The sequence below is a fragment of the Phacochoerus africanus genome, chromosome 10, assembly GCF_016906955.1.
Source record: "Phacochoerus africanus isolate WHEZ1 chromosome 10, ROS_Pafr_v1, whole genome shotgun sequence".
Lineage (NCBI taxonomy): Eukaryota > Metazoa > Chordata > Mammalia > Artiodactyla > Suidae > Phacochoerus > Phacochoerus africanus.
In genome coordinates, this window is record NC_062553.1 from 5,749,717 (window position 1) to 6,033,772 (window position 284,056).

The 284,056-nt window shown below is 49.3% G+C and overlaps 5 protein-coding genes and 1 non-coding gene across 14 annotated transcripts; 4 read left to right on the forward strand and 2 right to left on the reverse strand.

Annotated features, from left to right (window-relative positions):
* Positions 1 to 56,034: 56,034 nt before the first annotated feature.
* On the forward strand, positions 56,035 to 169,628 carry STX18 (syntaxin 18). Of its 7 annotated transcripts, XR_007130589.1 has the most exons (13): positions 109,890 to 109,938; positions 124,272 to 124,339; positions 136,128 to 136,243; positions 138,800 to 138,877; positions 139,077 to 139,143; positions 149,259 to 149,365; positions 154,248 to 154,336; positions 160,542 to 160,600; positions 161,941 to 162,010; positions 164,044 to 164,124; positions 164,560 to 165,057; positions 166,825 to 166,957; positions 167,669 to 169,628. XR_007130589.1 is itself a non-coding variant. In XM_047751688.1 (11 exons), the coding sequence occupies exons 1-11, from the start codon at positions 56,125 to 56,127 to the stop codon at positions 164,653 to 164,655; spliced, it is 999 nt and encodes a 332-aa protein (XP_047607644.1). In that variant the 5' UTR covers positions 56,035 to 56,124; the 3' UTR covers positions 164,656 to 165,440. The 7 variants fall into 7 exon arrangements, 5 of the variants coding, with proteins under 5 accessions (XP_047607644.1, XP_047607645.1, XP_047607647.1 ...); XR_007130588.1 differs by having other exon boundaries at positions 166,825 to 169,628; XM_047751688.1 differs by lacking the exons at positions 109,890 to 109,938; positions 166,825 to 166,957; positions 167,669 to 169,628 and adding an exon at positions 56,035 to 56,292 and having other exon boundaries at positions 164,560 to 165,440.
* LOC125110465 (U6 spliceosomal RNA) lies at positions 137,541 to 137,647 on the forward strand. The gene has a single exon (XR_007130639.1). It is a non-coding gene; the product is annotated as a U6 spliceosomal RNA (small nuclear RNA).
* On the reverse strand, positions 165,345 to 188,697 carry NSG1 (neuronal vesicle trafficking associated 1). The gene is made up of 5 exons (XM_047751692.1): positions 188,546 to 188,697; positions 188,021 to 188,175; positions 184,214 to 184,330; positions 170,751 to 170,861; positions 165,345 to 167,053 (listed from the first exon to the last, which is right to left on the reverse strand). The coding sequence occupies exons 2-5, from the start codon at positions 188,147 to 188,149 to the stop codon at positions 166,853 to 166,855; spliced, it is 558 nt and encodes a 185-aa protein (XP_047607648.1). The 5' UTR covers positions 188,150 to 188,175; positions 188,546 to 188,697; the 3' UTR covers positions 165,345 to 166,852.
* Positions 188,698 to 215,623: 26,926 nt separating this feature from the next.
* Positions 215,624 to 246,046, reverse strand: ZBTB49 (zinc finger and BTB domain containing 49). Of its 3 annotated transcripts, XM_047798890.1 has the most exons (8): positions 245,937 to 246,046; positions 238,635 to 238,804; positions 234,968 to 236,082; positions 231,876 to 231,922; positions 225,242 to 225,315; positions 223,352 to 223,434; positions 223,100 to 223,261; positions 215,624 to 216,621 (listed from the first exon to the last, which is right to left on the reverse strand). In XM_047798890.1, the coding sequence occupies exons 2-8, from the start codon at positions 238,784 to 238,786 to the stop codon at positions 215,957 to 215,959; spliced, it is 2,298 nt and encodes a 765-aa protein (XP_047654846.1). In that variant the 5' UTR covers positions 238,787 to 238,804; positions 245,937 to 246,046; the 3' UTR covers positions 215,624 to 215,956. The 3 variants fall into 3 exon arrangements, with proteins under 3 accessions (XP_047654846.1, XP_047654844.1, XP_047654845.1); XM_047798888.1 differs by lacking the exon at positions 231,876 to 231,922 and having other exon boundaries at positions 234,891 to 236,082; XM_047798889.1 differs by lacking the exon at positions 231,876 to 231,922 and having other exon boundaries at positions 234,891 to 236,082; positions 245,976 to 246,028.
* A 59-nt stretch (positions 246,047 to 246,105) lies between these two features.
* LYAR (Ly1 antibody reactive) lies at positions 246,106 to 272,525 on the forward strand. The gene is made up of 9 exons (XM_047798922.1): positions 246,106 to 246,249; positions 259,164 to 259,342; positions 260,529 to 260,643; positions 263,889 to 263,996; positions 264,119 to 264,202; positions 267,710 to 268,133; positions 268,456 to 268,542; positions 271,643 to 271,728; positions 272,204 to 272,525. Exons 2-9 carry the CDS (start codon positions 259,221 to 259,223, stop codon positions 272,336 to 272,338), a joined length of 1,161 nt encoding a protein of 386 aa, XP_047654878.1. The 5' UTR covers positions 246,106 to 246,249; positions 259,164 to 259,220; the 3' UTR covers positions 272,339 to 272,525.
* On the forward strand, positions 252,180 to 253,787 carry LOC125137834 (uncharacterized). Its single transcript, XM_047798924.1, is given in 2 exon segments — positions 252,180 to 253,682; positions 253,685 to 253,787. Coding segments are annotated over 2 exon segments (867 nt in total). The 5' UTR covers positions 252,180 to 252,856; the 3' UTR covers positions 253,726 to 253,787.
* Positions 272,526 to 284,056: the final 11,531 nt, after the last annotated feature.

The window sequence follows — 284,056 nt, forward strand, 5'->3', positions numbered from 1 at the left end:
CAGTGCCAGAGGATGTTGCAAGCCTCTAGGAGATACTGCATTTTGCACATAGTCCAACAACCAACATGGCGTTCAAGGGCAAGAATGAAGCATTGACATGTCTGGATACATGACCTCAAGGAGGCACTGCTCATTCTTCATGATCAACAGAGCACCCAGAGCTTCCCAGATGCCTTGGTGACAGGCAAAAAAGACCCATAGAAGCTCAAGTTGGAAGGAGGGAGCCACAGAATGCACAGGCTTTGACAGCAGAAGCACACGGCCAAGACCATTTGCGATGAGTGCCCAGAATGATGCCTGGGGGCCACTTGTACCCGGCGGACCTTCATTAGATCTCAGAAGGGGCTCAGGGACCAGATCAGCCCAAACTGGACATGCCACCACAGAGCCAAGAAGTCCCAAGGACAGCCCAACCACCTGCCTCCATAGGGTCATGGAACACCTCACCCCTAGTCCTTGTGGATGCCAAGAAAGGAGGAGCCACAAAGTCTGAGCGCATTCCTGACAGAGACTCTGTTACCCTGAAGGAGCCTTGTGATTGTGGAAGAGGCTGCGATCCCAGGGCTATCGAATTGCAGGTCCCTCTCCCTTGTCTGCTTCTACCCAGGAGAGGTTAGGTCATTTATACAAAACACAGAAACCGCGTTTCCTTTACCTGTTTTGAGGGATCGTGTGTAATCTGTGGTCCCACTCTGCTTAGTATTGATCTCCCATATCATCTCTGTCCCTCTGCCATAAAGTCCCTTCTCTGAAAAGACAGCTCCTATGAAACCTCATTTTAAAAAGTGTTCCGTAGATGCACCGAATATTCTCCCAAGGTCAGGGACCTCACTGGTGTTTTAAGCAGGGGGAATGGCTGAAGAGGTATGAGGTTTAGGAAAAGCTGAAGGCAGCGAAGAGAAGGGATGAGATTTGAAGCCCAGGACCTAGGATGTGAAATGGTCCAGAAAAAGATGGTGAGGCTTCTGGACACAGGCAGGGGCCACATAGAAAACTGTTCAGGAGGGCAAGATTCAAGAGAGTCAAACAGGACGTCTTGCTGAATTCACTTACTTCACATTGTTTTGGGGCAGGACCCTTATCCTCTCTGACCCTCGGTCTCTTCTTCGGTCAAAGGGGGATGGTAATAGCGATCCAGCAGAGAGGTCGGGAGCACTCAGGGAGATCACAGTGAAAAGACACAGCGAGACGCTTCTCCTGCTCCGGTTGCTCTTTCCCCATGCCCCCTCCACTATGGCAGGATTTGTTTCAAAGAGCAGTGAAGATGCCTAAAAGAGGTACACCTGTCTCTACTGCTGTTAGGAAAACAAGCAAAAAGCCTCTCTATCTTCCTGTTGGAGAGGGAATTATCTTTACAGCGGCAAGCTGGGATCTGCAAAGCGCAAGGGAATTTCATTACAAGCCTATAAAGAGGCACACAGAAAGAAAACCCTCTGCACAGGGGGCGTTTGCCAACCACATCCAGATGTGTCTTGAGAACAACGTGCCTCTGAGGGATTCGGTGAGACCCAATATCCGGAACTAGAGGGTTCTCTGCTTCCGTTGACCGTGAGAAGCCCGGCAGCCTCCTAACTTCTCAGGCCCTCAGTTGCCCCACCTGGAAGGGGAATGAACCCCCTTGATGTTACAGGGGTTGCTGTGAGACCTGTGAGGCAGCCCAGGGGAAGGGGAGAGATTCTGGTGCAAAGTCACCTTGGGATGACCTTGGGGGATAATCACCCCAAAACCTCAGTTTCCTCATCTGTTAAATGAGCACAGCACCCCCTTCCTGTCTCTCCAGGTTCATTCATTCTTCCGCGTGGGGAGAATGGAGCGAGTCTCTGCCAGGTATCAGGCTCAGACTAGGCGCTAGGGATGCCACCCCAACACAGCAGATGTGGCACTGGTCAAGGTCAACCCTGAGGACAGCACGGACTCCTTGGGACAGAGGCAGTCAGGCATAGGGCCTCTGGAACACATCTGCCTGGGATGGAATTCTCATTCTCCAGCTAACTAGGGGAGCCACTTTTAGGAAGTCACTTATCTTTTCTATACCTCAGTTTCCTTATCTGTACAGTGGGGCTGATGCCAGTTCACCCAATTGTAAGAACTCATTGAGGTCACCCTCTCGGAGGGGTTGCCTGTGTGTCTTGTCTCTGGGTCTTACTTTTAGTGAAAGGGTCTCGCCAACCTGGAACAGGTTCCCCTCTGCTCTCATTGCTCAGTCTCTCCCCGGCACACACAGCCACCCAAAACCCAGGGACACCAGCCCCTCCCAGTCTCCAACCTTGCCGACACCTTGATCATGGACGTCCAGCCTCCAGAACTATGTGGAAGTAAATGCCTCTTTTTTTAAGCCACCCCGTCCGTGGCGCCTTGTTAAGGCAGCACAGACAGACTCACGCCGATACACTCATAGGACGTTTAATTAATTTTTATGTCATTGCACAAGTCACATTACTGGTCACACTGCAGGGGTTTCTTTTATTTTCTTTTCCTTTTATTTCTCTTATTTTCTTTTTCTTTTTAGGGCCACATCTGCAGCATATGGAAGTTCCCAGGCTAGCGATTGAATCAGAGCTGCAGTTTCTGGCTTATGCTGCAGCCACAGCAACGCCGGATCTGAGCTGCATCTTCCATCTACACCACAGCTCAGAGAAACGCTGGATCCTTAACTCACTGATCGAGGCCAGGGCATTCTCACAGACACTATGTCGGGTCCTTAACCCACTGAGCCACAATGGGAACTCCCACATTGGAGTTTTGTTTGTTTATTCTTTTTTTTTTTTTTCATCTTTTGTCTTTTTAAGGCCTCACCTGTAGCATATGGAGGTTCCCAGGCTAGGGGTCTAATTGGAGCTACAGACACCTGCCTACGCCAGAGCCACAGCAATGCGGGATCCGAGCCGCGTCTGCAACCTACACCACAGCTCACAGCAATGCTGGATCCTTAACCCACTGAGCGATGCCGGGGATCAAACCTGCAACCTCATGGTTCCTAGTCGGAGTCATTTCCGCTGTGCCACGATGGGAACTCCTGTTTGTTTCTTCTTTACTTAACAATATATCAAGGGTGGTACTCCCGAAAACTACAGAGAAATCTCATTTTTAAAAGGTTGACATTCCAAGAAGATGTATATCATAGTTTATGCAACCTTTCCAGTCCTGATGGACCTGCCAATTGCTTCCAGCTTTGCCACCACAAACATGCAACAACAAACATCTTGTTCCGGGAGTTCTCGTCGTGGCTCAGCAGAAATGAATCTGACCAGTATCCATGAGGACGCAAGTTTGATCCCTGGCCTCGTTCCGTGTGTTAAGGATCCGGCGTTGCTGTGAGCTGTGGTGTAGGTTGCAGACACAATTCTGATCCCAAGTTTCTGTGGCTGTGGTGTAGGCCAGCAGCTACAGCTCTGATTCAGCCCCTAGCCTGGGAACCTCCATATTGCATGGGTGCGGCCCTAAAAAAAGACAAAAAAAAATAAAAATAAAATACATAAACCTCCTGTTCCCATGGCCTTACCTTCTACAGCTTTGGCTCCTGCAGGGTAGGTTCCCAGTGCAGGACGGGCAGGATCAAAGGAAATGTGTGTTTCTAAATGTTAATTGATTCTTACAAATAACATTCCCAAGAGGCCTCAGCAGTTCACAAAGACACCCATGCATTAGCTCCCTATCCCACCAACAAAATACAATATCAGAAAAGGCTTTCCTGGAGTTCCCGTTGTGGCACAGTGGTTAACAAATCCGAGTAGAAACCATGAGGTTGCATGTTCGATCCCTGGCCTCGCTCAGTGGGTCAAGAGCTGTGGTGTTACCATGAGCTGTGGTGTAGGTCACAGATGTGGCTTGGATCCCTTGTTGCTGTGGCTGTGGTGTAGACCAGCGGCTCCAGCTCTGATTCGACCCCTAGCCTGGGAACCTCCATATGCTGCAGGAAGTGGCCCTAGAAAAGGCAAAAAGATCAAAAAAAGAAAAAAGAGAAGGCTTTGCTGCCCCTGGGGAGTTCACGAGTGAGTTCACAGGTGCCTCCGGGTCTGTAGAGTGCCCGCCTTCTTTGAGGCCGGTTGGTCAGGTTTCCCTGAAGCACAGAAGCCAGCTGATGAGCGGGCCTGGGTCTTGGCTGAGCAGCTGGGGGCAGCCTGCTCAACCTGGCTGAGCCTGGACCCCCATTCAGAAGAGCACTCAACCTGGCCCGACTCACCTCGCAAGCGCGTGGCTGGAGAGACCAGACACGGAAGGCCAGGTGCCACGTGGGAAACGGTGATCCCATCAGCCAAGCTGATGCTCCGAGCCCCGTCTCTCTCTCTCTCTCCTCCCTCGCCCCGCGCTGGGTGCACCCCACCCTCCCCCAGCCCAGGCCCTTCCTGAGCCCCGCTTGTCCTCTGCTCCTCTACCCTCAGCTGGGGGCATCCTTCCGAGACCTGGTCTGTCTCCCCAGACGTGGGCCCTCCTTGACAAATGATGCTGCTTTCCTCCTGGTCGCAAGTTTGGCGATTCTACCTCATCTGTTCAGCAAAATGATAATAATAACAACGGCTAATATTTGCCGAATACTTACCAGGCACCAGGCACGGAGCCAGGCGCTTGAACTTCCTCTTCACGGTAAGTACCGTTACCCTCTTTTACAGGTGAGGAAACGCAGGCTCAGAGGCCCTGGGACCTCTATACCCTGCTGCCTTGTAATCTGTGAGTTCCACCAGACCCAGGACCCACCCAGTCCAGGCATCCGTGTGTGCTGGGCAAGACCGTGGATGTGCTGAGGTCCCCAGGGGGCAGCCCAGTGTTCCAGGCAACCAGGGGCCCCACCCTGTCTGTCCCAGGGGTTCCTCTTTGGCCCCAAGTTCCAAATAGAATCAGTCACCTGCAGGTTCAGCCTATGGGATGTCTTCAGCAAAACCCCTGTGGGCTGACTCATCATCCATTGACTCTGCACGGCCCAGGTGCTGGGCGCTGGGAGACAGAAATGGCGGGAAACCAGTGTCTGCCCACCCCACCTCCACCCCCACCCCCAGGGACCACAGTGTGGGCAGAGCTTCGGGAGCCAGAAGAGCACAGTCAGGCGGAGAGGGACAGGATGTTCCAGCAAAGCGGTATCAGGACTGTTGTTCCTGGAAGAAGGCACAGCAAGAGCCAGGGCTTGGCGGTCACCAGGAAAAAGCCACTTCCAAGTGGCCGCCCAGCCCTGGCTGAGCTGCGAAAGCCCAAAGTTCTGAGAAGGCCGCTTGGATTCCTTGCTCCTGGACACTTACCATTCCCAGAGCCCCAGATTAGAATTACAGTCACGGCTGCGTCTGACATCTGCTCCAACCCAATTCGTTATCATTAGGAAATGAATCCCTAATGAATTTCTGCCGCCATTAAGTCTGATTTAAAGTAGGGTAATCACCCTTGGAAACACACGCTTTATCCCTTTAATTAATAATCCCTGCTTATCAGCAAACCTAATGATCATGGGACAAAAAAAGGAAGAAAGCCTCCCAACTTCAGCACCGGCTTCCCCATCGCACCTTTGGGGACAGGGGAGAAGGGTCGGGCCCCTGGAGAGGGTCCGGGAACCACCTTATCTGCCTTCAAGGGTGTCCAAAAACCCTGGTCTTCTGGCTGGAACTTCTCAGTCAGCCAGGCAGTTGTGCTTAGATCCCCAAGCCCGAAGGTCATGGCCAGCTCCTGGCATGCTGGGCTCCCCACTTCTCTGCAGGCTCACCAAGGTGGAGGCAGCTCCGTGCTGCAGTCAGGGGTTCTGTCTGGATTTGAGCACATCTGAACAAACTTCTCCCTACTTGAACCCCGGCAGGAGTGCACTTGTGTCCCTGTTCTCTGCACCCCAAAGCCTCTCCAGCCCCGTACCTTCCTCCCCCACAACCAGCACCCCTGCCCATCCTTTTCCTCTTCTCCCAGACACCCCGGATGCCCTCTTTCTGAAATGACCTTCCTTCTGTCACTTCGCACACATCCACAGCCCTTCTCCCAACCCTCAGCTACCACCCCAAGCAGTTCGTACCACAAGGATGTATCTGAGTATCTGGGAGGCAGGTGGACAAGTCAGCAAGTAACACGAACCTAATGTAAGGAGCATGTGTGGCACAGAGGGAACCAAGGGGGACAGCCAGGGACAGCTTTTGAGATGAGGGGATGCCTGAGCTAGGCACTGAAGAGTGGACTCTATATTAATGTTCCGCCCACTGTCATGAATCACCCAGGAGGTGCCGAGCACTTCACTACGGTGTCACAGGGAAACGTCACATCGATGCTGAGAGGTAAGTATTATTACCCCCATTTGACAGGTGAGAAGATTAAGTTCCAGAGACATCAACTGTGCCTGGGGTTGTGCAGAGCCTTGAGTGGCAGAGCTGGTTCATGTCCCTGAGTGTCTGTCCCAAGGTATACACTTCCAACGGTACCAGTTTTCACAGGATTTTAACAGCACTCTTCGTGCCAAAGCAGGACGCAATGTAGCCCTGCCTACCATGGCTCAGACACACTCACGCACACACACACAGGTCATCACAGGATCAGCTGACTCACTGGGGTCCACCACTGACCTAGAAGCAACCAGCAGGTATATGTCTCCACCCCTCTGAGGGCAAGTGATTTAATACCTTGGCACACCTGGTCTTAGTCAGCCTGGGCTGCCATGGCAGATACTACAGGGTGGGGGCTGAAATAATAGAACTTTACTTCTCCTGGTTCTGGAGGTTACAAATCTGTGATCAGGTTACCAGCCTGGTCAGGCTCTTGGTAAGGGTCCTCTTCCTGGCTTGCAGACAGCCTCCCATTCGCTGTGTCCTCACGTGACACAGAGAGAAAGGGAACAAGCTCTCTGGTGTTCTACTTAGAAGGGCACTAATCCCATTGGGGGGCCTCACCCTCATGACCTCGCAAAGGCCACGTCTCCAAGTATGATCATGTTGGCGGGGTAGGATTAGGGCTTCCACACATGAATTTGGGGGGGGGGGGGCACACAGTTCCTTTGCAGCACACTGATATGCACTGATGGTGTGCTTGCTAAGGGGGAAACCCCATTTGTGGCAGAATGATGGAGCTGAATGACAGAGCCACTTGCTGCATTCCAATCTTGGTTCACCCCACACAGAGCAAGCATCATGATGCTGAGAAAACTCCCTGGGCCTCAAATTGTCCCATCTGAAAGGGGGAATACCAATAGTACCCACCTTCTAGAGTCCTGGTAAAGGTTAAAGGAGCTGAAATGTGGAAGATATTTGCCACAGTGCTTGGTGCATAAGAAGCATTCAGTGTTCATTGAGGGAGTTCCCTGGTGGCTCAGTGGGTTAAGGATCTGGTGTGGCTCAGGTCACTGCTGTGGCGTGGGTTCGATCCCTGCCCTGGGAATTTCTGCAGGCTGTGGACACGGCCAAAACAACAAAAAAAAGCAAGTGTTTCTTGATACTATGATGCCAGCAGGAACATCCTACTCTTAGTAAAAAAAAAAAAGGTAAGATTCAGACCTTTGGGGCTGAAAGTTGGAATGGGTACAAATTTCGTCTACTGAAAGATAACAGGCCGGATGGAATTTTGAGATAGTATCCTGTATTTTTTCCCCCTCTATATGCCTTTTTTTCTTCCCAGTCCTAACATGAGCAGCCAGGTGACATGTCCTGTAACATTCCAGTTACAGAAAAGAAACATAAAAGGCAGATATGTGTCAGTCTTCTGAAAACACTGATCCAGGCCTGCCCTTCTCCACCTGCAGGAGAACCTCCAGGTTCCTCAGGGTGGGATCCATCCTCAAGCTGCCCCTGGCCCGTGTCTCTGGATTCATCTCAATGCTCTCTTCCCAGTGACGTGGCTCTGTTACTGACCAGGGTTCTTGGCCTTGCTTAATTGGTAGAAACTGCTAAGAGGCCAGACAAGAAATTCAGGCGAGGCTTTACTGGGGCTCCTGCTGCAGCAGAGGGGGCAGCGAGAACAAACAGCAGGTTCCCTTGCTCACTCTCCCAGGCGGGTAAGCTGGTTCCTTATATGGGGTGAGAGCAGGAGATGGGCTTAGGTGGTCTGCCCACCCCTTTGGTGGTGTTGTGTTGGGGGGAGGGGGGCATGCACAGTACTCTGCTTCTGTTCCCAGATCTTTAGAAGTGGCAGTGGGAATGAACCCAACTAGCATCTATGAGGATGGGAGTTTCACCCCTGCCTGACCCTGCTCTGTGGGTTAAGGATCTGGTGTGGCTGTGGCTGTGGTGTAGGCTGGCAGCTGCAGCTCCAATTCAACCCCTAGCCTGGGTACTTCCATATGCTGTAGGTGAGGCCCTAAAAAGACAAAAAAAGAAAGAAAAAAAGGAAAAGAAGTGACAGTTGGGGTCTTTTTGGTCTTTTTGTATCTTGTTGTCCATAATTTGCAGCACCATAGCATGCATGCAGTTACTTTTATTTTTTTAATAATTTTTACTTTTTCTATTATAGTTGGCTTATTTTTAAATGATTTTTATTTTTTCCATTATAGTCATGCAGTTATTTTTCATCCCTTAGAGTTTTCTGTATTTTGTTGCTCGAGGAGATGTCTGTCCCAGTGCAAGCCGTGCAGCAGAGGGTCCCGGGTCCCAGATCCCAGCCTGGCTCAGCTCCAGCAACACTTGAGTGTGTACAGACCATGCTGTTTCTAAGCTCAGGGAGTGTGCCTGATCGTCCCCTCCCTCCTCCATCAGCCCCAGCTTCAAGTCCCCTCAAGGACACACCTCCGAGAAACCCGCTCAGGCCCTTCCAAACCACGCCCCCCTTCCTGGGGGTTTCCACGGCCCCAGGGCTGACTCTGCAGCACTGAGCTTTCCCCACTGCATGGCAACTCTTCGAAGAGACTGCCCAGGACAGTGGGTAAGAACATGAACTCTGGGTCCCCATGAACTTGGACGTGAACCCAGACTTTCCACTTGCCAACTACACGATGGTGGGCAAATGACTTGACCCTCCGTGAACCTCGGGTGTGTCCTCCGTCAACCAGATGCTGACACGTGGCTCCTTCCCGGGGCCCTCTTAGGGTAAAAGGGTGCGCAAGGCCCTCAGAACAGTACCCAGCATGCACTGGGTCCAAGCCACGCCCCTCGCTCGTGTCTGTACCCCCACCGCCCCCCCCGGTGACTGCGACTCCGTAGGTGCTCCATAAATATTTGTTGAGCTGAATTACCCCACAAAATGGAAACAGAGCTTGGCTCACAAAAAGGGCGATCACTCATATTACACATGAGGCGATTTTTCCAGCGTGCATCATGCCAAATATTGTACATTCTTTATTGTAGCGAGGGCAGTGAGATTCATTAAAGGGTAGCGCCGTTTCATTAGAAACCCTTATTTTCGGAATTTTATAACCCGGCCACAAAAATTCACTCCGGGCAAAACGCTAACTTTCGTCTGGAAGTAAATGGGTTTATTTTATAAATTTTTATGCATTTTCCACACATAAACAAATGGCTAGATAAACCATTCTTTAATGGAAGGATTGCAGGAGGAAAACTTGATATTTTGGCAGAGGAGACATCAAGACTCAAAAAGAGGGGTGGGGAGTGGGGCCTTGCTTGTCTGGGATGTGGGCTTCCCTGGGCATTTATGTATGATCTTTCCTCAGAGCCGTCTCAAAGGTCCCTGGCATAGTAGTGACCACCATTGTGAGAGCTTCCTGGGGCCAGCTGCCGTTCTAGGTGGCAGGTCCCTATTAACAAATGCCATGTCCTCCTACAGGATCCCTATAGTGGCTTGAATAGTGACCCCCCCCCCAGATTAATGTCTACCCAGAACCTCAGAATGTGACCTTAGTTGGAAATAGGGTCCAACATCGACCTTAGTTTGTAGCTGAAATCAAGGTGAGATGAGGCCACGCTAAATAAAGGCGGCCCCTCAATCCAGTGACCTGTGTCTTCTAAGAGAAAGAAGAGGGAGATCTGGACACAGACACACAGAGGCGAAGAGGCCCTGTGACGACAGAGGCAGAAGGCAGAGTGCAGAATGACACAGCTGCAGCCAAGACACGCCCAGGACAGCCTACAGCCACCGGAAGCTGGAGGAAGCGGGAAGGATCCCTCCCTGGAGGCTTCAGAGGGAGCCTGGCCCTGCTGACGTCTTGTTTTGGATGTCTATCCTCCAGAATCATGAGTGAGTACATTTCTGCCATTTTTAGCTGCCCAGTTTGTGGTCCCTTGTCACAGCAGCTCCAGGAAACTAAAGCAGAGCTAGACCAGGTAATGTACCTGTTCATTCAGCCAGTGGTGTGGGCTGAGATGGAAACACAGGCAGGGGCTCAGGGCTCAGAGGCATCCCCACTCCCTACTCACTGATGAGCAGACATCACATAAACAAACATTTTTGAGCCTGTTCAGCAGTAAATAGCACCTTGCAGAAGACTCCCTCTCTTCATCCCTCCCCAGGTTCCCACAGTAAGAAAGGGAGGAACAATTGCCCCCCAAATTTTCTTCTCAGGATTTTAAATCATAATTCAGGGCTCAACCTAATCGCTTAAAAACTACCTCTCATTCATTTCTACACTGTTGTAAGATCTGATTAGGGCCACAGCATGGATCCTTGTGCACATTCAACGCCTAGGAAAACAAAGTCTCAAGGAAAAGCAATGTAATAGCGTCTGGGTCAGGGCGGGAACCCCACCCTCATCCGAAGCCAGGAAAGCCTCTGTCCTTCCCACCTGCCCACTCTAAGCTATGTGCCACACGACAGGGGACCATCCAGGGCAAGGGGCACCAGCAAAAATGCTAAGCTATGTGCCACACGACAGGGGACCATCCAGGGCAAGGGGCACCAGCAAAAATGCAGCCATTGAAAAGGTCCATACTGATTCATAGTATTACTGAATCACTTTGCTGTACACCGGAAACTAGTGCAACATTGTAAATCATAGTCAATGAAGAAAATAATAAAATGTCCATGTCGGCTCCTAATGACAGGAATGAAAAGACGCACACAGTGTTATAAAGTGAAGAAGCAGCTTACAAGATGATACGCAGAGTCTATGTCATGCTTATAAAATGCAAATGCAGGAGTTCCCGTGGTTGTTCCATGGTGATGAACCCAGTTCGTATCCATGAGGATGGGGGTTCGATCCCTGGCCTTGCTCAGTGGGTGAAGGATCCAGCGTTGCCGTAACCCGTGGTGTAGGTTACAGACTTGGCTCAGATCTGGTGTCTCTGTGGTGTAGGCTGGCAAGTACAGCTCCGATTTGACCCCTACCCTGGGAACCTCCATATGCTGCAGGTGTGGCCCTTAAAAAAAAAAAAGAGACAAACAAAATAAAATGTAAATGAAAACGTGTAAACAAAGAAAAAAGCATGTCTGTCTATACACACCTAAGTGAGAATGGAGACGAGTGACATAATGTTAATAATGGTTCTGTATGAAGATATTAAGGTTCATACTTTTATTGTGGTCTGCATTGTTTGCAATGAATAGCCGTTTATTTTATAATTAAAAAACAAAACTCTATGCTCAGGGCGGGCCAGGAAGGCTGCCAATTCCAGGGAAGTGTGTGTGACCCCTCCTCCAGGACAGGCACCAGCAACCCCCTGGGTCACAGGGTCTCACCTGGCAGTGCCCCAATGGAAGAAAGGCTTCTGTTGAGTCAGCGGCTCAGATGGCTTGGATTTCACTCCCCTCTCTGCTCCTCCTGCAGCCACCCCCACAAGCAGACCTTTCCCATCTAAAATGCAAATGAGTTCCTCAAAGATAATCTGAACCTCCTGTCCCAACAGGGCAGTGACAAATAAGAGAGCCTTCCAAGGCCCTACGGGGCCTGAGCACTTCCAGTTAAGGGGACAGGCCCACCAAAGGGGACTCGAGTGTTCCAGAAAGAGAAGCAGTGCCAGGCAATGGCCCTTGAGAGGCAGGAAGGCCCAGTGGGAGCTTATTCAAGACAGAGACTATGTCGGTTTCCTGTGGGTGCCATAACAAATCACCACCAACCAGACAGATTAAAACAACAGACATTTATTCTCTCACAGTCTGCCTTGCCGTTACCAGCTCTAAAATGGGTAGGGTCAAGAAGAAGAGCCATCCCTGCGCGATGAAATAATCCACCTAAGTGCTTGGCATTCACTCATACATTGTGCATCCAACAAGCATTTCTTATGCACCTGCTATGAGGCAGGCAGTGTGCTGAAGTCTGTGTGAACTAGAAATGTATTCCTCGAAGGGTGGGCTGTAGACCAGCTACATCAGCAGCCTGTGGGTGCTTGTTAAAAATGCAGCACCCACACCTCCTGAATCAGAACCTGCATTTTGCCAGGGTCCACAGGTAATTCGTCTGTTCAGTTATGTTCGAGAAGCCCTTCATGAGAGCAGTGGGGCTCAACGCAGGCTGCACATTCAAACCCCTTGTGAAACTTTTAAAACTAGAGATGCCAGTGCTCTTCCCTCACACTCTGCTCTGAGATCCTGATCAGTTGATCTGAACTTCCTCTCACGGCGCAAGGATCCAACTGTGTGTCAGGGGCGGGAATCTGCCCTGGAGACTAGATCTGCACAGCTCTGGCTCCGGGAGCTTTCTGTAAGTGGGTGACCTGGCTTTGAACCCGGGAAAGCAGGTGTCAGGAAACTGGTGAAATACTATGAGCAGAGTGATGGGGTCTGCATGGAAAAGAAACACCAGACTCCAGAAATGTCTAGGAGATGACCTTGGAGGTGAAGCAGAGAGAGGGGGCAGTGATGACACCGATGGTTATCAGGTGACTGAGGAGAAGCTGGTGAGGCCATTCTGGGGAGGAGGCAGTGGTCATGAAGATAAAGAACATGGAATAGGGACAAGCTGCTTTGGAGGGGCCTTTGGAACAGCTAAGGGGTGATGTGTTACAAGTAATGGGATAGGCGGGTCTGCTGCTCGGCAAAGAGGTGAGGGGCAGAGACATGAACTTGGCTTGTGAGAACATGACCTTTCACACTGTGCAATCACAGCCTTTTTTTTTTTTTTCCTTCTTTTTCTTTTTTAGGATGTTGGGATCCCATATTAGGCTATGTTCTACAGTTGGACCTGTAAGGGTGTACGCTTACCCTTATGTGGGCTACAACTCCTCTTGCTTCCTGGAGACGCAGTACGTTTCCCAACCAAAACCGTGGACCTGGGCAGGGATGTCTGAAGAAGAGAGATAAGCAGACATCCTTTCTCTCTGGTCGGGAGTCTAGGAGAATAAAGGGTGACTTGGAGAGCCATCTGCTCAAACTTCGTCACATTAGGCATGAAGCTACCTATGACCCTATGACCCAGGGACCCTCACCTGGGTAGAGATTCCAGAGAAATAACCACTCAGGATTAAAGGGAAAAGGATTGCCCTGAATCCTCATTCATGGTGGATGGGTTGGGGGTGATCTGGATGCCCATCCATCACCGGGAGGATGGATGGATGAACTGGGGCAGGAACCACCTCAGAGGACAGGGGTGCTATGAACCAAATGACGTGCACAACAGAGTTCCCATTGTCACTCAGCAGTATCCATGAGGATGTGGATACTGGCCTTGCTCAGCAGGGTAGGGATCCGGCGTTGCCATGAGCTGTGGTGTAGGTTGCAGATGTGGCTCAGATCCCGCCTTGCTATGGCCATGGTGTAGGCCAGCAGATGCAGCTCCGATGCAGTCCCTGGCCTGGGAACTTCCATATGTCTTGGGTGCTCCCCTAAAAAGAAAAAAAAAAAATGACATGCAGAGCAAATTCTTCAGTCGAGCGACATTCATGGAGATTAAAAATCTGTGAGCAGATAACACTGTTTTCCAAGTGCACGTCAAAATACAAGGATACCCATTGCTATAGACTAAATGGTTATGGGCCCCCCAAATTCATATATTGAAACCCTAATTCCCAAGGTGATGGTACTTGGAGGTGGGGCCTTTGGGAAGTAATTAGGTTTAGATGGGCTCATGAGGGTGGGCTCCCTCATGTGATGGGATTAGTGTCCTTACAGGAAGGGGAAGAGAGACCGGGGCTCTCTCATCCTCACACTCCACCAGGTGTGGACGCAGTGAGAAGTCAGCTGTTTTCAAGCCAGGAAGAGAGCCATCACCAAGACCTCCAACTTGGTCTTGGACTTCCTAACCTCCAGAACTGTGATAAAGAAATTTCTCCTCGTTTTTTTTTTTTTCTTTTTGTTTGTTTGTTTGTTGCTTTTTAGGGCCATACCCACAGCATATGGAAGTTCCCAGGCTAGGGGCTGAATCAGAGCTGCAGCTGCTGGCCTCCACCACAGCCATGGCAACATGGGGTCCTTTAGCCTACCGAGCAAGGCCAGGGATCAAACCTGTGTCCTCATGGATACTAGTTGGGTTCATTACCACTGAGCGTCAGTGGAAACTCCTAGATGTCTCTTGTTTAAGCCCCCATTACTTGGAATTTTTTGAAAGCAGCCCAACCAGACTCAGAAACCCATGAATATTTTAAAGTGATGGCCTGTGGTTATACAGGGAAGGGGTATAGAGGAGAGTGCAGGTGTGAAATGGATAAAAAGAGAAGAAATAAATAAAGCAAGAAAGGAGCCTCCCACAGAACAATGATGAGAGTATACCATGAACCAGGGAGTAGGATTAATTAAATTCTCTGCTTCCAATGTCTAAAGTAAAACTGGAAAAGGGTGGCCTGCATGCTCTGGCCAGGCTGATGTTTGACCTATGGCAATGGGTGGGTGAAGCCAAAACAGGAGCGTCCCTAAAACCTCTTCATCGGGCCCTTCATGGCATAGGACAGTCCTCGGGAACAAGGTGGCTCTTGTGGTGACCAGCCTCCAAGGTGGTCCCCAGCAATCCGTGCCTCTCAGCATTCCTATCCCTGGGTATCTTCCCCCATACCAAGTCAGGGTTGGCCCTTGGTGACACTAGAATATTGAGGAAGTAGAAATGCATGACTTCTGAGGTTAAATAGAAGGCACTGCAGCTCCTGCAATGACCACTCGCTCTAGGGAAAGCTATCTGCCATGCCATGAGGACATTTACACCGTCCTGTGGAGAGGCCCACTGGCAGAGGAGCTGAGGCCTCCCAACCCATAGCCAGAAAGAACTTGCCGGCCTTTAGAAGTGGATCCTTCAGCCCCAGCCACACCTGCTGATGAGGCAACCCCTGCTGATATATGAGGGAGGACCACAGAGAACTCTCAAGTGACACTATCCAGGATACGTCTTCTTGTGTTCCCCACCCATGGAAGCCACGCATGTAATCAATGGTGGTGTCACACCACTGCATCTTGAGTTGATTTCTTCCCCAGCAATAGATGACTCACGCAGCTCTGTTGGACCTTGTCAGCCCAGCCATTTACCTTCTTTGGTCTTGTTATGCTTACTCCCCTTGAGCTTTTCCTTTGTCTGTAGCCGCTTATTAAGAAAGCTCCTTGGGGAGTTCCCATCATGGCTCAGTGGAAACAAATCCGACTAGGAACCACGAGGTTGTGGGTTCGATCCCCAGCCTCACTCAGTGGGTTAAGGATCCAGCGTTGCAGTGAGCTGTGGGTTGCAGACATGGCTCGGACCCTGTGTTGCTGTGGCTGTGGCGTAGGCCAGTGGCTACAGCTCCAATTCGACCCCTAGCCTGGGAACCTCCATATGCCGTGGATGTGGCCCTAAAAAGACAAAAAGACAAAAAAAAAAAAAAAAGAAAGAAAAAAGAAAAAAACTTGGAGTTTCTGCTGTGGCGCAGCACCTTAAGGATCTGGCGTTGTCTTGTTGTCTCTGCAGCAGCTGGGGTTCCTGCTGAAGCAGGATTTGATTCCTGGCCTGCACAGTGGGTTAAGGATCTGGCGTTGTTACAGCTGTGGCATAGATTGGATTCTATCCCTGGCCTAGGAACTTCCATATGCAATGGGTGTGGCAAAAAAAGAAAAAAGAAAGCAAGAAGGAAGGAAGGAGGGAAGGAGGGAGGGAGGGAGGGAAAGAGAGAGAAAGAAAGAGAAAGAAAGGAAGGAAGGGAGGAAGGAAGGAAGGAAGGAAGGAAGGAAGGAAGGAAGGAAGGAAGGAAGGAAGGAAGGAAGGAGGGAAGGAAAGATGAGTTCCTGTCGTGGTGCAGTGGTTAATGAATCCAACTAGGAACCATGGGGTTGTGGGTTCGATCCCTGGCCTCGCTCAATGGGTTAAGGATCTGGCGTTGCCATGAGCTGTGGTGTAGGTTGCAGACCCGGCTCGGATCCCGCGTTGCTGTGGCTGTGGTATAGGCCAGCAGCTGTAGCTCTGATTTGACCCCTAGCCTGGGAATCTCCATATGCCACGAGTGAGGCCCTAAAAGGACAAAAGACAAAAAAAAGAAAAGAAAAGAAAGAAGGACGGACAGAAGGAAGGAAGGAAGCAAGGAAGCTTGCTTCTCATGTCACCTGTGCTTTAGGAAAACCAAGGGAAGGGATTTATCCCCTCTTAGGTCAGAGATTCGCAGGAAAGCAGGCCTTGCCTGGCATGCAGCAGAGTGGGCGCCAGGAAGCAAGAATCCCAAAGAAAAGAAAACTCAGACAGAGATCACGTGGCTAGTTGCCCCTTCCCCTCAGAAAGTTCTCCTCCCAGGGCAAATCTGGGAGACTCTGGGTTTTATTTTATTAAAGGAGGTAGCATTGCCTTCCCGGTATCTCTAGACTTCAAGTAACTATTTAAAACATGGACTGGATACCATAAAAAAAGAATGCCATGATGCCATTTCCAACAACATGGCTGCACCTAGAGCTGATCATGCTAAGGGGAAGGAAGTCAACAGAGAAAGGCAAATATCATGTGTTATCACTTATATGTGGAATCTAATAAAAATGATACAAAAAGACTTATTTAAAGAACAGAAACAAATTCACAGATTTCAAGACCAGTCTTATGGTTAACACAGGGGGTAACCGTTGAGGGGAGGGAAGAACTGGGAGGGTGGAAACAACATATACTGTATAAAATAGCTGATTTTTTTTTAACTTTTTAAAGGGCCGAACCTGCAGCATATGGAAGTTCCCAGGCCCCCAGGCTAGGGGCGGAATCAGAGCTGTGGCCACTGGCCTACGCCACAGCCACAGCAATGCAGGATCCAAGCCACGTCTGTGACCTACACCACAGCTCAGGGCCACCCTGGATTCCTGACCCACTGAGCCAGGCCAGGGATTGAACCCACATCCTCATGGATATTAGTCGGGTTTGTTTCGGCTGTGCCACAACAGGAACTCCTAAAGCAGATGATTAATGAGAAAATCTACTCAATAGTTTGTAATAACCCAAATGGGGGAAAAAAGAATGGATCATTTGTTTATCTGTGTGACTGATTCACTTTGCTGTGCACCTGAAATGAACAGAACATTGTGAATCAACTCTACTCCAATCAATTAAATTGAAAAAAATACAACAAAAACAGAAAAACCTATAGGACTGGATGAGCAAACTCTGGAGAGAGATGGTTTTCAGTGAGTAGACGCAGAGAGCTGAGCCCTGGGGAGCAGCAACAGTTAAGGAATTACCTTTGGAAGAGGGGGCAGGGAAGGGACTGGGAAAGGGTGAGATGTGGATCAGAGCCAGGATGCAAGAGGGTCTTGGAAGCAAAGTGAAAAGATCTTTTTTTTTTTTTTGCACCCGAGGCATATGGAGGTTCCCAGGCTAGGAGCTGAATCAGAGCTACAGCTGCCCGCCCACACCATGGCCACAGCAACACAAGATCCCAAGCCATGTGGGTGACCTACACCACAACTCATGGCAACGCCAGATTCTTAACCCATTGAGCAGGGCCAGGGATCGAACCTGTGTCCTCATGGTTACTAGTCGGATTCGTTTCTGCTGTGCCACAACAGGAACTCCGAAAAGATCTTTAAAAGGGGACGTTTCATAACAAACAGCCAAACAAGAGGAATGGAACTTATTTGCTTAAAAAAGAAAGAGAGAAGCCTTGAGATGATGACAGCTCTGCAGGAGTCCAGAAGGAAGGTTAGACCCTTCAGGGATCCAATAAATGTGACCTTAGCTGGCCGTGCTTCTCAGAGCTCCGCGCCTGGACCCAAACTACCTGCACAGTCCCCATGACCCATCATCACAAGCACCTCTTACCTTTACAGGTACAACAGTTCAGTTTCTCTTTCTTCAGACAAGGCACATCTCTAGAAAGTGCTGAATGCACGGTTTTAGCAGAAACATGGTCCCCTCTCTTCCCGGTTGCTGTTCCCTTTTGCTTCCGGGCCCTGTGTCTCTGTGTGACCACTGGGATCTCACTGAGCATCCCCCAGAGCGGGATGGCACGGCGACTCGACTCGACTCAGCGTGCTGGACCATCCCCAGGGGACAGGCGCCATCCTCAGAGAGCGGAGGACAGTGAGCAGGTGTCCTGTTACATCACTGAGGAGACAACGTCTTTCAGGCTCCGTCTGGCTCACTTGTCACACTACACTCATCTTAATAAGCATCTGCTTTGAGTCAAGGAAGTTTTGTGATAATTCAACCGTGACCACTGTAAAAGTCCAAACGATTTCACTTTGGCCCCTCAGCCCCGAGTAGCCTATTGATATAGTCGTCTTTGTTTCGTGATCATCAGCAAGTTAACAAGAGCTGATTAATCCCATCAACCGACCTACACAGATCAGGCGCAGCCCAGGGCCATGGCGTCATTAGCTTTGGGACGCGCGCGTAGAGGGTGGTAGACGGCCGGTGAGCTGGTCCCACAGGTCATTCGACCCAGGCTCCCTGTTTCTGAGAATTAAAAGCAGATTCTCCCTCCAAGATCCAGTAGCATTGTCCCAACAAGGGCATCACTGGGACCACAGGGGACAGGGGCCCACTGAGTCTTTGCCCCCCACGGGACCACTGACGGCCCGGCCACTGGACACTCGGCACCTCATGTGTCTCAATGGCCAGTATGATCTCTGCCAGGCTCTCTTTCTCCATAATTTATTATTATCATCATCAACAACAACATCATCATGTGCCACACACTGTCTCCAAAGCAGAAGCCCTTACCGACTGCACACCTATGTCCCTGCCACCTGGCGGCCCCCCGCCCAGCCTCTGCATCTCTTCTCACCCTAGTGAGGCTGAGTCAGACGGGCTGGGACTGGGGCCCAGCAAGCTGTGTCCTTGCAGTGGTTCCGTTGTCTTTTGTTGCCAGAAGTGGGCACCTAAGCCAAGTTACCCCGCAAGCCCTGATTTACCTTAGGGTGACTCTCGGCGGCGGCGTACATTCTCTGGGGTTGGACAAGTGTGTGATGACTCACATCCACCGCCCCAGATCCTCCGTGCTCTGCTTCTCATCCCTCCACCTGGGTTGTCTTAAGCCACCCGTTTGTCGTGTTTGTCACAGCAGCCACTTTCCCCCTCCTCCGGACTTCAGTCTGGAACAGGCACCCTGATTCCTGTGCTTCTGGAGCTTGCATCAGCCTTTCTGTGGATTCGAGAGCTTTGATGAGCCATGAGCATCCTGAAGGTTGCCTTTCTGCTTAAGTGGTGCTTGACTCTTATCATCAAAGCACAGATTTGAAGACTGGTAGGAGTAGTGCCTGGAGCTTACAATGACTTCAGCGCTTAAAATGTTAAGAAACAGGAGTTCCTGTCATGGCTCAGTGGGTTAAGAACCCGTGAGGATACAGGTTCGATCCCTGGCCTTGCTCAATAGGTTAAGGATCCAGTGTTGCCATGGGCTGTGGTTGTAGGTCACAGACGTGGCTCAGATCTGGCGTTGCTGTGGCTGTGGTGTAGGCCAGCAGCTGCAGCTCCAATTGGACCCCTAACCCGGGAACGTCCATATGCTGCAGGTGCAGCTGTAAAAAGAAAAAAATATATATTAAGAAACAATTATTTCTCTTTCTAGCGTAGAGTTTTTTGTTTGTTTTTATGACCACACCCTCAACATATGAAATTCCCTGGGATTGAATCCAAGCTGCAGTTGCAGCAACACTGGATCCTCTAACCCACTTCGCCCAGCCTGGGATCAAACCCTCACCTCCACAGCCACCCAAACCACTGCAGTTGGATTCTTATCCCACTGCGCCACAGCAGGAACTCCTGGGAGAGAGTTTAAAACAACATTGCCACCAAGCTAACAACTTTGCTCGGAAGAAGGCAGATGGCTAACTGGTGGTTAAAATTACCAAGAAAACTTCCAGAAACATCTGGGTCTGGTTGAGAACACACCAAGCGCCATCGGAGCTCTAGTTACTCCTCTCAGCAATCTTCTAGAGTGGATACTCTCACGGTCCCCTTTAGAGACAGGAAGCAGAAGTACAGAGAGGTTGGCGGACTTGCCTGAGGTCACGCAGCCCTCCCTACTCCAGGAGGGCAAAGACTGCCATGCAGTCTGAAGCGTTACATTGTTTGCCAGCTTTATGGCTCACAGCTAAGTGCCCTCTGTACCTGCTTCCTCCCCTGTTAAATTCAGGTCACCATACTCATGCGACAGTTGGGTGTAGAGATGAAATACTGTGATGCAAGGAGGGGCCCTCCAAACAAATCATAATCCTTCCATGTAAACAAACCAGGGCAGGTGAGAAAGCCACAGCCCAGAGAGGACAAGGGCCAGACCCAATGCCAGCCAGCCCATGGGTGGCAGGGTCAGAAACTGCCTTCTTGGCCAGACCCAAAAAGTTCAGGAAGCATCCTCGGCAGCTTTAACCATCAGTAAGAAATCCACTCATTTCCACGGAAAATTGCTAGCTCTGGGGCAGTATTGTTTTCATCTCTGAACTGAAGACGAAAATAGTTTTTTCTTAACATTTTTAAGGAAGATCTCACTTTCCTTTCTTATTTTAAATTGTAACTTGGATGTGAAGACATTAGCTAATTTGGCCTGCTTGTCAATTGGGATTTGGGGCTGGAAAACTGTCGGGTTAGACATATAGACACAATCCAATTCTTTCAAGATTTCTGTATGTGTGTGTACGTGTGTGCACACACACACACACACACCAGCGTCACAAAATAAAGTTGGGCCTGGGGGGTAGGAAAATTGGGACACCACGCACCTCAGGCCTCCCCAGTGTGACCTGTCCCGAGGCCCCAGCTCGCCACCTCCCCAGCCCTTTCAAAGCCCCTGCACACACATGGCTCAGATTTCTCTTCCTTGGCCTGGTGCAGAGATTTAAACACAAATATCCTGTGAGAGGAACTGAGTCGGTGCCGACTCCCCAACTCACAGATTTGCTCCCTTTTCTCTGATTTCAGCAAGGATGGCAGGGGTGGAAGAGGCCCACCCTGGGTAGGCACTGACTCTGAAGGCAGGACACCTGGGTCCTAGCCCATCCTCTGCTCTTAACTCACTTTGTGATCGTGGGTCCAGCAGCTACCCTCTCTGGGCTACTTTTGACATTAGGGAAGGCGAAAACTACCTCTGGTTACTGAGAAGAGATCCCAGGTAGAAGCTCCAGATCTACTTGGTTCCATAAGACACTCTCTCAACAGGTGCCAGCTGCGATGTGAGGCGCAGAAGCCATGGATACGGGAAGACACATCCTTCTGATGAGAAGTTCATCCCTGGGGACCAGAGAGGTACCAGGGCAGGTCCCATCTTCCGACCTCAGTTCTATCACCAGCCATCATTTGAATGGCCCTGATGTTACAGACGGAAGTACGCCTTACCCCCGCAACCCAAATTCATGCAAAACAATTCAGAATTTCTCTGCTTCTGGCTATACAAGCGTACTCAGACTAAACTTCTCACTGAGAACAACTATAAAAAGCTGGATTATTTGGAAGAGATGTTTGAAGGCATCAAAGCATATCCCACTCAGGCCAGACTAGAAGAATGAAGAGCCAAGGGGAACACGCTAAAGTGAGTGCTATATCTTTTGCTGAGTTTAGGTTTGGGGGTATTTTTCACAATGTGGGTCACAGAGCGTGAATCAAAAGCAGCAATCTAGACTATAAGGCAGCATCTTACTGAGGTTAGAAGGATACAGACTTCCCGTTGTGGCTCAGCGGGTTAAGAACCCAGCTAGTATCCATGAGGACTCAGGTTCGATCCCTGGCCTCACTCAGTGGGTTAAGGATCCAGTGTTGCCATGAACTGTGGTGTAGGTCACAGACGTGGCTCAGATCCCATGTTGCTGTGGCTGTGGTATAGGGTGGCAGCTGCAGCTCCAACTTGACCCCTAGCCTGGGAATTTCCATATGCTGCAAGTGCGGCCCCAAAAAGAAAAAAGAGGAAGGATAGAGAAAAAAAATGACAGACTGGGGGAACAAGCACCCATGATGGAGGGGACAAGTTGTGAGAGAGTAAGGAACTGTGGACAATCGAGCTCTACCATCTGCACTCAATTTCTCTCCAAGAAAGATTCTGAGTCCTAAACTATGCAGTCATCAGGAGAGGGACACAGAGAACCCAACTAAAAAAGCAACTGCTAGGAGGCTAAGCACAGAATTTGGGGTGGGGTGGGGGAAACAAAAATTGGAGCTCAGGGCAAATCAAGAATGAGTGTGCCTGGAGTTCCCTGGTGGCCAAGTGACTTAGGGATCCAGCATTGCCACTGCTGTGGCTTGGGTCGCTGCTGTGGCACGAGTTCAAACCCTGGCCAGGAACTTCTGTATACCGCAGGTGCAGCCAAAAAACAAAGGGTGAAGGATGAAGGTTCCTAATAAACACCTCAGGCTTTCCGCTGAAACCCTAAAGGGCTGTGCTCTGAGAATACGATCAATGGGAAACAAGCCAGACATGACTAGATGAAAATGATGTGGCCCCCTTTTATCTGTTAATAAGGAGAATATGATATCATCCAGAAACCCTACAATTTTTCCGACACAATTTCCAGCATGCAATAAAAAATTACCAGGGAGTGAGTTCCCTGGTGGCTCAGCAGAGTAAGGACCCAGCATTGTCACTGCTGTGGCTGGGGTCGCTGCTGTGGCATGAGTTTGATCCCTGGCCCAGGAACTTCTGCATGCCACAGGTACAGCCAAAAAAAAAAAAAAATTGCCAGGCAGGATAGAGATAGGGTTGAATACCAAAAATCAAGAGAAAAACAAAGAGTGAAAAAAGATTACAGAGGAACCAGACACTGGAGTTTTTCTCATAAAGCTTAAAATAACTATCCAAGAAAAAAGAAGAAATGATGGAGAAAATCACTAGAAAGTGGCAGCTCTTAAAAAAGAAGGAAGCCTGCAGTTTGCCCTACAATTTTGGACTTCTCGGCCCTCACAGTCATGTGAGTTAATGTCTTTAAAAATCCCTCTCTGGAGCTCCCACTGTGGCGCAGTGGTTAACGGATCCGACCAGGAACCATGAGGTTGCAGGTTCGATCCCTGGCCTTGCTCAGTGGGTTAAGGATCCGGCATTGCCGTGAGCTGTGGTGTAGGTTGCAGACGCGGCTCGGGTCCCGCGTTGCTGTGGCTCTGGCGTAGGCCAGTGGCTACAGCTCCGATTCAACCCCTAGCCTGGGAACCTCCATATGCCACAGGAGCAGCCCTAGAAAAGGCAAAAAGGACAAAAAGACAAAAAAAAAAAAAAAACCCATGGCATATTTAGGTTCCTAGGCTAGAGATCAAATCGGAGCTGTAGCTGCCAGCCTACACCACCGCCACAGCAACGCTGTGTCTGAGCCATGACTGCAAACTACACCACAGCTCACAGCAATGCTGGATCCTTAACCCACTGAGCAAGGCCAGGGATCAAACCCACGTCCTCATGGATACTAGTCAGGTTCATTACTGCTGAGCCACAGTAGGAACTCCTGAATTTTCTACATCTATTAAAGAAATGAAATCTATAAATAGAGCCTTTCACAAGAAACCTCCAGTCCCAAATTACTTCAAGGGATAATCCTACCAAACAAGTAAGGTAAAAATAATATCAGTCTAAGCAAATGCTTCCAGAAACTAGAATAAAATATAATAATTGCAATGTATAAGGCCTGCAAAATATTGCACCAAAATCTGAGAACATCGTAAGTAAGAACACAATGCTGGGAGTTCCCATCGTGGCGCAGCGGAAACGAATCCAACTAGGAACCATGAGGTCACGGGTTTGATCCCTGGCCTTGCTCAGTGGGTAGGGCATTGCCATGAGCTGTGGTGTAGGTTGCAGATGGTGCTTGGATCTGGGGTTGCTGCGGCTGTGGTGTAGGCCTGTGGCTGCAGCTCCAATTGGACCCCTGGGCTGGGAACCTCCATACGCCACGGGTGTGGCCCTAAAAGGACAAAAGATAAAAAATAAATAAATAAATAAGAACGCAATGCCACCGGCCTCTCTCATGAACAGAGATGTAAAAATCCTGATCAAGATGACAGAAAATCCAACTCAATGCAATGCTTTCTATAAACAAATAGCACATCATAAATAAGTCGGGTTCATTCTAGGAATTCGAGATTGCTCTACCATTCAAAAACCAACCAATGGAATTCACTATATTGAAGAGATCATGGTGAAAGATTATTTCACTAGATATGAAGTATTTGATAAAATTCAGCACCGATTCATGAGGAGTCAGCAAACTAGAGAGAAAAGGAACTTTCCTCCTTTTTACGAACTGTCTTTAAAAACAAACACATCACTTACCCCAAAGAAATCAAGATGTATTTTCACGCAGGAACTTGGACACAAAAGTGCACAGTGGGTTATTCACAACTGCCCCAAACTGGAAGCCACCCAAAGGGCCTTCAATGGGAAATGGTTAAACTAGGAGTGGCAGCACATGTAGCTTCTGCAGCTGCCATAATAAATTCCACCGCTTGGGTGGCTTAAAACAGACGTGTAGGGAGGTCTCTTAGGCACAGTGAGCTAAGGATCTGTCATTGTCACTGCAGTTGCTTGGGTTGCTGCTGTGGCACGTGTTCAACCCCTGGCTCAGAGACTTCCACCTGACAGAAGTTCCCAGGCTAGGAGTCTCATCAGAGCTACAGCTGCCGGCCTACGCCACAGCCACAGCAACTCGGGATCCAAGCCGATCTGCAACCTACTCCGCAGCTCGCAGCAACGCCACATCCTCGACCCACTGAGCAAGGCCAGGGATCGAACCCGCATCCTCATGGATCCTAGTCAGATTTGTTTCCACTGTGCCACGCGGGAACTCCCTGAACTATTGATTTGTGCAACCACTTGGGTGAAACTTAATTATGCTGAGTGGAAAAAAAAGCCCATTTTAAAGGAATAATTCTGTATTATGAAGGTACCAGTCATAAAATAACATAGTGGTAGGAAATAGATTAGCAGTTTCCAGGGGTCAAAGAGGAGAAAGGAGTAGGTGAAGCTATAAAGAAGGGATATAAGTGAGTCCTGTGGGGACAGTGCAGTTGAAGGGCTTGGTTGCAGTGGTGGTTATGCAGACGACTCATGTAACAAAATTTCCTAAAGCTACACACACACACACACTCGCACACACACTCACACAATTCGTGCATGTATAACTTGTGGAATCAGAATTAATTCTATGGATTGTATTAATGTCAGTTTTTTGATTTGGACATTGTCCTATAGTTGTGTCAGAATGCTAACTAACATTGAAGGAGTTTGGAAGAACAATACACAGAACTTTCTTGTACATTTCTTTGCTGCCTCCTGTGAAGCAACAATTATTTCAAATTATAACGTTTTTTGTAAAACTAACAAACATCACACTTAAGGGTGAAGTACTGAAAGCTTGTCCTCTGAGATCAGAAATGAGACAGAGATGTCTTATCTCAGCTTCTTTCCACATTGTACTGGAAGTTCTAAGTACTGCAATAAAGCAAGAAAAAGAAATAAAAGATATAAGGATGGTAAAATAAGAAGTAAAGTTGTATTATTCTCAACTGATATTATTGTGTATGTAGGAAATCCAAAAGAATCTGAATATAATCAGAAATTTTTAGAGAGTTTAGCACAGTCTGTGGAATCAAGGTCAATACTGCAGTATCAACTATAGTTCTATATACTAGCAAAAATTACAAAGAAGACAATTTTAAAGGACACTATATCAAATGCTTAAAAAAACTAATGAAAGTCATGTAAGATCTTTACACAGAAAATCACACACTATTGAAAGAAATTCAGAAGGCCTAAATCCAGAGGGCTACACCTTATCTATAAATTGAAGTAGCCAATAATGGAAAGATGATATTTCTCTCTGAATAGATCTATGGATCACAGTAAATCCATAAAATCACAACTTGCAATCTCAAATAAAATTCCAGCTGCTTTTTTTTTTCCCCAGCTGCTTTTGTTGTGGAAATTGACAAGTTCTAAAGCTAATACGGAACTGCAATCAGCTGATCACAATGAAGATAGTCTTGAAAACTAAGGACAAAATTGGATGACTTATCAAATACCTTATAATTATGTGACAATAAGAAAATGCAGCAAACAAACAGAACAGAGTCAAGAAATCAACCCATGTATATTGGGACCAATATAATGCAGTTGTTAAAAAAAAGTCTTTTCAATAATGATACTGATCAACTGAAAAGCCATAGGAAAGTAAATAAACTTTGACCCCTACCTCACATCACATGGAAATAGTCCTTCCAGATGGATCATAGACCAAAATGGGAAAAAGCTTTTAGAAGATAAAAAATAAAAGGATTTTTATGAACTTGGGATAGGCAATAAGTTATCAATAACACACAGAAGACACTAATGATAAAGAGAGTGATAAACTCCATCAAAAATTTCTGTTGGAGTTCCCGTCGTGGCGCAGTGGTTAACGAATCCGACTGGGAACCATGAGGTTGCGGGTTCGGTCCCTGCCCTTGCTCAGTGGGTTAACGATCCGGCGTTGCCGTGAGCTGTGGTGTAGGTTGCAGACGCGGCTCGGATCCTGCGTTGCTGTGGCTCTGGCGTAGGCCGGTGGCTACAGCTGCAATTGGACCCCTAGCCTGGGAACCTCCATACGCCGTGGGAGCAGCCCAAGAAATAGCAAAAAGACAAAAAAAAAAATTCTGTTAATCCAAAGACACCATTATAAGAGTATAAGGCAAACCATGGAATGGTAAAACATATTTTTATACATATATTTCCACTAAATATTCATCTTCAAAATATATTTTAAAAGTCATAAATCATTAAGGAAAAAAGAGGTAGCTCCATTCTTTTAAATGGGGAAAAGTCTCGAAAAGGTGTTTAAGAAGACACCCAAATGGCCAATATACATATGAATAATTACTAAATATCATAAACCATAAGAAAATGCAATTAGAATAATGAGTTACCATGATATATCCACAAGAATGGCTAAAATGAAAAAAGTGATAATACCAAGCATTAACGAGAATGTGGAGCAACTGAAATTCTTCCATACAGATAGCGGCAGTACAAATTGGCATCAAAACTTTGGAAAACTGGGGAGTTCCCGTCGTGGCGCAGTGGTTAACGAATCCGACTGGGAACCATGAGGTTGCGGGTTCGGTCCCTGCCCTTGCTCAGTGGGTTAAGGATCCGGCGTTGCCGTGAGCTGTGGTGTAGGTTGCAGACGCGGCTCGGATCCCGCGTTGCTGTGGCTCTGGCGTAGGCCGGTGGCTACAGCTCCGATTTGACCCCTGGCCTGGGAACCTCCATATGCCGTGGGAGCGGCCCAAGAAATAGCAACAACAACAACAACAACAGCAACAAAAATCGGCCTTTCACACAGGGGGGAAAAAAAAAACTTTGGAAAACTGGCAGAATCTAAAAAATTATGCCTTAAGATCCAGCAATTCCACTCTGAGGTATCTACCCAACAGAAATGTGTACATAGATGCACCAAGAGATACTGCCAGGAATACTTACAGCAACATCAATCATAACAGCCCCAAACTAGAAACAAACCACACATCCTTCAAATGGAGAAGCGATAAACAAGTGTGGTACATCCACGTAATAGAATACAACACAGCAAGAAAAAAGAACCAGCTATATTGTTGCACACAGCTGCATGGATAAGTCTCACAGACATGACAGTGAATGAAGGAAGCCAGATGCAAAAGAGAGTGGAGTTCCCATCATGGCTCAGCAGTAACGAACCCACCTACTATCCATAAGGACACAGGTTCGATCCCTGGCCTTGCTCAGTGGGTTAAGGATCTATCATTGCAGCGAACTGCAGCATAGCCTGCAGATGCAGCTCAGATCCTGAGTTGCTGTGGCTGTGGTGTATGCTGGCAGCTGCAGCTCTAATTCAACCCCTAGCCTGGGAACTTCCATATGCCGAGAGTGCAGCCCTAAGGGGGGAAGGAAAAAAGCCAATGTGCTGTGTGTTTCCATATAAAGTCCCAAAGCAAGCAAATGTAATCTATGGTGACAGAAGTCTAAATAGCAGTTCCCTTCCACAGGGGGTGATAATTGGGAGCAGGCATGAGGGAGACATCCAGGCATCAGTCACACTCTGTATCTTGATCCCAGCGGTGTTTCCCAAGGATCACCCATCATTTTGTAAAAAAATTTTAGAGCTATCCACTGAAGGTTTGTGAAAATTTCTGGATATATATTTTATTTCCATAAAAATTTTGCCCCCCCCCCAAAATAGACACTTAATTCCTAGGCAGGTAGGGTACTGGTTAAAGAGACAGATCTGGGGTCAGACAGCCCTGAATTCAAATCTTGGCTCAACCACTTACAATCTGTGTGTCCTTAGACAATTTAGCCTTTCTGCACCTTGGTTTCCTTAGCTGGAAAAGAGGAATACTACTAGTACCTACGCCTAAGGTTGTTTTGAGGACTCATGAATCGATCCATGCCAAGTTTTTAAGATAGTGCCAAATATACAGTAAAATCTCAGTAACTGCTGCTCTTTTGTGGGTTGATGTCATTAGCCTTGCACCCAATCTAGAGAGCCACAAAGTTGGGGTGAAAAGCAAGGACCTTATAGTCTTGGACCTTTGTCCCAGAAAATGAAAACTTGTGTTCATACCAACACCTGTACACAGATGTTCATTGCAGCTTTATTCACAACAGGCAGAAACTGGAAACCAAAACGTCCTTCAATAAGGTGAAGGATTTCATAGCATGCGGAACACCACTGAGCAATGGGGAGGAATGAACCCACGGCTCCATGAAACAACTTGGGCCAATCTCAAGAGAATTATGCTGGCTGAAAAAAGCCAACCCTAAGATCATAGAAATGGGTGCTTCCATTTATAAAACATTCTTGAAATCTCAAAGTTATAGAGCTGGAGAATGGATTTAGGGGTTTCAGAGGTTAGGGATTCAGCATAGGGGAAGAGAAGCAGCTGTGGTTATAATTGGGCAACACAAAGCAACCTTGTGGTGAGGGAGCTGTTCTGTAGCTTGACGGTGGTGGTAAATGCATGAACCTATGAACATGCTAAAATAGCAAAGAAATATATATATGTATACATGTATGTGCTCACACACATAAGTACATATAAAACTTAGGAAATCTGTATGTTTGGTGGATTGCATCAACATCAATATCTGCATTACAATATCATGGATAGTTTTGCAAGACGTTATCATGGGGAAGGCAGGATAGAGGGTGCATGAGCTCTCTCGGTATCACTTCTAACACCTGCAGGTGAATCTACAATGATCTTTCCCTTTTTTTTGGCTTTTTAGGGCTGCACCCAAGGCATACGGAAGTTCCTAGGTTAGGAGGTTCTAATCAGAGCTGCAGTTGCCTGCCTACACCATAGCCGCAGCAACGCCAGATCCAAGCCGCATCTGAGACCTACGCCACAGCTCACAGATCCTTAACTCATGGAGCAGGGCCAGGGATCCAACCCACATCCTCCTGGATACGAGTCAGGTTCGTTCCTGCTGAGCCGCAATGGGAACTCCCTCCAGTGATCTCCGATGCCAGTCAGCTAAGGCTGGATGTCCTGACTCCATCACTGACTAACTGGTGGCTTTGGGCAGATAATGTTTCTAAATCCTCAGTTTCCCCATCCGCCACGTGGAGATGGTCGTAGTTCCCACTCCCTAGGGCTGTGGTGAGGATGGGGTTACTGAGCGTAGTGTCTCGAAATACATAAATCCTCAACAAATGCCACTTGAAGGAAAATGATTACCGTTGTTACCAATAAGAAGAGGGGGCCTTAACAAGACAAAGTGATCTGCCCCAGGTGGCCCTGAAATGAGCCAAGGTTCCCGTCCTGGAGGATGGGTTCTATTTGGTCAGAGGGGGACAGAGGATCAAAAGTGGGAAATCTGGGGGTGGATGCACAACCCTTCTCTGCCTGACATTGTGTAGGAGCGTGTTGGGGGAGGGGAGAATGAGGAAGGGGAAGAGGTGCATCAGGAGACAAAGGAGGAAGGGGTCAGAGAGCAGACGCCAAAAAAAAAATGCTGAGAAAATCAAAGGGCCGCTGGGAAACAAGAATTTAGGGGGCTATTGTGCTCTTGCCCAGATCCTCCGGCTAAGTCTGAATAGATTCCCCAGCCATGTCCTCCTCTCCCACTGGGGTGCATGCAGAGGTCACCTGGGTTCAAGGATGTGACAGCTGCTCTGGACATTGGAACGCACTGCACAAATATTTGTTGTTGTTGACGACGATGACGACAATTTTTGTAACTGCTGGTTGAAAGGACCCCTGGCATCATTCCACATTCCCTACCGCCCTCATGGGCCCGGGCGACTGTTGGTCAGTCTCTACGTGCCTGATGCTAAGGCTCAGCATCTGGCCTATGAGAGCCAGAAGAGACCTCACAAGCCCTATAGGTCCTTGCCACTCAAAGTTGGTCCAAGGACTGGCAGGAGCAATGGCACCGCCTGGGAGTTTGTTAGAAAGGCCCCGCTCCCCAGTGGTTGGAATCGGACTGCCTTTCAACACCCGCCTCAGAAGAGTACTTGAGGGCATCCCACGTGCTAATGTGGCTCTAGGCCAGCCTTCTGGTTTATTGTTGACAATAAAGGGTGCAGAGAGTGAGGCCCTGTTGCAAATCTCAAAGCAGGTTGGCACTGGAGCCAGACTCAGAGCCAGAACCAGGCCCTGGGGCTCCCAGACAGCGGCCGAGAGCAGAAGCCTCCGGTTAAGATGGACGGAGGAGGAGTGGGCTGAGCTTCCACGTAAGGAAAAAGGTTCTCTGTCTCCTCTCCTGAGAGCTGTCCTGGTAGGAAAATGACATCCTTCGTTGACCTCGCTCAGCTGGGGTTTGGGTACAGGTGAGAAAGCTCATCCAAGAGTTCCCGTTGTGGCTCAGCAGGTTAAGAACCTGACGTAGTGTGTCCAGGAGGATGCAGGTTTGGATCCCCGGCCTCGCTCAATGGGTTAAAAATCCAGAGCTGCTGCAAGCTGCCGTGTAGGCCACAGATGCGGCTCAGATCTGTCGTTCCTGTGGTTGTGGCGTGGGCCGGCAACTGCAGCTCCAATTCAATCCCTAACCCGGGAACTTCCATGTGCCACAAGTATGGCCCTAAAAAGAGAGAGAGAGAAAGGAAAGCCCATCCAGTCTGCAAACATATAAAATCCTCCTCTTCCAGGGGAGGTTGTGCAGGACATCACAGGAGCTGGACTGTTTTCAGGAGAGAAGCTTTCCTCTTTCGGTGCCTTGGTGTCCTCACGCCCTTCCCTGACAACCATGCGTTAAGCACCTGAATGCTGGGCCCTCAGCAATGAGTCACATGTGATTACAGCCGGGTGGTCACATGACCCAGGAAGGCCACGCAGTGTCTGCTGAGGATTCGAGGAAAAGGAGGGGCCGGCGGGGAAACTGCATCTGGAAAATATGCAGAGAATCACAAGCTGCCACTGTAGGAAATACTTATTGGACCCGACTTGGCAAAGCCAACCTTAGCATCTTCCCTTCTCGTAATGCTCTTTAGGGTGAAACCAAACGGCTTCTTGCATGACCATCGAAGCTGAAGAATGGTAGCCCTGAAAGAGGCATGGTATTAAAAGTCTCCTGGTCCTTCTTCTTTTCCCAGAGGGGGAAACTAAGACCCAGAGAGGGGCAGAGGCCTCCCTGGGGACACACAGCATTAGCGGTAGTACCAGGTCCCCATCCCTTTTCAGGTACATTTTCTATCTTACATCTTTTTCCCTGCTTCTGTGATGAAGTCACAATTCAATCAATCTTGACAAGTGTCCTTCCTCTATCGGCGGCAGGAGAGTGGTTGAGACTCGGTTACAGTTAGTTCCGGCTCTGGGAAAGCTCACAGTTTAGCAGGGTCTTAGCCAGACTAGATTTTGAGTACTTACAAGCTGCTACACTCCAAGGATGGGCCGGCTTCCCCCTGCCCCGCCCCCACCCCTCATTGTGGGGGCGGGGCCTGAGTGGGCGTGGCCCTGAGTGCGAGGGACCCTCGTAGAAGCTGGGTACCCTAGGGAAGTCCCTGTGGCTCACAAGTTGCAAAGAGGGCTTTCCAACAAAAATGCTGGAGACGCGGAAAAGTCATTTTTGGCTCCACCGTGAGAAACGCAAAGTGCAAAGTCAAAACTAATAAATGTTTAATTAAATGTCTACAGAAGGTAGCACCGTATCCACATCATTAAGTTGCTAAATTAATTATTACTCAAATTTTCATTACGTATGAAAACGATTGCAATTTTCTCACTTTGCAAGAATTTCCCAGTTCTCCCAAGCAGTCCAAAGAAATTGCAGCCACTATAAATGAGGACTTTGTAACTGAGTAAAGCACAATTAAAATTATTTTAAAAACCTTTCAGAATTTTTATAATAAAAAAGCTCTATATAAGGTGGGGGATATGGTTCTTTTTAAGAGTTTGCTAAGATGAGGGCTGAGACTTCCAAAAACAGAGGTACTTAATGGCCTGCAAGTTACCCCACAGCTTGGTTGGTTAATCAGCTCGGAGCTGGTGTCAGACTAGTCTGCCAGAAATCCTTGGGCAAATCACTTAGGAACTTTGAGCTTTTGTTTTTCTCCTTCCGGAAGGAGGAAGGAGTCAGGGGGAGTCAGAGACCCCAACTGTGGGAACTGGTGAGAATCCATGCCAGGCAGTAGAGGAGTGGGCACCAGCTGAGCAGTGGTTCTCTCACTTGCCTGGGACGCAAAATTTAAATGGGCTGCAAAAAAAACTCGGCCTCCAAAAGAAATAATATTTTATTGCAATCTACTTTTAAAACGCACATGCCAAAAAAAGGCAGAAGAGCAAAATCCTAAATATGAAAATGCTGTCTGTTGTGGACTCGGCACTACTTCCAGTTCTGCAAACCGGTGGCTCAGTTTGTGCCTTGGTTTCTTGATCTGCAGATGGGGCTAACCGTCTTCCCAACTCGAGGCGTCTGGGAGAGGCGGAAATGGGCTAAGAAACGCCAAAGGTTTGAGAAGAACGCTTGGCAGGTAGTCGCTGAAGTCTTTACTCTTGCGGTGCGAAGCAAGCATCCCACTTAGCGGGCACTTCATACATCGTAGGGGTAACTCAAGGTCACACTGCCACCAAAATTTCGTTCAGGCAGGGCTGGGCCGTGGCGCGCTGGAGCTCTGGCATCCGGGAGGCGCTTGGGGGGCTCCAGGGCAGCGGACCGGGCGCCGGGTCGCCGGGGAGCCGGCCGGGGGCGTGCGGGGCAGGCGCGGCCGCCCGCTGGTCCCCGCCGCGAGCCCGTCTCCGCCTTTGTCTCGCTCCGCGCTGCCGGCCGCGGGCTCCTCCCCGCTCAGCGAGGCGGCCGAGCGCCCTTTGTCCGCCCGGCGGCCTCTCGGGGCGGCCCTGACACTTGATCCCGCGGCCCAGCAAAGGCCCTGATTAGGCCCCGCCGCGCTTCAAAGTGTGCGCGACCGTCTAGCCCCGAAGGCGATGCTGGCGAGAGCCAGACTGTGCGAGAGGGCGCGGTGGCCGTCCCCCTGCCCCGCCGCACCCGGCACCGAGGGGGCGCGGGCGTCCGGGCTCCTTTGGTGGGAAGTGCGGGGACGCCTTCCCCACAAGAGGGCCAATAATGAAACGCTTTCTGTCCATTGCAGACTCAAGCCGTCCTTATCTTAAAGTTTTTCTTTTTGTGAACAAAACAGCCCTCTCCATCCTCATCGTAAATCACAGCGAGATGGTTGTCTGGGCTTCGCTGGGTTTGCAGGGATGCTCACAGTTTTAGGAGTGTGTGTGTGTGTGTGTGTGTGTTTGTGTGTGTGTGTGTGTGTGTGTGAGAGAGAGAGAGAGAGAGAGAGAGAGAGAGAGAGAGAGTGTGTGTTGGGGGCATGGGGATGTGTTTGTTCTCAAACAGACATGATGGGGGCCTGGAGACAGTGGAGCCCAAGCCAGCACTCACCCTTCACCTGTTCCAGTCTTTTCCCACCACACTGACCTTATCCTGGCTCTTTGGTCCTTCCCATCAGCCCACCTACTGATCTTTCTCCCCAAAGACTCTTCCCTCCATTTTCTACCTAATGAACTCCCACCTCCCCTGAGGCCCTGCTCTGCTCATCACCATTGAGACATCTCTTCCCACCTTCAGAGCCTTCTTGGCTTAACACAGGAGCTCTGGAGCAAGACGCTGGCTGCTTGGAATCCTAGCTAGACCACATACCTGGCCCTTGGGGCAGAGGCAGGAGGGAGGATAAGCGTTGGGTGGGGGGGGTCCTGGGCCAATTTTCCCAGATGCAAATTGGTACAGCCACTCTGGAAGTTCCTCAAAAAATAAAAATAGAACTGCCATATGATCCAGCAGTCCCACTCCTGGACATCTATCCAGAGAAATCCATCAATTGAAAAGAAACACGCACCCCAGTGTTCATTGCAGCATAATTTACAATAACCAAGATATGGAAGCAACCTAAATGTCCATTGACAAAGGAATGGATAAAGAAGATGTGGTACATGTATAAGTTAGAATATTATTCAGCCATAAAAAGAATGAAATAATGCTATTTGCAGCATCATAGATGGATCTAGAGATTATCCTACTGAGTGAAGTAAGTCAAAGAGCAATATCATACGCTATCACTTATCTGTGAAATCCAATCAAAATGATACAAAAGAACTTATTTATAAAACAAGAACAAACTCACAAAAAAGCAATCTTGGCGTTCCTGTCGTGGTGCAGCAGAAATGAAACCAACTGGGAACCATGAGATTGCGGGTTTGATCCCTGGCCTCGCGCAGGGATTCAGGATCTGGTGTTGCTGTGAGCTGTGGTGTAGGTCACAGATGAGGCTCGGATCTGGCATTACTGTGGCTGTGGCATAGGCCGGCAGCTGTAGCTCCAATTGGACCCCTCGTCTGGGAACCTCTACATGCTGCGGGTGCAGCCCTAAAAGGACAAAAGACAAAAAAAAAAAGCAAACTTATGGTTACTATAGGGGAAACTATGGGCCGAGGGAGGAATTGGGGGAATGGGAATAACGTATACGCATTACTGTATGAAAGAGATGATTAACAAGAACCTAGTGAAAAAAGAACAGCTATGATATATGTTTATATTCGATTCACTTTGCTATACTCCTGAAACTAATACAACATTGTAAGTCAACTACACTCCAACCAATTTTTTAAAGAGGAAAATGAAAACACTAATTCAAAAAGACATCTGTGCTCCCATGTTCACTGCAGCACAAATGCAGCCAAGATGTGAAAGAACCTATATTCATTGATGGATGGATTCATGGATAAAGAAAATGTGGTATATACCCACAATGGAATATTATTCATCCATAAAAAAGAATAGACTATGGCATTTGCCATAACATGGGTGGACCTAGGGGACCTTATGCTAAAGTGAAATACATCAGACACAGAGAGACAAATATTCTATGCTCTTATTTATTTATTTATTTTGCTTTAAGGGCCACACCCGAGGCATATGGAAGCTTCTAGGCTAGGGGTCGAATCGGAGCTACAGCTGCTGGCCTATGCCACAGCAAGGTGGGATCTGAGCCTCGTCTGCGACGTATACCACAGCTCATAGCCATATCGAGCAAGGCCAGGGATAGAACCCTTGTCCTGATGGTTACTAGTCAGATTCATTTCTGCTGAGCCACAACGGGAACTTCCACCTTATTTATAGGTGGAATCTAAAATAAATAAATAAACCAAGGTCATAAAAAAATTAGTAAATTACACCTCCCGATTTATTCTGCCCATGAAGTAAGGAATGTGGACTCTTGCTTGTCAATCTTTGGCTATTAGGGGCTGGGTGGGGGGCAGTGCTGGGAGACACATGCACTTACGGGACCTGTTTCATGGCCATCACTGCCAGGGCAGAAGAGGCTCTAGCAGCCCAGGGTAGTGCCTTGAAGAGGGCTGCAGGCGTGGGTCTTTTAAGAGCAGAGCATACCGAAGCTTGGAGCAATGGGCAGGTAGAGCCAGGAAAGGGTATCTGGATTGCCTGGGGGACTGGAGGTGTCGGGGATCTCTGGGCAGAGCACCGACAGCCTCGGCTACAGGAGTTCACAGTGAATGTGCCACATCCTGGCCCAGAAATCCTGCTATTGGTCTTCTCATCTACACGTCTGGCGTGCCCAGTAAACAACCAGCTCCTTGGGGCAACAACAGTGTCTTGTTTCTCGTGGGATCCATGGCACCACACAAGCGCTCCATAGACCTCAGCAGAAAGAGGACTTACTTTCAGATGGTTCAGGAAAAAATTTCTTGTGCTATACCTTCAAGTTTCCTATATATTTAAGACTTTTGGGGCGCGTGTATATATACGTGTGTGTGATACATCAGACCCCATCACTTCACTGCCCACCGCATACAGGGATTGAGCCATCTATGACTTCCGTATCACCTTTGGAATAAATAGACAAAGTCCTGATGCTGATCTGTGCGTCCCACATGACCTGACCCATCACCCACCCCTGTCCTCCTGCCTCACTGTGTTTCAGCCACACTGGCTTCTTAGAGGTTTCTTCCCTGTACCTAGAATTCTCCTGCCTCTTGGCCTTTGCCAGTGAAAGACCCAAATTCTGTTCCATACACTGTTGATGTACTATTATCTACAGTATGTTTAAATCATATCAAGTTTAAATAAGATTAAAAACTAGAACCTGATACAGCTTTCAAGTAACTTATCCTTTATGTCTTTTTTTTTTTTAGTAATTTTAGGTCTTTATATTTTGCTAATGAATTATTTAGTAATTGACCAGCATGACATGATAATCATGCTTATTACCTCTCACCTAGATATTGCACCCATTTTCTAACACATTGCAGCATAAAGAATCCTTTTGCAATCAAGTATGTCCATTAAGCCTCCACACTGGGTTCAACACAATCCATGTCCTCCACTGCCTTCAGAATAAAGCCCACACCAGAATCATGCTAGGCCCTACCATGGTCTGACTTCTTTCACATCTCTGAAATTTGTGCTCAGCTCCATCTCTCCCCAGGACATTTTCACATATTCCTTCTTCCCATCCTTACCCTCTGGCACATGGGGATCCAGAGATGAGCAAGACAAAGCCCAGTCCTCTGGAAGCTCCGTCTAGTCTAGTGGGGAAGATAGACAGTGAAGAGAAGAGGGCAACAGAGGCTAATAAGATGAACCAGGACCACAGGTGTCAGAGGAATCCTCCCAATCCAGCTTTGATGGGGAAGGCTTGAGAGATTAATCCTTTCTCCACAACTATTTGTCCTTCCTCTACTTTCTGTGGGAGGAATAATCTTCCTTGGCAGACTTGACCTTGAGACTTGCAATGGCCAGTGGAATGTGAGGGATCATGACGCACATGGGAGTTTTCAAGGCACTCCCATGGCTTGGTCTCCTGCTCGCCTGATCCATCACGAAGAGAACATCCCACTGTAGGTGATGCTCCCTTGGTCAGGGTCCTAGAGTGAGAGACGCATAAGCAAACCTAAGCCCACATCCTGGTGCTGAACCAGCAGGCCTGGGAGAGAGAAATAGATGATTTTTGATATTTGGGGATTTGAATTAGTCAAGGTTCTCCGGAGAAGCAGAAGTAGTAGGATGTATCAAGATATATATACCAGAGGAAGTTTAGTGTAGGAATTGGCCCATGTGATTATGGAAGCTGAGAAGTCCTGCAGTCTGCTGTCTGCAAGGCAGAGAACCAAGAAAACCCAGGGCTAATTAGGTCCAGAGGCCTGTGAACCTGGGAGTAAGTCCAGGAGTTCAAAGGCCTGAGAACCAGGAGCTCTGCTACCCAAGGGCAGGAAGAGATGGGCAACCCAGCTCAAGAAGAGAGCATGGGAATTTGTTCTTCCTTCACCTTTTTTTCCTATTTAGACCCTCCAAGGATTGCATAAGGCCACTCATTCAACCTACCAAACCAAATGGCACCATCTTGCAGAAACACTCTCACAGCTCCACCCATAAATAACATTTTACCAGCTATCTGGGCATCTCAGTTCAGTCAAGTCGACATGTAACATTAACCATCACAGAGCTGTTTGTTACACAGCATGATCACCAATAGTGACTAATCCAGAAAACCTCCTAGGGAATGAGAATGATAGTATTATCCAGTTGAAAGAGGAGGCAGGGGGCGGGGAGGCTAAGAGTAAACCTAGTTTAGTGCAGGGAGCTGTAGGTATGTTGAATAATAGTAATAATTGGTACAAGGCTCCTAAGTAGTCCACTACAAATGACAAGTACATGGATGGAAAGGTAGGCTTGAACTGGTAGTGATCACTGTAGTAACCACTGTTAGCATCTAAACCCCCTTCTCCTTCCTGGCAAAGCTCGATGTTGGTAAGCCAGGGAACTATTCTGTTCCCTGGCTTTTGCAGCAGGGGAGTAGTCATGTGTCAGTTCTGGCCCTTGAGCCTTAAACATAAACCTTCCCATGGCTTTCTGGGAAAGAGTTTCCTTTCCTGATAAAAGAGATCTGATGGGGTTAGTCCAGGCTTTCCCCTTTCTTCTAACTTTAACAATGATGTGATTGCTGGAATTATAGCAGCTCCTTTGTATCCATGAGGGAATGGCCCATAATTTCAGAGACATTGAGCCCATCATCCTTGAGCTACTGAACCAGTGCCTTTTATGACCTGCCTCTAGACATCTTACTATGTGAAGAAAATAAGCTCCCTCTCTGTTTAAGCTGTCATTAAGAGGGTTTTGTGTTGGGTGTTGTGTTCAATATTAGCTTTCCAAACTAGTAGAAAGCTACAAACAGTTGCTACAACCCTGGAACTGTGCTAAACTTTTTATAGCCCTGATACCGTTTAATCTTTGTACTAATCCTATGAAATGTGGTATTATTACTACATAGGAATTTTTCTCCAAAGCCAGATCTGCTAAGGTCTGCTGTTCCAGTTCCCCAGACTCCTCAGAAGCAGGCTCCAGTCCATTGCACTCACCCCAACACAACAACAACAGTAAGTTGGAGTTTACTCTACCCAGGGGTGGTCTGGGCAAGAGATTGCTTTAAAACACAGAGATCTGAGTCAAAGTCCACCACCCTCACCCAATAACAAGGGAGAAATTAGTGACTTGGGGCTGGAAAAATATCTAAGAATCTTAGGGTTTCTAGGGTCACCACAGCATTTCTGAGCTCAGTGCAATTTACTGGTGGATCATGGGATGAGCAGAATGCATGCTGAGGTTTCTCTGAACATTTCTGGATGCCAGGGGTAGCCAGCCTCCTTCTCTAGAAGCTCCAACAAAGGAGAGGGCTGGGAGGGGCACTGAAAGACCCCTATGCTAGTTAGCAGAATGACGCAATTTACAACAAACATCCCCTTGCCCCTGATATTACTGTCTGCTATTTCACCAATCAGGCTTTCATTTGAGTTAATAAGCAAACACCCCGGGGTAGTTAAGAAGAGGGTGCATACTACCAACCATTCACTCCTTAGTATGAATTACTTTGCTTCCATTTTCTTTGTGATACCTTAGCGAAAAGTTCTCAAAGAACAGAAGTGTCATTGGGGGAGGTTGAACAAATGTTGCAGAATGAATAAATTTGTGTGTGATTGAGCTGCCTCCATAGAGAAAGTGTTAAGAAACCTGTGGGTGGGCTCCACAAACCTGAACCCAGGTTTGTACACACACACACACACACACACTCACACTTTAGCAGGAGACGCAGAGTTTTGAGGTCTTCTTGGGTTACAGAAACACAATTTGAAAGTTCGAGAAGCTAAAACAAGGGCACAAATGTAATAAGACTAAGTTAACAAGGGCAGGTGTCAGATGCTGAACTTTTGTCCAGAACTGCCCCCCACAAGGGGGAGATGGGGAGGCCAGGCTTAACAGCAGCAAGGGTGACAGATGGGGATAGGAGTGGAGAGGGGAGGGGGTGGGACTGGTGGCCGCCAGCCCCTGTGAATCACAAGTAAGACTTGGCTGCCAAAACATTAATAAGCCTCTACCACTCTAATACAAGCACAGTTTTCAGAACAGGAGACCCGAGAGGCATGAGAGTCAGACCACACCTGAAGTCGAAGGCTCAGTTCCAGAAAAAAAACCTGGGCAGATGGTCACTGATGTAAAAGCCACGTGACACGAGAGGGAGCAGGGAGAGAGCAGGACAAAAGAGGACCTCAAAGAAGCAGGAAGCCTGGGAGGAGCCGGGCAGCAGGGATTGCGTCTGATTTACCTCAGTGTTCCCTGTGCCTTGTGGCCAGCCAGAGACATATCTGTGGCTCTGTAAATATTTGCTGAATGGGAGTTTCTGTTGTGGCTCAGCAGGTTAAGAACCTCCCAACATAGTGTCTGTGAAGATATGGGTTCCATTCCTGGCCTTGCTCAGTGGGTTAAGAATCCAGCATTGCTGCAAGCTGCAGGGTAGGTTGAAGAAGCGGCTCAGATCCACTGTTGCCCTGGCTGTGGCATAGACTGGCAACAACAGCTCCAGTTCGACCCCTAGCCTGGAAACTTCCATATGCCACTGGCGTAGCCCTAAAAAGGAAAAAAAAAAATTGCTGAATGAACAAGTTAGAGCATCCCCAAACAGAAAGAGCTTTCCCATAAAGGAGAGCTCCCCATCCAGGGGGTATTTCTGAACAAAATAGGCAGCCCCTTGCTGGAATTTGCCAGGAGAGATCTAAGCATCCAACGAGGGCTTGGGAATAGATGCCAAGACCTACCTCCTGGGAATCTTATTCTAAGTCTAGATATTAAAGACCTGACCATCTCTGCCTCTCAGACTTTACTTTGCTTTCATTAGTCATTTCCAAGGAGAAGGGAGGGAAGAAGGGTAGAGAGGAAGGGAGGAATGAAGAACAGAAGGGCCGGTGCCAGGCTGTTAGCTCCCTGAAGCTGTCCTCCCCTCTCCCGATGCCTGAGGACAAGACCCCTGCTGCATTCCTTCCATTTGCTTTGCATCGCTTCCCCCCTGTTCTTACACAGTACTGGCTGAATGGTACCCGCTAGTAAACATTTGTCGGAAGATCCCATTGTGGCGCAGTGGAAACAAATCCAACTAATGTCCATGAGGATGAGGGTTCGATCCCTGCCCTCGCTTGGTGGATCAGGGATCTGGCATTGCTGTGAGCTGTGGTGTAGGTTGCAGACATGGCTTGGATCCCCTGCTGCTGTGGCTGTGGCGTAGGCTGGCTGCTGTAGCTCCAATTCAACCCAGAGCCAGGGAACTCCATATGCCGCAGCCCTAAAAACAAAAATAGTAATAAAATAAATAAAAAATAAACTTTTGTCAACTGAATGAATGTATGAATGAGTGAATGAATGAATCCTGAACCCTTGAGATGTTGCTGGCATGTGTTTCATACACTCTTCTTGGGTAGGCTTTGTGTATATAATTCCACTGGAGGAAAAAGGCAGTTGGAGTGGGCGGGGTGGGGAGACATTCGGGAGAAGCAAAAGCTCCCCTCTGTGGGTTTCAGAAATGTCTGGAATATTATGCCTAAGGCTGAAACATCAGGTCATATTTACATTCTCTGTTCTATAAACAGCTATAAGTTTCCTAAAAAACAAACAACAAATAACAAAACCTCTTGTTGCCTTTTTTTTTTTTTTTGGAATGAAATCACATGAGCCTGTGTCTCTGAGATTCTGGGTCTTGATACTCTCATTTTCTTTGGTCTCCAAGGGTTAGAAAAATTGTGTGTTGATCTTGTACCTTGTGTAAGCGTTTTTAATGAGCAAAAGGCAAAAAAGTACTCAAAGGAATTTCAGTGAGGGTGGGGCCACCCATTCCCTACCGTAGTTCCTGCAGCTAGAGCAGCTCCCAACCCACAGTAGATGCTCAGGAAATACTCAGAGAAAGGATAAAAAGTTACTGCCTCAATGACAGGTATTGCATGAAGAACACATTAACGAGTACCAGGTCATCTACCAACACCCCGATGGTTAAGTCTGATTGGGGTGTTAAAGACAAACAGGTTGAAGGTACTAGTCAATGCTGGTAACTAAGTGCATTGGGATTCAAAACCAGCTATGCCTAACTCCAAAGCCAGTGCTTTCTCTTGTCACAGGCTATTCAGGGGACAGTGGCCTTTGGTCCCAGCAAAGTTTATCTTGGGCGTTACCTGCCACCTGTCCAACTCATTCTTCCCCTGGCTGTTCTTAGGTTCAGATCTCTGGCAACCTTTTCCAAATGCTTTTGAAAAACAAAGTAGGACATACGTATTAATTGGGTGGATGGATAGAGAGTTTGCTAAATGATGCATGGATGATTGACAGTGAAATTAATGGGTGGGTAGCAAGTTGCATACCTAGGCTGTTTCTCCTGTCTGTACCTATAGAATCGGCCTAACAATTTCAGTTTGGCAACACATCCTAGTAAAACAGATTAGCTCTAACTCTTCCCTGCCAGCCCCACCCTAGCTGCCTGCCCCACCTGGGATGGTAAACCCCCCAAAGTCTTGAAAGTGGAGCACACTTTTACAATTTTTGCCCAGCCCTCATTAAATCAGGAAGATGATACTTCAGCCAGTGGAAAGATATTGAATGCGTGCAAAAACTCCTGAACTGTGGGTTTCCTTTCACTGTCTGCTCCCTTAATAAATTTGGAAACTATTTTATGTAAATTACATTCTTTGACTGAGGCCCTCACTTTTTCCCACTCCATGAGTTGGAGCAGAGCAGGAAGGAGGAAAATCACTGCCTGGTGAAAATGCTCCTTCCCAAGGAGATGGCTATTGTCACTACATCTGTCTTTTAACTCTAAGTCTAATTCCTCTTAGGGATGCTCTATACAAATGTGAGCTCTGGGGATGCTGATGTGAAAGGGAGGCAGCAGTTTGATGGGCAGGAAACAGAATAATGGCAAGGCAGACTGCTTGGCGCATGGAGTAATTCCAAGGGCAAGAAATAGAAACTAAGCCTGGGGTGAGAGTGGGCGAAATGGAGAAAAGGAGTGGATATTGGTCCAGCTGGCCAGGCAGAGCTGGAAGGGCAGCCCCCTGGGGAGGTCTGGCCAGGCCAGGAGCCCAAGGGGAGGGATGGTCCCTAAATCTGTTTGAGTCCATCTTTGACCTCAAAACTGGAGTTCCTACAGCTACTCTGCACTTCTGCCTGTGTGGCCCAGAGGTACTTCTGGCATGACTGCTCTCTCCAAGGAAGGCATTGCAGACTTTGAAGCTGGGCTGCTTGCATTCTACCCCTGCTCTGTGACCTTAGGCAAGTGTCTTAACCATTCTGTACCTCGGCTTTTCATATCTATAGAACAGGAATGATCAGATGACCTGCTTCATAGGGTTGTGTGACATATTGTCCATAAGGCACTTAAAATAGTGCTGGTAAGTGGTACACAAGGATTGGCTCTCACAGACATCATCATTGGCATCCTTGCCCTCCTCCTCCTCCTCGCACTCGTCCTCCTGGCCCTCTTCATTCTCCTCCTCATCACGGGCATCCTCATCCTCCATCTCTGTTGCCCACGATTAGTCACCCAAGCCAGAAATTTCCATTTATCTCCTTGAGGGAAACGGATGCTCCTCTCCATTCCCACCCTCCATTTCTGGAACTTATACTACCCAAGGCTAAGACAAAAGAAGGGACTAAAATTCAGGGGGGGAGGAGGTGGCAGAGCTCACAGTGGAAGCACCAATGAGAGGTCTGACTGGCTTCCAGACAAATGGCAGGGTAGAAGGACCTTGAGCTCACCTCCTCTTAAAAGCACACCAAGCTCACAACTCACTGCTGAACGGCCATTGATTAAAAATAAAAGACTGGAACCTGCCCAAGCAGAAAGATCCACTGTTGTTTACACATCCCCCCTGCTTCAGGGCTGAGGAGACCTCCCTCAAGTCCCTGCATGAGCCTCAGAAACAAAGATGAGTGACAACCCAAGGAAAGGGAGGACCCCAGGGGATTCCAGGGCTTTAACAGACCATGCAGTCAGGGAGAGAAGGACAGAAGAAGGGCTGAGGGGAGGAGGTCTCTCCGTAGACCCAGGGGGTGGCCATCGGGGGCCATAGGAAAGAGAGCTAAGGTCTCGCTCTGGCCACAGGGGCTGATGGTGGGTAAAGCAGCTGCCTCTGCCCCTCCCTGCCCCCTGTCGGCCCTGTGTGGGTAGGAACCTGAAGTCGGGGATGATGTCAACATCTCTCTGGACTCTCTAGGTTGGTTCAGTTATGGAAACCATGACTCTTCCTTCTTCCACAGGGGATAGAAGGCCAGTCTGGGCTCCTTTGTCACCACCAAGTGTCCTGTGGGTCCAGCAGGAGGCATCCAACATGAGAAAGTCCTTTGATTACAATTATGGATTTCATAAATTAAATTGGAGTTCCTGTTGTGGCTCAGTGGTAATGAACCAAACTAGTACCCCTGAGGATTCGGGTTCAATCACTGGCCTTGCTCAGTGGGTTAGGATCCAGTGTTGCCATGAGCTGTGGTGTAGGTTGCAGATGCACCTCAGATCTGGTGTTGCTGTGGCTGTGGCGTATGTTGGCAGCTGTAGCTCCTATTTGACCCCTAGCCTGGGAACTCCCATATGCCGTGAGTGCCGCCCTAAAAAGACAAATAAAATAAAATAAATTGATGGATTATTATAATGAATCAGACGTTTCCAACATAACACTTTGGGGGTATAGGGACTTCTGTGATCACTGCTGAATGATTGGTACACAGATTATTTTTGGAATACCTCTTCTAACTTATAGCCACTCAACTTTCAATTTCTCAAAACAAAAACCTAACCTATCACAGGTTACCTTTAGGGGGAAATGACTCAAAACTCTTCCAGCACTGACCCTCACAGCAAGACTTTGATGTCCAGATTTTAACTTAGAGCTATCATTTGCCTGCCTTTTTAATGAGCTATTATTAAAACCAGGGGCTGGCCTAAAGGCTCCCTAAATGAAACAGTGAGAAACTTGACTTTTCTGGGAGGGTTGGGGAGACCTCCAGCAGTGTGGCCAATTCCTGGTTATTGATAACTTTAGGAATCCTGTGGGGTTGGCCTGCCTTATGCCTACAAAGCAAAGAAAGGTGAAGACAAGTAATAATGGAGACCTAAAAATACATCAACAAGAATAAATGTGTTGTGAGGAAATTCCAAGCTTTATTAAATGCTCTTTTGGTGAAAGAAGCCCTACAGAGAATTTCTTAATAAATTTCAGAGAGGGGAGGTGCTTGGTCTCTGGAGTAGCCTACATAAGCAATCGTGGTATTTGTGGAATGTCAAATGGCAGATTGCTGGAGGTCATCATGCAGCTAGTCTCACAACCGTTTCTTTTCTTTTTTTTTTTTGTCTTTTTGTCTTTTTGTTGTTGTTGTTGTTGCTATTTCTTGGGCCGCTCCCGCGGTATATGGAGATTCCCAGGCTAGGGGTTGAATCGGAGCTGTAGCCACCGGCCTATGCCAGAGCCACAGCAACGCGGGATCCGAGCCGCGTCTGCAACCTACACCACAGCTCACGGCAACGCCGGATCGTTAACCCACTGAGCAAGGGCAGGGACCGAACCCGCAACCTCATGGTTCCTAGTCAGATTCGTTAACCACTGCGCCACGACGGGAACTCCACAACCGTTTCTTATGATAGGTCAAGGTCTAGGACAGTGGCTTGGGGTTTCATGCTCTTGTATTAGTGATATAGACGCCTCAGTTTGGAAAGAGCTTGAGCGTATAGCCATCCTACATGTAACCAATGCCCCCTCGCATACAAATCTGTGGCCGGAAGAGACACTGTCCTGATATTAAACACCGTGGCAACTCATTCCAAAGTCCAACAACACCCACATCTAGGAAATACTTCTTGATGTTTCACCTAAATCCCTCACGCTTCAATGTAAGCTCATTTCCTCTCATTCTGTCCAAAACAGAAATAGGGAACAGCTGTTCTCCATCTACTGCTGTATATACTTGAGGACCTTTATTTTATCCATCCCCAGGTCTTCTCTTCTCCAGAATAAATACTCCATGTCCCAGAAATATTCTCCAGAATAAATACTCCAATCCCAGGAATATTCTCTGAGACTGACCTAAACCACAGTCTCCAATTACTTTCTAATCTAAGTGCTTCCTTTAATCCCAACACTGACCCGAGGTCCTGTCTCAGCCCTCATCCACACTTGCACAGCCCACATTCGCCCAGTGATGCAGAGACCGGAAAGTAAAGCAAGGCCCCTTCCAGTACATGAACAAGATTTTCCACCACCTCCAGTTGCCCCGGCACCACCAGCCACTAAGCTGAACTCATCAGCCTCATTGCCACAAAGGTGGTACTTTTGTCACTAGCTCTGTGCCAGACCCTGCATTATACACTTTATATAGATCAGTCCATGGAGCACAACCAACCCTGCCGGTTATTTTTTACCTTTAGTGCATCGATAAAGAGACTGTCAGACTCAGAGCCCAGGGTCTTGTCACAATGCCAGGCTGAGACCTGGTTCCTGCTTCCACAGAGCCCCATCAAGACTGGGGTGACTGAAACGGCCAGAGAAGACCACAAACTCTATTTCTGAAATTGAGTCCCCTTTCTAATTCATGTTGATGTTTTCCCATCCCTAGAGAAGGGTCTAGTGATACACAAAGCTTTTGTTTTTTATTTTTTGTCTTTTTAGGCCTGCACCCACAGCATATGTAAGTTCCCAGGCTAGGGGTTGAATCGGAGCTGTAGCCACTGGCCTACACCACAACCACAGCAACGAGGGATCTGGGATCTGAGCCGAGTCTTCGACACACACCTCACAGCAATGCCAGATCCTTAACCCACTGAGCAAGGCCAGGGATCGAATCTGCATCCTCATGGATAGTAGTCAGATTCATTTCCACTGAGCCACGACAGGAACTTCACATAAAGTTTTTTTAAATTGCATCTTCCAGAGATGTCGTTTAAACACAACCAAAACAGTTACGGCTCTTATTATGTTGAATTATAATTGTCTGCAGATACACTTGTCTGCCCCACTAGTCTTTGACCTGTTCCAAGATGGAGACTTTGGCTTTGTTTATACATTTTTAGCACCTACCACAGGGCCACTTATTGAGTACACACTGCAAATGTATTTGGAATCTGACTGAATGACTGGATGGATGGATGGATGGATGGAAGGATGGAAGCATGGATGGATGGATGGATGGATGGAAGGATGGATGGATGGAAGGATGGATGGATGGAAGGATGGCTGGATGGAAGGATGGAAGGATGGAAGGATGGATGGATGGATGGATGGATGGAAGGATGGAAGGATGGATGGATGGATGGATGGAAGGATGGAAGGATGGATGGATGGATGGATGGATGGATGGAAGGATGGATGGATGGAAGGATGGATGGATGGAAGGATGGAAGGATGGAAGGATGGAAGGATGGAAGGATGGATGGATGGATGGATGGATGGATGGAAGGATGGAAGCATGGATGGATGGATGGAAGGATGGATGGATGGATGGATGGATGGAAGGATGGATGGATGGAAGGATGGATGGATGGATGGATGGAAGGATGGAAGGATGGATGGATGGAAGGATGGATGGATGGAAGGATGGAAGCATGGATGGATGGATGGATGGAAGGATGGAAGCATGGATGGATGGGTGGATGGATGGATGGATGGATACAACACATGTGAATCCACATTTGCTAATCATCCCGATTCTCAAATCAAAAGCACTTATATGGAACATATAAGTTTAGAAACACATGGGTCTCTTTGTATAAATTCCTCTCCCCCACTCCCACCCCTACCGCTACCCCCACAAAGCTGGTTTGGGGACATTGAACAGTTGAGAGATAAAGAATCAAATCTCATTTTTTTCCCTACTAACTCAATGTGTGATCTTGGACAAGTCACTTGTTTTCTCATCTGAAATATGAGGGGAATGGCCTGGATGATATTTGAGTCCCTTTCCAGTCCTAAATTTCCATAATTCTATGGCAATCTATCTACCTTAATCAGACTTATCTACATAATCACAAAAAACACCACTTCATGCTGGAGAAACACAGTCATAATAAACTAAACAAAACCAAATGCCCTTCAATATCCTGTTGTGAACTATAAAATGTCCCCTAAAATCACATTTTCCCCTTGAAACAGGATGTAAGAAAAATATTTTCCTATTAAAGCCTTTTAAAGTGCAAGGGAAAGCATTTATTCTGTGATTTGCCGTCCAACTCAATAAAAAGTGGAGGATTCAGCCATGTTAATTATAGAAGATACTGTCAGAAAAGCAAAGGCAGTGGAAATTCAGGTTGGAAACCAAGACGCCACACCAACAAAACGATGCATGAGTTTTCTGGAGGGAGTTTCCAAGAGTGCATGGAGCAGTTTATTTCTGCCATTACACCAGGGAAGCCAGTAAATGTGTTTTTATGAAGTGATTTATGAAACTCCTGGGGTGGATGGAGTGAGGGCTGGGAGGAAGTGGCACCAAAGTGCAAACCTGTGCAGACTTGAACTTCAGTCATTGTTGATCACATTGTTGCAAGTTGAGTCCTCTGAAATGGGTTAAGCAAAGAGGGATACTTAAGAGAGGGAGAAGGGGCTAGAAGATTTCAGACTAAGTCTTGGGGGTTTGGGTACCTGAAAGCCTCCTGCTGGATTAAATTCTTTAAAGACAGAGATTCTGTTTTCCTTATTTCTGTAGCTTCTTGGAGTGTTACAAGGAGCAGGGCTAGAAACTTGGAGAAATGGAAAAAAAAAATAGGTGGATTTCTCTGTTCTTCCCGGAAGACAGGCAAGAGGCATCTGCCCAGCTCATAAGCAGCCCTCCTTTCTGTTGGAGCTACCCTCCTGTGATGGGCAAAACAACAGCCCCTCAAGGATGTCCAAGCCTTAATCCCTGGAAAGTGTGGGTATATTATGTTACTTGTCAAGGGGGCACCGAGGTAGCAGGTGAAACTGAGATTGTTAAACAGATGGCCTCTAGATTGAAAGAAGATCCCAGGCTACCAGGTGGGCCCAATATAATTACCAGGGTCCTTAAATGTAGAAGAGGGAGGAGCAGAGTCAGTGTCAGAGTGATAGGCTGTAAGGACTCACCCCACCATGGCTGACTTTGAAGGAGGAGGAAGTGGCTGCAAGCCAAGGGATGTGGGCAGCTTCTAGAAGCAGAAGAAGACAAAGAAATGGACTCTTTCCTGGAACCTTCAGAAAGGCATGCAGCCCTGCCCACACCTAGATTTTAGCCCAGTGAGACCCATGTTGAAATCTTGACCTCTTGAACGGTAAGATGGTAAATTTGCTTTGTTTTAAGCTATTACATTTGTGGGGTTTTGTCATAGCAACCACGGGAAATGAGTATGTCCCCAAAGCCCCAACCAGCAGAATGTGTCCTGACAGCCAGGTTTGAACCCTGTGACTCTGTGTGCTGAGCCATAGCTGATTGAACGGGGATAGATGTCTGTCCCAAGATGGGCCACGTTTTTTGAACATGCCCAGAATTTGGGTTTGGGACTGCTACAACTGCATCTAGAAGCATAACATATAGGAGTTCCCATTGTGGCTCAGCAGTAACGAACCCGACTAGCATCCATGAGGATGTGGGTTCTATTTCTGGCCTCGGTGAGTGGGTTAAGGATCCAGCATTGCCAGGAGTTGTGGTGTAGGTCGCAGATGCAGCTCGGGTCCCACATTACTATGGCTGTGGGTAGGCCATCAACGGTAGCGCTGATTCATCCCCTAGCCTGGGCACTTCCATATGCTGTGGGTGTGGCCCTTAAAAAAAGACAAAAGGGGGAAAAAGCATAACATATAAGCTCAGGAGCTGGGGTGGAGGGCTGTGTTTTGACCATGTGAACTGAGAGGCAGAGAAAGCTGGTTTGCAAAGGTAATTAAACGGAGGAGGCGAGAGGCAAAGAGAGATGGAGAGAGGTCTGGGCAGTCTTAGGGAAGTCTTAACTCAGAGCTATCCCTGCCTCCAAAGTTGGCTCTCAGGTGTGTGCCCACAACACAGCCCTCCTTGCCTGCTGGGCTTAGTATTCCTGAAGACTCATTTGTAGCAAGAAAGAATGGGCGTCTCGGTTGGAAAGGAGGGTTTTTCCCAAGACCATTGCTAATGGCAAGAAAGACCAGAAAATGAAATCCAATTAACACTTGTGTTTTAACACACACACACTCGTATGCCTACACCCCTTGTCTTCTCACATGAAAATCAGCAAAAGGACATGTTTTGAGATAACTTTTTGGGGGGTCCTTTTATGGCCGCACGCACGGCTTATGGAGGTTCCCAGGCTCAGGGTCGAATTGGAGCTGTAGCCACTGGCCTGTACCACAGCCACAGCAAAGACAGATCTGAGCTGAGTCTGCGACCTACACCACAGCCATAGCCACAGCAATACCAGATCCGAGCGAACTACACCACAGCTCACGGCAACACTGGATGCTTAACCCACTGAACGAGACCAGGAATCAAACTGAGTCCTCAGGGATGCTAGTCCGGTTTGTTAACCACTGAGCCATGATGGGAACTCCTGAGATAACTTTCTGAATAAGTAAATCTCCTTATGGTGGTCACCAGAGATCTGACTGGCAGAAGTTCAAACTATAGAAAGTGTGTTGCCATCTTTGCTCTTTGGAACTCTAGCTCTTGAAATGCTGTCACACAGTCCCAGGATGACAAAGAGTCTTTGAGAGCCCAAGATCTGCTTCATCCCCATGCTGAGACTTGCTGAGTAACTCCTTTTCTTCTAGTGGCATCTTGTTCATTGACCCCAGGGCTGATTTGGGCAAGGGTCCCCTTTCTCTGCACATATTTGAACTGTTCAGAGTGCCTTCCCAAAATGCAAAGGACTGCTCTGGGCATGGATGTTCCAGATGTGCCAAGCTGCTGCCAGAACCTCAAAATAAGTTTTCTCCCACATTCTGCATGCACATAGCTCCTTAATAGAGAACTTAGAAATGTGACCGTTGAATATGGCTATCTTCTCGGAGTCTTACAGAGGGAAGCATCCACCCCAAGATGATGGCCCATTGGATACTTTTTCATAGTAAATTAAGTGAAAGGAGATTTTCAGTGTCCTTTTTGGCCAGATACAGGTTGTTCTGGTCTTTAGCCTTCATCGAAGGCCGGAGGACCTTGGTAGCTATGATTCTCTAAGGGTGGAGGATGGTGGAGAGATCAAAGAGGCAAGAGAACAAACGTAGGCAGTTCCCAGGCTTGAGGAAAGTCAAGAAAGCTATAGAGCCAAGACAGCTGAAAATGGTTTACCTGGAGGGATTGTCGAGTAACCAAGGATCAAGAGGACCAAACTGAGGGAGAGAAGTTCAGAAAATGGAGACGGCGTAATGAAGGAAGGATGGGAGGAGAGAGTAGTTGTGATGTGTACTAATTTCCTATGATTGCAGTAACAAATTACCCTACACTTAGTGGCTTAAAACAACAGAAACTCATTTTTCACAGTTCTGGAGGGCAGAAGTCCAAAATCAAGGTGTTGGCCAGGCTGTACTTCCTTGGAAAGCTCTAGGGGAGAACGCTTCCTTGCTTTTAGCAATCCTGTGCTTGCTTGCAATCCTGTGGCTGCCTCATTCCAATCTCTGTCTTCACGTGACCTTTTTTTTTTTTTTCCTGTGTGTCTCTTAAAACAACACTTTTCTTTAGATTTAGGGCCACCTGGATAATCCAGAATGTTCTCATCTCAAGATTCTTAATTAGACTTGCAAAGACCCCTTTTCAAAATAAGGTTTCAAGCAATCAAGTTGTAAACATGTCTTTTGGAGGCCAACATTTAGCTCATTACAAGGTGGGAGAAGATAGGAGGATGAAACAAGGTCAGTAGGTCAGGGAAGGGGCTCAGAACCCAAGCCAAGGTTCAAGTAAGAAGGAAGAATGTGATCGCTCCTCTTTTAAGTACTTTGTCAGTTGGGGAGGGGTGGAGGGGGATGAAGAACAAAGACAATACCTGGAAGGACTGGCCATGACAAACTTCTGTGTTTGCCGCTTGGCTCTCTCCCATTTTCCCTGCATATCCATTTCAAAACTAAGCTCCTTGGAGAAATCCATCCTGGCTTCTTAAAAATTCCATTTTATTGGGCTAAAAACTTTTGACATGGAATCTGCCGTCTCAGCAGATTTTTAAGTGTACAATAGACTACTGTTATCTGCAGGCACAATGTTGTACAGCAGATCTCTAAAACATTTATCTTGTGGGACTGAAACTTTATTTGTATTGATTAACAACTCCTCATTTCCCTCTTTCCCAGCCCCTGACAACCACTATTCATTCTTTTCACTTCTATGAGTTTGACTATTTTAGATAACTTGATATAAGTGGAATCATCCAGTATTTATCCTTCTGTGAATGCCCTCTTTCATTTTGCATAATGTCCTCAAGTTTTGTCTGTGTTGTGGTATATTGCAGGACTTCTTCTTTAAGGCTGAATAATATTCCACTGTATGTGTATATCACATCTATTTTGATCCCTTCATCTGTCATTGGACATTTAAGTTGCTTCCATGTCTGAGCTCTTGTGAATAGTGCTGCCACAAATATGGAAGTATAACTATCTCTTCCAAGATTCTGATTTCAATTCTTTAGGATAAATACCCAGAAGTAGAGTTGTTGGATTACATGGTAGTTTTATTTTTAATTTTTGAGGAACCTCCATATTTTTTCCATAGCGACACCACCACTGTGCGTATCTGCCGTGTACAAGCGTTCCAATTTCTCCATCACCCTGATTTGGTTAGCTAGGTTCCTTCTTAGGAACGGAAGTTTACTCTTTGAGCATCCCAGCCCTAGAGTCATGGTCCTTTTTATAGTCCCTGAGGAAAGAAAAATTTTGGACGAATTTCTTTAGGAAATTCCTTTTCTATGCCCATTCTTCTTGCATTGAGAATTCTACTATGGCGGGGCCAGCCTTCTAAGATTTCTGTCGCTTTAAAAATTCTAACAGGTCTTTCCTGTTGGTTAGATCTAGGTATAATCTAGTAGTTCCTTCCTCTCTGTCTGTTATCTACTAAGAGATAACATTGTAATGATGGTTAGTGATGAGTGCACCCAAAAGTCTGTGTTGGCAGATATCTGGATATGGAGTGTATCAGTCAGCATAGGCTAATTATGCTGAAGTACCAAAACCCACAAATCTCCATGGACAAGGGCACAGGTTTACTTCTCACTGCCAGCAATAGGTCCTTAGTTGGCAGTGCTCCCTGTCATCTTTATTCAGGGACCCAGGTTGATGACCCAATGGAACATTACAGGTTGTCATGGCAGAGGAAGAAGAAACCATTGTGAACCACGTTAGCTTTTAAGGTTGCTGCCCAGAACCAACATGTCACTTTTCATGGCTAAAAGGTATCACCTGGTCAAATTCGTCATCAATAGGTCAAGGAACTATCACCCTTCCCTAGGAGGGGCTATGAATATGAATAAACAATAAAATAACTACCACGGAGGGTCTCCAGTTACTATATTACTGTAGCAAGTCCATGATTTCACAGACCCGGAAAACTGGTGTCCCTGTAGTGCCCTGCAGGAATTCCCACTTCCAGGCCTTGGGCACCCTCCATACAGCAGATACCTGCTTACACCAACCTTCCCCAGGTCATAGGGCTGTAAACACAGCCTCTTTAACCCAACATTGCAAATCAACTACACTTAAAATGAAATTAAAACCAACCTCTCTAAAGGATGGGACAGTGACAAAATCTTGGCGGCTAACAACAATGTAACTCTATTATTTCTCACTCACAGCACAGTCTGTCATGGCTTGGGCATCTGGATGTGAAATGTACTTTTGGCAAAGGCTTCATTTAAGGACGTCTATGAGAGTCCCCAAATGATTCTCAGCTGCTACATCCATCCTGATTGTATGGACGATGATGTTACAGGGAACTATATTCAGGAATTCCAATATGCCCTACAGTTTTTCAAGATAAGAGAGCCTAGCCTAATGCAGGAAACATTATTGCTAATGAAACGTAATTTAGGTACCACTTCAAACTTGGCAGTTTGTAGTACACTCTGTGCTGCTGCTCCTCTTTTCACCAGCATCCCCCCTCAGCTTGACGGGATTTCAGATAGTTATTCGGTCAACGGAAGTCACCTTGCTCTTCGAGGCTAAGAGTAAAATAATAAAAATGCAACATCTCCTATCTCATGGTCTGTTCAGGGAACTTCTCAAGATCTTTGCAAATTTTCTAGGAATTTGGTGTGCTCGTGGTCACGTGTAGCTTTAGAGCCTGATGTTGTGAGCTCATTGGGGTCTCATCTGCATAATCTTCTTTGCTCTTGCAGATACAGACAGAAAACTTAGACCTTTCTCCCCAACTTTTGACCCAAAAAAGCCAACCCCACCAAACACATTACTTGCTGAAGGCTTGGGGGGAGCTCAGGACCCTCCCTCTCCCTCTCCCCTTCCTGGCCCCTTCCCTCCCTGGGTTCTGGGTCCCCCCTCATGCTTAATTCAATCGTGTTCATTTTTATTATGCAGGATGGTTTAATTCTCTTTCTACTCTGCCCCAGGCTTACCTTCGAATAAGCCAAAGACTCATTAATGTCTCAGTAAAACAAAGGGCCATTTATGTAAGACAGAATCATGGGCAAGATTCTGTAATTTCGCCTTCATTTTCTCTCTCTTGCTCTGTTGGCAGAAGAAAGCTGTATGAAAATTTATTTCCCCATACAGGAAGCCTGAAGTGGCAACAGTTTGGGTTTTAATACTATTTTCCCTCTTTCAGTTGCTGATTCACTGTCTTGACATCTATTTCTGATAAACTTATTTAACACAGAAGTCCTCAAACTTTTGGTCTCAGAGCACCTTTACACTTAACAATTATTGAGGGCCCTAAAACAACCTTGGGTTAAATGGGTTTTAATCTACACGTATTTTCCACATTAGAAATTAAAACAAATTTTAAATATTCAGTTGAGAACAAAAATAAATCCATAACATATTACCATAAAGTGTCTTTTTGTGAAAAAAAAAAAAAAAAGAATCTCCAACATAACTTAGTAAGAACGGCATTGTTTTTTATTTTTGCAAAATCTGAAGTTTGGCTTAAGAGAAGACAGCTGTTCTGCATTCAGTGTTTTGCAATATCACAAGTCACCGGCCTCTGGAAAACCCAGCTGTACACAACTCATGAGAAAATGAGAGTGAAGACAGATTACATCTTAGTGATGTAAAATATTTTTTTATTTTGCTGGCCACGCCTTGACAACCACATTTTAATACATATTTTGGTGGTACATCCTCTTAGGAAAAACGATGAAATCAAAGAGATCCTGAATTAAATCTGAACCTTGAACCAAAATGTAGAAAGAACTCATTGGCTAACTTGCAGTGAATTGAAATAACTATGACTTAAGATGATATATTTTAAACCCATACATGAGGACAAACAAACCAGTGAAACTCTCCCATCCTTGTCCCCATCTGATATATTCCTAGTCATTCTTCAAATCTGTCTTCTCCTCCTGTATAGTGTGACGCCTTCTCTGCAGAGCTTTCCCCACCATGGTAAATAACAAGATCGATAACAATTATATTGTAATTAACAACGATAACTAACTTTCTTTGGTCTCTACGAGCCAAGCAACGCCAGAACACTTTACACGTGCTACCTCCTTTAATTTGTTACAGTAACACTGAGGAAGGTGCTGGCTTCTTTTTACAGATCAGGTGGATTGAAGGCTGGCGGGAAAGCGCCTCTACCTCTGTGCAGTGTACACCTGCTCTGCCCTAGCACTTATTGCACCCAGGTGGTCACTGTCCCCGGGCTTCAGTCCCGCACAAGGTGAGTCCTTCAGGTCTGGGTCAGGCTGGGTCGCCTCCTGTTCGCCTCGCAACCCGCGCGGCCGGGCTCAGGCAGTGCGGGAGCAACGAGAAGGGAGCGAGCGGAACTCCCGGCGTCTCCATCCCCTCGTTCCCGGGGCGCACACACCCCAAGCGGGCTCGCGGGGGCTCGGGACTCCAAGCCCGCCGAGGTGTGCCGTGGGGAGAAAGGGGCGCGGGTGTATGCGTCGCGAGGTCCGGGGAGCAGAGAGGATCCGCCGGGCACACCGGTAGGGGCCAGAACCTTTCTGCTCTCGCCGCCGTGGACCCGCGCGATCCGGAACCTTTCTCCTCGAGTCGCCGTTGGCGGGAGGAACCGTGCGTAACCGGAACGGTCCTCCAGTGGCCCAGCTCGTGCCGCCGTCGCCGGCTGCTGACGTGGGCCGGCCTGGTGGAGGTTGTGGGTGCGGGTCGCCATGGCGGTGGACATCACACTGCTGTTCCGGGCCAGCGTCAAGACCGTGAAGACCCGCAACAAAGCGCTGGGAGTGGCGGTAGGCGGCGGGGTTGAGGGCAGCCGCGATGAGCTGTTCCGCCGGAGCCCCCGGCCCAAGGGCGACTTCTCCAGCCGCGCGCGCGAAGTGGTGAGCTGGTTGCTATGGAAACGGCGGGCTGGAGAGGGGGTGGACCCGCGACAGGGACCCCAGACCCCAAACCGGGCTCAGTCCCGTGAGCAGTGTGTGAAGGAAGCGCCTGGAGAAGGTGGTGTGAAGTGGGCAGGAGAGTTGGTCCCGGAGAGCCGGCGGCTGTCCTGGGAACGGTACAGTTTTAGGTCGAGGCAGGGGGACGCTAACTGGGGAACTTGGAACTCTGTCCGCAGAGTTCACAGGCTGCTTTGTGAGGTCATGAGTCCGCCGTCACTGCAGACCTGGACACCGGCAAAGCTTCCCCCACAGTCCTTTGCTTTCCTGTCGCAGCGCTGACCGCAGTGTATTTACCTCTCTTGTTTACCAGGTTCGTGTCCCTCCCCTTCCCCGCCCCGCTTTGAGACCGAAGATCGCGTTCAGCTGACCTCTCCCTTCCCCTAGCCTCCTGCAGTAGGTTAGGGCCCATGTTAGGGACTGGCACATCTTGACACTGGTTTAGGATAGTCTTTCACAGTCTCTGTTACAGCCGTCTAAACTGCCTTCTGTTCCCTGAACACAGCAGGCTTTCGTTTGGGAGAGAAGCGACCTGCTCCTTAAGGGCAGGAACAGTGTTGGCTTCACCTCAGAATCCCCAAAGCCTGAATCACAGCATTGCTTTGTCAATGTTTGTTGAATGAAGGAACGAACAAATGGTTGTCTGTCTTCCCCACTAAACAGGAAACTCTGTAAGGGGAGACATAATGTTTGCCTGTTTTGTGTCCTTGGCACCAAGGATAGATCTAGTTTTTGTGGAGCTTGGAACTTATACAGTTCTGTCCATCCTCTTTAAGATATTAAAAATACCGAATCACCAAAAAAAAAAAAAAAAAGTTCGGAGCTTTGGGAGGTACGAGTGAGGAGCCCAGAAGCTTAAGCTTCGTGATAAATCCACTTCTGTTTGATACACAGTGCAATGCCTGGTACTTTGTAGACACTCAGACATTTTTTTAATGAAAACAGGTATGCTTGAATAGTGAGTGGCAGTTTGCAGGGGACATTTAAGCATGGAAAGGGAAATTGGTCCATCTATAATCATCTATTAAGCACTGCCTTCTGACCAGCATTGTTAGAATGACACAATTTAAAAGGATTGGTGGAGGAAGGCAGACATAGTAACAAAAAAAGTACCCTAAAGCCTTGTAGGTGTTGTGAAGGGCCCAAAGGAGAGTGTGCTCAGTTCTGCCTCAGGGCCAAGAAAGGCTTTCCAGGGGTGCCTGAAACAAATCTTGAAAGAGGAATAGTTGCTTTCAGGGCTGACAGGGTGGAGAAGGGCATCTTGGGCTAAGAGAAGAGACCACGTGAAGTGGAGGCGATAGGTAACTCTAGGCTCAATTTGTAAATACTCGGTGTGTGTCTACCCATTAAATTACAAACCGTTTAGTAATGGTGTTTCCAATTTTGGGGGGAGGAACTTGGAGCTGAACAACTCCAAACAGTGGTAACTATGCCACTTGCAGTGGGAGCTTGACTAGTTAACCCATTTGAACTGTGAGGCTAGTGGGGACTTTGGGAGTGGAAACTGTGTCTTGAATTTAGAAGACTTGGATTCCAGTCTGGGTTCTGCTACTTAGAAGTGGGTGACTGGGGCCAGTCCTGTGACCTGAGCCTCATTCCTCTTTCTATAAAATGGGCTTGATAATCTCCTCCTTAACTGGGAAGCGAATTATTGGGATCTTACGAGACACTGTGTATATCTTAACCACCCTGGTTTTTATTGTTCTCATTTAACTCTTTTCCTAACCCCCCGTAGGCCACTTAGATGTATTTTCATCAGTGGCATGAAGCTATATTCTCTAAACCACTTAGCTTTCTTGTATGTTCATTCTTTGCTTGCAGAGGGGAACAAGTAAGTTCATGAAGGAATCTGAAAACCCTGTGCTAGCACTAATAGCATCAGTAGTGGAGGCAGCAACGCTCCTCTGTCGAGGTGAAGCTGTCAGCAATGGTTGTTTCTCCCTCTCCTCCCCTGGGAAGGTGGAGGCCACTGCTGATTTCCCAGTAGATCTGTATGGTTCAGAATCCTTTGCAACTTTGTGTCCCAGCCGGCCTTTACCGAATGTTGGACCTGGCATTCAAGTTGAAACTTGCTTGACATCCTACCTGACATATCATAGAAATTGCATCTATCTGCCTAAAGCAGAACCATGGACTTTTTTCTTTCAGTACTTAAGAAAATCTTAATTTCACATTGTTCAGACTTCTCACTTTATAGGTGAGAAAACCAGTACCCAGGTAAGTGAAATGTCTTGCCCAGTGTCATAATAAATGAGGTCAAAGGACAGAGCCAGGGGAAGAAGCCAGGCCCTTGGATGCAGGTTAATGCTGTTTATTTCTCACCCTGCCCACGTACATTCCCACCATAATTTTAAATAAAAAATTCTTTAGTTGAGTTTCTCCTTCCTGAGTTAATACTGAATTCATAACTGGATACTGAATAAGATTTAGAGCAGAAAGACCTGAATTTGAATGTCTCTTTCTGCATGAACTTGGGCAAGTTATTTAACTTCAGTTTCTTCCTTTCTAAAATAGAGTGAAGATGAAATGAGAAAAAGTATGCAGGTGCTTGCATGCATGGGGATCCTTTTGGTTCCACGTAACAGTCATCTAATGTAAACTACCCCGAGCAAAACAGGAACATCTTGGCTTGTATAACTGGGAAACACAGGAGGGAGCTTCTTTCTCAAGCTCTCATCCATGAAACCTCAGGAAAGGACTCTAGTTGTTTCTGCTTGAGTCCTGAGCCCTCGTTATGGGATCTGAGGGATAAAGTTCTGCAGTTGGCCAGGTCATATAACGTCCACTGCAGTAGGTGGGTTCCATTCTGGGATTGCTGCCCCACCAGAACCTTGGAAGAGGAAGTGCTGTGTCTAAAACCAGGGAGTAAGGCATGCTGGGCGGGCAAAGCCCATACAAATGTTCCTTCTAGTCCCTGGCACAGAGCCGGACCTGCCTTCACCTTCCCTGCCTGGGTGTCTTCACCTCTGTGGGGAACAAAAACCTGGAGTTGTGGGGGTTTGTAATGACAGGCTTTGCTGTGGGGTATGTCTGCAGGTGCCTCACAGGGTGGGCTTTTCCATTTTCTTACTAATGATAAAGGTTACAAGGGCCCAGGGAAGCCCCGCATGGTGAACCAGGACCCGCTCAGCAGCCAAACGGAGTGTGCAGGGTATGGAGCCAGTAACAGGACCCCAGGAATCCTGTGTTCCAGCCCAGGCTCTGCCCTTGTGTGGGCAGCCCACATACTCATTCTGTACCTGGGTCCACACTGGTAAAACTGAGAGCTTAGACTGTACCTGTAGTCATTTCTTGTAAAACAAAGATATCCTCACTTCATATAACATAAATTAGTGACTCTGCATTGCTGGAAATTCTATTTTCTTTTTTTCTTTTTTGGTCTTTTTAGGGCCGCACCCTCGGCATATGGAAGTTCCCAGGCTAGGGGTTGAACTGGAGCTATAGCTGCAGCAACGCTGGATCCGAGTCACATCTGCGACCTGCACCACAGCTCACGGCAACGCCGGATTCCTAACCCACTGAGCAAGTCCAGGGATCGAATCCGCAGCCTAGCTCCTGAGCCAGGGATCAGATCTGAGCTGCAGCTGTGGCAATACTGGATCCTTAACCCCCTGTGCTGGGCCTGGAATCAAACCTGCATCCCAGCGCTCTCCAGATGCTGCTGATCCTATTGTGCCACAACAAGAACTCCTATTTTTATTTTTTTTAGGAGTTGATTATCTTTAGTTCCTGGCTTAAATTCAGACTTCTGACCGCAGCCCATCCCCAGATGCTCTGGTCCCCCTCCCTCTGCACTCTCTGCTGTGGCTACCCCAGCCTCCTGGCTTGCCTTACACGCTCCAGGCACATCCCCACCTCAGCACCTGGATGTGTGCTGTTCCTTCGACCTGGAATACTTTTCTCTCAGATAACACGTGGTTTGATCTCTAGGCCTCTGCTCTGGTGATGCCTCAGTGAGCCCTTCCTCCACTGTCCTGTCTGAGTAGCACCCTTTTCCTGGGCTCTGCTCTGCTCTTGTCATTCGTTGTTTAGCTGCTAGAATATGTACTTCATGAAAACAAAGACTGGTGTCTGCCACTGAATCCTGAGGTTCTGGAGCAATGCAGGGAATAGGTTCTCAGTGAATGGTTCTTGAATTAATCAGCAAGTGTTGACCTGCTCTGTCACTTTGCTTTTAGGTTTGGAGCCAGTTGATCTCTGTCCAAGGCTCCTTCCAGTTCAAGAAATGTGTCCTAAGATGATTCCTTAAAACAATACAGCATATATATATATATATATATATATATATATATATATACACACACACTAAATCCAGGATCTGGAGTAAACGGTAAATAAGGATTAACTTTAATTAAGATTTAGTTCCTACCTCAAGGAGTTTATAGTCAAGTGGAGAAGCAGACACATAAATAGTACAACAGCTCAGGTGTAAGTGACAGCTGTAACACTCAGCATGGATTCCCCAGGCCCTCCCTTTTTTTTTTTTTTTTTTTTGCCTTTTAGGGCCACACCTGAGGAGGTTCCCCTGCTAGGGGTCGAATTGGCGTTGTAGCTGTCAGCCTACACCACAGCCACAGCAACGTGGGATCCTTAACCCACTGAGCGAGGCTAGGGATCGAACCCACAACCTCATGGTTTCTGGTTGCATTTGTTTCCACTTCACCACAACGGGAACTCTTTCCCCAGGTCCTCGTTGATTTTCTTCTAGATGTAGTGGTGACCTTGTGTGCCAATGTTTAGACCCACAGGTTAAGCTGGGATCACCTGCATAATTATCCAGAGTATCTGGAAATAGACTTTATCTAAGGATTTGTATAATCCTACTTGAAAAGGGTTTCAGTTGAAGGAGCATGGTTCAAAGACATGGTCTCAAGCAACAGGGGCACAGGGTGGTGAGAAGCTGGGGACAGGGCCACACAGGCCAAAACCAGATCAGGAAACAAATCAGGTTTAGGATGCAGGCTTCGGACAGAACTGGAGTCTGTTGAATTGTTATAGATTTTTTGAAATTTATGCAGAAATCTTCCTGCAAATGAAATAGTGGCAGCTTTAGCTAAGGCTGGGCTGAGGGCTGGGGAGAGCACGGTGCAGTAGCCAGCCCGCCCCTCTGCCACCATTCCTTCTCGAGGAGCCCCTCCAGAACCAACTGCAGGGCTCAAAGACACAGTCTCACCGTGCTGCTGGTCTCCGAGACCCCTTTTAGCCTCTGTTTTTATGGCTCATTGTAGCTGAGTAAGCAGAACTTGGTGCTAGAGACTCTGCTGGACACACATAGTGAGCCCTTGGTGTGGACTGCACTGCTAAATTTTCCCCAGGACTCTGAAGACTGTAGCTTTTGAAATTGTATTGATTTGATACTAACTGATTTATTCCACCTCCTATAAGCATTGGACTCCTGATCGGTGTCAGTCAACTGTGAGGACACAAAAAATTATGTCCCGGCCCTTTGAAAAATATAGGTAAAGAATAACTAAAGGTGCTTGAGGGAGAATCAGTGGAAAATCAAACTGGACCTTGAAGGATGAGAACCGTTCTGCCAGACAAAGGAAGGGGCTTCACTCACACTCCCCGCAGAGGGAGCAGAGAATGAGCAGAGGCACCGGTCACGGCAGCACCGTGATGGAGGGGGCAGAGGCAAGACTGGGGCCCTCTTCTGGGGGAGGCCTGGGGTGAGGGTCCGAGGGACAGGATTAGATTAAAACAGGGGTCAGCCAGCTCTGGCCCAGAGGCCAGATCTAGCCCCTGGGGATAAACGAGGTTTAATGGCGTGTGACCGCCTTCACTTGTTTCCAAGTTCAGGCTGTGGGTGCTTGTGTGCTGCAGCGCAGAGCTGTAGCTCCAACAGCCCGCAGAGTCGGAAGTGTTTCCTCTTTGGCCCTTTAGAGAAACTTTTGCCACACCTTGGGTGACAGCGTTGTTAGCAGTGCTGAGGGGTTTGGACTTTACACTCTAAGCCATGCAAGCAGAGGCATGACGAGTTCATGTTTGTGTTTTAAAATAACCAGCAGTATTGCAGGTGGGTTTGGCGTGTAACACGACTGACTTAGAAATGCTAGTTAGGAGGCAGTGATCCAGATGAAAGCTGATGCGCTAGTGACAGGAGTGGATGGATGAAGTGGATGTTTAGAAGGTGGATTAAAAAAGACGTAGCCATTGTGGGGTTAGAAAGAAGAACAGGGAGAATAATTCCCAGCTTTCTGGTTGGAAAGTTAAATGGCGATATCACAGTTGTAAACAGCGGAGAAGAGATCCAGGGAGCCGGGTGGCCCTTGGAGTTTTATTAAGACAAGTGGTTGCTGACCACCCCCCCCACACACACACACCCCACCCCGCCCCGGTGGCAGTGCTTCTTGGTAAAGCCAGAGGGGGCCCTCTGGCTTTGTTACATTTAGATCTTGGAAATAGCTGAGTCTTTAAAGTAGACACCTAGGACATAGCCCGGCCAGCCACATGGAGATTTTAGTTAGACCTGCCTCGCAAATCCAGCAAACACTGGGCTGGGCTTCATGATGGCGAGAGCCACGTAGGTCAGCCACACCAGACTGCAGCTGGGCTAGAGACTCACTCGGCCCCATTTAGACCAGGTTCTTACACAGAGTTCTGCTCTGAGTTGTGCTTTCTTAATTCTTGAAAGAAACTCATCTTGGTGGTAATGAGTGTGTCACATGCCGTAGAAACCCGGTTTTCAGGGATAGTCATGGACTCTCCTTCTTTCCAGACAAATCTGGACTGGGTCAGAGAGTCCCATCGTTCTTCAGCTTCTAGCTGGCAGGGAGCCAACAGGTCAGTGTATCCTCTGCTAGGACAGGGCTGCCAGAACAGGTCCTCCCAGGGTGACATTTTTAATGAATTGTCCTGTCCAGGGTCTGAGTCTGTCTTCCAGGCTTGAGAGCCAGACTTGTCAATATACCAAAGCCAGAACCCTCGATCAGGACAGATATCCACTGAGCTTTCTCCACCGTGTGTAAGAGTCAAAATTCCCATTTACTTTGTGCCATGTAACTAATTCTCAGGAGGAAACTAATTTTGGAAAGTCAGTTATTTTTGAGCTTTTGCTGTAGGTCAGGAACTCTGTTAAGGGTTTTACATACCTGGTCTCATTCAGTTTTCCTCTATTTGGGGGATAGAAATATAACATTAAGTAATTTTATAGTACTGATCGTATTATGAATAATTCTAGAATTTTTATAGACTTGATGTTTGAGGGTTTTTGTGATGTGGAAATCAATATGGGCTCCCTCTGGTGGGTAGAGAATTGGGGACGTCTACAATGGTTAATTATGGCTCGTGTTATGAAAAACTTAGTGTGTTTTAAAACATATTAGGTTTAAAATTGGCTTAAAAAGAGGCCCCTTCACAACCGTCCAAAAGAAAGTGAAAAAGCCAGAGAAGTGAAAGTATGTGTTGAATGGATGCATATAACTCAGATGTGAAAAGCTTGCAGCACAGTTGTAATTTTAAACTCAATAGTTTATTTTCTTCCTGACTTTTGGGTCCTCAGAGTCTATAAATGCTAAATTTGCCTACTCCTCTGCTGTCACAGTTTAACATATGCCCATTTGTCACAGCTTTCTTATGGAGCTCATAAGTTGTATTTAATCAAGAGAAGCGTGTCTTTTCACAGAATGGTACAACATTCCTGTTCACTTTTTGGATAGATGATAGGAGAACCCTGGTAAAACCATCATGTCTTTTTTTTTTTTTTTTTGTCTTTTTGCCTTTTCTAGGGCCGCTCCCAGGGCATATGGAGGTTCCCAGGCTAGGGGTCATATCGGAGCTGTAGCCACCAGCCTACACCACAGCCACAGCAACGCCAGATCCAAGCCAAATCTGCGACCTACACCATAGCTCACAGCAACGCCGGACCTTAACCCACTGAGCAGGGCCAGGGATCGAACCTGCAACCTCATGGTTCCTAGTCAGATTTGTTACCACTGTGCCACGACGGCAACTCCATCATCATGTCTTTTATAGTCCAAGAAGCAGTGACAGACTGCAGCATATCTCGACTTGGAGAAATTGAGAAGGGAATTAAAACGCATAAGTCTTAACTTATAAATACTTTTAGGCTTTGCCAATAATTAACCCTAATTTTGGAGGACTCACCCAAATATTAAACAATTTGTTTTTTCTGTTTAATATTTTCTCAAATATAAAAAATTGGATGTCCTAGTTTGATAAAAAGAAAATTATCCCTAATTTTGAGGCAAGTCTTAAATGTATTAGAATTCATTTCAGTGCTGGAGGCGTGTAGAAAAGGGCTAGGTGATAATTAGGAGCAGGTTAGACAAGAAAACTTTTACATGGGAGCAGAGCCTTGGAGAGCAAGTAAAACTGGGCAGGAGGTGAGCATAAGCCTGCTGTGTTTCAGTGACAGGAAGGAAGCTGGCAGCCAGGCAGCGGCTTCTTCCTGGTCAGCAGTGTGAAACCAACTTGGGAGTGCTTTGTGGCCTAGCAATTACCAAAGACCTCCTGAGCTTTTGTACCGAATAAATGTGCAGAAATCAATGGTCATCCGTAGCTATTTAATGACCACTTACAATCAAATGAAAATGAAACCGTTTATAGTAGCGACAAAAGACGTTTCCAGAAATAAGCTTACTAAGAATGTGAACATCCCATTCGTAGAAAACTTCACAGTTTTGTAGAGAGCTACCAAAGACTTTTGAATAAATAGGAGCACATGTTGTGTATGTGGAAGGGAATAAGTGTTGTAAAGACATCAGTTATTCCTCAATTAGCTTTGTAGCTTCAGTGCCGTTTAGTCACAATTCCAACAGAAAGTAGTCCTGCAGTCCCTCTAGAAAAAAAAGATACGTGAAAATAATTTTTGAAGAATGGAAGAGTATGTGTGTTGAGGTGGGTATACCAAGCCTTCCCAAATATTAAAACATTTTAAAGCTAAAAATTAATACAGGAACATATGAATCAATCAGTGAGGCCCATTTGGGCAGATGTATTTATGTGGGCAACTTATCTTGATAAGGGAGGCATTGTCAGTCAGGAAGAAAAAGGTTTATTCAGTGACTTGGGATAATTGGTAAGCCCTTTGGAAAAACAAGTTGTGTTTTTTTTTTTTTTTAAGATCCTTATCTCTCACTGTACACACATTAAAGAAAATTTGTAGGAGGACTAAAGATTTAATTGTAAAAGCAACACTGAAGAAAATGAAAATGGCTGTGACTATTGACGTGTCTTCTAGAAGTGGGAGTTCTTTCTCAGTTTAAAAATTAGCAACAGGAAGTTCCTTTTGTGGCTCAGCAGGTTGAGAACCTGATGTAATGTCCATAAGGAGGCAGGTTCGATGCCTGGCCTTGCTCAGTGGGTTAAGGATTTGGCGTTGCTGCAGGCTGTGGCATAGGTTGCAGATTTGGCTTGGACCTGCTGTGGCTGTGACGTAGGCTGGCAGCTGCAGCTCCAATTCAACCCCTAGCCTGGGAACCTCCGTATGCTACAGGTGCAGCCATTAAAAAAAAAGAGAAAGAAAAGGAGAAAAAACAAAATAAAAATTAGCAGAAGTAGTCTTTATAATGGTGTTGACCTTGATGATAGCAGCTCTCGTAAGTACTTGACATAGAGATACTATAGCATTATTCCCAAGTACAGAGAAAGTGTTAGGTAAATATGGCATGTTGAGGAGTTTGTCATTACATGAGAAGAATTGCTCATGTTATAATGTTAGGTAAAAAATTACTACCCAAACCAGATACAGTTAGAACTGTGTATACAAAACCAAAAAACTTCAGGCATGGAAATAACGATTAGAAGGGAATATGGCAAAATGTTAACAATGTTTATTTCTGGGTGATGGGACTATGGGTGATTTATTTTTCTGCTTCTGTCCTCCTGAATTTCTTTAATGAGCACATACACTTGTGGAATGAAAAGCAAAACAGAACCAGTAAAACTTCAGGCAGATGAGTTTTTATTTGTTGCAGAAGGAAATGGAGAAGAATTATTATCTTTAGATTGGAAAAATGTCATGAATAAGCAGTATCTAATTATACATTGAATGCACAATGGAGGGGGCCCCTCTTTAAAGGAAATCTGTGGTAAATCTTTTGTAATTTTCTGTAACTCAGCTGGATTTTCATTTCAGACTTTCTTAACCTGTACAAGAAAATCACCCACAAATGTTTCGTTGATGTCTTCGCTTTCTGGCTGTCATTCTAAAAAATAATAAACTCTAATAATAGCTACCACTTGTTGAGCACCTACTCTACCTGGCACTGTGCTACAAGCTTTATAATTCAGGTAGGTTCCTTGACCCACGTAGAAACTGAGGTTCAGAAGGTGAAGCACCCTGCCCCGGACCATGTCCCGAGGATGCGCTTGCGCCCTGACCCCGGGGCTGCCCGCCGCCTCTCCAGGCTCGTTGAGTGCCGGGCGTGCAGGGGGACTGCTGTCCTGGGGCTTCGGAGCCGCGCTCCACTTGGCAGTGCGCTTGTCAGATCTTTGGCGATTTCCTCCTTGCCGTGTTGTCATATCATCTGCTTGTCTGTCGGAGCATATTTTGCTGCTTAAATCACAGGTACTTGAAAGTGCCTGACTGCTTTGGGGGAAATACAGCTGCCTCCAAATTGAACTTTTTTTTTTAGTCAACAGTTACCTGGTGGCTGTATATTTCTTACGGGTAGTATGGAAGTATGCCTTCGGAAAAGGGGAAAGGGTTTGTGGTTTGGATTAGTGAAGTCATTGAGAAGCAAGGCGACTCAATCTGAACGTTAGATACATTTGGTAAAAGTATAATTCCCTTTTCTGTCATTGAGACACTGGTCGTTTATTTGTTCATTCAGCAGTCAGTCCCATGGAGAACTCGGGCTGAGATGAAGTTCCCAGTTGCTCAGGGGAGGCAGGGGCCCAGGCCTTTGAAGCCATTGTGTTGGTCCGCTGTCCTCGGAGGGCTTCCCCCAGGGAACGGCCTTGGAGTTTTCTGCTGAGGCCAGTGCCTCGAGAGAGGCCGAGCTGTGTGCCATCAGCAGGCAGGTAGGGGAATGCAGGCCTCATCCCGAAGGCACAGCTCTGTCGTACTGTGCTCCCTTTTAGGGTTGTTGTGCCGACTGAGGGAGGTACTTTGTGTAAATCTGCCGTCCTTGTATGTGGTGCTTCAGAGAGACTCCTGAAAAGGCAAGCACTTTATTAACCAGCTTTAGCTGTTGCATATCTGTCCATGAATAAGGAAGGCACTTGGAATGCGCTCTCTGGGATGGAAAGATGCGTGAGGCCTCCTCTTGGCCGTTGATACTACGCTAACAATCCAGGAGCTGGCATTCATTCACTCATTCAGTTAATATTTACTGAGTATCTGCTGTAGGCTGTGTACTGTTTTTGACCCTGGGGATAAAGCAAAGGCAAGACAGACAAAAATCTCTGCTTTCAGGGAGCTCATATTTTAATGGGAAACTCACAGGAAACAGATGAAAAAATTCTTATGTCATTAGTGATAAGTAAGCTTGAAGACATACTCCTAAGTAACTATAGAAATCTTCAAAAGAGGAACTTTTTTTTTTCAGAGAACAGAGATCGCTTCTGTGTAAGGCTGATGGAAGAGGGGACATTTGGGTGGGCCTCATAGGTTTTCCACGCAGGGAAACGGAGAGAGAAGTGGGACAAGGGCACATGGCAAGGGCTCCAAGCATGAGGTTTAGCAGGATGGTGAAATCTCAGGTAAGCTGGGTTAACTGGAAGGAGAGTGGGAGGCAGGTGTGAGGTGCTCCCGAGAGCAGCCCTTCACCCCTGCGGACCCGCCCTCTGTCCTCGCCACTCTGCTCCCCCAGGAGGCTCTTATTTATGGTTTCCTTGCTCTCTGGCTTCTGACCGGGTACAGCCAGTGGAAGGCCCCGGCAGGAGACTGTCGGGCTGGTGAAGGCAGGAGTTGGTTAGGGAACCGGCTAGAGGCTTTGCATCCACAGTCTAGTACTCAGATGAGAGTACTAGACTCTCGCCGGCCCTAGAATCTTTTCTTAGTGTATTTCGAGCATCGCATGGGCTAGGATGGGTTTAGCCGGTAGACAGGATTGCAGGGCAGCCCCACACAGGGATGGGCCTGAAAGACAGTGACAGAGGGAGTTGCTCCGTGTGGACAGACCTTTGGATAATTCCTCTTTGCCTTTTGACTTAAGGTGGTTTTTAAAGGCAGGATATTTCTCTGTCTTTCCCTCACATTGTAGTAGGGAAAAGTCAAGAATTTTAGGCTCACACAGATTTTCTCTTAGTGGTATGGCAGTTCATACTTTTCTTCCAGATATGACCTGAAAGGTTAGAGGTGGTAAATGGCCCTTGTGGCATTTTGACTGTAAACCTGAACTGGAATGGAATCTGTAACCCATTATCAGATTCTGAATCAAGCTGCCTTGTCCTCCTCCTGTTTTTGTTTCAGTGAAACTGTGTTTTTATTCTGTCAATGGACAGTTTACATACCTAATATACCTAATATTAAGAGGGAATTATATAATGAATACTTGATGTGAAAGGGACTAGTTGAATACTTCAACTCCAAAGGATTCCATTAAAGTAATAAGGAAATTACATTTAATTTTAAATGGTAGAGAGATTTAAAAATGTTATTGCTATTAAGCATGTATTACACATACTCAACCTTTTTTTTTTTTTTTTTGCAAATGAATTCCCAAAGCACAGTTCATCTTTATACAGGTAAAAGGGAAATAAATATTCTTGCAAAATATAGTTTGATATCGCCTTCTTAATTGTGGAGACAAGCCTACTTTTCCAAAGAATAGAATGTCATGGCTGATGGGAAACTTTTGGAGTTATAGGCTTTTAGCTCTACCTTTAGAAATAAGAAAAAATATATAAATGGATCCCCAGATGAAGGCGTGGTGGGGTACTTTATAGCTCTAATTGACTCCAGACATAGAGGCCATGATTTGTAAGCAAGCAGTGACAAGAGGAAGTTAAATCAAAATTAAATTAAGGGAAGGAAGGGGGGAAAAAAAGAGATATCAAGGAGAGGTGATGAATTTTCAGGAGACTTCTAAATACTTGTCTGTGGGTAAGTGGGAAATCTGTGAATATATCTCAGTTGTGTCAAAGGATGAAATCTGGAAACATTTCAGTCCTGAGAAAGACCTTCTCTCTTGTCTGAAAGTCTTTTTTGTATTCAGTCAGTACGGGCATATTTGCTTCTCTACTTTTCCATGACTCAATGACCGGCAGTAAAAATCAGCCTCTCCCATGATACACAAGAGGCGATGTTTGGGAGGACTGGTTTTTCAGTTTGTATTTCGACGTTTTGTTGTTCAGCTCACGTAAACACAGTCCTAGGAATCAGAGCCTACTGGGTGCTCGGCCAGTGGAAGCACTGACCGCTCTTTCTGCAGTTGGCTCAGTCAGTTTCCCTTTTGCTGCCACCCCCGCCCCCCGCCACCCATGAGTTCTCAGGCCCATGAGGACCAGGGGCTGTCTCTCACTCCCCGTCCCAGCACAGCGCGCAGACTTGAACTTGGATTTGTGAAACTGATTGATGCCTTGTGCTTCCTCTCCTTCTCATCCATCCCACTGCTGCCCTGCGGACTCCCACCCTCACCATCTTGAGCCTGAGCTGATGCAGCAGCGCCGAGCACGCCCCCACTCCAGCCTCGTCTCGGAGCCAAGCCACCGTGCGGAAAATGCTGCTTTCATCATGTTCCTTTGCTCAGAAGTGTTCAATACTGCCCACTCCTCACACAGTGAATTCTGTGATTTGGCGGGTGTTCAGAGGTCTTTATGAAACTAGCGCTACCCACTCTCCCCGTTTACATCCCGCCCCTCCCCGGCCATCCCAGCAGCTTTAACCCAGCTGCTCTCTTCGCAGACTCCTCTGCCTTCTTGGCCTCTTGTTTGGCTCTTGCTATCGCTCCTGCCTGCCTGGCTCGCTCCCCTTCACTTATTATATTCTGCCCGTCTTTAAAGGCATATTCTAGCCTATACTAATCTCTTTCTTTTGAATTCAAAACATTTGCTGCCTGTTACTCCTTAAGCCAGGAACTTCATGTGGCTCAGAACAGCCTTTGCATTATTGTTTGATGATGTGATTATTTTTGAAGATCGAATTGGCTTTATCCAGTGATTTATGAATGAGGCAGTGTCCCATCTAGTGAAGAGATAGCCGCTGGTGTGTTGTTATTTAGTGATGGCATCGTGGCTTAACTTTCCGAGTGCTATCGTGTGGTCTCCCAAAGTATATTCTTTACTGCTGAGCATGGTTGGATGGGAAGGGAAAGGGCCAGACTCTGATAGGATGTTTTGAAATATTTCCCTCAGTGGCTTCTGTAGCCAGTTGGGCAGGACAGTGACCACATCTTACTCATGTCTGCACTCCCAGGGCCTCGCACCACGCCTGGCCCATAGTAGGGATTCAGTACCTGGTGCAGGACCGCATGAATAGAAGGCATTCTCAAATATTTGTTAACGAATTTGACCCCAAACTAAAAGAATCAGCATGGGTGAGATTTTCCATCTTCTAAAAACCGTAAAAAGCCAGTTTTCCATTTAGCTTTTTTTCAGCATTAGCAGTTCTCCCTCAAGCCCGTCTTCCTTCTTCCTCCTGCCTGCCTTCAGCTTCATACTGAAATGTAAATCAATTTCCTCTAATTCTTCTCCCTGTGAAATTGGAGAACAGCTGTTTAGTCACCTCCTTATAAATAACCCTTCAACAAGTTAAATTGCCTCTAGGACTTGCTTTCTCCAGATCAAATTATGCCAAAGCCTTTTCTTTTTCTCATAAAGGCCTTTTCAGAAAGAAGCATTTGTTTTTTTTTTTTTTATTTCTTTTTCTAGCTCTTTATAAAACTTTGTTCTTTTCATAAATGAGCCATCGCATACGCCTGTTAGGGCCTGATTAATGCTGTCTGGAAGGGAAGGCTTCTGGAATCTCCTCCTCTCATTTGTGTTTGGAGCATCCTGTTGGCCTTTCCCATTGCCTATCAGGTTTAACATGTGGCACTCTCACCCTCTCCTTGTTCTGTGGCCTTTTGCTGTGCATTTCTTCAAATCCATAGCTTGATTTTCTTCCCACAAACATTAACTTGCTGATCAGAAGTCTTAGGATTACAAGTGTAATGTTGCAGAGAACTCAGTGCAAATTAGCTTAAATGATTAAGGGAATTTATTGATTTGTATCACTAAAAAAATCTAGTAACAGGACTTAACCTCAAGCATGGTTGGCGCCAGGAGACAGAACAGTGTCCCCAAAAGCCTTTCTTTCCCACTCCCCCTGTTCTGCTTCATGGTTTTAGCATCTCCCTTAAGGCAGCTCAGAGCTCCCGCTTCATGGTGGCTGTAGAGCTGCAACACATGCAGACCTTTCTTGCCTTACTCCCCCACCCAGGGGAAGAGGTAGGCCCTTTCCTTGGTGTGCCCACCGGCATCCTGGAACTCAGGCAGGGGCCCATCCTTAAATGCATCTCCAGAGGTCCCCTCAGGACCCAGCTCTGCAGCTGGGGCCCTGTCACTTCCTCCCAGTACACATGGCTGAGAATAGGGGTAGAATGAGCTCCAAAGGAAATGTGGGGAGCTATTGCCAGGAGCAGGGCTGAGAATGTTGGTGGCCAGCAATAGATGTACATTGGCACTCAAAATTGTGCTGCTTCAGTCTGCCTTAGATTATTGACGTTGCTTTGAACTGAAGTTGCCCCTGAGGATGAGTTCTTCATTCACCCACCCCCTCCCTCACTCTTTATTAAATGCTCAGGGTATGCCAGGCGTGCAACGAGGTGCTGGGTACACAGATGTGAGTGAAGTGATCCCTGCCTAGAAGAAACTCACAGTCTAGTGAAAAGGCAAGTAACCCAAGTGTGTTATTGTAAGTGCTATCATCAAGGTATATGTGGACCCGGGGGTAGAAGTGAAGAACTCCGTGGGAGGGGCCAGAAGGCGGGAGGGCTTCAGAGGAGAGGTGAGTTTTGGGGGGTAAGAGGGATTTTCCCAGAAAGGGGAGGGGAGGGCCTCACCCTGAAGGCCACGGTGAACTGTGACAAGTTGTCAGCAGAGCACTGGTGGGATCAGGTTTGGACCTCAGAGAGGTGATTCTGTGGGCCATGGGTAGATTCGGTGCAGGTGAGAAGGACTGGCAGTGCGGCGGGGGATCGGGTGACTGTTGCAGTGATCGAGTCTGAGCAAGACCCAGGGAAGCCTGAACTGAAACAGGGAATATGGGCACAGAGGACGGATGTAAGGTATATTGAGAGGATTTGGGACTTGTTAGATGTAGGAGAAGAAAATCAATGATGAAAACCAGACAAGTTCAAGGTTTCAGTTGGGAGTGACTAGGTGAGTTCAGTTCAAGATGAGTTCAGCTTTGTGGTTATTTGAGGTGCCCACTGAACCCCCACCCAAGGGACGCGTGTTTATCAGGCAATGGTAGATAGAGAAGTAGACCTCAGAAAGGATTTTGAGCCTTGGGCAAGGAGTAGGGTTACCCCAGGGGAATTTCACATGAGACGAAAAGAAGGCCTCGGACTGGGGATGGCAGCACATGGGAGGCTGGTAGAGGAGGAGGAGTCAGAGAAGGAGGCTGTGGAGAAATGAGACGTATGGGTCCCTCCAAGCAATAGACCTCTTCCTACCTCGGTGGGGGCAGCGTCACCTGGGAGCTTGGTGGCGTGCAGGTTAATTGAGAGCATGGACTCTGGGCTCTATGACCTGCTCCTGTGTGACCTGTGGGCAAATAATTGACGTCACTTCCTGAGCTAGATGACAGGACTCAAGGAGTACCTAATTTTGAATGAGTAAAGCACTTTGAGAGTGCTTGGCACATAGGACATGTTATAAAGTGTTTGATGAAGAAACTTGGAAACCAGTAAACGCGTGTATCCTCCATTCGTGCATCCACCTGTCTCTTTGAGCTGACATACCCACCAGCCAGTTAATCTGAAACCCTAAACTAGTTCATTTGGACGGTAATAATTTATTCTTCTGAAAACTCTGGTGATTCCAGCATAACAGTGCAAATATCTGACTTCTTGAAGGTCTTCCAGATTGTTCATCGGATTGTCTTTCCTCCTGGCTATTAACTTTACCTCTGACTTGGATGTCCTTTTCTTTGTTTGTTCCACATTTCACACATACGTTGTTTCTAATAACCTCACAGCATACAGCATTCTCTTCCCCTCTCTTCCCTTTCTAAAGATTTCTTTCCCAGAGTCATTCCTAAAGTTCTGGAATGCTCTATTAGTTGCTCCCCCCGCATTTTGGTCAGTTTCTGGCATGTTACTTTTAATCAGGCTACTTTTCTCATCCATCTGCAGGAACTGGCAATATTTTCAACTCCTCTCCATTATGGTCGGGAATATGAACTTGCTGTCTTTTCTTCTTCCTTTTGCATTTTCCCAAGTAAAAGCCTCGAACCGCTGATTAGATCGATGTGCCCACAATAACATAAGCAGGCACGAAACTTAAATCTGATTTAAAGGAGTATTGTACAGAGTCTGTTACTCCATTAAGATCTTTTAGAGTCTAGATTAAAATAGAACAGTATTCAGGGTGTGAGTATGTGGTGGAATCTCTAACACTCATTGAACCAGACATCGTGTGTGTTCATTTTTAAATAACCGGGTGGGTCACTTTTTTATTTATTACGAACACAAACACTGATGCTCACAACTGACATGTGAAAGGAAAACAGGCCGATAGTGATGAAAACCATTTAATGATTAGTGAGGAAACAAATATTGTTTAATGAAAATAAAAACCATGTCTAAAGGGCCTAATGCTGACTTTTGGAAATAGAGCCATGTTGCGGTCTGTTGTGTACCCTCTGTCCTGTACAGTAGATATTGTTTAAAATTGCTTGGGAACTGGAGCTTGCAATTGTGAGCCTGGAATGTCCTGCAGATAATTAAGTTGTGGTCAGGCTTTGGAAAAATAAAAAGTTCTCGAACTATGATTTTATAAACATGCTACAATAACATTTCTTTATATTTAACAGTTTCTTATAGAAAGCTGATACTCTCATGAGGCATTGATTAAAGGTAAAACATCAAGAAAGAAAAAATATTAAATTAAAACTTCACTTAGGATGTTGACAGTTGGCTTGTAATATCAAACAGATGTGTATGTTCCTGCGGATAGTCTTCTTTCTGAACGGAATCGCTAAGTTGTGTTTTTTTAAATGACAACTACAAATTTTTGATCAGTTAATAATTTTAAATGCCCTTTCTACAATCTTCTGTATTCTAACTTCATCTGTAGTTTGAGCCATCTCAATGATATAATGATTGGTGAAACCTTTGCTGCCTCTTCTGAAAGGTCTTTCATTTTCTTTCTTTCTTCATCTCTGCCCCCCACCCCCACCCCCACCCCAAGCTTAACTGGGCTCTTCTGATTTCATGATGCATTCTTGGAGATTGATTCCTTGAAATAATTTTGGGATCACTGAGTGGAATTCTACCCTTTTAGATTTATGTCTGTAGTTTACTTCTATATAAGTTTCACATTGGCATTTGAGTGCTTGAGTTGACCCACATTGTGGGATTGTGTTTGTGTGGTCAATTGTAAAGTCTTCATGATACGTCTGTAGAGCCAGCCATGCAGATCGGCTGTACCACCATGCTGTGGGGCCAAAGAAATGTCAGTGAGGGGACCTAAGGGAAACCAGGCCGTGGAGTGAAAAGAGACTCAGTAAATTCTTCTTTTTGCTTCTAAGAAGTTTGCCATATTATGCGAATAGCGTAGAGTCCAGTAAGGGGCGGGACGGAGGGGTGGATTGGGTGGGTGGATGGACTTCAGTAAAGGGAGGGGGGGGAGTCAGGTCAGATTTTGTAGGGTGAGGTGAAGCTATTTTGCATCTTCAAAGATTCTTTACATCTATTCGCAAGACTAGGTAAATTGTTCATTGTGTTTGGGCTGATGCAAATTTTTAATTCCGAAGATCATTTTAATAGTAAGTCTGACATATGGACATCTTAGGTTTTCTGAAAGGTATATTTCACTAAGCAGGAGTCTTTGATTAACCTGGAAGAACAGTTTAGTTGGTTTGGGTAGATTTATTTATCTTGGAACTATGTGTTGTTTGCACAGTCTTCTTTTTGGAATCAATGTTTTTTTCTCTGTAGATTCCATTTGGGAAGCTCTGATTTGGGGCCTAGTATTTGGAAGGCATTGCCAGTAAACACACACAGGCTGTCTGAATAAATATAATGACATTCTTTAACATACAAACTTTAGCCTCAAGAATAATGACTTTATTTTTAATAGTGCATTATTTAAACATGACTGTTTGTTCTTTATATCTAATAGTGTAGTTTTAAATCTCCTGTGTCTTAAAGTTTGATTTAGAAGCAAAATTTTTTCTTCTTCTAAAAAAGTACATTTTTATATGAAAGGATTTGATGAGTATGCATTTCAGGTGTTCAGCTTTTGTTTTCCAGCTTGCTCTTTTAGAATGTTTCTATATTTTGTGTTTGGGAGGAATGAGAGCAAATGTCTGTTGTTCGATGTCTTAGCAGATTTAGTTGAATCGTTGCCATAGTCTCCTAGACATCAGTGATGCTCATTAACAGTACCTTTTGGGAAAGATTTGGAAACACTGAGCTATGTGCAAAAATACTATATACATTTAGCATAATTTGTTACTCTAGAAAGAGCAGTCCATTTTAGCACGAGAATCTGAAAAGCAGTGAGAACGTGTCTGTTAAGGTTTTATCAGTTAGCTAGTTTCAGAGCTTTATATGATTTCATTTCAATTTTCTTCCAGCATTTTGCTGCGAAGGAGTGTTGTAAATATTTTAAATAGTTCTCTTTAACCAGAATTAATAATAACAGGTTTGAGTAGTAAGTGCTGTTTCATTTTATCATTCTTACTGCGCCGTAAGATAACTCTCTGTAAATAATATTCTTTTATAGATAGTTTGGCCTGGCTCACCGATCCTAATTTCAGTATCATGCCTGACTTAGCAATAAGCTGCTGTGATCAGCTACAGTGAATTGTATCTGGCAGGCCTTATTTTCTGTGTCAGTGTGGTATATGACACTTTCTCGCACCCCTGAGTTAGCAAAGCGTGGTCTTAGGATTGTTTTTCAGTTTGGAAGTTTAATAACTTATCTTGGGGAAAGGGAAAGTGGAAGTTTTTCAGAGTAGATGAAGAAAAGAATCATACCATTTGAATTGCTTTCATCTTTTAAGATTTTCATTTGGGCACCCCTTTTTCTCCACATGGTGTTTGGATCTTCTCAGCTGTCTCCCAGACAATGAACGTGGTTCTGTCGGGGAGACAGGGGTCCATTGCTAGTGTTTGCAGCATTCATTCTGTTAACTGTGAAGTTACTGGTGGGGGAATGGAAGACGCTCATTGGTCCCTAGTGGTCTGGAATGGGAAATGCATCTCCTGAAAATTTCCTTAGACCTTTCCATAAAACTTAACATTTGATTAGATACAAAAGTGTTAATAATTTTAGGTAGGTCGATGGGCTTAATTATTGTGTTCTTTGAGCTACAGTTGGGGTTCCTTATTAAACTCTTACTGAAAATGGATAAACTACATATAACAACTTGGGAACTAGATTAGCACCTGTATTTCAAACCACTTAGGAAATGGAGGAAAATTCTGTAAAAGCTTGTGCAAGCGCTAAGTAGACTGAGAAAAATCTGTCAGAAATTTTCTTTGTCATTTCTTTGTTAGCTTTATCATGCTTAATTTTCATGAAAATAATGTGTTTGTTGCTGTGGTCACACCGTGATTTGGCTTTGGCTTATGTATGATATTTTATTGTCCCTGTCCTGGAAAATTATAGCAGTTTTTATGAGGAGTGGTTTGTGGGTTCACACAACCCACTTGGAGTGCCATTTACTATAATTCTCTTCTAAAAGGACCATAAAACATCATGTAAATTGTTTAAAAAGGGAAAGGCCTTTTTCGAGAAAGACTAAGGAGAAATCTTTCCAGGCTTTCTTTTGTTTCTTATAGTTTCATGATTTTAAGCTCAGTGTATTTAAAGCATTAATGTTAAAAAAATAAAGTGCACGTGTATGTGTGTAAAGACGGCTGTGAGCTAGAGCTAGGCTAAAACCGAGTGCTGGTGCAGAATAGTAGGCACCAAATTCATTACAATATTTTAAATTGTGTTTTCTCTGCCTTTGGAAATGAAATTAAGGAAATGAAGGAAGAAAGGTAGAGACGGAAGAAGGAAGGACAGACTTAATTCATAGCATGTATTGTCTTTTTAACAAAAATCCCTCTGTCCTCTTAAGTAGTAGTTGTGTGTCTGGAGTGAGTATTAAGGCACAGTTTTTTGGTATCGAGTCTTGTGAAATGCGTATTTAAATTCACAAATAGATTTACCTAGAAAAACTTCCCTGCTTGGCAGTTTTACCATTTCGGTTGGCTTGTTGCACTCAGTTTATATATACGCCCTTACGAAGAAAGCGTAAAACAGCACAGTAACAAGGCCAAAGTTCTGTCATGGTTTTCTGTACAAATGCCTTATTCCGATAGTATCTTGGTTTTGTATATGAGCTCTATGGAGAGCAAGGGCGGAAATTGTTAATAATTTTCTACAGCGTTTACATGCTACTCTGAGCTTCTAGTCACTTAATATAGAGGTATCTTATGTTTAGGAAATTTTAGTGCAAAAATCATACGAATGTGAAATACAAAATAGAGGCAGCTGTTTGTTTTGCATAGAGCTGTAATATATATAACAGATTTAATTTAAAAAAACCACTTCCTTGGTACATGTGAGACTATTAGAGTTGGAACAACATTTATAGGAACACTTATAAATGAGATGATGATAGCTCTGTTCATGTACATAGTGACAAACATTTGTCTGCAAAATTTTCTATTCAAATAAGTGTATTTTAAAAAACACAAGATTATTTGTGTGGTTTAGAAACTCCTTGGTTTTGTAACAAGAGGAGGTTATAAGTAGGTTATATTAATGCATCTTGAAAAGAGTATCAGTAAAATAGTTAAGATTTTCTTGAACATAGCTGTAAATCTTTGTCTAAGTGTAAATACTTCCCACTTGCATGTGTAATTTTATGAAGAATATCAACTTAGGTTTTATTCTGTGACTGTCAATTCCCTTTTTCCATATGTGTTACAACACACACAAAACCAACTTCCTAAAACACATCAGAACTTTCTGGAATTATTTCTTACCCTACACTGTCTTTTTTTAACTTTTCTGCCATGGGGGTGTTTTTATACTATCCGGATCTCAGAGTAGCCAGCTGAAGTGCATTTGGGGCATAGAAAATGCAGGTAATTTTAAAAAGAAGCAGGAGAATCTAATGTGATGTTGTGAAAGGTGGGAACGAAGCGAAGGCTGTCCTGATGGGCCTGGAGCCCGGCTGCCGCTGGTGTACAGCTGCCCTCGGCCTTGCAGCTCTCCGAGGGGCTCCTCTGGTGGAGCTGGGGGCCTCTTTGACCACGTCTTGAGTACTTTCTGTGGTTGAGGGTTCTAAGCAAAGAAGCCTTTTTGTGGCGCTTCAACCGAAGCTATTGGTTATGCCACAAATTTTCATAATTAAAAATTTTGTGTCTAGCTCTATTGACTAAATTGTTTTAACATGAGATGTTTGGAAAGAATAGGCAGGACACCAAAGAGCCCAAATATCAAATTCTCCAAGTTAAATATTAGTTTCCACTATGAATTTATAATACATTGCTACACAATGACATCATTAGTACAGTAAGTGATATAATATGCTATGTTTAGGGATTTTCTTTTTTTAGATTAGGAAATAGTTTTTCAATTTTTTTGTGTTTGCATAGACAACATACTTCCTTGTCATTTGTAGTTATTAAATAAAAATGCATAGGATTTGAGTCAAGTGTGTGTTACCAGGTTTTATAAATTACTCAGTTGCAAGGAATCTAAACTTATTCTGCTTGTAACTTTCATCGAAAATGTTTCTGTTCTTCCCTTAAGTCAGAAAATATTTTTCATGGGCTTTCGATGATACTAAATCATTTGTTATTAAATAGCTAAATTTATTTTCTTCTGTGAAAATCCTCATCAACATGACCAGTTTCTGTCAGAGAAAAAGCGGAATTTTTCAGCTTTTCCCCCAAAACTGCAACTTCAGAAAATATGTAAGAGATGTAGCAATTAACCTACATGCACATTTATAATACTAGAAAATGGGCAGCTAGTTACACTCAAAGACAGGATCTGATAGGCCCAAATTGCTTAAAACATCACAGTTATTGAAGCTATACCCCAGGGAACTGGAGAAACCATTTAACAGATGAAAGTACATTTTGAAAAGTCTGACCTTACAGGCAATCATAAAATGAATCAAAACAGTGCTTTTTTCCCCCTGAAATGTACAGAGCCCATCTGTGTCTAATCCAGTAATTATAGACTGTGTTCAATTACCTTTTCAAACTTGGAGCAGACTGGAGACTAGGCAGTGAACAAACATAGGGTTTTGTCTAGACCTCAATTGACCACAGTCTAAAACTTGAATTTATATCTAATTTTATTTTTTGTTTGGTTTGATAGTTCTTAAAGGATTCATTTTTGCTACTTGGTGTTTTACCTCCTTAGATTCGAGGTAATTGCCTTTTCTCATCACAAGGGCTTTTGTATCATTGATAGCTTATGCTATATAATCAGATGTTTGTTTTATGAATACTTTTGTCTGCAAATCAATAATTTGCACAGGAGAAAAGACTGCTGGGGGTGGGGGAGGGGATTATACCCGTGAGTAGTATTTTTTAAAAGTAGACTTTAAAATGTTGCTGCTGACTATAACTCTTTTTTATGTGCTAGGAGAACATAATTTGTTTTCTTCTTAAACTCAGAAAACTGTAGTTAAGGTAATTTTCAGTTGCTTTGTGCACTTAATAAGATGTGTTTAAAAATATATGAAAACTGCTAAAACAAATCTTTCTTTTATCAACTATATCTTACAGTTTTCCTCTTTACACATTTTTATTGTATTTGTTCATCAGACTGGTACCCATTATAAGATCCAGTGTATAGTGTTCAAAATTCACTTCAAATTTCTCTTCAAGCCAGTTTATGATTTGATGCATCTTTGTCTGAGAATTAATCATGAGCCACCATGGCCAATTCAAAATATTTAAATTTTATCCAGGAATCTTGGCAATTTAAGTTTTTCTTAAAACAAAACAAGCAAAAGATGACCACAGTTTTTAGAACACTTCTGCAATAGTCAAAGCTCTTTTTGCCGCATTATTTAGTATTCAAGTCACTCACCTTCCAGTCAGCATTGGAAATCAATGTTTTGAGATATTTATTGGACGTAACCATTGCACGTTGAACTGTGAACTGTTCTAGAAACTTTAGGGCCATTCTCAGGGTGCTGTGTGACTTTTTAAAGTTTGTGTTCGTTTAGGTATCACCGTTCTAGGGAAGGTTTTAAAAATTCTGCCGTGGGAGTGGAAGTAGTTTTATTTCTGAGAACTTTATGGGGAAAATGAAACTTACAGAGAATTACCAGTGCCTTATGCTTCATGGTTCGTGAGGCATTGGCTCAAGAATACTAGGACAGAACGGTGTCTTGACCTCCTGCCTGTCCCCATGCTTCCTGGGGTCTTCACAGAGGCTGTGAAAGACTAGTCTTTCTAAGCAGGAACTCGAGAGACCCTTTGGACCCCGTCTCATTCCTTCCCTCATCTAATCCGTTGGATAGGTTTCTCTTTCTGTCTCCCCCCCGTTTGGTAGACCAGCACTCCCTCCAGGTTCCTGCTGTGATTACCTGATGTTTGGGCCACTGAGGCTACCTCCTTGCAAGGCTTACCCCGGCTTGGATTTTTACATTTGTTTATTAACCTGTTTAATGCCCCTCCCACTGGACTGTAAGTGCCTTCAGATCAAAGGCTGGCTATGTGTTATGGTCTCCCGTTGTATCCCAACCAAACACAGCACATTGCCTGTGGCGGGCATTCACCCCTAGTTGGCTGAGTGATGGCTAAAGGCACTGTCGGCCTTACTTTCATCCCGTTCTCCCTGACTTAGTCACCACACTCACACTTTCTCAGATCTTCCAAGCCCCTCTTAACCCAGTGCTAGTCTCTCTCACCTTTTCTTTTTGTGCCATTTCCTTGTGTAGATCTCATCTCCATCACCAGATGACTCCTGCTGTGCTGGTGCCCCGTCCTAATGGCCCTCTCTACCCCTCTACCATTTTCCTTTTAGCCATCCAGTTACTCTGCTTTTTAAAAAGTGTGGTCCACTCCTCAGAAACACCATTGCTCCAAGCTGCACCTTCTTGTATGTACTCGTACTTGTCCTGTATTTGCACTTGAATGAACCTAGCCTTGGAGAGGTGGTTTTTATGGTTGAGACTTTGCTTTATGATCTGTTGATATAGAGCAGTTAGTCTTTTGGGCTGTGTTGTTATGGGGCTCATGTGAGGTCTAAGTGTGTGAATAATAGCTAATGTTTCTTTAAAGCATTCCAGTCTGCCAGCCACTTTCACTCAATTCTCACAGTCCTTCTGGGAAGGTCCCCCTGTTTCAGAGGTAAGCGACATGAGCTTCAGAGAACCCAAGTTGACCTGACTGAGTCACAAACCCCCAGGTGGCAGGAGAAGAATTCAGATCAGGATTTTGTCACTCTAAACTCTGTGTTCTTTCTGTACATCAAGGTTATTTGAAAATATTTTTTCAAGTTTTATTTTTATAGATATTCTGGACACATAGGAAATTGTATCGGTTTGTTCATTGATTGAAATGATGCAGCTCATGGTTACGTCTGCTATGTCACTTAGGAACTCACTGCAGCTGTTGGCTGTTTCCCCACCTTTGCTTTTTAAGGACACCAGCTCCATCCTGTTTGATTTATAGTCAGTAGAAATGCAAAAAACATTTGTTGAATAAATATAGTGAAGTGAGTGAGAGAAAAAAAGAGATGCAATCAAAGATAACTCCTTAACTGACACAGAAAAATGTCTAAAAGGCTGGGCTAAGGTAAAAGCAGTAGAGTGTGGTGGCTAAGACCAGAGAGGCTGGAGTCTGGTCTGTCCAGGCGTCAAGCCTCAGCTTTGGCACTCTCTAGCTGTGCAATCCAGATAAGTTACTTTACCTCCATGCGTGTCAGTTTGCTCACCTATGAAATGAGCGTTATCATCGTCCCTGCCTCGCAGGGTTAATATGTGGGTACCTAGAGTAGTGTCTGGCTCGTGGTAATGCTCCACAAATAGTAGCTTTTATTAAATTAGACTTCATAGGACTGTGGAACTAGAAAGGCAGGCATTCACCAATAAATATAAGTGCACCGATTGTATATGACAGTGAAAATAGTGGAAAACGCTAAGGAGTTGCTGACGTCATTGGGGTGGTTCCAGCTGTGTGAGGTCGGCAGGAGAGTGCCGAGTGGAGGAGGTGAGCACTGAACATTGAGTCTAGGAGAAGAACATTCACTCTGCAAGACGTGCCCAGCGTTCCCGCATATTCTGCCGCGTGGCTGGATGTGGTGTATGTATGTTCCACAGGTCAGGTTCGGGGGAGAAAGGCACTGTGAGGTGCTCCTTTAGCCAGGAGCTAAGGACAGTTCCCGGGATGTGCCCTCCAAGAGAAACCATACAAGCGCGAGTATCCCCCTTGGACCCCAACGGGGAGAGAATTTGGATTAAATAATCAGTTACATATCATGCAACAGAGGAAAAACCAGAAGGTTTGAGCATGTTAATTGGCTATCATGTAGAAAATAGTCTCATTGAGGAGTCAAACCAAGTCAGAAAGGCTCAAGATTAAATAAATGGATGTCTTGAAAAATTGGGACAAAGGAGACCAGGATTCTTAGCATTGAAAGACAAGAGTGAAGGATCTTTAAAGGTGGTAGAAATTACATCTCCATAACATTGAAGCTCTCTCTTTTACCATAACTGAATAGCTGAAAGAAATTTATTTTTCACTCTAAGTTGTTTTTAAATGAGAACCATGATAGAACAAATTTAACTCCTGAGGTCTCCGTTTTCCATTGAAACTGCTCTGTGTCTTGCTGTGCTCGACAAATTAAGTGCTTAACTAATGATAATATTTATGTAATGCTTTCCCCATCTGCAGTGAAAAGGTTGAGAAACATTGGCCTGTGCATCTCAGGTCTTCCTGATTTATACAGAAACCGTGCAGAAAAGGACCACTCCGTAAACAGCTCTTGAGCACGTTCAAGGTGCCACTTGATGAAGAGACATCACAGTGTTCACATCCTGGCCATGGAGATTGTGCAGCCTGAGGGTTGATCATCATGCCTCCTTTAGGCCAAATTCTCTCAGTTCTCCCTCCAGTACTGGCGCTTACATATTTGCATGGTTTTCTCCCGGGTCCTCAGTGTCCTTATCACACCCCTGCCTTCCGGTTGAAATAAAATCATGTCATTTATAAGAGCAGGGATTGAATGTCAGTCCTTCACGAGAGAAGGCTGACGTTTACGGCTGTCTAAGGGCAGCCAACCAGCCCGTGATCACTCCGTTAGCAAGGAGACGTCGTGAACCTCTGGCTTGCGGTGAAGATGTGAGTGCTGGCGTACTTTCCCCAGAGAGGGTTACGAAGCTCGCTGGATATTCTTTTTTGTTGGGCGTCTGTTTAAAACATAGAAATTTGATATTTACTGACACTGGAATTATAAGAGATTTTCACGGTGCCACATTTAAGTCATCTGTTGATGGACTTTGAAAATATTGCTATTGCTGTGTGTTGCTGGTGAGTGTAGCCCCTAAACCCAGCTCCAGCACAGTAAGATTTAAGAACAGAGGAGAGGAGTTCCCGTGCTGACGCAGTGGGTTCATGATCCGGCTTATCTCCGTGGAGGACTCGGTGGCCTGACACAGTGGGTTAAGGATCTGGCATGGCCACAGCTGTGGCGTAGGTCGTGGCTCCAGCTCAGATTTGACCCCTGACCTGGGAACTTCCATATGCCTTGGGGGTGGCCCAAGCTGACTGAGACACTGCAGGTTGAACCCTCACCCCCCCCGCCCCCCCCCCATTTTCCTCCACTGCTTCCACCTTTTTTTCTGTCCTTCCTTTGATTACGATTGGGTCCTGGCTGTATGAAGAGGTGCTTCTTGTCGCATAAGGTTGCCTTCGGGTGTTGGAGCCTGCTTGTGTGGAGATGGCAGATGGGTGGGAAACCCTGAGAGCTCCGGCGAGCTGAAGGTAGAGCTGAGCCGTGGGCTCGAGGCTCTTTCTGGTCTCATGCTCAAGGTACAGGTGCTTCTGCGTTAACATCAGATATAACCTCAGGGATTTGCTAATGGGAGAACCGGGGAAAGATTTCCTGTCCCCTGTCTCCTCTCAGTCTCTGGGAAAATTGAAACATTTTAGACTTAGACTGCTTCCTTCGTAAAATTTTGAATTGATGTCTATTTTATGTGTATATTATCATGTTCCTGGATTTTATTCTTGAACCCAGTTGGAAAGTTTTAAGGCAAACATTTGGTTTTCTGTTAGCCCACAAATTGGGCAATGGTTGTTCAATTACGGTCTTCCGTCGACTTAGGCAGAGTCCCATGTTAAAAGTATATTTTGCTAGTAGCCCACAAAGCATACCAACTGTCAGTCCTTTGTCATGTCTGCCTGTGGGCAGTGTTGTTACAGTAATAGCACCATTCACAGTTTCATCTGCGGATTTCTTCAGTGTATCATGAGAAATCCACTTGAAAGTACATGGGTGACAAAAAACAGCCAAGCGTAGATACTGTGTGCTTTGCCTGCCCTCTTAGCTTAAAATTATCAAGGTCTCCAGTGGACTCGGATGCTTCCCAGAATACCTGACTCACACACGTGCCTCACGTGTAAGAAAGCAAGTCCAGTGCAGTATTATGAAGAGATGCTAATTTCCTGACCATTTGCTGTATGTTACACCGACCATTCAGTATTAAGTGGTTTTGGCAGATGCCTGTTATTTTCTTTGTCCCCAGATTAGCCTTCTGTCAACAGCAGCACCTTCCTCCTTTTGGAACTGGTGTGCCTCTGGCTTCAAACTGGTAGTTTCAGCAGATGCTGCTGTGCTCCCGTGTGGCATCCTTCGCCCTCCAGGCCGTGCACCATGGGTAGGTATCAGACTCAAATCAGGACAACAGCCCTTCTTTATGATTCTTTAAAAATCGGAATTTAAGAAAAGAGTTATTCTTGGTCCAGAGGCCTGGATTTTAACAAGTAAAAGGAGCTGTTGGTGGCCATGTTCCCACTGCTGAGCTGCAGTGAGAGAATTGAAGCTAAGATGCAGAGAAAATGGGGTTAGAAATCAAGGAGACTCTAGAGGGATTTTTTTAATGAGAAAAATTATTTATTTTTAATTGAAGTGTCATTTACTTACTAGTTTCAGGTATGCAACGTCATGCTTTTCTGTCTTTGTAGATGACACGTCATGCAGAATCACTGTGTCATTGGCTGTATTCTGTGTGCCTTGCACTTCCATCCCTGTGGCATGTTTATTTTATCACTAGCACCCTTAATCCCCTCCACCTATTTCACTCCTCCTCCCCTGTGGCAGCCACTGGTTTGTTCTCTGTATCTGTGAGTCTGTTTCTGTTTTATTACATTTGTTCAGTTTGTTTTTTAGATTCCACATATAGGTGAAAACACAGTATTTGTTTTTCCCTGACTTACTTCATCTAGCATGACATACTTTTTAGGCTCATCCTTGTTGTCACAGATGGCAAGATTTCACTTTTTTAATGGCTGAGTAATATTCCAATGTATGCATGTGTGTTCATGTGTGTGTGTATCACATCTTCTTTATCCATTCATCTTTCGATGGGCACTTGGGTTGCTTCCATATTTTAGCTATTGTAAATAATGCTGCAGTGAACATTGGGGTGCATATATCTTTTCAAATTAGTGTTTTCCCCCCCTTGGATAAATACTGAGAGGAGTGAAATTGCTACAACTATGGCAGTTGTAGTTCTATTGTTAATTTTTGAGGCGCCTCCATACTGTTTTCCACAGTGGCTGCACCAGTTTACTTTCCCACCAAGAGTGCGTGAGGATTCTCTTTTCTCCACACCCTTACCAGCCTTTGTTTTTTCTTGTCTTGTTGGACAACAGCCATTCTGACAGGTGTGAGGTGACATCTCATTGGGGCTTTGATTTGTATTTCCCTGAAGATAAGCATCATTACATCCCAAAACAGCAGAATATACATTCTTTCCAAGTGCACATGGAACATTCTCCAGGATAGGTCACGTTAGGCCCCAAAATAAGTCTCAATCAATTTAAGAAGAATGAAACCATATCGAGTGTCCTTCTGAGCACAATGGTATGAGACTTGAAGTCAGTTATAGGAAGAAAATTGGAAAAAACATAAATACATACACAAACACAACAACATGCTACCAGAAAACCCCCAGTGGGCCAACGAAGAAATCAGAGGAAATCAAAAAACAGTTTGAGACGAATGAAAATAGAAACACAGCTTTTCCAGAATCCATTGGATGTAGCAAGAGCAGTTCTAAGAGGGAAGTTGATAGAGCTACAGGACTATTTAAAGGAACAACAACCACCACAAAGTCAAACAACCTAACTTTATACCTAAAGGAACTAGAAAAAGAAGAACAAAGCAAGCCCTAGGTTAGTGAAATGAAGGAAATAGTAAACATCAGAGTGGAAATAAGTGAAATAAAGACCAAAACAAACAACAGAAAAGATTGATGAAACTATGAGCTGACTTTTTGAAAAGATAAACAAAATTGATAAACCTTTAGCCAGACTCACAGAGGAGTTTTAAATACCCACTTCCAGTTGTTTCAGAGGTCTAGCTGGATCTTTGCCCTTCCCATGTTTTGGCATTAAACCAGTGGTTCTCAACTGGTGGTATTTCTGCCTCCAGGGGACACTTGGCGAGGTCCAGAGACATTTTTGGTTGTCATGCTAGGGGGCTGCTACTGGCATCTAGTGGGTAGAGGTTGGGGGTGCTGCTGAACGTCCTGCAATGTACAGGACAGCTCCCAGTCCCCAGATAATTCCCCTACAGAAAGGAATGATCTGGCTGAAAATGTCAATAGGACTTAGGTTGATAAACTCTAATTTTAACCCCTCTTTCAAATATGTTAGATAGCCTTAGTATCTGTTCAGTCCTCCCCCCTCCCCCTTTTGGAATGCTAGTAGCTAGAATTCGTTTCTGTTTATGAGACTCTTATGTGATCTAGGAGTCTGCAAAAACTAATTGTGAATGTTTTTCGGTTATTGGCACATATTTCAGTCCCATATTTAAGACTTTTCAGCACATAGCTGACTTAATGGACAAATTTCCCATCACTCAGGTTTAGAGGGACTGTTTTTTGTTTTTTGATTTTTAGGGCCGCACTCGTGGCATATGGAGGTTCCCAGGCTAGGGACTGAATCAGAGCTGTAGCCACCAGCCTACACCAGAGCCACAGCAACTCGGGATCTGAGCCGCATCTGCGACCTACACCACAACTCAGATCCTTAACGCCAGATCCTTAACCCACGCCCTCATGGATGCTAGTCAGGGTCGTTAACCACTGAGCCACGTTGGGAACTCCCAGGTTTAGAGGGACTGTTGATTCACCTACCACATGGGTTCAGACAGACATTTGTAGCCTCTCTGGGTAGCCAAGCAACATATATTCTAAACTCGAAAACTTTTGAAGCAAAACTTACTCATAAATTGCTACTAGGATAGCATCAGAATTATACTGTCTTCCCTAAGATTTCTTTCGAGATTTATATTCAGTTCATATGTAAGTGATGAAATATCCATTTTTAAGAATAACAGTGTCGAATAAAACACTGTCTTATAATGGTCTTGATCAAGCAAGGCTGGCACGAGGAACTGCTAGCATCTGCACCAACATGGACTGGGCAAGCAAAATTCCTCTTTGAAACCATCAGAAAACAAGGTGCCTCTGATTCATCTTCAGAGTCATAAACATGCATTTCTCAGTGAAAAAACCGATGAAAAGAATGTTAGTGATCACTTCATGAGAATTTGAGGCATTGCACATGGCCGTGCAGTTAATCTCTTAGGTTCAGAATCAGATTTAATATTTCTTAACATTTTACACTAAATCTCTTTTTTTTTTTTTTGTAATTTTCTAATGCTTTTTAAAGACCACGACTGAGAATTCTCTCTCAGTTTCTTTCCCTCTGGCTTCCCCCATTGCTCCAGTTAAAGTAGAGTTGAACTGCGCAGCGTTTTTGTGAGGCTGAGTTCCTTTCTAGCTCTCGCTTTCCCACTCTCTGGCACACAGCTGACACACGGGTGCTCATTAAATGTTTGCTCGAAGAACGCTCCCCCAGCTCTGTTTGACTTCCAGTAACCCCTACATTTTTATTTCCAGCTCAGACTTCTCTTTCGAACTCTCCATTGGACTACCCGCCTGACATCTTCCTGCAATTGATTTCTAGTTTCATGCCAGCATGGTCAGAAAGGGGCTCCGTGTGATTCCATCCTTCTTAAATTTGCTGTTCAGAGGTCCCGTAGACACTCGGTGTCCTTGCTTGTCCTCCACAGGCTGGATCTATCCTGGTCTTAGGGCCTTTGGACGTCTTCCCTCTTCTTGAGATGCGTTCCCTAGACGCCTGTCTGGGTGCCTCTTGCCTGCCCTCCCTCAGATGTGTCCTTTATGTCATCTTCCCCATGAGGCCATCCTGACCTCTCTGTAGGATATTATAATCCATCTCTTCCCCTACCCTCTACTGAGATTTCCCTTCCCTTTCTCTCTTTTTTTTCCTCCCCATAACACTGATCACCATCTCACATATTTTATTAACAGGCTTATTATTTATTATTATGTTATTTTTAAAATATTTATTATGTTTATTCTTTATTGTCTATCTAGAATTGCCTAGATTGTAAGCAGAGCCAGGATCGTTCAAAGTGAGGTCTTTTAACTCCCAAGTCTAACTCACTTTGTGTTACACGTCAGCTCCTTCTTGTTGACTTCAGAATGGCCTTGGTATTTGGGAGTCTACTGCCTCGGGTTTCCTGAGCTCAGTCTTTGCTTAAAAATAATAAATATTATACATATAACCTACATAATTAAAGTGATGTTGCTTTCTGTCTCTGACTGCAGCACCAAAATCTTTTGGATTTTCAGCAAGTTTGGAGGCTATATTTGGGACGATCTAAAGTAAATTATAGGCTACATAGCACATATGGGACACAAGCAGTTTTCTTCTAGAATAGCTTCAGTAGGGATTGGAAAGGCCCAAATGACAGACTCCTAAGGCACCATGAACAGACGAAAAGTGAAAACAAAAGAACAGCAGTCTGGGATATGAACCCCGAGTTCAAAATCCTAGGAGCATGCGCTTTTCATTTGGGCATTTCTGTGTCATATGCTTTAGAGGGAGTGTCAGCCATGACCCATTTATTTAATGATAATTCATAATCCTCCTAAGCAGTCACGGAAAGCCAGCTGGTATTTAAATTAAAACACTCCCTGGAGTTCCCGTTGTGGCTCAGCAGTATCCATGATGATGCAGGATTGATCCCTGCATTCACTCAGTTGGTTGAGGATCCAGTGTTGCCATGAGCTGTGGAGTAGGCTGGCAGTGGCAGCTCCAATTCGACCCCTTGTCTGGGAACTTCCATTTGCCGTGGGTGCAGCCTTAAAAAACAAAGGTATTTGGACCTAAAATACCTTTTACATCTGTGTTAGGATGCCAGAGTCATTTGTTCTGTGGTCAGCTCTGAAGTCCAATGGCTTATAGATGATAAGTACACAGTAAATATAGAGTGTTTACTTTCCAGGCTGGAGCAGAAGATGCTAGGAGAGTCAGGGCATATCTTTCTAGCTGGCTTTTTTTTTTTTTTCCTTAATTTTATTTTGAAATTAACATGCAGTAAAATTGAACTTTCTGCTGTATAGTTCTGTGATTTTTTTTTTTCTTATTAGGGCCACACCCATGGCATATGGAAATTCCCAGGTTAGGGGTCCAGTCGGAGCTGCCAGCGTGTGCCACAGCCCGAGTTCAGAGTTCTCAGTTCTGAGAACACAGGTTCTGAGCCACATCTGCGACCTACACACAGCTCACAGCAACGCCAGATCCTTAACCCACTGAGTGAGGCCAGGGATTGAACCCACATCCTCATGGATACTAGTTGGGTTCATTACCACTGAGCCACAATGGGAACTCCCGCTCTATGAATTTTAATGTGTATGTATATCTGTACCAATATGTATGTATATATACAGATGTATGTATTCTCTTTTGGTGTAAACCATTTTGCAACCAGGATACAGAACGGTTTCATCACCTCCCAAATCTCCCTCATGTTATTCCTTTGTAGCCAGCACCTCCTCCGCCACACACACAACTGGTTCTCCCTTACTATAGTTTTGGGGATTTTTTGAGAATTTTATGTCAGTGGACTCATGTAGTATGTAACCCCTTGAAACTGACTTCTTTTTAGTCAGCATAATGCCTTTGAGATTCATTTAAGATGTGTGTTTAATCAACAGTCCCGTCTTCCTTTATTACTGAGTAGTTTTTGTTATATGAAGGTACCATGGTTATTGATCACTTATTGAAGGCATTTGGGTTGTTTCCAGGTTTGGCATTTATGAATAGAGCTACTTCAAATATTTGTGTACAGGTTTTGCGTTAGCAGAAATTTTCATTTCTCTAGGGCACATAGCCCAGGAGTGGGATCGCTAGGTCATATGGTAACTGTATGTTTAATATTGTATATATTTTTTAAAAAGCTGCTTGTGCACAAATGTTCTTAGCATTATTCGTAACGATGAGAAAGTGAAAATAATCCAAAAGTCCATCAACTTGATGAACGGGTAAATAAAATGTGATACATCTATACAGCAAGTAATTTTGGCAATAAAAAGAAATGAAGTCCTGATACTTACTATAACATGGGTAAGCCTTGAAAACATGCTAATAAAAGAAGCCGGTCACAAAGGGCCGCGTTCGGTATGACTCTCTTTCCAAGAAATGTCCAGAAGAGACCGATTCGTAGAGACAGAAAGTAGGTTGGTTGCCTGGGGCTGGGAGGGCTGGGGAGATATGGGAAGTGACTGCGAACGGGTACGGGATCTTTGTGGTGAGATGAAGATTCCAAAAGTGACCGAGTCGACGGTGGCACAGCTTGTGATGTGCCGGAAACCATTGACTAGCACACTTTGAATGGGCGAGTCCTGCGCTCTGTGAATTCTCTCTCTCCATGAGGAAGCCTGGTACTCAAAATGAACCGCCGACCTGTTTTCCACAGTGGCTGTGCTTTTCATTTTCTCTCCGGCAGTGAGAGGTCTCGGGCTCCACACCCTCTCGGGGTGGTGTCAGAATTTTCATTTGGGCTGTTTTAGCGGCTGTGTCGTGGTGGGTCGTTGCTAATTTGCATTTCCCCTGGTGGCTAATGATGTAGAGCGTTTTCCGGTGCCTGTTCACCTTCCTCAGCGAGGAGTCTGTGCAAATCTTTCACCCATTTTAAAATCGAGTTGTTGGTCTTCTTAGTGTTAGGTCCGAGAGCTCCTGATGTGAGTACAAGCCCTGGGTCAGACATGTGAATTGCAGGGATTTTCTCTTAGCCTCCCAGTTAGCTTGTCTTTTCACGCTCTTGAAGTGAAAACTTGCTGGGCTGCAAGTTCTCAGGGTTTCGTAGTCTTTTTACTCCTGTCCCTCAGTGCTTAATCTAGTCTCTGGCGCAAAGCAGATATTCAGTTAATATTTGATGGATGAATGAATGAGCTCTGTTTTCTTACTGATTAGCAACAGGTTTTTTGGTTTTGTTTTTTTTTTCTTGAGAGATAATGTATTAAAATTAAACCTGGTCAGATTACTTCCCTGATTAAAATGTTTCCTTCCAGTTACTTCTTTAGAAAAAACAAAAACAAAAACAAAACACTTCTCTGATATAGATTGTAAAGCATGGCCCAGTCTGGTCCTTTGAACGTTTCGTCCTCTCATCGTAGCCTTTACACATGCTGTTCACTCTGTCTGGAACACTTTTCCTCCCACTCTTTTTGCCAGGCTAATTTATTTATTTCTTTGTTCAAGTATCACCTTCACTCATTCATCCTAGACCCTGGGAGTACGAGAATGAATGTCCTTATCTTATTGGGGTGCACCTTTCGTGGCAGAAAGCCTCTCTGCCACTCACTCTAGACTAGGCTGAGTGCCTCTCTTTTGTGCTTTTATAGTAATATCCCTGTGTTTTTACTTCATAGAACTTTAATTATTTATAGTTATGTATGTTTGGTATTTTTTTATACTGCCAGACTGTACACCAATGACCTTTAAATATATTTGTTTATTTGTCCCTTAAAAGAATTAAAAAAAAAAAACTAGATAACCTCATGCATATATTTCAAGCCAACATCTAAATTTTTCATTATAAATTTAAATAGTTGCAAAGGATATAATTTCCAGTATGCTGTAAAACTTGACATTGTAAACTTTTAATCACCCTTTTAAATGTGTCCCATGGAAGCTAAATATTGTACCTGATACTCACCATCATTTGTTGAAAAAAAAAATCCCTAAAAATTTTTTTTCTATAGTCATGAATTTTACAGTCTTTTTCTCCGTAAACTCCATTTCATTTCCCCCACATAATATTCTCCTATCCCTGGTTATCATTGAAAATCATTTATTGCTCATTCTCTTATACTTCTATGTAACAAAATAGGTATGCAAATTGAAATTTAATTTTTAAACTGTTTCCAGTGATGACCAAAAGGCTGTGGTTATTCTCTGTGAAACAACTGTGTTGAATTATTCTGTGTTGAGTTTACCTCTGGCATTATTATCAGTGTACATGGATTAAAACAAAAATTACATTATTTCATCTGAAAAGCCTCTAAAGGCAACAGATTTGTCTGTAAACTAGATCGTGTGCAAGTGGATGCATGTTCCTTTTTCCAGATTGTGACATTGTCCAATATCAACTGCATTCTTAGCTTTCACTTCTTGTGACACAAGAGCTAAGAAGCCTTGGGAACCTTGTTTGTGTCAGGCCCGTAGGTGGACAAGAATGGAAGGAGCTGTGGCACTGCCCCTCCACTCTGCTCCTGGGACTTCCTCTGAGTCACATGCCCAAACTGGCATCAGAATGTTTAAAAGCAACTGTCAGATGACAGCTCAGGATCTCCGTTAATTTTGTTGAGTGGAAAAGCTTGGGAACCACCCCCCCAGACTTGTGAAAGGATTTGTTGCCCAGTCATGAGTGTCATTCCCAGGACTCCTAAGTGTCCCTTTGTCAGAGGACAGTGCACCATTGGGACATTCAGGTATCGTGAGAGCGGCCTTCCTTTTATGATGTGGAGAGGGTGCTTGTGAAGGGCTGTGGGCAAGGAGAACCGGCAGGACGTGGTCACGGCAGGTTCGCAGGCCGCTCTGCTTCTGAAGAGAGTACCATGGATGCTGAGGGTCCAGAATCTAGTCCCCAGACCTGTGTCTGCCGGATCCACCGGTTGCCCCGCCCTCCCTCGTGTGTGCTGCTGCTTCAGGGCCCATGAGGGCAAAGAGATGTGTGTTTTTTTCCAACCACATTTTCCTCGATTCAAAGCTTCTGGTATCTAGAACCCAATAAATATTTTTTTCGCTCAGGAAGAAACTTTGTATGTAAAATTTGACTCCAAATCTATTAACCTTTTCAGTTTTCTCTGAAAAGATGTAAAAGGGGAAATGTTTTTATTCCTGAGTAGTGTTGTAGGCTATGAAGTTCATTTTTAATTTTCAAGAATAAAATGTTCTTTTACAAGTAACATTTTTGAGTCGGTAGCTATCTTGCTAACTTAATAATAAAGCTACTTGCCCTAAATCCTTTTTCTGTTTTCCCAATTACACTCTTTTAGGTAACTTTTACTCTTTTTCAGGTAATAAGGTTCTGCTGGACTTCTCCACCAAAATAATGGTTTTTTGGTACTTTTTATCCTAATGTGATTTTCAAAGATTACAAAAATAGTTGTCATTTGTTTTCCTTTTGCCTAGTGGTTTTGAGGTATCTGGCAGATCCTTTTAGGCGCATTACACCTGCAGGGCAATAGAGGTCTGCGTGCCTGCATCAAGGAAGTAGGTGGCGTTCCTGCCTAGAAATAGGAACTGCAGATTGGCAGCTTCATCTTTCTGCTAATGTGCAGATTCTTAATGCTTAGTATCCTGGAGCTTTCTGTTTTTCTGCAGGAAATCTAATACAGATTTTCGATTGCCTCTTAAAATGCTACACTTCTTTCTCCAGGAGACCTTATCTTCGATAAAGCATCTGGTTTTCTGTGAAGTCGTTATTTTGAGTCAGAATTTCCAGCTGTTGCATCTAGTTTGATGGAGCCTTGAATTGAAAATCACAAACTAGGTCATGTATTTAAATACCAGACGTGAATGTTATCTTTCTTCGTATAAAACAGTATGGCAATTATATTTAAGTATTCCCAATTTGCAGCCTTATTGTTCATGATTTGCTCCAAGAGACAACAAGATTGAAGAACAGCTGAACACCTTTAAATGAATAGGTGACGTTTTATTCTTTTGTCAGTGTCCCATGAACCTGCACACATGGTGTCTGCCCTAGGACAGATAAGAATTGTCAGCTGTTGGGGGTCACAGGAGCCTCACAGACCATTTAGTCCGACCCTCCTCATTCTCTAGATGAGGAAGCTGAAGTCTTATTTGGTCCTGGACGTAGAACCTGATCACCAACCTGGATTCAGTGGGATTAAGATGACTGTGTTGTTTACTATTGCAAAAGCAGCCATTCTGAGCAGGCAAGCAAAGGGTTAACGGGTTCCTTGGCAGTTCTGCTCCTGGACTGCGACCCTGGGACCAGCACTGGGGTGCCCTAGGAGGCTGATCAGTCCTTTCCTTCTGGGATTTTTAAAAATGTTTGTAACTCTTTGGCATGTAATTCCTCTTTTAAGACTTGATCTTAAGGAGTTACAAAATCAGTTAAAGATTTAGCACCCCAAAATACTCTGGTACGGTTCAGCAAAAAGATGTTCATTACAGCATAATTTATCCTTTTGGAAAATCAGAAGAAACAACTTAGTTATCCAACAGTGGAGAAATAGTCAAATTAGGGCATATTTAAACAATGAAATGTTCTGTAGCCATCAAAGTAATTTTTTAGAAGGTTTTTTTAATTATGCGGGAAGTGCTCATTATGTGCCAATTAAAATAAGTACGATATAGAATTATATAATATGGTTTTAATTATGTAAAGGAAATATATACATAAATGGATAATACATCAAAGTGGTAAAGAGTTTATTTCTAAGTGATGATATTATGGGTTGATTTTATTTTCTTCTTTATATTTGCTTATTTCACAAAGTCTCCATGATTAGCGAGAAGTTATTTTTAAAAAGAAACTTAAAATACAGTTGAAGAGGCAAATTTTTTCTCATACTAAATGATGGAAAACTCACTTTCAGGTCCTGTTGAGGTTGGAGAGAGAGGATCACTGGCACACAGTGTCTGATGCTTGGGCTTAGTCAAGTCACACTCAGCTGTCCCACTCTCATCCCCATGGGGGTCCTAATGGTGGGGATAGTGGCCCCCCTGGACTTGGGGGGTGGGCCACGGCCCACGAGGGGCTGCTCTTTGAACCAGCAGTCATTTTATTTGGAAAAATAAGTAAATTTGAAAAGCCAATTCCCCCTATTGAATGAATCTTTTTTTACTCTTTCATTTAGCAAACACTTTTGAGTTCCTCCAAGTTAGTTCTTCTGACTTGAAGGTAACTTTCTGGTACTAATGATTCTCTGCCCAGAGAGTGTTGAAATTTTCATAAATCTGCTTGCCCCAGAGTATTCTGGTATACAGGTAACTTGACACAGTTCCTGTTCTCACCTGGTTCAGGTTTAATAATTAAATTGGATTAGCTATTAAATAATGAATGTTTGTGTAGAAGCCAGTATGATACCTGTGAACCTGAAAACACAGCTTTAATCAGAGAGGGGCTCGGTGGGATCCGTATTGCTGTTGCTTTGCAGTACAGCATGGTCTGCAGAACAACACGGTCAAGCAAATTAAATGCTGTGTTTCTCAAAGGTAAGCTTTTCCAGAGCATGGTATGGTTTTCTTTGCTCCAAGAATTCTTTGAGAAATCTATGAATATTTGAGGTCCTCAATTCCACTTTATAATTTAAAATTAATAACTTCTTACTACTGTAATTTCATACGTTTTATACTACCCCGTAGGAAAAAAAAAAAAAGTATTTACTTACTTCAAATTTCTTAGATTGATTTCAGTTGGTCTCATTCCCCGTTACAGTTATGGCTTTCCAGTCCACAAGGTATGGTTTAGAGTCGTATTTCAAATTTGAAATGGCTTGTGCATTAATAAAGCTACTGTTTTTAATTTAAAAGAAAAGATCCTTTAAGGAAAGTTTGTTAGGCACTGGGATACATTTTTTAAATGTTTGTTATATGTAAGTTCATGGTAGCCTCAGATGTTATTCCCCAGCTAAGAAATGGCACCTTTTTTCTTCATTTGCCTTTCGGCCTAGTTGTATATTTTGCCACATATGCTACGGCCAAGGAATTCTAGAGTTGGAATATGCTGCCTCGACGAGCTTGCTTTCTTCTTGCAAAAACAGCCTGAAGCCCTGTGATGTCTTTTCTGAAAGGCCTTTAGGGAAGAGCATCCCTCAGTCCTCCTGGTGCTGAGTGTTTCTCAGTGACCACTCCTCTCTCTCTCTCTTTTTTCCGTTTGATATGAAACCTCAGTCTTTTTCTTTAAACCTAAGCCGCTTTGCTCCATTTGATATGAAGTGCGGGACGTCTTCTCTTAACTGTTCCGCTATTGCCTAATATTTTGGGGTACTAATTTATACCCATATGTATATAAACTGACGGGTCTCATTTTACTCCCTAAATGGCCTCACAGCCTGTGTATCACCTGTTTTGTCCTAACAACCGCGTTATGTTCCAGTGAATGGCTATCACAGAACTGCTTTTCTTGGAAAGATTATGAAGTCTTTGATTTTGGGTTGAGCCAGTGATACAAATAGCCAAACACACAGACTTACTTTTATGTAGCCATTCAGTGGATATTTATGGGATACTGGGACTGTGTGCCAGTCACGGTACTGAGAATTGAAGATACAGAGAAAAACAAAGCGAAACAACTAGATGAGAGTCAGTGTTTCAAAATATAGCAAGTCTAGTAGGGAGACCTTTCTGATATATTGGCAGTAATGTCGTCGTTATTTGGGGTTTATTATTGTTACTGGACTTATCAGTATTATCTTGCAAAGTAGAAAAGTCACTTCGAATCTATTTGCTTTTTGCTCCCCCCCCCCACAGAGAACTGTTCTAAACAGTTAAAAAAAAAAAAAAAACAACCTTCCAAATGTAGGGAAGACATACATAAACGAGTTGTAAAATTCTGTGGTGAAAACAGTATGCACTGAGGTTCTGTGGAGTAAGAATTCTCCTTTTATAGGAAAAAAGTGACTTAAGTTTGACTCTCCCAGTTAATCTGGTTACCAAAGTTATATGCGACTTATTTTAATAAGTAGAAAGCCAGCGCATCTGTTCCTTGACGGGCGTTTGTCGCCGTGGCTCCCTTCGGCCGGTACCTTCAGGTGCGAGCGCCCAGGAGTCCTGCTCTGGCCAGAGCGCGCCGTCCCCTCCTGTGCTCGTGTCTTAGAAGATAATCTGCGTGTCACTCAGCAGGTGCAGAACACATGCTGTTCCAGGCGTGATAGATGTGTCTTGGGAAGTTAGGACAGGGTGATCCCAGGACCAGTGAACACGTGTTTTTTTTTTTGTTTTTTGTTTTTTTGTTTTGCTGACAGCTCTTACAAATTCTAGCATGACAGGCGGTAGAGACACTAGTCAAGAGCAAAGATTCTGGAGCCACAGTAACTGAGTTTTAATCTAGTCATGCTCCGCGTTAGCCCAGTGGCAGTGGGCGCAGTATTTAATATTTCAGCACCTCAGTTTCCTCATGTGTAAAATTGGGGTGATGATACTGTCTGCCTCATAGATTGTTAGGAGAATTAAGCGAGTGAATATTTGTAGGACAGAATAAACTGTGCTTGGTGCAGAGCGTTATATGTATGGGTGCGAGTAGATGCTTTGTTACCTGTGGATGTTTTTGGTATTAATCACAGAATAACAAGGTACCGTGTATAGTTCTAGGGCCTGGTCAGTTGATGCTGAGTAAGTTGAATGGTGACGTAGCTTTTTCTAGCTTTTCTTAGTTTCTCCTGCCCACCAACCCCCAGACGTCTTAAAAATTGGAAGTCTCTTTATGGGCATATTGTGCAATAATCCTGGGAATTCAACCTGACCCCTGAGATCTAAATCAGAGGTCACGCTTTCCTAAAGCCAGGCCTTCTGTACAGATCCCGGGGGCAGGGGTCGGAGGCGTCTTAGCGTCTCAGGGGCCCCCTGTGCTCCGTGGAGCCCGAGGGGATCTGTGATCATCCACTCCCACCGCCCAGCCACAGTCCTCAGAGACCAGCACTGCCCTGCGTTGGTTCGCATGCTGGTTTCAGAGAATGAACGTCCGAGTAAAACGTTAGGAAGCCGGTTCTGGCGTGGCTCTGACGTCCCTCGTCCCTCGGACGCGGGCTACCTTGCCTTGCAGGGTGGACTCTTCTCCCTGCCTCCCACAAAGGGCACCCCACAGCCTTCACCTCCCTCTTTCAGGCAGCTGGTCTTTGCACACCTAAAGAGCTCCAGGCTTAGAATTGCGTCTCCGACAGGACACTGTGGTTTGATGTGGCTGATGGTAGGCTCTTTATTTTTTTTTTAATTCCAACCCCATGGTACTATGATTACGCACCATGGGAAGGGTTATGGATAAAATGCCAGTCTTCCTACGCCCCGTTGTGCAGGGCAGCGTCATTGTGTATCAGGCTCCTAATGGTGCTCCAGAGCTGCTGGTTGGAAACAGCACCAACCTCCCAGGCCTCAGCTCCTCCCTGGCAGAGTGGCTTGTGCCAGCAGGGTGGGTGGCGCGGGCTGTGACTGGTGGAGAGGGAGAACCTGGAAGGCGGGGGCAGCAGTGAGGCGCCGCCACGGTGCGGGCGATGGGGTGAGCAGAAGGGGCAGGATTCGGGAGCCAGTTCCGGCATAGAATCTACAGGACTCCCGGACGGATTGGCTGGAGTAGATCAGTGGGCACGGCGGTCAGCTGTGGGGTCTCTGCTCGAGAGGACAGTGACGTTCTCATGATCCCATGACTGGCTCACGGCACACAGTGGCCAACGTGGGACCTGCGGCCACCGTCCTGAGGTGGGGTTATCAGGACTCAGGAGGCCTCGCAGTTCTGGGAGGCTGTGTTGTTTTGCTGCCCAGGCCTTTGCTGTCCCCTTAACTCGCCACTGGGGTTGCTGTTTAAGGAATCCAAGTTCATCTCGTCCAGTGGTGGTGTTGGACCATCCCTGACTTTCGTTTTCTTCATCTTAAAATTGAAGATCTCATATTACTTCCTTTAACTTTCCTTTGGGGAATGCAAAGGATAAATGGGAAAAAAAGGAATCTTGTTTTTGAAAGTATATATGACAGGAGTTCCCACTGTGGCTCAGCAGGTTGTGAACCCAGCTAGTATCCATGAGGATGTAGGTTTGATCCCTGGCCTTGCTCAGTGGGTTAAGGATCCGGCGTTGCCGTAAACTGTGGTATAGGTCGCAGATGTGGCTCGGGTCCTACATTGCTGTGGCTCTGATTCGATCCCTAGCCTGGGTACTTCCATATGCCACAAGCACGGCCCAAAAAAACAAAAAAAGAAAGAGAAGGATCTATAACAAAGAGATCCTGATGAAGGTACACTGAATGATGCATCGTAGTTCAGCTCGAGGATAAGGAAGTCACACGGTCTGGTGAACTAGGATGTCCTCATTGGGCATCCGGCTGTTTCCGAGGTGAACGGGTTTTAGAGCCCACAAGTTGTGGGGGGCGGGGGGGGGGGGGGCAGCCACGGCGGTCTGTCCTTTCAGTGGAACTCTCCTGTCTATTTTAACTTGTTGCATCTCCTTATACTCAATACTTCTTTTAAAAAGTGTCTTACTTGTAGCAGGTAATTCAACAGATTATTTTACCTGAAAGTGAATGTTATTGTGTATTTTTTTTTCTTGTTTAAAAATTCAGGCCTGGGGTTGGGGGAGCCAGACCTGGACCTGGTCGTGATGGCATAAGGCTGCCATTTCTTAACCAGGCAACTCTAACATGAAAGCAGGCAAGCGAGCTCTTGTCCTCTGCCAGCACTGTCAGTGAGAGAACACTTACCGCTGTGGCTACAGAAATCCCTTACGGGGCATTCAGGGCCTTCCAGCCTTTGCCTAGTGCTGGTCATATGCTGGGCGCTCTTCTGAGCAGAAACTAACCCGTACCCCTCCGGGAGGTATGTACTATTATTTTTCCCTTTTTACCAAAGAAGATAGTGAGGCAAAGCCGGGTTAAGTAGCCTGGGACCAGCCACAGGGCTAGGACTGTCAGAGCCTGTGTGGGTCCAGGCAGAGTCCAGAGTCCGCTCTCCTGTGCTCCCCTCCATGGTTCTCGGCCCTGCTGGTCCGTTAGACTCATCTGGAGAGCTTGCAAGAGGGTCGGGGGCCTGGCCCTACCTGGGACCAGTCCGAGCTTCACTCTTCGCCCTTCCCGGGGTCTCTCTCCCAGTCTTTCTGGCTGACCATGCCCCGTCCTTCCCTGATTTCATGGCACATGTAGGGGTTTAGTGGCCTTTTACAGTTCAGGACACACAGCTTTCTGGTTTGGCTCTGTTAGGCAGGGCCCTGGAGCTAGGGACGTCCTGCCCACCTGTGTGAGCCCACTGTGTGTGTCCTGCCCAGGGCCCCCGCACAGCATTGTGCCCAAACCCAGCCTGTGATTGTGTGTGGTTGTCACTTTGCCTCAGGGGGGATCTCATAAGGTACACGGAGAGCACGGATGGTGACTTGGGCAGATCTAATCTGAGCGGCCCTGGCGTGTCCGAGCCGCAGTTTGCTTACCGTGGACTTGGAGAGGTGGTCAAGTTAGAGGCTGATTGTGCAGATTAAATGAGATGCGTGAAAGTACAGAACAGGCTCCTACCGGCAGGAGGCAATCAGAAATAAATGCCGAGTTCCTTCTGTATAAACTAAGCATGGTTTTGACTGTGAAGAAGCACTTGAAAATACCCTCTTCGGCTTTCAGTCAGAAGCGGGAAGTCGTGGCATTTCTGGAGCTGACATAAACCTTCAGCATCAAGGAGGGAATGCAGCCCCTGCAATGACAAGCAAGGGGACAGGCATAAAGAAGGGACTTGGCCAAGGGCACACTGTGAGCCCAGATGCGGTCTCTGCATGGAGTTCTCCTCTGTGCTGGGTGTACAGAGGGGTGCTTAGTCTCCTGGCGCTGTGACTATGACTACCTTTGCTTCTTAGCGTCTGTGCCACCACCTCGTGTCCTCTTGTGTACCTTCCGGAACTCTTAAAGCAGCTTTGCCGGCCTCCAGTGGCTGACCCCAGTGTAAGGCTTTGCCTGCTGAGAGCGTCCTAAAGGAGCCCCATGGGGTACGAGTACCGTTAAGGAGGTACAAGGAAAGAACTTTTTGCACCAGAGGGAAAAGAGTTAAAAATACTCCAACAGTGAATGGTTGAAAGCCCACAAACCTTTTTTCAGTTCCTGTGTTTTCTGTGAAGATGGGGCTCTTTTATCTTTCCTAAGTTCTTGCCTGTATATGGTCAGAAGCAGAGGAGAAGTGAAGTTATTCCAACTATGCTTCTAATAGAACGTTAATATTTTGTTTTCACCAAGCATCATATTGTAAAAGCTTCAAAATGGCGTCACGCTTTGAGATTATGTTTGAACCATTATAAACGTCATTTTCTGTTGATACTTCAAAATAGATTTTTTAGATTTCTATCCATGTTGATTACTATTATTTGAATTGAAAGTGAAAAACAATCCATTGATATATAATACGTATTGTTTAATCTGGGGCCTGGTTTCTAGGGAAGCGTGCAGCCCATGGTGAAGATGGTGAGATAGCAAGAGGTGTGGTTTTCTAATACCTAAACCCAATTTCTTAATTCCTGTCGTCTCCCGGCAAAAAAATGTGCAAAAACACATTTTTTTTTTTCTTTTCCACATAGTGGAGTAGATTCTGGAAAACCAAGGTGAACACACTCTGGGGTCAGATACGGCGGAACCTACCCCGTCTCATCATTCGCGGGGCCTCATCACTTTGGGTCCCCTTTCGCAGCTTACTGTCTCTGCCAGGATGTCTTGGTTCCCTTAAATGCCTGGGAACACTTTCCTTTGTAGGACCATGAAATTAGCCCTGGACAGTGTGGGGAGGAAATGCCTGAGTTTTTTCCAGAAAGCGGATTTGCCTAGAGAAGATGGTGTGAACGCTGAGCGTTCGTAGCAGCGCACCTACACTCAGGCCGAGGAGCACCTCTTTGAGGCCTCCTCAGAGGCGTCCGTTGTCTAAGCAGAAGCATTCGTAGCTTGGACTCGAAGTTACTGCGCGAACCCTTACGCGTATTTAAGATTCAGTCGGACGTGATCATCACTGTCCTTGTTTCCCGATTCTACACTAAGCTCCTAACCTTTTCTGCTTTTATCTTCTTTTTCAGAAAAATCCAAATGGGTGGTTTTTAAAAATATAATGGAAACAGAATGTGGCTCAACTTTTAAAATTATTCATTCTGCCAGGGAAAAACCTGAAGCTATAAAATTTAAATCTCATGAAAGTTAATCACATTTGGTAGTGCACAGATTTCATCAAAGCCTGAATTTCATAAGCCTTGAGAACGCTGATGGTTTAAAAATGTTCGTGGAGTTTGTCTTTACCGTCCGTCAAACACACACATTCTTTCCGACCACTCGGGAAGAGCGTTCCCGGCTCCCCAGACGTCCCAGCTGGCTTCTAAGCCTTGAAATAAAGCTCTTGGTCCGATGGTGATAAGCAGGGTTCAGAACACGTCTCTGTTTTAGCCCATGTGAAATAGAAAGTGATAATGATCACGGGAATGAAATTTGAGTTATGATGTGTTGATGGATTTCACGTAAAGACGCAGTGAATGGTATTTTCCGTCTCCTTCTTAAAGTGAGTTCAGCTCGGAGCGATTCTCTTAATCGTTACTGTTACATTCTTTGCTCGCTCTTTTCCTGCTCATACTTAGATAATCCACAAATACTGTTCAGATCCTGTGTGTTTCACTTTCTCTTCTTCACTGAAAGCTTTCAGTGGTTGTATTCCCTGAGCAAATCCTTTCCAGCAAAGTATTTAACTTTCTCTGCACACAAATGCACAAGTCAATTAAATGTGTTTGATTAACTTATCACAAAGAGTGCTGCTACCTTGAGTAGAAACACTTCTACTCTCTGGAAAGTTCTTTCTGTTCAAAAGAGGGTCCTTATTTCTAAGAGCAAGAGTTCTGATTTTAATTAAAGAGCATTTTATACAACTTTTTTTCTAAAGCTTAAGATTAATTTCTATGGTTACTAGGGATATAAATCTCTAGATTGCTTTAAAACAAAGATTTTTGTTCAGGAGAGAGTTGACAGCTCCCTTTAAGAGAAGCTATTACTTAAGTTTACTTTCCTAAGTTTAAACACATAAAAATATTTGTAATGATACCCCAAAGGCATCATAAAAATGTAAAATAATTGTACTCTAAAATATCTAAAATTACAGGAAATAGACCTCATTTTAAAAAATGAACTGGGATTCGTGGCTGGGGAACTGGGGTGTGACATACTTCAAAACCAGAATCTCTTGTCTGGAGCCTCTTTTTTTTTTTTTTTTTTTTGTGTGTGTGTGTGTGTGAAAAAATCTTTCTTGTTGTCAGTCACACAGACTTGAAAATATATTTGTTCTATTAGGAAACATTTCTTAATCGTTTCATTACCTTTAACCTGTGTTACGGTATGGATGTCTTTTAGTTCCCTCTCGAGAGACAAGTTTCTGTCTCTAGAATGAGATGGCATCAGTTGGCTCGTGGATTAACTATATCGCAGTTACCCTTCGGGCTCGTTTTAATGATTGTTTTTAAAAGTACATAGCCCAGTTTTCGAAGCAACTTTGAACAAGGGCAGCATGAATAGTTTCCAGTGTTTTACATACCCAAGTGATACTTCCTCTCTCAGCAGATACTGTTAACTTGTAAGCTGTTCCCGGGTTATGGGTTTGTCCTATTTTAATAAATATAGTGCAGGATCTGTAGTAGGGACGCCTAAGGAACCCTCCCCACCTTTCCCAGTAAATGAGTTAAGACTTCTTTCCCAGTTTAGTGTTGTAATATTGGTTCTTTGACTATTTTCATTTGCTAAAATTTTAACCGGGTCTTATATAGTAAAATGTCTTCATTTTATTAGGAAAAGTGAAATTAGATTTATAAAATACTCAGGCTGAAGTTTTGAAAGAAATGGTGTTTCATATGTAGTATTGAATGTTATTAGGACTAGATATGCCTTTAGTTTAAAATGTGCCTGATCCAGGAATGCTTTGCATTAAATGAGTTTATATTTTGAGAGCAAAATAAGGGAAAAGAAAACTACTTTCCCTTCCCTTTTTTTTGAGAGATAAAAAAAAAATGAAGTTGAACACAGATATCGAAAGTGCTGTAAGCTGAATGTTTGAGCAACAGAAGTAAACACTGATTATTGCAAATGTTCATTTGGACCGATTTACTTTTATCTTTCAAGCGAAACATTTCCCGCAGTTTTCGTGGGCTTTTATTTAAGTTGGGAAGACTCGGGAAGTTTGTGTGAAAGTATAAATAAGTTTGGGAAAGTCATGATTAGAGTTTGATAATAAACATGCAAAAGCAAATTGGGAAACTCTATTAAAGTCAGATGTAATATTTAATAATGTTTTCTCTAAAAACTCATTTTCAGAGAGAAGAATGGTGATTTATGTGGTTCTGGAATAAAGACTTTGGCTGCAACAATTGAAAATAAGGGTTAAATATGAATTCTTCAATCCATTGGAAGTTTTACTTTTTTTTTTAAAGAATCTCAATGATTGTTATAGGAGTCCCCAAAATGTCCCTCTCCAATTATGGGCACAAAAACTGCATATGTATTTCTGTTTAAAAAACAAAATATATACTTAGTTGCCAGGAAAATTTAAACAGATTTTTACAAAGGAAGCATTAAATTTTAGTGTAGAGAGACAGTTATAATTTTGCAAAGCTAAAAAAAAAAAAAGCTTTAGTTCCTTTAATTATTTAAAAATATCGCAATAGAGTATAAATAAAAATTTAAAAACCTTGATTTAAAATTTGTTTTAAATCTGTCATTCCATTAACTTCACAGTTTCAAACTGGCATTTTATTTTGAGTTGTTTATATCCCAATTCTTGAGGAAATTTGCCCACTCTTAAATGTAATGATACACTAAGTGTAGAGAGGTATCACTTTACCAGTTATTACATAGAGGCACTCTTGAAATAGTAATCTGCCAACATTTGATCAATGCTGACTAATATTACAGAATTTTTGAAGGGTTTCTTGAACAGTATAAAATTTTACGTTCCTTTCTTTGAGAAAGTACTGCATATGTCCCTTAAAAGGGTGTGTGTTTGGGTGGGAGGCAGTTAGTGTTGCATTTTGATGACAATTTTATTGCTTACAAATTGATGTGTGATTTTAACTGAAACTTGTTGCGAGGATAAGAAAGGAAAAGTTTATACGTGTGGTATTTCAAATGCTTTACCTGATGCTCTGAAAACTATTAAGAGGAACTCAAATTGCATGTACTGGTTTTACTTTTAAAGCTTTCAACTGAGTTCTCAATATAAAATTCACGCATAGGACTTAAATATTTTTGCGTCGGTGTAAAATGGGAATCTTGAATGTACTATGAAAAGACATAATTTGATTCTCAAAGTCAAGATCCATATAGTAGACAGCTCAGGACCTAAGCACTGTTGTGCTAGTTATTATTACACACATTTTTCTCCAGCAAATGTTGTATTAGGAATGAATTATTTTCTGCTGCTTTGAACACTTTAAGAATCCGTTGTTATCAGGCTAGTCCCCATTTTATAAAACTTAACACTTAGCAATTTGCTACTTTTTTTTAATCCTAGACACCAGTAAATTTTATTTTCATTTTTTTCAAGCAAAGAGGTTGTTAGAATGTTTTATAACTTATTCCCTGAAATAATGTTTTTTTGCCCCCCCCCCTTCACTTTAAGTTTCATGCCGTATTTACTCCAAAGACGACCATCAGGAGGGAAAGGAATCTGTCTTTTTTAGAGGACAGGGAACGATGAAACAAGGCCTTGAGTTTTTCTTGGAATTTGGACTTTTGTGTTATTGCTGGAGGCCGGCGTGCTCTGCTTGTCATCCCACTCACTCAGTTGTAAGAAGACTTTGGAGGCAAGGCTGTGTATCTTGTTACCAAGCCCTTTTTCTCAGGGTTTATGATAAAATGTACATCAATTTACTTTGCTGCTTTTTTTTTTTTAACTAATAAAGGAAAAAATGTTTTAATAGAACGGGGCACTTTTGGGGTTTGAATGTTGCCAAACAGTGTTTTCTGTTGAATGGAAATGATTGGCATCTATCAAGCAATAGGAGGCGAAGTGCATGTTTTTTTCCTTGTACTGCCCGCAGTTGATTCCGCTCTTCTTTTTTGCTGATGTGAAGCAGAAACTGGACAGGGTAACAGTTTTGATGATGAGATTAGAGGTAGCCAGGCTGACTGTCTCCTGGCTTTTAGAGAACCTTATAAGCTCAGGGCCACCCCTCCCCTTGTTTAGATATTACTTGCTCTTTTGAGTTTCAGATTACAGGAGCAATTGATCTGCGTGACCTATCTTAAGAACTTTAACTTTGCAGTGGAAACTTAAACCAAATGTATATCCTCAAGAGACAAATCATCTTAAAACCAGGCTGTTGTCATTTTGATATACTGTACTGTTCACTGAGGGATGCTGTGGTGGAGAGCGCCACCTAGTGGATGGGACCTGCACTTGCTGCTCTAGGGACAAGGTCTGCATTCCTGTGACTCTTGCCTTCGGCTTGCAGTTGTAAGTGGTGTTTTATGTTGTTCCCAGCTCCTAGTTTCTCCCCAGGGTTGGGATCCCGGGAGAATGAGATTGGGAGAAGTGAAATGTCAGTTTTATTTGTGGTTTTCCCACTTCTGTAGGTGTGTGTGCTGTTCCTCAGCATCATTATAAACATATTCTCCTCGTCGTTAAATTATAATTAAAACAAAAAAAGTTATTTTTAAAAAAATGTCAGTAGGGCAGCATTCATTGATTGGGGACTCGATGGTGTTGAGTGTATGTGTCTAAGCTCAGGAGTAAGAGACTGTCTTTGGAGAGAACTGTTTTTGCCACAAACTTTATGCTCTGTTGTCTTCACCTCGTCAGAGGAGGTGTAGCTGCTGATTATCACTTGGGTCATAAATTGTCTGCTGCCTGTTACAGATAGGGTGTGCCTTTGGTGTATATGAAAACATTTGCAAAAACAATGGGAGAAAATTCTATATTTTAAAAAAACTTAATACATCTTAACCACCAGCTTTAGGTATAGCTCTTCCTTAATGTTAATTTTAGAATGACAACTTCTTAATAAAATGCATCACTTAACAGACATTTGTTGGGTCAGGAACCTTGCCAGACCTTGGGAGTCTGAAACAAAGGTGACATAGTTCTCTTTGAACCTACAATTTTCTAAAGTCTTTTCATTCTTCACCACAAAAGGGAGTGATTATAGCCCTAAAATGTGGATTGTACTACAATGGGTATAAATGTGTTTATTTGCTTGGTATTTTCTGCCATGGACTAGAAGAATTTAGAAGATACTTAGCAAATACTTTTGGAGGAGCTGATAAATAAAATTGATGGCTTTCTGTTAATGAGTTCGGTGTGTGGAAAGTTGTAGAAGGCTACATGCTAACTCTGGTTTGGTTCTTCAGCGCGTTCTTTTCCTCAAAGAGCCCACGCTTGGAGGTGTAAGTAATTTAATAGCACAGGCTTTGCAGTCTGTTTTGGAGTGTGGACCTTGGCTTTTCAGCTTGCTGGCTGTGTGACCTTAGGCGAGTTACTTAACAGTTCTGTGCTTCGGTTTCTGTTTTCTCCTTTGTTGCGAGAATTAAATGCGATTGTCTCTGCAGTGGCATAGTTGACACCGAACATTGATGATGGCGAAGGTGACGAAGGTGGGGCTTCTCTTCCAACTCCTCTTTTCTCCATTGTACGGCAGGTGTGTGAGTGCTTGGGACACTGAACTCGGTCCTCTGCCCACACCTGCAGGCCCAGCGCCCTCGCCACACTCCCCTCCCTGGTTAGCATTACCGTGCAGACCCCACTGGTGGGCGACCAGCAGCGGCCTCCAGGTGCTGAGCTTGGAAGTTCTTCCTTGCGCACAAGGAGTTTACAGAAAAGTTGTGCCCTCCTGGGTTTGTGTGTATGTGTGTTTGTAGAATCATGTTTTGTGAGCAGAAGTTCTTAACCTGTGCTCCAGTGAGCCAGGAGCCTCCGAAGCTCAGAATGGAGGGCAGGAAGTTTTCTGTATCCGTGAAATATTTATTTTCTTAAGGGCACAGACCAGACACGTAGCTTTGCTTAATGCCTCGAAGGCATCTGTACCCCCTTAAAGGGTCAAGAACTGTATCTCTAAAGTTCACAGTTCTTTCTGGAAGGCCACTCACAGAGGTAAAGATACTGTAGGCCCCACCTAGAAAACGAAACTTACATTTGAATTTTACACTATTTGTTTTGTAAAGACACAGACGTAGTTTGAAGGATAGAGTTGAGATTTTAATATGAGGAGCTCAAATATAAATGGAATGTCTCTTCCTCTTACCTGAAGAGTAATGAACGTGAGGAAAAGTTAGGAGCATGGGCTCGGGAGTAGACCCCTGGTTTCAGCTCCAGCTCTGCCACCTGCTAGTGAGACCTTGAGCCGGTCAGTGAGCCCTCCCACCTGTAAAGGGGTGGTAGTGACGGTACGTACCTCCCTCGTGGGAGATGAAGTCGTCTGGACAGAGCCCCTGGTCCTTCTTGGCTTGTAGCAGGTACTGTGCGAGCCTCGCCAGTATCATTTTCTTGTACATTTTTGTTTACCCAAGGTCATTTATAATATGTGCAAATTAGTTGCCGAATGAAGACACATGGTCTTTTATCGTCTATTTTACCTCTTCATTGATGTGTGCGTGATTATAAATGTTTCTAATTTCCGTATTATGACCAGACTCTCCAAGATTCGATAGCTGAGCTAAGTCAGAAAAGCCTTAATAAATAAACGAGGATTCCAAGTATATGGATCCTTAAAGTCACGCTTGAAACTTTGGAGAGCGTGGAAGGAGTGAAGAGAAACCAGGAGGGTTTAGTCATAAGGAGCTTTCAAGTTGATTGAACACCAAGAATTATCTCGGAATTTCTGGGTCGAAAGGACTTTCCTGTCCAACCTCTGCAGGGTGCAGGTGAGGAGGCGAGGCCAGAGCATTGAGTCGGGGCCCCAGGACTGGCCCCGAGTCCCAGTGTGTCTGGCTGGAAGCTGGGGCCCCGTCCCTGCCCGGAGCTGACTGTCCGCCGCACCTGCTGCTCCAAGCACGGCGTGGTTTCCAGGGGAGCAGCATGGGCGCGGGCCACCTGTGGGGCACGGGTGTGCACCGTGGGCCTGGGAGGGGGTGTGGCGTGTGCAGAGACTGTCCCTGGAGGCGGGTACCCGCATGGAGAAGGCGGCAGCGCGGAGAACGTGATGCGGAGGGCGCTGCACCCTCGCCACCAGCCTCAGAGAAACTGAACTGTGTGCTTGGCCGAAAAGAAACCCGTTGTCCAGTCCGCCCGTGGGAGCCCCAGGTACCGGTGCGGCGGGGCTGGGGGCTTGCTGCGTCCTTCCTGGTGGTTTCCCTAGGGCCTCTTCTGGGAGGGGCCCCTTGCCTCACTGCCCAGGATGCTGGCATCGAAGGGTGGGCGCTGTTGCTTTCATCCTGGCTCTTAACACTCAAACCAGCTGCTTCCCCTGGTATACAACCGGAGAGACGGCAGCCTGCCCCAAAGCTGGGGGACGAGCTGTTGTGAACTTGCTGTAGGAGTGTGCTGGGAGCTAGTGCAGCCTTTGTAAGCACCGTGGGGTCGTGTGTGCTCCACCTTGTACCCGATGTTAAGCTGGTGTGAGCTGTGGCTCTGCTGTGCCCAGGCAAGCTGTTTCCAAGCTGCTCTTAAGAAGGGTTCTTCTGGGTGCCCGCCGTTGCGGGCTTGGGCCTGCGTCCGGGCGCCTCTGCCTCTCCCCCCTTTGTTCTCTGCTCCTGACCTTGGTACCCATGAGGGCCACCTGTTGCCACTGAGGCATTTAAAGTCGTGCTCTGAGGCCAAACCCTCTGGGGCCACCTTGTGCTAAGTCCCGGCCTGGCCGTGGGCTGTTGGGCAGCATCTTAACCTCTGTCTGAGCCTCAGCTTCCTTCTTTCCTAAAGGGGCTGTTAGAGCGCTCATGTCCCAGGGCGGTGTGCGGGTTCCGTCAGTTAAATAGACAGAAGGCGCCTCGAATGGGGCCTGGCCGGCACGAAGCGGTCAGTAAATGGGACCCCTCGTCCTCCACGCCTGCTGGACTTGCGCCAAGGCCGCTTTCTTTTCTTCTTCTGCCTCTCTAGCTCCCCACTCTCCTCAGAGCTGCAGTTTTGTGAACGGCCTTCTAGGTTGTAGGCCTTCATCATGACCCTGGTCCCCACCCCTCCCCTCCATCCCTTGCCCCCAGGCAGCCCACCGCGCAGGCAGGTGTGGCCTCGTGGGAGTGACACACACTGTGATGCTGGGGAGGCGGGCGCAAGCTCCAAGTGCCTGAGCCGCTGCTTGGGACCAGACACCATGTCGGACTCTCGAGAGACCTTTCCACTGATGGCTTGTAGTCACCTCCAGACTCACCATCTCAAGTTTACACATCACAGGTTAAAGCGCCCACAAGGTAAAAGAACTCGCTGAGATGCTGTCACTCGTCAGTGACGGAGCTGGGGTCTGAACCCAGGTCCGAATGACTCGAGTTCATGCTTTGCGTCATCGAGAGTGGAGAGAGAGCAAGATACGTGCACACTTACACACACAGCCTCTGCACGCACACACACCCAAACTACATACACAGCCTCTGCACACAAACTTTAAACACACACAATCTACATACACGCACAGAGTCTCTGCACACACCGCCTCTGCACACATAGTGTCTGTACACACACTCTACACACGGCCTGCAGACCAGACAGGGTTCGGATGGGGTCTGGAAAGCAGCGTGAAGCCGTGTCGGCCCCCGGCTTGGAGCCCCTGTCTGTGCTCCCGCTGCCCCTCCTCTCTTGGCCTTATTACCTCCCTCCTAAACGTGCTGGGTCCTCACCTGTTTGTCAAGGGAACAAATAAAAGGAAGGTTTCCAAACACACGGAAAAGAAAGTGGTGACCATTAGCCAGTGTACATTCCTGAATTCAGCCCGAGCTGTGTGCCCCGGTCTCGCCGTGTGCTTCCAGATCAGGTTGTAAGGAGGAGGAGATCTGATTTCAGGAGACAGTTAGCAGATCTCTCGCTGATATTTCTGTGGAGGAAACAATTTTTAAGTGGACTGAATATTTGGATTGCAAGGGTGTCATGTCTGTGACTCAAGCTGGCTATCCACTGGGAGAGTGTATAACTCCCTGCTTCTTTTCCAGCCCTATTTTCATTCCTTTTTTTTTTTTTTTTTTTAATGGCTGCACCTGCAGCATGTGGAAGTTCCTCGGCCAGGGATTGAATCTGAGCCACTGCTGCAACCTAGGCCACAGCTGCAGCAACACCAGATTCTTTAACTCACTGTGCTGGGCTGAGGATCAAACCCACGCTTCCGTAGCAACCCCAGCTGCTGCAGTCAGATTCTTAACCCACTGTACTACAGCAGGAACTCCCTTTTTTTTTTTTGTCTTTTTGCCTTTTCTTGAGCCGCTCCTGCGGCACATGGAGGTTCCCAGGCTAGGGGTCCAATCGGAGCTGTAGCCACTGGCCTACACCAGAGCCACAGCAATGTGGGATCCTAGCCGTGTCTGCAACCTACACCACAACTCACAGCAACACCAGATCCTTAACCCACTGAGCAAGGCCAGAGATTGAACCCGCATGGTTCCTGGTCGGATTCGTTAACCACTGAGCCACGACAGGAACTCCATCCCATTCCATTTTCTAAGTTGATCATTTTTAGTTACAGATGTCTTTTTTTTTTTTTTTTTTTAGTGCTGTACCCATGGCATATGGAAGTTCCCAAGCTAGTGGTCAAAATGGAGCTACAGCTGCCGGCCTACATCACAGCCACAGCAATGCAAGATCCAAGCTGCGTCTGCAAACTACACCGTAGCTCATGACAACACCAGATCCTTAACCCACTGAGCAGGGCCAGGGATCAAACCCAAATCCTCATAGATGCTAGTCGGATTTGTTTCTGGTGTGCCACAATAGGAACTCCCAGTTACAGATATCTTTAGTGATCATAGTGGCGAATGACAAGAAGCCAGGGGGAAAACATGAATATAGTGAAGACATAGTTTATCTTGGAAAAGATAATTTGAGTTAGTGTTAAGTCAGCTTGACTCAGTGACATCCAAGTGTCCATCCTCTGAGGTGGCATTAACAGAAGCCCAGAGGCTAGAACAAAGAGGCAGCGCTTCTGCTTCCTCTCCACCTCCTGTGGATGCAGAGTACTGAGTCCATTCTCCGAACCGTATTTGATTTTGGGGTGCGCATACATTACGGCATTCAGAGGCTCATAAGTATGAGCAGCAGCCATAGTGTGTTTCATGTTAAGAATTCTGGAAGGGATTGAGAATGTTTAGCTTACAGAGGAGAAGAGACTTGCATGGGTTCAATACAATAGCTGAACTAGAAAATAACTTTGGATTGTCTTTGGTGGACCAGATGACCTGGAAGGGGCTGTGGGCTCCTTCCACGCAGGCGGAGCAGTGTGGTACTTCCTGTGTGGTGGGTGCTCTGTGTGTCACCTAGCAAATGGTAGTCAGATAGGCCGGGAGAGGCCTGAACTTTGGAAATGGAGGGTATGGGCCAGCAGTGCCAATCAGTGGGATTTTGAAAGCCAGAAGAATGGTAAATAAAAATTTTTTAGGGCCACACCCGAGGCATGTGGAGGTTCCCAGGCTAGGGGTCGAATCGGAGCTACAGCTGCCAGCCTTCGCCACGGCAACACGAGATCCAAGCTGCATCTGTGACCTACTCCACAGCTCATGGCAATGCCAGATCCTTAATCCGCTGAGTGAGGCCAGGGATCAAACCTGAAATCTCATGGTTCCTAGTCGGGTTTCCACTGCACCACAACAGGAACTCCAGGAATTAAAATTCTGGCTTTTAAGGTCTGCACCTGTGGCATATGGAGGTTCCCGGGCTAGGGGTCGAATCGGAGCTGTAGCTGCTGGCCTATGCCACAGCCACAGCAACACAGGATCCAAGCCATGTCTGTGACTTACACCACAGCTCGTGGCAAGGTGGGATCCTTAACCCACTGAGCAAGGCCAGGGATCAAACCTGAGTCTCACGGATGCTAATCAGATTCGTTAACCCCTGAGCCACACAACGGGAACACCAGGGAATTAAAATATTTAATGAGTTCCTGTTGTGGCTCAGCAGTAATGAACACAGCTGGTATCCATGAGGATGTGTGTTCGATCCCTGGCCTCATTCAGTGGGTTGAGGATCTGTTGTGGCCGTGAGCTGTGCTGTAGGTTTCAGACGCAGCTCAGATCTGGCATTGCTGTGGTTGTGGTATAGGCGGGCAGCTCCATTTCTCTAGCCTGGTAACGTCTATATCCCGCAGGTGCAGCCCTAAAAAGAAATAAAATGTTTAACGAGATTAAAGTGTGATCTTAAAGCCAATGAGATGTAAAGAGAACGCTGGGCCAGAGGATTGAGGAGGAAAAGACTGAGTGAGAACATGATAGGCTTTTGCTTTTTCTCAGGGTTAAGGGTCCGAGACCCGTTTTAACATGGAATTATATTGAGCTTCATGAGTTATTAAGTGCCCTTTGGTGCCACTCACCTTTTGAAATTAAGTCATGAGTTCGTTCATTCTGTCATTGCCACTAAGAATCTAAGATTTTACTTTTTTAATTTCTCAAAAGGAGATAGGGCCTTAATATTAGAAAACAACACCTTTCAGGGGGGTTGTTGGAAAGTTAGTCGCTAATATCAGAGCTTAGACCACCAGATTCACATTCGTCTCAGCTCGTGTTCAAATTCAACTAAGCTCATATTGATTGTCCTTGTCCCCGCTGCGTAACCACCCCTGTCGTCTGCTACTTAGGGCCTGTGAAGCCAGCGTAGGAAAGCCGCCCTCTCTCCGCTGTCATGCTCACATCTCCCTCCCTCCACCCCCCTCCCTCTCCAAACACACAGGCTGAACTCTGGAACCTGCAGATCATTCAGGATGGCCCTGGTTCTCAGCAGGCTCCAGAACAGATTGTTGAACTGCTGACGACGGTTTCCTTAGATCAGGAACTCCTTTGTCTTGTTTTCTAATGAGGTTGCTAGACTAACGGGGTAGAGCACCTTATATATTCAACTAACGTTTATAGTATATACGTGCGTGTGCGTGTGTGTGTATAATGTGTATAACAAATACACGGAGCTTACGTTTTTATTATATATGTATACATGTGTGTATCACATGTGTATAGTGTGAACACACGCAGCTTACACATATATACATACACGTGTGTATTGTATCGTATCATATGTACACACGCAAATTACATTTACATTACATACATATACGTGCATGTATTAACACCGTGTGTATCACGTGCACACACGCAGCTTCCAATTATATTACGTACATATACGTGCGTGTATTACGTCATGTGTATTGTGTACCCACGCGGCTTACATTTATGACCCTCAGCTGGCAGACCCTTCCAGCAAGCCTTGTGGAAGCCATAGCAGAGAGAAAGTGGGGCGTGACCCCAGAGTGCTGTCTTTAAACCTCTGGGCCAAGCACTTTTGAGTAGAAGTGTGGTCCCTGAGCAAGATGGTCCAGGCAGAGAGAAGAGCAATGCCAAAGGGCAGAGGCAGAAAGAGGAGGCGGGGCCAGGGACCGGCTCTGAGGGTCTGGGCCACAGGGTGGGCACGGGAGTGCAGGAGAAGCTGCTCGGTGGGTGCCCGTTCCTCTGACGGGTGTTCTGCAAGTGGAGTCGACGGGCCTCGCTGAGTGGTTTAATTTTGTGGGTGAAAAAAGAGGGAAGACTCAAAATGCCGTGAGATTTTCTAAGTTGGGGAATCAAGAGAGAAAGGCTCTTTGGGGGGGTAGGGAGGGCCTGAAAGCAAGTCGGGAGAGTTGGGGTCAGAGGTTGGACAACTGACACTTTGGGACATGTGGCTTTTGAGGCACCCAGAGGCAGTGGACTCCGCTCCCAGAACACAGGCGCGAGGCTGGGCCTGGGTGGGCGTTTTCTGTAGGTGGTAACTTGAGCTTCGAAGGGAAGGAGTGGGTTGAGCAAGAAAACATAAAGGCTGAGCTTCATTAAGTTTCAGAGGAGGCAGTGAACGAAGGTGACAGTGACGCACAGTCGCCAGAGGTTTAGGAAGAGAACCTGGAAGCCGAGGGAGGGGGGCGCTTCAGGAGGGGCTTGTGCCAGGGCTGGAAGTATGGCCAGAGCTCCCACGGTGACTGCCCCCCCCCCACCCCAGGGCCCTACACGTGCCGAACCCTGGCTTGTGGGGTGCAGAGGAAGGCTGGGAGGCGTGATCAGAGGAGGCTCAGCCTGTGGCCCTTGCTACTAAACAATTGCTGGAAGGAACGAAAGCGAGAAAGGACAATTTAGTCCTGTGATCCCTTAACACACTTGCTGCTGTGACCCCAGCACCAACGGAATCTCTGTGGCCGTGCCAGGCTCCTTTGTGGGTGACTCATCACTGGGAGCTTCTCTAGCAGGGGTGGTGGGCATGGGGGCAGGACTCAGACAACCCCCACTGTGACTCAGCAGGGTCGTTGTGCTCCAGAGCTGTGACAGTGCCGAGCTTCTCCCTGTAAGCGGTACTGACGCATTTCTCCCTGATGACCCAGGGAGCAGATTGGGGATGTAGTCAGTGGGCCCCCAAAGTAGGCTTGGGAGTATGGTCCTCGTGAACAGTCCATGTCGCTTATCAGTAGTTGGCAAACATTTATGCAACGTGGTGCCTTAGGCTGCCTAAGAAACTGAACAGCAAGCTGTGTCCACTGATTGAATGAAAAAAAAATAATGATTTTGTGTTACAGGGAACTTTTTACAGTATGCCAGAGGGCCGTACTGGAGTCTCTTTCATCTTGAACAATGACGGTTTCTTGCAGAGGCAAATTATGCAGATTGGTATTTAGTGTTTCCTAATCAGTCAGGTCTTTGTTGGAAGTGTGGTGAGTGCTGGAAGAACAGAATTCCTATCCTGGGGGGTTGCAAGTCAACCCCCGCTGTGATCTGTGAAGGACCCGGGGTGGGGTGGGGGGGCAGCTTTGAAGTCCCCTCCTTTGCAAACGCAGCAGCCATCCTTCCAGAAGAATCCCTCCATTTTGTACCAAGATTTTTTGTTTTATGGTTTCTCTTGCTTTGGGTAATTTACAAAACACCCACTGGGGAGCAGCGGGCAGGTCTGTGCTGTGAGTGACACATGTAAGCAAAGCTGGGCTTGCCGCCCACGATGGCAGATGGCAGCCATGCTCCTGAGCTGCCTTTGTGCTGCACCTGCCCAGAGTGCACGTGTCTATTTTAAAACAATGTCATCGCAGCTTCAGCCTAGCACAGCACAATTAATCTTTAACAATCCTTTGATACCAGAGAAAAATGGGAAGCCCTTGGGAAAACATTGGGATACTTTCGAGCGTTCCTGTTATCACTCCTGCTGTGATACCTGTGTTGCCATCTAGCGGATACCGTAAAGTGTGTACGGAGTCATCCTGTTTATCTTACCCTACCAGTGACTCCTGAAGCGGGGCAAAATTCAGTTCTGTTCAGAGCATTAAGTCATTTTCCAGGAACCGTCTCGGGCTCGGCCTGTGTCTGAGCAGCTCATGTCAGACGTGAAGACGTTTCACCGCAAGAGGCGACGGCTCTGGAGAGAGGTGCTTGCGAGGAAGCGGCAGAGAAGACTCTGCGGAGGTGTCCCCCCTGAGCAGAGTCGGGTGGGTAGGGCAGGTCAGAGGTCTGGGGTCGGGGGTTCGGGAGGGCTCTGAACCCGGAGAAGTCAGCAGGGACAGGCTCGGGGGCCCCGCCTCAGGCTGAAGGGATTGGACGTGACCCCCTGGGTCCTGGGGAGTAGTTTATACTTTTAATCAGGAAAGTATGTGGAAAGATTTTCCTTTTTGTTTAAAAATACTTTTGGCTGACTAGAAAGATTATACATAACAAATTGTAGAAAGTTTTAAGGTATGAAAAGATATTGGTAAGAAAGCAAAGTCTCCAAATCTTACCAGCCAGCCAACTGTCCATATTGGGATGAGCCGTCTTTTAGATTCCCTTTTCTTTGTACAGACCCAGCTTGAGACGTGTATTTCATGTGTTAAAATGCAGTAAGTGCGTCCTCAGTAGGTGGGGGGGACCTTGGCCCCCCCATTCTGCGATGTGCTCCTCGGGAGGCGTCCCTGGGGTCGAGTGCCTGGGGCTGAGTCCATGTCAGCAGTGCCCTCCCCTCGGGGCTCTCCCAGGTGCACTGGGATGCTCCTGCTTCGTCTCCTCCTCGCAGCTTCAGGTGGAGAGCAGGGAGTGAGAGCATCTGTTCTTCCCTGTCAAGCGCATCTAGTGTAGAGACCACTGCTACTGTTTTATAATTACTCTGCTTATGTGGTGGATGTGCTGTGTGAAGTTCAATGTCTTGATGATTTTCGAAGTTAGTTTTATTAACTACAGTTGCTCAAAATTCTCATACTAAGTGAAGTAAGTCAGAAAGAGAAAGACAAACACCGTATGATATCACTTATATGTGGAATCTGAAACATGGCACAAATGATATCTACAAAACAGAAATAGACTCACAGACACAGAGAACAGGCTGGTGGATGCAAAGGGGGAGGGAGGAGGGCGGGAGATGGACGGGGAGTTTGGGGGTGATGTGAACTATTGCATTTAGCGTGCATAAGCAGTGAGGTCCTGCGGTGTAACTGCACAGGGAACTGTATTAGCCCTGGGGACAGAATATGAGGGAAGATGTTATGAGAAAAAGAATATAGATAGATGTATAGATATATATGAATGTGTCACTTTGCTGTAAGCAGAAGTTGACACATGGTAAATCAACTATATTTCAATTAAAAATAATTTTTTTTAAAGTGAACTCAATTTTTCTTCAGAGAAAGAAAGGGATGAGTCAGGAAGGGCTGCACTTTCAGAAAGGAGTTGGAATGACTGGTTTGGCTGAGTGTCACCCTCGTAAAGAAGCCAGTTCCTGGCTGGTCCTGGAGCCCGGCTCTTGGCTTTGCACTGACCCGTAGCTGTTGCCATGGCATGTGACCTGAACAAGGCATCTCAGCACTGGGTACTTTCAATCTCAGAACGTTCTCTGTGTGCTGATGAAAGCACCTCTCAGAACAGTCTGCCTCAAATGGGACACAGGGTCGTCTTTGCACGCAGACTTGCAGGGTGAAAACACAGGCTCTAGGTTCAGGAGTCACAGTGTCCCATTGGTTTTGAACCATTTATACAAAATGTGTTCTTTCAGTGTCTTCCCATCTGTAAAATGGGATTATAATGGCACCTATCCCACAGAGTTGTTAGGAGAAGTACATGAGATAATGGATGCATAGCATTTAGACTGATGCCTGCCACACAGCATGCAGTCAATAAAAGTTGGCTATTAATTCATGCTGCTACTATTTTTAAAAATTCATTTTTATTACCCTCCCTTTGTAGTGAAGCTTAGGGAGATTAAGCAACTTGCTTAACATTTCAGTTGGCAAAGGTTAAGAGTTTAGGGAGCTTATAAAAAACACCCCCTTTCTTCTTGGCCCAATTTTGGAACTGCCTGAAAGAAACACAGGAGTCAGAACATGAGAAGGCCAAATGGAGAACCTGGCTTTAGATTTGTAGCCAAATATGGGTGGAGCACAGGCCAGAACAGACTCTGCTGCCCGGCCACCCCCTTCTGCAGACCCCACTCCAGCAAGTCCTCCACCTCAGACCCATGAGTGAGGGCTGGGAGGGAACAGATGCTGCTGGGGCCTCTCTATCCGAAGCCTCAAGAGAGGGGCATCCCGGCCCCTGCAGAGTAAGAGGCAGAGACTGAGCAGAGATTAGAAAATCATCCAACTCGCTGGGCCTCCTACCCATTTCACTCCTGTCTGCCCTGCTCCACCCAAACTCACAGTCTTTAGCCTGGAGAAGCTCCTCCGCTGTATCCCATCCCACACTAAGGCTGGATGTAGGTGAACTCAGATGCGGGGAAGAGACCCAACTGTGGAAGTCACCTCCGTTACCTGTTTAAACTATGCTTCGAGGTGGTTTGATGATTGAAACACAGAGCGAACCGCCAGTCTTTCCACCCGTCGTGTTTCCTTGCTCGCGTCTGTGGGCCTTCCTCCCAGCATCCCTTTGATCCTTGCCGATGCCAAGGTCCCGTGTGGCAAACACAAGGAACAGCAGCCGAGCTGGGAGGAGGGACTTCAGTGCGGAGACAGTCGTTTTTTGATATATACGTCTTCCTACTTTATCATACGAATGACCTTTCAAGTGCGCGCTCTGTGTGGAAACATTTAAAAATCCTTTCTGGCAGATCTTTCTGTATCCACTGTAGTTAAAAACATTAAAAAAAATCAATCTATATAAATATTCTCACATGAAGCCCAGTCTGTATTTCTGTGAAGAAAAGTGTTAAACTTAAGCTAAATAGTAGTAGTTTATTCGGTTTTTGATGATATACTGTAGAGTAAATAACTTGGCCTGTGAGTTGTGTAGACCTGTGCTCCGTTCTAGTTCTGGGACCCGGCGTGGTCTTGGTCTCCATGCATCTCATGGGAATGAGGGAGCTGCCTAATTCATCCCACTGTTACAGGGGAGCTGCTGGCAGCACGTGGCAAGCCGTTCATGTGCTGCCTGGCACACACACGGCTCTGCTCAGTGGTGGCCGTCACCTCGGGGGGACCTCAGGTGTGGAGTGCACTGGTGATGACAGACTCAAGAAGAAAACTGCTTGGGGTTGCTCACCGGATGCTTCCCTCGGTCCCCAGTCACCCCCGTTGCGACTGCTGTATGATCTGTGTGTAAATTTGGGGGTTGAGAACCCAGAATGCCGGGTTCCGGCCAGGCTTCACCCAGGGGTCCCCGAGCAGATTTCTGACCCTCTCTCTGACCAGGTTCCCTCATCTGTAGAACAGGCGTGATGATGTGTTCCACCTCGCGGGGGCTGCTGGGGGGATTCATTGAGCCAGTGAGTGTGGAAGTGTTGGCGTAGCACCTGGCACAGAGTAAACTCTCAGTGGAGGTCTTGTCATTGTTGATCTAAGTGGCCCTGATCCTCTTAAATGGACCTTTAAGCAAAGCCCAGAAGTCCTTAGAAATAAACCAGCTAGAGACTTTGAATGAGATCGAGTTGTTGGTTCGAGTGTGGTTAGTATGAGTTTGGCAGCAGAAAATCTGTCCTTCAGAATCAGCAGGTGTGTTAAGGGAGAGTGCCCAGCGGAAGGGCTCTTTCTCTAAAGTCACGTCTTGTTAAGAAGAACGCCCGGCGTGCACTAGGCAGAGCGCGTGGAAGCCCCGTGTGCACACGTGCCCTCAGCGCTGGCCCCCCCTGCATCTCCTACTCCCCGCCCCGTGGGTGTGAAGCACGTCGCAGCTCTCATATCGTAAGAAATGGGGGTCACACTGGTTATACTTTTCAGTGTAACTTCCTGAATTGTGTTTTTGAGATGCTGGTGGAGGCTTCTCGTTCCTGGCGCTCATCCCCACGTACCGTCCACCCTGCAGGCGGAGGCTAGCCAAAGATCGGGGATGGTGCCCTGCACCGGGGAGGGCTGCTGGATCTAGCCTACGCAGCAGCTTCCTTTGGACCTTTTAAAACTTTTTTTTTTTGTCTTTTTAGGGCTGCACCCCCTGCACATGAAGGTTCCCAGGCTAGGGGTCTAATTGGAGCTATAGCCGCCGGCCTACACCACAGCCACAGCAATGCGGGATCCGAGCCATGTCTGTGACCTACACCACAACTCACGGCAACGCCGGATCCTCAACCCAGTGAATGAGGCCAGGGACCGAACCCACAACCTCGTGGTTCCTAGTCGGATTAGTCTCCACTGCACCATGACGGGAACTCTTAAAACTTTTTTATTGAAAGCTGTATGACTCCTTTAAAAAAACTGTTCTGGATAAGACTTGAAGCACTTATGCTACGGCTGAATCTTTGTCTCCCCAAAATATGTGTGCTGAAGCCCTAATACCCAATGGTATTTGGAGACGAAGCCTTTGGAACCCGGTTGGCTCCTGAGGATAGAGCCCTCATGAGTGGATCGGTGCCCTTAGGGGGGCAACACAGACGACCGCGCGAGGATTCAGCAAGGCCACGGCTGTCCCCCAGTCCGGAGGAGGCCCTCACCAGGCCCCAGATATGCCGGTGCCTTGACTAGGACTTTGCAGCCTCCAGAACTGTGAGCACTAAGTGTTTGCTGGTCAAGCCCCCAGACTGTGGCATTTGCTGTGGCAGCCCAAACGAAGATGTTCTCAGTGCTGCCGCAACAAACTTAGCCGCTTAGAACAACAACGGTTTATTATCTTCTGGTTCTGTAGGTCAGAAGTCCAAGGTGCTGGCTGGGCTCTGGAGACGCCAGGGGAGAGTCATGCCACTTCCAGACGCTGCCCTCATCCCGTGGCTCCCGCCCTCCGTCTTTGGAGCGAGCAGCCCTGGGCTGAGTCCTCCCCTTGCGTCCTCTGACTCTCTCCTGCCTCCCTGCTCCCCGTTTAAGGACTCCGGGGCTACATAGGGCCCACCTACCTGGATCGGATACTCCAGAATGGGTCCACGGTCATCTCTGCCTCTTAAGGTCACCTGTCAGCACGTCGTCCCCTTGGCTGCACAGCATAGTATAGTCACAGGTTCTGGGGATTAGGACCGGACGTCTCTGGGGGTCGGTGTGATCCTTTGGGGCTTATTCTGTAGCACTGTTGATTCAGCATTTAGTAGAAGTTTTTGAGGTCTTCTCTGCACCAGGAACCGTGCCTGACAAGCTCTGGGGAAACAGAGGCCACTTCCGCCCTGGGAGGCACTTCCGCCCTAGGAGCTTGCCCTCTGGCAACCAGTCATCCAGGTCTTTGTGTCTGTGCAGAGCGCAGCAGGGCCAAGGCCACGTGGGACACGGAGAGCTGAGTTGTGAAGCACCTTGAGGGCCACATTTGGAGTTTGAACTTGAGCCCATTGGTTAGGCCCAAAGATGACAGCCCCCGGCAGAGCTGCTTGGCTTTGGCTGCCGTGTGTTTTAAACCCAGACTTCACCCCTGCCCAGCGCACTACACCCTCCAGTCCCTGGCTTTTACTCACTCAGCTGCCTACCTGGCCCCTTGCAGGCCGGGTTTGCTGAAGGGAATGGCAACCATTGGAATCATTAACAGGACAGGAGCTTGACTCTTCTAGTATGTGATGCAATAAACTCCTGTTTGTGCATCTCTCAAAGTTTTTTCCTAACAATCTTTAAAGTCAGAGTTTAAAATGGAGCATAAGCGGAAAATAGGAGACGGAGCGTGGGGAAGGCAGCTGTGACTCAGTGGGAGACATGCCGAATTTGAACATAGAGTCCTGAGCTTGACTCTGAGCCTGACTGCGCACCCACAGTGTCACTGTGGACAAGGCACTTGACCTCTGTGAGGTTCGCTTGCCCAAGCTGGTTAATGAGCACAGGGGTGCTGCGCCCAGGCAGGGCCTTTGGGAGGAACGAGCTCGTGAACGTGGAAGGCACCTCACAGAGCCAGGGAGGCCACACAGACTCTCGGTCCTTCCTTGGAGTCTGGAGAGTAAATGGGTATTACAGTAGTGAATTTTCCCTTTGTGCCTGAAGGTGCTTTTCCGAACCGTATTTGTTATTAGTCTAGACTGTCTGGGAAGTTTAACTGAACCCCTACTGACGTGTCTCCAGACAAATGCTGAATGTTCTTTAGTAGTAAACACTGTTTGTACGGAGACATTTACTTGTTCCGCACATGCTGGCTGACACCTTCTGTGCCTCTGTTGTGCTTTGAGCTACGGGGGGGGGCTGTGGCTGCCAACCCGCTGGGGAGGAGGTGTGCGTGCAGGGCTGTAGCCGGGGGACGTGGCCGTGGGTAGCTGCCACGAGCCGGGTGGGTGGGATGCAGAAGTGCTTTTAAGTTCCGAGCAAAGCTGAGTTGGCCTCGACAGAAGAACTTTGATGTAAAAGATGAAAGTTCAGCAGCGTCTTCAGGACTGGGGCTCCTGTGTTTGGAACAAGCACCAAGGCCATTAGGAGGAAATTGGTGCGAGCTCGGTCAAAGACCTGAGCAGGCCGCTGACCTGGCTGGTCATCCTCTCCTTCCAGAAACACTTTGGTCCCCGTTGACCCCGATCCTAGGTTTCTTCCTACCTCTTTTTTACTGTTTCTTAATCCCACGTTCCATACACAGGACCTGACACATGGGAGGTGCTTTCATACTAGAAACAAGCCGTTGCGAGTTCGGCGCTCTGTGCTTTTGTGTCCCTTTTGTTCATCCGTGTGGAAGGAGAGAGGGTGGCGATTTGTTGTGTCGGGATAGATTGTGGCTCCTGAATCTTTTCTTTAATTCTCCTGCTCTGCACGAGCCCTGTTTATAAACTCGATAGCTCCAGCCTTACAGTCCATCCCCTGGAGCCCTTGGAAGAAGCCATAAATGTCCATAGCATTTTGGATATAAGACACATAAGCAAAGAAATCGGCCTTTATCAAGTACACGCAGTAGTCACCAGACATGCGTTATCTCATTTAATCTCCACGTACCTTAGAGATGATGTCTTCCTTTTGTCACAGATCAGTTACAGGAAGAAGGAACCATCCGTAAGAGACCAAGGCCGGGAGTGTCACCCAACAATTTAGTGATTATGCAAGAGTCCAAAACCAGCATCGTCCTGTTTGTAGCTCAGACTCTTTCTACAACTTGCATTCCATTCGCTACTAATGAAAAATGTGCTGCATGTGAACCAAGCATATTTATCCATATCAACTGTTGGCTCTTTTTTCCTTGTAGATTTCACACATTGGCAAGCTGAGAGATTTTCTTCTGGAACACAGGAAAGATTATATTAACGCTTATAGGTAAGTGTGTATTTTGTACTGATTTTGGTGACTGTTCTTTTTTTTTTTTAATTTAAAAAAATTTACTGAAACCTAGTTGATGTGCAGTGCTGTGTATAGCAGAGCGATTCGGATATACGTATGTACATGCTTTTTCACACTCTTTTCCATGACGGTGTATCCTAGGATACTGAATATAGTTCCCAGGGCTGCACAGCAGGACCTTGGTGTCCGTCCATCCTAGACATACTGGCTTACCTCTGCCAGCCCCAAACTCCCAAGCCTTCCCCCCCCAGCCCCCTCCACTTGGCAACCACAAGCCTGCTCTCTGTACCTGTGGGTCTGTTTCTGTGTCATGGGCGTGTTCATTTGTGTTGTATTTTAGATTCCACGTGTAAGTGGTATGTGGTATTTGTCTTTCTCTTTCTGACTCGCTTCACTTGGGATGAGAGTCTCTAGGTCCCTTGACTGTTCTTTTCCACACCTATACTCCTTTTGAGCTTTTTGTCCTCTCCCTTTGCTCAGTAACTCGGGTTGTGATGGGGAAGGTCGGCTTGGCAGCAGAAGGATGTCTGCAAAGCAGAAAGGAGCTCCCCTAGCCAGGGAGAGCCCGGCCACTCCCTCCAAGTCACCCTAGCCCCACAGCAGTGCCCCTGCTCTGCCACTCCCATGGGTTTGCACCTCTGTATGTCTACACAGGTTACGGCACATGCAGAAGGGGCTGGGGTGCACTTTCTCACCGAGTCAATATTGCTGAGCAAAGGAGATGATGCAGCTCATGTCAAAATGCCATTTGGAGACACACACTCTTGCCTCTAGTGAGGGCTTTCATTAGGTTGATTTTTAAAAAGAAGGAAAGCATTTTGATCGAGGCTTCCAATATAGCTTCTAGAATAGGCTCCAGCTCTCAGAGACACAGAAACGGGGCAGTGCAGGCATCCTGCCTCCTGCTTTTCCCTGGCCCCCACCTGCACCTGTGGCTGTAGAGCGGTGTTTCTGCGTAAGACTCAGCTTCAAGGGCAGCGTGTAATTTACTGGAGCAGTGGGATTGCATGTGTGAGGCGACGTCATTAAAAACATCTTTTCAGAATTTCATCATTTTATAAAACAAGGGGTTTTGCCCTTCAGAAGCTTTCCTATCACAGAGTTTGCAAAAATAAAAGAAATCCTCTTATTTTTTTAAAAACTTTGTAAATATATGCAAAAATGAAAATATTGCATATAAGTTCTTTAACAGAGAAAATAATTATACCCCCATTGGTTTTTAGATAGTCCTACCACTTTGCTTTATACTGTTAAGTATATTTCATTTGCATGCTTTTGGAATACACTAAAAGTATTATTCTGAGCTTAGTACCAAAAAGACCTTTTTTTTTTTGGTTGTCTTTTTAGGGCTCCACCCGCAGCATATGGACGTTCCCAGGTTAGGAGTTGAATTGGAGCCACAGCTGTTGGCCCACACCACAGCCACAGCCACGCCAGATCCAAGCTGCATCTGTGACCTATACCACAGCTCACGGCAATGCCGGATCCTTAACCCACTGAGTGAGGCCAGGGATCGAACCTGAGTCCTCAGGATACTAGTCAGGTTCATTTCCACTGAGCCATGACAGGGAACTCCAAGACCTTATTTTTAAGTTCTCAGTTAAAATAGTTGGTCAACACTAGATGGCAGTGTAAATTCCACTTTGGAAGGTGTGTATGTGCAGCAGATCCTGATCTCACAGTCTGTAAAACTGGGTGCTAGGGCCATTGGGAAAACGCAACAAAACAGATACAAGCCTGTCAGTTTCCAGCTCCTTTCTTCTGTGCTTGACAACTTAGGTTAAATAAGGGGTGTCGAGATCTTTCGTGGAAATCCACTGAAAAGGCCTCCAGCTGGGCAATTGCTTTAAATGTTGGTCTAGTTCAAGCCACCCCACCCTGTTATTAGCCATGCAACCTGAGAAAGTCATTTAATCTAAAACATAGTATCTCCCTCTAAACCAGGGGTCAGCAGACCACAGCCTGCAGACCAAGTCTAGCCTGCTGCCTGCTTTTGTACAGCCTGAGGGCTGAGGCTATAGTTCTTACCATTTTCAAATGGGTAGAGGGAAATAATATTTTACCACATAAGAAAATTATATGAAATTCAAACTTCAGTGTCTATAAATAAAATTTATCGGAACACCACTCCTATTCATTTACAAATGTTCCATGACTGCTTTTATGCTACAGCAGCAGAGGGAGTGGCTGTGATGGGCTCTACGGCCCTCAAAGTCTAATGTATTGATTATCTGGCCCTTTTCAGAAAAAGTTGGAAGAGCCCAGCTCTAAATATGAGGGTCACGTGCTAGCTAGTTAGGACATTCAGGCAAGACAGTACGATTAAAATGCAGCGCAAAAAGAAAAACAGCAATGGATCTATAAAAAAAGTTATGTTATAAGGGGCTATTCTGTAGCTTTGCAGTGGTTTTAATGCAAAAGCTATCCTGTAACTTTTGCTTATAATGGTGAGACTAGGGCCTGTCTCCTCCCACGGCACAGCTCCGCCCCTCACACTTTGCCCGTGTTCCCAGACCCCCATGGCATGGATGCATCGAGTCCTTTGCCCTCACATTGCTCAGGGCGGGTTCAGTCACACCCAGGTTCTAGTCCCGGTGCTGGCAGGTGTTAACCATACACGCGTATACAGCTCTCTTCACGTCTTGTGCTTGGTTTTTAAATGAAGGGTGGACGGTGTTCCTCGGAGGGTTAGATGAGATGTGTGGGTGCCCCTGGTACACGAAGTCCGTTGATGGGTGTGGTGATTGAATCGGAGCCCCACTTGACCTGTGATGCAGTTGGGGCAGGGGTCAGTTGATAAAGAAAGCACCTCTGTTTCCTGCCAGAGGAGGGAGGGAGAGACAGAGGCTCAGAGGATGGAGAGGATGCCAGGGTCAAGTCAGCATGGCAGAGATGGACGTGTCCTCAGCTTTATCACCAGTGAAAGCTAGGGTCGGGGGCAGAAGTTAGGTCTGCGGGCAGGTGGCCTTGCTGAAGGCTCCTGAATGAGAGGCCCTCAGTCGTTAGTGCCACTGGATGTCACAGCCCCAGTACACAGAGAGCGCAGAGGCCCCCTGTAGCATGAGAGAGAAGCCTCCGCTGTTGCTAAGCAGGCAGTCCCAGAGGGAAGGAGGCAGTGGGAGCTGTGGCGGGAGGCGTGCTCCCCAAAGGAGGGCAGAGGCCAGGAAGGCAGTGAGTGTCCCGCTAGAGGAGTTGCTTCAGCAGGGGATGGATCCCCCTCCATGCCCCTGTCGGGCTCCCCTTCCTGCAGGCACGCGCTGTTGAAAGCCTTTCCCGAAGAGAGGCTGGCCGGCCTCCCCTCGAGTTGGGGAGTGGGGGTGCTGGCCTTGCCTTTTCCTGGGAACATTTGGATGGGGTTAATCACGGGCCTGAGAGAAATACTGCCTTCAGACCCATAAGGCTGTGTTAGTTTGACATAATTAGGAAGCTGTAATTTTTTCCATAACGTAGAGCTCAGACTTTATTGACCCATTTAACTTTTTAAAATAATGACATTTTACTAGAGCAGAACAGCATGCAATCTAGGTAGCCTCTGGCTGGATCTCTTGAATGATTTTAATTAAAAATGATTTCTCCACTTCTTTTCCCCATATCCTGGTAACAGAACAATACCACTTGGGGGAAAAACTTTCTTGGTTTCTGTTGTTGTTTCTAATAGAAGAATCACACTGGCGGTTTCCACTTTAAAAGGTTAATACTATAATCTGTCTTAAAGGAACATCACCTTTTAGCTGAGTAATCAGTTTTATCAGATTAACCGTCAGACCTGGTCAGTGTCGCTGAGCGGAGTTTCGTTAGTTAAACTGGAGGAGGAGGATGTTAACCTCTTGTCCTTGGAATCAGCCGTTTATGGGTCTGCTCCGTCCACGGGTGCACACCCACTAGGAGCTGGGCGCCTTCCTTGTTTATTTGTCCCTGACCCCTTAACCTCTGTTTCTAGCGGGGCAGTTTCTATGAAGGACGCCCTGGACCGGACCGCCCTGCTCTGCTCTGCTCAGGGCGGGCCCCTCTTCTCGCTACCCACTGCCCCAGAAAACGTGGGCGCTGGGCTTGGATGGGGAGGCGCCGCCCCAAGGAGGGGGGAGACCGGCCTGAGGTCGGCCCTGCAAAGAACCCCAGGCTTACTCCTCCCTCTTCGCTTGTGGGGGGGTGGGAGGGGCTGTCGTCAGGATGGACGTGTCTCCCACCCCTCTGTGCCTTGACATTTCCAGGGAAGGCTCTGGATGGGGGTGCCAACAGGTCTGGAGGTGGGGGTCGAATCAACTCGGGCGGTCGCTGTGAGTCCAGCCTCTTCGGGTCGCCTCATGCGTTAAGGGAGGTTGTTCCGGAAGTGTTTGGGTACAGATGCATTGATTTATCAGCCTACTAAATCCCAGGTGTGATGGGGTACAGTAGTGAACAAACATCCCTGCCTTTACGGAACCTATGTTTTGGAGAAGATAGAGAAGAAAAAATAAATGAGTAAAAACAATACATACAGGATGTTAGAGCAGGATAAATGCTTTGGTGGGGAGAGAAGGGAAAACAGGTGGAAAATGTCAGGGAGGAAACCATTTAATAAAGGGACTGGGAAGGCCTCACTAAGGGGGGGTCACTGCATGACCACCTCAAAGAAGTAGGCAGTCAGTTTATACAGGCATCCGGGCAGAGAACATTCCAGAAGGAGAAAACGTCCAGCCAGCGGAAAGGTCTTGATGTGAGAGCATGTCCAGCAGGTGCAAGGAGCAGTGAGGGGCTGGGTGGCTGGAGCAGGGGGCAGGGGTAGGTGGAGGACGAGCTCAAGAGAGAGCAGGGGCCGGATCTTGTGGGGCATCTTAAGGCTCGTGCAGGAGTTCCCGTCGTGGCGCAGTGGTTAACGAATCCGACGAGGAACCATGAGGTTGCGGGTTTGGTCCCTGCCCTTGCTCAGTGGGTTAACGATCCGGTGTTGCTGTGAGCTGTGGTGTAGGTTGCAGACGCGGCTCGGATCCCGAGTTGCTGTGGCTCTGGCGTAGGCTGGTGGCTACAGCTCCGATTTGACCCCTAGCCTGGGAACCTCCATATGCCGCGGGAGCGGCCCTAGAAAAGACAAAAAAAAAAAGGCTCGTGCAGTGCCTGGAAGGACCTTGGCTTCTGCTCTCAGGTGGGCAGCACTGGAGGGTCTGCACAGGGTTGATGGGATCTGACTGACTTTGTAACAGATGCGCAAGGCTCGTGAGTTCAGTAAACTGAGCAGGGACGGGGCAGAAGCAGCAGAGCAGCTGGGAGGCTGCAGTTGCCATCCAGGCCAGGGCTGTCGATGGCACGGGCCAGAGGGGTTAGCGGTGGGTGTGGCGACGAGAGGTCAGCTCTGGAAATAATTTGAAGGTAGAGCCGGCTAAATTTGTTGATGGGTTAGAGGTGAGCTGGGAGAGAAAAGAGGCGCCAGGACAACCTGAGGTTTGGGCCCCGAGCAGCTGGAAGGAAGGGGATTGCCGCCAAGGCAGGTGGGAGGCTGTGGCAGGAGCGGGTTTGGGGCATATTCATATAAACATCCTGAATGGAGATGTGGAGCCGGCAGTTAGATATATGTGATTCACGTTCAAAGAGAGGTTCAGGCAGAAGATGGAAAGTTGGAAATTGTCCATGTAAAACCGGTGTATATGCTGACAAAAAAAAAGCCACGAGCCTAGACAGCCTCACCAAGGGGGCAGTGTAGGGAGCAGAGAGGTTCAGGGATGAGCCGTGAACTCTACATCATTAAACGGTCAGACCAGAAGGCCTGAAAACAGACAGCAGCCAGGGAGGTGGGTGGGGACAGGAGAGTGCCTTTGGGGAGGACACGGGACCGCCGATCGGGCCAGGGGAGCCATCAGCTCCCTCCAATCTGTAGAAAGTAATGGGGGGAGGGCTGAGCCCTGCCTGGTGGGGTCATCAGTGACCTTGGGGAGTGAGGACAACAGAGCCTATTTGGATCAGGTCAGGGGAGAATGGCTGGGACAATGGGGACGGGGGCTGTAAGCTTCTCAGAGACGTTCTATTGTGAAGAGGGGAGCAGTTGGGCAGTAGCTGATAGGAGGCGTGGATTTGAGAGGTTTGGTTTGGTTTGGTTTTTTATGGCTGCATCTGTGGCATATGGAAGTTCCCGGGCCAGGGACTGAATCCAAGCCACAGCTGCAACCTAGGCCACAGCTGCGGCGACGCCCAATCCTTTAACCCTCTGTGCCAGGCCGGGGATTGAACCCACAACTCCACAGTGACCCAAGTGGGTTAAGTCGGATTCTTAACCCACTGCGCCACAGTGGGAAGTGCTGGTTTTTGTTTTTTAAGTTGGGAGAAATAGGAGCAGGCTTGTATGAGGCTAGGAACATCCAGTAGACAGGGAGAAGTGGTTTTATTAGGAACTAACAGGTGTAGTGTTCACTGTATGGCAGACACTGTCTAAGCCCCAGGTCCACATAGTCATTCTTCTAGGGCTGATGGTGCATGAAAGCCAAAGAACTGCCACGGCCCACCCGGTGCCCAGGTGGGAGGGGGCCAACTCGGAAGTGGACGCTTCATCCTTGGTCTCTGGGGAGAAGGCACAGTCTCTGGGCCCCTAGGAAGTGGGGTGGGGAGGTGGGGGTGAGAGCTTGGAGGAGTTCTTGGAAACAGGGAGCTCAGCTATCACTGATGCTGCCGGCGGGGCTGGGGGTGTTGGGGGTTTGAGGAGCAAGGAGGCATGGAGCCGCGGTCTAGGACAGTGGGAGAGTATCCGCTTCCCGCCTGATCCTAAGCCCGCAGCCCACTAACTCCTGGTCCTCTGCACAGCGCCCGTCTCCTTCCTCGTGGTCTCTCGCTCCAAATGGCCCTTCTCTTGTTGCCTCACTGCCACCATCCCTCCCGGAGCCAGACTCTTCCCACGGCCCTCAGATGATCGGGATGAAGGGGTCAGATCAGTTAAACAAGTCCCAGACAACCAAGTATTTTTCGTGTCCATCTCGAGCAAGCCGCCTGTTCTTAGAGTTTGTAGACCGCACCGGTGCCCGGTTATCAGGCCGCTGTGAGCATCAGTAGCCTCAGCCCCGCGTCAGCCATGTGGCCGCTGTACCGTATGTCCAGTGACTTCCCTTTCCTCTTCTTAGACTGTAGAACTTCAGACAGCCCTCCTTTATTACTTGAGCTATCCTTTAGTTTCTCTAGATTTTGTCATAAAATGATTAGAAGACGATTTGCCCTGGTTTCTTTTTGAAAACCGAGCGTTGAGCACGGAACATTTAGTCTCGAGAGCATCCCTCTGTCCCTTTAAACTGCATTCTAAGGACAAGTGCTGAGAGTGGCCTCTTTCTTTCTTATTTCTAGTTCTTTCTCCTCTTCCTTCTGTGGCTTTTGTTTCTATTATTGTCCCTTGCTCCCCCAGGCCCCTGAACTCAGGGTCTGATGATGCTTTGCCTCCAATGTCTGTTCTGTTCCTGACGATTTTGACGTCTCAGATCCATCGCCCCTTTTCAGTCGTGCTGTGCGTGCTCTGCTAGTGCTCCTGTCTCAAATCTCAGTTCCACAGAAACACATCAGCCCGCGGAGATGAACCAGGCAGGATTCTCTGTCTGATTTTGAGACCCCGTCGCCTGATCACACCCCCTCTATTCCAGCTAATGTGATGTGGGCCACGTTTATCTTCATCGAGTTCTGCCTTTCCATTGGCTACAGAAGAAAACGCCTTCAACCAGCGCTGAAGGCCCACCAAGAACTCATCGCTTCTGCCTCGCCTGGGCTCCGGCCAAAGCCAACCACGGACTGTTCTCTAGACAGGCTCTCGCTGTCCTGATCACGTCCCTTCTCCCTCAGAGTGTCCGCTCTCGTCTCCCCATAGCCACGTCCCAGCTTTCAAGATTTAGTTCATAAATCACCTTCCCTCCGATTAGCTAATAGGAAATAAGCACCCTCTCTTCTGAGCTCTCTGGCCTTTTACAACACAGGTGGTGCCTCGAGTGGTGGTTAAGAGCATGGAGCCGGGATGCCTTGGTTCAGATCTTAGCTCTGCTAATTACTAGCTGTGTGACCTTGGCAAGTTACCTAACCTCTCTGTACCTCAGTTGTTTCATGTGTCAAATGGGGATTATAATGGTATTCACCTCATAGAATCTTGATAATTAAGTGTGTAAATACATGTGAAGTGCTTAGAACAGTGAGTCAGTGTTGGTGTCAATGCCTGGCAAGTGTCCTGTGACCATCACCTTGTTTGTGGTGTAGGGACTGTCCCTAACCCCAGAGCTGCCACTGCTGGGATCTAGTTTATTGAGAGCAGGGCTGGATTTGCTCATATCCGTAGCCCAGACATTAGCAGTTTGATTTCATAATGGGTATTGGACATTGTACTGTGCGCCAGGTGCTACACGTGCTCATATTTAATATTTATAGCAAAAGCGAGATTGTGGTCTTTAACTTGTGTCCATACCGTTTCACTAACTTTTGAATAGTCTAAAATAATTTGCATTTACGTTATTCTCTCTCCTTCTGTGTCCTCAGGAAGTACTAATTGCATATCAATAGGTAGAATGTCATCAGTATTTTGTAATTTTGAACCTGGCCTCTCTTAACATACTAACCAACCAAATAATTTTTAGGGAGTTCCCATCGTGGCTCAGCAGAAACAAATCTGACTAGCACCCTTGAGGACACAGGTTCGATCCCCGGCCTCACTCAGTGGGTTAAGGCTCTGGCGTTGCCATGAGCTGTGGTGTGGGTCGCAGACGCAGCTCCGATCTGACTGGCGTAGACTGGCAGCTATGGCTCTGATTCGACCCCTAGCCTGGGAACCTCCATATGCTGCAGGTGCAGCTCTAAAAAGACAAATAATAATAATAATTTCTAAAAGCCTATTCCTTTAAATTTCTGAATAAACATGTTCCTCTGGTTTTTTTCCTCCTTTCTCCCTTAAATAAATGAACTCATCCAAATCTATACCTAATATAGTTTCCTTTAATTGAATCCAATATCTAGATAAATTGAGGTCTGTAATAAGATTATCCCTCTGTACATCATAAAGGAAATAAAATTAAAGTTGGAAGAAGTTATATATGCATGTCCTATGAAAATATAGTTTTAGAATTATTTACCAGATGGTTAACCTTTTCAGAATAGTAATTTTGTTATTGTGATACTTAATTTGGGCTACATCACTGGCAGGCACTCATTACTTTTGATGAATATGTTTCAAATGCCAATTATTCAGCTAGTGCTGTTCATAAAATATCACGGAAGGACCAGAGTTTGGACCGTTCTGGAGGTCGCTCCGTCTCCTCGTGTCACGGCCCACGCTTTGCGCGCCGTCTCTGGCCCTGCGCCTTATCCTCCCTCCCTCCTTCCGCACCCACGCCTGCCTCTGGGCTCTGTGTCCTGGGCTCCTCGTTTACGCAGCTCCGCGTCAGCCCCTTTCACCGACGAGACCTCTCTCAGGTCTGTCACGCCTTCTGGTCCCCCTGACGTGGCCTCGCCCAGGCTCTCTTCATCTGTTCCGGGTGCTCAGTGCCTGCCCTCTTAGCTGTGGTCTGATTTCTTCTGCTTCCAGGGCGGCCGCCGAGAGGACCCCCTGCAAAATGCAGCCCTCCCTGTGTAAAAGCCTCCAGTGGCCACGCCAGCCGGCAGTCCCAGCTTCTCTGCTGCAGGGACTCCTTTCCAGTCGACAGTGGCCTATTTGTATTTGCATGAGCATTGTATTTGGGGGAAACCTGTTGATAACTGGAGAAATAGCTATTGCAGGTTCCGTAACAACTTTAAATAAACGTGTACTTATCAGAGCACCACCTGCGTTCCTTTGAAAAATAGTGCACACAGATGCTGGGCCTGTTAGTATGGAGATGCGGACCGGGCGCCTGTGGCACGCTGCCCCTTGAAACAAACCAGGAGGTCCCAGAGGTCACAGCTGGGATGCTCGGTTTGCAGGGACCGTCTGGATTACTTCTGCTTCCCCTTCCCTCTCAGGTGTGTCCTGTGGTTGGTCACACGTTCTCTGGTCATTCTGGCTGCCACCCGCCGTGGGGCTTGGAGCAGGTCTTCTCCCGCTGTCCCCGGTGCGGCACCTCCCCTGCCCGAACCGACCCCTCCCTCCTTGGGTCCCACGGTCGCTTTCCGGACCCCGTGCCCCCTGGTCTGTGCGTGGTACCCTCTGTGGGACCAGAATGAGCCTTGCCTACTTTGAGCTCCCAACCCTGCCGCAGCGCCTGACATGTGGGGATTAGTAAACAAGTGAGCGAATGAGTGTGTCACCAGGATTAACAAGGAGATAAAATACACACGAGGCCCTGAGAATAGTGTCTGGCACGTGCTAAGTGCTCAGCTGCCGTTAGCACACCTACTGAGTGTGGGACGGCATGTTAGGGGATCGGGCGACAGAAATGAAGGAGGCAGAGTCCTGCTGCCACGAAGCTGCCTTCTCCTGGGAGGAGTCGGGCGTTCATGATCCAGAGCATCTGCAAGTGCCGGGCAGTCGGAACCAGTGGGAGGAGAGGCAGGCTCGGGCCCGGGCCTCATGGAGCAGAGTGCAGAGGGCGGCCGAAGCGCGAGACCCGCTGCATCCCCGTGCAGCATGGGCCTTCGTTGAGGGCGCTGGGGAGGTGGCTCTGACCGGGCCCTGTGAGCGGAGCTGCACGGCAGGGACCGTGTGGGCATCTGGGAGTGAGGATCCAGGCTGCGGGAGGCTGTGTGGATGGTGGGGAGCAGGGAGGCCCGTGCGACTGGAGTGCAGTGATGGAGGGTGAGAGGTGAGAAGTGTGCTCACTGCTGGGGGTGGGAATATCAGGACTTTGTTTCTTCTGTTTTGTTTTTTGCTTTTTAGGTCCACACCCATGGCATATGAAAGTTCCCAGGCTAAGGATCGAATCAGAGCTACATATAGCTGCTGGCCTACCCCACAGCAACACAGGATCCGAGCCGTGCCTATGACCTACACCACGGCGCATGGCAATGTCGGATCCTTAACCTACTGAGTGAGGCCAGGGGTCGAACCCACATCCTCATGGATCCTAGTTGGGCTTGTTACTGCTGAGCCCCAACGGGAACTCCAGGACTTTGTGTTTTATTCTCAGTCGGAATGAGATTGGGTGGCTAGTGGGGCTGGCAGGGAAGATGGAATGATTATCTACCGTTGCTTTTACCTCGGTATTTTGTGGTTCTTCATTCCAGCCCGAGCATCCAGAGTGTCTGAGCACTGTTAATGATAATGCTGCCGCACCAGCCCGCATCTTACAAAGATGAGCGAGGTGATAAAACTGCCACACCTGGAGCTTCGGGTGCAGCGTTACTGATAGTGAACACCCTTACGGGTTCAGTGACTTGAGTTTTTAACTTCGTATCGGGGGAGATGACCTGGGTCTAAAAGCTCTTGCATTGTGGGTTTTGAGGACTGCGTGTCAACGTGGGCAGGTGGCAGCCTGGACGGACCAGCATCCTCTGTGCAGCCCGCCCGGGCTTCAGTCGGTGTGCTGGGGGACCCCGTTGTCCTCAAAGTCAGAGCCCACGCCCTTCACAAGGCCTGTGTGCTCGGGCCCTGCCTCCTCTCCACGCCCGCCTCGGTCCCTGCTGGCCTGGCCTGCCCCAGTGTGGTCTGCGGGCGGTGTGTTCTAACCTGGCGGCCTTTGTAGGTGGTGGTCCCACTGTCTAGAGTGTTCGCCCCCCTCCTAGCCCGCCAGTTCCTCCTCCTCCTCAAGTCCCCACGTAACGGTCCCTTCAGCAGACAGGTTGGTTCTTCCCTCACCCCGCCCCCCGCTGGCTCCACGTGCAGTCATTGCCACTGCCTTTCGCTTTTGCCCCCTCTCTCTCGCTGTAGCCACACCATGTCTGAATACGGGCGAATGACGGACACGGAGCGAGACCAGATAGACCAGGATGCTCAGACGTTCATGAGGACCTGCTCAGAGGCCATCCAGCAGCTGCGAGCCCAAGGTCGGTGCCCCGAGACGCAGGCACAGCCCCAAGTCCATGAAGCACCCACGGGATGCATACGGCACAGCCGGGAAGCTCCTCCGTGTCCTTAGAGAGCTGGGTTTCAGAACCGCGGAAGTCTTCTCTCCCTGACTGGTGGTGTAACCTGAGCTGTTAAAAGTAGCGAAGAGGCCGTGATTCGAGTTAAATAGCAAGGACCTCTCCTGACAGAACCAAAAGTTTCCCAAGGGGCCAGGGGCGGAGAGGGTGGATGGGGTGGAAGCATGGGCAGGCCTGCCTGCGCGCGCCCTGGGTGCCCCTGACGGGGTCAGCGGTTGAAGGTGCATGAGGAGGACGCAGGAAGGTGCTCTCAGCTCTCTGCTTTGAGTGTCACAGTCAGCGAGTCAACCGCTTGTGTGCCCAGCCTGGCTCCACCCTCTCTGGCCACATGGCCTTGGCAAGTCACTTAACCACCCCTGAGTCTCAGTCTCTTCATCTCTGAAATGGAGCCAGTGCTGTGGATATCTCAGAGGGTTGTTATGAGAACTGCATTCCCAGAGGACCCTTAGAACCACGGCTAGTATGAGGGTTATTCTCATCCCTTCATTTGCCCTGCTGTGTAATTCTTGTTAAGGCACTGAGATAGTTATGCATCTTCCTTGCTGCCGCTTCTTTGTCTTGTTTTGTTTTTTAGGGCCGCTCTTGTGGCATGTGGAAGTTCCCAGGCTAGGGGTCGAATTGGAGCTACAGCTGCTGGCCATAGCCACAGCAACTCGGAATCCGAGCCACATCTGGCTTCTTTTTTTTTTTTTTTTTGTCTTTTTGCTATTTCTTTGGGCCGCTCCTGCGGCATATGGAGGTTCCCAGGCCAGGGGTCAAATCGGAGCTGTAGCCACCGGCCTACGCCAGAGCCACAGCAACTCGGGATCCGAGCCGCGTCTGCAACCTACACCACAGCTCACGGCAACGCCGGATCGTTAACCCACTGAGGAAGGCCAGGGACTGAACCCGCAACCTCATGGTTCCTAGTAGGATTCGTTAACCACTGCGCCACGACGGGAACTCCTGGCTTCTTTTTTAATGTGCTCAGACAGACACAGATTATGTTAACATAGCATTGAGTTCAGGTGGCCAGATGCTGCTGTGCTTGACACAGATGTCTGTTTGGGAAGCTTCCTGGTGGACCACCTGAAGAGTCTGATGAAAGCTCCTGCCCGAAGAATGTACATACACACACAATTCTGTGTATAATTTCATAGGTCTGCTGAATTCCTCCCCTGCATCTCGGGTTCAGCAGCCCTTTGGTGAAAGTGAGTCAGTGCTCCGTTTGGCAGCACATATGCTAAAATTGGAACGACACAGAGACGACTGGCACGGCCTCTGCCCAAGGGTGACATGCAAGTTACTGAAGTGTTCCATATTTTTTTAATAAAAAGAATGTATATACGTGTATGATGGAGTCCCTTTGCTGCACAGCAGAAATTGGCACAACTTTGTAAATCAACTATAATTCTTTTTTAAAAATCGTGCTCTTTACCCTTAAAGACATTCATTGAGATGACCTAGTAAATACATGAACATTTAATCCAACGAGGAATTAAGTACCAAACCCTGTGACCTTGGGCCACTTATTGACTCTGAACCTTAGCATCTCTATGAGTAAAACAGGCATAATCATAATTGCCTTTTGGATTATTTGGATCACTAGCAATAATTTCTGTAAAGTACCAGCAGCCTGCACACGGTGGGTTTCAGTCTCGTAAATGTGAGCTGTCCTACCAATAACCAGCTCGGGTTCTAGGAAGAGGTGATGGTTCACAGAAGAAAGGCGTCCCTGGAGTTCCCATCGTGGCTCAGTGGCAACGAACCAGACTGGTATCCACTAGCATTCAGGGACTCAGGTTCCATCCCTGGCCCTGCTCAGTGGGTTAAGGTCCGGCGTTGCCGAGAGCTGTGGTGTAGGTCGCAGACATGGCTCAGATCTGGCATTGCTGTGGCTGTGGTGGAGACCGGCAGCTACAGCTCTGATTCGATCCCTAGCCTGGGAACCTCCATATGCCATAGGTTTGGCCCTAAAAAGACAACAACAACCACCCCAAAAAGGCGTCCTCACAGCTCGGGAGTCAAGGTTTTCTGGAGAAGGAGGTTTGACTCGATGTCTAAGGGAATGAGTGGCTGAGAGGAGAGGCCAGAAGGTTCCAAACTGAAAGAGAGCCCAGACAGGCAGGCAGGGCGGCTGTGCTTTGAGTTTGATTCAAACACGTCGCTCGAAGGTCAGCCTGAGCCTCGGAGGCTGTCAGCAGAAACGGGGTCGGCACCTAGGGAGCAGGCCGCCTCAGATACGGTCCCGCCGTGCTGTCATCCACCCCGAATTCCTCGACTGTGGTTTTCCTACAGATTTAATCTTTTACTCCTGCAAAGCCTAATAAATCTTAATGCAATGTCACTTGACGCAAGACTAGTTTTGTAGCTGTATTTTTAAGACTACGTCTCATAAAGAAACGGCTGTGAGGCCGCTGATGAATTGTTCTGCAGGGTAACTGGTACGAAGCCCTGAACACTCTCCTTCCGTTGCAGCCCACAAGGAGGTGCCTTCCCAGCAAGTGAAGGAGCACAGGAGTGCCGTTCTGGACTTCATCGAAGATTACTTAAAAAGTATCTCCATTTCCCTCTCTCTCTCTCTTAAGTATTTCGTTTTACCTTAAAGGTCAGATGTAGCGTTTCGCACTAGAGGGGACCCAGCATTAGCTTTGCTGGCGATAGCTTTAGGTGTTGGGTCTCACTGGGTTTAATGATTCCTTTGCCTGAGCAGCAGTTTCTAATGGTGTCTGGTCTGGTGTTTTCCCCTGGACAGGAGTATGTAAGCTCTACTCCGAACAGAGAGCCATCCGAGTTAAGCGAGTGGTGGACAAGAAAAGACTGTAAGTATCGCCTCTGCGGATGCGCCTCATTCATGACAGTGACCATAATACAGCAACGAAAGTTTCTAGAGCCCGAGGCTTTACAGCCTGCCCCGCTTGGACTTGCTCATGAAAGGCCGGGACCGGTGCTCACGGAGCCCCCCTCCGTGTGTGCTGGGCCCCTGCGAGACACGGCCCAGCTCCCGGTCGCCCACGAGGCAAGACGGTTGTCTCCCTCGACCCTCAGGCGGGACCTCGGGCAGCTCGCCAAGGCCCACAGCCAGGAGGCGGCAGAACTGGGGTCTGAGCCCACGCCTTTGGTCCAGAATTCATGCTCTCGCTCATCCCGTCCAATTAAATAACCTTGTGTGCCTGGCACGGGTTTAACCGTCTCATCGCGGACCCTCTGACCCCCACACCCCTCCTCACCGCCCCTGAGGGACGAGCTGGAGCGCAGGGAGGCCTCGGGTCATGGGCACACGCAGCTCCCTTGCGATGCCCGTGGAGCCCCACGCCTGTTTAGTGTGGGTGCTGTCACAAACCTGCTTTGCAGGCGAGGACACCAGAGCTGCCGCAGGTTAAATGACTGGCACCAGGCCACATGGCCAGGCAGTAGCAGAGCCATCCTCTGCATTTCCTGAGTGCCGGTGTCTAGAGCACAGGACAGGGTCCTCTGAGAAGCCTCCCTTGCGGCAGCTCAGCCAGCCTGCAACTGGGTTCCCGAAGGAAGACGGGTGCTAGGGCCCGGCTCCAGCTCTTGCTCACGGCTCTGAAAGCTTTGGCAAGATTTCGGGGTGTTCTTTCAGAGGGTGACATTACACGCTCCTTTAGGCCAGGTTTGCTTCATTCTTACTGTGGCCGGCTCCCCAACACCACGCTCAGCCTAGGGGGGTGCCTCTGGGGCTCAGCATATCGTCCCGCTCGGCTGAAAGAGGAAAAGAGACTTATCGGTATCCCATTTTATAGAGGCTCAGGGAATTTGGGTCACTTGCCCGCCTCCACGGCTGAACTGAGAGTTGAATGTGGTTAACCAGGACAGGCTTCTCAGACAGTGGGCTTTGTGTTGGCTGTTGAAAGAAAGTAATCCAGGTAAGTGACTAGAGAGGAAGCAGCACCCAGGCTCAGGCAGGAGTGCAGGCAGAGCCTTGGCCCAAGAAAGCGGGAGCTCTCTGCTGTGGGCTTCACCATCAAGAGGCTGGGTGGTCACTGGATCTCACGCTCTCCAGAGGCAGCTGCCTTATCCCGGCTGGACCCTGGCCCTGGAGACTGAACAGGGGCCTCGAGTAAAGTAAGAAGGGCCTTTCTGCTGCCTTCTCAGGGCCTGGTGCTCAGCAGAGGTTTGGACGAATTGGGATCAGTCCGATGGGAATCGTTCTCCTTCAGGCAGTGAGGTTCAGCCTCGTCTCCTGTCAGATAGCTGCCCTGTGCCAAGTACCTTAGCGAAGGGCCTTGAGGGACATAAGGCCCTTCTAGTCCAGGGCAGTCCAGCCTCCCTTCTAGTTCTTCAGCGTCCTTGCCCCGGAAGGCACCCACCTAAGACACACGTATCATTTTATCTCTCCCTTGCTCCAGTGTCTTACCGAGGCCAAGCTTCATAGCGGACACTCTGGACCCATAGCTGTTTGTTTCGTAGTTGGTCTCTGTGGATTTACGGTCCTGAAGAGGCCTTGTTCTCTGAAGTTCTTAGGCCTTAATCCTTGCCAGTTTCTCTGTTCAGAATGTCTTCACATGTATACTTAGATTCTCCGCCCCCTCTCACCCATTCACGTGGCAAACTCCTCTTTATCCTTCCAGCCCCAGTTAAGATGCCACCTGCTCTTTAAGGACTTTCCCAGTTTCTGCAGGAGTGTTCGTGGTTCCTGTCTGTGGCTCCTTGTGCATTGTCATGAGCAGGTGTGGCACTTCTACGCTTAGAAGCTGGCTGATAGTACACCCCTCAGCCCTCTGTGCAGCACGATACCTGCTCCAGCCTGCAGAAGCCGCTCAGGGAGGACTGTGGAATGCAAGTGTGCATGAAGGAGTGAATGACAAGTTATTTGGCTCTAAATTTTTTCACTGTCATGTTAGACTGGTGGGTTCTTTGTTTTGATTGGTAATGGTTATTGTTAAAAATCATTCTTATAAAATAGATTTGAGGGAGTTCCCGTCATGGCTCAGTGGTTAACGAATGCGACTAAGAACCATGAGGTTGCGGGTTGGATCCCTGGCCTTGCTCAGTGGGTTAAGGATCCGGCGTTGCCGTGAGCTGTGGTGTAGGTTGCAGACGTGGCTCGGATCCCGAGTTGCTGTGGCTCTGGCGTAGGCCGGCGGCTACAGCTCCGATTTGACTCCTAGCCTGGGAACCTCCATATGCCGTGGAAGCGGCCCAAGAAATGGCAAAAGACAAAAAAAATAAAATAAAAATAGATTTGAGAAACCCAAGGGCTCACCTTTTATGGCATTGTCGCTACTTGTTTTGTTCTTGGTAAAAGAAAAGCATATGTGTTAACAAAGGGGCAGGCTGATTGTTCCTATTTTAAATGTTTGACAGTCCTAAGAGGAAAGATATTCTCGGCTGGCATTCATCTTCATGGAATGGCGATATCACACCAACCTCTCCTGCCAAAGGGTTCTTATTCCAAACTAGCTGAGAAGGTCTTGCCTGTTAAGGCAGAAGTCGTCTCAACGGATTCTTCTGGATTTTTCCCTCCATGACTGTTTTTGTAGAAGGATGGGACTGTTGCTAAATGTGACTCTTTTCACCCATCCTCTGGGCGCTGTACTATCTGAGTTGACAGTGGCACCTGCTGTTAGTTGCCTTGAGCTGGGCCTGGTGGTCACTTTTGTTGGGGTCTCATCTCTGTCCTTCCTCCTGCTGTGAGACCGAGAGTCTGTTGAAGACAGGGACTGTTGTGTCTTTTATCTCTCTGCTCCCAGGGCCTTGATCGGAACCTGGCTCAAAGTAGGTGCTCAACTAATGGTTCTTGAAGGAAGGAAGGAAAGGAACACAGTCCTGCATTCGTGGCTCCTCAGGTCTACATAATGAGAGCTTATAAACTGGAAGGGTCGTGGGCAGTGGAGACGCACCATTGGCACAGTGACCTGTCGTCTCATCACCGCCCTCATCTCCCTAAAGCACTAATATTTTGCTTATGATTTAAGTTGAAATAGCCAAGAGATGCCCTCCTGGGTATATAGTCTAATTGAAACCATCGGAAACATTTCCCCTTTCCAGAAAGTAATCGCCTTGTGTGTCATTGCCTCTCTTTTTCCTGGGGAGAGCTTTCACATGGCAGTCTGGAAATTAAAACTAACCTCTGATGTCCTTTGCCACTGGCTTCAAGCATTTTCTCTGTGGAGGCACAGCAAACAGTACACAAGTCCAGGAACAGATCCAGACTTAGCAAGTAGGCCTTTGTCTTCCAACTGCTGTTTTCCCTCCTACCCACTGGGGGGCCATCTGGCCCTGGCTCCACCCCGGCTGTCTTCACAGCGCCCTGGGTCGGGCAGTCATTTGAGATCTCGCTTCCACTCCTACAGGGAGCGTCTCGGAGTGGGACGCTCTGATGGTTCTTCCTGCCTCCAGCGAGATTTGAGAAGGAGACAACTTGCTGCGTCCGCGAGACGACGTCCCTTCTAACTGCGTAGGTTGTGGAGCAGCGCTTAGGAGGACTGGACAAGTTCCCTGTACCTTCTGGGTTTCTCACTGTAGCCTGAAGTTCATCATCAGAATATTATCACATCCCAGTGTTGGTCCTGCAGGATAATGTGAGAATTTCCTGAGATGATAGCCTGAGGAAATCCTGAGACCTAAACATAATAGGTGTTACTTCGTAAACCGATTCCGTAGCCAGACAGGTGTGGGAAACCCTCAGTGTATGGAGTTCTCGGAGTCTTCCTCTGACCCTCTGCCTCGACGGCATCTTCCTTCGAGAGAGCCCCGCTCACCACGGAGCCCTTCGCTCTTGACACACCGGGCAGACCCAGTGGAGAAATAGTGCCTGGTCCCATGGCCAGGTGTGTGACCCTGAGGTATTTATTAGTTGCTCCCTTAGCTTGGTTACAGAAAACAAAAATTTTGCTGCATTCCACCTTTCCTCCTTTAAAAAAAGGAAAAGAAAAAAAGTGATTTTTACAACACATGCTCTCACCGTACTAATTTGACACCTAAAGAACGGACTCATCCTATTTCTTCTGATTCAGTCCTCTCATTCTAACTTGATTAGAGCTTGGTGGGGGAAGAAGTTTGTCTTTTTTTGTTTGTTTTTTTAGGACTGCACCCGCGTCCTATGGAGGTTCCCAGGCTAGGAGTCCAATTGGAGCTGTAGCTGCCGGCCTACACCACAGCCACAGCCACAGCCACGGAGGATCCGAGCCGCATCTGCGATCTACACCACAGCTCACGGCAACGCTGGATCCTTAACCCACTGAGCGAGGCCAGGGATTGAGCCCACATCCCCGTGGATACGAGTTGGGTTTGCTACCGCTGAGCCACAATGAAACTACAGGATTTTGTCTTTTGCTCTTTAGATCCACAGCTCCTACCCTGTGTCCTGCACATACCCGTAGGACTCTGTCCCTTTGCCAGTGCCGGGCTTGATAATGACAATAAAGATGAAGAAAACAGGAAGTGAGTGGCGTGACGCTAGGCCCATAGCAGTGACTTTGTCTTTTCTAAAAAATTTCAGTTTTATTGAAGTATAATCCTATAAAATTAAAAATATTGAAATGGGGCCTTGTAGTGACTTGCTATGTGTATGCATTGTGAAAGGATTCCTGCCCATGGAGCTAAACATTCCGCCCCATGTGTGTTTATCTAGTTGGGAACATTTAGGTTCTCTCTCAGTGAACTTCTCTTAGGCCACACGGGGTTACGGGCTATAGGCACGTGTCGTACACGAGGTCCTCGGACTTTGTTTCTCTCGTAACTGAACGCTTGTGCCCTTTTGCCAACCTCTCCGTATCTCTCCTACCTGTGATTTTGCCTCATTGACCCCCGGAATGGGTTCAACAAACTGTTCTCTATGGGCCAGATCTAGTCCTTGGCCTGTTTTGTACAGCCCTTGAGTGAAGATGGTTTCTGTATTTTTTTTTTAATTTTTTTAATTTATTTTTTTCTATTTTTTGCTTTTTAGGGCTGCACCTGCAGCATATGGAGGTTCCCAAGCTAGGGGTCCAATCAGAGCTACAGCTGCTGGCCTACACCACAGCCACCGCAACACAGGATCCAAGCTGCGTCTGCGACCTACACCACAGCTCATGGCAACGCCAGATCCTTAGCACTCTGGACTATTGATCACTTTTCCCTAATATTTGTATAGGGCTTTATTTAAGGTTCGCAGTTCTTCCGTAAGAATTCAAATCCGGAAAATCTGTTTCTCTCCTTTTTTCCTATCTCCTTCCGTTTTTTTTCAACCTTAAATAAAATCCCAAAGTTTTTCAAATAAGGGGCCTGGAAACAGATGTTGGCCAGGTGGAAATTGTTTTGAGTGCAGCTATGAGATGCTCAGCTTTCAGTCATAGAAATCAACTTAAGTAAATTAGTGAGCATAAACTGATCTTTCTGATGACTTTTTAAAAACTGCTTTTTTCAAATTGCCTTCAACCAGTTAATTTATAATTTCCCCGAAGACTTCAGTAGACATTCTGTGTATAATCAGATCTGTTTTTATCACTTCAAAAAAAAAAAAAAAAAAAGGCACTCAACTTTGTCTTAGTCTGCTGCACTGCAGTCTTTTATCATTTTAAATTGAAAACTGGCACATTAGCATCCTCCGGACCCAAAGGATGGCAGACACTGGTGGACCCTGTTTTTAAAAGCCCGTCAAAGCCCTCCTTCCTGCAACCGTGGGGTGGGCAGGGTGAGGTGGGCGTCCGCAGTGGTGGGGCCGGGGGTGGCTCAGGGTGGCAGTGGGAGCCTGAGCAGGGGCGGGAGGTCCCCCCGGGAGGAGGGGCATGGAGACGGGGGCTGGTTATATGCAGGGGAGCAAGCAAACGGGTGTCTAAGGAAAGCGCTGCACCTGGAATTGTTCTCGCCTCCGTTGTTGTGCAGGTGGGCTATATCCGTACCTTTTTTCTCACCGCAGGGAAACCCGTTTCGTCTTTCACCATAAAGTATGATGGTAGCTGTAGATTTTTTTATAGATGTCTTTTCTCAGGTGAAGGACGTGCCTCCTGCACAACTCGTTTCCTCCCCTGGCTTGCTTCACTCCATAGCAGTGAGTAATATGGTCCTCATCCCTCGGTACAGCTCCGTCGTACTCCAGTTGATTAAGCCAGTTCCGTTTTAACAGACCTATGCGTAGTTTCTAGGCTTGCGCTGTGTTAAAACTGAATTCCAGAATTGCTGCAATGAATAGCCTTGCACTTCTCTATTCATGTTATTGCTGTGTCTTTGGGCTAGAGGCCTAGAAGTAATATTACCAGCTTAGAAAGTAAGTATGAATGTCATTTGGCTGGATACTACCCAGCTCCCTCCATAGGCGGTAACACCATCCGTCAGCCGTCCCATCAGCACGCGAGAGTGTCTGCTTCTCCGCAACCCGCCGTGATCAGCCCATTGTGTCTTCAGATGTGGGGGTTTTTGCCAGTCACAGGAGGCAAGACCTGCTGGCTCAGTGTCGCTTTCAGTGTACATTGTCTTTTCAGGAGTAAGATGAAGCATCTTTTCAGGTTTAATAGTCATTTGCTTTGCTTTATCTGTGAACTCTTCTGCCTAGCGTACCATAGGTTTGTTGTCTTCTTCCACATTTTCCTTTAGTTTTGGTGTTTTTGTTTGCTAATACACGTGATTTTTTTAGAACAGTTTTAGGTTCACAGCAGAATTGACCAGAAATACAGGGAGTTCCCATATATTCCCTGATTCACGCAATTCTTTAGCTGCACCCACGGCATGTGGAAGTTCCCGGGTCAGGGATCGAACCCACACCACAGCAGTAACCAGAGCCACAGCAGTGACACTGCCAGATCCTTGACCCCCTGTGCCACAAAAGAACTCCCACTTACGTTATTTTTTAGCATGCAAAAAAAATAAATTTTTTACATAGTGAATATTGTCAGTTTTTCCCTTATTGCTTCTGAATTTTGAATCAGAGTAAAGTTTTTTGCACTTCTAGGTTGTAGAATTCACTCATGTTTTTTCCTTGTGTATGGTTCATTTTTTTGGTCTATACCTCTGATGCAATTTGGAATTTCTCCTGATCTGCTGGGCAAGGAAAGGAAGCACTTTTCCCATGCAACTACCCCAGCCCCACTTATTAAACCTTTACTCTGTACTAGTCACCTATATACATTTGAGTCTTTTTTTAAATTTTCTATTTTGTTTCATTGGTCCATCAATCTTTTCATACCCTAATACCACACTTTCCTCTTTAGGGTTTTCCTGGCTACATTTTATTATAAACACTTTCAAACATATAGCAAAGTTTAATTTTACAGTGAACACTAGGTACCTGCCACATAAATTTTGACATTTGCATTTTATTATACTTGCCTCTTTCACAGTCTGCCCTATACATTTCATTTAACCCTGTTTTTTGTTGTTGTTTTTTTAATGTATTACAAAGTAAATTGTAGGCATCAGTACACTTCTTAAATACTTTGGCATGTGTATCATTAACTAGAGTTCGACGTTTATTTGCAGTTTTTCTGACTATTTGTGCACGTTTCCAGATGAATTTTGGAACAGGCTTGTTTGACGTCCGGGTAAGGGAGGAGGAACCCGGGCTATTTTCATTGGGATCGCATCACATTTATAAATGAATTTAGGGAGAACCACCATCTTCATGATATTTCTTTTTTTCTATCCAAGAGCATAATAGACCTTTTTGTTTGTTAGGGTATATTTTTTTATCTTCCAGGAACATCTTTGAGTTTTTCACAAATGGGTTTTGGGCTTTCCTTGTTAAGTTTACACTGTAGTTTTTGTTGTTAGTTTTTTTTTATCATTTATTTTTGGCTCTTGCAAATGGAGTCTGTTTTTTCATTGCATCTTGTAAATCTAAACCGGCCACCTTTGGATGAACGTCTGAGTTAAGACGTTTTGTTGAGAGGAGCAGGGCCGTGATGACTGTCCTTGAAACTGTCTTTGTGCACACGGGTCATCCTGAGAGCAGCAGACAGCTACTTAAAGAGGGCTTCACCCAGACGTATCCCGTCCCACGTGGTCTTGTTAAACTGTGATTTTGCTACTGCTTTGCTGAGAGGGAGAACTGTGTTCCCTCTCCTTGAACCTGAGTGGACCATTCCAACCTGTCTAGGCAGTGGACTCTGACAGAAATGACAGTTTGTGGTTTCCGAGGTGGTCATAAAAGGCGTTGAAGCCTCTGCCATAGTCTCTGAGCCTGCTTGCTTTGGGGGCAGCCCCACCGTCCTCTAGCTGCACCCTCATGAGATATCCCGAGTAGAGCCAGCCAGCCAAGCTGCTCCTGCCTCCCTGACCCCAGAGACGCTGATGGCTGGTAAATGGTGATGGCTTCAGGCCCTGCGTCTGAGAGTGGCGTGTACTTGGCCGTGCTCACGGGAACACGTAACGTGGTGGACTTGAGGGCTCTGTTCGTGTTGTAGAGGAGCGTTTCCTAAACGGCCTTCCCTGGAACACGAGTCCTTTGAGAAAACGCCATGAACATGGTCTCAGTAGTCCGGTTATTTGCAAAAGACATCCTTTTTGGAATTTCACAGTGCATATTGGCATTATAAGGCTCCGACAAGTTGTAGAGTAAAATCCCCGTGTCGCTTTGACTCCACTTTCTCAGCTCACTTGATCACAGAGGACTTTTCTCCTGGAGCATGGTGGATGGACTCTACTCTTCATGGGGCACTTGTTACAAGCGTGGCTATTTACCGTCACATCAAAAAGAATAAAATACTTAGGAATAAAACTACCTAAAAGAAGCAAAAGACCTGTACTCTGAAAACTGTAAGACACTGAGGAAAGAAATCAAAGAGGACACAAACAGATGGAAAGACATACCATGCTCTTGGATTGGAAGAGTCAGTATTATCAAAATGACTATACTGCCCAAGGCAATCTACAGATTCAGTGTAGTCCCTATCGAATTACTAAGGACATATTTCACAGAACTAAAACAAAATATTTTGAAGTTTGTTTGGAAACACAAAGGACCCAGAATAGCCAAAGCCATCCTGAACAACAAAAATGGATCTGGACGAATCAGGCTCCCTGACCTCAGACTATACTGCAAAGCTACACTCATCAAAACCATATGGTACTGGAACAAAGACAGAAATACAGATCAGTGGAACAGGATAGAAAGCCCAGAATTAAACCCATGCACCTACAGCCAACTACTCTATGACAAAGGAGGCAGGAATGTAGAATGGAGAAAAGACAGCCCCTTCAGTAAGTGGTGCTGGGAAAACTGGATAGCCACATATGAAAAAATGAAATTAGAACACTCCCTAACACCGTACACAAAAATAAACTCAAAATGGATTAAAGACCTAAATATAAGACCAGATACTATAAAAATAAAACTCTTAGAGGAAAACATAAACGACAGCAATATCTTCTCAGATCCACCTCCTAGAGTAATGATAATAAAAATAAACAAATGGGACTTAATTAAAAGTTTCTGCACAGCAAGGGAGGGCCTCTTATGGACGGGAAAGTCAGAGCAGGCCTCTGAGAGGGTGAGACTGGGCCCAGCCCTGAGGGTGCAGAGGCTTAGGGACCTCAGACAAGTCCCTGCTGCCTCGTGGGTATTTAAAGACTCGTGCTTTTACAGTTCAGTTATTACTTACATACGTGTCCCGTAACGAGTGTGTGTGTGTGTTCAGCAACACTTCTGCATTGGGGTAAGATGACCGGCCTCTGGGTTTGTTGAACTTGAGCAGTTGGGCCTTCACAGCCCACGTAGAGCATGGTGTCCATAGGTGGGCAGGTTCCTGTGAGCTTTCCTGCAGGGCCTGCTAAGGGTGCCCGTCCTCTAGGTGCCTTGGCGGGGGTGGGGGTCACAGTCTACCTTGTCAGAAGTGCCCCCAGCACTATGCCCGATGGCCGCCAGGCCGGGAGCAGCCTGCTCTCCAGCAGAGGGTACAGCGCCAGCATGCAGGGGGTCACCTGTGACTCCTCTGTTTTCAGGCAGAATCCTGTTGTGTCAGTAAATTATATGACTGCTAATTTTTTTTATTTTTAGATCTAAGCTGGAACCAGAACCAAATACAAAGGCAAGAGAATCCATGTCTCCTGAGAAAGTCTCACAGAGCCCTTCAAAAGACTCTGAAGAAAAACCTGCCACTGAAGGTACGACCTAGAATCTTGCCTCGGTCTCCTCCTTACGACCTGCAGGACTGCAGGAGAAGGAACACGGCCCCAGGCGTCTTGGGGTGTTTGTATTTGCATAAAGCAGAGGAAGCATGGAAGTGGCAGCCTTTTCTTGGTCACAGTTGGATCCTAATGACAGCCACTGGGGCTGGTGGGGGAGGACCCTCCCCAGTCACCTGGTTGCCCACAGGGTCCCGAGAAAGGGCCTGGGTCAACGGCACACCAGTGGGGTGGGAACTGGGGACCTAGAGCTCAGTGGAATCATCAGCAAACTCTTTCCCCACAATCTTGCCTGTCGGTCTCAGGAGGGGTGGGACTGCCTCCCTGCACCGACTTGGGGCACCCCCAGGTCTGACCTCGCAGGGGCCTGACCATCCTGCCTCAGGCAGAGCCTGCGTTGTCAGCGCCCTTCATCAGCCGACGGAGCTAACAGGACGAGATGGAAGTCTGGTTTCTGTGCCGTCTCTGTGTATGCTGGCTGGCCTGTGACTCCCAGCAGCTCCTGGCACACAGTGGGTGCTGGGCAGTATGGCATAAAGTCCTAAAATATAGGGACATCCTCAATCCAGGTGTCCAGCCAGTGTGGCCACCCCGCGAAGGGACTCGTGCTCCGTTGCTGTGTCCCAGAGGGGTGAGCAGCGTGAGCACTCGCTTGCCGGGGTCCCAGGACGCTGTGGCCTGAGCGTCTTCCCCTCCTCCTCTTCTGGGCTCTCACGGGGCCCCTCATTCCCCGCGCCCTCCAGGCGTGGGCACCCTTGCCATTCTTTGCCACCATCAGCACCATTGCAGCGGCACTCGGGAAGGAATTCCATGAATTTCTAGTTTTTTAGGTGAACCTTCTGAGAGGCTGAGAAACTTGTCCCAGTTAAAACCTCATGAATGGTGGATGTGGGATTTACCTGTGGGTCTGGGCCGCCTCTCCATCCAGTTTATTCCCTATATTTTACAAGCGAGGGGATTCAGGATGCAGTGTTTCCTGTGAGCCTGAAAGATGCAGCGGCCTTCCTGTGGCTGAAAACAGCTTCGGTGCAAATGGCAAGGAGACTGGACTCTAGTGAGCCCTTCCTTGTGCTGGGCATGCAGGGAGGGTGTCGACAGACCAAGTCTCATTCAGTCTTTTGAGGAGTTACTGTCATTTTACGTGTGAGGAAAGAGAGCTTTGAAAGAAATCATGTAACCTATTCAAGGTCAAAGTACAAGAAGGGGCAGCACCGGGATTCCAGGTGTGGGTCACTCCTTGTCAAGCTTGAGCCCGTCCTCTCTGGAGGCTACCTTGACCCCATGGGCCAGAGGCCTCGTGCACCCCCCGCCTCCCCTTCCCCTAATGCGGGAAAAGCCCACCATCACTCACAAAGTGACGGCGCACTCCTTCTCCTAAGACAGTACATAGGGAGATAGTACCTAAATTTACTCGTGCCAGACCAGCAGACCCAACCCTCCTTGCATGCACCCACCCATCCATCCATCCATCCAGGACCTGTTGTTAGAGCTGATGAGAGTGGGGAGAAGCCAGTCCAAAAGCTTGGGACCAGCCGTGGGTAAATCTCGTGTGAAGAGGGTCTGGCGGGGGCACCCGGGCGGTGGCGCGGAGGACTGCCCGGGTTTGGGCAGGCCCCGTCCGCTTGCTCTGTTGAAACAGACGGTGTAGGGAGGGATGGAGACGTGAAATAGGGACGGGGGCTGCTGCAGTCGCCCAGAAACAGGGTGGGGGTGGAGCTCTGTGCCCCCAGCAGGCAGCCTCTCCCTCCACCCACATTTCGCTCAGTCCATCTACCATAGCGGAAGGATTTTTAAAATCTGGGCTATGGGGTATCTTTTTTCTTACCTTTTCAGTTTTTCATTTCGCGTTTGAAACATGCTGTGTCGTTTAAACGCACAGTGCTTTAGGACGGGGTGGTACAGTTCTAGGCAGAGGGTGGTTTCTCGCCTGTCCTGCTCCCGTTTCTTAAAAAAGGCACCCGTCTTGTTACTTTTTGAGTTAGCCCAGTAAAGCTCCTCCGTGGTCGCAGCCAACCTCCCGAGCACATCCGATGTTTCGGGGTCTTCGTCCGTGTTCCTACCCAGCCAGGATGAGACCTCGGTGCCCATTTACAGTTTGTTTGCTGACATTGATTCCGCTAGGATGGGGGTGGTTGTTCCTGGACACCTCCTGCGCGTCTTCTCAAATGCACCATGGTCCTACCCTCAGAGAACTCACAGTTGCCAGGATCAGCTGCCAGCCGCTGAGAACGTGATAGTGCCAGAAAAGAGGGGCATAGGCAGCAAGGTCGGGGCTCTCTCAGAGATCAGGGGGCTATCAGGAGGAGGTGGCCCTGAGAATTGAGTCTGGACCTGCAAAAATGGAAGCTTAGGCTGTTCTGGGTGGAGGGAACACCATGAGGCCATGAAGCATGGAGACGCGTGAGTCCAGTCAGTAAAGAAAACACTTCTGGGTCAGTAAGACTCCCAGAAAGGGAGGGGGAAGGAGGCCTTGCACGCTGCACCAAGGACCTGAGTCTCTTGCCATTGAGATAGGGCAGGGGCCTGGGCAGAGGCCTGGCGTAGGGGTGCCATGCTGCAGGCCAGTCCTTTTGGCTGTAGGTTGGGATGGCTCCAGATGGCCACAGAGGCGAATGTGTGTTTCTTTAAACCTGCCCTTCTAGCTTGGAGCTAATTTATGCTTGGTTCTAATGTCAAGGATGTTCCCTTGTTTCTAATTTTGGTGTTCTTTTTTTTGGTCTTTTTGTCTTTTCTAGGGCTGCTCCCGCAGCATATGGAGGTTCCCAGGCTAGGGGTCGAATCGGAGCTGTAGCCACCGGCCTACACCAGAGCCACAGCAACACAAGATCCGAGCCGCGTCTGCGACCTACACCACAGCTCATGGCAACGCCAGATCCTTAACCTACTGAGCGAGGCCAGGGATCGAACCCGCAACCTCATGGTTCCTAGTCAGATTCGTTTCCGCTGCACCACGGCAGGAACTCCTAATTTTGGTGTTCTTATCCTTAAACATAAAAGTGAAAGCTTGAAACGGATACGGTAACGAGGTCAAGTGGAGGAGACGGAGGACCTGGGGACAGGGCGGGACGCGTGAGAAGTAGGGCATTCCTACCTGAACATCGGCCTCTGAAGATAGAAATGTCTTTTTGTTAAAATATACATGCGTTATATTTATTATACCTAAATTATATATAGAGGTGTCTATTATAAACATGGTGACCGTTCTGGCAAAAACAGCCATCTTTTTTTGATAATTGCCTGCGGTCGTGGATGACCTGAGCTTTGGGGGATGGCATATCCAGGATCACAGCCATACGCTGACGCAGGTCTGCGTAAACGCTTCCTCTAAATTGGTGCCGTCATCATGTTCTTTTCCCTTATCAGCCTCAAAACAAAAGCTCTGGACTTTGGCCCATCCATCTCCTGGGACTGAAAGCAGCTATGGGAAAGTTACTGGGTTTGGGGGGAAAAGAACAGCAGTGGTATTTGTCTTTGAGTACTTGGCAACCCACCGACAAGCCCAGAGGCAGCGCTGAGACGCCAGGCGCTGAGACGCCAGGCACAGAGTCACCCGTGGGAAGAGCGCCCCCCTAGGGCCTCCACGCAGGAGCGAGGCTCTGCTTTCCTCCTCTCCCTGCTCCCGCCCAGCCCCCGTGCGCTGTACAGGCCTCTCCAGCAGGGTCCTGGGTGGCACAGCCCCTTGTGGGAGCTGTGCTGTTGGTCTGCTTCGTCACGGATCTGGCCCATGGTTATGTGATCATGGTCAAAAAATTCCCTAGATTAAAATGTTCCTACACCGCCAGTCAGCAGTTCGTGCCCAGGTTCCTGTCCTGGGCCCCTGTGCATCACAGATACCAAAGGGCAGGGTGCACCAGAGCGTGGCCTGGCACACGTACCATCGTACCGGTGGGAGATCCGAAATAACCAAAGTTACCATTACCTAAAGAATTCCTTACAGTGGGACATTGTGGAGCAGTTTAAAGGAATAGATCTGTGTGGCATGATGTAGGATAATCACTAAGATGCATTGTTAGGTTATAAAAAGCAAATTTGAGAATGCATTACCATTGATAGCTTTGGGAAAAGCAAATGACCACGCACACAAAACTATAAATTATTTCCCGGCTGAGGTGGGGGTGGCGAGAGGAGGGAACTGCCCGTCTGTGTGTGAATAAGCGGACGGAGCCCCGGGGCCTGCATCAGAGCACTCGCGGTAGTGTGGCCTGTCCTCTATTTTATACACACACACACACACACATATATGTATACACACACACACACATATATATATTAAGACTGAAATTCCCTATACGTTTCGCAGTCTTCAAGAAGTAGAAGGAGGGGTGTGTGTATGTGTTGTGAAGTTAAGTCCACTTGAAAACTGGTCCTGAAGAAGGTCCGTTTGGTTTGTGACCAGTGCTGAGATCACGGCATCACTGAAAATGTGCTTCCCCTCTACCCACGCTCCCATACACATGAGTGTACACACACACCCACGCACACATGCATGCGACACACATGTGCATACATACACACACACACGTATAAACGTTGCAAAGGATCTTGCCGCAGTGCCTAAATATGAGCCAGCAGATAAACGTATGTGGACACAGCTGCACAATTCCTTTCTGTCTTGAGTTTTTTGTTTAGTTTTGTTTTCCTGGCCACGCCCGCAGCATGCGAAAGTTCCCAGACCAGGGAATGAACCCGCACTTCACCAGGACCCAAGCCACAGCAGTGACAACGCGGGGTTCTTAACCTGCTGCCCCACCAGGGCACCCCCCTTCCAATCTCATTTTTAAGTCTCCCTGCATCCTAAACCAGCCATTTTTAAATCACATATTTTGCCTTCTGTTGTCAAATTTTTTTTTTTTTTCAACAGAAAAGATTCCGGCAGAAGCACAACCTGAATTGGGAACGTGGGGAGATGGCAAAGGTGAAGACGAACTGTCCCCAGAAGAAGTACAGATGGTAATGCTGCCCTCTGCCTGACCGCGTGTTCGTAACTCGTTCTAGTAAGGGCATGTCACTGAGCAGGAGGTCATTCTAAATGCCCTGGCCCTAATTGTTATACTGAGTTTTAAAAATTATAAATATTTTAGATACATTTTTCCACTTGATTTCCTAATTCTTAGTATGCTTTTCATATGTTTTAAATTTGCAGTAGCATAATTAAAAAAGAAATTGCCTTGGAATAATTTTGCTAATATTAGATGCCTTTTCAGCAGGAGTAAAGTAGTTTTGCATTAAGTGGGTCTTTTAGAATTGCTGCTATGGTACTTAATTGTGTGAATCGCTGGTGTGTGGCAATGTGAAGAAAGCATAAGTAACGCCTGAGGAATGAAGAGAGGGATCCTTTAACTGCTCATCTCCCCTCCTCTTAGTTACCTGTCCCCACGTTGCCAATTGTACGTCATCGTCTCTGGGTGAGTTTCAAAAGGAAAGTGACAGGTATGGCCAGAGCCCCAGCCTGTTGGTTTCCAGGAAGGTCTCTGCACAGCTGTCTCGACATTGGCGTGACACAGCCACATGTACCTGGGGTTGGGAACAGACCAGCAGGCCTGCAACCTGGAGGCCTCAAGGTGCGGACCACGCACGACTCCAGCCAGCAGCCAGCACCGCCCAGTCCAGTTGAGAGAGGCTGAGGGCGTTGGCCAGGGAGTGGCAGTGAGGGCAGAGATGAGACAGATGTTGGGCAGTGGCCTGGACCTGGTGACCCACTGGACAGCGTGTGGGAAAGTATGGGAGGGCTAAGAGCCTGGTGCCTTCTGACTGGGGAGGCAGATGCCAGGGCCAGAGAAGGGGGCAGGCGTGCGGCAGCTGGGCAGGCAGGGCAGGCGGGAGATGATGCCTTCCTCGTGGACAGTTGTGAGTTTGAGGTGCCTGGTGGATTGTGGGACCCCGGGCTCAAAGCTCAGGCTGGAGATGTGAGTGGGGAGACTCGTGTGAAAGAGTGGGGGGGGGGGGCCAGGGGCGCAGGACATCACCCCAGGGACACAGCACCCACCCGCCTGAGGGGCAGGCCAAGGCACAAAGCCAGGGGGGCATAGCAAAGAACACTCAGATCCTGCTCCCTGAGAACCAGACAGTGGCCAAAGTGTCTTTAAAGCCGCCTAGTTTTTCTTGAGTTTATACAAACTAACTTTACTATTGAAAAGGATGCCGTGTTCCTGCAGAGACGGTGCAACATGACCACGTACCTTTGCTAGAGCTGAAAATATGTGCAGCACTGTCCCTTCATTAGGAAAGAATGAATCTGTATTTAGGCAGAACTTAGCTTCTAATTATGGCTTTTTAAAAATACCCTGCACCCCTTCACGTAGGAAGTAGCTGGAAGAATAGCTGTCTGCTGCCTGCCAGAGGAGGGCCTTTCCCCCGCCGACGGTGGGAGCAGCAGTGGTTTGTCAACCTTCTCAGATGTGCACTTAGAAGCTGCCAGGTGCATGGGGGTTGGACCAGAGCAAGGCTGGCAGCAGAGCTGTCCGATCGACTGATGCTCAACCCCAGAGACGAGGCGTGCATGCGGGCTTTGGGACTTGACAGGGTTGGTTGTGAATGCTCTTTATGTCCCTACTACCTGTATCGTCATGGGCAAATGAGCTCATGAACTCCAGCTTGGTAAGAGTCAGCATCCCACCCCGAGACCACCAGGAACGCAGTCACGTACGTGAGTGTGCCTGGGCGGGGCAGGGCTCCTAGCAGCTGCTCAGCCGATGCCCCTCATAAACAGAGGCCGTGCCTGTGCCTGTGCGGTCCCCTGGTCCCGTGTGCATTCTGAGTGTGATTTAGCTGATGCACTTGAAAGATCATGTGCGTGTCATAGGCTCTTTACAGAATGACTGTGGGTGCAGCCTGCTTCCACTGCATTGTTCTGTCCCAGTAACTGCAGCACATGCCAGTACCCGGTGCCAGCAATGCCAGCTGCGTCAGCATCACGTATCAGTGACCTGAGCTGTCAGAACCAGCAGGACCTCCCTGATCTTTGTTGCATTATCACGGGAGGATTGGGCAGAAGGCTCTATTGTTCAGTACTTTCACGACAAGCTCTTTAATGTTCAGCTACCTTCTTTCTTAATTGCGACTAATAGCCAAGAGATAAGTCAGTCATCTTATCGTCTGACTGACCCGAATCTTATTTAAAAGGCTCAACCCTGAAAATGAAGAGAAAGAAATGCCACACAGTTGGTTTAAATTGGAAAGTGTTATGTAGCAAAGTGTGGTCATAATTCATAATCATTGTTTCGGAATTTTTCCTCAGGGTGAAATAATGAATTAAGCCCCCTAATAGCAATTTAAGTCGTTCTGTCACCCCTGGGAGCAGCGTTACTCATAATATGCAGTATTATGTGATTTGCACAAGGCATTTCCACGCATCACTCAGGATACAGGTGTCTTAATGCCTCTGAGTTAATGTGAGCAGGTGTTTTGTGGTCAGGCTGAGGGGAACCAAATTGCTCTCCGATGTTACACAGAGAAAACCCCCTTTCTAAGCTCACATTCATTTTACTTGCTCCAGCGAAACCACTGCATTTATTAGTGTATTTCTTGGGATAATTTTTAAAGACGTGAATGTGACTCGTGTTCTGAAGCTTCATGAAGCGTGTCCCTAGCCCCGTCCTGAGGTGGACCCTGGAAGTACCAGGTGGCCGGCTGGCAAGGCTTGTGGTCTGGGGCCAAGCTCAGCTTACACATGGAGAACACGAGACCTGTTGATAGAATCTGAGCCCCACGTGGGTGAAAGCTGGAGTCCAGACCCTGGCGGGGGCATGGGGGCCCAGCCGAGGTCAAGGTGAGGGGCACAGATAAAGCATGTCTGCAAGAGCCCAGAGCGGGCCTGGGTGGTGGGCTCCTGAGCCAAGGGGGCAGACTGCTTTCCAGGCCGAGCCCCCTGTGGGTTTGAGCCCCTCTGGGTTCACAGCCTTGGTGCAGTGAACTGCTCTTAGGTCTCTGCATTGCAGGTATTTCTCCTGGCGTCATTCGACACTCAAAGGCCTCCGTAGGAGTGGTTTTCTTTTCAAAACTATAGTGAAAGGGATTGGGTTAGAAAAGGATTTCTGTACCCGTGTATTCGCAGTGTGGATCTGTATTCTTTCAACCAGATTATAAACCCTTTTGGAGGCCCTATTTGAAAGTCCAAGTGACTTCTAAGTGGAAGAGAGCAGTTAAATCATGTTGCCTAACACGCATGTAGCACACCCCCCCTGTGTCCAGTACCGCTCTGAGCACTTCATTTATGCTGCTACACCAGTGGAGGGACTGGTGCTGCCCCGCCTGACAAAGGTCCCAGGTCCTGGCCCCTTAGCTCCACGGTTGTTGGCGCCTCGGTCTGCGCCAGGGGAAAGGGCTGTGCTGTGGTGAGACCTGAGCGGGGCACGGAGCGCAGCACGGCCCAGAAAGGCAGGCAGGTGCTGCCGCGCCTGTGGGCCCTGCTTGCCCACCTTCCCCATCATCTAGGGCTTCTCACCCCTGGCCACCTTTTTTTTTTTTTTTTTTTTTTTGCTGTTTAGGGCCGCACTTGCGGCCTATGGACGTTCCCAGGCTAGGGGTCAAATTGGAGCTACAGCTGCCGGCCTACCTCACAGCCACAGCCACCCAGGATCAGATACATGTCTGCGACCTACACCACAGCTCACGGCAGTGCCAGATCCTTGACCCACTGAGCGAGGCCAGGGATCGAACCCGCACCCTCACGGGTACTAGTCGGGTTCGTTACCACCGAACCACACCAGGAACTCCCTCATCCCCCTTTCCAGTGATTCGCAGAGATGGAGGGAGACCGGCAGGAGTGTCTCCCGGGCCTGTGGGGAGCCCTGACTGGGGGGCTGATCACGGTGACCAGGCTGCCTCCGGCGCTGCGCCTGGCGAAGGCCCTGCCGCCGGGGGCTGCCTGTCCGCCCCGGCGAGCGCCGAAATGACCGGGCGTCACCGCAGCCCTCTAGGATTTGAGACCAGTGTGGGGGGAAGCGCCTTCAGAGCGCTCAGGAACTCGCATTGCGTGTCCAGAGGCGAACTCCCAAGGAGACTAAATAACAGTAATTAGCACCTAGCGAGGTGGTGTTGCTAAGCGGCTTACGTGTGTTAGCCCACGTCCTAAGGACTCTGTGGACCCACTACACTCGCCCCCAGTTCGGTGGTGAGGACCAGGGCACGCAGCTTAGAAGATAAAGGGGTCCTCTCTCCCAGCCTCAGGATCAGGCAGGAAAGGATAAGACTCACCTCTTCTGTTCAGAGACTGACCACACAGAAGGCCAGGGCTGGGCCAGGGTCACCCAGGTGTGCCTGTGAGGCCACGGCCTCCCCCTGCCGCTGGCACTTGGTGGCTCCCTGCCTTCCTCAGCGGATGAGAGGCAAGGCGTGCAGGTATGCTACCCAGACATCAGAAACCGTCCTGCAGCCTGGCCACTAACCTTGTCTAACTGAGCCCTGCGCATCGCATTTAATGAAGGCCTTGCACTTGACTGCGAGAAGCAGGCTTTGTTGTTTTTTAAAATGCAGTGTCACTGGAATGCCTGACCCCTGAATGGAGGCTGCTCCACATAAAGCTGGCCGTTGGCAAACCTCTCTCCTCAGCCCTTGTCACTGCCTGATCCTTGAAGCATGTGTTCCTCTCACATCCTCTGGGAACCGGGTGTTTCTCAGGTGGCATCTAGAACCCGTGGGCTTAAAAGGAAATCAGAGCCAGAATCTGATCCCACTCCTGACTGCTAACAGGAGCCCTTCGAAAGTAACAGTTACCAAGAAGCCGAAAAGGAAGCCGCTTGTCCTCAAGTTGGGGAGGAAACAGAGAGCTTTGTTCCCAAGGAACATTCTAGTAATAAACCACTGCAAACCTCTAGTTAATTTTGTTTAGGAAGAGTTTAAAATCATAAAAGAACTGTAGATTTAAAAGGGTAAGGTAGGGCTATCTTTTGTTATTAGAAAAATTCAAAGAAAATACTCCCTGGCCCCCCACAAAAAAAAAAAAAAACCAGTAAAGTACCAGAAAGAACTAGTCACATTAGAGCCCACATGCTGAACTGTATTTTTTCTTAAATACTGGACTCCAGTAACTGTTGACAGTTAACTGAGCTGATACTTCCAAACTCAGACCTGAAGTTTTTATTCTCAAAGACTTCTGATGCATAATTAGAAGGGCCATCGCAGTTCCTTGTCAGCAGCCAGCAATGGAGCCTGCTGGTGGTCGGGGTGGCCTGGGTGGCCCTGCAGGAGCTCCCCAGCACGTCTGCCCTTCTGGAAGCTTCGCCAGCCCACCTGTTCCCTGACCCAGTGGGTCTGGGGTGGAGTGGAAGCCTCTCTGTGTTTTGACGAGCAGCCAGAGCTGCAGTTTCAGGGTGCTGGGCTCAGGGTCCCCCAGGAAAGACAGCCCCGCCCCAGGAGGAGAGACAGGCCCCTGAGCAGGTGTGGCAGTGCGAGTGCAGAGGATGTTTTAAACGCAAAGGGGAGAGAGGACAGGGTTAAACCTGCCCCGCTGTGTCTGATGACCAGGAAGGCCCCTATGCTGGGTTTTGAGGGACCAGTGGGAGGCCCCAGCCAGGGGCAAGTCCTCCAAGGCTGAGAGCTGGCTGTGCAGAGGGAGGCGGAGGATGGCGGAGATGCTCTTGGAGAGGCAGGTGGAGCCGAGGCTGGTGAACACTGCACCTCAGGCCTGGGCCACAGGGCGAAGGGGCAGGGCCAGGGTGCGGTCACCTAGAGCAGGGGATGAAGGGCAGGCCCCAGGAGAGTGTGAATCCGAGGGTGGAGCTTCAACGCGGGGAAGGAAGACTGCAGCCAGGGTGCCAAGCAATCCTGGCAGGTGAGGGAGAGAGGAGAAGGCGCTGCCTAGAGGAAGCCATGCCTCCCTGAGTGCCCGGGCGGGCGTGAGCAGGGCCGGGGTTGGGGGTGTGGCAAAGGGGGCTGCACAGGCAGGTGCCAAGGGAGAGCCCGCCGGCCCACAGTGGCCTCCCGGGTGAGGTGGAGCCGTCCGGCCGCAGCAGCCCCGTGGCTCTGCGGGTTTCACTGTCTCCCAAAGCCTTGCGTGCCCAGGTTTCCCGGCTGCGCCGTGTCGCTCCACGTGGAGAGGGGAGAGGTTTCTGCACAGACACACCTGGCTAGACACCTGCCTGTGGCTGTGTAGCTTTGAGACTAGAGGCCGGTCTGATGTCATCCTTACCGTGTGTGTGTGTGTGTTTCCTTGCAGTTTGAGCAAGAAAACCAGCGCCTGATCGGGGAGATGAACAGCCTGTTTGACGAAGTGAGGTAGGTGTGCGGTTCCTTTGCGAGCCCCCCCCCCCTCCCTGACAGCTCACCCAGAAACTAGGGGCTTTATGAATCGACCCTGGTGCCCAGGCACCCACATGTGGCCCTTGAGCCATTTGACAGGGGAGGTTCAGGGAAACTGCCCGAAGTCACCAACTGCTCTCGACCTGCGGGCCTGTGAGGTAAGCCCTCCGGCGGCCACAAGGCTTGCCGGTGCTGGTGGTTGCAGGTGACACCAAATGTCATTGCCACAGCCATGCATGGGCTCTTCACTTAGCTTGTCTAAGAAGAAATGGGGGCCTTGTGAGGGACAGAGAGAAGCCCCGCAGTGGCTCCTCTGGGATCTGGCTGCTCCCTCCCCAAAGGGTCAGCCCCACAGAAGGCCAGTGGCCACAGCCCAGACAAGTAGGTCGCCAGCCTCCAGTGAACGCACTCGGGGCCTATCGCCTGGCAGTGCCAGGGGGCATTCTCAAGGCAAGGCCGGCCTTCACAGGTGCTAAAACTCCGTGGGGAGCCCACCCCCGCAAAAGATGGCGCGCCCTGGCATTGTACCCACACGGCCCCGGGGACTTAGAGAGCAGGCGTCTCCCTCTGACGGCTGCCCAGCTCTCTGCGGCCTCTGCCCTCCCTGCCCTGTCCCACCTCACGCCTCTTGCCAGTTCTCCTCTCCTTCCGTCACCGCCTCTGGGGGACACAGCTGGGAGCCATCTCCCCACCAAACATCTCTGCTCCCTGCTCTAGACACGCACCACCCCAGCTGCCCCTGAAACAGGCAGCAGCCCGGCCCTGGATGGGACATTTTCAGCCGAATCAGAGGAGGTTTTTCTCAACAGGGAGTTGGTTCGAGGGCTGAATGTCCTCCTTCCCCTGACCTGCTGAGCAGCAGCAAAGCCCAGTGGTCACCCTATTCTGACTGTGGAATCCGCACTGTGTGTCACTGTGGTGGCCGGGACAGGGCTCAGCAGTAGAGGAGACTTTGTTACCGGGCACAGCCTCGGGCACTGACTCTGGGTCAGTGCGTGCGCGGGGAGGGGCGGGCTTCCAGACAGTCCAGTGCCTCCACCAAGCTGAGTGACATTAACGGGGAGCCAGTGTGCAGCGGGAACCTCCCTCTGCCTGTGTCCTTCCCGGAGCCTGACTGTCCCTCCCGCCCTCGTGGATGATGTGGTCCCCTCCCCCCTTCATGGATGACATGCTCCCCTCCCTCTTAGCTGACATGGTGGGAGTCCCCTCTTCATGCCTTAGAAACTGCCACTTAGACACTTTCTTCAGAAATGTGTGACATTGCTGTTAAGATCACCAAGTACTAATAGGTAACGTGTAATCTGTTTTTTATGAAGGCAAATCGAAGGCAAAGTGGTTGAAATTTCCAGACTCCAGGAGATATTCACAGAGAAGGTTTTACAACAGGTAAGAAAAAAAAGAGTTGTTTTCGGTTTCAGCTTCAAGGGGGGAATAGACTAAGAACTTGGGACATTTCTCCTGGGCTGTGGAGTCCCTGAAGCTCTGTGTCCGCAGCCTCACCTTCCCCGGGCAGCCTCCGCAAGCTGGGAAGGGCTGGGGAGCTGCTAGATTGGTCCCGGATGTGCTCAGGACACTGGGGAGCCTCTCTGAGCCCCGGCCTTTTCGTCTATAAAGTGGAGGGACCCTTGCACGGTTGTCATAGGTTCAGAGATGGCCCCTGGGGAACGCCCAGCACAGTGCCGGATGGGGGGTGGCTTTCCAATCGGCGGTGTTCCAGGCTCAGATTCGGCCCTCTCAGCATGGCCTGTGTGCACAGGAGGCGCGACTGATCTCGTGAGAGCGTCTCCCTGTCGTTTCTACCTGCCTGCAGCTCCGAAATTCTGCCTGCCCCTCACTGGCAAGACTTTTAGACACCTGGCAAAGTCTCCCTTTTGTTTTTGGCATCCGCAGACTGGAAGGGTTTGAAAGACAAAATCCCTTTCCTCCACCGAGTTCAGGCGGGCTCCTTGGCTGACGATGCCCCACTCACGAAATCTCCCCGGGCCACCAGCCAGGTCCCTGCGCACTGCGTACACAGGATGGTTCAGGCTCACAGGACCTGCCCCTCGGACTAGCTCGTTGCAGGAACCATTCCAGCGTGTACATGCTAAGCCTCCGCTCAGGAGCCGACACAGGAACGGCTCGGATGCCTTCTCCTCGGAGCCCCCTCCTGTCGGCAGAGGCAGTTCACGCGGCGGGAAGAGCTCAGAGCCCAGATGGAGGCAGACAGGCAGCCCCAGCCGCGTGACCTGCGGCTCCCCTGGGCCCCGTGCCCTCTGCACATCGGGGGCCAAGGTCCCCGCCCACCGCAGGCTCTGTTTGGGTCGGTTTGTTTCTAGGTGTGGCAGTGGCAGCCGGGGCGCTGCACTGCCCTCCTAGCGTAGCGGGGAGCCTCAGCGTGGCAGTGCTTTGTGCAGGAAAACGCCCCAAGGCCTCAGGGCCCTAAAGGCGGTGAAAGCTCACGGTCCTGCACTAGCCCACCCGCAGGGGAGCACTGACCACTGTTCACATCTGATTCTTGGTTAGCGGGCTGGTTCTACACTGAGTTCTAGAGAGTTCCAGACTGTGCTGGAGTGCTCCACCCTGTGACACCCAGGGCCCAGGGCAGGACCTGGAGGGACCTACAGGGCCCTAGCTGAGCCTTCCCCACCCCAGGAGTCTCTGAGTCCTGAGAGCAGTTGCACGTCTGCAGTTGCGCGTCCACGTTGCAGACGGGTCCCTACCCGCCACGCATGTGGTCAGCTGGCTCCCACTTGGAGACACTCCAAGAAAGCGTGACTGCAGAGAGCAGAGCGGCTCTGGCCCTTCGTGCTTAGCCTGTGTCACACTCACTGCTGGGAATCAGGCGGCTAGAGGTGGCTCTCCTCTGCGGCCTGCACCCGTCGGGTTTCCCTAAAGCCCAGGCTCAGGGCGGTCCTGCTCTCAGACCTGGCGGGTCCCCGCCTGTGCGGGGATCAGCCACACGTGCCTGTGCGAGACCAGAATCTCAGACTCAGCTTTCCAGGTGGTTGGAGTTGAAGGTTTTTTGCAGACAGCCTGCATCCCATTTGGACTTAAGTTTTTGCTTTTTTTTTTGAGATAAAATGGTGAAACACAAAGCACCACTCTGAAGCTGGCACGCGCTTAGAAGGCCCTGGCGTGTGGTGGCTGCTCTGTGACCGCAGCGCTTGCTTGTTCCTTACTGCTGGGGAGTGGGCGGGAAGCGGAGGGAGCCCCGCACCGCCCCCATCGCAGCCCCACCACCTGGGTGCTGCGTGCCTTGGGCAGAGCGTCCGTCTCCCTCTGGTGAACGGGAGTCTCCTACCTCTCAGGGTGCGCGGGAGCCTTGGATTCACGCATGTGGAGCCCTGGCCCCCAGGAAGCGACAGCTTCTGTTCTCGTTGAGACACACTCAGGGCAGGGGCGGCGGGTGTGTTTACCTGCCACTCTTTCCTCCGCAGGAAGCCGAGATTGACAGCATCCACCAGCTGGTAGTAGGAGCCACCGAGAACATCAAGGAGGGCAACGAAGACATCAGGGAGGTGGGTGCTCCGTCCCGTCCCCGCCGTCCTGCGGAGGGGCCCGCGGGGGCGCAGGGTCGCCCATAGCAAGGGGGAGGCCAGCTCCCTAAATCCAGGCTGGAGAGGCCTGTTGGACCCGCATCCGCGGTCCTCGGACGTGGGTTGATGCGGGGCCATACCGGGGCCACCCCTGCCATCGCTCGGCTGGGAAGCTCCAGCCGGGGAGCGGACTCGTGCTCTGAGCCTGCCTGTGTGGTTTCAACCCTGGGGTGGAATCGAGCCATTGCTCCTGGGGGAGTGGTGGCGGATCTCCACATGAAGACCAGCCAGCAAGGGAAAGCCAGCCCCCTCGTCCTCCGACAGATTTTACACCCACTCTCTGGTAGGGCCGCGCGGGGGGGCGCAACATGCGCGGTGGCCAGGCCCCGTGTAAGAGTCCCCCCCCCCCCGCCCCAGGCCATCAAGAACAACGCCGGCTTCCGCGTGTGGGTGCTCTTCTTCCTGGTGATGTGCTCCTTCTCCCTGCTCTTCCTCGACTGGTACGACAGCTAGGCCGCCGCTCCTGCCAGACGGGAGCCCCAGCATCGCAGCCACGCAGACTCTCGATAGGGACACCTGGACCTGTGGGCTTGAGCCCATTAGTAGCTGAAAAAGAATCTACGCAATTGAACGCGTCTGCGTGGTGGTCCTGCGGCCGGAAGCGGGGGGCATTCCTACACCTGCGGGGCGCGGGGACGGCAGGCCTCTCCCCCGGCACCGCCGCCTTGGGCTCCACCCTCCCGGAGGCCGCAGGGAGACTGCTGGCCAGCAGCCCTGCTCGGCGGAGGACATTTGTTTGCTGCGGCTTCTTGTCTGCCCGGGCAGCTGATACGCAGCCTCGCTGTGCTGGAACCGACAGCCCACCCTTGCCTTGTTAGCCCAGGAGATGCAGTTAGAGCACCGCCTGTGCCGCTGGTAAGTCCAAGTGCAGAAAGTCCCTGCACCCCACCTGCCTCCGGTCGGGAAAGATTTGGGGGATGGGGCCGGGGGACCCAGCTCCCCCGAGAACTGCCTCCCCCACCACCGTCCTGACCAGAGGGCAGGGCCTGACTTCGTGCCACCGGGGCCCATGGAGCTCTTGGCCGGAGAAGGACCTGGGCCTGAGGCACCGGCGGCCACGCGTGTGCAGAAAACAGCTGGTGTCGGGGACCCCACAGCCGGGGAGCGGGGGCTCTGCACAGACGGTCCCAGGGCGCCACAGCGATCCTTGTGTTCTTTATTAAGAGAGTGAAAGTGTCGGAAGTTACATGGGGATGAGTTTACAGCCGGGGAAATACACATCTACTGGAAAGTGCAAACAGTCGCCCTGGTGCTGGATTTCCGTCGGCTGGAAACTGTGATAGGTGCGCTCTCTACAGAGTCACTGCTCTTCGTACATCCCCACAGCTTCCCAGCATCCTTCACAGCTGAGACTCTAGGGTGCACCCACGGCCCCGAGGCCAAGGTCCTTCTTTCCAGACACCCCTGATGTCACCTGCACAGTATGTTTTGGAAGCAGGAAGGGAGTTGGCCGCGACCACCATGCTCACTCACAACAGATCTTGCACTGTTTCTCATTTATTTTTTGATCTAAAAAAACAGTGAAACTTGACATGTCCCCCAGAAACACCACATTCAAATGACATGGAAGAGAATGTCTGTCAATGTCTTTTCTCTACTTAGTTGCCTCACACACGTCGTTTATCTAACTGGCGATGATGTAAACATCCACTTTAATGTCAGGAGTCAGGCTGAGACACAGCTGTCTTACGAAGAGGGAGGGTGAAAATCTCCTAACTGGACTTGCAGGTGCCCCACCAGCCCCCATCCTGGCCTCTCCTGCCTGTGTTTCAAATCAGTTACATCTGTCCCACAAAAGACAAATTACAGTAGTCCTGGCTTACCAGCAGTTACACAAAAGTATTCATAACAGACACGACTAAAAGGGCCGGTGGGTTTCATTCCTACTCAGCACACCACAGAGCAGACCGACTACTACGGGGAGGCGGGGTCTGCTGCTGGGGGCCCAGGGTCACCTCTCCGCAGTCCCCACGGTACATGCTCCGACCCTGTCCACCTGCACCCAGTGATGCACGGCCTCCTCGGCCCAGTGGGCGCTCTGCACCAAGAGGCAGCGTTTGGCCCGCAGAGCGGGCTTGCTGCAGCACCTGCGCGCTCAGGGAGGGGAGGGCACAGCTGCGACCTGATGGCATCTCTCCTTCCTTCCCTACGCCACCCACTGCAGCACACCTCAGCCATTGGCACAGTTGCCATCGACAGGAGACAGGGAGAAAAGTGAAGTACAGCTTGGTCTTAGCAAAGCGAGGGGTCGCTCTAGATATGGCTATGGAGTAGGGTTTGCAAATGGCAAGGTAGTTTAAAAATCAATTCCAAAAAAATGCATTACCTTGATCTGAAGTCCGAACCCCTTGTATATCCAGTGTAGATTTTTTTTTTTTCCGCATCCAATAAATCCCCGTAAAGTCACTAAATTAAGATTCCTTAACATGAAACGTGGTGTCAGAGCTCTTTAAGCAATGCTGATATGCACCTGACTTTATGCCCATGGGTCTTCTGCAGCAAGTTTTATTTGCAAAGCAGCATTAGCAAACAGAAGCGGTTGCACCATAAATGAGTAACCTCTAAATTATCGGTAATTACATTGAATGAAATGTCCCTCAGAGTCCCTTTGTTACCTTCAAGTGACGCTGTAAGGAACCTGCCCATCTCGCTAAGCGGATTTCTCGGCAGCCTCGGTCTCCTGCTCTGAGAGCTTCTCTTCCGACAGGACGGACATCCATGGCGACACCGAGCGGGTGATGCTCTGCTTGGCCAGGTTGTAGTGGTTGATGACGGTGTAAAACTTCTCCCGGGCGTTGGAGTCTTGCTCCACGTAGTAGCTCTCCAAGCCTTCTGGAATGCACTGGGTGTTCTGAAAGACAAGGGGGCCGTGCAGGAGGGCGGCCTGGGAGTGTCCGGGTAACCCCCAGCCCCACGGTCACTGAGCCCCTCCCTGGGCCTGGGGGAGCCCCCGTGGCGAGCTGACCGCCTGCGGTGACCACACTGCAACAGGACGGCCCGAGGCCCAGGCGATGGGACTTGGAGCAGGCCTTCCTGCTTCACTAAAGGACGACACCAGTCGTCCTTTATTCTAAACTTACTGGAAAACAATGGAACCTCTGGCACGTCTGCCAGAAGCAAGGGGTTGAGTTGGGAAGGGAGAGACGTCAGAAAGGCCCTGTGAGCTGGGCCAGCGCAGGCCGGGGTGGAGCACCTGGAGGCAGGGGACCCGGCCCCGGGCAGGAGGATGCGGAACAGGCAGGGGACGGGGCTCAGGACACAACCTGCAAGGGCCCTAGAGAGTCGTGAGCGGGACTTGGAGCTCCCGGGAGCAGCAGAAGCCGTGAGGATCCCTCGAGGGCCCCTGAGTGCAGGGCCCATCCTGGGCAGCACCCTGGGGTGGGGGGGTCTGTCCCTGGCTCTCATCAGCTTGTGGGGAGTCCAGGCCCCTCCCCCAAAATGAGGCGGGCTTTCATCGTCCATCCAGGAGCCAGGCTAAACCACCTCTGCTGCACACATCGCTGCCAGACCACAAGGACAGGGTGGCGGGGGCGACTCCCCCACTGCCCTGCTCCCACAAGTAAGCAGGCACGTGGCCCAGCCCTCCTGGCAGTCAGGTGAGGCCACGGGGCTAACGTGTGGCCACTGGGGTAGGGGATTGGGGGTGTGACAAACTGGGAAGCCGCCCGCCCTCTACTGCCCCCCGACTCCCCCTCAGCGGCTCTGATGGCAGAGACTGTCGGAGGGACAGCGCCCTGGGGGCAGGGGCGCGCAGCCCCGCTGGCCTCCGGCTGGGCCGACGGAGAGAGACCTTCCATCTCACCGAAGCCCCGTTACCGGTGTCTCTAAGCAACCACATCACTGCAGGAACACCAAGGTCCCTTGCTGCAGCTGGGACAGTCCCTAGCCGTGGCCACCTTCACAGTCCCCAGAAGAGCATTAAACCCTCAGAATCCCAGCCCCACCCACCAGGTCCACTCAGCGCCACCAAGCATGTCTCTGCCACGGCCACCTCACCAGCCAGTGCGCACTGAGATGCGGATCCCGCTGCCCACAGCGCTCCTCTGCCTCCCTGGGCAACGCCACGTGGAGACCGTGACGGGGTCTGAGGGTCACAGGGGGGCTGGGGTGGCTGCTGCCCCGCGGACGTGGGCACCAGCCCGGGGTGCTCGGGGGAACCTCCTCTGGGAGCCTCGCCCTTGCCCCGCCCGCGTTGCCTCAGCTCAGCTCTGCCTCCCCACTGAGGGGCTACCCCATGGGGTTGTCCTGCAGACCCAGGCCCCTCGCCATGTCCCAGGTGACCGAGTGCCTTCCAGGCCCATCCCCCCGTGAGCTGGGGTCTGTTAGCCCCACTTCACAGACGCAGCAAGTGAGTGAGACCACAGCTCTGCTCAGCACTCCGGACACCACCCGGGCACCCACGGAGCTCCTGCGACGGCCAAGCAGCAAAGGCAGACCCGTGAGAAACAGGCAACACCTCCCCCGGTCCGGCAGGTTCCAGTTCGGCCATCTGGGCCCTGGGGAGGCCACACCCTGTCTGCAAGGTTGGCATTGGGGGCGTGGGAGGAGCTGCTTCGGCTGGAACCCCGCAAACCTGGGGAACTCCAAGGCCCTCGTGAGGCCCTCTTTGAGCACCAGGCGGTCACATCATCCTCTGGCCTGAGGCCATCCCAGTGCGAGTCCACCTGATGCTACCTGGCTCCCACTACCTGGTGTCAGGAGCAGAGACACAGGGCTGAACAGGTAACATGCGGAGAGGGAGAGAAGGGACCACGCCTTGGTCTAGAAAAGCTCCCATCTGAGCCAACTTCGAGGCCTGACCGGGTGTGACCAGGGCTCCTGCTCCGTCTGTCGGTGGGCAAGCTTCCTCTCCACCCAGACAGTTCTCAGGTCCTCTCACGCACCCACGCCTCCCCCGACCACCCACCCCCACGAAGGACCGGTCTCCTTCTCGCCAGGCCACTGGCCCCGAAGCATTAAGACCAGAAAACACCTGCCGGCCCCCCCGGGAGCAAAAGCTATTTCCAGAAGAGAAGTGACAATGGAGCGTGGGCTGTTTGCGGCCCAGCACTGCCCGGGACAGTGTCTCGGCAGGCTGGAGGAGCAGGCACTGCAGGAACAGCTCAGCTCTGGAGTCCAGCCCAGGTCACTTGCCCCCTGGGGCTCAGTTCCCTCGTCTATGAAATGAGGCAGATGGGTCACCGCCTGGGTTGCCGTGAGGACTGGAGTCGCGCAGCCCAGCAGATAGGAAAGCTGAAGAGCCAGAAGGGCACCGCGGTGGCACCTGCCCATCAGCGACCCATCCCAGCCACACGGGGAGGTCCGTCTACAAGACACCAGTTGCCCAGATGTTACACCCTTTGGGGCCTGGGGCAGTTCCTGTCAGGTTTCAAACCCTTCTATATCACACAGGTTAAAAAATAAAAACCCCAGAACCTAGGAACCTCCCCAGCCCGCATCTGCCTTTTAAACCCCTCGGCTCAGGGTCACCTGCAAGAGGCTCCCCTGGCCCTGCATCCTGGAAACTCAGGCACCTGTGCCCATCAGCCCTTCCCACGGGGCCCCCTCAGGGTCAGGGGTCACAGGCCAGCCCAGTCTGTCCTCAGCACCAGCCTGGCCCACAGCAGGTCTATGCCAGCACAGCACCCCCTCCTTCGGATCCCAGCCCAGACAAGCCCTGTGCTTCCCCAGAAAGAGGTGGCCGCCAACACTGTCACCTGGATTTCTCCTCTTCCTAACTGGGAGCACCCACATGGTCTGGACACTTGCCTCCCTGCCTGCCCCCTGTCGCCCCCACTAGAACGTGAGCTCCAAGAACAGCCACCGGACACGTCCTGCCCCAGGCTGCATGCCCTGCCCCTGCCGTGCACACAGGAGGCGGCCCTTAATTAAACGCTGAATAATGAATGAGGTGCGGGGCATGACCTTGGGTCCGACGAATGTCTCAGTGCCAATCTCCCGTTGGTAAAACGGGATCTGATGGCATCTCTCCCACAAGGGTTTCCGGGAGCATCAAAGACCTTAGTTAAAAGCCCCTTGTAAACGGTCAGGGGTCCACGTGTGTGACACACACGCACATGTGGAAAGGAAAGAGGAGGGGGACACGCACGCCTTTCTTTCTCTAGCCTTAACCCGAGGGCGGCGGGATACAGACGGGCAGGTCCCTGCAGTGTTCTCCAAGAAGGGCACCCCAACATCGGGGCCAGCAGAAGATGCCCAGGTCCCAAGAGGTGCAGGGGCTCCGAGTTCCCAAGGCGGCTGCACACCAGACCCTCTGCAGAGCCTTTAAACAGGCAGACCTGCCCCGCCCAGCGCTGCTCCGAGTCGGGACCTGGCCTTGGGCCTGCAGAAGGCTGTTTTGGCCCTGCCCCTCCTCCGCCTCCTCCCGGTGGGGCTGTGGCCACAGGTATCTGTGAGCAGCCTGTCCAGATGGGACTCTGGTCCCCAGGAAGTGATCCTCCATGCAGCCGGGTTCCATCAGGGCACAGCTCCTGGGTCACGTGGCTCCCTCTCCTTGACCCCAGGTCCTCCCCAAAGGCATCAGGGGCCCAGGAGGTGTGGGGACCTACCTTGAGGACAAAGCCATCGGGGCAGGCGCGGTCATACTTGTATACCTTGTAGACGACCAGGAAGACGACACAGGTGAGGAAGGCCAGGGCGAAGAGGACCAGCACGGACACCTGTGGGCACAGGTGGGGCCGTCAGGTGGCTGATGGGGCAGGCAAGTGGGCAGACACACACACAGTGTACACAGGCACTGTCTCTGGAAGGAGCCACAGAACCCAGAGGCTTCTGTGGATGGGAGGTCAGCAGAGTCATTTTACTCTGGACAACTCTGTACCGTTTTCGCTTTTAACCACATCTATGCATCACCTTTATTTCCGAGTGGCCATTTTTAGTGCTCTAGGATCTGTGTAGAGAGCTCCGGGTACAGGTGTGACCGGTCCACAGGCATCGGACTGTGGGCTGCCCCTCTGATGCTGCCGGTGTCCAAGGTGACCCATCAGCCACTGGCTCATTAGTTTTTCCACAAGACGTCCCCCAAGCCCTGGACACCGGCCCTGCCCTGGAGCTGGGACCAGCTGAGCAGGCCAGACAGACCGTCCAGGGCCCCCATCACCTCTGCCCTGGTCAGGTTACAGCACGTTCAGTTAGCCTCCGTCCCCTCCCTGGAAGGAGTCCCCATGAGCACAGGGACTTGGCTTTCTGCCCCTCTGGAAGCTGAGTGTCCAGTCCAGCAGGAGGCTGGAACATGGGACGTGTGACAGCACATGAGCAGAGCAGGCCTGGTTATGGGAGGTCCTCCTTCAGCTGCAGGGCCTGGGGCGCAGGGAACAAAATGATACCATATCTGGGCCTTGAAGGTGCTCCTGGCTGCTGGGAGCCCCGGGGTAGGAGTGAGAGCGCGTCCTGGCCTGAAAGGCTGTGCAAAGACCCCAGAGGCCAGTGCGGGGGGAGGGGTGACCAGGAGCAGCACCCGGGCCCTGGCCCAGCCGACTGCTCCCTCCCTTCTCCCCGCGTGGCCACCCTGGTCATCCTTCTCCAGCCCTCCCCGCTCCCCCAGCCCACACTCACTGCAGGGGACACACCCACCCAGGGAACAGCCCCTCGGACCCCTAGGCAGGTAAGAAGTCTCTGTGTCAGCCCCGACGGGGCCCTTCCCACCGAGCCCTGAGTTCCGTCTGCCCATCATCGTCTCCGTCCGCCGCACTCCCCTGCTCTTCGCTGGACCCTCACCCAGGTGGTGGGACCGTCACCCTCTCTGAGGACTGCAGCAGCCCCAGTCTGCCTGCATTCCAGGTCCCTGTCTGATGTGGGGACACAGGGTGGAGCCATGGCTGCCTTGGGGCCCAAAGCACCTCCACGGAAGGTGCCATCCCTGCTCTGGTGGTGGCTGCATGGGCACAGACAAGAACAAGACCACTGGGCCCAGGTGGGCAGCCCGGGGAGATGGCAGAGGCAGCTGAGCGGGGAGCTGGCTGAGGAAGGAGGCCGAATCTGCCGGGAAGAGGCGGGCAGTGGCCCTGGGGACGTGTGGCAGCAGAGGAAACAGCGGAGCACGTGCAGGGCTTTCCAACAGGAATAGTGACCCTCTGGTGCCTGGGAGGGGCGCCCGGACTGCGAAGGTCACCCAGCTCCCAGGATGGTGGGCGGGCCAAGGACTCAACTCAGGGCTGCTGAGGACAGCACCTGGGCGCAGTGAACACTGCGGAAGGAAGCACCTGCTCTGGCTGCAGCTGTCACCCTGGCCATCTCTCAGGTCACATGGCTGTCAGATCCCGAGCTGGGCTCTCCACCCAGGCCCCAGCACCTCACTCACGCCCACTGCCCCATCCTACCTGAGCCCCCTCTCCACATTAACCTGCTCCTGCTCACCCAGATCTGCCTCTGGGGACCGTGGGAGCAGCTGCAGTGGCTCTTTCCACAGTCTGAAACAGCACGGCTGTCCCTAGGGAGAGCCGTATTTAAAATAACTGGCCTCCTTTGTAACCCTTTATATTCTGTTTTGGGCATTTGCAAACTTTATCCCGAGAAGAGGTCCATGGCACACAACAGGTTTAAAGATCCTGTTAGAATATATTCTCCTTAATAAAATATTAGCAAACTGAATTCGACTAAACATTAAACACATACATCATGATCCAGTGGGATTCATTCTGTGGTTGCAAGGCTGGTTCAACATCTGCAAATCAATCAGTGCGACATAGCACATACACGATAAAAATCATACGATCATCTCAATAGATGCACAAAATATTTGACAAAATTTAACATGCACTTATGATAAAAACCTCAAAAAGTGGGTATAGAGGAAATGTGCCCCTTAAAAGCCATATATGTCAAGCCTACAGCTAACAGCATCCTCAGTGGTGAAAAAGTTTCTCCTCTAAGAGCAGGAACAAAAAAAAAGGATGCCCGCTCTTGCCAATTTTAATTAACATAGTATTGCAAATCCTAGCCAGAATAATTAGCAAGAAAAAGAAATAAAAGACATCCAAATTAGAAAGGAAGAAGTAAAACTTAAAATTTGCAGATGACAAATCGTTTATAGAAAATCCTAAAGACTACACCAAATAACAGTTAACTAACTACTCAACGAATCGAAGTTGCACAATACAGATCAACATACACAAATCTTGCATTTCTATACATTAATAAATGAACTATCGCAAGAGTAATTAAGAAAACAACCCCACTTCTGATTGCATCCAAAGGAATATATTGAACCAAGGAGGTGAAAGACCTGTATATTGAAAACTATAGGACACTGAGAAGAGAAACTGAAGGATACAGAAATACATGTAAGGATATTCTGTGCTCATGCACTGGAAGACTATTGTTAAACTGTCCATACTACCCAAAGCGATCTACAGATTCAGTGCAATCCCTAGCAAATGTCAATTCCATTTTCAGAGAAATCAATCCTCACATTTGTATGGAACCACAAAAGACCTCAAATGGCCAAAGCAATTTTAAGAACAAAGAAGCTAGAGGCATCATGCTCTCTGATTTCAAACCATATTACAAAGCCACAGTCACCAAAATAGTATGGTATTGACATAAAAGCAGACACAGACCAATAGAACAGAAAAGAGAGCCCACACCTACATGCTCAATGAATGTATGACAGAGGAGCCCAGAATATAAAATGAGGAAAGGACAATCTATTCAATAACTGGTGCTGGGAAAACTGGAAACCGTAAGCAAAATAAAAAGAAAATTCAAGCGCTATCTAATACCATAGGCAAATTTTAAACCAAGAGAGCTAAAGACTTGAAATTAAGACCTGAACCACAAAACTCCTAGAAGAAAACATAGGTGAGAAGCTTCCTGCATTGGTCTTGGCAATGATTTTTTGTATTTGACACCAAAAGCAAAACCAACACAAGCAAAAATAAACAAGTGGGACAGTGTCAGACGAAAAAGCTCCCGCGCAGCAAAGGAAACCACCAACAAAATAATAAAGCCATGTACTGAATGGGAGGAAATATTTATACATCATATATGTGATTAGGGGTTAACATACAACATGTAAAGAACTCATACGACTCAAGATCAAAAAACAATCCTACCAAAAAATGGGCAGAGGAACTGAATAGGCATTTTTCCAAAGAACACACAGGGATGGCCAAAAGGTCTATGCGCAACATCACTCACCATCGGGGAAAAGTAAATCAAAGCCATAATGAGATATCACTTCACCTCTAGTCGAACAGCTATTTTCAAAAAGAGAAGAAATAGTAAGTGTTGGTGAGCATGTAGAGAAAAGGGAAGCTTCATGCTCTGTTGGTGGGCGCGTCAACTGGTGAGGCCACTATGGAAAACAGTATGGAGACTCCTCAAAAAATTCAAAATAGAACTGCCATATGAACCAGCGCATCTGGGCATTTCCCTAAAGGAAGTGAAAACAAAACCTTGAAAAGATTCCCCCCCCCCTCCCCACCCCCGTTTACTGCAGCATTATTTGCAGTAGCCAAAATACAGAAGCCACTTAAGGGCCCATCAATGGATGAATGGATGCTCAATGGAGTATTATTCAGCCATGAAAAGAAGGAAATCTTGCCATCTGCAACAACATGGTGGACCTTGAGGGCATTATGTCAAGTGAAACAGAGAAAGACAAATATCAGGAGTGCATTGTGGTACAGCATAAACGAACCTGACTAGTATCCATAAGGATGCAGGTTCAATCCCTGGCCTCACTCAGTGGGTTCAGGATCCAGAGTTGCTGTGAGCTGTGGTGTAGGCCAGCAGCTACAGCTCCAATTCAACCCTTAGCCTGGGAACTTCCACATGCCATGGGTGTGGCCCTAAAAAACAAACCAAAAAAAAGATAAAACACCATTTGCACTCACCTATATGTGGAATCCAAAACAACAAAACAAAACTGAGCTCAGGGATAAACAGAACAGATTGGTGGTACCAGAGGCGGGGCTGGGGGGTGAGAAATGGGTGAAGGGGGCCAAAAGGTTCACGCCTCCAACTCAAATGAGGCCTGGGGAATGCGGTGAAGAGCGTGGGGACTGTGGTTGGTGCTGCTGTTACATATCTGAAAGCCTCTAAGCGAGTCGCTCTTAAAAGTTCTCATCACCAAAAAACCCTGTAACTGCGGTGACAGATACACACCAATACTCACTGCGTTGCCCACTTGAAACTAAGACGATGCTATGGATCGGTTACGTCTCAGTTTTTCAAACAGAATCTGACCTCAAGTCTTGGAAAGACGTGCGTCCTTAAACCTGTCTCTGGAACTGTGAAGTTGGGGTCATGGCACCCCACCTATTTAAGTGCAAAAAGACCCTCCCTCTTCCGTAGGGCTGTGGGGAACCACTTCCTTGAGGCTCTCCTCCTGGAGCCTGGCCTGGGGCGTTTTGCCCAGGATTCCTGGGCCCCAGAGCCCCGCCCTCCTCCATGGATGGAATCTCCAGTGGCCACCAGATGTTCCCAGGAGATGGTGGCCACCTCGGAGCGACCTTAGCCACAGGGCCATCCCTGGTCTCTGCTGAATGGTGTTAACTCACCACAGTGCAGCGTGAGAACTGGGAAAGGAAAGTCGGGAGCAGAGGCGGGTCCCACCCGCGCGGGGAGGAGGTTCAGGAGGGGGCATCGGTCTCAGAGGAAGAACAGGGAACTGGCTGGGAAGCTGGGGGCAGGGTGGTGTCGTCAGAGGGAGAGGATGTGCCAAAGCCCCAGGCATCTTGGGCACAGCGTGTTCACAGCCAGTGTGGCTGGAGCATCACACGTCCCACAGGAGAGGGGACACAAGCTGGTTGACACTGGGTCCCGTGGCTACCCCAAGAGATGGGGGCCCAGAGAATTCCTGGGCGCTGTGGGGTTCAGGAGGCGGCTGCTCCTTTATCATGCCCCAAATTAGCATGTCTCACAGTGCTAGGAGGTGTCACCCAGTTGCCTGAAGGACAGATGTTCGCCACCAATTTACACATGTGTGCACGTGGGTGTGCATGTGCATGCGTGTGTGCATTAGAGCAGATTCAACATGTTCCCTAAATTGGCATCACTCTTGTGCACCATCAGTAAAAGCCCTATAACAGGACACATGGGATGGAATTACAGCTACTGTACAGGGCTTCTACACCACTCATCCTCTGGCCAGTGCTGCACTGCACTGTGGCCCTGGTGGCCCTCACCCCTGTGGGCAGTGGGCTTTGAGGGACAGTGTGTGGGGCAACAAGGGTCAAGGCAGAGCCTGGTGCTGGGTTTCCACGTTTGTACTGCTGATGGCTCTGGCAGCCAAGTGAAGCCTATAGATCCTTCTCATAATCATGCTTAAAATGCATGAAACACTTGGTACACAGGAAAGAAGACCAATTACACTGAAATACTATTATCAAAGTATTCAAAAATGTAGATTTGTGATATAATATATACATGCTTCCTTATTAACACATCAAACAATGAGATCTGATAATACTGTGTTTCAAAGGAAGGCTGAGACTAAACACCTCCTAAAGTCTTGGCAGCACTTGCAATGCAAGACAGAAAACACCTGTTACTTGCCTTGGTGACAGTCACAGGTATCGCTAATCCTACGGTAGTTTATTACCTACAGTAAAAATGAGAGAATATGCACACGGCAAACTGTAACACATCACAAAGAAATTAAAGGACCCAAATAAATGGAACAACATTAAGGATTGGAAGCAAATATTTTTAAGTTGGAAATGCTTCCCAGACTGATCTACAGAATCAATGCAACCCTATCAAAATCCCAACAGCCTTTTTTGTGGAAATGGAAATGGCAAGGGCTCATGAATAGCCAGAGCAATCTGGAAAGTGAAGAATAAGTTGAAGGATTCACACTTCACCATTTCAAAACTGACTGTAAAGCTACAGTAATCAAAACAGTGTGGTACTGGCATAAGACTAGCCATAATAATCAATGAGATAGAATGGAGAGTCAAGAAGTAAAACCATGTGTCCATGGTCAACTGATTTTCAATAAGGGTTCCAAGACAATTCAGTGGGGGCAAGAACAGCCTTTTCAACAAGTGGTGTTGGGACACCTGGTTATCTGTACACAAAAGAACCAAGTTGGACCCTGACCTCACACCATATACAAGAATTAACTTAAAATGGAATAAAAATCCAAATATAAAGGCTAAAGCCATAAAACTCTTAGAAGAAAACAAAGAGAGAAGTCTTCATGACCTTGCATCGGGCAATAGTGTCTTAGATGTGACACCAAAAGCACAAGGAACAAGAATCAAAATAAACTGTTGTGAACCAAAATTTTAAAATTTTGCTCACTAAAGAACACCAGTAAGAAAGTGAAAAGGCAGACTACAAAGGGTAGCAAATATATGCAAATGAGGCATGTGATAGGATCTGGTATCCAGAGCATATAAGGAACTCTTACAATTCAACCCCAGAAAGACAAAACAACCCAATTAAAAGTGGAAGAAGACTTCTCTCTCCAAAGAAGATAAACAAATGACCAACAGGCATAGGTGAATACATGCAATACCATGAGCCATCTGGAAAAGCAAATCAAAACCACAATAAGAGGAGTTCCCATTATGGCCAGTGGGTTAAGAACCCAACACAGTGTCCATGAAGCTACAGGTTCAATCCTTGGCCTCACTCAGTGGGTTAAGGATCCTGCATTGCCACAAGTGTGGCACAGGTCACAGATGCAGCTCTGATTAACCCCTGGCCCAGGAACTTCCATATGCTGCAGGTGCGACCATAAAAGAGAAAGAAAAAAAGATATACCACTTCACACCCAATAGACTGGCTATAAAAAAAAAAAAATCAACAAGTAACACATGTTGGTGAGGCTATGGAAAAAGTGAAAACCTTGTACATTGCTGCTGGGAATGTAAAATGGTGCAGCTACTGTGGAAGACAGCAGTTTCTCAGTTATGTTAAACATAAAATCACCACATAAATCAGCAATTCTGCTCGGAGGTACATACCCAAGAAAACTCAAAACAAGCACTCAAACAGAAATTTGTACCTGAGTGTTCATCGTGATGCTATTCACACTTAACCAAAAGGTGGAAATGACCCCAAGTGTCCATCGGTGGATGAATGGATAAATGAAATGTGGTCTACCCTTACAATGGGACAGAACTCAGACATAAAGAGCAGTAGCATACTGATACACACCACAACACGGATGGACCTTAAAAACATTATCTTAAGTGATACATACAGGACCACATCTTGGACCAACGTGATTCCATTTACATGACAAGCGCAGATTAGGGAAATCCATTGAGACAGAAGGCAGATTAGAGGTTGCTTAGGGCGAAGGGGAGGGGGAAATGGGAAGTGACTGCCAGTGGGCACCGGGTCTCCTCTGGGGGTGATGAAAATGTTCTGCAAGTGGTGGTGATGGTCGGACAGCACTGCCCATGTGCTCAACGTCACCGAATGGAACACCTTAAAATGATACATTTTATGCTATGGATGTTTTACTACCAAAAGGGGGGGGGCAGAGCTAGGAGACTGGGGGCAGCACGGGCGGGGGCAGGGGTCCTGACGGATGGTGACCACGAGCCAGAGCAGCCCTGCCCAGAGGCAAGAAGGGCCTGAGAGGTGTTTTCTGGAAAGAACGGCCAGGAACAGAGAGCAAATCAGATATGAGCATGGGATGAACTTTTTCAGGAGTTTATATGGAGGGGACCCTGTGCCCTCGATGATCAGGACAGTCCTGGCTGACGGTTACTGTCCCTGCATTGCAAACACAGTGTCCACTGTCACTCTCAAAAGTGCCCCACTCTTGGAGTTCCCACTGCAGCACAACGGGATCAACGGCCTCTCTGGAGCACTGGGACAGCACTGGGACAGAGGTTTGATCCTCAGCCTGGCACAGTGGGTTAAAGACCTGGCGTTGCGACTGCGGTTTGGATCTGTTCCCTGGCCTGGGAACCCCGTATGCCACAGGACGGCCAAAAAAGAATTTTACGAAAAGTGTCCCAGTCTGGGCCACTCAACCCTGGACCTTGTACCTGTTCTCCAGATGCTCCCCGTGAGCTGGGAATTAGCAGTCACCCTGGTCCACAGACGAGGGCTCGAGGGGCCTTTGCATTTGTTGTGTTCCTATTTGCTCTTTGTGGCCTGGGGCCCCTTCTCCTGCTGGGGGCCTCCCAGGGTCCCTGCCCCATCGCGGTGGGAACTGCAGCAACATCACCCTCCCCCCGCGCCCCCCCCCCCAGTGCGGAAGGAAAGCCTGGTGGGCTCAGTGTCAGGTGGCTGTGGGTTGGAATCCTCCCAGCCCCGTGAGCTGGCTGATCTTGCCTCTGTTCCTCTATGACCTTAATTCCCTACCTCCCTCCAAAATCAGGTCAGCAAGCGCGACCTTCAAGACTGTCACTCTGAGCCCAGGCAGGCACTGGGTCGATGGCGGCTGGGTCGTCCTTACCCTGCTCTCTCTCCCTCCCGCCCTCTTGGGGGAGGGGGGGAGCACAGGGACTTTTCTGCTGAGTAATGCAGTAAAAAAGAAAGAAAGACGGAAAAATAAGATGAATCCTGACATCTCCAAGCATTTACGGCACTAAATATTTTTGGGAAGCCACACAAAGTGAGCACGCAGACACACACCCCGGATGACTCAACCCACTTAATTACCCGATTCTGGATGAAGCCCTCACTCTACAGCTGGGCCAGAAAACCGTGGGCTCTGCACCCGCAGAGCAGGGCTGCCGAACCCCGCATGATGCTCCGCTAAAGGTGGCAGGGGTGTCGAAACGCATCTCTAGGATCCCCGGTGCCACCCCATGAAGACTGTCCCCACCGCCGAGGGCCACGGAAACCGTGCGGCTGGTCATAAATATTTAACAAAGGCATCTTGAAACACACCAGGGGATTACTGGAGAGGGTGGAAAACAGGCAGCTGCACAGAAGGCTCAAGGTCATTAACGATGTGGGAAAAGACACAAACCACCCACAGATGCACTTGTTGACAGGAGGCAAAGGGGACCTCGCCCCAGCACATGGGGACCACTCCAACAAACCTGGTCTCTCCCTCCCAGCTCTGTGCCAGCTGTGCAAGGCCGACCTTGGGATCTCTTAAAGCCTTGAAGGCAATGGGCCACCAGCAAGGGGGTGGGCCAGCTCAGCTGAACCCTGAACTCACAGGGAGAGGACGTGCACAGGTCAGAGGTGCCGCAGCCCCCATCCCAGCAGCCACAAGCATAAACCTTCCTTTCATCTGGCTCATTACGGCCCCTCCATCCTCCACCGGGTCACAGAAGCAGCCCCAGCGGCACCTCGACACACAGCTCTGCACGGGTGAGTGGGACGCACAATTTAAAACACGTCTATGTTTAGTGAATTTAAGGAACATCTCAGCCTGTGTTTATTCTCGGCATAAATACACCTCCAATTAATTAAACGACCGCTTTCCTCGTGGACACTAACCTCTTCGGAGGCCTAGACTTTGGGCCGCCACTGGGTGACTCATCCAGCAATCCCAGTGCAGCGGAGTCGCACAGAACCCTCTCCCCAGCCAGCAGTTACCTAGCAACCAGCCTAGCAACCTCACAGCCAAGAGATTAAGCCCCGGGCCATCATCATCAAGCCACATCCAAAAAGACGGCTCGTCTCGAGGATGCCACCCAAAGGTGTATAAAAATGGGGCACAGAGCAGCGGCCCCTCGCCCTTGAACTACACCAATTACAAAACGGGGGGGCCACGTTATTTGCTTGTTGCTGCAGCAGCTGAAAGGCACAATTTCATTCCTGCCATTCACGCAAGGAGCCTAAAGGAACGAGGGGACGGCTGCACCGGGGAGCCAGAGGGACACTGCCCGGTCACCTGCAGGATGAAGAAGAGGGTCTGTCCCAGCCAAAGCTGTGACTGACCTCCAAAGGGGGGTGTGTGTGTGGGGGGGTGCAGGCCCTTGTCTCCGCTGTCCACACACAGCCCAGTTTTCTGAAAGAGAGCCTCCTGGACCAGCAGACAGACGTCCCCCCCCCAAGAGAAGCACCGCCTCACTATGCTGTGCATTCAGAGATGCCGGAAACAACTGGGCAGGAAAAGGCCAAGAGAACATTCCAGAAGGGCGAGCACCATTAGCATTTCCAAAGGGCGCCAGCCCTCCGGAGCCTGCCCCACCCATAAAGAGTGGCCACCACAGAACCCTCAGGACCATCTGGAGAGCTCATTACAATGCATGTCCCCGGGGTCCGGGGTCTCTCTGTTAAAAATCCATCCTCGGGTGACTCCAATGCCGGTGACCCCCCACGACACCTGGAGGCCACGTCCCCTCACAGGCCCCACAGCAGACACGCAGGGAAGAGGGTAAACCTGTTTCCAGTTTTATCCCCCGACCAAAGGCAGGAGGTGCTGCAGGACGCGGGTCGCTCTGCTGTGCAAGTCGAGCCCACAGGCCTCCTGGTCAAGCTGGCCAGGCCGCCTCGCACTGTGGGGCCCTGGGCCAGTCACCTGCCAACTGCATGAGCACCTGCAAAGGGCTCACACCCACATGCGGCCCAGAGGGGGCTCCCTTGGGAGCCGCCATCAAACTCGCCCACCAGGCGAGGATCGCCGGGGCAGACCTGGGGGTCCTCGGCCTGGGCGGTCAGCCCCTGACCCACGGAGATGTCACCATGCGTGTGTCTGGCACCAGAAGGAAGACCTGGGAGAGCCTCTCCTGCCCGTGAAGAGGCTGGAAGCTCTGCCTGCACTGAAGCCCGTTACCTTCACTGCCGGCTGGCGGCTCAGGGATGCTACGCCCCAGCTGGCTCCCCCAGGGCCCCAACTCAGGCCAAGGGGCCTCTGTTTTGAACTGGACACTCACCCCACTCATGGGGACACTAGGTCACACTCGAAGAGAAGCATGGGCCGGGGAGAGGGGCCCGGACACTGTGACAAAAGAGGAAAGGAAAGCAGAAAAACAATGCTGACACAGGGAGGACTCGGGGTATGGGGCCCCCCACATGTACCAGAGCTGCTGGGAAGGAGGGCGATCAGGCCACGGGGCAGCACCGGGAAGGGTTTCAAATCAACCAAGGAAAAGGCTTCTGAGAAGCAGAATAATCCAGCAGCGCAACGGGCCACCTGGGCTGAGACGTCCCGTGCAAACGTGTCCCCCGGGGGGAAGCCCCGTGGACCCCTGCTGTTCCAGCCAAGAGTAGACTCCCCAGGTTCAAAATCTCTGCCTCGGTTTCCCTCGACTGGAAAATGGAGCTCATGACGGTGCCAGCCCCGGGAGGTTTGTGAGCATAAAATGAGATCATAGCATAATGAGCTTGACCCGGGGTCCGGCTCAGGGGAGCTCTGCCTGACAGCTACGTGCTCTTACTGCCTGGATACAAAGGGCAGTGGGAACACTGGGAGGGGGAGGTCAATCCCAGGAGGCTTCAAGGCGGAGGTGATAACTGAGCGGCCACTGGAAGGTGACGGAAGGGGCCTGGGGGCTGGACAGTGGCCTTGGGGAGGCGTGTGTGACAGGAGGTGTGGAGGAAGGGCACTGCCTTGGGCAGCGTCATGGGGCGTGTACCCCAGCGCCCGTGACCCCCAGGACTCAATGGCCTCATGTGCAAAAGGGGCTGTGATGCCCCCTTCAGGGTGGCTGTGCATCACAGGGAGGCCATGGAAGTTAAGTGTCCAGAGATGCCTGGCTTATGTACAGAACTAGAAGAACGGGCCCGCTGCGGTCCACCAACCCAGCGAGCACCCACCGCGTGCACCCCCTTCTCCGACATCCCCAGGGGTGGGAGCAGAAAAGGCAGGACTTCTGCCACCACAGCCCGCTCCACTGGGACCGGCTCAGATCTTCTGGGCCCTCAGGTCCTGGGCTGGAGCCAGGTAACCACACAAAGGCCCAGCCATGGCTGCCAAGAGCCCTGGTGGCCCATGTGCGTCACCCATGCCTTAAACAAGGGACCTGGGGACCTGTATCAGGTGAGCATGCATGAAAAGCACAAACAAAGGACCCCAGAGGTGGGGACAGAGCCTGGCACGCAACTCACAGATGAAGAGATAGCCATTCAATTGCCACACCGTGCCACGCTCCGGGGGGACCCCAAATGCCAGGGCCAGGAGAAGCAAAGTTCAAATCAGGGACAACAAACCGAGATATGCTCAGATAATGTCACCCCTGGGACGATGGCTATCATGACCTTGAAACTGTGGTCACTCTGCCTTAGCCGGGGGCCAATCTCCAGGTGTAGACAGGGAGGGTGGTGCAAGTGGCAGCATATGAGGCGTACCCCAAGCCAGGTGGCCGGAGTGACAGAGAGATGGTGACCTTGGGTCAGTCTGACCTGTGCCCCCATAGCACAGATAAGCAGCCAAGCCAGAAGCTGCCAGAAGCACATCTCAGCCTATACACCTTCCTCAGGTCAGCAGCAGAAACCACAGACTCAGGCCTCTCTGTGCCCCAACGTCCCCATCTGCAAAACGGGGTACATGGATAGTCCTGGCCTCCTGGGGAGGACTGCTTAGATAAGCCTGCACAAAAGCTCAGGCCGGTCTTCCACCAAGGAAGTGCGAGTGTGTTACAGCCCCACGGCCCCGGGACGTCCTCACCTACAGTTCCATTGCCCCAGGAACGGGACTGTAAGCGGGGACTTTAATGTCTGGGGAGCGATCTTCCACACGTTTCTAACTTTTGTCTAAAAGAAAGTTTAGGGGTAGGTCTTCCCCGTTATTAAAAGTAAGTAATACTGTCCACCCCTAAGAGCGCACTGGACGAGGACTGAAACGGGTGATTGAAGAAGGCCAATGGGAGAAAACCACATCTCTCTGGACCCCACGTTGGTACCCTCCCCACCTTTAAGAGATAGGAACCCCTATGGGACAACAGAGAAAGTGGGGGGGGGCGCTTCTCCCACCTCACAGCAACCCTGGGACCTATCTGCTTTCCTTTAATAAAGACATTGCTTGCAAAAAAAAAAAATTAATACTGATGATTTTGAAAGATAAAGACATATAAAAACCACAGGGTCAGTTTTGCACATCTGGGGTCCGCCTGTGCTGCTGTCCCGTCCCGTTTCCGTAACCCCGCAGGGCGTCTCTGCAGACACAGCCTGGGGGCGAAGCGGCCCCCAGGCTGCTCACCTTGAACCTCTCGGTGACCCCCTCGGTGATGCTGACGGTGAACTCGGCTATCTTGGGAGGACGTGCTTTGCCTTTCTTGCGGTCAGGTTCATATTCGGTCTTCGTTTTCACGACCACCTGGTCCAGGGAACAGAAGCAAACCGTCAGCGGCACCGCCGGATGCGTTCAGACATTGGGCCAGAGCGGATGAGCGTGAGAACCCTCTTGTTCAAGGTCACCATTCGGCCAGGAAGCGTTTCCCAAAAAGAACGAGAACAGCCACCACTTACTAGAACTCTCCTCCGGGCCAAGACTTTAAGAGAAATTACTCATGAATAATCCCGAAGGCAGCCCCAGGAGGGAAGTATGACGAAGGAGGGGCAGAGACGTCAAGTTCATTGGTCCGGGCCATGTGGTTAATAGGAGGCAGGGCTCACAGGAGTCAGCAGCCCTGACTCCTAACCCAGTGCTCCTTCCACCACCCGGGGCTCCGGACCCCTGATTGGGTGCTCCCTTCCCTGTGAGGTGCTTTATCGGCCCGGGGGGCCGGGGAAGGATGCATTGCTTTTTCACTGGTCCTTATCTGCTGCTGTGGGTAAAAGAAGCTCTGAGCACACGATTTCCCTCCAGGGCTAGAAGGAGCAGGCAGCCAAGCTTCAGGCAAATCGATTTTGGGGAGTCTCTCTGTCTCCACCCCCTCTCTCTCCTCTGTCTCTGCAACAACCCTGGAAGGATCTCTCTTCTCTGTTCCCCCTCCATGCTCCACTGTGAAGCGGGAGATGTTTTCCAACCAGGAAGCCTGCTCCGCCTCTGCCCAGGGCAAACCCCTTCCCTGGTCCCCCCCCCCTCCCCCCCGCAAGAGGAACGCTAACCCACCCCCCAAGCCTCTGCCTGCAGATGCTCAGAGCCTCTTCTCAGCATCCCCGCCCCCATCACCCCCCACTGCTGGGGCCACTTCTTCTCCACCCCACTGGATGGGGAGGAGAGGGTCCAGCAGCAGTGCGAGGGGCTCCACGTCTCTAACCCCCAAATGCCTAGTCCCCAGAGCAGACGCCAGGAATCGGGTGCTGGACTGGGGAGAACCAGCCCCCCTCGCCCTTCCTCAACACCCTCTTCACTGAGTGGACCACAGTGTGGCAGCACACCACCCTCCTTGACGCTGGGACCCAGGGCAGAACGGCGACTGGGGGCATGGCGGTCGCTCCCAGGCTGCGCTGGGACACAAGACCCAGCCTTGGGGAGAAAGCGGCCCACAATCATGCAACACTGAAAAAAATGATCCAAGGGCCACAGCCCTTGGAAGCCCGCTCTTGCCTTCCTCCTCCTCCCCCTTGGGACACAGCCCTCCCTCCCCCACGTGTGAGCACCTGCATGGCCACCCGGGGGGGGGCACCCATCTCTGGGTGGGCCAGCACCTGGGCCTCACCCTGCCAGCCTCAAACCACACCTGTACCTGACTAGCTGTGTGACCCTGAGCACGCACTTCACCCCTAGGAAGCTCAGTGTTCTGGCCTGTGAAACGGGAGCAACGCCCAGGCGGTCGGGCTACTGCGAGGAGGAGGAGGGAGCGCACGGGACCCTCAGCCCAGCGGGGACCTGATCAGGATCCTATCAGCCCAGATTCCGCCTGCATCTGCCGTGAACAGGCAAGTTCCTTCAACTCTCGGTGCCCCCATTTCCACATCTGGAAAATGGGATAACAATGGCAGTTACCTCCCCCAAGTCAGCCCCTTAAGGGAACCGAAAGCTGTAAAGCACGTGGTCAACTGCCTGGTGCGTCATAAGCTTTCAACACGTGTCAGCTGAGACTGGCCCTGCTGCTCGGCCAGCTCTGTGACTACCCGCAGTGTCACACCCCCAGGACCTCGGGGCTCAGCACACATTCCACTTACAACCCTAACTGCAGCATCTGCCCTCGGACACGTGTCACCTGTCCCAGGCGACAACACCCCCCTGAACCTTGCTGGGAGCTGCATGCTGCTCCTGTTCGGGTTGAGAGAGGTCATCTGTGAGGGTATCTGGCTCCAAGCAGGGCAGAGCAAGGGACCCTGCCAGAGCTTCTGCATCCTGGAGAATTGTGGCCTTCAGCGGAGTGACCTTGGGCAGGTCCCCAAACCCTCTGAGACTTGGCCTCCTCAGCCCTCAGAATCTGTGACCTCAGAAATCCTCCGGCCCAACCACTGCTCCCGCTCAAATCCCATCTCTGGAGCGTCTCGGAGATGAAAGTCGTTCCCTTTCAGAGCTGTGGGGACCACTCCTGGACGCGGGATTTCACACCTGCCTGAAACCTCCCCCTTGCTGTAAGCCAACCGTGTGCCAGATGGTTCTGGAATGGAACAGACTGAGGACCAAAGAGGAGGCTGAGTGCAGGGGATCACCTGACAGAGGTGCTGCCTGGGGACGCGGTGTTCCTGGCACAGGCCGCCACCCCTCTGGGACTAAGGCAGGAGGGGCAGGTGGGGACAGTGGCATGAGGCTAACTGGGCAAGTCTGACACCTAGACAGGGATGGGAAGGCAGAAGCTGAGGCCTCCGGCAGCCCTGCCTCTGCTGCAAAGCCTCTTTTAGAACATCGAGGCCCCAGCGTGGCCCCACATGGCCCCAGCATCCAGGTGTGACCAGCTGATCCTCTTTTCTTGAAATGTAACACCTGCTCCAGCTTCGCTCGGGGCCCCTGCCCCCTGCCTCTCTATCCAAGTACAGACAGAGTTTGAGGAGCTGAGTAAGGCTCTCAAAGGGCTCCCCAGGGACTAAAGGAATCCTCCAGAAAGGGAAGGTCCCACCCCTGCGATAGTCCCCCCAACCCCAGCCCTGCGGGTAGCCAGCAATCACCAGCATGCTGGAATAAACAAGCCCTGAGTCAGAACCTCCCCACCAGGGACTCACTGGAACAATAAATGCAGATATGCTTCGGGGAACAGGGAACAGAGTGCTCTTCCTCGTGGCCAGGGTGGTTTCAGGTAGCATGGAGGTGTCAGAATGGATGTGTACTGATTAATTCAGGTCTGAGTGTTACCATACAATTGTCTAGACTTGCAAAGGTTTTTAAGCATTAACTCTGGAAAATGTGGCTCTAAATGGACAGAAACTACTTGATGGCACGCTGTGTTCAAGAAAAGAGGGGATTCTTGAAATTCAGCGAAGAAAAAACAAAAAACCCACCAAGAACAAAAAACCCACTTGGAGGAGAGGCTGATGAATGGTCGTCTCCAGTTCCACTAATCCGGAGGAGCAAGGGCGCTTATTCGGAGATTTCACAAAAGGAACAAAGGAAGGAGGCGGTGGAGGAGCGCGCGCCCTGCAGCATCTACCGCCGGCCGGGCAGGGGTGGGCGGAGACGCTAAAGGAGGGGGATTCAGCCCCTAAGAAGGGTCCACGGCGCCAAGGAGAGGGGCCTCCCCTTCCCCCCCCCGCCCCGCCCCCGCCCCGCAAAGAGGCAAATCGGGCAGAAACCACACCACCCGGGAAGGCGCGAGGGGCAGCCGCGCCTGGGCTCACCCCAGAACCAGGGCTCCTGGTACCGCGGGGCCGCGACTGGGTTGGTGGCGGTGAGGCCAGGAGCCTCCCACCGACAAGGGTCCCGCAAAAAATCAAGAAGGGACCTTTCCCCGACCGCGTTCCATTGTCAGGACGAAGCTGTCATCGGAGGGGGAGGGGGTCCCCAGACGAGCCCATCCAGAATCCCGCGCGGGTACGTGGTCCTCTGGGGCCCGTCCCCCGCCCCGCCCGAGCTCGTCCCCAGCGCACGCGGCGCGTTTCTTTTGTTGAGGTCGTCGCCCGAGATTTGGGGATGCGCGCCCGGCGGTGCGGGGGGCCAGGGGCCTCTCACCTTATCCGGGGGCGGGAACTGCAGCTGATTGACATCGAGGGGCGTCATCAGGGGGATGGTGTCGAAGCCATCCTCCAGCAGGGGCTGCTTGGTGCCCTTCTCCGCGAAATTGTTCCCCAACTTCACCATGGTTCCGGGAGACCCGAGGCTGCCGCCTGCGTAGGGAAGGCCGGGCGGGGGTCACCGCGAGCAGGACCCGCCCGCTGTCCCGGGCGTCGGCGAGCTCTGGCCTCTGGGGAGGGGTCGCGAGGACGCGAAGGTCGCGGCCCGCGGAGTGCGGGGGAGAGGGGGCAGGTACCGTGTCTTTATCGACGCTCACCCTCTGGACAAAAGCGCCAAGCGCAGGGGGCGCCGCCCCTGCCGGCGGATCCAGAAGCATCCCCGTCCTGGCGCCTCTGCGCGGGAGACGCGCCCGGGGACCCCCGTCCCTCCCGCCTGGGGGGGATGCGAGGCCCCAGACCCGGGTTCCCGGCGGAGGGGTGCAGCCCGTGCGCCCCGCGGCCCCGCCGGCCGGCCGGCACTCACCCCACGCCCGGCTCCGGCAGGTCTGGGCTCCGACCGCGCTCCGAGCCTCCGCGTCGCCGGCTTCTGCTCGCAGCAATGGCGGAGGCGGCGCCACGCGGGGCCGGGGCGGGGGCGCCGCGCGATTGGGCTCCCTCCTCCCGCTCGCCTCCTCCCTTCCTGCCGCTCCCGGGGGTTAATTGCGCGCGGTGAGTGTGTGCGTGGGGCCGCGGCAGCCTTGACGCAGCGCGCGCGCCGCCCGCACAAAGGCGCGCGGGGCAGGCGCGGGGGAGCGCTCCCGGGGGACCCCGCGCCCCACGGGGACCCGGGTGTGGGGGGCGAAGCGGGGGATGGGATCGCTCCCGCACAGGGGAGGCCCAGAGCGGCGGGAGGGCACCCCAGGCTGGAGGCCGAGGATGGAGGGAGAGAGAGGGGCGGGCTGCGCTGCGCAAGGCTGGGGCGGCGGCCGGGGCGCGAGGCGATTGGAAGCGAGAGAGAAACGGGGGTACCCTAGGGATGGAGCCGTTCCCCCAAAGTAGGTGCAAAGCAGGAAGCCGATCTGGGGGTCCCGAAGGACAGGGATGGGGGTGTGGGGGGAGGGTTCCCGGAGGCGGTGGGCGGTGGCAGAGACCAGAGCGTTCCCTTAGTGCGCGGCTGGCTTGGGGAAAGGGGACAAAAAAGAGGGCGTGTCCCTGGAGAAAGGAGGCGCGGACGCGAATGGAGGGGAGAGATTTTCGGTGGTGCAAGGTGTCGGCGGAGCGCTCGCCAGAGCTGGGGACGGGGTCCGGATTTTGGGGCGGGCGCCCAAGGTAGCTGGAGGGAAGGCATTCAGGGCAAAGGGAGCGCTCCGCGTGCTGCTCGGGGAAGCGTTTCTCTGGTCTGGTTGCTGGAGAAAGCAGGGGTCCCTGCCAGGCAGCAGGTAAGGGGCGGCCTGGAGTAAGAAGGGGTGTCTCACCTGATTACCTGACCGTTTGCCCTCTCTTCCCCCAGCGGGGCCACTGTCGCGGCTGCCCAGATTAGGGCCCCATTGCGCAGCCCTCCAAGCAGCCCTGGCTGCAGTGCTCCCGGGATGAGAAACCGAGGGTGTGCGGGAGCAAGATCAGGAGCTGGAGAAAGGCCGCTGCCAGCCAGAGGGCACCACCCCAGGCCCCTGTGGCCTGCTGGGGCCCTGCTCAGACACAGAGTAGGTATCCCTACTCAGTCTTACTTTAACACCCCGTGTCTGGTTCTGTTTTGCTTGGCCGATGGCCTGAGACCAAGTGTTTTCCATCGGCCACTTGAGAACCAGGGGAGAACCACACCCCTACCCTCCCCCGGCCCACCCCAGGGGAATATACCTGGAGAGCAGGAACAGCCACTGCCTGCCCAGCATTGAGCCACCAGCTCAGTCCAGGAACGTGGCCACCGACACCTTGATTCCAAAATCACCAAGCATGCCCCAGCAGATGAGGTACCTGGGTAGCTCTTGACTGGCCGCAGGTACCCAGCAGGGTCCAAGTGGGCCTCTGACCACAGAGCAGCCTGGCAGGGCTCTTGGCACACCTCCCTGCTGGCCCCTGCCACCGGCCTTGGGGCCTGGCTGCAGTATCCTTCAGGCAAAGGCCGTTTAAACGCAGGACTGGTGCAGTGATAAGGCAGCTGTGTGTGGTTCAGGTTTTTACCGGGAACCAGGGAGGCCTCCTCTTTGACTCTGTTACTCCCTGTAGCAGGTGAGGAGGAGTGGCTAGAATCTTCCCAGGGGCTGGCTTGGGTTGGGCCCGGGTCAAATTAAGCTCGCAGATCACGAGAAACCTTACGGGCTTCAGTGAGGGAATAGCTTTGTCCCTGTCTTAGGTGCCAACATTTTATAGTCCCCGACAGATACACACACACACACACACACACACCGCAGTCAGAATTCCACACAGGGAGCTGCAGGGTGGACCCCCTCCCCCTCGAAGGCTCTGTCAACTACAGACGAGAGGAGAGGGGTCCGACACCGCAGTGGACACAGTCACTGTGCTGCTTGCTCGCTCTGTCATGCTGTCCTGGGTTTTGACTGGTGTGGGTCTTTTGTGTGGGTGTCCAGGCCACAGGGGGCCCCTGTGAAAGGCACACACAGCCCGCCCGTCAGCAGCTGGCAGATGAAGGAAATGAAAGGGCAGGTCTCTGGCCGGAGAAGAGAGCCCACGGAGGGAGGGGCCCTCCAGTGCAGGGGGCGGGGCCAGGAGACTGTGGGCAGAGTATCCACAGGGCTCCCCGCCCTCCAGGGGGAGCAGGACAAGCGCTCACACCCACGCAGGGAGGGAAAGGCCCAGGGGCGGGGGGCCATATGCAGGCAGCACCAGGTTCCTGGGGCTGCAGAAACAAACTACCCCACACCAGGGGGCCTCAAACAACAGATGTGGGAGTTCCCATTGTGGCTCGGGAGGTTAAGAACCTGACATGTTTGTGAGGATGAGGGTTCAATCCCTGGCCTCGCTCAGTGGGTTAAGGATCCAGCGTTGCCATGACCTGCGGTGTAGGTCGCAGAGGTGGCTCAGATCTGGCGATGCTGTGGCTGTGGCCTAGGCTGGCAGCTACAGCTCCAATTCAACCCCCGGCCCATGTGCTGCAGGTGCAGTCATAAAAAGAAACAAATAAAGGACAATAATAGAAATGTGTTGTCTCACAGCTCTGGAGACCAGAGTCCAAGATCAAGATGCCAGGCAGGCCACACTCCCTGCAGAGGCTGTAGGGAGAATCCCTTCCTGCCTCTACCAGCGTCTGGTGGCCCCAAGCATGGCTGGACTTGTGGCTGCAACCCCCCAGTCTCTGCCTCTGCTGTCACGTTGCCCCCTCCTCTCCTCTATGGCTCAGGGCACTTGTCATTGGGTTTCGGGGCCACCGGGACCACTGGGGATAGTGTTCTCTCAAAGTCCTGACCACATCACAGGCCCTGGGAGGCAATGCTCACAGGCTCCCAGGGTGTTCAGGCTTCTTTGGGGGCCACCACTGAGCCCACTGCAAGTGTCACACCTGGAAGGGTGCGGTGATGTGGGGAACTCGGGGTTGCAGGTGGCTCTGGGAGGGGTAGGGTCTTGGCTAGAGGTGAGGTTAGGTTGTGGAGGCCGTGGTCACAGAACTGGGGAAGAGTGAAGAGGTGTTATTGATGGTGGGACATACCGAGGTGAGGTGTTTTTACAGAGTGAAACCTGTGTGAAACATGCAGTGGTCTCCCCTTGAACCTCAGTTCATCCTAGCACCAGCCGTCTACAACTCTCCTAGCGCCTGGCAGGATTTTTTTTTTTTTTTTTTTTTTTTTTTTTTTGCTTTTTAGGGCTACACCCACGGCATATGAAGGTTCCCAGGCTGGGGGTCGAATCAGAGCTGTAGCCGCCGGCCTACACCAGATCCACAGCAACACGGGATCCGAGCTGCTTCTGCAACCTACACCACAGCTCACAGCAACGCCGGATCCTTAACCCACTGAGCAAGGCCAGGGATTGAACCCACAACCTCATGGTTCCTAGTCCGATTCATTAACCACTGAGCCACGATGGGAACTCCCCTATTATTGTGTTTAAAAAGCAACAACACAATGCCTGCTTTGGCTCCTTATGGCTTTGAGCTCTGATTCGGTGCCCTGTGGTCTCTGTTCTTGGCAGCATAGGCTGCTCACGGGTGTAGGATTACTGCTCAGGGGGACTAAGGAAGCTCTTCCCCAGGTTCTGATGAGCCTCTTTGCAGCTCTGGGAAGTCAATGCCCAGTCTCAGGCCACAGAGGGCAGAGGGCAGAGGGCAGTGCTGCAGCTCGTGGCAACACCGGATCCTTAACCCAGTGAGCAGGGCCAGGGATCAAATCTTCATCTTCATGGATACTAGTCAGGTTCATTTGCTTGAGCCGCAACTCCCATCCTTGCATATTACATTCATGGCAGATTCAGACATTTACATGTCAGGTCTGTAAAGCCAAGTTCAAGGGTGTAGTGAGAAAGTTCATGGTCTAATTCACGCTGCAGGCGGGGGAAACTGTAGGATCATTGAGGCGCTCTTCCTAGGTTTAACCCTTTTGCAAATGCTCGTTTCTCGAAAAATCAAACATTTTAAAAGGCATGATAGAGACAAAATCATAAACAGTGATTTTTACGATTTCAGTGTTTCATCACCTTTGTTCTCCCCAGCCGTCAGCACTTAGTAGGGCCTCAGTAAATGGTTAAGAAATGAACGAGTGATATTTTTGTTTTTTTTGTACCGAGTACACGGGATTATGGGGCTCCAAGTCATTTGGTGACTTATGTTTTTTAAAATAATTTGATTTTTTTTTTTTTTGGCTGTACCCTCGGCAGGCAGACATTCCCAGACCAGGGATTGAACCCGAGCCACAAGATTGATAATGCCAAACCCTTTACGCCTAGGCCACCAGGGAACTCTCACCTCTTATATTTTTAAACAGAACTGTGTGTGTCCTTGTTCTGCATTTTAGGAGTCTTGGGGGTGGGGGGAGTTTGGGGGTTTGCTGTCACCTGTATACTCTTAACAAACCACTCCACAGTTCCTGATTTTCCCCAGATGTTCCTAAGATCAACTTGGCTTTGGCTGTGAGGCCCTTGACCTTGGCAGGGGGTGCAGGGTTGGGGGCTTTGAGCAAGCAAGACACGGCTGCGGGGCCCTGGCGAGCAGCCCTCCCCAGACCTCGGTGTCTTCATCTGCAAAGTGACAAGAGTAATGACAAAGGCTTCCTTATTTCAAGTCCAGGATTTGGGAAATAAGATGATTTTTAAAACGTGGGTCCCATTTCTGGATTTGAGATCAGAGCACTGCAACTTTGGGTGATTGAGAGGCATCAAGTCAGCAGAAAGTAGTTTGGTTTTTTTTTCCCATTGGGTGATTGCCTTCAGACACTGGTAGCTCCACGCTCCTACGATGTAGTGCCCAACCCAGGCTGCTTTCAAGTGTTCGAACCTGTCTGCCTCTCAAATCAAGGACATCAGAGTGGAAAAATATTGAGGACAAGCAATGCCACTGTCTAGCAGAAGGAACTTGAAAGGACATCTGGTGACCTCAAGGTTTTCTGTGTCAGAAGGGAGGGAGGGGGGAAGAAGAAGGAGCAGCACCCCTTCCCCCACCCAGGCTGGTCAGATCCCTTTCCGGGAGGGGAGCACATGCAGTTCCAAGGAGCATCCAATAGTTACCCCTTACTCGGGGGTTGGGGAGCAAATTCAGAAGGTACATCCCCACATCTGGGGAGGAAGTGCACGTCAAGTGACCATGAACCTTAGGATCTAGGCTTTTTCAGAGGTTGAGTAATCCTCTCGTTCCATGCCTCGTTTTGCATTTTATAGCCAGAGAAACTGAGGCTGGCAGGGGAATAGGGTGCCTTGTCACCAGCCAGTCACTGGAGAAGTAGAACCTGTCCCTGGGGCTTCTGGCCCTTCTTCCCTCCAGAAAGCCATGGCAGCGAACTCACAGACCAGGTGGACTCCCTCCCCTCACACTTTGCCTCCCAGGCAACCCCACTGTGCTGGGGGCACCGATGGCGCTGGCCTGGCCCCCCACCCCCACCCCCGCCCTTTGTCCTGCAGCCCCGCTCCCACTGTTCCACCCCCCCTCTAGGTCTGCAGAGACCATGGCTTACTTCGGCACCTTCCGGACGATGGGGTCCTGCTTCCCTGGCCCTCTCAGGCTGGCCCTGTCCCTCAAAGGTCCCTAGGGAGCCCTGTCCCCTCTCCTTGCCTTCCTGCTGGCCCAGGAATAGTCATAGCTCCCCCACTGCCCCTTCAGCTGCTGGACCGCCTTTCCCGAGCCCACATCCTGGCCACACCTTTGCAAAAACCCCTCCTCAAATGACCCCTTAGTTTGGCAGGCTACCTGCCACATGTCAGCATCTTGGCCGTTGAAACAGAGAAGGGAGAGCGTTCGCGCTGCTGCCTGGACCTTCCTGGAGCCTCCAGGAAGACACCTGCCCGGACCCTCCTCCTGGGTGGAGAACTAGTCAAGGAGGATGAAACACTTTCTCTGCCATTATCTTTTTTCTTTTTCTTTTGAGCTGCATAAAAATTCAGAAGTGGTCAGGGCAGGTATGGTTATACCCATTTTATAGATAATAATAGGTAGGAGCAGCTGTATTAACAGTAGTGTTAGCAGTATTAACAGCAGCTGTATTAACAGCAGTGAAAGCTGACAAGTGCTCTCTAGGCACTTGTCAATCCCCTTAAACCACCGCCTGAGGTTCTATTGTTCCATCTCTCAGATGAGACCACTGAGGCAGAGATCAGCTGTGGTCGTTAAGGCGATGCGGAAGGTAGGTTGTCAGAAGAACATCGGGACACTTCACAAAAACCTACTTAAGAAGTTCCGATTGTGGCTCAGTGGGTTAAGAACCTGAGTATCCATGAGGATGCGGGTTCGATCCCTGGCCTCACTCAGTGGGTGAAGGATCCGGCATTGCCGTGAGCTGTGGTGTAGGTTGCAGACGCGGCTCGGATCCCGCGTTGCTGTGGCTCTGGCGTAGGCCAGTGGCTACAGCTCCGATTCGACCCCTAGCCTGGGAACCTCCATATGCGGCAGGAGCGGCCCAAGAAATGGCAAAAAGACAAAAAATATATATATATATATATATATATAAAGAAGAAGAAGAATTTAATTCCCCTTCTGCTTCAAAGCCACCACCCCCACAATTTAGTCCACTCTCCCCACGGCAAGAATGTCCCAGGATCCCTGAGAAGCCCACTTATCCAGGACACGCTGAGGTCAAGCGAGGCATCGCACACCCCGTCCCGGGGGAAGAAAGTACCGGGGCCACGTCATTTCATCCAGCCACCCCCCTGCTCGGTGCCTAAGCAACCCAGCATCACCCAGCACCAGCTAAGGACCAGGTTTCCAGCCCGTGGCAATAACTGGTATTGAATTATTTAGCTGGGGAATGATTATAGAAGCGCTCTGCCAAAGTAAAGACCCACAGAAAGGCCAAATCCTAATCACACCGTACGCTGGAATTAATTACTGAATTTTTTAAAGCCCACAGATGGATGAGTGCAAGGCATTCCACGGTCTGTGGAGCCAGGGTCCCTGAGAGAGTGTCTAAAATTCACAGCATTCCCGGGGTGTGCAGGCGAATCCGCAGCCCAGGGCTGAACTGCATTGCAGGCAGCTCGGCTATGACCTAATGGAGCTGCTCTGTCCGGAACACCTCCCTTTCCGAGGCTGGGGCCGGACTGTGGGTATTCCCAGCCCGGTGAAATTAGCACATGGCTGGGCAGCAGGCCCTGAGCCGACCGAGGACTTCTGGCCGTGGCGTAATTTTCTTTTTCACATCCGTAATTTATAACCTTTTCTCTGTCCGGCAGGCGCCTCTGTTTCTCTGGTCCAGCTGGGGGTTGGGGGTGGGTTTTCCCAAAGATTGAAATTTTTCCTCTCTGAGGTCTAATTTGCCTCATTTGGGACCACAGTTATTCTAATATGCAAGGTATGTAACAGGATGTGAAAAAGAATCCCTCCTTGAAGAAAGGGGGTCCGCTTCTGCAGGAGCTGGACTGCGGGTGCAGGGCGGGGAGCCCTCCCACACTGAGGCTCTCAGGCGTGGTTAACGCTTATTTATTGACCTCTCTGTGGCCTCTGTCCCAATCAGGGGGCTGCAGTGACCAGCCTCTCCATCCACCCCATTACCCCTTTCCAATGTGCTCTGAGCAAGATATCCAAATTGCCAAATGTATTAGAATAACATCAATTAAAGGAGAAAGGGGGCTGTCGTGGGTTGAATAGTGTTCCCTAAAAATTCACGTCTAGGAGTTCCTGCTATGGTGCAGCCGGTTAAGGACCCAGCATTGCTGCAGCTGTGGTGTCGATCACGGCTGCAGCTCAGATTTGATCCCTGGCCCAGGAACTTCCATATACCAAGGATGCGGCGGGGGGGGGGAAATCACATCCACCTGGAACCTCAGAATGTGCTCTTACCTGGAAATGGGGTCTTTGCCGGTGTAGCTGGTTGAGGATCTTTAGATGAAATCACTCTGGATTTAGGATGGGCCCCAAATCCAATGACCGGGGTCCTTACAAGATGAGGAGAGGACACAGGGTGACACACAGAAGAGGCCAGGTGACAACGGAGGCCACAGCACAGAGACGCAGCAGAGGGTTGCCACCAGCCCCAGAATCTAGGAGACAGGCCCGCAGCAGAGCCCCAGCAACCCCCACGCCCATCCCCGGAACCTTCAGAGGGAACACACTCAGCCAACAACTTGGTTTTGAACTTCTGGCCTCCAGAACCTGGAGCGAGTGCACGTCTGTGGTCTGCAGTCCCCCGGTTTGTGGCCAGTTGTTACAACAGTCCTAGGAGATTCACCCAGACTCTCTTCAACCCAAATAGTGCTTCTACACTTTACGTCTTAACCTCGTGCCTATTACTGCATCACATGCATTTTTAAAAGAGCCCTTCAGCGCTTTCAAAGCATTTCACAAGCGCAGAGACGGGAGGTGCGAGTACCTGCTCCGGGCGGTGCTCTTTGCCGGGTGGTGGTCACGGGAGCAGGCGTGCTAACCCTCATCCAGGGCCCTACCCACGACGTGCTGCTTCCTCCCTGCACTTTGGGGTTTAGAGTTGGGAACCTGCGCTTCCGAGCTGGAGCAGGACCTGGAGAGCGTTAGCCCAAGGTTCTGATGCTGACAGGGAGGTCCCCGGCTCAACGGCACCAGCCTCACTTGGGACAGAGAGACCTGCGACTTCTCAGGCTCCACCCCCGGCGCTGCTGGGTCAGAAACTCTGGTTTAACAAGCCCTACAGGTGACTCCCACGTGAACTTGAGTTTCAGCATCATTGGTTCCAGGTTTACGAAGTGGAATTCTACATGCTGGGCATGGTTAGATATGCAGATAGGTTTTACTTGTTTGCACTTTAATAAATTGCTTTCATTGGAAATACTGCAGGAGTTCCCGTTGTGGCACAGATGAAACAAATCTGACTAGTACCCATGAGGATGTGGGTTCGATCCCTGACCTCTCTCAGTGGCTCAGGGATCCGGCATTGCTGTGGCTGTGGTGCAGGCCAGCAGCTGCAACTCCGATTCAACCTTTAGCTTGGGAACTTCCATAAGCTGTGGGTAAGACCCTGAAAAGCAAAGAAAAAAAAAATTGCAAAACCAGGAGGTTACACAAAACATCTAGACTTCCTGCTTCATTTTGGAAAATTGAAGGCGCTAACAACAGAGACCTTCCTATGTGGCAAGAATCAGCTGCGTGGGGGTAACGGCTGCCCATCCCCCCAAGCCCCCATCCGCCTTCCGCCTTGGCTACCTCACCCGCTTGGCCCCTGTAAGCACTTGAGTTCGAGACCCTAACCTAGCGCTTCATCTTGCGGGTGGGGAGACTGAGGGACAGACAAGGGAATGAACACATTCTGGCATGTTCGCCAGGTGATACGGGCAGCTCAGGAGGCTTTGCAGGTACTTGAGGCAAACACAGAGATTCGGCAGGGGCACCTGGGAAGACGGCGCCCCTAAGGCAGAAGGCCTGAAATTAGAAACCAGCCGAGGTACTGTGGGCCGCACAGGAGAAGGTGAGGGTGAAATGGGAGCAAGGTGGAGGAGAAGGAGCAGAGGGAGACACAGATGCTCGGGACGGCCACATCAACCCCGACGATTACAAGTGTTGGTGAGGATATGAAGAGACTGGGATGCCCCCGCACTGCTGATGGGAGCGTGACATGGTGCAGCCACCGTGGACAAGCACGGCAGCTCCTCAAAGAATTAAACATGGAATGACCACATCGGGAGTTCCCACTGCGGCTCAGCAGGTTATGACCCCGACTCGTATCCCTGAGGACGTGGGTTCGATCCCTGGCCTCGCTCCTCCAGCGTTGCCGGGAGCTGCGGTGCAGGTTGCAGACGAAGCTGGGATCTGGTGTTGCTGTGGCTGTGGTGTAGGCGGGCAGCTGCAGCTCTCATTCGACCCCTAGCCCGGGAACTTCCGTATGCTGAGGGCATGGTCCTAAAAAATAGAAGAAAAAAAAAAAAAGAATGACCATATGTTCATACGTTCCAACCCTCTAAGACCCCAGCCCCCTCCCCAGGTTAAGACTCCCCACCCCTCTACCCACAGGCACCACAACAAAGCACCCCAGCCTGGGGCTTGAACAACAGATACTAAGTCCTCACGGTCCCAGAGGCTGAAGTCGAGGTGTGGGCACTGAGGCCTCTGTCCTTGGCCTCGTGGGCGTCCACCGTCTCCCCGTGTCCTCACGCGGCCGCCCGTGCGTGTCCGTGTTCTCATCTCCTTGTAAGGACACTGGTCAGACTGCATCAGGGCCACACCAGTGACCTCATGTTACCTTAGTCCCCTCTTCGAAGGGTTTTTCTCCAAATGCATCACATCCTGAGGTGCTGGGGATCAGCCCCCCAACGTGTGAAATAAGGGACCGACTTCCGCTCCCAGCGCTCCCAGGGAGGCAGGTGTCAGAAAACAGCGTGGACTGGAAAGCTAGCCCGGCTGGGGCTCAGGCCTGGATTTGGTCACCTTCCAGCTGGGATAAGTCTTGTCCCCTTTCAGAGCCCCGGTTCCCTCCTCTGAACTTGATGGGCATCACGAGGGTCCAATACGAATGATGCTTTTGGGTTTCTGCAATGAACGGTACCCAGCACGCAGCCCATGCTCCATAAATAACACTAAATTCCTGGCTCCCGGGGGCGGAGGCCAGTCCTAGTGGGGGGCTTTGGAGGTGCCCATCCCTCCCCCTGGCCATGGGAGTGAGGTGGCCCCCTCACTGACTGCACGTGACCTGTGAAAAAACTGAGGCTGACCAAGGTGGGGTCCCTGCTCAAGGTCACATGGCTGGGAGACGGGGGCCGGGAGCTGGGCTGGGTCTGTGTCGCAGGCATGGCTGTGCCCTGAGAGGGGAGAAACGGGGGCTCATCCGTTCACCCCCTCACCACGCCCAGCAAGGCCCTTCATAGAATGTATTCTCCATCAGTGATGCTTCAGTTGCATCCAAGTGCCTTGAAACAGGCATGAAATAGGGCGGGGAGAAGGAGGGCTGTGGCGTGGATTTTGCTCTCTGGGTCATCTTCTGAAGAATGTCTTGACACATCTCACAAGGCCCCTCGAATGTGAAAGGAAAATATTTCCCCAACCAAAGAGGCATCATCCGCGTGAAAGGGGAGCCCAAGCTGCGAGAAGCAGACCTGCCCTTTCCCGCATGAGGAAGGAGAAGAGATTTATAAACGATACCGCTAATTGTGGTTTTTCTACAAGATTAATTTTATTGTCCCATTAACTGCTCCTTCTGAAGCCATTCAGGGGTGGATTATGTCTTAGCTTTCATTTCCGGAGCTTTCGTTAATAATTAGGTCACCTTTTAGCTGGGAGCCCTGGCTGGCCGGGGCCAGGGAGACTTCTGCTGGAAGGGAACCCCTTAGCATGTCACAGTGTTCTCACTGCCAATGTCAGGTCGCCCCGGGCCAGGACGCTGTGCTTCCTCCATCATCTGGTATTAGGAGTGAGGGGACAGGAATTTGGGGCTTTGCTGGATGGCAGACACTGTGCCCGGGGCACTTTTTCTCATGAAACCTCACAGCAGCCTGGCAGGTCAGCACTGTTGGCCATGACACAGGACAGGAGCCGAGGGTCACCTAACGCAGATCCAACTAGGACACTTGCCCCAAAGCCGATGCTGTCCCCACCTTGTCATACAGGCACCCCTCCCTCCAGAGTTTAGAGAGTCAGAGGATTGAGTTTCACTCTCCTGAGACCGAAAAGCTAAACCAGCTAGAAATATTTCTAACAAGGTGCCTTGAACACACTGACACTGGTTCATTGTCTTTTTGTTTTTTGTTTTTTTTGGTTGGTAAAAGATGGGGCAGGTGGTGCAAGGTCTGGAGGTCAGAATACATTACATCACAATTGACTGAGGACCAGCTGAGGGCCAAACACGACCTAATCTTAACCTTGGCCTTCACCATAATCATGACAAGGTAAATCATACTTTCTTCTATTGTCTTTTTTAGGGCCGTACCTGTGGCATATGCAACTTCCCAGGCTAGAGGTCCAATCAGAGCTGCAACTGCCGGGCTACGCCGCAGCCACAGCTACACTGGATCTGAGCAGTATCTGCAACCTATGCCGCAGCTTGTGGCAACACCAGATCCTTAACCCACTGAGCGAGGCCAGGGATCGAACCCGCATCCTCAGGGACCATGATGTCAGGTACGTAACACACCGACCCACAATGGAAACTCCTTCTATTTTCCAGAAGCAGTAACACAGGTTATTACTGAATGACTGACCCATTGATTGGAACCCAAACATGCGCGTTGAACAGGCAGGATGTTTGTGATTTTTCAGTGATAAGTGACCCTGCAATGTTTGAGCAGGTACAAGTCTCTGTGCACGACTGTGATATTAACTGTCAATATAGGAATTCCTGTATTGATGTTTTTGTCTTTTTTTTTTTTTTTTTTTTTGCTATTTCTTTGGGCCGCTCCCACGGCATATGGAGGTTCCCGGGCTAGGGGTTGAATCGGAGCTGTAGCCACCGGCCTATGTCAGAGCCACAGCAATGCGGGATCCGAGCCGCGTCTGCAACCTACACCACAGCTCACGGCAACGCCGGATCCTTAACCCACTGAGCAAGGGCAGGGACCGAACCCGCAACCTCATGGTTCCTAGTCGGACTCGTTAACCACTGCGCCACAACAGGAACTCCTGTATTGATGTTTTTGGTCTACTGTCTAATAGAGAAGCTGGAAGCTAAGTGGTTGGTTTTGCAGATTCCCTTGCAGATAGAGAGGCCAAGACATCCAGTCCTGACCAACGAGTACCACATGCAGCCTTCCAGGAGTGTCCATGGAAAGCTTTCGTTTTCCTGCTGAAGCGGGACATACAGGCTGGCAGTACTCTTCATCCTTCTTCCTGCCTTGAATGTGAAAATGATGTATGGAGCCTCAGCAGCCTTCTTCCATCCATGAGGCACCAACTCTGAGGCTGGAAACCAACCCTCAAAGTGTGGTCATCTCTGAAATGGCTACACTGCACCAGCAACCAGGCACTCCTTGTTGTCCTTAAAAAGCAAAGCCTAGTTTGCTGAAGCCCTGTTGGGGCAGGATTTCTGTTCCTTGAAGGGAGCATATTCCTGACTCACCAGGTTCAGGCAGGTTGGACCCCCCAGGCTCAATTGCCTTCAGACTCTAGAACCAGTTCTCTTCTGAGCCACTGTTAGGTGGGCTTTCCTGTCACAGTCAGACCTGATTCCAGCTGTATTAGTTTCCTGTGGTTGCTGTAACAAGTGACCATAAACTTAGCGGCTTGAAACGATCCAAACCTGCTCTCTTAGGGTTTTGGAAATCAGAAGTCTGAAATCAGCTCCCCTGGGTAAAGTCACGGTGTTGGCAGAGCCAGTTCCTTCTGGAATCTCTAGAGGAGAATTGGCTTCCTTGCCTTTTTCGTCTTCTGGTGGCCTCGTATGTTCCGCAGTTTATGGCCCCTTCCTCCGTCGTCAAAGAGCATCCCTCTAACCTCGGCTTCGGTCATCACGTGGTCCTCCCCCCAGCCCTGACTCCTCCCCCCGTCTCTCACAAAGACCCTGGTGGTTACAGGTGACCACCTGCATCCTCCAGGATGGTTGCTCATCTCAAGACTCTTGATCACATCCGCAAAGTCCCTTTTCTCATAGATGGTGACATTCACAGGTTCCGAGATTGGGATATGGACGTGCTGGGAAGGATATTACTCAGCCCACCACACCATTACAGACTGGATGCTGTGCCCCCGCCCCAAATTCATGTGTTAAAGCTCCTGCCCCCAATGTGACTGTATTTGGAGACAGGGCCTGGGAGGAGGGGATAAGGTTGAAATGAGGTCATAAGAGGCAGGGGCCTCATCCGATAGGACTGGTGCCCTTGTAAGAAGAAAGGACCTCAGGGAGCTCTCTCTGTCCCTCGTGTGAGGACACAGTGGGAAGGCGGCCACCTGCCAGGTAGGAGCTGCCCCAGAAGCCGATCTTGCCAGACCTCGATCTGAGACATCTGACCTCCAGAACTGGGAGAAATGAATTTGAATTGTTTAGGCCACCCAGTTTACAGTATTTTCTTAGGACAGACCAAGCAAACCAATACACTCACCAACGAATCCGTTCTGTCGCTTATGGTCGCGAGGCTGGCAGGAGGGGCAAATGTGGTGAAGCAGGAGGCAGATGGGTCCCAGGCTGAGCCGCTGTCATCTGTTGCCTGTGGACAGGTGACTTCAACCTAAAAGCTGACCCTGCTTGGATGAAAGAGACCATCCGTTTCTCATTCTGGAGGTCAAGGACACCTCAGGAACCCCACACTCGCAGAGAGGTTCCTGGGGTCAGAGAAAGGAGGGGCGCAGGCCACGGCACATCCTGTCCACTTCCCAGAGACCCTGGTGCTCAAGTCCAGCCTGAGGGCAGGGCCCGGAGTCAGGCCCCCCGCCAGACGGAGCAAGACGATTGGCCGGAGAAGGCCGGAAGGACCGCCCCACAGGCGTGGTTTAAAGGCCCTCCAGAGGGCTGCTCTCTGCGTCTCCGTGTCTCAGTCTCTCTTTCCCTTTCCACCCCCTCACCCCCCGCTGCCTGTGCCTGTATTTTTTTTTTCCACCACCCATCCTGTCTTCTCTCTTTAAATAAACACTTATTTGCCTCCCTACCCTCAGTCTCTTTGCCAAGTGGACAAATTTCTGGGGAAGTAGGTACATCAAGCAGTTAGGATCCAGCGTTCTCGAACTCGACAGCCACCCGAGAACAGTGGGTCTTATTCCACAGCCCACACCCCCATGGACAGCCTCCGACTGCAGCCAGGCTGCAGGTGCAGGTAGCATCCTGATGAGCTCGGAGGTCTGGGCACGCCTCTGTGTTTCAGAGATTCAGCTGCAATGTTATTCCGTCAAAGATGGGAAGATGACACTGCAGCGGAAGGAGTTTAATAGCGGGGTCTGAGGAACGGGGGTATCCCTCCATGGCTGAAGAACTACACTGAATGCCCTAAAATCCGTAAATGAGGCCTGCAGTGCGTGGAGTCAGCTGAGATTAAGTCGCGCTGCAGAAACAAGTGACCCGAAAATCCCAGCAGCAACAATAGCGACGCTCCTGTCTGTGTCCACCGGGGGTCGCTGCAATCCTACCGCGCAGGCTTTCTGTCCAGGTTGGAAAGATCCCCGCAGGTCTGAGGAGGAGGGGCCAGCGCGGGGGTGGGAGGGGAAGGGGTGGAGGGACCGAGCCAAAAGGCACAGAGCGTGGGAGACTCTGCCTTCCAGCCATCACAGTGCAGCCTCCTCCGTGCGTGCGAGGGACTGAGACCCCAGGGGCGCAGGGGGTGGGGGGTGGGAGGCGGAGAAAGGGAGGCAGAGGGAGGGAGGAGGGCTGGAAGAACTTGGCTCTCCTGGAAAGGACTCAGCTTACTGGCAGGGAACTTTTTGGGGTTCACCCAACGGCAGGGAGGGATACTGATGCATCTGCCCCTCACCTCATCGGATTGTCTTTTCTGGTTCACAAAGTTCGGAAGGGAGGGCTGCTGGGCGGAAAACAGAGAAGACCTTCACAATATTAAATATTAAAGAAGGCCACCCCCCCTCCACACACACCCTTTGGTCTTGGTACTAAGATGCTGGGGGCGGAGCAGCCATTTCTCTTCTTTGTAAAGAGCGAGCCTGGGGGAGGCCCGTGATAACCTGGGGGAGGCCCCAAGGATGTCACCAAACAGCCACAGCCAAGGGCTCTGTTAGGTCATGAGAAAGGAAAACTGAGCCCCACAGAGCGCTGGGGCCCGGGGAGCCCTGGGGCCGGGGGAGCCCTGGCAGGGTGGGATGGGAGGGGTTGGGCAGGACCTCTGGGGCCCTGGGAGGCTGTGTCCAGTCCATAGAGTCTGGCTACCACAGCCCAGGGGTTGGGGGTGGGGGGTTCTCCAGCCCTGTCGCCTGCCATCTCCCCCAGCATCCTCCACTGCAGGCTGCCCTCCCCCCAGGGGGGCGCTGACCGTCCCAGGTCCCTCACAATGCTGTGCTCTTGACAGCCTGGTCCCTTGGTTCTTCCTGAATAACCACTTGGCTGGGCTCAAGTGTTTCCTTTTGACCACGCCCATGCCCACCCCACACCCCAGGCCCGCAGGGAGTTAGCTGTACCCTCCTCGATGGTACCCCCGTTAGAGTAGGCACCCGTTATGATGAGGGCAACCACATCTTTCACCCCTGGAATTCCATCAGCCCTGCTCCCCTGGCAGCTGTACAAACACCACCACCGATTGAATTAAATTGGATTAAAATGAAGCCTATCGAATAGAAATGAAACTAATTAGAACAGGTTCTAAATGGATGTGCTATGGGTATATGTCGTTAGTACAAGCTGACCCTCCAAAAAATGTCCATGTCCCATCTAACCCCCAGGACCTGGGAATGTGTCCTTATTTGGAAAAGGGACTGCAGATAGGATTGTCTGGTGGGCGCTACATCCAATGACAGCGTCCTTTTACGAGACACACAGGGATTTCCCTTGTGGCCGCAGGTTAAGAATCCGCCACTGTCACTGCAGCACCTTGTATCCCTGCTGTGACGCAGGTTTGATACCTGACCTGGGAACTTTCATATGCTGCAGGATCCGCTGGGAAAAAAAGGGAGAGAGAGAGACACTCAGAGGAGAGACAGGGACAAGGCCATGTGGATGGAGGCAGAGACCAAGTGAAGCAGCCACAGCAAAGGAGCCCTGAGCCTTTCTTTGGAGGCAGCTAGTCCTTGCGAGACACTGTGACTTTGGACTCCTGGCCCTGAAACTGTGAGGCAATAAACTCTGTTGTTTTAAGCCACTCAGTTTGTGGTCATTTGCTACAGCAGCCCCAGGCAAATGAAGACGGGTGTTGTAGTAAGGACGTGAGATATCTGGATTCAGACACCACCAGCTCTGCCCCTTGCTGTCTCGGCCAGACTCCTTAAGCATTTAGTCTTGGTGTCCCCGTGTATTGATCCAATCTCCTAGTCCTGACAGTTATTCCAAGGAGTAAATTCATCCGGAATGGCTTGGTCAGCCATGCCCTGTAATCACTACTCAACAAATGTCCAGGAGTTCCTGTCATGGCGCAGCGGAAACGAACCTGACTAGTACCCATGAGGATGCAGGTTCGATGCCTGGCCTTGCTCAGTGGGTTAAAGATCCAGCATTGCCGTGAGCTGCAGTGTGGGTGGCAGATGCAGCTTGGATCTGGCATGGCTGTGGCTGTGGCATAGGCCCACAGCTGCAGCTCCAATTCAACCCCTAGCCTGGGAACTTCCATATGCTGCAGGTGCAGCCCTAAAAAAAAAAAAAAAAAGTTCAATAGGCCTTTATTATGAGCTGGTTTCAATGCTGGGCTCTGGAGAGTCTGAGGAAGAAGTGACAATCCCTGCCCTTCAGGAATTCACAGCCTGGAGGAGGAAACAGGCTGCCAAATGAACCATTATAGTGTAAGAGCAGGTGAGAGCCGGGATGAGGATGGGGCATGAGAGACTGTGGGGGTGAAGGAGGGAAACTCCAACTCACTGGGGGACAGTCAGAGAAAGGGTCACAGAGGAGGTGGCCACTGATCTGGGTTTTGAAGGATGTGTAGGAGTTCACTAGGAGGAAATTGAAAAGATGTGGATTTGGGCTGAGGGCCAAGTATGAGCAAAGGCACAGAAGAATGGAAGAGCATGGCTTGTGGTTGGCAGGGAGAAGAGTGAGGCTGGGAAGACAGGTGAGCTGACTAGGAAGCACCTGGGCTTGGATTTATCCTGCCAGTGGGGAGCTGTGAAGGGTCTGTGGCAGGGGATAATTTCTGGGCAGCAAGCTCCCACCTCTGTCCCGGAGACAGTCCCCTTGCCAATTTGGGTTATTTCTCTTCCAGGGAGATGCAGACACCCCGAGGACATCCATCGTCACAAGTAACTCAAGTCCTTTCTCACTGCACAGTTTTGTGCCCACTTGCGGTCCCTGCTGGATAGACCGCTGTGTCTCCTCTTTCGCTTAGCACAGCACTCTTCTAAGTCAGGACAAACTCTGTAGCTGTTTTCCTATCAAGCTGCTATCCCATTGTTTACTTAATCAATCCCCTATGGTTAGACAGTCCAGCTATTTCCCATTGATTTTTTACCATGATTTTTTAAAAAATGCTGGAGTAACGTCTTTGTACAGAAATTTTGACCACATCTCTGATTATTTTCTTAGGAGAGACATTTAGAAGTGGAATCACTGAATGGAATGGCATGACTTTTTTGGCCCATCCTCAGAAGCACTATCTCTTTCTGAAAGGGGCCGTGGCTCTGCACAAAAGTGACGGTTTCAACACATCATTTGCCAGTATGGCTCATTACCATCAAAACAGAAAAACTTCACCTAGTCTGAAGGACAAACAAAGGGTATCCTGTGTCTGTTTATATTTGTTCAACCACAAGGGTGACACATTTCGAGGCTGGTTAACTGGTGACAATTTCTTTCCGTGGGTGACATTTCTCCCCTTCTCCCGCACCCCATCCCCTCTTCATACCCTTTTGCTTCTGACCGCTTGTAAGTACAGCCACAGCCTGGGAGGTCCCAACCACAGGCGAGGGGAAAAGGCCTGGAGGGGAGATGCTAGAAAGGACAGCAAACCAAACCAGAGCAAAAGTCCCTGTTCTGCCAGGATGGAACTGCACAGCTGGTGCCACACGTGACAGAGCTCTGGGCACTGCGGGGGCTCCCCCAGCCTCTCCTGTCTTCTTGTTTTGTGCTACAGCCCAAGGCCAAGAGCAGCTGGTGGGCTTGTGCTGGCTGGTGAAGCATGGCCCCCAACTCCCATCTACCTGGATCCCCAGGATGTGACCTTTTTGGCAAGAGGGTCTTTGCGATGTCATTACTTAGGATGAGATGATGCTGAGAGGGGGGCGGGGGAAGGCTCGTCCAAATGACTGGTGTCCTTATGAGAAGAAGAGACAGGACTCGGGCGCAGAGGAGAAGCCACGTGACAATGGTGGCAGGGGTTAGAGCCAAAGCCACAGGAGCCACCTGAAGCTGGAAGAGGCGGGGAAAGACCCTCTCTAGGAGCCATTAGACAGGGCATGGCCCTTTGACACCCTGACCTTAGACCCTCGGCCTGCAGCACTGTAAGAGAATACCATTCTGTTGTTTCAAGCCAGCCAGTGGTGGTAAATTGTTCCAGCAGCCACAGGAAAGGAACAGGGGGCTGATGGCTGGGCAGGGCAGTGGCAGGGTGACAAGCCGGCTGTGGGCCAGGTCCCTGGGCGGCACTGGCTCTGTGCTCAGAGGTTGCACCCGGGTGGATGGCCAGAGATCCTGGAGAGGACAGAGGGAACAGGTGCTCAGTCCCCACCCTGCCACCCGGAGTGACTGACTGACTGGTTGGGGAGCTGCCCCGCAACCTACACCACAGCTCACGGCAATGCTGGATCCTTAACACACTGAGCAAGGCCAGGGATCGAACCCGAAACCTCATGGTTCTTAGTCGGATTCATTAACCACTGTGCCACGACGGGAACTCGTCCCCCCCCCCTTTTTCTTTATTTTTTTCATTTTATTTTTTTCTTTTATATTTTAGAAAGATAAAAGTTTATTTGTATCTCTATAGTCTTCTTGGAGCAAAGCAGGTCTTAATAAGTAACGAAACAGGGGAATTGGCCTTGTCGATGTGCAGGGGCCAGGTGACACTCCCAGCAGTGTCCCAGGGGCCAGCAGTGTGCACACTGTTCTCCTTGGACTCCCCGGGGGCCTCATGGAGCCCCTGAGGGTCCCTGGCCGGTGGGACAGAGAGTGACGAGGGGATGAGGGGCCTCGCCCTCCGTAAATTACAGCTCTGTGGGTTGGGCTCCCATGTGCCACATGATGGCTTAAAGACCCCATGGCCAAGACTCCTGGGGAAGCTGAGGCCACACCAGCACCAACAGGTCAGCCACCAGGAAGCAGGGTCTCTCCCAAAAGCGAATACTCCCTTTTCTCTGTCTTTTTTCCCTCAGAGGAAGGGTCAAGGCTCTACAGCCAAGGGCCCTGATCAAATCACTGTGACTTGAGCCTCTCAGGGGCCACAGGTAAAATGAGCAGTGGCGCTGTTGCTGTAGCCCCTCGGAGTTACAGGCAGACGCATGAACGGAGTCACTCAGCACAGCCCTGGCAGGATTCCCGCCCCCCTCCGTGCCATGCATGGGCTCTGGCCTGGGCTGTGTCTTATGGGCTCAATTGTGGCTACTCCCCAAAGTCATATGTTGAAGTCCTGGCCTCTAGGACCTCAGAATGTGACTGTATTTGCAGGTAGTTGAAGAGGTCATTGAGGTAAAAATGAGGTCGCATGGGTGGGTCCTGATCCAATAGGACTGGTGTCCTTACAAGGAGAGGAGCTTAGGACACCAGCACGCTCAGAGGGACAACCACAGGAGGACACGGGGAGAAGACAGCCATCTCCACGCCCAGGAGAGAGGCCTCAGCGGAGGTAACTGGAGTTCCTGTTGTGGCTCATTGGGTAAAGGACCTGACATTGCTGTGAGCTGTGGTGTAGTCGCAGACGTGGCTCAGATCCCTCGTTGCTGTGGCTGTGGCATAGGTCAGCAGCTGCGGCTCCAATGCAACCCCTAGCCTGGAACCCTCCATATGCCGTGGATGTGGCCCTAGGGAAAAGAAAAATTAAGCAACCCTACCAAGACTTCGATTGCTGGCTTCCAGCCTCCAGAACTGTGAGAAAATTCATTTGTTTTTTTCAGCCATCCAATCTGTGGTACTTTGTTTTGCCAGCCCTGGCAAACTAATACACTGTAGGTTTGGAAATCTACCAAATTCAGGCATAAATTAAACAAGAAAAGAGAAAATTTTGTCTATGTCTGAACCAACTTTTCTTTCAAGAAGTCTGTTAGAGGAGTTCTCGTCATGGCGCAGTGGTTAACGAATCCGACTAGGAACCGTGAGGTTGCGGGTTCGATCCCTGCCCTTGCTCAGTGGGTGAAGGATCCGGCATTGCCGTGAGCTGTGGTGTAGGTTGCAGACTCGGCTTGGATCCCGCGTTGCTGTGGCTCTGGTGTAGGCTGGTGGCTACAGCTCCGATTAGACCCCTAGCCTGGGAACCTCCATATGCCGCGGGAGCGGCCCACGACATGGCAAAAAGACCAAGAAAATAAATAAATAAAAAATAAAAATAAAAAAGGGAAAATCGTGTCTCCTGCCTCTCACACAGATATAAAAATGAACATGTGCTGAAGATTTTATTTACCCCACTAATCAGAGAGGGAACTGGCAGATGTTCTAGCTGGTTCAGCAGAGACTCCAAAGAACAGATACATTTTCCAGGTCAAGATTATTGAAATGATGTGAAATAGAGACAGGGCTGGTTTGCAAATCAGGGAAGAAGCCAGCTGAACCTCTGCTGGACAGAACAGACTTTGCTTGTCCAGAGACAAGAATTACTTTGCATTCCTGTTGGCCCCAGGCTGGATCAGGTTTATGCTTTGGTATTAGCATGTTTGACTACAAAGGGTTCTGTTCGGAAAGTTATTTTGTTTCTGTTTCGCCTGGGAGAACCTTGAACTTCCTCCATGATGATCAAACACATCCCTCTGCCCTGGGTGGGGATGGGCGTGGGGCTCAGAACATCACAGAGGAAGCGGGGAGAGGGCTCACGGTACTGCTCCCACTGCGGCGTGCAGAACGACACCTGCAGCAAGACGAAAGACTGGAGAGCCAGGGTTCTGGGAGCGAGGATTTTCAAAATTCCTTTCTCTCCGCTGTCAGCCCCTCACGGGCCAGGCCCAGCCGGTTTAGAGGGTTCTCCGGAGATGGCCAGGCCAGCTCTGGGGCACAGGCCGTGGGCTACTTCTGTCCTGAAGGCAGAGGGAGGGGAGCTGACAGGTGTGCAGGTTTGCCCCTCCAGGCATCCTGCAGGGGAACTCACTGAGGCCACTGCTCGGGAGCCAGTGAAGTGGTCCCCACTTCCTGATCATCACCTCTGATGTCCCATGTCCCTTCTTTTTTTTTTTTTTTGGTCTTTTTTCTTTTTAGAGCCACACGCACGGCATATGGAAGTTCCCAGGATAGGGGTCCAATCGGAGCTGTAGCCGCCAGCCTACGCCACAGCCACAGCAACACCGGATCCTTAACCCATTGAGGGAGGCCAGGGACCGAACCTGCGTCCTCACGGATGCTAGTCAGGTTTGTTAACTGCTGAGCCATGACGGAAACTCCCTGATGTCCCTTCTTATAAGGACACAGTTCTGTGGGATCAGGCCCCAGCCTCATGGCCTCACCAATTGGGAGGGAGACAGAATTCAGTCCTTCACAACCACTGTCTAGTCCTAGAATCTACAAACCCCAAACTCAAGAGCAATCTCGTCCCATCCCACCCTCCCTCCGCCCTGGCCACTGCTCATCCACTGTCTTTCTCTGTGGATTCACCTATTCTGGGCATTTCATGGAAATGCATGTAGGCATCACATGTGTGCCTCTGTGTCTGGCTTCCTTCACTCAGCATCAGGCTTTCACGGGTCACCCAGGAGTTAGAGCTATTTTTAAAGCCCATTTGTACAGAGGAGACACGAGAACCCGCAAACTGGAGCGTCTACTCTTAGAGCTGCTTGACCCTGGAGTCTGTCTGGGACACTGGGCACTCAGCAAAGTTGGAAAATAAATGAGCAAGTGACTTCCCTTCCAAGGACACATCCCTCCACCTTGGCGAAAGAGAATGTTGCACTGTCAACAGGCTTCAATGTGGGGGTGCGGGTGCGTGGTGGAGGCAGGGACCTGGGGTTCAGGTGAGTGCAGCTTTGGGGTATAGGTCACCCAGCCTCGGTCTCTGCTTATTGAGGGGCTATACCGCCATCTGGTGGCCAGAGGAAAACCCAACATGAAACAGTCGGGGTGGCCTGTGGATTTCCTTGTAACTGTAGGGAAAAGAAGGCTTTTTTGTGGAGCCTGGCCATCCCGGCTGAATGCTGGGCCCTTCACACGCAGCCTGAAACTGCAGGGGGCGTGATGGGATATGCGACGGATTCAGAGTGGTGAGGTCCATGCATCTTTTTGACAAGCAAAGATGTTTATGACAGTTTGCTTTGTGAAAAGGCAAAAGGAAAGGTGGATGGTATGAGCAGACTTAAAACATGTTGCGGTGTGTAGATCTATTTGTATCTGATTGCAGAGGAAAAGGTCTGGGAGGAAACAAACCAGGGTGTAAGCGTAATCTACCTCCTTGGGTGCTGAAGGAGCTTAGCCAGAAAATGCACGAGACGTGGGGGTCAGGATCTCCCACAGGCAGGAGCTGATGTTGGGACTAGAATCTCACTCAATCACACTCATCACCACTGTCATTGTCACACCGCCATCACCTCTGGGTGATGGAAATCTTTCTCCTTTTTCTTGCACTTTCTGATTTTTCTCTTTTGTTCGTATTACTTAGAAAAGATAAGAATTTTTTTAAAATGTGTGATAAGTTCTGTCAGAGACAAGTTGTTTCACGAATATCACAGCAGCAGGTTGTTCCTTAGAAACCCAGCAACCACCCATCTGGCGGACATTCCGGCTGGGTCTCATCCTGGCTTTGGGGCCACCCATGCCCCTGGGACCCAACCTCCTGGCCAGTGGAGCTGGGGGTCCCCTTCCTCCTCTGTAGATGGGGACAATCACAGCATCCACTTTTCAGGGTGTCGTGGAATGGAAACGAGTTGACCCTGGTAAAGTGGCTCCATTATGCCTGGAGCACAACAGACACGGTGCTGCTGTTATCACTGGGCGAGTGGCCTCCCAACTGCGGGCATCTATCCAGTGAGGGATTCGGACGAAAGCTGAGTTTCTTCAACTGCTGCCTTACACCACCTGCCTGGGAAGCATCTGGAAACGTGCTAAAAAGCCATCCCCAGGCCTTGGCCCTGACCTTCAGGATCAAAACATCCAAAGGTCTGCACTGTTAACGAGCCTCCCCCGTGGACCTCACAGAAAGTGGAGCCCTCAGACACAGGAGAGGATTCCTAAGGGCCCTTGAGGCCCAGACATTCTAAGATGCTGGGGTTCTTCAGAAAACCTGCCCAAGCTCTGGGCCTTTGCATTGCAATTCTGTGATGAAAGGCACTTCTTGGCCCAGGCTGGTTCTATAGGAACCTAATCACAGGCATCCTCAGACATGTCCGCAGAGCACGAGATTGGCAAGGCCTCATTCCATAGTCAGGAGACTCAAGTCCAGAGAGGGGAGGGCACTTGTCACCGGGCTGGCGATGGAGGTGGGAACACAGCCCAGGTCTCTAACTCTGGCGTCAGTGAGGTACCTGTGCACACACACGCACGCACGCACGCACACGCTCTTATTCTTGCTGCGGATGCCCACGCTACCTGTCAAGGCCTGGCCCACTGCGAGATCACCTGCTATCCAAGAACATGCATACATTTCCAAGCTTTTTTGCCACTGCTAAGTTTGTCCCTATTTAGGTTAAGGCTTTGGGGCAGAGCGGTGAGGGGAGAAAGGAAAGAGGTAGGAAATATGAATTTAAAAGCTTTGGCTTTAATTTTTTCTTAAACTTTTATTCTACGAGAACAAATTATTGTCCTCATCATGCACATTTACTCAAGGCTAGGTGCCTCGGCTTGGGCAAATCTGATTCTTTAGGACTTGAGCAAAACCCAGGTGTGCAGGAGGCATGCCACAAATGTTTAAGGGATGGAAGTGGGGTGACGCCTCAGGCTTTTAATCCGAGCCACTGGAAGACTGGGGTTGCTGTTTCAGGAGATGGGCGAGAGCAGGGGAGAGGGTGAGGGGCTTGGTTTCACATTTTTTTTCTGAATTAGACATTGGACATTCCGATAAAGATGACGGGCAGGTAGCTGGGATAGGGTGTCAAGTCTAGGGGAGAGGCCCAAGACAGACACAAGTTTGGGAGAGATGAGCCAAGGGATGGCACTTACGGTCATTAGACCGGAGGAGGACTAGTAGGACAGAGGACAGGGGGGCACGCCAACTTTTAAATGTGGGCCAATGGGGAGGGGAACAGGGGCCTGAGACGAGCATCAGGGAGGGAAGGGGAAACCAGAGCGAGTGGGCCTCCAGAGGTCCTGGTTCTTATCTCTCGGGTGGAGAACCATCACTCTGAGCTGTCAGTGCTGCCCAGGGCCACCGGGAGCGGGGACTGAGCGCCGATCGGGGTAAGCAATGGAGAGCTGGGCAGCAAGGGTGGAGCAGTGCGGGCAAAAGGCATCTGACTGAAGAGGCTGCCAGAGAGGAAAGGAAATGAGAGACTCAATCCAAGAGGTCCAATGTTTTGACTAAAAGGTATGGCAAAAACACTCCTTTGACAAATTACTGAGTATCTATTAAATGCCAGGCAGGGTGTGGGCCCTGGAGATGGAGACACAGCAAGAGGCAAAACTCTTGGGTGCTGTCCAGGGCAGCACAGGGTCTAGATCAAGGAGGAAGGAGGCAAGAATCTCCTGTAGCTTGGACAGTGGGAAGTCCTAATGAGAAAATCAAAGCTGGTGGGGAGAGAGGGCTGGGGTGCGGGTGGGGAAGGCAGCAGTCAGGTGTGTGTGGGGGTGCGACCTACAGGCTCAGGGATTCGGCAGGTGTGGGGGAGGTTGAGGGGCCCTTCCTAGTTGCTTCTGGGTCTCACAGGGCTAGGAAGCAAGTTCCTGAGCAGGAAGATGGAGCAGGGAGGTACAGAGGTTGGGGAGCACTGCAGAGACTAAGAGCTGTCTAGGGCAGTGCAGGGTCTAGATGGAGGAGGAAGGAGGCGAGATGGACCCAGGGCTCCCCAGGAGCGAGTTGGGATAGAAACCAGAGAACGGCCTGGTTCAGTGCCCCGCGTGCAGGAGCAGAGACAGGCTGGAGGCTCACCAGGGAAGCCTGACGAAGAGGCCAGAGGGTGGATCACGGCCTGACGGCCCATGGGGTTTGGCCTGGGAAGGAGGTGGACAGGGATGAGAGGGGCAGTGAAAAGATGAGCTGACCACTGGGCTGTAGGTGCGGGTGGAGCTGAAGGGCTGTGGGGGCTGGGACAGCAGAAGGAGGAGCCAGAAAGAGGCGGTGGGAGATGACACCCATGTGCAACTCCCAGGCGTCAAGTTCACAGCCAGGAGACCTTGGGCCTCACCGTTGCCAGCCGCATGTCCTCGTGCAGGTCACCTGGGTCTTCCATCTTCTGGGCAGGGACGGTGTGTGCTCGTTGTCCCAGCCCTGTGGGGCTGCAGCGCCCTTAAGGGTGGGAACACCAGGAGTTGAACCTGAATGTGACTTCGAAGTGGACCTATCCTGCATCCATGGCTCTTCCACGAACACCCTCACCTCCCCGTGTTCCTCTGGTTGGCTGTGTTTCATTTCCGAGCCAGAGCCGACGACGACCGTGTTCGCCTCTGTGCAAGCAGTTCTAGACAAGTGGCTTCTGCTGTCCACACAGGTAACTGCACGTTCACGCGTGTTCTCTCACTCTGACACTCCTGTAACAGCGCTACGGACATGGTTTTGTCCCCCCTGGGCAACCGAGGGGAAGAACATGTTTAGAAGCTCTGTCAGCAACCAGACCCTGGGCAGGCAGCTTCAGCTACACGAGGAGATGGTTTGAGCCTTGGTAGGATGCCAAAAGCTTTTTATCGCACATGCAGAAAAGCAAACCTATAGAAAGAAGGTTCTGGGAGGCTGAGGAGGAAGCCACCAAGAAGTGGCCACCAGGATGCAGGCTCTGTTCTGAGGGCTTCCAAAGCCCACTGTCCGGGATGGAAGAACTGACGCGGTACTTATCCTTGCTGGACGAGCACGCAATATTTTTTTAAATTATTATTTCTCAATCTTTTTAGGGCCACACCCACGGCATATGGAGGTTCCCAGGCTAGGGGTGGAATCGGATCTGTAGCCACTGGCCTACACCACAGCCACAGCCACATAGGATCCAAGCTGCATCTGCAACCCATACTACAGCTCACAGCAACGCTGGATCCTTAACCCATTGAGCGGGACCAGGGATCAAACCTGCGTCCTCATGGATGCTAGCCAGATTCGTTTCCGCTGAGCCACAATGGGAACTCCTATTTTTATATCACTATGGTCTTAAGATTAATAAACATGCGGGAGGAAACACAATATGATACAGAAAAGCAATTTTCATTTATTCAAATTAAATTATAGCATGAGTTTCCTATACAAATAAAATCTTTTTGTAAACAAAAATACAAAATGCTACAAATGCCAATCATGTAAAAATGCAAAAATAATATCTGTATTATTACCCACATATTTTTTCCCTTTACCACGACCACAACGTACAGTAGTTACCGGCGGTCCACACCACCTTCCGAGCCGACTCTCCAGCCTCTGGCTTCTGGGAAGCGCCTTGTTTTGCCCCACATCGGCTTCTGCGATGAGCTGGCGGGCCTCTCTTCCCGTGTGCTGAACTCGCCAGGAGGCATCCTGTCAGGCTCCTCTGGGGCTGGACCTGGCCGGTCCTGGCTGGTCACAGGGCGGCTCCCCGGAAGCCCTGAAGGCCTGAGCCGAGGAGCTGTTCCTGGTGCTGAGATGCTGAGGCCGGAGGTCACTGGTCCAGCTCACTTTCATTCTGCAGCGTCTTCATCGCCAGCCCCCAGAGGGTCATGCTGGAGAAGAACTGCCCTTCCGAGTTCCTGTACGCGGGGGCGGCCGCGCGGCTGCCCAGGGGGTCACCGCAGTGGCTGTCCAGGGCGGCCAGGGACGAGCGGATCAGGGCCACGCCGTCCGCCTGCAGCGGCTCGGCGCCGGCCGAGGCCTCCACGTCCGAGTAGGCGTAGGCCTGATGCGGCGCCTGCGGCACGTGGGGCTTAGCGAGCTTGACGGGATCCAGGCTGAGCTTCTCCTGCTCGCTCCCTCCGGGGGGCTGGGCCATGGCCCGGAACTTACAGTGGCTGTCAAACTCCGGCACGGGGTCTTCCTCCACGGTGGGGACGGGGATTTTAACAGACCCGGGCATCAAGGTCGCAGCCATGTCCTGGGAGAAGGAGTCGGAGCTCTGGGACCGCTCCAGGTCAGAGGTGTCCATGGCCTGCGCCAGCTCCGCCAGGGCGCCCCGGCCCCCGTCCTCCGCTCCGCAGTGCATCTTCTTGTGGCGCCGCAGCACCGCCGAGCGGGTGAAGCACTTGTTACACACGTCACACGTGTACGGCTTCTCCCCAGTGTGCGTGCGGACGTGCCTGCGGAGGTCGCCAGAGCCTCCAAAACACTTTCCTGGAAGGAGAAAAGGGATCTTCTCAGAGGAGAATATTCTGGCAGGCGTCCCCTCTGCCCCCTGCTGGATACTGAAGGACCTTGCTTTAGCGGGAACTCAGTCGTGCGTCACCTGCTCACTCTGGACTCCAGACTCTTTCGTTCTGCTCTGACTGCAGCCCCTCCAACCTGCAGCATGGTGGGGGGGGGTCTCCCTGCACAGGAGCCTGGGCTTGGGGGGCCAGGGTGCTGGGAAACCCCGTTACTCTCGGTCAGATTTTCATAAATTTAACTCAGCCAATTATAATTTAGAAGCATCTTTTTAAAGGTACTCGTGCATTCAGCTTTCAACATATTTTAGGCCTCCTCCTCCAGGCCCTGCTTTCTCTGGGTATATGCCAGAGGTAGGCGATCTAGTCCCACCACTGGCCTGGGTCAGAAGAGAAAAATCAATAAATAACCTTATAGAATGTCACAGTAGGGAGTGCCCGCTGGGCTCAGCAGGCTAAGAATCCAACTAGTATCCATGAGGATTAATAAGGTCAATCCCTGGCGTCGTGGGTTAAGGATCTGGTGTTATTGCAAGCTGTGAAGTAGGTCGCAGACATGGGTGGGATCCAGGGTGGCTGTGGCTGCGGTGTAGGCCTGCAGCTGCAGCTCTGATTTGACCCCGATCCTGGGAACTTCCATATGCCGCAGGTGTGGGCCTACAAAAAGGCAAAAAATAAAAAATTCCCGTCGTGGCTCAGCAGTAACAAACCCAACTAGGATCCATGAGGACACGGGTTCAATCCATGGCCTCACTCGTGCGTTAAGGATCCAGCATTGCCTCAAGCTGTGGTGCAAGTCGCAGATGTAGCTTGGACCTGGCATGGCTGTGGCTGTGCCACAGGCTGGTAGCTACAGCTCTGATTCTATCCCTAGCCTGGGAACTTCTATATGCCACAGGTGCAGCCCTAAAAAAAAAACAAAACAAAAACCCCACACTGTTTATGTGGACACACATTTTAGAACTTTCCTCTCAGGCCTACGTCACTATATTTGAACTCTCAACTCTCCAGGGAGCAATGGTGGGCTATCTGAGCTGCTTCCTACTGTGTGTCACTATACCTGAGGTTCGACTAGCATCTTTCTTTTCGTTGTTTCCTTAAGATAAATCCTCGGTAGTGGAATTATTGGGCAAAAGGTGGTAACTCATTTCAGGGTCCTTACACGTATAAATTTCAGGCATTGCAGAGAGGGGGTGTGGGGGTCTCTCCTGTGCCTGCCTCCTGCGTGGACAACCTGATGGGGACAGCTGGCTCGCCGTGTGGGCAGCAGAGATGGGGAGCCCCTCCGTCTGCCGCGGGCCTGCAGACCTCTGGAGCGCGGAACAGGAGTGTTTCCACAGGTAGGACGAGGGTCATGCTTGCGAGCCATTTTCAATCCAGCCTAAGAGGGATGCCTCGAGGGGCGACGGGACCCCAACAGGGAAGGTCTCCTCGGAGTGAAGTGCCACAAAACCAAGGGCTGGAGGGAGAGGTCCGGCTGGAAGGAAAGGCACTTTTCCAGCAGGGGAAGGGCAGCTGAGTGCTGGGGAAGGAGGGGAGAGCGGAAGGGAAAGCAGCTTGGAATGCTGGGAAGGAGCATGTCCGGGAGGGGGGGACAGGAGGTGGGGGGAGGAGACAGAGGAGAGGGGCCAAGGTTTAAACACAGCAAAGCCCTTGCAAGGGTTCTTCAATATCTGCAAATCCATCAGTGTGACACACCACATTAACAAACTGAAGAACAAAAACCATATGATCCTCTCCATAGACGCGGAAAAAGCCTTTGACAAGATCCAACACCCATTTCTGACAAAAACCCTTCAGAAAGTGGGCATAGAGGGAACCTACCTCAACATGAAAAAGGCCATATGAGACAAACCCACAGCAAACATCATATCCAATGGTGAAAAGCTGAAAGAATTCCCACTGAGATCAGAAACAAGACAAGGATGTCTGCTTTCGCCACTACTCTTCCACACAGTTTTGGAAGTCCTAGCCAAGGCAATCAGAGAAGTGAAAGAGATAAAAGGAATCCAAAGTGGAAAGGAAGAAGTAAAACTATCACTATTTGCAGATGACATGATACTATACCTAGAGAATCCTTAAAGACTCTACCTGAAAACTATTATAGAGCTCATCCATGAATTTGGCAAAGGCATAGGATACAAAATTAATTCATGGAAATCAATAGCATTTCTATACACTAACAATGAAAGAGCAGAAAGAGAAATTAGGGAAGCAATCCCGTTTACCATCACATCAAAAAGAATAAAATACCTAGGAGTAAACCTACCTAAAGAGACAAAAGACCTGTACTCTGAAAACTATAAGACACTGATGAGAAAGAAATCAAAGATGACACAAACAGATGGAAAGACGTACCATGCTCTTGGATCAGAAGAGTCAATATTATCAAAATGACTGTACTACCCAAGGCAATCTACAGATTCAATGCAATCCCTATCAAATTACCAAGGACATTTTTCACAGAACTTGAACAAAATATTTTAAAGTTTGTTTGGAAGCACAAAAGACCCAGAATAGCCAAAGACATCCTGAACAACAAAAATGGAGCTGGAGGAATCATGCTCCTGGACTTCAGACTATACTACAAAGCAACAATCATCAAAACCGTATGGTACTGGCACAAAGACAGAAATAGAGATCAGTGGAACAGGATGGAAAGCCCAGAAATAAACCCACGCACCTACAGTCAACTAATCGATGACAAAGGAGGCAAGAATATACAATGGAGAAAAGACAGCTTGTTCAATAAGTGGTGCTGAGAAAACTGGACAGCCACGTGGAAAAGAATGAAATTAGAACACTCCCTAACACCATACACAAAAAGAAACTCCACATGGATTAAAGATGTAGATATAAGACCAGATACTATCAAACTCTTAGAGGAAAACATAGGCCAAACACTCTCTGACATAAACAACAGCTACATCTTCTCAGATCCACCTCTTAATGACAGTAAAAACAAAAATAAACAAATGGGACCTAAACAAACTTAAAATTTTCTGCACAGCAAAGGAAATCCTAAACAAAACGAAAAAACAACCCACAGAACGGGAGAAAATCTCTGCAAGTGAATCAACTGACAAGGGATTAATCTCCAAAATTTATAAACACCTTCTGCCACTCCATACCAAAAAAACAAACAACCCCATCAAAAAATGGGCAGAAGATCTAAACAGACAGTCCTCCAAAGAAGACATACAGATGGCCAAAAAACACATGAAAAGATGTTCAACATCACTCATTATTAGAGAAATGCAAATCAAAACCACTATGAGGTACCACCTTACACCAGCCAGAATGGCCATCATCAAAAGGTCTACAACCAAAAAGTCCTGGAGAGGGTGTGGAGAAAAAGGAACCCTAGTACACTGTTGGTGGGATTGCAAATTGGTGCAACCACTGTGGAAAACAGTATGGAGACTCCTCAGAAAACTAAAAATAGAACTACCACTTGATCCAGCAAGCCCACTCCTGGGCATCTATCCAGAGAAAACCATGACTCGCAAAGACACATGTACTCCGATGTTCATTGCAGCACTATTTTCAATAGCCAAGACATGGAAACAACCTCAATGTCCATCGACAGAGGAGTGGATCAAGAAGATGTGGTACATATACACAACGGAGTATTACTCAGCCATTAAAAGGAGGGAAATACCAGCATTTTTAGCAACATGGATGGACCTAGAAACTATCATGCTAAGTGAAGTCAGCCATACTATGAGACACCAACATCAAATGCTTTCACTGACATGTGGAATCTGAAAAAAGAACAGACGGAACTTCTTTGCAGAACAGATGCTGACTCACAGATATTGAAAAACTTATGGTCTCTGGAGGAGACAGTTCGGGGGGGTGGGGGGATGTGCTTGGGCTGTGGGATGGAAATCCTGTGAAACTGGATTGTGATGATCATTATACAACTACAGATGTGATAAATTCATTTGAGTAATAAAAAAATTAAAAAAAGCACAGCAAAGCCCCGACTGTGAAGCTACCCTAAAATGGAAACTGCCTACATCCACACCTACAGTGGCACGTGAATATTCACAGCAGGTTCGCAAAGTGAAAAAAGTCAGTTACAGAAGATCACATATTATAATGAGTCCATTTGTATGAAATGTCTGTAACAGACAAATCTATAGAGACAGAAAGGAGAGAGAGGGTTGCCTGGGCTGAGGGAGGGAACGGGGAAGTGACTGCTAAGGAGGGTAGGGTTTCTTTTTGTGGAACAAAAATGTTCTCAGATCAGACTGTGAGGGTAGCACAGCTCTGAAAATACCCAAACTGCTGGACTGTTCACTTTAAATGGGTGCATTTTACAGCATGGGATTTATCTCAATAAAGCTGTTAAAAAGATCTGAACTTGTCATGTAAGACCACTCTTGCTCACTTTCTTGCTCCCCTGCCCACCCCCCAGGCTGACCTGGTCAGGGTCAGAAGAGGCAGTGGTTAGTCATCAGGGGAGGGGGAAGAGAGGGGTCCCGATGCACCCCTCTTCGTGGGCAGAAGGGAGGGAAGAGAACACTGAACCTGAAATCAAGTTCACAGGTGTGACAGTAATTTGGAAGTGACATTTTAAACCAGTGACTTGAGACTGCAATCGTGACTTAAAAGTGATGGAATTTCACCTTTTAGGAGCAATTGGAATAGTTACACAGTTGCCAAGAGACCTCTATACAATTTAAGGGGGAAATGCAAATAAAGCTGCCTTCATTTACAGCCCACATGTCCTGCCCTATTTATTTATATCTTTTCTTTTTAAGCCCATACCTGCGGCGTATGGAAGATCCCAGGCTAGGGGTTGAACTGGAGCTGCAGGTGCCAGGCTACACCACAGCCACAGCAACACTGTGTCCCAGACAAATCTGTGAACTATGCTGCAGCTTGCAGCAACGCCATACCCTTAACTCACTGAGCAAGGCCAGGGATCAAACCTGCATCCTCATGGATATGAGTCGAGTTCTTAACCCAGTAAGCCACAAAGGGAACTCTGTGCCCTGCCCTATTTTAGAAGCCAATTACAATCACAACTCTAAGGACACCCCAATTCCAGGCTTCCTACAGCCTGGCTCAGCATTTTTCCTTTTTGCTCTACATAGGCAATTATAATGAATGGACTCAGAAGATATGGTACATATACACAACAGAATACTCCTCAGCCATAAAAAAGAATAAAATAATGCCATTTGCAGCAACACAGATGCAACTAGAGACTCTCATACTAAGAAAGAGAAAGACAAGTACTGTAGGATATCACTTATACGTGGAATCTAAAATATGGCACAAAGGAACCAATCTACACTCACAGACATCGAGAACAGACTTGCGGTTGCCAAGGAGGTGGGGGAAGGAGTGGGATGGACGGGGAGTTTGGGGTTGGTAGATGCAAACTATTACACTTAGAATTGGATAAGCAGTGAGGTCCTGCTGTGCAGCACAGGGAACTATATCCAGTCACTTGGGATGGAACGTGATGGAAGATAATAAGGGGAAAAGATGTATACACATATCTATATCTATGTATGACTGGGTCGCTTTGCTGTACAGCAGAAATTGACAGAACATTGTAAGTTAACTACAATAATTTTTTTTTCTTTTTGCTTTTTTAGGGCCACATCTGCGGCATATGGAGGTTCCCAGGCTAGGGGTCGAATCGGAGCTACACCTGCTGGCCTATGCCACAGCCACTCCAGATCCAAGCCATGTCTGCGACCTACACCACGGCTCACGTAACATTGGATCCTAACTCACTGAGCGAGGCCAGGGAGTGAACAGCATCCTCATGGATCCTAGTTGGGCTTGTTAACCACTGAGCCACGAAGGGAACTCCCCAAAAATTTAAAAAAAATAAATAGGTAATCGAAAAATGGTTACTATGCATCCGTGACTCTGTCCACACTGCCACAGGCACACGCACGCGCACACTCCCCCAGCTCCTCAGAGGCACTAACACGCCGAGATCATGAGGAACAGGCAACTTAGCTCGCAGTCCCAGTTTCCTCACCTGCGCAGTGATGGGCCTGGAGACAGGGCTGCCAGCCTCCCTTCCCTCTTCCCAATGCACTGAAGCGTCACCCACAGCACAAATGACCTCTGCTTCACGACACCCCATTTCGAGAAGCCCTCCCTCCTGAGCCCGTCTGCACCCCTGCAGGCCTCCGTGCCCTGGCCCCTGCTGCCACACCCCGCGCACTCTCCCCCTCTCTCCCAAGTGCCCCGAGGGTGCCCCCCAGGAGCAGTGGCCCCTGGGACTCCCCCATCAGTCACTGTGTGTTTGGAGCATGAGGACACTTCCTGACACCTGCCACGTGAACAAAGCCCAAGGCCGTAAAGAAACAGCGCGACTTTCATCTTACCAAGCAAGGACGACCTGGGGCCCTAACCGGCGCTGTCCCCAGAGAGAGGACCAGGCGGGCGCGGGTCTGCGGCGGGCAGAGACTCACCACAGGCAGAACAGCTGTAGGGCCGCTCCCCCGTGTGCCGAATCCTGTGCTTCACCAGCTTCCTCTGCATGTTGAAGGACTTGCCGCACTGGTCACAGGTGAAGACCTTATCGGCCGTGTGCGTCTTCTTGTGCTCCTTCAAATTACTGAAGTTGCTAAACCCTAGAGAGACCAGAACAGGCGTGAAGCGAGGGGCTGAGAACAGGCCCGTCGGAAATCTTCAAGGAGGAAAAGGGAAACACGCGGCTCTACCTCGACCACAGATGTCACACAAGTGTGGCTTTTCTCCTGAGTGGATAATGATGTGGCGCTGGACGTCCCCGGAGGCTGCAAACCTGGAAGGAATTCGGAAATCCGATTAGGAGCCTTCTGACCTCACTGCGAATCTTCATCCTTGTAAACCACGGAGGGAGCGGATGGACGGCTCCCAGCATGACTTTGGAATGTAATCAGGAGCGGCCTGATTTCATTTGAAATGGGCATTAAAAAAAAAAAAAAATCCTTACTCTTTTTCTCTTCTTTTTAAAGGAAATGAGAAAATGATCTAAAAACATTTTTTCCTACCTACTTTCACTGCCTGTTCTTCAGAGACGATCGCTAGGTTGGCTTGAGGGGTAACTCCAACCTTCCACCCCACCCACAGCAGAGGAAGGGGTGACATGGGGCGGGGGGGGTGTCATATACCGACATGGTTTTAAGTGTACACCTTGCTTTCAGACCAAGTTCAGAAGGCCCACATTTAAAACACCCTGTGAAACCAGGCTTTCAGGCAACCCAGGCAAAGAGGAGCAGGGGGCTTATGCGACAGGGCGCCCCAAACAAGCAGTCTGTGTGACCAGGGCACTATACGCGGCCTCAGGGGCTAGGCAGCTATGGCAGAAAGGGAAGCACATCCGGCTCAGGAGCTTTTGTCATCTACCCTCTGCAGAGACAACTATCTTCCTGGAACTGAATCGAGAGTACTGTCCCACTGTGAAACTGGATTGTGACGATCATTGTATAACCATAGGTGTGATAAATTGAGTAAAAAAAGGAGTTCCCGTCATGGCGCAGTGGTTAACGAATCCGACTAGGAACCATGAGGTTGCGGGTTCGATCCCTGCCCTTGCTCAGTGGGTTAACGATCCGGTGTTGCCGTGAGCTGTGGTGTAGGTTGCAGACGCGGCTCGGATCCCGCGTTGCTGTGGCTCTGGCGTAGGTGGGTGACTACAGCTCCGATTCAACCCCTAGCCTGGGAACCTCCATATGCCGTGGGAGTGGCCCAAGAAATAGCAACAACAACAACAAAACAACAACAACAACAACAACAAAAAAAGAGTACTGTCCCAGACTGGCACAAGAGTGGGACTCTAACTGTCCCACGCCAGGGCCACCCCCACCACACTCCTAGTACAAATTTATCAGAGAAAGAGAATTTGTGCTATGTTCCTGTCACAGCATTTAGCATACAGTAGGTGCTTAATAAATGCTGAACAAATGAACAGTTAAACGAATACATAAAACACGATGTGACCAGTCCAGTCCTGGCTGTTGCCTGCTGTCTTAAAATGACTGACATTCTAGATGGCAACGCAGGTGGATTCCTGACACACGCCCCTGAGGAGGGGAGGGGTTCACGCCAAGGTCCCATCTCCTTGCCCTGCTCTCCACCCCCAGAGTGAGGCTGTCACCAAGTCAGTTCTCACTTCCCAGGTCAAAGACCACCCAGCCCTTGGGCTTAGCCCTCCTTCCTGCACTTGAACTCATGGCCCTTCATGGGCCTGGGTGCACGGCCGGGGTGCCTCCTACCACCTCCCCTGAGCCAAGTCGAGGCATTCAGGGTGCAGGTCTCATTTCCCCTGCCAGACGGTCAGCTCCATGGGAACAGTCATCTATTTTAACAGACATTTTTGGAATGAATGGAAATTTCAGTGTAAGAGAATTTTGTTTCATGTAAAATCCCATTTCCTAAGACTTGTGCCCTAGATTCTCCGCTTAATTAACAACTGCGTTTCTTTTCGTTATTCTCCTGTGTGTCACATGGAAAGCCAAGAGGGCTGGACTGCTCTGTGTAAGGAGCGCAGCAGTGAGCCCCCACGTGGCTCAGAGAACACGGGTTTTCAAAGGTGCTGAGGCTGCTCCTCCCGTGTGGAGAGAACTGACCTCTTCCCGCAGATCTCGCAGATGTATGGCTTTTCCCCGGAATGTCGACGTAAGTGAGTCTGCAGGTTACCCGCCTGCAAAAAAGGGAAAGAAAAAAAACAGGCCAATAATGAAAAAAAAATTTTTTAAGGGCATAAAATTCAAAAGGGAAACTGACAGATGTAGCCATGTTCCAGTCCAACTTCCGAATGAAGACTCCGACGCACAACTCAGAAGCAGCCGCGTGCAAAAAGACAAGGCCCAGCCTGACTCCGAGCTGGGGAGCGGCTGCCCAGCAGTCAGCTGAACCCGGGCGTCTCGGCCTGTGCTCCTCGCAGCCCCTGGCCAGTCCCAACCCAGGCCTGCGCGGTTCCTCCGGGTCCCTCTTAAATGGGCCCCACACACTGTGGCGGCTGCTTTAGGGGTGGATAAGCTTGTGTTTTAAACAGTTCTTGATGTATTTTATTTCTTTTTTTTTTTTTTTTTTTAAACTGGGACCATCCATATGCAAACAGCACTTAAGAAAAAAGGCAGCAACTCTGTACTTGGTTATTTCAGTATTTGTTGTTTCTTCCTAAAGAGCGTGCTTTTGTTCATGAAGAAGGTAAGACTTTTCCTTACGGTATTTTCCTCTGGCAGTACAGCTCTTCTGCCTGGCAGGCTGCTCAGTTTACCCTTGTGCAAAAAACGCAAATGAGGAGACTGACTGACAGCCGTCCTTCAGCTGCGGGCCTTTTAGACCCCTCGTCTCCGAAACTAGCAGGGCTTTATGAAGAATAACCGACTTAAATGGAGATCACAAAAGAGACGTCCATACACGAATCAACAGGAAATCAATATTAAAATGGCTCAATTTCTAACAGTGACATTAGAACGGCAAATGCCTCAGATGTTAACAACAGGGTCTGGAAACAAAATCTTCCTTTGCTGTGATTTAAGCGAATAGCCTCAATCTATCGTTTCTTGGACTTAATATTTCATAGTATTGTGTTGTTACAAAGAAACCCTGAATGAGATGGATATACCCAACGGCAGTCAGGTGCAGGCAGGCACTGTGCACAAAACAAGCCAAAAAAAGAGAACGAACAGTACTACCAAACTCATGAATGTGGCTTTGTCAATTTGCAAACTCTTCTTTGAATAAATGCAAAAAGAGTTTATGGTTATAGGTCTGAAAATGGTTCTGGTGTCCTCTGTGGCTTTCCCGCTGTATGACATGGAAGATTCTTTATGTCTATCGGATCTGGGAAAGACTGGGACATGACATTCTAGAACATGATAAGTATGGCTTAGAACAACTGATTTTAGATAACCAGAGAAAGAATGTGGAAAAAGGTTTTGAAATAAATAAACTTATAAATAAACGAGTTGCTGTAGTCACACGACAGGCCAGAAACTAATAATAGATTGTCTGAGTTCAGACTCTGTCTCACATGAGGGCCTGCAGGTTTCTGTGAATAAACTAGCTTGTGCTGAGTTGTCGGCGTGGCAGTCACTCCAGGAAACAGCGCACTGGAGTTACGAAGCTGAAGCACCACGGACTGTTTCAAACCAGTCATTCCAAATTTCAGAAAAGCTCATCCCTTCAATGACAATTTGAATAGCACCACCTGCTCTATGGTTAAATTAGATCTCTCGTTTCAAGTTGTTTTGTAAACTACGTCTTATGAGTGAAATGCCTTCTGATTTGGTTCCTAGCAATGCTGCACTTTTCATTTTTAAAGCACAACAATCACTTGTTTCCAAAGTAAACACAACTGAATGGTGTTCCACTTACTATTACAGTCGGCAATGTAAAGCCAGCTTTGAAATGTTTCTTTAGCTACTTAAGTCTGGAAATGTAGAATTCCTCCAAATAAAGGAGCACCTATTAGTCTGATAAATGGTACAAAAGCAGGTTAAATAATGGAAAGATTTGGACAAAAAGCCCAATAATACAGTCAAGTAGTTTATACCAAATTATACAGTGCCCTGGGGCCCAGATTGTCTGCCCTTCAGTCGTCCTTATTTTTGGTAAATTTTGCTGTACTCAATGACTAATTATGCTCTAACTGAACAGACCATGTCTTAGAAATGTCTACAGTTGGATCCATGAAAACTCCAGCCACTGGTAACAGGAGTAGCTCTCGTTCGTAAGCAGTTGGAAATAGTGTTTCACTGAGTTGTCACAATGTCCTCATAGAGTATAATTCACAGGCTACAGGCAGTAAACAGAGGCTCAGAGAAGGAAGGAAGCAGCCTCAGCCCCTGAGGCTGGGAGCAAACACCCGTTTTCAGCTTTGTCTGCGCACAGACTCCAAACCTTGTGCTGCTGCTGTGCTGAAAAATATCAGCAGGGAAGAAAGTTCTACTCTGAGTGGATACCATTTTAAGTTAGGACGGGGTTGTCAGATTCCTGAACTGAAGAATTCTCTTGTAGAAAAGAAGTTAATGCTTCATTTGTTGAGTAATTTAAAAACTAAACTCCTTCTAAAGGGCACCTGAACATCAGTATATAAACATACAAAACCAAGCATCTGCATCACACAGCTCCTGTCAGAGGGCCTGTCTAGTGGCTGCTGATTACATCAAAAACAGGGAGCCTAAAACTTAAGATAAAAGAGAACCCAGATCTTAAGTCATCTAGTTCAAAAGCTTTAAGACTTTAAAACAGAAACAAAATCTAGAGATTAACACAGAGATGTCACCTAAAGAACAAAGCTCTCAGATGGATAAAAGGATGTTTAACAATGGCAAGTGTGGGAAATATCACCACTGAGTTAGAAATTTAATAACTTAAGAAAAGTCCATTAAAATATTTTTTTTTTTTTGCATTTTCACCACGGATGGGATGAAACTGGCACCTGCTCTGGAACAATCAGAGCAGCCTCCTGCAGGTTGATGGGCTGCCCCATCCTGCCAGTCCCGCCAGGACACAGGAGCTGGAAGGGCCCCCATCTCGTACAACCATCAGCCTCGTACAACCATCAGCCTTGCACAACCATCCGTCCACAGCAGCTGCTCAAGCTCCCTATTCCTGCCTCCTTGGAGAGAGAAAACAACTCCATTCCTCTGCCTAAAGACAGCTAAATATACCCGGTTTCTCTCCTGTTTCTCGTGTGACAGGCACTCCAGACTTGTCACTCAGTTTCCTCCTCTGGACACACTGAACAGCCCAGGTTCCATCCATCTGGGAGACACGCAGCTCCAGATACATCCGCCAGCCTCTGTAGTGCTGCACGACTTGTACTTGCTGAGATGCAGGCATGTCCAGTGTGTCCAGAGTGATACTGACACGCGCACAGGCTGCTGGCACACCCTAGGCTTACCGGAGCTTTTCAAAACCGAGGTGTCACATGGCTCTGACTCATTATTAAGGTTGCGGCTTTTTTTCTTTCTTTTCTTTTTTTAAAGGATAACCCTATTAAATACTAAATTGAGTAAACAGCACAAAAGATTCTTTCTTTTTCTTTTTAGGGCCGCAGCCATGGCATATGGAAGTTTCTAGGCTAGGAGTCGAATTGGAGCTACAGTTGCCAGCCTACGCAACAGCCACAGCAATGCCAGATCTGAGCCGTGTCTTCGACCTACACCATAGCTCATGGCAATGCTGGATCCTTAACCCATTGAGTGGGGCCAGGGATCGAACCCTCATCCTCATGGATACTAGTTGGGTTCTTAATCCACTGAGCCACAACAGGAACTCTAAGATTATTTCTTATTGGTAGACATTGGTATATCTGTTTCCTAACTTTTTTGTTTTTTTGTTTGTTTGTTTTTAGGGCCGCACCTGTGGCATATAGAGGATCCCAGGTGAGGGGCTGAATTGGAGCTGTGGCTGCCAGCATACACCACAGCCACAGCAATGCCAGATCCGAGCCACATCTGTGATCTACACCACAGTTCAAGGCAACACCAGATCCTTAGCCCACTGAGCGAGGCCAAGGACGGAATCTGCACTCTCATGGATACTAGTCCGGTTCCTTAACCACTGAGCCACGAGACGGTAACCTCTACTTCCCAGCTTATGAACCTTCCAGAAGGGAAACATTTCCACTCCTCCATAACTACATGTATCTGGTTCAGATGAGAAAGGAAGGGCAGGCTGCCCTGACCACTGTGCCCTCGGCCTGGAATTATCAACGCCACCCCCGCCTGCAGGGCCCCCTAGGCCATCACGGAGCACGTCCCATGTCCAGCCCCCCAAACACCACCGCTTCCAGGTGGCACGTGTACTCTCCTCTTTGCCCAGACCCTACACATTTCGGCCACGGCACCTGCAGCGTTTCACTGTACTTTGCCACTGCAGACATGTCTCTTCCTCTCAACGATAAGCGCCTTGAAGCCTTACCCAGCTTTGGCTGCCAGCACATGGCACAGCACATGGCAGAGCTCCTTGGGTCCCGTAGGCTTCCAATAAATACTTGGTGAATGAAGTTTTTTAAGAGTCCTTATTCACAAAAATTTCATCATTTCCTTATAAGACAGCCATGTACATCTGAAAACCCTAACTATACATTCATAGAAACCTGATAAAAACATAGACAGCAGGGAGTTCCTGTTGGGGCGCAGCAGTGTAGCTGTAGTTTTGATGTGACCCCTAGCCTGGGAACCTCCATATGCCACAGGTAGGGCCCTAAAAAGCCAAAAAAGCCAAAAAAAAAAAAAAAAACCACAGAAGAGAATTTCTGCAGCGTCTATCGACAGGGCTGGCCTTGGCAGGCCTCAGGGGGAGCGCGGACAGCAAAGTCGGAGGCAGTGGGCAGGGCTGCCATTGAAATCACCTGCCTGCTTCCCCCCCAACCCCTGCGCCCGCTCTTGCGCCCGCAGCCAGGCGACGGGTAAAGACTTAAGCTAGATGATGTCAGCCGCTCCCCTCCCCTCGCAGGTGAAATTCAGTCTCCGGAATGGCCTGTAAGGGTCTGGACGCCCGGCCCCCGGCACCTCACGCTGTCGTCTCCACCAGCCTTCCTAATGCTCCGTTCCCACTGCCCACTTAACAGCCAGGGATGTGGTCCACCGGCACTCAACATGCTCTCGGCCTGGCTCTCCCCACAGAGCCTGCACTGCTTCCCGAGCGGCGTCTCTGCACCTGCTGCAGCCTCTGCAAGGACTTTCTGGGCTGAGCTCTCGGCCGGGCGGGACCCCACTCACTCTCCTCAGGGAGTCTCCGACGCCACTCTACTTGCGGCTGTGACTCCAAGACCTAGCACCGAGTCGGAGCAGGATGAATAAACCCTGTCCCAGGACTAAAAACCTGCAAGTTATACATGAGACAGCAAATGGAGGGTTCACCTGAAGTATCTGATGCCCATCAGATCAACCTCCGGGACCTCCACGCCTTCAAATCAGAGACGCTGACCCAGTCAGACACGAGGAGTATTCAGAACAAAGTGATAACGTTGGGAGTTCCCGCTGTGGCTCAGCAGGTTATGAACCCAACCAGATCAGGCAGCCTGCCCAAGGGTCAGAGCAGTAAACCAGAGGCTGGATTTGAATCCACATGGCCTGGCTCTAGAGGCCAAGCTCCGAGCCCCACTCCTCCCCCGGGCAAGGCTGGTAAAAAAAGCACAGGCCTCAACCTGAGGGCACTGCAGGCAGAGCAGCCCCCCCCCCCCCGCCCCCAGTTCAGAGAAGCTCACTGAGCACCGAGAGCAGCACGGCCCCTGGCCAGACCAGCAGCGCACAGTCACACGTCGGGGCTGGTGAACCACTGCATGTAGAAGCGGGGAGAGTGAGGAGAAGTTAGAGCGCGGGGCTGGGGAAAATGCCCAAGGGGAAATCGGAAGAGCTGGCTCCTTGGGGACGTGTCAAAAGCTGGCGCCACTGCTCCTGCATCTCCACGCTCCACAGGGCCAGCTGCCCAACTCTCAGCAGACGGAGGTCTCCAGGGGCCCGTCGAGGCCCAGCCCGAAGGTCCTCTCCCCAGGGAAACGGCGTTCGCACAAGCTGCTGCTACAGGATTATCGTGCGTGTGTAAAGACGGCTGTGGGTGAGTGTTTCCTCTCCTGGACTGGGCACCGGCCCTGCGAGCCGCTTCTGGAAAGCCAGTGCCTGGCAGGGAAACAGTTACCTTCCATCAGAAGGAAAAGCAGGTACCCACAGCCATTCTATTACATTCAAAATGTTCTCTGCAACTAAATCTCTCGATTTCTCTGCCTGTGCCTCGAACAGTACAGAGCCGTAGGAGGACCTAATGTGCACGGGCTGACAGAGGACACATGTGCAAAGGCCGTAACAGAGGTCTGTTAAAGGCTGTCAAAGCAGAAGATGAAAAGCGTTTGGCCTCTTCTCCAACATCCTAACATCTACTGTCTCAGTGAGAATAAGGACACTTGTTTTAGATCCAGCCCAGCACAACCTGCAGCCCGCAAGTGGTGCTCAGGACGGCGTATCATCCACAGAAGGGGAGAAATGCACTAGAACTGGACCCATCCTTAACGGGGGAAAAGGGACTGTGTGAGTTCACGAGCTTATAAAAAACGGTATTTTTCCCTCAGTGAACTGGGAATTTGTTTCCTTGAAAATTATCTTCTCCTGATTTCGTCTGAAATCTTTTAAGTGAGAGATCATCAGAGGCTCCTCTCCCAAGTCCAAGAGAATGTCTTATCTGTAATAAAAGTAAACACTGGGGTTCAGGTTTCCAATTATTAACAATCAATAAAAGTATTCCCACCTGAGAGAAATGTTTCCCACAAATGTTACACTCAAAAGGTTTCTCACCTAAAACAAAACAAAACAACAACTTGTAAAATCATTCGTAATACCGGCACAATAATTTCCTCTTTCAAATGCTGACGCCCGTCTCGTGGGTCCCACCTTCCAAAGCCGAGCATCCCACATGTCATCGCCAGTGTGAACGCGGGGAGCTCCGCGGCGCCTCATCTCTCTTGCCCTTAGACAGGCGGAGAGGATGAAGGGAGATCTGCATTTACTTTGCTCTAAGAATTAAGTTGTTCTCCGCATCTAGGCCTGGGCTGAAACCGGATGTACTTATCTGCATTCAAACGATCCTGAGGCTTTGGACGGTCTTTCCCTTTGGCTCAAAGGCGAGTTTGCTCGCTGAGCAGCTGGAACTTAGTCACCTGTCTTTCGCCTGAGTCCTTTGCTCCCAGCGCATGGGGACAGCCCCACACAGAGCGGGACCTCCTGGAAGTGGCACGGGGTAAACGCCCTCCTCACTGCCCGTCAGCCTTGGTGGGGACGAGCTAACGGGGAGGAGAAGATCCCATTCCAGGATGCGCTCCCCTGCTGACGGCCTGGCCCCTTCTGATTTTAGCAATTCTGGACAAGTACATTGGGTACAGATCGATGTGGAGAACGGAGCTCAACGGCAGTTTTGAGGTCGGTCTCTGGAAACAAGTCTGTTTAAAAACGTACTCCAGGCCCTGCTTCACCGACAGAGCCCCGAGAAACAGAGCGTGAAGACCAAGGACCTTCCATTCTCCCCATCCCCTCAAACCCAGTGGTTTCGTTAAGAGCCTTTTTAAAAAACAGCAGGAATGTTCCCCTTTCTGCTGTACTGCTGGGGTCTGCTAGCTTTCTGGGCTTCTGCCAGGATATTTTTATTTTGATCTTTTCCTGAAACTGTTTAGTGGCTTCCTCAAGGACGACAGGGGAGCTTCTAACCCCAAGTACAGCTGACCCTTGAACAATGAGGTTTGACCTGCATGGGTCCATTCATACTTTTTCAACAGTAAATACCACAGTACGACCAGATCGAGGCTGGCTGACGCCGCGGATGTGGAGGAAGTGGTACATGCAGGACCGTTATAAATCATACTAGGATTTTCCAACGCTTGGAGGGTCAACACCCCTAAACCTCACGTTATTTAAGGGTCATCTGTAACATAATCATACTGACGCTGTATTTTGGACTGCATTTATGTCTGAGATCCCGGGGACACAGATAACATTACATTAAAACCCCATTATGAGATACGAGAGTCTGAAAAAGAGGTCACTAGTTCTAAGACTCTCAAGTGACCCGGTTAAGTAACCTACTTCGGTGGGTCTCAAACTTTTTGACCTGGGGACCCCTCACACTCTAAACAATTGAGGACCCCAAAGAGCTTCCGTTTATGTGGGCCGCATCTGTCGGTATGGTCCATATCAGAAATCAAAACTAAGTGTTTCAGAAACACACGACATTTTCACCGGCCGCTAGACTGAAGGCCTCATCACACATCCTGCAGCCTTTAGCCGACTCCTCTGTACACTCGTGGGAGAAGGAGGAAAAGGAAGTAGCATCCCATACGACGATGCAGCTGGGCCTTCACGGATGCCCTCGAAGGGGGCCCCAGATCACACTTTGAGAACTGCTCCCTTCTCGGTCGACTTCTAACTGTATGACTACTACCATCCAAAGACGTTCTCACAGAATACACAGCTTTTGTTTCCTTTAAAGCTAAACAGATAAGTTTTTCAAATAAAAATGACAGTGATCCTCAGGCTCCAGAAAATTTAAGAAAGCAGAATGACGTAAGTTAAGTTTTCTCAGGGTGAAAGCGAGTCAATGACGCTGCCTTCATGTGGACTAATTCTGTACCACTAATAATGATACAGGACTTCATATTCAAATACAACACAATGAGGTGGCAAAGACCTAAGCAAACGGGGGATGGAAAGGGATAAGAGGACATCACATCAATAGTCACAATGACACAAGCTCCCTGAAGGCAGCTCTGGTAGAAGCATCTGTTAAGATATTACTTCTCATGCCTTTAAGATAATTGCCATGTATCTGTAATGTGTATTAGACTTATCATGTTTAAGTGCAGGAAGGAAAGTAATATATACATGTTACATAACAATGTTATATTATTGTATAAGACTTTCAAAAAAGCTTTGGAAAAAATAAACATTTTGGAAAGGGGAGGAGGTATGAAGTGAGGTAATAAAACTTTGAAAACTCAATGTCAAATGAAAGAATTTTCATTTGAAAATAACACATGGGAGTTCCCATCATGGCTCAGTGGTTAACAAATCCGACTAGGAACCATGAGGTTGCGGGTTCAATCCCTGGCCTTCCTCAGTGGGTTAAGGATCCAGCGTTGCCATGAGCTGTGGTGTAGGTCGCAGATGTAGCTTGGATCCTGCTTTGCTGCGGCTCTGGCGTAGGCCGGCGGCTACAGCTCTGATTGGACCCCTAGCCTGGGAACCTCCATATGCCGCAGGGAGCGGCCCTAGAAAAGGCAAGATACCAAAAAAAAAAAAAAAGAAAGAAAGAAAGAAAGAAAAAGAAAATAACACATGGTTAAAGCTTATCCTTATTAATAAGTTTACCTCCCACCTCCAAAATCACAATTTTTAAAATCTGATATTCAAATTACTTTTAAAGCGTTCAGAATTACTCAAAACAAAATTACTTGAGTCTGAATTAACATATGCTATGCTTTTAAAAAATAAGCAACCTAATTCTAAAGAGATAACTAAAAACTGCTTAATCTGTTTTAGAATTAATTTGAAATTGGAGGGCATCAGTCATTTACCATACTTCAGAGGTGGAAGGTTTATCGTAAAGTTCAAATGAGAAGTGTACCATCTTTTAAAACCGACTCTATGAAAGCATTCACAGAACTTAAGATCATTCTTTAAGAGGCATCAAAATATAAAATAAAAAACAGCTAACACGCCTTGACATGTTTGGTAAACATTGATGACGTCATTAAGCAATAACAAAACTTCTTACAAAAACAGGAGCAGGCAGTGGCGTCTGATGGTCTGCGGGAGTCCCCCCTTCTGCCTGCGGGGACTGAATCAGTGTACCTGTATGAGACCGTCTGTGAAGCTCCAAATTGCTCGGGTGTTTGAAAGGTTTTCCGCACAGATCGCAGGCGTACTGTCTCTGGGACGGAGGCGTCTGGGGCTGCTCTTCCGGTGCCGCGGGCTCTTCGGGCCTCCCCAGCTCACTGATGCAATGAAAATCCTCCGCACGGAGGAGCTCTTCGCTTTCCTTGTCTTCAGCCCTTTGGCTGTGGACTCTCTCGACAGTGCTGTCACTGGCAGGTTCTGTCCTCTCGGTGACGCTCTCATCTGATCTGGCTCCAGAGGTGCGCTCTGCAGATTCCTGCGACTTGAGGAAATTGAGCTTCTTCAGGTGAACGGCCTTCTTGAGCCTCATCTGCCTGGTGGGCGGTGGCGGGCCCGCACCGTCGGATGCCGGGGCAGGGGCCGATTCGCTCAAAGGCTGGGCCAGGAAGTTGGGAGGCAGGTGCTCCGAGGACTCCAGGGCGCACGCGGGATGACGGACGGCGCAGGGCGGGTGCTCCACGGCCCCGAGGTCTGCGGCTGCGCCGAAAGGGAACGGCTGCTCGGTGGCCCTCTCCTGGCTGGGACAGGTGGCTTGTCGATAGTACTGCTTACTGTAAAAGTTTCTGAGCTTGTAGTAACAGCTTGGCTGTTTGAAGGGCAGATCTGCGCAGCCGCCGTCGAGCGCGTCGGGGGCTTGTCTGGAGGGCTCTGCGGGCGAAGGATGAAGACCCGCTGAGGGCGGCGCGTGGCCTGGCGACCCATCCAAAGCCTTACCCCGCGGGACCCCGGCTGGGCACTCCTGCGGCACGGGAGGCGGGTAGTTTTCCCCGACGACACAGCTCGCGTCCGGGGGCAGGGCACCCTGCAGCGAGAAGGCGCTGTGACAAGGCAGGCCGGGCGGCCGGTCTGCGGCAGCGGCGGCGGCTGACTTCAGAAACGTGTGACACAGGTTCAGAACGTTCTGGACTTGCAAACACTGGGCCGTGTCCAGCATGACTTGTACGTTGTCCTGGTTAAGATCCAGACGCGACGTGTACATGAAGTCCAGGATCTGTCCGATGCCACTCACGTTTTTAATATCCAAGTGAAAAACATCATTCTTCGGGCCTGAAGAATTCTGGAAGAGGCTCCTGATAAAAGAAGGGATATCTGCTTACAGTGTTAACAATTCCTACGGTCCGATAGCCTTTTCTTATAAATAACAGTCACGCTAATATTCAAAATTACTATCTATACATGCCAAGCTTTTGAAATTAAGTATGCTTTGCTCCTTTAACAAGTTGTGGCAAGCCATCTAATAAAACAACTCGGATGAACTGAATTAGTGTGTTGAGTATCCAAACTTCCAAAGAAATCTGAGCTAAATTTTGAAATCTACTCCTTGCTCTTTTTTCCCTAAAAGGTTCTTATCCAAATGTATTATTAATTGTATACAGAGTATACAAAACTGAAGAATACACGTTTTTCAATATTTCATGTTTAGTCTGACAAACTACTTATCTCCAACCATAAAACACATACAAAAATATTTCTACATCTGAGTGTCTTAAAAACACCTGAAGGAGTTCCCGCTGTGGTGCAATAGGATAGGTGGTATCCTGGGAGAGCTGGGACAAAGGTTCGATCCCCAGCCTGGCAGTGGGTTAAGGATCCAGCATTGCTGCAGCTGTGGCATAGGTCAAGACTGCGGCTCGAATCTGATCTCTGGCCCAGGAATTCCATATGCCATAGGGCGGCCAAAAAACGAAAGACAAAAAAAAAAAAAAATACGTGAAAATAAAAACAGTTATACGGCTCTTGCTGTAGCAGAATGGGTTAATGATCTGACTGTAGGAGCCTGGGTCACTGCAGAGGCATGGGTTCAATCCCTGGCCCAGCACAATGGGTTAAGGATCCGGCACTGCTGCAGCTATGGCATAGACTGGATTTAATCCCTGGCCTGGGAACTTCCACATGCCGCAGGTGCAGCCAAAAATAATAATAATAACAACTATAATAAACCAACCTGAGCTGTATAATCATTTCTAAAAACTTTGTGAATTGTGGCAAACTGTACATAATGTCAAACACTTAACGATGGTTCAGATGCTAAATTCGGTGGCATTAAGCATACTGACACTGTTATGCAGAAATCACCACTATCCATTTCTAGTACCTTTTCCTCATCCCCCAGAGAAACTCTATACCCCTAAAATAGTAACTCCCACTCTCCCCAGGCCCTCAGCCCTGGGAACTCCCATTTTACTTTGTCTCTATGAATCTGACTACTCTGGGCACTTGATAGCGACTCAATTTGTGAGCAGTAACTTATCTCGTTCTCAGATGGTTCTCAGCAACCCAATGGTCCATGAAGCAGCAGTGAGAGAGCCCTATACGTTAACTATGGCAGGAAAGGTACCATAAAGCCCAGCCACTTTCTTACAGGCCTAGGTTCACAGGTGAATGAATGAATTTGGAGCGTGTAAAAACACCAAGCTGAGTGAGGAAAACTGTCTTACGAGTTTGTTAAAGACATTTCGTTAAATGCGGTCACCTGCTTCCTCCAAACAACCTTCAGTTCTGCTCTGTTCTTACTTAGGGAAAGTACAGATTAGAAGTAGGGTGGAGAAAAACTCGAAATAGCCAATGTATCACAACATCTAAGCTAACTCTCCTGTGAAGGCAGAAAGCACACGCAAAGCCCAAGCATGGGACCTTTTTGCACCGGGGCAAATGGTGCTGCCAACCCCAGGGAGCGAATGCCCTGCAGTGTGGCTCAGAGCACGTGTGAGATTCAAGCGGATGATTCGAGGAATTATCAAGGAAAGATGAAATCCTGTTCCAAATACTGTTTACCAGAGCACTAAAGCAGTATATGCATTTTAGGGGAAAAAAAGGTACGGAAAAAGAAGCTTTAATGTTTAAAGTGAGACAAACCTAGCTAATCAGAAAATGTATGTAAAATATTTTTTCTAAAAAAATAAATACTAGTGCTTGATATTATTTACGAGTGAAACATTGAAGAAAAATGATTACAGGGATAAGTAAAGTGAGCTCAAACCTGCTTTCTTCAAGGAATTCCTGTCGTGGCGCAGAGGAAACGAATCTGACTAGGAATCAGGAGGACGTGGGTTTGATCCCTGGCCTCGCTCAGTGGGTTGAGGATCTGGCATGGCTGTGGCGCAGGCCAGCAGCAACAGCTTCAATTTGACCCCTAGCCTAGGAACCTCCATATGCCACGGGTTCAGCCCTAAAAAGACAGAAAAAACCCAAAAAACAAAAACATCTGTTTTCTTCAAATAGTCAAATGAAAAACCAAAACTAGAATGTTTTAATTTTAAAAAATAGCACATAGGATGTTTTTCCCACTTTGACTTCTTATCACAGAAATGTTTTCACCAGAAATTCTATTCCTCAGTCTTTTCATCCTGAGAGGATAAGAAATATATACACAACACTGACATTAATTAGAACTACTAAAATCAAAGGCAAAGTACCAAAACATTTCAATTGCCCCAAATAGACTGTAGGTAAAAGGCTCTTTTCCACTTGGGTTTCTCTAAATACAAAACCAAAAACCTCACAAGGTGCTCAAAAGCTAAGGAGGGCGAAATCCAAGGAGAAAATAGAATTTCGTCAAAGGATTTTTTCCGGAGGAACTTTTTCTCCATACAGTGGGAAGAACAAAGGCGAAAGTACATACCTAAAGTACTGGCTGAAAGCTGCGAGCACGTTCTTATGCGCTTTGAAGCAGACTCCTTTCACCACCAGCATACAGTCACAGAGCAGGCCTTGGATGCGCTGCTCATGCAGCTGCTGGAGGAGATGGCAGCTGTGAGCAGCCACGGGGTCCATGCTCCACCATCCAGGGGCCTAGGGCAAAGAACGCGGGTAAGAGTGAGTCTCCACGCCACGCCTGGAAGCCATGGCACCCACAGCCACTGGCTGGTCTGTGGTTAGCTGTCATGACCCCCTGTCACGATGGTTTACTTAGCTTCTTAGGCATCCAGACCAACGCTGTGGAACAGACCCATCTCCCACGACTGAATGAGATGACGGACACTGTGGATACAGAATGTTTCCACTCAGTGCCTACGGACAGACAGACAGCTATGCGCAGGCTCTGGGGCTACGGCCGCGGGCAAAACACGCCAGGTCCCCACCGTCCTAAAGCTTAAATTCTCGGGAGGGAAACGCACACACAAAAGGACAGGACTCACAACCAAGCAAAGCAGTTGGAGCCAGACGCATCATGGGTTAGGACATGGGTGCTGGCGTTCCAGAGCTCAGCCCAGTTCCAGGTGACTTTTGTTAGAGGAAAAGTGGGGAGAAATGGAGTCGCATCAGGATGAGACTCTGGAGGTCCAAATGGCAGGTTGGTACTAAAAAACTAAAAATCATTATCTGCTTTATTTGCTTTCATTTTCGGTACATAAGCATTACTGGAAAAGTCACCAAACCATGACGCCAAAATCTAAGCCTTTTAACACGGCCTCTACTTCAACTACTATTATTATTATTAGCTTATCTCTGATCACCCCCAGGTGTGCCAGCCAAAAAAAATAAACTACCTGCGGTTCCCCCAACGAGCCGGGTTCGTGGCCGGCTTGGGAGCCTGGGCCCACTACTCACCAGGGCTATGACCGGTCGCGTGACTTCTCCGAGGCCTCCTCGCCTCCTCCTCCCTCACGGGTTACTGAGATAATTCTGAGAACCCAAGTGTACACCTAGACTAGCCCCAGCACACATTAAGTATTTTCAACAAATGTTATCTGGAAGAAACGCCTGGAGAGCTTGTTAAAATACAAGTTCCTGGGAGTTCCCATTGTGGCTCAGTGGTAATGACTCTGACTAGGATCCATGAGGATGTGGGTTTGACCCCTGGCCTCGCTCAGTGGGTTAAGGATCTGGCATTGCCGTGAGCTGTGGTGTAGGTCACAGAGGTGGCTCGGATACCCTGTGGCTGTGGCATTGGTCGGCAGCCGTAGCTCTGATTTGACGCCTAGCCTGGGAACTTCCATATGCTGTGGGTGTTGCCCCAAAAAGCAAAAAACAAAACAAAATGCAGGTTCCTGGGGTCAAGGCATCCCATGGCAAGCAGCCACTGGTTCTGAGCAGGTGGACTGCAGGCCTCCGGTTCAGAAACTTCCTGTCCTGTGAACACTTTACTCACAACCGGCCCTCCCACCCCCAGACAAAACCCACTCCCCTAACAGGGCTCAGCTGAACTGCTGCCCACTCCTGCTGCCTTTCCTGCCTCGTTCCTTCTCCACTCTTCCCTCCTTGAGTCTAACTCTGGGGTTACGCCTCTGTGATCTTACTGCATAAATATTTCTGTAAGACAACTTGTCATGATGTCCCATCATCTGTGCCTCCAACTCTGCTGTGAGTTACAAGGGTCCGTCTCACTCACCAGACCCTCCACCATCAGCACGCATGCGCTGACCTCCGCTGGGGGCTGATGATGCTTCGTAACGTTAACAGTCCCCGCAACAGCGCTTCTAAATCCTTCCCTTTCTCTTCACTCTCAATGTCTGTCTCTTTCTTCCATGAAAATGACTGAGACCCCGACTTCATTAAGAAGGCTGGGTCCAGGGATAATTACTAACCAGAGCATCTTTGAATTCTCTTTTCAATTACAAATTCCCCCCACCCCATCTCCATCCCTTCAGCCTCCCAGGACCAAGCGTGCCTTCTCCTCCCAAAGCAAATGTAACCCCTCCTGCCTCCTCTAGGACTCTGCTTCATCACCTTTCACTGCTCCACTGGCTCACAGCGCCTACCAACACACCAAGACAGGAAGACCCACTTTTTTGTTGAAAAAAAAAAAAAAATCAAAACCAAACAGGACCACCTTTCCCCCAGGTGCCTCCAGTCCTCACAGGCTCTCTCACACTTGCAAAAGAGGCACCTACACATCCTGCTTTGCTTTCTTCCACCTCCTTTCCTACCTTATAGGCCGCTGCTGGGCTCGCTCTGCTGACCAGACTTTCCCAGAGGCCTGCCCTCAGGCCCACCCACCCCAGCTTTCCCGCAACAGGTGGAGGTGCGACGACCCACCTCCAACTTGAAATTCCCCTTCCCAGGATGCTCCCGGCCCTCTACTCCCTGAAGTGTTCCTTCTCCAGGTTGTACTTCTTCCTCTGCGAGCCCCCAAATGCTAATGTCCCTTAAGATTCAGCACCTGGCCCTCTACTTGTCACTTTGACAATCACATCTATTCTTGGCCTTCATCTGCTCTAAGCAGACACCTCCAAAATTTGAAACTAGAGCTTCCAACACCAGTTCCAAATGCCCAACTTTCTGCTGAACGTCTCTAACCATACGACCTCAACTCAGAATCTCCAAACTCACCCCCCAGCTTCCCCCACCCCTAGGTGTGCAGAGACCTCAGTTTCTGACGTGTAGAGGTAGAGTTGGGGCTACTGGCATGGTCCCCGGGTTTGAGATCTTGGTGGGGTTCAGAGAACACTGAGGCTAGAGATGATGTCATCTATAAAGAGCAACGCTGGCGCCCTGGGAGTGTATACATCACCCCGAACAAAGACGCAGAGAGCGGGGTTCCCACCATGGCACAGTGGGTTAAGAACCTGACTGCAGAGGCTCGGGTCCTCCTGCGAAGGTGCTGGTCCATCCCTGGCCCAGGGCAGTGGATTAAAGGATCTGGCGTTGCCGCAGCTGTGGCTGGGATTCAATCCCTGGCCCGGGAACTTCCATATGCCACAGGTGTGGCTGAAAACAACGACAACATAAAACTCTCCTCCAAAAACTTAAATGTTAAAATAGAGCAAATATTCTGAATCTGCATTAGACAGTCTCTAGCTATAGAGAATGACATGAGTAGTTATGAGCCATTCCACAATTTGACTAAAACATCATAACTCTTCTGTATTATTTTGTATAGTCCATCCTAATTGCCTCAGGATGTCAATCCTGTACTTCCTCCAATAAGATTATCAAAAGCTCCAGAAAAAGACTTTGCATCTTATATTTCTTATGTGCCCTATGAGTACGAGCTGTCAGGACTAATGTATCGTGTACTTAGTAACAGTAATAATAACAGCACACTTATCAAAAGTTTCCTCCATGCCAGGCAGTATTCTAAGCCCTTGACACGTTATTAACTCACTTCTCAGAGTAACTGTAAGATAGATACTCTGTACCACTGGCCTCATTTTACAGAGGAGAACAGTGAGGTATGTGGCGGGGCAGATTAAAGAAGGCCACAAGTTCTCTGGCACTCCTCCTGAGGGGAGGTGGGATCTAGGTCTCCTCTCCTTGAATCTGAGCAGCCTCTGCCTCGATCAATAGAACAGGTGAAAGGGAGGGTGGAAAGCTGGGCTCGTTTCTGGGCTCAGGCCCCATGAGCTGACAGCTTCCATCTTCTACTTTTTCAACACTGGCTCTAGAAGGCCTGAGTCGGCAGGAGGGCAGTAAGATGCTCGGCTGGAGAGAACACAGGGGGCAGAAGAAGGGCTCAGTCGAGCCCAGCCTTCCAGCCACCCCTTCCCAGTCCCAGAGACAGGAGCAAAGTCACACTGAACGCTCCAGACCAGCCCCACCTCCAGCTGAACACACTGCCAGTCCACACCACGTGGAACTGAGGAACTGCCCAGCGGAGCCCTGACTGAATTCCTGACCCACAAAACTGTGATTTAAATAAATCAGTTTTTAATTCACCACGTTTTGGAATTGTTTGACAACAGCAGTAGATAACCTGGCCAGAGCTACAGAGGACAGAAACAGGTCATCAACAAGGGGCAGCACTGGGATTTAAACCCAGGGAATTTGACTCCAAAGCCCCCAGGCTTAAGCACCTCCCTGCATCACAAGCAACGGCTCAGAGGCCTCCCTTGGATCAAGTCAGGAGCCTCTTCAGTCTCTCGCCTGTGCCTGATTATCCAGGTGACGCCAGAGATAGGCACGAACGTAGAGCACGGCACACGCGAGGATGAAGGCGTGCCACACGGCTGTTATGCTGTGATACAGGAGCACGGGGCTCTGTCTTTGTAGCTAACTCACTTTGTGACAAGGAATAAAAATCTTCTGTCTTGTTGACCAGTGTATCTTTGGTATCTAGAACAGTGCCTTGGCCACAGTAGGTGCTAAGCACAGGGCTTCCGGATGGATGGAGACTCTGGGCCTAGGTTTTCTCATCCGTGAAAATGGAGGGGCCCCCCCATTGGGTTAGATCATCTTTAAGGTATCTTCCTGTGCTAAATGCTACAAGTCTTATACCAAGAATGGGATGCTGGAAAGATGGACTGAATGATGGCATCAAAAGGAATGGAAATATGGGAAAAGAGAAAAAGGAAAATACAAGAAAGTTTAGGAGTTCCCACCATGGCAACAGCAGAAACAAATCCGACTAGGAACCATGAAGTTGCGGGTTCAATCCCTGGCCTCGCTCCATGGGTTAAGGATCTGGTGTTGCCACGAGCTGTGGTGTAGGTCACAGACATGGCTCGGATCTGGCGTGGCTGTGGCGTAGGCCAGCGCCTGTAGCTCCAGTTAGATCCCTAGCCTGGAAACCTCCATATGCTGCGGGTGTAGCCCTAAAAAACAAAAACAAAGAAAAAAGCTTAAACAGATGTAAATAAAGATGTGCTTCTAAAAGGAACAAGAGCCAAAATGGAATTTTATTCTGTAGAGAGGTCTCCTAGAGCAAAAGGCTTTCTGTTCTGTGGGCCAATTTACTAACTGGCCAAACACCAAAGGGAAGAATTACAGAAGTCTGTTCAGTGAGGCTGTTGAAAGATTACTTCTCCAAGGGTCCACAGATCACACACCTCAGCACTGTGCTTGCCTTAGAGGGGTCCCACCTTCCTCTCTGGCCATGATGTTTTTCAGATGACTTAATCCCTGCCCCCCCCACCCCCGCCCCACACCAACCTATCCCTGATGACAAAAGCACTGGCTACCTGCAAACGAGCCTGGACTCCTGTCTTGACTTTATGATGACTCTACGATGCTATGCGGACCAATACAGTTAAAAGTGTGCCTATTATGTGCAAGACACTGTGGTCTTAGGATGGAAGGTTCCTTGCCCTCCACAGGCTGTGTCTCGGGGTCTGCATCATTCACTTAACTTTACAGAGTGTCCACGCCATGCCAGGCACTGAGGCACGATGGTGAACAGCTCAGATGTGGTCATCCTCCATCTACATGAAGTGTCAGTTCAGTGGAAGAAACAAGAATAGCACTGTCCTGGAGATATTAAATGGGGGAGGCACAAATTAATCTGGGGGACAAGGATCAGAAGAAAAGTTTCTTGGAGAAGAGACGTCTATGCTGAAACCTGAAAGTTAAGTTTGCCAGGGAAAGAGCAAAGAGAGCTCACTCTGATTTTTCAAGGGGAGCAAATGAAAAAAAAAGATGCTGGAGAGCACAAATAACGATGCAGGACACAGGTGCCCTGCACATAAATCCACCCCAAGCACCCAGCTTTTAAACCCCTTCACCATTCTGTCACTGCTGTTGGAGAAGATTTCCTTCTTTGTCCATTCTGGCAAATTCTTTCTTTTATGGACCAAACTGTGTTCCCCCCAAATCCATACGACAAAGTTAACCCCCAGTACCTCAGCATGACTGCGTTTGGAGATGCGGCTTTAAGGAGGAGATTAAGTTAAAATGGGAGTTGGGGGTGGACCCTTAGCCAACCTGACTGATATTCTCACAAGAAGAAATCCAGGGAGTTCCCGTCGTGGCTCAGTGGTTAACAAATCCGACTAGGAACCATGAGGTTGCGGGTTTGATCCCTGGCCTTGCTCAATGAGGTTAAGGATCCGGCGTTGCCGTGAGCTGTGGTGTAGGTTGCAGGGCAGCTCCCCAACCAGTCAGTCAGTCACTCCGGGTGGCGTTGCTGTGGCTCTGGCAAAGGCTGGCGGCTACACTCTAATTGGACCACTAGCCTGGGAACCTCCAAATGCCGCGGGAGCGGCCCAAGAAATGGCAAAAAGACAAAAAAAAAAAAAGAAGAAGAAGAAATCTGGACGCAGCCACCAAGGAACCAAGGATGGGCATGTAGGTAGAAGGGACCACGTAAGAATGCAGCCAGAAAGCGGGCATCCGGGAGCCAACAAGAGGCACCCTCGGAAGGAACCAAACCTGCTGACACCTTGCTCTTGGACTTCTAGTTCCCACAGTGTGAGAAAATAAATGCATTTTGTTCAAGCTCCCCCCGCCCCCGCCCACCCTCCGGCCAGGCTATGGTATTTTGTGATGGTGGCCCTCGCATACATTCTTACACCCTCCGTTCCAGGCCCAACATTGCGCACCTCCAGAGCGACACCCTCCTTAGGGCTAATGCTTCTCACGATTCCCTGTTTACACCCCGTTCAACTTTCATTCAACATTTAAGCAGCTCACAACTTGGGCAACCACTGCTGTGCGCCGGGCCTGTCTCAAGGACTAGGAAGAGCAGCCAAGCGATGAAGTGGCAGGCGCTCTGCTGAGTGCTTTAGGTTCACCAACTCATGAAATCCTACAAGAACCGCACCAAGTAGGTACTCTTACTACACCTGTTTTAGAGACGCGGGACCGCGGCACAGAGAAGTCGCACGGCAGTGAGACCCGGCCGGGCGCTCCGTAGTCTCAGCACTACTCTCAAGTGCACTGTGATGGAAGGAGCCGGGAGTCGGTCGGGAAGGGACCCGCAGCTTCCCGCGGGCGCAGCCCCGGCGGCCGGGAGCAACGAGCGGGAGGAGGCCGGGTGGGAACGCGGGTGGGGCTTCCAGGCCGAGGGAGCTGCAAGGGGGGTAGGGCCCCGCTCCAGGACCCTGACTCGGCCTTCGCGTTTCTGAGTTAGAGCACGGCGCGGCCGCAGGCTAATTCCCGCGCGACCCGGCAGCTCCGCTGACTCTCGCGCTGCCCCAGGATGCGCGAGGGGCGGCGGGTCCCTGCCCTGCCCGGCCCTGAGGCGCCCAGCCGGACTCCGAAACGCTCCCACAGCGCCGGCCCTACAAGCCCTCGCGAGGCCGGCCTCCCGACCCGGCGCCCACCTTACCCTCGGAGGCCGCTGCCCGCCCCGCCGCCTGCTCTTCACCTGCGGCCGCCGCCCTCAGCGCAGCTCGCAGGGCAACGCCGGCGGCGGAACCAGCCGGACAACGCCCCCTCCGCCGCCGGCCCCGCCCTCCGGCTTCCGGTGGCGTCACTTCCGCTAAGGGGGTGTGGCCGCGGCGCGCAAGCGCGGGAGGTTTCAGAAGCGAATTCTGCGCGGGGAAGCTCGAGCGGGAGGTGGCGGCTCTGCTGGGCGGGCGGCGGCGATTCCACGTGCTCCCCGCGGCCGGTTGAAACCGTTGGCGGGCGCTGGCTGAGAGGTAAGGGGCGGTGTCCCAGAGTCCGACCTAGGAGGCTGGGGCTCAGAGGTTGGGGCAGGGGGTGAGCCGCGGCCGATGCCTGCGTCTCCACGGTTAAGAGCCCCTCTTTTGGCTTGCACGCATGGAAGGAGGAAATGCGTTCAGATATTTCTCTTATTCTGGGAAAGTGGAAGGAGCCCTGGACTTAGAATGACCAGTTCCTCTGGGTTTTAAAATGGAAAGGTTCTCATGCTGCGAATCCACAGAGGGGGTTCCAACCAGGATGGTTGATCCCCACCGAACTGGGCTGCAGGCTTGCCACCTGTTGGAGAGAAGGCGCTTTTCTTCTTTTAGTCTTGGGGAGCCCAGTCCCCGAGGAGGAGGCCTTAGGGCATAGTGGTTGAGGGCACGGATTTAGGGCCAGTTCGCTGCATGGGAATCCAGATTTGCCACTAACTGGATGCGTGACCATCTGCAAGTTAGTGAACCTGGTCTGTCGGAAGGAAGTAGTATAGACCTAACTCAGGACTTGTGAGGATTACATGAGCACAAACAGCAGGGGTTGGAACATAGTAGATGCCCAATAAATGCCAGGATTTTCTGCAGCGCCTGCCTCTGAGGAGACTTTAGGGGAATGAGGTGGGGTGTGGGTATTTGCCAGGCTGCTTTTCTTACAGAGGGCCCACCACGGACTTCCTGGCCCATCGTCTCCAGTCCCCCAGTGCCTAGCTTAGGGCTTGAAACGGGTAGGGTTCCACAGAGTTACTATGCCCCAGTGAAGGAAGGCTCTTTAAATCAGTGCTGGTGATGTAGTGTGTGGGAGGGTATGAGATTGGAACTTGTAGGTAGAGAGACAGGGCTCAATTTCTTCCAGCCTCATTTAGGTCACCTGCGAAGTGGAGATGCGTGAGTTTTTGCAAAGAGCAATGGTGTGTTAAGTGCAATCCAGACCCTCATTACCCCACATTCGTTCTGGGATTTAGGCGTGAAGGTGGATGTTTTGTACTTGTCTCTTTCCTTCCAACACATCCTTGCTATTCCAAGAATGGAATACCAGATGGGGGATGAGAGAACTGAAGTTCAGCGGGGACAGTGACTAGCTCAAGGTCACGGTGCTCACTGGGGGCTCTTGACAGCTTTGCCCCTTAGGTGGGCTGTTTTGGTGGTGATGGTAGCCATGGGGCTTAGGTCTGCATATGAAAGAAGGTTTTAAGAATAGTTCTTTTTTTTTTTTTTTTTTTTTAACATGCTAAAAAAATATGTAGGGAGGAAGTTTTAAAAAACCATTCTGAATCCAATCCCAGAACCAAACTTGAGCTCCTGTGATTAGGGAACAGAGTCCTAGTGAGGCCTCCATGGGGTGGGGAGCCAGAGGAGACTGGAGTGAGTTTATGAAGATAAATGGGTGGGTTGAGGGTCATATTTAAAGAAGCATGAGTTTGGAGGGGACTGGGAGCAATGTCAGTGATGGGCACATTAATAGATCACAAGAAATTCTACCATTGGGTAAGGATGAATCCTTCGCATCTGATATTTAACTTTTCCACACCAGGCTCTTAAGGTAGACATGAGACCCATTTTCAGATAAACAGATTCTGCAAAGTCTGGGTAGCTTGAAGTCGTTTCATTTTTAATTGGCAGATGTGGGCTTCAGCTCAGGTCCTCTGGCCCAGGCCCAGGTCAGCAGAATGTGGCCACCATCTTGATGAGAGGAGATTGAGGGGCCCGGATTGCTTTGCAAGCTCCCAGCCGCACACTGATGCTGTCTGCTGCCCGTCAGCTCAGTACTGCTGTCCAGTAGCTGCCATCCTTTGCTGTAACACGTGTGGTCTCCTTGCCCAGGGTGGCCTGGCCCTAGGATAAAGACTTAGGGTACTAGTGTTTTTAAATGAAAGGTCAAGATATATAAGACACCTGAGCCCAGGAGACAGGGTTCTCAAAAGTCTTAATGCCGCATCTTTCTAGCTTTTCTAACAAATACGCATTTATCAAGAAACATCATCATTGAACGTTTGATTAAATTCATTCCACATTTATTTAGTCCTTTGAATGAGTTGAGTCTTTGGTTTTAGGCAATGCCAGCAGTCTTCAATTGGAGGGATTGCTTTGTAATTGTGTAGGCTTTCCACTTCTGAAATCGTTAAGCCTGCCCCAAGACTTGCCACACCCTGTCTACTGTGCCCTTAGGGTGGTTTTGAGCTGGCTCTAGTTCGTAGCCCCTCCCTCCCACCACAGACTCAAGTATTTCCCCCCCTGGGCTGGATAAGCTCCTGACAGACCTGATCTCCTTAGCAGGCAGGAGGCCACCCTGCCCCTCTTCGAGAATCCAGAGGAAGGCGCTGTGAGACTGGGCTCTGACTCTGCGAGCCACCCATTCTACCTTAAAAAAATAAACCAACAGATTTCTAAATGTGAACATCTGCCACAAAAGACCAAGTGAGAGGGTTGGAGGGAGAGGTGTTTTTCCAAAGGATGTGACCGCGTGTGGCTAATCCCCAGAGGAAAACCTGTTTTTCACATATTCCGGGCGTCTTTTCTGTCAACATCTCTGGCTTCTTTCAGTTGATAGACATAGTTTCCAGCTTGTCCCCTCGACCTTCCATCGCAGACTGCAGCTCCCTTCGGGATCTCAACTCTTGCCTTCCTACCGTCCCCTCTCCCCTCCATCAAGACACAGAATAGACCCAGAAATGAGGGTTGGAGAGCTCTAGGCCATAGCTTCCATTTGACAGGTATTTTTTTCATTGTGGAACTGAAAGGATGAAAATGCAGCCTAACCCTCCAGGACCCCAAGAAGGTAGTAAAGAGCCCTAACTCCAGCTTCCTAAAAAGCCCTAGATGCCCTCGAATTCCAGACCCTGCTCCCTGCCAGTAAATAGGTAGAAGGTCACACTTCTTGCTGTTCCAGGGCCTGCTCTCTGTATGAAACTAAGTGAAAGGACGTAAAATAGGCCCTTGAGCGCGTGATCCTGGCCTAAGTAAGGTAACAGGAAATGAGCTGACTAATCGCTTGTCTGGATTCTGTAAGACTGCTGGTGCCATAGAAGAAATGATTACACATCGAAAGCCCTGGTGACCTATCTCATCTGCAATCTGTCCCTCTGCCCAGGAGCCTGCGCAAATGCGGACCTCCGGAACTGTAGAAAAATGATTGGTCCACGGAGCGCGGGCTCTCGATGTTTTAAAATGATTGGTTTGCGAAGCGTGGGCTTTGTTGCGAGCCCCATAAAAGCTGTCCCGACTCCGCACTCCTCCGCACTCCTCCGCACTCGGGGCCGCAGTCCTCTACCCCTGTGTGGCCTACGACTGTGGGCCCCAGCGCGCTCCGAATAAAAATCCTCTTGCTGTTTGCATCAAGACCGCTTCTCATGAATGATTTGGGGTGTCGCCTCTTCCGAGTTCGGATGAGGGGGATTTTCCTTCTACTGGCCTTTTCATTTGGTGCGTTGGCTGGGAAGCCCCGCGACCACCCCTCACGCCCGAGAACCGACTTGGAGGTAGAGGGATCCCCTTTGGAACGTGCGTCTCTGTTCTGAGTGTCTGTTCTCGGTGATGCGCGCTTTTCGGTTTGCAGCTGTCCTCTCAGACCGTGAGGACTGGAGGACTGTGATCAGCAGACGTGCTAGGAGGATCCCAGGCTGCCGCCCTGGGGGATGCCCCGGGAGGTGGGGAGAGCCAGGGACGCCTGGTGGTCTCCTGCTGTCGGTCGGAGGACCGAGTTCTGTTGTTGAAGCGGAAGCTTCCCCCTCCGCGGCCGTCCGACTCTTGCCTGCTTGTGGAAGATGCGGACGGGTCGCGTGTGTCTGGATCTGTTGGTTTATGTTTCGTGTGTCTTTGTCTTGTGCGTCCTTGTCTACAGTTTTAATATGGGACAGACGGTGACGACCCCCCTTAGTTTGACTCTCGACCATTGGACTGAAGTTAAATCCAGGGCTCATAATTTGTCAGTTCAGGTTAGGAAAGGACCCTGGCAGACTTTCTGTGCCTCTGAGTGGCCGACATTCGATGTTGGATGGCCATCAGAGGGGACCTTTAATTCTGAGATTATCCTGGCTGTTAAAGCAATTATTTTTCAGACTGGACCCGGCTCTCATCCTGATCAGGAGCCCTATATCCTTACGTGGCAAGATTTGGCAGAGGATCCTCCGCCATGGGTTAAGCCATGGCTAAATAAACCAAGAAAGCCAGGTCCCCGAGTTCTGGCTCTTGGAGAGAAAAACAAACACTCGGCCGAAAAAGTCAAGCCCTCTCCTCGTATCTACCCCGAGATTGAGGAGCCGCCGACTTGGCCGGAACCCTAACCCGTTCCCCCACCCCCTTATCCGGCACAGGGGGCTGCGAGGGGACCCTCTGCCCCTCCTGGAGCTCCGGCAGTGGAGGGACCTGCTGCCGGGACTCGGAGCCGGAGGGGCGCCACCCCGGAGCGGACAGAGGAGATCGTGACATTACCGCTGCGCACCTTTGGCCCTCCCATGCCGGGGGGCCAACTGCAGCCCCTCCAGTATTGGCCCTTTTCTTCTGCAGATCTCTATAATTGGAAAACTAACCATCCCCCTTTCTCGGAGGATCCCCAGCGCCTCACGGGGTTGGTGGAGTCCCTTACGTTCTCTCACCAGCCCACTTGGGATGATTGTCAACAGCTGCTGCAGACACTCTTCACAACCGAGGAGTGAGAGAGAATTCTGTTAGAGGCTAGAAAAAAATGTTCCTGGGGCCGACGGGCGACCCACGCAGTTGCAAAATGAGATTGACATGGGATTTCCCTTGACTCGCCCCGGTTGGGGCTACAACACGGCTGAAGGTAGGGAGAGCTTGAAAATCTATCGCCAGGCTCTGGTGGCGGGTCTCCGGGGCGCCTCAAGATGGCCCCCTAATTTGGCTAAGGTAAGAGAGGTGATGCAGGGACCGAACGAACCTCCCTCGGTATTTCTTGAGAGGCTCATGGAAGCCTTCAGGCGGTTCACCCCTTTTGATCCTACCTCGGAGGCCCAGAAAGCCGCAGTGGCCCTGGCCTTGATAGGGCAGTCGGCCCTGGCCATCAGAAAAAAACTTCAGAGACTGGAAGGGTTACAGGAGGCTGAGTTACGTGATCTAGTGAAAGAGGCAGAGAAGGTGTGTTACAGAAGGGAGACAGAAGAGGAGAAGGAACAGAGAAAAGAAAAGGAGAGAGAAGAAAGGGAGGAAAGACGTGACAGATGGTAAGAGAAGAATTTGCTAAGATCTTGGCCGCAGTGGTTGAAGGGAAGAGCAGCAGGGAGAGAGAGAGAGATTTTAGGAAAATTAGGTCAGGCCCTAGACAGTCAGGGAACCTGGGCAATAGGACCCCACTCGACAAGGACCAGTGTGCGTATTGTAAAGAAAAAGGACACTGGGCAAGGGACTGCCCCAAGAAGGGAAACAAAGGACCGAAGGTCCTAGCTCTGGAAGAAGATAAAGATTAGGGGAGACGGGGTTCGGACCCCCTCCCCGAGCCCAGGGTAACTTTGAAGGTGGAGGGGCAACCAGTTGAGTTCCTGGTTGATACCAGAGCAGAGCATTCAGTGCTGCTACAGCCATTAGGAAAACTAAAAGATAAAAAATCCTGGGTAATGGGTTCCACAGGGCAACGGCAGTATCCATGGACTACCTGAAGAACCGTTGACTTGGGAGTGGGACGGGTAACCCACTCGTTTCTGGTCATCCCTGAGTGCCCAATAACCCTCCTAGGTAGAGACTTACTGACCAAGATGGGAGCTCAAATTTCTTTTGAACAAGGAAAACCAGAAGTGTCAGCGAATAACAAACCCATCACTGTGTTGACCCTCCAATTAGATGATGAATATCGACTATATTCTCGCCTAGTAAAGCCTGATCAAGATAAACAGTCCTGGTTGGAGCAGTTTCCCCAAGCCTGGGCAGAAACCGCAAGGATGGGTTTGGCAAAGCAAGTTCCCCTGCAGGTTATTCAGCTGAAGGCCAGTGCTACACCAGTATCGGTCAGACAGTACCCCTTGAGTAGAGAGGCTCGAGGAGGAATTTGGCCGCATGTTCAAAGATTAATCCAACAGGGCATCCTAGTTCCTGTCCGATCCCCTTGGAATACTCCCCTGCTACCGGTTCGGAAGCCTGGGACCAATGATTATCGACCAGTACAGGACTTGAGAGAGGTCAATAAACGGGTGCAGGACATACACCCAACGGTCCCGAACCCTTATAACCTCTTGAGCGCTCTCCCGCCCGAACGGAACTGGTACACAGTATTGGACTTAAAAGACGCCTTCTTCTGCCTGAGATTACACCCCACTAGCCAACCACTTTTTGCCTTTGAGTGGAGGGATCCAGGTACGGGAAGAACTGGACAGCTCACCTGGACCCGACTGCCCCAAGGGTTCAAAAACTCCCCGACCATCTTTGACGAAGCCCTGCATAGAGACCTGGCCAACTCCAGGATGCAACACCCCCAGGTGACCCTCCTCCAGTACGTGGATGACCTGCTTCTGGCGGGAGCCACCAAACAGGACTGCTTAGAAGGTACAGAGGCACTACTACTGGAATTGTCTGACCTAGGCTACCGAGCCTCAGCTAAAAAGGCCCAGATTTGCAGGAGAGAGGTAACATACTTGGGGTACAGTCTGCGGGACGGGCAGCGATGGCTGACAGAGGCACGGAAGAGAACTGTAGTCCAGATACCGGCCCCAACCACAGCCAAGCAAGTGAGAGAGTTTTTGGGGACAGCAGGTATGCCTTTGCGACTGCGCACGTGCACGGGGCCATCTATAAACAAAGGGGGTTGCTTACCTCAGCAGGGAGGGAAGTCAAGAACAAAGAAGAAATTCTAAGCTTGTTGGAGGCCTTACATTTGCCAAAAAGGCTAGCCATTATACATTGCCTTGGGCATCAGAAAGCCAAAGATCTCATCTCAAAAGGAAACCAGATGGCCGATCAGGTCGCCAAGCAGGCAGCCCAGGGTGTTAACGGTCTGCCTATAATAAAAACGTCCAAAGCCCCAGAACCCGGACGGCAGTACACCCTAGAAGACTGGCAGGAGATAAAGAAGATAGGCCGGTTCTCTAGGATCCCAGAGGGGACCTGCTATACCTCAGATGGGAAGGAGATCCTACCCCACAAAGAAGGGTTAGAGTATGTCCAACAGATGCGTCGTCTAACCCACCTAGGAGCTAAACATCTGCAGCAGTTGGTCAGAACATCCCCTTATCATGTTCTGAGACTACCGGGAGTGGCTGACTTGGTGGTCAAACATTGTGTGCCCTGCCAGCTGGTTAATGCTAATCCTTCCAGAATACCTCCGGGAAAGAGACTAAGGGGAAGCCACCCAGGCGCTCACTGGGAAGTGGACTTCACTGAGGTAAAGCCAGCTAAATACGGAAACAAATATCTATTGGTTTTTGTAGACACCTTTTCAGGATGGGTAGAGGCTTATCCTACTAAGAAGGAGACTTCAACCGTGGTGGCTAAGAAAATATTGGAGGAAATTTTTCCAAGATTTGGAATACCTAAAGTAATAGGGTCAGACGATGGTCCAGCTTTTGTTGCCCAGGTAAGTCAGGGACTGGCCAAGACATTGGGGATTGATTGGAAACTGCATTGGGCATACAGACCCCAGAGCTCAGGACAGGTAGAGAGGATGAACAGAACCATTAAAGAGACCCTCACCAAATCGACCACAGAGACTGGCGTTAATGATTGGATAGCTCTCCTGCCCTTTGTGCTCTTCAGGGTTAGGAACACCCCTGGACAGTTTGGGCTGACCCCCTATGAATTGCTCTATGGGGGACCCCCCCCCCCATTGGCAGAAATTGCCTCTGCACATAGTGCTGATGTGCTGCTTTCCCAGCCTTTGTTCTCTAGGCTCAAGGCGCTCAAGTGGGTGAGGCAGCGAGCATGGAAGCAGCTCCAGGAGGCCTACTCAGGAGGAGACTTGTAAGTTCCACATCGCTTCCAGGTTGGAGATTCAGTCCATGTTAGATGCCACCTTGCAGGAAACCTCGAGACTCGGTGGAAGGGCCCTTATCTCGTACTTTTGACCACACCAACGGCTGTGAAAGTCGAAGGAATCTCCACCTGGATCCATGCGTCCCACGTCAAGCCGGCGCCACCTCCCGACTCGGGGTGGAGAGCTGAAAAGACTGAGAATCCCCTTAAGCTTCGCCTCCATCGCCTGGTTCCTTACTCTCTAACAATAACTCCCCAGGCCAGTAGTAAACGCCTTATAGACAGCTGGAACCCCCATAGACCCTTATCCCTTACCTGGCTGATTATTGACCCTGATACGGGTGTCACTGTTAATAGCACTCGAGGTGTCGCTCCTAGAGGCACCTGGTGGCCTGAACTGCATTTCTGCCTCCGATTGATTAACCCCGCTGCTAAAAGCACACCTCCCAACCTGGTCCGTAGTTATGGGTTCTATTGCTGCCCAGGCACAGAGAAAGAGAAATACTGTGGGGGTCCCGGGGAATCCTTCTGTAGGAGATGGAGCTGCGTCACCTCCAACGATGGAGACTGGAAATGGCCGATCTCTCTCCAGGACCGGGTAAAATTCTCCTTTGTCAATTCCGGCCTGGGCAAGTACAAAGTGATGGAACTATATAAGGATAAGAGCTGTTCCCCATCAGGCTTAGATTATCTAAAGATAAGTTTCACTGAAAAAGGAAAGCAGGAAAATATCCAAAAGTGGATAGATGGTATGAGCTGGGGAATAGTTTTTTATAAATATGGAGGGGAGCAGGGTCCACTTTAACCATTCGCCTTAGGATAGAGACGGGGACGGAACCCCCTGTGGCAGTGGGACCCAACAAAGTACTGGCTGAACAGGGGCCCCCGGCCCTGGAGCCACCACACAACTTGCCGGTGCCCCAATTAACCTCGCTGCGGCCTGACATAACACAGCCGCCTGACAACGGTACCACTGGATTGATTCCTACCAACACGCCTAGAAACTCCGCCGGTGTTCCTGTTAAGACAGGACAGAGACTCTTCAGTCTCATCCAGGGAGCTTTCCAAGCCATCAACTCCACCGACCCCGATGCCACTTCTTCTTATTGGCTTTGTCTATCCTCAGGGCCTCCTTATTATGAGGGAATGGCTAGAGAAGGGAAATTCAATGTGACCAAAGAGCATAGAAATCAATGTACATGGGGGTCCCGAAATAAGCCTACCCTCACTGAAGTTTCCGGGAAGGGGACATGCATAGGAAAAACTCCCCCATCCCACCAACACCTTTGCAATAGCACTATGGTTTATGAGCAGGCCTCAGAAAATCAGTATTTAGTACCTGGTTATAACAGGTGGTGGGCATGCAATACTGGGTTAACTCCCTGTGTTTCTACCACAGTCTTTAACCAATCCAGAGATTTCTGTGTCATGGTCCAGCTCGTCCCCCGGGTATACTACCATCCTGAGGAAGTAGTCAAAAAGAGAGCCCGTGACCCTCACCCTAGCCGTTATACTTGGATTAGGGATGGCCGGTGTGGGGACAGGGACAGCTGCCCTGATCACAGGACCACAGCAGCTAGAAAAAGGACTTGGTGAGCTACATGCGGCCATGACAGAAGATCTCCGAACCTTAGAGGAATCTGTTAGCAACCTAGAAGAGTCCCTGACTTCTTTGTCTGAAGTGGTTCTACAGAACCGGAGGGGATTAGATCTGCTGTTTCTAAGAGAAGGTGGGTTATGTGCAGCCTTAAAAGAAGAATGTTGCTTCTATGTGGATCACTCGGGAGCCATCCGAGACTCCATGAGCAAGCTTAGAGAAAGGTTAGAGACGTCGAAGAGAAAGAGAGGCGGACCAGGGGTGGTTTGAAGGATGGTTCAACAGGTCTCCTTGGATGACCACTCTGCTTTCTGCTCTGATGGGACCCCTAGTGGTCCTGCTCCTGTTGCTTACAGTTGGGCCTTGCTTAATTAATAGGTTTGTTGCCTTTGTTAGAGAACGAGTGAGTGCAGTCCAGATCATGGTACTTAGGCAACAGTACCAAGGCCTTCCGAGCCAAGGAGAAACTGACCTTTAGCCTTCCCAGTTCTAAGATTAGAACTACTAACAAGAGGAGTTCCCGTCGTGGCGCAGTGGTTAACGAATCCGACTAGGAACCATGAGGTTGCGGGTTCGGTCCCTGCCCTTGCTCAGTGGGTTAAGGATCCGGCGTTGCCGTGAGCTGTGGTGTAGGTTGCAGACGCGGCTCGGATCCCGCGTTGCTGTGGCTCTGGCGTAGGCCGGTGGCTACAGCTCCGATTAGACCCCTAGCCTGGGAACCTCCATATGCTGCAGGAGCGGCCCAAGAAATAGCAACAACAACAACAAAAGACAAAGCAAAACAAACAAACAAACAAAAAGAACTATTAACAAGAGAAGAAGTGGGGAATGAATGGATGAAAATGCAGCCTAACCCTCCAGGACCCCAAGAGGGTAGTAAAGAGCCCTAACTCCAGCTTCCTAAAAAGCCCTAGATGCCCTCGAATTCCAGACCCTGCTCCCTGCCAGTAAATGGGTAGAAGGTCACACTTCTTGCTGTTCCAGGGCCTGCTCTCTGTATGAAACTAAGTGAAAGGACGTAAAATAGGCCCTTGAGTGCGTGATCCTGGCCTAAGGAAGGTAACAGGAAATGAGCTGACTAATCGCTTATCTGGACTCTGTAAGACTGCTGGCGCCGTAGAAGAAATGATTACACATCGAAAGCCCTAGGACCTACCTCAACTGCAATCTGTCCCTCTGCCCAGGAGCCCGCGCAAATGCGGACCTCCGGAGCTGTAGAAAAATGATTGGTCCACGGAGCGCGGGCTCTCGATGTTTTAAAATGATTGGTTTGCGAAGCGCGGGCTTTGTTGTGAACCCCATAAAAGCTGTCCCGACTCCGCACTCGGGGCCGCAGTCCTCTACCCCTGCGTGGCGTACGACTGTGGGCCCCAGCGCGCTTGGAATAAAAATCCTCTTGCTGTTTGCATCAAGACCGCTTCTCGTGAGTGATTTGGGGTGTCGCCTCTTCCGAGTTCGGATGAGGGGGATTTTCCTTCTACTGGCCTTTTCAGAACCTCGTTACGGAAGTACATTTTAAGTTTTTCAGCAGATAATTTGGCTCATCTTTGCAGCTGCTTCTGCCTTGTGTGTACAGTGACAGTCCATTTCTTGGTGACTGATGGTTTACGCTCCTGCTTAGGCCACAGTGCCCCTAGCGGCTGGTTCCTTCACAGTTGCGGTGTGGGCTCGTCTTCTGGCCTTTGTTCTCCTTGAGGGGGCGCTGGCTGCTCCTGATGCCTGCCGGTAACCGCCCCCATCAGTTCCCGTCCTGGCTCAGTTGTGGCCCAGCGGTTAAGAATCTGTCTAGTATCCATGGGGACATAGGTTTGATCCCTGGCCTGGCTCAGTGGGTTAAGGATCCAGCGTTGCTGTGCGCTGCCGTGTAGGTCGTAGTAGACTTGTCTTGGATCTGGCGTGGCTGTGGCCTAGGCCGGTGACTGCAGCCTGTGGTCTTGTCCATGTGGCTCCCAGAACAGCCAGGTTTGCTTTCCTCTGGATTCCCTGCTAGGCTGTAGCTGATCACGTGTCCTCTCCTGCTAACCTACCCATGGTGAGCAGAGGAAGGGGTCCTGGGGTCAGGGGCCTGAGTTTTGTATGTAAAACAAAGTTTTTCCAGGTAAACTGCCCTCCAGCAGGGCCCCTGGGTGCAAGAGGCCTCCAGGAGAGACCCCCAGGGCGGGTCTCCGTTCACCCTGCAGCTGCAGCCAAGGAGGTACATTTCCATTCAAGGCAGAGTGCGTGGAAACAGCCCTGATCCTTGCTGCGCTGGGCCCTCTGCGGCAGAGCCTCAGAGCCGGGGAGGGGGGTGGGGGAGACGGTGAATTCACGCAGGAGAATTCTCCACCAACTCATTCGCGCTGAAGCATCCACAGATGAAGTCCTAGCCTGAGACAGGTTATACTGTATCAGTTTACTTGATCCTGACCTTCGTGGTGGGGAAGAAAGCGCTGGGCCGGACGGTTGTTCTCCATACTTAGAATGCAAAATGACAGCCGTCTTTCAGAAAGAAGTGGTCGGGAGATGACATAACCCTGGAAATGTCCCCTGGCTTCTGGCACACTTTCAGATGAATTCATGTTTTGCTGAGCACACCTGTCTCCGTGAAACTTCTGAATGGGAGTTACGTGTATGTGAGGGCCCCCTCAGCCACGGGGCAGCGCTCGGGAGCCCTGGGTTTGGGGCGCCCTCCAGTGACCCAGCGCCCGGCCTAGGGACACCAGGATGTGAGCCAGTAAGGGGCCATAGCATGCCCGTCCAGCCAAACCGAGGGGCGTGTCCTGCTCTAACACCTGTGGAGACATTGTTAGGCCTCTGTGGATGCTTTTTGTGCAGTTATTTTTAGGCCTCTTCTCCACTTTTAAACCTCCCCGTTTGCTGTGTCCTTATTGTATTTGGGGACCTGAAATAGTCTGCAGCACATACCTCGGGGCATTAGAGAGAAAGAGGACACGTGTGTGCCCTTCAAGTTACTGGAAAAGGCAGGAGATTTCACTTAACGCGCCCCCAACGCTTCATCTCCAGCGCCAGCCCACCAACTGTAAATCCTGGTCCTGCCCCTGTGCCACCTTGGGCCAGTTACTTAACCTCTCTGAGTCCCAGGACCTCGTGTAAGGTGTGAGCCTCGATAGTCCCTCCCTCAGGAGTTGCTGCGAGGGTTAAATTGGTTGGTTAGTGCTTGTTAAGCTCTTAGACTAGGGCCCAGCATGAATTACTTCACACACACAAGTGTTAGCCATGTTGTTGATGATAATTGTACTTGCTGTGGTGGTGGTGGTTTATGTGGATTGCTGTTCAACTTTGGTTCTGTTCTGGTGTTATTTTCCGATGAAAAGTTAGCTGTGTGAATCATATATTTTGGAATAGAAGTTTCAGATTGCAATGATAATTACCTTTTTTTCCTTTTTAAATTTTTTTTTTTCCTTAGAACAAGACTTAAAACCTGTCTTGGATAAGAAATATTTAATCAATCATTTAGCTAAAAATGGTATTTTTTACATGCAATGCATGCGGTGAATCAGTGAAGAAAATACAAGTGGAAAAGCATGTGGCTCTTTGCAGAAACTGTGAATGTCTTTCCTGCATCGACTGCGGTCAAGACTTCTGGTGAGTTCCAGAGGGTTCGTGTAGATCCATGGTCAAGGTCCAGGCCAGTTTGGAAGCCCTGGACCCACAAAGCATTAAAAAAAAGTTGAGGCAAACTTGAGGAAAGAAATAAAGGAAAAAAATTACAAGTGCCTCACAAGACCATTTGCTTTTAAGGGTGATTTACAGAGATGACTCAGGGGTTCGTTCGGGCATCTGGTCGGCCGGTGGCACTTGCTGTCATTTCCCTGCCGCCCTCCAGATCCAGGGAGGGGACCACGTGGAGTAAGGTTTCAGGGTTTCAGGGCATGGTGTGGCGATCGCAGCCGAGAGATGCACGTGCAGACCAGAAAATGAGTTTATTCAATCATTCAGTCATGAGGGAGGAGACCAGATCCTCCCGAGAAAATCAGAGGTCGTGCCGGCCGGGAGTGCATGGGGGGCTCCGGCTGAGGGCTGAGGGGTCTTGGGGAGGGGCCGGGTCTTGCTCTTGTTTGGGGGCGCCATTTGCTGATGGCTCGCCTCCCTCTCGTGCGGCTTCCTTCCAGCTTCAGAGGATTCGGGGATGGCAGCCTCTGGGGCACGTGGGGGATGTTTGCTAAGAGTCCCTTTAAGTTCATTGTAAAGCAGTGATTTTTTTTTTTTAAGTTTGGAAACTACTAAGGTCTTTGTTCATCCCTGATCGTAGGCGGAGGGTAGGGAAGACAGGTGAACACTGGGTTGGTTTTCGTCGGGGGCTTTGGCCTCAGCCTTGTCCCAGCATTTCCCAGAGGACGGCATAGAGCTTCAGAAAGAGCGTGTGAGACAGAACCAAGTTTCCTTTTGTCCCAAGACTCCAAGATCCAGGACTTTTTTGTGACCTGATATCACCGCCCTTTTAACTTACTCTGCAACTGGTATTGACTGCCCATCATATTGCCAGGAAATCCTACAGATTTTGTCATTTAAGATAACGCCACCCTATTGCCTATCAGTGATTTTAACACCTTTGTATGTGAAAACGGGTGGCAAGTTTGGTGACGGGTTTGGAACAGTGGGGAGGAAGGAAACTGGTATGACCAAGAGGTTACCTGCCTGGTGCGTGAGAGTGGGGGGCCGGGCCGCGCACAGATGGGAAGGTGAGCTGCACAGCAGAAGGGCAGCATGCTTGCGCTGGACAGAGCCTCTGGTTTGAGGATCACTAATGGCGGGACTTTGACACTTTAAGGGGTGACGACTACAAAAACCATGTGAAATGCATCAGTGAAGATCAGAAGTATGGCGGCAAAGGGTATGAAGGTAAAACCCACAAAGGCGACGCTAAGCAGCAGGCGTGGCTTCAGGTAAGGTCTTTCTAATGCCTCAAGTAGCTTCATCTGTCATCTTCTACTTTCCTTGGAAGCCTAAGAAATGAAGAAAAATGTATCATTTAGAATGGATAAGCAATGAGGTCCTACTGCATAGCACAGGGAACTATATCCAGTCGCTTGGGATAGACCCTGATGGAAGATGATATAAGAAAAGGAATGTATTGAGTTCCCATCGTGCCTCAGCGGTTAACGAATCTGACTAGGAACCATGAGGTTGCGGGTTCGATCCCTGGCCTTGCTCAGTGGGTTAAGGATCCGGCGCTGCCATGAGCTGTGGTGTGGGTCACAGACACGACTCAGATCCCGAGTTACTGTGGCTCAGGCGTAGGCCGGCAGCTACGGCTCTGATTAGACCCCTAGCCTGGGAACCTCCATATGCCACGGGAGCGGCCCCAGAAAAGGCAAAAAGGCAAAAAAAGAAAAGAAAAGAAAAGGAATGTATGTATATGTGTGACTGGATCACTTTGCTGTACAGCAGAAGTTGGCACAACATTGCAAATCAACTATAATTTAAAAATAAATAAAAATAAATATATCATCCGTGTATCATGCCTCAGGATAGAGTTCTTTTTTGTTCGTTTGTTTGTTTGTTTTTTTAGGGCTGAACCCATGGTATATGGAAGTTCCCAGGCTAGGGGTCGAATCCAAGCTGCAGCTGGCGGCCTACACCACAGCCACAGCAATGCCAGATCCAAGCCTACGTCTGTGACCTACACCACAGCTCACGGCAACACCGGCTCTTTAACCCACTGAGCAAGGCCAGGGATCGAACCGGAGTCCTCATGGATACTAGTCAGATTCATTTCCACTGCGCCACAATGGGAACTCCCAGGATAGAGTTCCTCATTCCTCTTTCAGTACAGGTGCAGTGTATTTTGTCTTTTTTCCACACGTTTTGCTGATTTCTTGCAAAAATATTTCCAAATTGTCACTAACTTTCCCTTGGCAATGGAACAGACACTTCTTAATCTGCACCTGCGTCTGATGGCGGTGCACCTTTTATAACTCAAACCCTGTTAATCCGTGACGTCTGACAGTCATCAGAATCAGGCAACATAAAGACTTTTCATAAATATGAGGAATTTTCCATTTCTAAAACAAAATGAAAACATACAATGAAAGTGGCAAAAGCGATGAAATCCATGATTTACTAAGAGGTATAACTTCCAGAATGTTACTTACCGTATACAAAATAGTAACTGGAAGAAAGATTCAGAAGGGAAGGCAGGAGAATGAAAAGACAAATGTTATTCTGTATTTTTCTGGAAATCAAGCAGTTACTCTGGGGAGCTCCTGTTGTGGCGCAGCGGAAAGGAACCCGACGGGTATCCATGAGCTGTGGAGTAGGTCGCAGACCTGGCTTGGGTCCTACGTGGCTGTGGCTGTGGTGTAGGCCGGCAGCTGCAGCTCGATTCAACCCCCAGCCTGGGAACTTCCATATGCCTCGGGTGCAGCCCTAAAAAGCAAAAAACAAACAAACACAACACCATAGTTATTGTCTTTGATGCTAGAGTTCAAAGGTGAATTTTCTGATTCGGACTAGCTTACTGAGTTAGCAAACTCCAGAGAGGGAAAAATCTCCTATTCACTAAGGACTGATGGCGCTACTGAATAGCTAAGATATTTAGGCCAGCAGCCACCCGCCCACTTCGGGGCCTTATGTCTCATCTCCCCAAGAGCCAGGTGACGTCCTGGGCCCCTGAGCTTGAGGTGCGTACCCGGTGTGTGATTCCATCTCTGTTGACATCGCATCTTGAGTGAAATCCCCTAAAGCAGGGATCAGCAAACCCTGGCCCCCGGGTCAGGTCCGGCCCCCCGACCTCTTTGTAAGGTAACGACACACATCCGTCTCCCTTGTAGCCACGGTGTCTGGTGGCAGCTTTAGAGCTGCAGGATGGCGCGGGGTGGTCAGAACAGAAACTGAATGGTTTGCAAAGCCTCAGGTCTATACAAAGAGGGTTTGCCCAGCCTCACCCTACACTGCCAGGCTTCAGTAGCTGTGCCACCTGTTAGAGATCGAGGACTTTACGCTGGGCTCTGTCCTGGTCCACCTGTCACTCTGTCTGTTCCCCCACCACCCACTCCCTAGCTGGCCTGGCTAACACACGCCTGAGTCTGCATGTGGTGTGCTGGGAGCGAAAGGGGGGCCTCTCTGTCCAGCAGAGATGAGGTTGGGTGTTAGTTCTTTCCCTTAAATTCTTAAACTCAACTTTGGGGATTGAGTTTTGGGGTCCCGGCAGTGTTACTTCCTGTTCGCTGAGCACCCTCCCAGATGTCTCGATGCTTTGCACGCAGAGGGCGGATGGTGGGTCAGGGAGCAGTGGCCTGTTTAGCGTGGAGCACGGTGCTCCCCCCCAGGCTGGCCAGTGCTCTTCTCTTCTGGTTCTGCAGGAGGGTCCAGCCAGGGCTGAGCCAGCCTGACTGCTTCCTTGTTCGTGTTTATCTTGTTCTCTTGATTTTCTTGTTCGGCCTGGGTACCTGGAGAAGCTTTGCCTCACACTTTTTGTGTCCTGTCAGTTTTTCTGGTCTGTTTGCTTGTAGCTTCGGTTCTTCCTGATACAGGGACATTGTCCTGCATTGTGTTTGTTTGGCTGCATTATTTGTCCTTTTGTTGGCTCGTAAGGGACCTTCTTTTTTTCTTTTTTTTTTTTAATTTAATTTATTTTTTTGTCTTTTTAGGACTTCACCGTGGCATATGGAGGTTCCCAGGCTAGGGGTCTAATTGGAGCTGTTGCTGCCGGCCTACACCACAGCCACAGCAACGCGGGATCCAAGCCACATCTGTGACCTACACTACAGCTCACAGTAATGCCAGATCCCCGACCCACTGAGCAGCAAGGCCAGGGACCGAACCCACATCCTCATGGATACAGGTCAGATTTGTTTCCGCTGAGCCACGATGGGAACTCCTTGCAGCTTGATTTTTAAGTGTTGGATTTTGTATCCTGCAACTGCCGATTGGCTCTGAAGATGCTTTTTGTGGAATCGTTTGGGTTTTCAACATACACGACCATGTTGTCTGCAAACAGAAAAATTTACTTCCTTTCTAATGCTTTTATTTCTTGCCTAATTTGTCTGGACTTCCAGTCAGTACTGTGTTGAGCTTGCAAACATAGGCGTTAATACAAAATTTGGAGTTGGAAGAGTGAATCCTCGAGTTTGACTTTGATGAAACTCAGCTGTCAGTTGTATATTGTTTTTATCTTCCTTTTCCGTAGAAAATTAATGAACTAACAAAAAGACCCAATGTCAGCCCCAAAGTGAAGGAACTTTTACAGCAAATCAGTGGCTTTGACAACGTTCCCAGGAAAAAGGCGAAATTTCAGGTGTGTGTTTCATAAGACTCCCTTGAATGGGGAGGGGTGGGTGGGCCCGCCAGTGGCAGCTTGTGTGGAGGTGTCAAAATATACATTGGGTTTTTGTCTTTTTCCTTTTCTTTCCCTTATAGAACTGGATGAAGAACAGTTTAAAAGTCCATAATGAGTCTGTCCTGGAGCAGGTGTGGAGTATCTTTTCTGAAGCTTCCAGCAGTGTAAGTCAGACCTCATTCTAGATTTGTAGTGTGGCAGAAATGATGCGTGATGATGAAGTGGGAATGTCTTCGTTTTGGAGGTCAAGACAGCCTTCTTTTTCAGAGAGCCTCTCTGTGCCTTGATTAATGGGAAGGAATAAACAGAATGCACTGCAGAGAAGATTTCCTTATTGTGCAGAGAAAGGTATTTAATCCCATCGTTTGATAACGATTCGCTTAGAAATCAGGCAGCGGGGCGTATTGGAAGGAACAGGCGCTTTGGGTTTCTGACAGACCTGGTTTGCATCCCAGCTGTGCTGCTTGCCAAGTGTTTGCTCTTGGGCGGGTTATTTAACTTCTCTGAGCCTTAGAAAAGCGGGTGGTTAGACTTGATTCTTCCTGGGCGCCTCATGTGTGCCGGGCCCTGAACAAAACAAAATAGTTCAGGTGGCAATAGCGCCACGAAGAGCACTTCATGGGGTGAGGACAGAGAGGGTGACTGGGGTTGGGTGTGGGGTGAGAGGGTCACAGAAGGCCCCTCATGGCTTCTGGCATTAAATAAAGTCGATGAGGGCAGGCAGAAGCCATTCGATGGGCTTGGTCTCCTCCCTCCTGGTGCTGGGAGAATTCGTGGCAGTGTATCAGGCAGCCGCCTCCAGGCAGAATGCTTTGATCAGGAGTTCCCATGGTGGCTGAGGGGTAACAAGCAAACTACCGTCCATGGGGATGCGGGTTTGATGTAGCAGTGCCGTGAGCTGTGTTGTAGATTGCAGGTGCAGCTTAGATATGGTGCAGCTATGGCTGTGGTGTAGACCGGCAGCTGCAGCTCGGATTCGACCCCTAGCCTGGGAACTTAATATGCTGCAGGTGCCACCTTAAAAAGGAAAAAACAAAAAAGCTTTGAGCAGAGGCCCCCAAAGTGGAATAATACACCTGCAGAAAGTCGTGTTTGATACCTCGTAGGCACTTTATGGGATACGTTATTCAAGAAACATGTTTTCACATTAATTCAGTTGGACTTTGCTCCTACTTGAAGCTTATATATGGAGACATATCAACAGTAGTTTCCAAAAAAAAGTGAGGTCTGACTGGTCTTTTATTCCTGTCAGTGGTTGATTTGTTTTATGTGGAGAGAATAATCGGGGCAGCAAATTGGGATAAAAATAACACTTTATCTTGGCAGTATATCTAGTACATGTCTCCAAAACTACAAATTGGGCCTTTGACACCTTATAACCAATCATTTAATTGGCATTTATATGACACCTGTTTTTTTTATTATTATTATTATTTTGTCTTTTTGCCTTTTCTAGGGCCGCACTTGTGGCATATGGAGGTTCCCAGTCTAGGGGTCTAATCAGAGCTGTAGCCACCGGCCTACGTCAGAGCCACAGCAACGCGGGATCCGAGCCGCGTCTGCAACCTACACCACAGCTCACAGCCACGCCAGATCCTTAACCCACTGAGCAAAGCCAGGGATTGAACCTACAGCCTCATGGTTCCTAGTCAGATTCGTTAACCACTGAGCCACGACGGGAACTCCGTGTGGCACCTATTTTTTAAAGGTTATTCCATTATTTTATCTAAGAACCTGGAAATTAGTTCGACTGCAGAGTTCTGAAACAGGTGTTTTCCAATTTCCCTTTTGAAGCTGTGACTATATTAAGAATCAAATAACCAGTCAGCAGCTCGTGGTAACCACCGAGCTTTGTGAAACGTGCCTGGTGGTGGCCTGTGCGCAGTGAATGTCCCAGCACATCCCCTGAGTCTGGGGGCGAAGCAGAGGGCGCCAGGGTCCCGGTGTTAATCCCGCCTGTTGCTGCGCCCCAGGTGTTAGGCTGGGGCTTTAGATCCTTCTCGGCTGCAGGACCTTGTAGTCTGGTGCACATGGCTCATCGGCCCGGGTCCTGCCTCCGGAGCTGTGTTTTAGTGGCGTATGAGGGTTTATGCTATGATGTCAGGTGGTGACAAGGGCCAGGAAGAAATGGAAGGTGGGAGGGGGGCAGAGAGAGGAGGAGGGCGCTCTGCGGGGACCGTGTTCGAGAGGAGCCTGGAACAAGGCGGGAAGCAGATGCGGGATTAATTTGTTCACTCAGTGATCGAGTGGCTGCTGGGAGGGTGAATGTGTGTCTCCCCCTCCCTCCTCCTCTCCCTCCCTCCCCCCTCCTCTCCCTCCCTCCCCCCTCCTCTCCCTCCCCCAGCAGCCGGGGAGGTGGTGTGGAAGTGGAGGTGAGGCAGCGGCTGGAGACTGGCCTGAACGGGGCCAAGGCAGGCGGGGCTGCGGCACTCAGACCCTGTGTGATAGTGACATGATCGGGAGGAACTTGTAGGACAGGGGGCAGTGTCCTTGTCCCTTCTCCCTTCTGAGCTCCTCGTCCGCTGCCTCCGTGCACGTGGACGGCTTGATGGCTCTGAACTGCTGCTGAGAAACCTCCGGTCTTCAGTTTGGTATTTGGTGTTACTGTCCTCAGCGCTGCTCTTCTAGCCAGGGGCCGGGCCTTGAGGGCTGCGGGAGGCAGGGGCCCGGGAGAGTCCTTGTAGGGACTGAAAGCCAGTCTTCCTTTATCGGGTCTGCTTGGGGGCAGCGTCCCCCAGGGGACAACTGCACTGACTGGTAACTCCCAGGTAGAGGGTGGGCCCAGGCCTTGGGCACGAGTCCAGCGCTTCCCACTGCACGTGAAGGGGCCCCGGGGCGGCTGGCACTGACCGTCCCTGCCCCCCAGGTCCCTCCCAGCTGGGTACCCTGCTCCGCATCCTCTTGCGAAGGAGCAGGTACAGAGGCTGCAGCTTAGGACGCAGGGCCGTGAATGGGAAGCTTGAAGCTTATCTTATTCCGGTGCACGGGGGACTTAGTTCCCTGCGGTCCTCACTCGCCATTCTTCACGCTCTGTCCAGGTGTCCCTGACTGTCCCTCTAAGGGTGAGCCTTCGTCTGAACAGTGGTGACAGTAGCGGCCCCTCTGTCTAGTATCAGGAGCTTAGTTTACCAAACTCTGACCCTGCCTCCGGCTGCTTTCCCGGGCGTCCCCTGCACCCAGCACATGACATAGCTTTTCACATGAACCGCATAAGGCAGGGCCACTGCCTTTTGTCTACAGATGAGGAAATTGGGTTGGAGCCGATAACTAACTTGCCCTGAGTCACCTGGCTGGTGATGAACAGAGCTGGAGCTTGAACCCCGGCCTGCAGGTGCATAAGTCTGGTGGTTTCTGCCATGTCGCTGTGCTCACGTCCTTTTTGAAGAGGCAGATGGCCAGAATGAATGGCCTGGCTTTTAAATGACACGAAAATTCTTCCTCTTCCATTGGAATGCAAACTCTCTATTAAACGCAAAGAGGGATGTGGGCTGAGGGTGGTTTTCCCCAGTTTGCCTGTTTGCTGCTCCATTTGAACTATGGAAGGCACAGTTATAAAGTGGTAAGTAATAAGAATAGTTTTAAGAATTTATTCCATGGATAACACGCGGTGATGTGAACAGCTGGATCTGGAATGAGTGTTTATGTGTTTCTTGGTTTTGCTTAATGATAAGGAGCCAGTCAGTAACAAAGGGCAAGATGAGCAGCCACCAGAGCAAGTGGCCCAACCCCAGGCAGAAAACTCCTCCACGGCTCCATCCTCGAAAGCAAATGACAGCTTAGAAGAGCGAGCAGAGGCCAAGAAGAATAAGAGAGAAAGGAAAGAAGAAAGGCAGCAGAAGAACAGGAAAAAAGAAAAGAAAGAACTAAAACTGGAAAACCACCAAGAGAACTCGAAGAGTCAGAAGCCTAAAAAGCGCAAGAAGGAGCCAGAGGCCGAAGGGGAGGAGGCCCTGGAGGCCCCCGGCTGCTCGGGGAAGAAGAGCCAGAAGAAGAGGAGCAAGGCCGAGCGCGCCCAGGAGGCGGATGGAGCCACTGAGGACCAGGAGAGGACGGCAGGAACCGGTCCAGGGAAGAGAAAGCGGAAGGATCTGGAAGGTCTGTGGCTAGCCTGTGCCTGGGGGTTCGAGTTTGGGGTCTATAGGAAGTCTGGTAGACTTAGCAGTTTGACCCAAGCAAGGCAAGGAGCATAAGGTTTGGGATCAAGCCGACCTGGGCTTAGTCTGGACAAGTGACATCACCTCTCATCTGCCTGTCTTGTCACCTGTCTTGGAGGAGGAGGCGCCCCTTGGGGCTGGGTGCTTGGGGAGTGAGCAGGGTGGGGGGTGGGGGGGGCCTGGCCATGGAGGCCTCTCACTACATGGCAGCTGCTGTTATAAATGCAATTTTTTTTTTTTTTTTAAATCTTTGAATTACTTAGTTGAAGCAGACTCTAAGAAGAAGAAGATGAAGCTCCCAGGACATTGTGAGGATGGAGAAGCGGAAAACCATGAGGCTCCTGCAAAAGGTGTGGCTGCCGTCATTGGAGGCTCTGCCCTCTCCAGGTTGGGGGGAGGTGGGGAGGAAGGCTGGGGCCGGCTGTGGTCCTGCCCTCCAAGGGCACATGGAAGAATCTGAAAGCGAAATATAGGACGTTCTGTATGCCTGACTCCAGAGTCATGCATGTCTGGGCTGGAAACAGATTATCTTGGAGCTGAAGATAAAGCCGGTACGGGAGTTCCCGTCATGGCACAGTGGAAACAAATCTGACCAGGAACCATGAGGTTGTGGCTTCGATCCCTGGCCTCACTCAGTGGGTTAAAGGTCTGGTATTGCTGTAGCTGTGGTGTAGGCCGGCAGCTACAGCTCCAATTGTACCCCAGCCTGGGAACCTCCGCATACCATGGGTGTGGCCCTAAAAAGGCAACAAAAAAATACAACAGATAAAGCCAGTACGGCTTCCTGGGACCTGCTTCCCTTGTCCCTGCCCCTCGTTACTCTCCTAGAACTAGCCTGTGGTACAGCCTGGCCTGGCTGTTGATGCCCCCACCTCTGGGTGTGTCCCTGCCGTCCCTTTGCTTGGAGCCCCAGGGCCACCCCTCTCCCTTAGCCAGAAGGTGAACTTGGCAGACTCCTACCCCTGGCCCTCAGGGTCCCCTTCAGTGCTGCCTCCTCCACCGAGCTGTCCCTCTGCTTGGGCCTGAAGCAGCCCTGGGGACCTGCCAGTCAAGAACAGGCCCAAGGGCTCAAATGGGAATTGAGGCTTTATTCACAGAAGTTTAGGAACTGCCCAATCTGGGTTAGATCTCTTAGCTTGAAACTTTGTACGTGTGAAGCTTTTTCATTGCATCAGATTTTTAGTTTTGAGACAATTGTAAATTCACATGCAGTTGTAAGAAATGACAGACCTACGGATCCTCCTGTGGCCTTGACCCGGTTTCCTCCCAGGGTGGTGCTTTGCACACCTGTAGGACAAGACTCCACTGGGGCGCTGACCTTGCACCGTCGAAGCAAACACTCCCGTCACCACGAGGATCCCTCCTGCTGCTTCTCTGGCCCCCGACCCCTCCTGTACCCAGCGGGGACCAGTGTCCCTTGACGTTCATTTACCTCCACCGCTGTGGCTTTTTCATTCAGAATGTTACGTACATGGCATCACGTGGCGTGCAGCCTCTTGAGAGGGGCGCTCTTCACCCGGCCTTCTTCTTGGAGGACCCTCCAAGGTTGCTGCATGCCTCGGGCATCCATTCTTTTCACCTGAGCAGGGGTCTGCAGGGTGAATGTACCACCTTGCTTGTCCGTTCATCCACCGAAGGATACTGGGCCACTTCCAGCTCATTGTTATTACGAATGAAGCTGCTGTAAACATGGGTGTCCAGTTTCTGGTGGACCCGCGTCGCGCTTTCTGGAATAAATGTTCAGGAGCACGGTGGCTCTGTGGTATGGTCATTGCGTATTTGCTTTTTTAAGAAACTGCCAGCTCTTACAAGAGTGGCTGTGCCATGTCATATTCCCGCCAGCAGTGTGTGAAGGTTCCAGTTTTCCCCACATGCTGGCCAACGTTTGGTGGTGGTACTGTTTTTTATTTTAGCCATTCTGGTGGGTATGTAGTAATAACTCACAGCAGTTGTCATGTGTATGTCCCTGCCTAATGATATTGAACATCTTTTCATTCATTTATTTTCTGTCTGTCTCTTCACTGAAATGTCTGTTCTTGTCCTTGTCCATTTTCTGATGGGATTGTTGTTGCTTTTTTGTTTTTTTTTTAAACTGCTGAGACTTGAGTGTTCCTTATATATTCTAAATACTAGTCTTTTGTGGGGCATCGGGTTTGCAAGTTGCACTTCGGTTTTTTGTTTTGTTTTTCAATTTGTAGCTTGTCTTTTTATCCTCTTAACAATATCTTTGTTTGTTCGTTTGTTTGGCTGTGGCTGTGGCTATGTTATGCTGAAGTTCCCGGGCCAGGTATTGAACCTGTGCCACACAGCAGCGACCCAAGCTGCTGCAGTGACAACTCTGGATCCTTAACCCGCTCTGCCGCAAGAGAACTCCAGTAGATGATACTTTTGACATCAAGTCTTAAGAACTCTTTGCCAGTCCTAAATCCTAGAGATTTTTTTCTCTTTTCCTAGATGTCTTATAGTTTTAGATTTTATACTTATGTCTATGATCCATTTTGCATTAATTTTTATGTGAGGGATGAGATTTGGTTCAAGGTTCATTTCTTTGCTAATCAGTGTCTGGTTGGTGCACACTGTTTGTCAAAAAAGCTGTCTTTTCTCCTCAATGAATCGCTTTTGTCCCTTTGTCAAATATCCATGGGCATATTTGTGTAGGTCTGTTCTGAGATCTTTATTCTGTTTCATTCCTCTCTGTCTATCCCTCTGCCAATACCATGCATTCTTGACTTTTAAAGTCTTGAAATTGGGTAGGCTTGTTCCTCTCACTTTATTCTTTTTTCAAAATTAGACGGGGTTTTAGAATAATCTTGCTCCAAATACAAAATAATCCTGCTCTGATTATATAGGAATTGCATTCTACCTGTCTATCAATTTGGGAAGAATTGATAACTTTACTGTGCTGAGTCTTCCAACCCATGAACATGGCACTTCGCTCTGTTTATTTAAGTCTTTGGTTTCTTTCATCAGCATTCTGTATCTTCAGCGTATGCGTCTTCATCTTGCCAGAAGCAGAAGTTCCCTAAATGAGTCTGTTACCTACTGTACAGTAATTATCTGTGGCTGTCCTCTCTGGTTCAAGGTTTAAGCTCCTTTTGCTCCCCATTGCCTTGCTCACTGTGCTCAGAGAGCCCCTTGATCTTAGTGGACCCTAGGGAAATCTCAAGTTTGTTAGATACAACCCTTGTCTTTTTACAGGAGTTGGTCGGATGGTGGTACTTGATGATACTTGGTTGTCCTGCTCATTCTAAGGATGTACACTGTGGACAGTAACCGGTGCTTCTCGGCCACTGTCATCAGACGAGCCAGGTGTCTGCTGCATGGTCCTGTGGCATCCTGTTCATTGGGGGCTTATTCATTTCCTGGGCAGCAGACAGATGTTGCCGAAATCGTCTCTATGCTTCTGGTAATATGACAAAACTGTTATACATATGACTCTGTCTATTGTAGGTAAATTCAACTGGAAGGGAACCATTAAAGCAGTTCTGAAACAGGCCCCAGACAACGAAATCACAGTCAAAAAGCTAAGGAAAAAGGTATGAAGCGATGAACCAGGTGTATAAGCTGGGAAGAATCAGTTCTTTATTTTAAAAAGTCTTGTTTTTCTGAATCTAAAATACTGTAAATTACACTGTCTGCGTCTCGGCGACTGTCAGGGCTCCCTTTAGCCCCTCAGGCTTGAGGGAAGGAAAGGGGGCCAGATTTCCTCAGCCCTCCCACAGCCAGAGCAGTGCCTACATTAAAGCTGAAAATGACTGCTCTAGCTGGTGCTGTCTTTCAGTTATTCTGCACCAAACTGTTTTGCTCTTTTGAACTTCGTATCCATGTGTGAGACATGCAACAAATACGTGAGCAGCCACATGAATTGTCATGAGCAGGACACACCTGTGTCACCAGCATCTGGGTTCTTTCATTCGTCACTATTGGCTTAATTCTGCACCAAAGAAAGAACATTTTAGGTAAATTTTCAGGAGAAACACACCCATCTGACAGTCGCCTTTCTTTGTGAAGGTTTTAGCGCAGTATTACGCTGTGACCAAGGAACACCACCAGTCTGAAGAGGAACTCCTGGTCATCTTCAACAAGAAAATCAGCAAGAACCCCACCTTGAAGTTACTGAAGGATAAGGTCAAGCTTTTAAAATGAACTTTTTTTATATCTAAAAATCGAACCCATTCTGCCGATCTCTTCCTTTCACGACTGCTTGTAAAACATGTAATGAATTAAAACAACTCAATTTCGCTCTCCAAAGCTGTATTTTTAAGTTAAGAAAAAATATATATTTTTGGTAGAACTTATATGAGAAAATAAAATATATTCTTGTTCCACCTAAGTTTGTGGCAGTGAAAATTATTATACTTTAAAAAATAACTTTTAGAGTTCCTGTTGTGGCTCAGTGGTTAACGAATCCGACTGGGAACCATGAGTTTGCAGGTTCTATCCCTGGCCTTGCTCAGTGTGTTAAGGATCCGGTGTTGCCGTGAGCTGTGGTGTAGGTCGCAGACGGCTCGGATCCAGCACTGCTGTGGCTGTGGCGTAGTCTGGCGGCTACAGCTCCAATTAGAGCCCTAGCCTGGGAACCTCCATATGCCACAGGTGCAGCCCTAGAAAAGACAAAAAAAAAAGACAAATAAATAAATAAAATTAAAATACTTTTGGGAGTTCCCATCATGGCTCAGCAGGAACGAATTCAACTGGCATTCATGAGGACATAGGTTTGATCCCTGGCCTCGCTTCAGTGGGTTTAAGGATCCAGTGTTGCCATGAGCTGTGGTGTAGGTCACAGACATGGCTTGGATCCTGTGTTGCTATGGCTATGGCATGGGCTGGCAGCTGTACCTCCAATTCAGTCCTTAGCCTGGGAACCTCCATATGCCGTGGATGAGGCCCTAAAAAGACAAAAATAAATACATTTGTTGGAGTTCCTGTTGCAGCTCAGTGCATTAAGAACCTGACTAGTATCCATGAGGATGTGGGTTTGATCCCTGGCCTCTGCTTAGTGGGTTAAAGATCCAGCGTTGCTTCAAGCTGTGGTGGAGGCCGGCGGCTGCACCTCTGATTCAGCCCCTAGCCTGGGAACCTCCATATGCTGTGGGTGTGGCCCTAAAAAGACCAAAAAAACCCAAGAAACTTTTACGTGGACAGTATCTTTCAATGTGACACGTCAAAAGCAGTCCAGCCCAGGGTGTAAGCTCCAGGGAGAGGTAAGCTCCCCGCACCCCCACCACCAGGCACAGCGGGGGTGCAGCACTGCTCCCTACAAGGAGAAGCACCACACTATTTCAACATTTGTGTTGATTTTTCCTTTTCCATCTGTTTCACTGTCATGCATTTAACGCAAAGTTTGGCAAACGTGACAAAATTAAAACATGCTTTGACCGTAGTAGGTCCCTGCTTCTGCCTTTCTGGTCAGCCATCACCCAAGACCCTTGAGTGTGGGAAGTTGCCGGCAGCCCAGGGCAGAAATGGGTTGGCTGTTCAGGAATGCCAGCAGAACACTGGGGCTAGAGGAGGTGACCTCTCAGCTCCCTTGAGATCTAGAGGACGAAGCCAGGGCAGCAAATGGTGAGTCTGAGGGTCAGGGTCATGGTTGAGTCTCTTCACTGGAAACTGCACTTGGGGGCCGGATGGCTCCTGGTGCCTGTGGCTCTGGCTGCAAAGCACGGCCCACAGATCTTCCCAAGGCCAGCATAGGGCCCACCCTTTGGTTCTGGCAGTTGCCTGCCTGACTGGGACTCAAGCACAATATTGGAGCTTTGATATTGGAGCTCCAGGGCCTTTGGACCCAATCTGATGATATTTGTGTCAAGCTTTGTAGCTTCATTTGTCTTTAAGTTGAGTGTGAGATTGAATTCTGCCATGTTCTGCCTATCCCCAAACCTGCCAGGGGTGATTTTTGACACACGGGTTTTTTGACTTGGGGGTTGTTTTTGTGTGTGTGTGTGTGTTGTTTAATATACCTTCCTTCTGGCATTCCTGGTGTTTGTCAACTAGATCACTGGCCATTTTCTGTGATGCTGCTTACAGATAGCATTTGGGAGAAAAGGGGCTGTATTCTGCCTGCTAAAAGATTAAGGTGTGTGACTTGCAGGCTGGGGCACATTTTGCAGTCTGACAACGAAACTGAGGCTCAGGACAGTGGAACAGAGGCCAAGCAGGAGTGAACCCCGGGCTGCCCCTGCTTGTGATCAGCTGCTACTTCCAGTCTCAGGCTGAATTCATGCATCTGATGGCAGGGGGCATTTAGGTGGAGAAAGTTTAAAAATTGCTAATCCCCTCCAGCTTCCCCAGGTTAATTTTGCTTCAGGCAGCTACAAGTGGCTTGTTACCTGGTGTGAAGTAAGATGACCTCTCTAAGAGGCTTTCAAGGACCCTGTTCCTAGTTCTGTGTGTTTAAAGCCACCTCACAGGGGAGTTATAAGAATAAGCTAGTAAAAATCAAGATTAATAGCATTGTTAAAACCAGACATTGTCTCTGTGAGGCTGTGGGTTCGATCCCAGGCCTCAGCGGGTTAAGTAGCCGGTGTTGATACAAGCTGCAGCATAGGTCACAGATGCAGCTCAGATCTGCTGTGGCTGTGGCGTAAACCCCCAGCCGTAGCTCTGATTTGGCCCCTAGCCCAAGAACTTCCTTATGCTGCAGGTGCTGCGGTGAAAAGAAAAAAAAAAAAAAAACTATTTTAGAACTTGGGCTAAACTTACGCTTAATTCACCTGTAGAAGCCAAAATTAAAATAAAACTTAGTAGCCTCTGAATTCTAATAATGATGAGGTGGTGGAAGTGGTAGAGGGTACTAAGGTCTGCCTTTTTTTGTTGTTGTTGTTGTTGTTGTTGTTGTTGCCATTTCTTGGGCCGCTCCCACGGCACATGGAGGTTCCCAGGCTAGGGGTTGAATCGGAGCTATAGCCACCGGCCTACGCCAGAGCCACAGCAACGCGGGATCCGAGCCACGTCTGTGACCTACACCACAGCTCACGGCAACGCCGGATCGTTAACCCACTGAGCAAGGGCAGGGACCGAACCCGCAACCTCATGGTTCCTAGTCGGATTCGTTAACCACTGCGCCACGACGGGAACTCCAGGTCTGCCTTTTTTAAAACTACATTTGGAACTTTATGCAAGTAGAAATAAACGAGTTATTTCAAAAAGAAGATTAGGAGTTCCTGTCGTGGCTCAGGGGTTAACGAATCCGACTAGGAACCATGAGGTTGCGGTTCAATCCCTGGCCTCGCTCAGTGGGTTAAGGATCCAGTGTTGCCATGAGCTGTGGTGTAGGTCGCAGACTCCGCTTGGATCCCTCGTTGCTGTGGCTCTGGTGTAGGCTATAATTAGACCCCTGGCCTGGGAACCTCCATATGCCACAGGAGTGGCCCAGGAAATGGCAAAAAGACACACAAAAAAGAAGATGAATAGCATTGTTACAGGTCTGCAGGTTTTTATGACTATCCTTGAAAGATCCTCATATTATCTTTCTAAACATGTCATTTTTCTTTTAAAGTTAAAATATGAACTGACCAGGTCCTATTAAAACAATTTACTTTGAAAATATCAAAGTGTCCTGTAATTAGCTCTCTCTTCTAAAATCGATTTCTAGGAGTTGAGGAAAAAAAAAAAATAGAAGAAACAGGAGTTCCCATCATGGTGGAGCAGAAACGAATCAGATTTGTATCCATGAGAACACAGGTTCGACCCCTGGCCTCGCCCAGTGGGTTAAGGATCTGGTGTTGCCGTGAGCTGTGGTGCAGGTTGCAGATGCGGCTTGGGTCTGGCGTTGCTGTGGCTGTGGTGTAGGCGGGCAGCTGTAGCTCTGATTCGACCCCTAGCCTGGGAACCTCCATGTGATGCAGGTGTGGCCCTAAAAAAAAAAAAAAGAAAAAAAAAATTGCGCCCTAAGTGTCTGGCACATGGTATCTGAAAATATTTCCTCTTCGTGCTTGAAGTCTGCCCAGACTGCAGTGTCTACTGTGGATCATCTGAAGCACTGACCCCAGGGAGAGGCCTGTCCTCCAAGCGCCCTGCTTTTCCCAGCACATGGCTTTCCAAGCGACTGGACTATGGCAAAGAGAACCACAGTGGCCAAACTGCGCAAGAGAGCAGCATGTTTTAATGAAGAAATCCACTTTAATTCTGAAGTGATATTCCAGTGTACAGTTAATGTGAGCCATTTTTCATGATACAGTCATAAAACTGCCAATATACATATTTTTTGATTAAAACTTTCTCTTGAAGCATATACATATTGAAACATACCAAGGCCTAAAGACAGCTCAAAAAAATTCACAGAGCGTACACACTAATGCCGTTACTACCCAAATCAAATAGACTATTTAGTCTAAGAGTAACCACACCCTTACCTCTGTCAGCATGGATTGGTTTAACCTGGCTTTCCCCCCTCCCCACATCTAAGGCATATGGAAGTTCCCAGGCCAGGGATTAAAACCACATACCACAGCAGTGACAACACCAGGTCCTTAACCCTCTAAGCCACCAGGGAACTCCTAGCCTGGCTCTGAATTTAATGTAAACGGATTCAGAGGGCTTGTACCCTTGCGTGTCTGGCTTCTTTCACTTAAGAGTCCATGAGGCGTTCCCATTGTGGCTCGGTGGTTAATGAATCTGACTAGGAACCATGAGGTTCCATCCCTGGCCTTGCTCAGTGGGTTAAGGATCTGGCGTTGCCATGAGCTGTGGTGTAGGTTGCAGACATGGCTCAGATCCTGCGTTGCTGTGGCTGTGGTGTAGGCCCGCGGCTACAGCTCTGATTAGACCCCTAGCCTGAGAACCTCCATATGCCGTGGGTGCGGCCCTAAAAAAAAGACAAAAATAAATAAATAAATAGATAAATAAATAAATAGAAAGAGTCCATGAGATTCATCCGTGCTGCTTCATGACAGGAGCATATGCTGTCTTTATTGCTATACAGTATTTAGCCATCCTACCCTCGCTGAGGCGTTTGGCTTTGTCCGGGAGGGCTGGATTTCTAATGAAATGGAAACCTACCCATCTCCCAATACACACGTTCTCATTTCTGCTGAGCGCGTGCCTGGGCGTGGAATTGCTGGGCCCTCAGGTAGATTTCGGCTTTCTTAGGGTGCCTGAGCCCTTTTACACCGCCACCCTCGGGGCGTGGGGGGGTAGGAGCTTATTTTGCCACCGAGTGCCCTGAAAGTGAGTTTTTCTCAACTTTCTACCTCTGTATCTAGCGCCTCCTCAGAACAGCCGTTGAAGTCAGAGCTGTCAAGTATAACCCCCCGGTTACCACTAGAGTGACAACTGGAAGGTGACGGCGCCAAGTTTTCACAGGTGCCGGCCCCCAATGATGTTACTACAATAAGTCAGCGTAGCAGTTGCCCTCAGCTTCAAACACGGGATTGGGACTGGCACATGCATGCTATCGTGTATGATATTTTATTTTATTTTTATTTGTTTATTTTTGTCTTGCCTTTTCCAGGGCCGCTCCCGCAGCATATGGAGGTTCCCAGGCTAGGGGTCCAATCGGAGCTGCAGCTGCCACCTACACCAGAGCCACAGCAACACGGGATCCGAGCCGCGTCTGCAACCTACACCACGGCTCACGGCAACGCCGGATCCTTAACCCACTGAGCAAGGGCAGGGACCAAACCCGCAACCTCATGGTTCCTAGTCGGATTTGTTAACCACTGTGCCACGACGGGAACTCCACGTGTATGACATTTTAAATGACATCTCCTTAGACACACTACCACTGTCCTTCTAGATTTTAGTTTCATTTTTTTGTTTGTTTTGTGTGTGTGTTTTGTTTGTTTGTTTTTTATCTTTTTAGGGCCACAAGCTTCCAACCTACACCACAGCTCATGGCAATGCTGGATCCTTACCCCACTGAGTGAGGCCAGGGATCGAACCCACATTATCCTGGATACTAGCCGGGTTCCTCAATCACTAGTTTGATGGGAACTCCTCGGTTTTAGATTTTTTTTCACTTCTTCCATTTGGGGCTGAACCTTCCTTCTAACGCTCTGTCTTGGTTACAAACAATGAGGATTTCTGAGAAACAGCTGTAGCCACTGGTGAAAAGAAAAGTCTCTTTGTTTTGAGTGCAAAGGCTAGTTTAGCTTTGTTCTGAGATCCAGGGAGGCTTTAATTTATTCCCTTTGATATAAGTGATTAACCTGCCCCTTAGTAGCTTAAATTGTAATTGCTGAGTAAATACATATGTTTGTCAAAGTTGAAAGGTCAGGCGTGACTAGCAAGATCAGGCCCTCGTTTGGCCACAGAGCAGGTATTGTGAGCGGCTGAAACATGACCTTAGCGGCTGTGCCTTCCTGGTGACCTCAGGCCGACTTCTGTGGGAGGCTCCAGGTCGTCCATATATTAGATTTCTCCACTGCAGATCAAAGGTAGGTAGAGACACGGTCCTACTGGGGAGTGTCTGACAGCCTTACTCTGGGGATTCGGCATCGAGTTTACATCAGGCTACGAATGGTAACCTTATAGGAGAGCCCTGATCCAACCAATTTAATCCTGAACAGAGCAAAGTTTTACAGCTAACACTAAAACAGCAATCTCTGGTCTCAGTTTTAGCCAAAGGTTGGGGGTAATAGAATTTTCTTAATTGTAAGGTGCCCTGCAAAAAATATTTCTTAAGCCCCTTGGCCCTTGTCTCCACTCGATTCTAGTTTAGATGCTGTGAGAGTTGGCATGAACTTTTATGGCACTTGGTTATATTTTGTTTCCTTTGGCCATATATATATATATTTTTTTTGGGGGGGGGGTCTTTTCTAGGGCTGATCCCATGGCATATGGAGGTTCCCAGGCTAGGGGTCTAATCGGAGCCATAGCCGCTGGCCTACGCTAAAGCCACAGCAACACGGGATCTGAGCTGCATCTGCAACCTACACCACAGCTCATGGCAATGATGGATCCTTAACCCAGTGAGCAAAGCCAGGGATCATACCTGCAACCTCATGGTTCCTAGTTGGGTTCGTTAACCACTGCACCATGATGGGAACTCCAGCCACATATATTTTTTGGCTGTGTCCATGGCAAGTGGAAGTTCCCGGCCCAGGGATTGAACGTGTATCGATCACAGCAGCAACCACAGCAGTGACAACGCTGGATCCTGACCTGCTGTGCCACCAGGGAATTCTACCTTTCATCTGTATGTCCTGATGTCCCCCAAAGTGCTTATTAGTGCCCTACTGTTAGAGGAAGTTGTGAATACTGGGTCTGGAAGGAGACCGGGTTCGGTTGTTGTGGCAGGTCCGGTGTGTTGAGGGCTCTGCCAGCTCTGTGTCAGCTGCTGACACTGCTCTTCCCGCTTCATCCAGCCTCAGGCTGGATTCACGAGGTGGCCGCCCTTCCCCCTTAGCCCGTTCTGCTCTCTGCTGCCAGTCTTGAAAGGCTGATGTTTTCTTGAGGGCCGGCAGGTTCCTCATGCATTGTGGCCGTGGCAGAGGAGATGCTCAAGGGGAGGCCCAGAGCCTGGGTGACCCTCTGCGAGGGGGGATCCACCCACCAGTACAACCTTGAAATGCCTGGATTTTTCTAAGGTTGGCGGAGGGGTTCCCTTATGGGGTCCATTTAATACACATGCATTCGCATATTTTCTTTTGTGATTTCCAATACATCTAGATGAGGCCTGTGCTGAGTCTCTTAGGGAATGACGTCCAGACTCTTAATGACATAATGCTGTCCCCAGTGGCATCTTCTGCATTGTCGTCTGGCGTCTCCTAAGCCCTCAGGCTAACGAAGCAAATGGATTTTATCTGACCTACCCACTCTAGTCAGTTAGAGGTGGCTTTCGGGTATTCTTTGGGATTTTGAGGCCTTACCCTGCTCTTGGGAAGGGAAAGAAATGCTGTTTCCTACTAGTGGTGCCTGCCATGGGCTGGGGAGGAGAGGGGCAGCCAGGTCACGTGTTCTCTTCCGGCTTCTAGCAGGATGAGGGAGTCCAGCACCAGGGAGCCAGCCACTGGCAAGAACGAGCCCCTGGGAACACTGACTTTGCCACAGTTTCTGTCCTGAGATGCTCTGGCTCATTAGCATAGCAGCTCAGAGCTTAGAGCCAAACCTCTGTGGGTTCAGGGTTCAAATTCTAGCTCCACCGCACTAGCTGTAAAACTGGGCAGAGACCAAGTGATGATGGGCCTTTAGACTCTGGATTGACTCACAATTACACTTAAACTACCAAACAGGTAGTTTAATCATGTACAATCAAATCTCTCTTTATTGTAATTTGCAGACACTGCATTTTTTATAATTGAAGGTTTGTGGCAACCCTGCATCAAGTACGTCTATCTCAGGAGTTCCCATTGTGGTACAGTGGAAATGAACCTGACTAGTAGCCATGAGGAGGCAGATTCAATCCCTGGCCTCGCTCAGTGGGTTGAGGAACCGGTGTTGCCATGAGCTGTAGTGTAGGTCAAAGACGCAGCTTGGTAGAAAACCACGAATTGCAAAGACACATGTACTCCGATGTTCATTGCAGCACTATTTTCAATAGTCAAGACATGGAAACAACCTCAATGTCCATCGACAGAGGAGTGGATCAAGAAGATGTGGTGCATGTACACAACGGAGTATTACTCAGCCATTAAAAGGAGGGAAATACCAGCATTTTTAGCAACACAGATGGACCTAGAAATAATCATGCTAAGTGAAGTCAGCCATACAATGAGACACCAACATCAAATGCTTTCACTGACATGCGGAATCTGAAAAAAGGACAGACTGAACTTCTTTGCAGAACAGATGCTGACTCACAAATATTGAAAAACTTATGGTCTCTGGAGGAGACAGTTTGGGGGGTGGTGGGATGTGCTTGGGTTGTGGGATGGAAATCCTGTGAAATTGGATTGTGATGATCATTATACAACTACAGATGTGATAAATTCATTTGAGTAATTAAAAAAAATAAAATGTAAAAAACAAAACAAAACAAAAAACAGACACAGCTCGGATCTGGTGTTGTTGTGGCTATAGTGTAGGACAGCAGCTGCAGCTCTGATAAGACCCCTGGCTGGGAACTTCCATATGTCACACATGAAGCCCTAAAAAAGAAAAAAAAAAAAAAAAGGCACGTCTCTTGGTACCATTTTTTTACAGCACATGTTCACTTTGTGTGTCTGTGTCAAATTTTGGTAATTCTCACCATACTTCAAAACTTTTTATTATTATTATATTTGTCATGGTGATCTGTGATCTCTAATGTTACTATTGTAATTTTTTTGTCTTGCATTTTAAAATTCAAGAAGACACACTCATTTTTTTTTTAGCCATAATCCTGTGGCGCACTTAATAGATGACAGCATATTGTGAACAGAACTTGTAGATGCACCAGGAAATCAAGAACTTCATGTGACTTGCTTTATTGAGATCTTTGCTTTATCGAAGGGGTCTGGAAGTAGATGTGCAGTATCTCTGAGGTATGCTTCTCATCAAGGAAATAAACCAAGGCTTCCTTGGATCTCATCATACGAGAGCTCCGTGCCTCAGTGTCCTCATGCATAAGCTGGAAATCATGACACTAGCAACCTCACGTGGTTACTATGAGGATTGTCAACCACGGCCACTCTTTGTCATCATCACCCTCCCACTCTATAGCTCGATTTCTTCCTGGCATGGCCACCAGCCTCACCCCCTCCAGGCTACATGGCTATGACCTTCTGCTGCTCCTCTGGTATCGACCGCATGTCACGCCTGGACTCCCTTTTGCCACTGCTGAGATTCCACTTGCCCAGTTAACAATAACAACTACAGTAATAATAGCACCCTTTTATGGAGTGCTTCTTACACGTCAGGTACGGTGCTAAGCCCTCCACATATTAAATCTTTCGACAGCTCTAGGAGGTGATCTTATCGTACCCACTTCATGGAAGATGAGGTGCAGAGAGCTTAAGTGACTTGTTCCAAGTCTCACAGCAAGTAGCAGAATCAGGATTTGATTTCAGATATCTCTGTGATAACTTAGATTTTTCCCCCCTTTGGTCAGGACCCCCATCCTTGTTTCCACCTGCCTTTTCTTAGCACTGATTTTTAGATCATTATTACAAAGATATTCCAGGAGTTCCCATGGTGGCACAGTGGATTAAGAATCTGACTGTAGTGGCTTGGGTTGGGTTGCTATGGAGGTGCGGGTTTGATCCCCAGCCCAGGGAAGTGGGTTAAAAGATCTGGCTTTGGAGTTCCCGCTGTGGCGCAGTGGTTAACGAATCCGACTAGGAACCATGAGGTTGCGGGTTCGATCCCTGCCCTTGCTCACTGGGTTAACGATCCAGCGTTGCCGTGAGCTGTGGTGTAGGTTGCAGACACGGCTCGGATCCCGTGTTGCTGTGGCTCTGGCGTAGGCTGGCAGCTACAGCTCCGATTAGACCCCTAGCCTGGGAACCTCCCTATGCCATGGGAGCGGCCCAAGAAATGGCAAAAAGACCAAAAAAAAAAAAAAAAAAGCGATTCCTGCAACGAACCCTAACCAGAACCCAAACACCCACAGGAACTTTCACACCCCTCCAAAAAACCCTAAGCTGAACAGAACACGAAACAGAAAAATAAAAACACCTGGAAACCTTCAAAAAAAATAAAATAAAATAAAAAATAAAAGATCTGGCTTTGACGTACCTGCAGCATAGGGATTCCATCCCTGGCTTAGAAACTTCCGTATGCTACAAGTGCAGTCATAAATTTTTGTTTTTAATTAAAAAAATTTTAGGAGTTCCCGTTGTGGCACAGTGGAAATGAATCCTACTAGGAACCATGAGGTTGCGTGTTGGATCCCTGGCCTCACTCAGTGGGTTAAGGATCTGGTGTTGCCGTGAGCTGTGGTATAGGTTGCAGATGCAGCTTGGATCCTGAGTTACTGTGGCTGTGGTGTAGGTCTCCAGCTGTAGCTCTTACTTGACCCCTGGCCTGGGAACCTCCATATGCCATGGGCACGGCCCTAAAAAACAAAAGCAAAACAAAACAAAACGACAACAAAAATAAAAATAAAAAAATTTAAATAAATAAGATGTTCCAAACATAGCTTTAAAAAAAAAATGTCCAGGCCAAGGATTTCCAAGTGATTTCCATAATGAAGCCATGTGAACAAACATGGTTTTACCCAATTCATGGTATTTTGTGGTTACTGAATTTCAGAATATATCCCCCCTTCGCCCTTTCTTCCAATTAAGCTTTCAAGAAATGCCTAAAATAGAGGAGTTCCCATTGTGGCGCAACAGAAGCGAATCCAACTAGTATCCATGAGGATGGAGATTCGATCCCTGGCCTCGATCAGTGGGTTGGGGATCAGACGTTGCTGTGAGCTGTGGTGTAGATTGAAGACTCAGCTCTGATCCTGCATTGCTGTGGCTGTGGTGTAGGCCGGCAGCTGCAGCTCCAATTCGACCCCTAGCCTGGGAACTTTGGTATGCCGCGGGTATGGCCCTAAAAAGCAAAAAAAAGAAAAAGAAAAAAAAAGAAAGAAATGGCTAAAATAGGCCTTCCAAGTTTGTTTACTTAGTGGAAATGGATGAAACATGAGGTGGAATATATTATTAAAAATACAGGAGTTTGGGGAGTTCCTGTTGTGGAGCAGCGGAAACGAATCCTACTAGGAACCACGAGGTTTGGGGTTTGATCCCTGGCCTCACTCAGTGGGTCAAGGATCCGGTGTTGCCATGAGCTGTGCTGTAGGTCGTAGACATGGTTCAGATCCTGCGTTGCTGTGGCTGTGGTGTCGGCTGGCAGCTGTAGCTCCATTTAGACCCCTAGCCTGGGACCCTCCATATGCCACGAGCGCAGCCCTAAAAAGACAAAAAGACAAAAAAAAAAAAAGAGAGAGAGTTTTACCAGTACATTATAACTCAATTGCACTTCAATTTGTAAAAATGGGAGTTTTTTGAAAGGGAC

Coding starts and splice junctions, on each gene's coding strand:
- STX18 (XM_047751688.1), top strand. CDS start 56,125: ATGGCGGTGGACATCACACTGCTGTTCCGGGCCAGCGTCAAGACCGTG. Junction 136,244..138,799: donor CCAGCAGCTGCGAGCCCAAG/GTCGGTGCCCCG, acceptor CTTCCGTTGCAG/CCCACAAGGAGGTGCCTTCC. Junction 164,125..164,559: donor GCAACGAAGACATCAGGGAG/GTGGGTGCTCCG, acceptor CCCCCGCCCCAG/GCCATCAAGAACAACGCCGG.
- NSG1 (XM_047751692.1), bottom strand. CDS start 188,149: ATGGTGAAGTTGGGGAACAATTTCGCGGAGAAGGGCACCAAGCAGCCC. Junction 170,862..184,213: donor GGGTCACCGAGAGGTTCAAG/GTGAGCAGCCTG, acceptor CTGTGCCCACAG/GTGTCCGTGCTGGTCCTCTT. Junction 167,054..170,750: donor CCGATGGCTTTGTCCTCAAG/GTAGGTCCCCAC, acceptor CTTGTCTTTCAG/AACACCCAGTGCATTCCAGA.
- ZBTB49 (XM_047798888.1), bottom strand. CDS start 238,786: ATGGACCCCGTGGCTGCTCACAGCTGCCATCTCCTCCAGCAGCTGCAT. Junction 223,262..223,351: donor GTGTGACATCTGTGGTCGAG/GTAGAGCCGCGT, acceptor TGGTCTCTCTAG/GGTTTAGCAACTTCAGTAAT. Junction 216,622..223,099: donor CTACAGCTGTTCTGCCTGTG/GTGAGTCTCTGC, acceptor TTCTCCTTCCAG/GAAAGTGTTTTGGAGGCTCT.
- LYAR (XM_047798922.1), top strand. CDS start 259,221: ATGGTATTTTTTACATGCAATGCATGCGGTGAATCAGTGAAGAAAATA. Junction 264,203..267,709: donor TTTCTGAAGCTTCCAGCAGT/GTAAGTCAGACC, acceptor CTTAATGATAAG/GAGCCAGTCAGTAACAAAGG. Junction 268,134..268,455: donor AAAGCGGAAGGATCTGGAAG/GTCTGTGGCTAG, acceptor TGAATTACTTAG/TTGAAGCAGACTCTAAGAAG.